Source organism: Aotus nancymaae, unplaced genomic scaffold (assembly GCF_030222135.1).
Source record: "Aotus nancymaae isolate 86718 unplaced genomic scaffold, 86718_ANA_hifiasm-v0.15.2.pri h1tg000049l, whole genome shotgun sequence".
NCBI classification, from domain to species: Eukaryota; Metazoa; Chordata; class Mammalia; order Primates; family Aotidae; genus Aotus; species Aotus nancymaae.
In genome coordinates this window covers 20501718-20790075 of record NW_026988463.1, presented here as the reverse complement: position 1 = coordinate 20790075, position 288358 = coordinate 20501718, and the positions used below count along the sequence as shown (strand labels likewise).

Genomic DNA, 288358 nt, shown 5'->3' with positions numbered 1-288358 from the left:
TAACAAAAATATCACACACTGAGTGTATCAGAAACAACAAACGTTCTCATGTCTCACAGTTCTAGAGGCTGGGAAGTCCAACATCAAGATGCTGGCAGATTCAGTGCCTAGTGAGGGCCCATTCCTCACAGAAAGCACCTTTTAGCTGAGGTTTCTGCCTTCATGACCTAATCACCTACTGAAGGCCCCACTCTTAATACCATTACATTGGGGACCAGGTTCCAACATATGAATTTGGGGAGACACAAATATTCAGACCATAGCAGATTCTATATTGGGTTGACATTTGGCTAATATACAGCATGTTTCACAAGCTGTTTGGGTATTTAAAATAATAAAATGTTTCTGTACTAGTTGGGAAAAGCCACTGTCCCAAGCCCCACAAGAACCCTCCCCAATCCGCTCATGATCCAGCAGGTAAAGGGTTAACACCAAGTACATCCAGGAGCCTCCAGATTCCCTAATATTACTCTAAGGCCAGAGTCCATTCTGCTTGGTCTGTTTACAGGCTGAGAACATTGTTAATTTCTAAAATATCTATTGTTCTTTTCCCCTCCCCAAAAAAAGTGATATTCTCTTTTTTTTTTAAGCCTCATGTTGGCTCCAATCAGAATTGCATAATGACGCTCCTGCTGGAAGAATTTTAGAACACGTTCGCAATTTTTATTGCGGTCATGACTCACATGTCAAATGACTTTTACATAAAAGACTCACTCTCATAGGCTTACCCAAATTTTAAAAATGATTCTGGTTTGCATTTCGCCCAGATGCAAGCTGCTGAATTGGGATTGCTACCCAAGACTCTCCCTGATGTCATGTCACACACCCGAGTGTGTTCGCTCTTTTCTGCAGGCCTGTGTCAGCTCTGTTCCTCCCACTTATTTCATACTTAGCCTCTGTTCCTTAATATTTCTTGTCATTATGTTCTGTCACTCTGACTGCTTTGTAAGCACTGTGAAGACATACAGAAGACAATTTTTTTTTTTTTTGGCCTCACTGTACATAGCCTACTGTCTGGTTTGTAGTAGACCTTCAAGGTTATTTACTGACTGATTCACATCTATAATCCCAGCACTTTGGGAGGTCGAAGTAGAAGAATCTCTTGAGTCCAGGAGCTTGAGACCAGCCTGGATTGACATAGGGAGACCTTGTCTCTATAAAAAATAATAATAAAAAATTAGCTAGGCATTGTGGTGTGCAGCTGTAGTACCAGTTACGTGAGAGGCTGAGGTGGGAGGATCACCACCTGAGCCTGGGAGGTTAAGGCTGCAGTGAGCTATAATTGCGCCACTGCACTCCAGTCCTATTTACTGCTATTGATACGTGTTATTTGCCAAGTGATCCTCTTCCCTGGTTACTGCCACAATTATCACTGCATGGTTAGTGCTGTGGATGATACAAAGCCTGTTACTGGAAGCTTGAACAAAACTGGTGTGAGAAATACTCTCCCATCTTAAGGGGCAGAAATTATTTGTCTGCCTATCTTTCACAATGGGCATTGCTTTTACAGACCTTGCTCCTCAATACTTTTATCTACTCTTATCTGATGACAAACATTATTCCCTTTTCTCCTATAATGTTTGTCACAGGACAAAAACTCTTTACCCATCCCATATGCTTCATGCCAGACATTAGAAGCCATCTTTGCTCTTAGCAGCATTCCTGTGTCAGAAAGCCAAAGAGCCTCAAGCCAGATGAAAATCTTCAGTATCCTGAAGACTGGTCAGTGTTTGGTTAATGAGGGTGATCCAAACCAGTGTCATAAGAACCCCCCTCCAATTCCAGTGGTTTAGCTTATTTCTCGTGCACATAAAGCACTGTGGGGGTGTATCTGATCAACAGGCAACTTTCTTCCACACAGTGATTCAGGGACCCATCTTACAGTCCCACTTTTCCCTAAAGCTTTGGAATGATCTGTACTCTGCTGGCAGAAAAGGAAAGAGAAATAAAAAAGGAAAGAGGGTACCTACTTCTTAAAAACAAAAAAAAAACAACCCTTTCCCCAGACACTGGGGAATGCAAAATGCAGGAGGGGAGAAGGGGGGCAAGATTTGAAAAACTACCTATTGGGTACTGTGCTCACTACCTGGATGACGGATTCATTTGTACTCCAAACTTTAGCATCACACAGTACACCTTTATAACAAACCTGCACAAATAAAAGTTGGGGGAAAAAAGAAAAGAGAGAAACTCTAGCAAAACTCTAAGTAAATAAGTAAAGCATTAACCTAGAAGTAACACACATCACTTCCGCTCATGTTCCTGTGGTGAGGAGTAATCACACGACCACCTGCTCACGGGAGGGAAACTGGGAAATGGCATCGCTGGCCTAGAAGTTGCCTCATAGCAGGAACTTCATGCTGTAGAAAGGGGATAAGGAATTTTTCATGGATAGCTAGTCTTCCGCCATAGCCAATGAATTTCAAAGGAGTCCAGTGATCTCCTAATTTCAGTGAATTAGAAGATCATCTAATGGGACTTTTAAGAAATCTCCAGGCCAGGCGCCATGGCTCACGCCTGTAATCCCAGCACTTTGGGAGGCCGAGGCAGGCAGATCACTTGAGGTCAGGAGTTCAAGGCCAGCCTGGCCAACATGGTGAAACCCCGTCTCAACTAAAAATACAAAAATTAGTCGGGTGTGGTGGCACATGCCTGTAGTCCCAGATACTCGGGAGTTTGAGGCAGGGGAAATCGCTTGAACCTGAGAGGTAGAGATTGCAGTGAGCCGAGATCATGCTACTGCACTCCTGCCTGCGTGACAGAGTGAAACTCTGTCTCAAAAAAAAGAAAAAGAAAAGAAAAAAGAAATCTCCAAATGTAGGCAAAAAAACCACAACATTTTCAAATTTATTTATTTATTTATTTATTTTAATTGACAGGATCTCACTCTGTCACCCAGGCTGGAGTGCAGTGGTGCAAAATCATAGCTCACTACAGCCTTGAACTCCTGGGCTCAAGCAATCCTCCTGCTTTAGCCTCCCAAGTAGCTGGGACTACAGACAAGTGCCACTATGCCTAGTTATTTTTTTCTTTTAGAGTGATGGGGTCTTGCTTTGCTGTCCAGGCTAGTCTCAAGCTCCTGGCCTCAAGCCTTCCTCCTGCCTTGGCCTCCCAAAGTGCTGGGATTATCGGTGTGAGCCACCACATCAGGCTATTCTTTCCAGGTCTCTTAACACTCCTCTTCCCTATCACAGGATGTAGGTTTTTATGCCAACGGGCAAAGACTTGAATTGGGAGGGGATTATGCAGGGTGGCAAGGTTATAACCTACATAAACCTTTAAATTACGCTTGAAGTGTGGTCTGCCACCATAAAGCTTGTGGGCATCAGGAAGCCAAGAAAGCATCCTACTATTCTCTGACTGAAATTAGTCTCTATTCTCTGTGTGATCACTCTTCACCAGAGCATCATGGTACTGTGATCAGCCATGCTTCCCATCCTTGAGATTCGAATCAAGCCTGTGAAGGAAGCCTGGAGTAAATTCCCAGGACACGTGTCTAATAAAGCTATTTTCTTTTTTAAAATATAAGCAACTGCTATGGGACCATAATGAACATTTTTATTTTTAAAGTACTTTCTTTCATAGGGAAGAAATGTAATGCATTCTTTTCCCCAAAAATAATAAAGAAAATTGCTACTGGGAAAGGTTTGGCATTTGAAACCTAGTGGGAGATTTCTCCAGCAGATGGCTTAGTGGCAAAAAGCTTTTAAGAATTTCTGACTGCTAGAGAAAGAGGGAGAGGGAAGGTGGGGGCTGGGGGGAGATTGATTTGATGTGATAAAGAAAAGATGTATCCAAAGAAAGCAATTCTTATTCAAGTTCTGATGACTCAAATGATCCATAGACTAGATCACAGAATCCAAAACCTGACTGTGCATCAGAATAGCATGGAAAGCTTGTTTAAAATACCGATGGAATCAGAATATCTGTGGGTGGTGACCAGACATGCATATTTTTTCAAGCTCCATAGGTGATTTTGTTGAAACACAGTGCCTTATTTCTTTGTTTAATTCTGATGGTAGCTACAGAGCTAGGCAGTACTATTAGCTTAGCAAATATTTTGCACTCTTAACCACTTGCCTAGCATTTGCTTTATGCCCAAGCCCACCAGCAGCAGGCTCTTTACTGGGTCGTTCATCTTTTTACAAAAAGCATTTGGATGATATACTTGAGAACCCCATGGATGAGGATGCCAATGCATTTGATTATTTCATTTGGAAGCAAGAGAGGCAAAATTCACAGCCAATCCACCCAGCACTCTCTGCAGAGAATCACAGCTATGTCATAGCAAGTAGCTCCGTTGAATACCTTTGGCTGCAGGGTGGTGTTCTGGGAGGAGCAGAGACTTTAGCAGACTGGCTTTAACTCCTAGCACTGCTGCCTGCTAGCTGGGAGCCCAGGATAAATTCTTTCAACCCTGTTTGTTGTTTGTAAACAGGAAAGAATTCTACAGATCCCACAGTAATATAAGTTTCAAATGGGGCCAGGCGCGGTGGCTCATGCCTGTAATCTCAGCAGTATGGGAGGCCAAGGCGGGTGGATCACCTGAGGTCAGGAGTTCGAGACCAGCGTGGTCAACAAGGTAAAAAACCCATCTCTACTAAAATTACCAAAAAAAAATTAGCTAGGCATGGTGGCGAGCACCTGTAATCCCAGCTACTCAGGAGGCTGAAGCAGGAGAATCACTTGAATTCGGGAGGTGGTGGTTGCAGTGAGCCGAGATTGTACCACTGCACTCCAGCCTGGGCAACAAGAGCGAGACTCCATCTAAAAAAAAAAAAAAAAAAAGTTTCAAATGGGAAAAATGTACAAAAATCATCTGGGAAAGAACCTGCCATGAAATAGGAACTTTATAAATGGTGCTAATCTCACCACATTTCTTTTAACCTCCTTACCCCTGGAAAGAGGAGACTCAATTAGCAACAGCTAAGAAAAGACATTCATGTTTTCCCAATACTCCTGAATTTTCTACAGGAGCATTATCCAGGATAGAATATGGAGACAGATGTCCTTCTCTATTACCACTGCATAGATGCTTACCTCCAGTCCCAGGTGTCACTCCAACCAGAAAGCATCTCCTAAAACATGAGGCCAATCCTGAGAAATGCCAGATATGGCTTTTGTAACTTAGGTTATAGAAGTGATGTCTGTGAGTCCCACATGGTCAAATACAAAATTAAACAGGATTCAAATTAATCACATAGACAGGCATAAAACACCAGATTCTAAGTATTATTTACCGAGCATCAAGCAGATGTTTGTTTCCAAAGCTACAATCTTCTCTAACTGGCTGACGCTGTGCTGCATAGACTCCAATGCAAGCTTATGTTCTATAATGAATGACAAATGCCTAGAAGAATCCTCTGTGAGTTGGCAGCCTCCCCTTCTAGCATGCAAATTATGCCAAAATCCCATCAGCAGACGCAGATAAGCTCATCTGCATGATTGGCAAACTAGTGGATAAACACACCCCTGAATTCATTGTCCAAATTCAATTTGGTCGGTTCGTCTCCATTTTCAGTGATCATTTACTTGTTAATTTATTCATTCAGCCAACATGATGGAGCAGCTATTCAGAAACAGGCACTGTTTTAGGCTTTAGGAATACAAAGGTCTCTTCCTCCAAGAGGTCCATGATGAAGGAAGTGAGTCAAGGCCAGGAAAGAAAGAAAATGAACTAGGAACAAGTACAAAACTAGAGATGTGGGCAAATGTCTGTGGTGATACAGAGGAGAAGTGATCAACTCTACCTACGGGGGTTGGAGATGGCGCCACAGATTTTCATGGTGCAACTTAGAGGAAGATGTTAGCTAGACAGACAAACTGTAGAAAAGGGGCTTTCAGTCAAGAGAATAGCAAGAAGGCATAACGACGTGCGTCGTGTTCTGAGAACCAGTTTATCTGGCTGAACCAGAAAATGCCAATGTCTGTTCTCTTTTGGCTCCTTTAAAATCCACCCAGGGCCAGCTGTGGTGACTCACGCCTATAATCCGAGCACTTTTGGAGGCTGAGGTGAGAGAATCACTTGAGGCCAAGAGTTTAGGACCAGCCTAAGCAACATGGCAAGACATCCCCATCTCTACAAAACATAAAAAAATCAGCCAGGCATGGTGATGTGTGCCTGTAGGCCCAGCTACAGGGAGGCTGAAGCAAGAGAACCCCTTAAGCCTGGGGAATTCAAGGCTGCAATGAGCTATGATCGTGTCACTGCACTCCAGCGTGAGTGACAAAGTGAGATCCTGTCTCTCAATAAATAAATCATTTTTTAAATTAAATAAGTATAAATTAAAAGTTTTTAACAATAAAATCCACCCAGGTGGACGTGTAAACTGCACAACCCCTTTGAAAGGCAGCATGGCTATGTCTATTGAAATGTAAAATGTGCCTGTCTCTGTATTAATGACCAAGGCAATGGATTCAGGTCCTCATGGCCCATTTAGTTTTTCTCTGTCTCACAAGCCTAATTATACATTTCTTCCACAAAATATGTGATCACGAGGAAAAAAAAATCTTGGTGGGTTAACACAGGTTCACATTCATTATGGAAACATGTCATGGTTGTGTTTTCTTGTCTAAGGTCCGTTGTCCTAACAAGATCTGAAGCGTCGTGAGAAGAAAGGCTGTGCCTATTCTGCTAACCCTCTTCTCAGCAGTGCCTAAGATAATGCCATCACATAGGAAAATATTTCGTACAGACATACATGCTTGGCTAACTGAATAAATGAATAAAACATCTCAAAGCCTAAATCTACAAAAATTTTAAAAAACAATAAAACTTTTATGTCTTATTTGTAGGAGCAAAAGATTGGGGAAAAGTGATGTATAAGAGAGAGTTAAAAGAATTATAGCATATCAATGTGAAGAAAAACTGTTGGTGGGAGTGTAAATTAATTCAACCGTTGTGGAAGACAGTGTGGCAATTCCTCAAGGATCTAGAAATAGAAATACCATATTTCCCAACAATCTCATTACTGGGTATATACCCAAAGGATTATAAATCATTCTATTATAAAGACACATGCACATGTATGTTTATTGTGGCACTGTTCACAATAGCAAAGACTTGGAACCAACACAAATGTCCATCAATGATAGACCGAATAAAGAAGATGTGGCAAGTATACACCATGGAATACTATGCAGTCATAAAAAAGGATGAGTTCATGTCCTTTGCAGGGACATGGATGAAACTGGAAACCATCATTCTCAGCAAACCGACACAAGAACAGAAAATCAAACACCACACGTTCTCACTCATAAGTGGGTGTTGAACAATGAGAACACTTGGACACAGGGAGGGGAACATCACACACCAGGGCCTGGGGGATGGGGAGCTAGGGAAGGAATAGCAAAAGGTTGGGGGATTGGGGAGGGATAGCATTAGGAGAAATACCTAATGTAGATGATGGGGCAATGAATGCAACAAACCACCACCAGGCACTTGTACACCTATGTAACAAAACTGCATGATCTGCACATATACCCCAGAACTTAAAGTATAATTTAAAAAAACAATAATTAAATAATTCATTAATTTTTACAAAAAGAAATACTACATAGATTAAATACTATGTAAAAAGGCACGAGTTGGCCAGGTGCAGTGGCTCATGCCTGTAATCCCAGCATTTTGGGATCCCAAGGCAGGTGGATCACTTGAGGTCAGGAGTTCGAGACCAGTCTGGCCAACATGGTAAAATCCCATCTCTACTAAAAATACAAATATTAGCCAGGCGTGGTGGCACACGCCTGTAATCCCAGCTACTTGGGAGGCTGAGGCAGGAGAATCGCTTGAACCTGGGAGGTGGAGGTTGCAGTGAGCTGAGATGGCACCAGTGCACTAATGTCTGAAATAATAATTAAAAAATAATAATGTATTATATACTTGAAAATTGCTAAGAGCAGATTTTAAATGTTATCACAACAAAAAAATAAGTCTGTGAGGTGGTAAATATGTTAATTAGGTTGATTTAGCCATCCCACAGTATATACAAGTATCAAAATATTACATTGTACGCCATAAACATATAATTTTTTTTCTGTGACAGTTTCTCTCTCTGTCACCCAGGCTGGAGTGCAGTGGCACAATCATCACTCACTGCAGCTTTAAACTCCTGGGCTTAAGCGATTCTCAAGCCTCAGCCTCTCGAGTAGCTGGAACCACAAGCACATGCCACCATGCCCAGCAACTTTTTGTATTTTTCATAAAGACAAGGTCTCGCCATGTTGCCCAGGCTTGTCTGAAACTCCTGAACTAAAGCTGTCCTCCTACCTGGGCCTCCTAAAGTGCTGGGACTGCAGGCGTGAGCTACCACACCTGGCCAACATATGCAATTTTTATTTGTCAACTAGGCAACAAGTAAAAGAAAAAGGTGCAGAAACATATAATACCATTAATGTCACACACACACACACACACACACACACACACACACGCCCCAATACAGAGCTTTATAAGCTGAAACAAGTCACATCAAACTGGCAACAGTGCTTGTTTCTGGAGATGGTCTATGAGAGTGGTTGGTAAACCTCTTTTGTAAAAAGCCAGATAGTAAATATTTTAGGCTCTGCGGGGCTTAGGGTCTCTGTCATGGCTAATCAGCAATTCCCTTGGAGTGTAAATGCAGCCACAGAGAATATACAGATGAACAAGCTGTATTTTAACAAAACTGTATTTCAATAAAGACGGCGAGCCAGACTGGGCCTGCAGTAGTTTTCCGACTCCCGGTCTAGAGAACCAAGAACAGAGGTATAAAGCCTCTCATGTTTAGGGTTTTTTTTTAAACAAGGAAAATGAAAGCATCTCTTATGCATGTAATTAAAGTGAATTTGAAACAACGATGTGGGTGTATTAGTCTGTTTGGGCTGCTGAAAGAAAATAGTACAGACTGGGTGGCTTTAAAAACAGGCACTTACTGGCCAGGCACAGTGGCTCATGCCTGTAATCCCAGCACTTCGAGAGGCCAAGGCGAGCAGATCATTTGAGGTCAGGAATTCAAGACCAGCCTGGCCAACATGGTAAAACCCTGTCTCTACTAAAAATCAAAAAAAATTAGCCAGGCATGGTGGAGCATGCTGGTAGTCCCAGCTACTCCAGGAGGCTGAGGCAAAAGACTCACTTAAACTTGGGAAGCAGAGGTTGCAGTGAGCCAAGATCATGTCACTGCACTCCAACCTGGGCAACAGAGCGAGACTCCACCTCAGGAAAAAAAAAAAAAAACAGACATTTATTTTCTCACTGTTCTTGAGGTTAAAAGTTCATGATCAAGGTGGCAGGGTTTGTTTCTATAATTTTATAAATACATACATGATTTATTTATTTACTTACTTCCTTATTAAGAAACAGGATCTTCCTATGTTGCCCAGGCTGGTCTTGAACTCCTGAGCTCAAGTGATCTTCCCACCTTGGCCTCCGGAAGGACTGGGATTACAGGCATGAACCACCCCGCCCAGCCCAGGGTTGGTTTCTAGTGAGCCCTTTCTTCCTGGCTTGCAGACGGCTGACTTCCCACTCTGTCCTCAACATTGTCTTTTCTCTGTGCTTACACCAAGAGGTAGGGGAAGAGGCGTGCTCTCTAGTATCTTTGCTTCTTCTTCTAAGGGTATCAGTCCTCTTAGATTAGGGCCCTGCCCTTATGACCTCGTTCAACCTTAACTACCTCCCTAAAGGCCCTGCCAAATACAGTCACCCTGGAGGTTAAGGCTTCAACATACAAATTTGGGAAGGACACAGTTCTCCATAACAATGGACCATGACCTGTATCCTGTAACAGCAACACACAGGCTCCTTTTCTCAGAATCCAGACAAATCAGCCAAGATTATGATGATTCCCAAAATGAGGCGGCCCAGCCAGAGGTTATACCCTTCCTGCTCTAATTTTCTCCTCCTTCTCCCTAACGGTGTGCTGTTGTCCTGTTCTAAGAAGTCTTTGCCTTGCCATTCACTCTCCCTTGGGTATCTCCTTACCTGTTAGACATCCTAGAAAAGGGTGCATTGAGAAATAACTGTGGCAACAGATCCAGACCCCCTTTGGTTGAGCTGCAGCAGCACAAAGCAGGTCTCTAATTTCCCACCTTAGAGGAAAGAAAGAGACACAGGGCCAGAGTCTCATGGGGGATCAGAAGGTGAAGACCTTCAAAATTCTAAGGTCTTAAGTATTTTTGCAACATGTATTTAGGAAGACACTGAGTCTATCAGGGGAAAGGGAGAGATGGTGGGTGTGTGTTGACAATGCACGGCCTCTCCTACGCATCCTCAGCAATTCTTCTCTGATCTGATTGCATGCCCCAGTCAGCAAAACCAAAGCCCCCAAATCAATAAGGCCCCTTACAAGACCAATTAGCAGCCACCTGTGATTCTAAGATCATACCCCCTTCTGTGAAGAAAAAAAGAGGTTTCTGCTCCTGTCCCAAAGATCTGAGAGTTGGATTCTTTCCAAAGGCATTTCGTAGTCTCCCAGAGTGTTCTGATGGGTAAAATGTTCTCCTCTCATCACATTTCCAGGAACTTTTTAGCCTTTTTAGCCTCATAGACATACTTTAATGTCCTTTTATAGGTGAGCGTTGCATACAGCAGCCTGGCTAACCCATTCCATAATCCAGCATCGAAGGAGCACATGAACTTAAAAGTGAGAAAAACACAATCAATCTTTCTTTCTTTCTTTCTTTCTTTCTTTCTTTCTTTCTTTCTTTTTTTATACAGCATCTCACTGTGACCCAGGCTGGAGTGCAATGGTAGTGGCATGATCATTGCTCACTGCAGCTGCAATCTCCTGGTCTCAACCAATCCTTCCAACTCAGCCTCTGGGGTAGGTGGGACTACAGGAGTGCAGCACCATGCTCAGATAATTTTTTTCATTTTTTGTAGAGATGGGGTCTCACTATATGGCCCAGGCTGGTCTTGAACTCCTGGACTAAAGTGATGTAAGTGAGTCACCCAGCTTGGCCTCCTGGGATTGCAGGTGTGAGCCACCACACCCAGCCACAATCTTTCTTAAAGTCTCTCTCTCTCTCTTTCTCCTCTCTTTCCCACTCCTCCTCTGAATTTGGCTAACCTTCTGTCCTGGGACTAGCCCTACCTGTCTGGAGCTCACATCTTGTTGGTATTAGATGGAGAGTATTCTTCATAAGTCCGTCCATCCACCCTCTTTAAGTGAGCCAGCCTCTTTGGAGTGGTAATGCCCAAGTTTCATGGGCTTCTTGTTCTTTGTAAGTATAGAGTGATTGATCCCTCATGAGGTTACTTAAGGGTTTGTGTTTGCTGGTTAAACCCTAAAGGCTGGGCAGTGAGCCAAGGTCATAGCACAGGTGTTCCTGAGAACCCAAACATCCCAGAGCATATCCGAGATTATACCAAGAGAAAGTCTTATTGCATGCAATAGGCAAAGAGCCAAAAAATTTAGCTTAAAAGCAGCTTACAGATGGGAGGCAGGTGGGTCTCTGGAGCTGTCCTGCTGCCAGGAGTGCCCTATATGTAAGTCCCAATAAACTCATCTACTCATTAAGCTGGACTGGTCTGGGTCATTCTTTGGTCTCTTGGCTCCTTCCCAGTTTGTGAGGACATTCTTCCACACGGTCCCAGGTTCTTCTCATATATCCTGTGGCTCAGAGACAGGGGGATTTTCTTCTTCACTGTTGCCTCTCACCTATAGTTACAAAATAAACTTACAACCAAATTCGCTTCTCCTTGTCAAGGAGCTGGATCAGGTATTTTTACAGTGCTGCTTGGCCAAATGAAGAAGAGAAGAATCTAGAATAGCTTGGAGATTTCTGGGCTGGGTCTCATTACCCAAGATAGGAAAATACAAGAAAGCCCCTGGCTGAGGCAAGAAAAGAGGCGATGATTTGTTCTCTTTTGGGCTATGGTAAATTTGAGGCACATCTAGGACGTCCAAGTAGAATGTTGGACATTCAAATCTAGAGCTTGGCCCTAGAGAAAAACACAAATCAAAAAATGGACAAAGAATATGATCACTCAGTTCACAGAAAAGGACAAAAACAGCTCTTAAATATAGAAAATGATGTTCAACCTCACTTACAATAGAAGAAATGCAAATTGACTACCTGAATAACATTTCTCACCTATCAAATTGGAAGAAAAGCCAAACGTTTGGTAACACATTTTGTTGATAAGGGCTGTGGGGAAAACAGGAATGCTTCTACATTGCTGGTGAGGATTTAATTTCATATAATCACTCTGAAGAGCAATTTGGCACTCCAGCAAAATTACAAATGTACATACCCTTTATCCCAAAAATTCCACTTTGGAGAATTTGTCCTAAGGATATACATGCACATGTGTGAATTGTGTTTGCACAAAATTACTCATTACAACATTGTTTGTAATGCAAGTGTATTAGCCAGGGTCCTCCAGAGAAACATACCAACAGGACTCACACAAACACACACACACACACACACACACACACACATGCCCTGTTGGTTCTGTTTCTCTACAGAACCCAGACTAATGCAAACGTGTATGTATAAGTGCATGCATATGTATGTGAGTGTGTGTTTGAAGAGGAGAGAGACAGACAGACAGACAGAGAGAATATAAGGAAATGGCTCACACAATTATGGAAGCTGAGAAGTCCAGACCCAAGAGAACTGATGGAGTAAGTTCTATCCAAGTCCATGTCTGAAGGCAACATAAGACTGATGTCTCAGCTCAAAGACAGGCAGAGAAAGAGCCTTGCTTAGCCTTTTATTTTATTCAGGCCTTCAATAGATTTGAAGAGGGCCACCCATGCTAGAAAAGAGAGTGTGCTTGATTCAGTCCACCAATTCAAATGTTAATCTCATCCGGAAACACCTTCATGTCAAACACACCCAGAAATAATGTTTAACCAAACATATGGGCACCCTGTGGCCCAGTCAAGGTGACACATAAAATTATCCATCATGACAAGCAACTGGAAACAGTTCACATGCCTATCAATAGGAACCTGGTTAAATAAATGATGGGACATCCAGAATACTATGCAATTTAAATTTTAAAAAGAAAAAGGAAGAAGAATGAAGATGTTCTCAATATGCTATCATAGAAAGACCTAAAGCGAAAAAAGTAAAGTGTAGAATATGTGTGTAGTATGATACATTTGAGGGAAAATGAGGAAAAATTACAATTTATATGTAAATCTTTTTGCATATGTGTAAAGAACTTCTGGAATGAGTCATAAGAAGCTAAGAGTGCCAGGAGTGGTGGCTCTCGCCCGTAATACTAGCACTTTGGCAAGCTGAGGCAGTAGGATCACTTGAGCCCAGGATTTGGAGGCTGCAGTGAGCTATGATTGCACCACTGCACTCCAGCCTGGGTGACAGAGCAAGACCTTGTTAAGAAAGGAAATGAAAGGTGGCAGGGGAAGGAAAGGAAAGGAAAATTAAGTGCAATAATCTTTCATGAGGACAGAAGCTAGGCATATGCAAGACAAAGAAGAGAGAATTTTTACTGACTGTTTATACTATCCGGATTTTTAATGATGAAAATGCAATGCCTATTCAAAAAGATTTTAAATAACTGAGAAGGGAAAAACAAGAGCTGTGTGCCTAGGAAGGTACAACTTGGAAGCCATCAGCACACAGCCAGCCAGCATTTAAAGCCAAGAAGAAGATGAAGTTGTCTAGACAGATGTGAAGAGAGAAGGAAGCAATAGAGAAGACAGATCCTGCAGGACAACAGTGTTTAAGGAGTGAAGTAGAAGAAAAGGTGGCGGAGAAGCAGTCCGAAAAATAGAAGACAGAAGAGGCAGGTGGTCTCAAAGGGTATATAACGGTCTCATGGCAAGAAATACAAAATGCAAACTCAAGCATTTGGCAGCTGGGTCGTTTCTGGGATGATATATTTAACCAGATAGTCGGTATTGTGTTTGCACTTTCTGTAGGAAATATATCACATAGTTACATTTCATCCCTGGAATTCCTTTCTCTCCTGTCAGTGCAACCTGATTTGAGATGTAAATAAACTGCGGAGATAATGCCGGAGTCTCATCAGACGCCCAGTTCTGCCGCCAGCCGAGGATGGGAGTGATGATGAATGGTGCCAGGCCCGCTGCATAATCTTTTCTGTTTTAATACTCGATTATCATGTCCCTCATCTTCCCTGGACCCAAGACTCAACACATTAAAATCTCTTTGTTTCTTCCACAATGCTTCTATCTCCATTGCATCTCCAGCCTCCTTTAATATTGTTCATTATTGAAGGGAACACAGAAAACCAATTACCCACGTGGCAGCCAGAGTTGGTCATGTGCCCACTCAGCCACACAAAGAGACCGGTTCCCTGTTCAGATGAACAAGAATCCTCATGCATTGCCAAGTCCCTCACCTGTCCTCAGGCTCCTGGGAGCTGCCACTGACATGGCCACACATGCGTTATGCAGCTAATTCAATGGAGTGGGGTAGAAGATGCTTGAGTTTGCATTTCATATTTCTTGTCATGAGACCATTAAATACCCTCTGAGACCACCTGCCTCTTCCGTCTTCTATTTTTCGGACTGCTTCTTCACTCCCTTTTCTTCTACCCCACTCCTGTTTGTCAACACCAGGTGCTTTGGGAGGATCAGCCAGCTATGCAGGCAAAGCAGTTGTTCACACAGTGGTTAAGAGCAGAGGCTTCCAGAATACCTGAGTTCAAATCCTGAATCTACTAATAAAGCTGGGTGACCTTGGACAGATTCCAAACCTCTCAGTCCCTTTGACTTCCCATTTGTAAAATGGAAATTGTAATAGTACTCACATGTTGTGGGTGAAATTTTGCCCCCAGCCCAAAAAAAGATATGTTAAAATCTCAACCCCTGGTACCTATGAATGTGACCTTATTTAGAAATAGAGTCTTTGCAGATGTGATCAAGTGAAGAAGAGGTCATGCTGAGTCAGGGAGACCCCCAAATCTAACGACTGGTGTCCTTATGAGGAAGGAAAGATTTGGAGACGCAGAGACAGATACATCAGGAAGGCCACGTGAGGCCACAGCAGAGAATGGAGAGATTCATCTGCAAGCCAGGGAATGCCAGTAACCACGAGAAGCTGGAATAGGCAAGGCAAGATTCTTCCCTTAAGGTTTTGGAGGGAATGTGGTCCTGCCAACACCTTGACTTTAGACTTCTAGCTTCCAGAATTATGAAAGAATAGATTTCTGTTGTCTTAATCCACACAGTTTGTGGTCATTTGTTACAGTAGCCCTGGGACACTAATACGCCAGCTCAGAGGGTGTCAAATGAGGACTGATTATACATGCAATACATGCAAAGTGTTTAGGAGAGTGTCTGACATCTGGTTAATCACACGAGTGTAGCGTCATTGTTATTATTTGTTGATACTATTATTGTTGTGGTTGCTTTGTCCCATAAGCAGACATCCCTTATCATTAGAGCAACAGCAGACAATGGGCAGATAAGTTGCCTGCCCATCTGCACAGACACCTGGAGTTGACTATTGGCAAGTAGGCTCTCAGTCCATCCCCTGATACAATGGAAGACACCAAGCTTTCCCAGGTACACAGGGCTTGCATTGCTCACCTTTGCAGGGAAATTGCAAGAGGGAGGATGCCAAGCACTTATGCATAGGTTGACAACTTTCTAAAGATTGAACTGGTTTCTGTTATACTGAGACCTCCTAAGGCGAAGAGTCAGTTCCTTAGTCAACATAATTGGGGCAAGGGATAGCCTTGCAGTGAAGCACATGGGTCTTAGAGTCAGAGTATCTGGTTCAAATCTCACTTCTTCCACCTACTAATTCTGTGACCTTCAGCAATACTTTAGCATTTTTTTTTTGAGACAGAGTCTCACTCTATTGCCCAGGCTAGAGTGCAGTGGTGCAATCTCAGCTCACTGCAACCTCTCGGGCTCAAGTGAATTTTGTGCCTCAGCCTCCAGAGTAGCAGGATTACCGGCATGCACCACCATGCCCAGCTAATTTTTGATTTTTGGTAGACATGAGGTTTCACCATGTTGATCAGGCTGGTCTCAAACTCCTGACCTCAAGTGATCCACTCGCCTTACCCCCCTGCAAAGTGCTGGGATTACAGACATGAGCCACCGTGCCCAGCCCTTTAACCTCAGTTTCCTCATCTGTAAAATGGCAAAGGCTAACATAAAGTGTATCATAATATATAGGTGATAATCTAGAGTGGATAGAAAAGGGCAGTTTTTTAAGGGCCAACACAGCTCCCTTGGTCACACACATACACACACACACACACACACACACACGTCTGGTGGCACTCTGAGGTCGCTCTCACACCCACTGTCATTATCTGTTGAATTTTTTGCCAAAACTATTTACCATTTGGCCCTTTACAGAAAAAGTTTGTTGATCCCTGCTTCTAATCAACTCACTTTTTAATTTAAATGCATTTCTAAATAAAACACATGATATAGCCAATGTAATTGAAAACCAGTATTTCTTGCCATAGATGGAAGGTAACAATAAAATAAATGTAGAACTACAATTATTAGTGTGAGTCAAAGAAGAACACTCAGAGTAGAAGGAGAAAACAGAGGATTTATAATGGCAGGGAATCAGAGAAACTCAGAGGAAACAGGCCATTGAGAAAGGTAGTGAAGGCTATAATAGAATCACAGCTCATCACTCGGGAGCAGAGTAAATAAAAGCAGCAGGGAAAAAGGACACTGGGAACCCAAAAAAAAAAAAAAAGATTTCTTTTCAACATCTGAAAGTAATAAGCATAATTTATAAACTAGATTAGAAAAGAACTCCTCAGCACATTTATAATGAAAATGGCTGATGCTAATGAGAGCAATAACATTTAAATAGAAATCTGTTTACCTTTGGGAAATTCATGCATAACTTCAATGCTGTGCTGATTGACTTAAGGACCAGGGACTGGACTGATTAACCTTCCCGGGTTTTTGTTTTTAAAAGGGGAGTTGGCTGAGATGCAACAGCCTGCTGAGACCTCAACAGTCTAAACCTATGATTGGGAGTAACTGGAACCAGTGGAACAGAGGTCAGAGTAGCCAACGTGGCCATATGCTACAGCTCTTTCCGGTATGAGCATCCCAGGCTTCCTTGAAAACCTGAAGAAAGCTATACTCCTCCTCCCTCTCAGCAAAACACACAAAAATACACCCACCAACACTTCTGCGTTTAATTTGTTTTACATTGGAAATGTATGTCTTGTACATCGGTAGAAGTTAAAAGCCATCTTTAAGAAAAAAAAAAACCTCCTGATCTCATTATTTTATAACTTATTCTAAGACTTAAGGCCTATTAAATGGTAAAGGGGGTCGATCCAGAGTTGCAAATAAAACAGAAATGTTTAAAATTTTCTTCTCAGAATCACATTTTAATGAGAATACTATAATTTCTTGGCTAGAATTAAAAGTTGGTGTTGTGAGTAGTCTTTGATATCAATCCCAAATCAATTTTAAATTTTCTGTTAAATGGCACCAAGGGTCAAAAACCCCCAAAATGCACAGGAAAAGACAAAATTAACATTCCCATTGCTTGCTTTGCCAAGTTAGAGTGGGGCTATGTCAGTAAACACCAAATCCTCCAAGACTTTGTAAATTAAATTCACGTCACCTAATTTCTTTTGTCCTTAAGTTAATGAGGCTGGGTCAGTGAGGGAAGAGTTTATGCATCTATCATTACATTTGAAGATGACCTGAGCATAAGTAACCTTCAAATGACTTCATCAGTGTTTTGAGGTGTTTTCAGATTTGGTGGGCCATGAAATTTTTAAGGCTGTCATTCTTGGCTCCAATCTGCAGAAGGGCTTTCATTCAGCCTTGAGAAGTTTGCAGAGTTCTCCCCTTGCAGGGTAAGATTTTGGTTCACACAGCAGTTGAGAGCAGAGACTTAACCACTGCAGGTCAACATTTTGCCAAAAAAGCCCACGATTTTTCTGCACTGACCATAATAGTAACTGAAAGAACTTGTGTGGAAATATTGGCTTCATTCAGGTGAATAATAATTTCTTCCAAGTAAGTCCAGTGGTAAAAGAATTTCCTGCCAAATTGTTCTGCAAATGAGCTTTTCATACCCTCATAAAGGTGAAAATTCTGCTCCATGTTCAATCAAGAGCTTAGGGGAATTGTTTTCTAGAAAGGCAGCATCCTTATGTGTAAACAGGAAGAACACAATATTCTGCATCCATTCTGTAGCAAAAACTCCTCAAAAGGCCAGCTTTTAGGGCACGAGACAAGACTCCCTTCAGGATTTTGGCTGAATCCCCATGCCAGTGTAGAAAGTAATGAAGCACGCAGCATCTCCATTAAAACAAGGAAGCCATATGTGTTGTAAGGCATGCCAGATGCTGCCATCCATACCCAGACATTTTTCCCAGTTAAAGTTGTGTCTGAAGAAAATCAACTTTTCAGTCATGATGTTTCCAAAGGGACCCGCCAAAAGAAAACGTTTCTTCTGAAGGCGTCAGAATGCACATAATGGATGAAGAGTAGTACCTCTGCACTGAAAGGCACTGGCAGTTTCACGCAGTTGCAAGCTGAAGGAAGGAGAAAGCACTGCAATTCCTGCTTTAAAATATCAGGAAGAAATAAATGTTCATCTTTCAGAGTAGGTAAGGTAATTTGACAGAGGCACTACTTTATCGATTTCTCTGCTCCAAGTCATAAACCAGCTTGATCATTGCTAAGGTACTGGTCTTCTCCAAGGTATCCCCAGTTGTACAGATACTCTGCTCTTTTGGCAATGTGAGTGACAATGTTGTAGAATGTTTCTAGATACGGCATTGGGGCTGGAACAAAGGTAAGATCAGGTGGAGTTCCAGCCTTTCCAAATTTAAGGTTTTTCTCAGGAAACACAACCACACTGCAAGATGCTGAGATGGAAGTTGCTCCTTCGGTTTTGTTTGTTTTATGCACCCATTGAGTGATTTGCATTCACAGAACCACTGTGGCTCTAGTGTTCTATATCACATTCAATGAGGAAAGTGAAACCAAGGGATACGTCAGTTGCATCATGCTTTTATCTCTTGATACTTCCCAATTTAACTAACCTTGATGTCAATAAAACAGATTCCCTTGAGTATTATGGCAAAGCATACCTTCTTTAATTTTTATCAGTGAGAAATTAATATAGGCATTGACACAACCATAACCATAAACTTTGTATATTGCCATTCCACAATTGTTTGAAATGAAACAATACCTTAATCATATAATTTGACACCAATTTTTTTCAAAGATGACTTTCAAAGTAACAGAAAGAAATCCAGAAGAAAAGCTGTGTGTGTGTGTGTGTGTGTGTGTGTGTGTGTGTCTGATTCACAGAACTCTTGAGATAAGTGTTGCCTGTTGTTGCCCAGGCTGGAGTGCAGTGGCATGATCTCGGCTCACTGCAACCTTTGCCTCCCAGGTTCAAACAATTCTCCTGCCTCAGTGTCCTGAGTAGCTTGGATTACAGATGTGTGCCACCATGCCTAGGTAATTTTTGTATTTTTAGTAGAGATGGGGTTTCACCATGTTGACCAGACTGGTCTTGAACTCCTGACCTCAGATGATCTGCCCACCTCGGCCTCCCAAAGTGCTGGGATTGCAGGCATGAGTCACTGTGCCTAGCCTGATTCACAGAACTGTTGATGCTCATCCATATGTCCCTTCTCTGAACTCTTCTTTTCTCCTCTCCTACCCAGGGTTAAGAAACTCTGTAATTAATATTGATGCTAGACTCCAGCCCACAATGCCTTTTTTTTTTTAGACAGGGTCTTGCTCTGTCACCCAGACTGGAGTGCAGTGGCACAATCTTGCTCACTGCAGCCTCCACCTCCCCGGGCTTGGGTGATCCTCCCACCTCAGCCTCCTGAATAGCTGGGACCACAGGTGCACTCCACCTCACCTGGCTAATTTTTTATTTTTTTGTAGAAATGGAGTTTTGCCATGTTTCTCAGGTTGGTCTCGAACTCCTGGGCTCAAGTGATCCGCCTGCCTCAGCCTCCCAAAGAGCTGGGATTACAGTCGTGAGCACTGCACCCAGTAAGTCCACCAATGCTTGTACAGACTATTGGGACAGCAAATTTAAGTGGGGATAATCAAATAGAGTTATAATGAGTTGCTCTGGCCAACCATACCAAGGGACAGAGATCTCTAGTCAACATTTATTTCAAGCCTAAATTGGCCCACATTTCCTATTCCTCTCTCTGTTTTATACTCTAATGTTGACCAACTCCTTATTAATGGATAGAGTTTTTCACTGATAACTGATGTTCCCTTCGTGGTATCTGTAGAGCCCAGATTGTTAGAGCTTAGACCCTTCACTTTCTTCCTGAGAGGCAATGTAGCCTAGTGGTCGAGTGAATAGGTTTGAGCCAGGCGTAGTGGCTCACACCTCTAATCTCAGCACTTTGGGAGGCCAAGGCAGGTAGATCACTTGAAGCCTAGGAGTTTGAGATCAGCCTGGGCAACAGGGTAAGATCCCATCTCTACCAAAAAAGGAAAAAAAAAAGTGAATAGGTTTGGAAGTCAGATGGGCCAGAGTTTGACTCTAGTTCCAATATTTTATTAATTTAATAGCCATGTGGCCTATTTAAGCCTATTTTCTCATCTGTAACTAGGTATTAAAGGGAACAATTTACCAAAAGAGAGCCCGCATAGCCAAGTCAATTCTAAGCAAAAAGAACAAAGTGGGAGGCATCACACTACTGGACATCAAACTCTACTACAAGGCTACAGTAATCAAAACAGCATGGTACTGGTACCAAAACAGAGATATAGACCAATGGAACAGAACAGAGGCGTCAGAGGCGACACAACATATCTACAACCACCCGATCTTTGACAAACCTGATAAAAACAAGCAATGGGGAAAGGATTCCCTGTTCAATAAGTGGTGTTGGGAAAACTGGCTAGCCATATGCAGAAAGCAGAAACTCGACCCCTTCCTGACACCTTACACTAAAATTGACTCCAGATGGATTAAAGACTTAAACATAAGACCTAACACCATAAAAACCCTAGAGAAAACCTAGGCAAAACCATTCAGGACATAGGCATAGGCAAGGACTTTATGACCAAAACACCAAAAGCATTGGCAACAAAAGCCAGAATAGACAAATGGGACCTAATCAAACTCCACAGCTTCTGCAAGGCAAAAGAAACAGTCAATAGTGTGAATCGGCAACCAACAGAATGGGAAAAAATTTTTGCAGCCTACCCATCTGACAAAGGGCTGATATCCAGAATTTACAAGCTAAAACAGATTTACAAGAAAAAAACAAACAAGCCCATTCAAAAATGGGCGAAGGATATGAACAGATACTTTACAAAAGAAGACATACATGAGGCCAACAACCATATGAAAAAATGCTCATCATCACTGATCATTAGAGAAATGCAAATCAAAACTACATTGAGATACCATCTCACACCAGTTAGAATGGCGATCATTAAAAAATCTGGAGACAACAGACGCTGGAGAGGATGTGGAGAAATAGGAACACTTTTACACTGTTGATGGGAGTGTAAATTAGTTCAACCATTGTGGAAGACAGTGTGGCGATTCCTCAAGGACCTAGAAATAGAAATTCCATTTGACCCAGCAATCCCATTTCTGGGCATATATCCAAAGGATTATAAATCGTTCTACTATAAGGACACATGCACACGAATGTTCATTGCAGCACAGTTTACAATAGCAAAGACCTGGAACCAACCCAAATGCCCATCGATGATAGACTGGACAAGAAAAATGTGGCACATATACACCATGGAATATTATGCATCCATCAAAAACGATGAGTTCGCGTCCTTTGTAGGGACATGGATGAACCTGGAAACCATCATTCTCAGCAAACCGACACAAGAACACAAAATCAAACACCACATGTTCTCACTCATAGGCGGGTGTTGAACAATGAGAACACATGGACACAGGGAGGGGAGCACTATACACTGGGGTCTGTTGGGGGGGAGTGGGGGGAACAGTTGGGGGGTGGGGAGTTGGGGAGGGATAGCATGGGGAGAAATGCCGCATATAGGTGAAGGGGAGGAAGGCAGCAAATCACACTGCCACGTATGCACCTATGCAACAATCTTGCACGTTTTTCACATGTACCCCAAAACCTAAAATGCAATAAAAAAAAATAAAGGGAACAATTTGTCTGTAATAATCTCACTCCATTTTTGATATCAGACTGCTGATAGCTTTCAAGCCCTATCCTTTCCTCTTCCTCTTCTGGCTCCTATCTGAACAGGCCAATAACAAAGCCTGTGCTGGGCATGGTGGCTCACTCTTTGGGAGGCCGGGGCGCATGGATCATGAGGTCAAGAGATTGAGACCATCCTGGCCAACATGGTGAAGCCCTGTCTCTACTAAAAATACAAAAATTATCTGGGCATGGTGACATGTGCCTGTAGTCCCCGCTTCTCAGGGGGCTGAGGCAGTAAAATTGCTGGAACCTGGGAGGTGGAGGTTGCAGTGAGCCAAAATCGCTCCACTGTACTCCAGCCTGGCAACAGAGTGAGACTCCATCTCAAATAAAATAAAATAAAATGAAAAGCCTGGATGTCCTCTCCTTTGATGATGCCAAGAAGTTCAACACTACAAAAGCCTGACTTGTGGGTGAGAACCCACAACCCAAACCTATCCCCCAGCTACCATCAAACCCAAGCCAACCTCTATTCTTTGGTTTCTCAAGCCATTTTGGACCTGCTAGGGAAGCCTGCCTTACTCATTATGTGAGTAATAAACCTTGTCATAGTGTGTGTGTGGCGGGGTCGGGGCGGGGGCATATGAACAAATCTGGAGTGATAGCGCCCATCCCACTTTTGCAGGGTGACCACGACTCTGTGAGCAGTGTGCTAGGCAATGGCCACCACCACCAGGGATCATTCTTCTCTGGCTTTGACTTGTGAACAGGCCCTGTTGCCTGCTGGCTTGCATGTGCTTTGAGGTGTGCTGCTGCCGCCAGGCTGGCTTGCTCTTTGAGCTGAGCTGCTTTCTGCTGAGTCTGCTGATCTTTCAAGCCTCTGTTATATACTTAACCAACCTAAATCGGAAGTTTCACTAATTGGCATTTAGAAACAGGAGCATGGGATTGGGGCCTCCTTCAAGTGACCTTGGATCATGTGTCTGGACTCCTTTGTGTGTCTCAATTCCAGCGTAAGCCATGACTGCCACTAGGCTCAGGGGAATGACTCTTCCTCTGTTACCATTAGTTGTATGTCTCAACCAGACTTTAGCCCCCATTTTATAGCGTGCTTGGGGAAAGATGGATGCCCTGTGCAATATGCATGCTGTTGGGTGGTCCCTTGCATGGAAGAATATGCACTCCTAAAAACAGGTGACTCATTAGGACCCTACAAAATAGCTTTGCTGCTGCTGCCTACATGTTTGTCACAACAAAGCTGTCAATCCTGAGAGTTATACAGAAAAAAATACACTTAGCACCCTGGTGGCAGAGCCAAAGGATTAATTCAAACACGACTTAAACCCTGAGAGCTTAAACCCAATAAAGCAACCATTTCTAAAAAGGAGGCCCCTAATTCAGACTATATTAATTTCAGACTCTTTAGAAGATGAAATTTCTAAACACAAGCAAGGTAGAGAACACCCACTCCCTGAAAAATATCCAGTAACCATCAAAAAATAATAACAATAATTACACCTGGATACCAGAGCCAGAGGAAAGAAACAAACAAAAACAAAAAAGAGGAACAGAGGTCCACAGTTTGACCCAACTGGAAATCCAAGATGCACCAAAAGAATGTATACAATAAAAAGATTAAAGATTGGCCTTTACAGCTCTGCAGCATAGATTGTTAATTAATTTCAACATTTACTGAGATGTACCAGTTGGCAAATTTTAATGGCCTTCATCAACAAGGGGCTGAAGTTATGGTCATATCTGGGATTCTGCTAAATTTAAACAAGGTACCCCCTATAATCATGGGAGAGTTACTGAACATAAATAGAAAACAAATAGGTATTTGGTTATTTCTTTAACCACCAGAAATACTGCCTTACCTAAACTCCACCTAGTTAAAATGTCCATGGCCCTAAAATATCTCATAGTGGGCATGGATGCCCTAGTCAAAAGTGTGATAACTTACAGTTAAATTAGGTTTTTGGCACTTACAATGGGCTTAACACAAAATGTGACCCCCTGAACCTCCCTAACCCTAGTTAGAATATTTAATAAGATCCAATAGAAATCAAAACAAGGCATTTAAGACTGAAACTCATTATGCAAAGTCTGTTGTGAAAAGGGATGTATTCCTGCTACATCTCCATTTAATAGCTCAGTTTGACCTGCCTTTTACCTTGGAAGGAAGGAATGATGCCTTACCATAGATACTGAAGTTTTTGGGGTTTTTTTTCTTTTTTTGAGACAAAGTCTCTCTGTCACTCAGACTGTAGTGCAGTGGCACTATCATAGCTCACTGCAGCCTCGAACTTTTAGACTCAAGCAATCCTCCTGCCTCAGCCTCCAGAGTAGCTGGGACTACAGCTGTGCACCACCACACCCAGCTAATTTTTTTTTATTTTGTATAGAAACTGAATCTCGCCACGTTTCCGAGACTAGTCTCAAACTCTTTGCCTCAAGCAATCCTTCCACTGTGGCCTCCCAAAGTGCTGGGATTACAGGTGTGCACCATTGCAGCTGAATGATATTGTAATTTTAATGTCACAATGCCTTACCCCTTGAGGTCCTCATACCCAATATTATTTAAATTACTGACTTCATTGAATCAGCAACTGGTAAATACCTTGCAGTCATCAATTTATCTAAATCTCTTATGTTCAGTGCCTATTTTTAGTCTCTTAGCTGCGCTTTGTCTTCACCAAAAAAGGGACACAATATACCTCTGCTGGGGTACTCAACAGCCTTGCCACTGCACACAGTCTTTGCAGGCAAGATCTTAACCACATTCAATGTGATGGGGCTTGTTTGAAAGCTGCTGCATTCCATCCCTAACCAGGACATTCTTGAAAAAGGAGAGGACCCAAGGGTTAACACAATTGGTAGAACTTCAGAAAGTAATCTTAGCACAGGATCCCTTGGCTAATAATCAGCCCCATCCGCTCACTTTTACAGACTTATGGACCATTGCCAATGGTCTGACCATCTAGTCTTGCCAATGGGAGCAACAACAATGTTTCACCCAGAGTTTCTGCCTTTGGAGTACAGAACTCCGTGAATCTCTTGCCTCATAGATAACCTAGATATAAATCAAGGTCACACATGTCTCTGTACATACAAAAACCACAGTACAAAGTCTCCCTAAGACACTTCTTGTATCCTTTTATGTTCTGAACAAAACACACATTTCACTTCTCAGCAGACATAATGCTGGGCTCTTGAATGAGTCATTCAACGGGACTTTCAATTTCCCTACCAGCCTTGGGACACAAGCCTCAGAGAGAACCGTAATGGTTTAATTAAACCAGTTCAAACTCAATTAACTGAAATATGGCATATTTTACTCATCAGTCAAACATCAAGGGCAAATTGCAATGAAAGGCCTGCCAACAATTTTGACTCTGGGTATATAACGCAAAAGAATTGAAAGCAGATTCTTGAAGAGATAATTTATACACCCCTCCATGTTCATAGCAGCATAATTCCCAATGGCTAAAACCTGCAAGCAGTCCAATACTTATCCATTGACAGATAAACAGATGAGCAAAATGTGGTATATCCATACAATGGAATATTATTCAGCCTTTAAAAGGAAGGAAAGTCTGCAATATGCTACAACATGAATGATTTTGTAGGACACTACACTAAGTGAAATAAGCCAGTCACAGAAAAACAAATACCGTATGGTTCTACTTAAAGGAAGCACTAGAGTCGTCAAAATTAGAGAGGCAGAAAGTAAAATTGTGTTTGCCAAGGGGTCCAGAAAGAGAGAATGGGGAAATTATTGTTTAATGGGTACAGTGTTTTCATTTTACAGGATGAAGAATTATGGATATAAATGGTGGTGATGGTTACAAAACAATATGAATATATTTTATACCACTGAACTATACATTTAAAAATGGTTAAGACAGTAAATTTCATGTTGTATATTTTACCATAATAAAAAAAATTATAAAGGAAAAAACAGTCTGCCTCTGCTTTTGATATGGGACTGCTAACATCTTCCATCCTCCCTCTTCCCTTCTGCCCCACATCTGGGTAAGCTAAGAAAGCCTGATGCTCTCTCCTCTGGCACCAGCAGGAAATTCATACCTGACAAGCCCTAACCCTCACACCAGACCCACATCGTATCCCCATCCCCATCCCTAACCACCATAAATGCTAAGGGAAGTCTCCTTGCCTGATTTTCTGAGGCCATTTTTGGATCTGCTTGGGAGGCTGCCCTGCTCTCTCAGAAAGCTTCATTATGAGCAGTAAACCTTTTCCTTTTTTTTTTTTTTTTTTTTTTTTTATTGCATTTTAGGTTTTGGGGTACATGTGAAAAACATGCAAGGTTGTTGCTTAGGTGCATACGTGGCAGTGTGATTTGCTGCCTTCCTCCCCTTCACCCATATCTGGCATTTCTCCCCATGCTATCCCTCCCCAACTCCCCACTCCCCCGCTGTCCCCCCCACTCCCCCACAACAGACCCCCATGTATAGTGCTCCCCTCCCTGTGTCCATGTGTTCTCCTTGTTCAACACCCGCCTATGAGTGAGAACATGTGGTGTTTGATTTTGTGTTCTTGTGTCAGTTTGCTGAGAATGATGGTTTCCAGGTTCATCCATGTCCCTACAAAGGACGCGAACTCCTCGTTTTTAATGGCTGCATAATATCCTCTTGGTGCATGTGGTGCATCATCAGTCTTGACATCTAAAACAAATTTTGGGTGGCGGAGTCCATGTCTTTGCAGGGTGACCACAATAGTACCTGGCACATTATGTGTTTAATAAACAGAGATCACTGTTATATTTTATTTATTTATTTATTTATTTATTTATTTATTTATTTATTTTGAGATGGAATTTTGCTCTTTTTGCCCAGGCTGGAGTACAGTGGTATGATCTTGGCTCACTGCAGCCTCTGCCTCCTTGTTCAAGCAATTCTCCTGCCACAGCCTCCTGAATAGCTGGGATTACAGGCAAGCACCACCATGCCTGGCTAATTTTGTATTTCTAGTAGAGATGGGGTTTCACCATATTTCCCAGGCTGGTCTCAAACTCCTAACCTCAGATGATCCGCCCACCTCGACCTCCTAAAGTGCTGGGATTGCAGGTGTGAGCCACCACACCTGATCTCTGTTATATTTATTTCTCTACTTAAATGGATGGATATATGCAAACCTGATCATTATTATACTTATGCTTGGACACAGGAGAGGAAATAAACTAAGTGATGCTTGTGATGCCAAAGATGTCAGAACACTTTTTGGGCCAATGACAGATATCTCATGTCACCAGATGCTAAGGTCCACAATAAAAAGCACTGAATGAAAACTTAGAGGATAAATATCTCCAGGTTGAAGGAGAAGGTTGCACATATCAGGTGCTCAATAAACATTTATTGAATGAATGAATGAATGAATGGTCTCTGTGTGTAGGCTTGGGAAGTGACTGGATATAGGGCTGAGAAAAGGAACAAGTCAAAAATAATTCAGAAATCAAGAACAAGCAAATTGCCTTGATATGCTTCATTCCTACACTTGGCAAACTTTAGTGATTAAGGAAACAATGTTTTTTAAAAAAGTTTTGGTGATGAGACATTCAGGAAGATCTATCAATAAATAGCAAACCTGGTCCTTTTTAAGACACTGTGTAGAAAAAGTTCCAAAAAAGATTAAAATCAGTGCAGAAACCAAAGAAACATTTTTTTCTATATCATATTGATCATTTCAAGTGGAACTGTTAGCTATTTTAGAAAAATTGTGGTTCTCAATTGCTTTTGCCTATAACTCTGAACCTCCATTCCTAAAGGAAAACATTCAACCAGAAAATTTTAGCACATCAGAATCTCTCTAAAGATTAAGAAGTCTCTGTAAAGGACTGAATGTATAAATGGAAAATTTCTTGCTGTCACATTCAGGTATAAGTGAAATCATTCTTCATACTCCCTTGCTTTCCATCTGTAGCTCACCTATGTCAACTTTCCTCTCAGAAGTGAAACAAAATTAAAGCCGTGACACTGAGTGTCAGTCACGGAGGGACACGTTCCCCACTTTGCTTTTGCTGCAGTGTTTCCAGAAATGACTGTCTAAAGCCAGGTCTCTACTTAGTGGACTGTACTTTTCTACTCATTTGCACATAATCCAGAAGTCACATTTTGGGTGCACAGTTTCCACTAGGGTAACCTCATTAGGCCTGGCCACCTCTGTGCTTCTTGTGAAGTCTCTGATTTGAAGGATTAGTATCCTTTCCAGACTGTGTGGGTTGACTTTCACCCATCTGGAGTTGCTTGGAACAAAAATAACTACCTCAACTCCTTGTCACGAAAGCAAAAAAAGATAGCATTAGAGTTCTCAGAACAGGATGTCATTACGGGTTGTGCCTTGTCAGCTACAGGTAAGACATCTGAGTCGCTCCTCAAGCCTCCCCAAGCCCCTCTCCAAACTCACAACACAGACTTCCCAGGTCTGGTATTTGACCTCCAGACTGCCACCAGAAAGCAAGTCAGAGCCCAGCAACACCATAATGATGAAATACTGGGATCTGGGCCCCCAACTTCAGAGACTCCACGGGTTGCTTTTGTACAGCTCTTTCTATATGACTTTCAAAATGGCAGCCAACCCTCTCGACTGTTGATTGATCTGAATGTATAAAGGTCAGCCTTCAAATCTGGCGAACAGTCAGCTATAGGATGGAGTTCAGGTGCTGGGGAACAACCACAGTTGGCTGCTACATTGGGAACCCTGGTGACAACACATATGGACCTGGGAATGTAAAGAAATGTAGGAAATCAGGCTTTACAACTTTTCTAATCTATCTGGATCCTTTTTTGGAATCAAGATTATTTTCCCTCTAAAAAGGCCATGTTTATTATTAGAGTAATGGGCAGAGTAGACATACCTCAGTAGAGTACTGTCAAAATTTCTTGCATGCATATGCTTTCTCTTAGCACTCCACCACAATGTGAACAAGCCTACCAAAGCTAGCCTAATGGAGGATGAGAGACCACTTGGAGGAGAGCTGAGGTGCCCCAGCCAACAGCTAGCTACACCCACAGCTATTTTGCCTGTGTTCCACTTGTCCTATTTGCATAATATGTTCTTTAACTTAACCCATTCTTAATCTATTGTTTTAATCTTAAGCAATCATATTCAAGAACTAATGAGTTTAGTGTATTAGTTATATTTTTCCATAATATATATTATACTAATAAATGCCCATTCAAATTTTTGCAAGAACTAATGAGTTTAGTGTATTAGTTATATCTTTCCATAATATATATTATACTAATAAATGCCCATTCAAATTTTTGTTTGAGTGTTCAACTTGGTATCATTTAAAATAATCTTATATACTATATATCGCAGTCAAGATTTGGATAACACAACAGAAACTTCATGAGTTTATTGTCCAGAATGTTTTAAATGGTATGGGAGAACTAAACAAGTAAAAAAGGGAACCCTTGAGTTAACAAAGAGATAAGAACTATATGAAGCAGTTACTACCCTGGAGGAATACAGGGAAGAGCATGGGGTTATTAGAACCTAGAAGACTGGAACCACCAGGAGCTGGGACCCTATGAGGAGAGGATTGGCCCCTACAATGCTGGTCTTTCTAAGGGAGCTCCTGACTCTGGTTCTAGGAGTGTGAGGGAAGAAACTAGAAACTGGGACAATTTCCTCTGTAATCAATGTCCCTTGCCAAGGTAAAGAATCACTGCTGAAGAGATGCTACTAGAAGAGCAAGCAAACAAAAAGGAGGGTGTCCCTTCCCCTTCTTCCTTTGTTCCAGCCTCCCTCATGACAGAGGATCTGGCTGGTGACAGAAAAAGGTCCACAGAGCCCCACCTCAACATCACAGAGGCATCTGCTGACCCACAGCTAACTACAGATAAGGAAGCTCTGCCTAGATCACAAATGCTTCCCAGCTGAGTCTAGCCTAAATTGCCAATCTGACAAATCATGAACTATTAAGTGACTATTGTTTTAAACCACTACCTTTGAGGGAATTCAATATGCAGCAATAGCTATCTGATCCATATAGGCCTACAAGATGCCGGGGGAATGGATGCAGCATCCATATGTGTAAAAATTTTGCATGATCTGCACATGTACCCCAGAACTTGAAGTATAATAAAAAATAAAAAAAAGAAAAAAGAAAGAAAAGAAAAACCATCACAGAGGAAAGTCTAGGAGGATGGGTTCATTGAGAGACAATAGCTTAACAACCGGCACACCAGTTGGAAAAATACTATCATTAAAAAAAAATGCTCAAAAGGGAAATGTCAGTTTAGGCAAATATGCTTGTGTGTTGCAAGAGAAAGAATTTGGAACAGGCTTTGCAGACCCCCTTAAGGCCCAACAAACAAATGATAATTTAGACAAGTCTGGAATTCTTCACAGCTCAGCTTGTGGAGATGGTATTAGCTTCGCAACTCCAAACAAGTTAAGCTGTCTGTGTGAAATCCCTTCAACAGCACCTCACTGGGAAACCTGGAGGTGCTGCAAACAGAACTTTCAATTCTTGTTTCCAACCAAGGGAGTTGAGGGGAAAGGACACCACAGAGTTTGCATCCTAAGAGCTCATAACTACAATGGCAAGGTAAGACATAAGCTCTTGAAAGTTTCCCTCACAGTGCAGCACAAATGACCTTGACCAGGTGCCCTGCTACTACTGCTGGTTCCTGCTTAAAAATCTCCTATGATTTCCAACCACACAAATTCCCTGCCTGGTTGCAAAAATGCCCTTGATAATTCACCCCTCCCTGTATCCTGCTCTTTACAATGTGGCTTGCAGCTCCTCCCATCAAGAGTTAAAATATATTTCCTCGCCGCTTGAATCTAGGCTGGCTGTGGGACTTGCTTTGGCCAATAGACTGTGGCAGAAATTATGGAGTGCCAGTTCTGAGCATAAGTCTCAAGAGGCCTTGCATGCAGCCACTTTCTCTTAGAACCCTGCCACCATGCGAGCAAGCCTGCCTGAGCTAGCCTAATGGAGGATGAGAGACCATGTGGAGGAGAGCTGAGGTGCCCCAGCCGACAACCACCCTACCCTAGAAGCAGAAACATCTGCTGACCCACAGCTGACTGCACATGCACAAAGGAGTTAGCCTAGATCACGAACGCCTCCCAGCTGAGTCTAGCCTAGACTTCCAGCCTGCCAAATTATGAAGTAATAAGTGACTATTGTTTTAAGCCACTACCTTTTGGGGGAATTTGATATGCAACAATAGCTCCCTGATGCAGATAGGCCTACAAGTCTATAGAAAAACTACGCTGCCTCTCTCTCCAGCCACACAATTCCTTTCTCTTCTTCTCATTTACTAATTCCTCTATATTATAGTCTGTGTCCCAAAATTCGTATGTTGAAATCCTAATCTCCAAGGTAATGGTATTAGAAAGTAGATCTTTGGTAGGTGATCAGGTCATGAGGGTGGAGCCCTCACGAATGCGATTAGCACCCTTATAAAAGATACCCTAGCAAGCTCATTTGCCCCTTCTGCCATGTAAGGACACAGTGAAAAAAGAAGCAGGCCCTTGCCAGACACGAATTTGCCAATGCCTTGATCTTCGACTTCCTAGCTTCCAGAACTGTGAGCAGTAAGTTTCTATTGTTTATAAGCCACCCAGCCTGGTGAGTGTTTTGTTATAGCAGCCTGAATGGATTAAGACAGTCTACCTAGACCATCATTTCCCTTTCATCATCCATCAGCCAATTACAGCACATCTTTTAGATCTCAGCTTTAATACTCCCTCCAAGACCTCCCTCTATCTCTAATACAAATGAAATTTATATCTCATGTTCTTCACAGAATCCTCTACTCTTCCCTTCATGGGACTTATCATAATATGTAATTATATATCTAACTGTGAAGTTCTTTGTTGTTAGACATCTACCTCCTCCACTCTCCTAAAAACTCCACAGGGACCACTCTGCACCCAGAGCATAGGCAATGCCAGGCACATAGCATGTGCTCCATTAATTATCTGTTGAATGACTGAATGGCTTCCAAGTTAGTTAACTGGGCACCCTTGATACCAGATTCTGGCCTATTTGAAGAATAAAGGAGAAAGTGGTGCTACCTTTTCCCCTGCCGCTATCTTGCCCACTTGTGGTACCAGTTCAGGAGGCTTGGAATGGAGGTGGCTGATGATAGATGTAGAATTATTCCCTTTCTTGGATCATGATTCTGCCAGGCTCTGAGTCCATGTGGCATAGATGGATAATTGTCCTCCAACATTCATCCCCTCTTGTTCCATTTCTACTCTCCCATGGAGTTTTAACAGGGCATGTGGCCACCCTACTGGGATCTCACGTCTCAGCTTCCCTTGCAACTGGATGTGGCCTTGTGACTAAATTCTCACGAACAGAATGTGAGTGCAAGTAATGTGTCAGTATCTTCATCACTTTCCTAAAAAGGGAACTGCTGGTCCTCAACTTCCTCTCTTTTACCCTTCCAATGAGCCAGAACGTGCATGTGATGCTGATGAGTCAGCTTCAGTCACATGAATAAAAACAAACCCCAGGAGATGACTAAGCAATAAGACAGAAGGAGCCCAAGTCCCTAGATAAGTTCATGGAACCAAGCTACCTACCCAACCCTGGGCCCACCTGGATTGTAACATGGGAGAAAAATAGGTCCTAATCGTATTTTTGAAACATTTCATCTTAGGACTTCTTTGTGACAGCAGCCGAGCCTCTAGTCTATCCAATATACCTCACCAAGTCTTCTGCTCCTAAGGGAGACAGAGAAGCAAAATGAGTCTCAAAACATCATCCAAATGGACTAGATAGAGACCATTAATTGGCCAGGCATGGTGGCTCATGCCTGTAATCCCAGCACTTTGAGAGCCCAGTCAGGCAGATCACTTGAGGTCAGGAGTTCAAGACCAGCCTGGCCAACATGGTGAAACCCCGTCTCTACTAAAAATACAAAATTTAGCCAGGCATGATAGTGGGCACCTGTAATCCCAGCTACTTGGGAGGCTGAGGCAGGAGAATCACTTGAACCCAGGAGGCAAGGTTGCAGTGAGCCAAGATCACGCCACTGCATTCCAGCCTAGGTGACAGAGTAAGACTCTGCCTCAAAAAAAATAAAAATAAAAATGGCCACGCACGGTGGCTCACGCCTGTAATCCCAACACTTTGGGAGGCTGAGGTGGGCGGATCATGAGGTCAATAGATTGAGACCATCTTGGCCAACGTAGTGAAACCCTGTCTCTACTAAAACTACAAAAAAGGCCGAGCGCGGTGGCTCACGTCTATAATCCCAGCACTTTGGGAGGCTGAGACAGGTGGATCACGAGGTCAAGAGATCGAGACCATCCTGGTCAACATGGTGAAACCCCGTCTCTACTAAAAACACACAAAAAAAATTAGCTGGGCATGGTGGCGCACGCCTGTAGTCCCAGCTACTCGGGAGGCTGAGGCAGGAGAATTGCTTGAACCCAGGAGACAGAGGTTGCGGTGAGCCGAGATCGCGCCATTGCACTCCAGCCTGGGTAACAAGAGTGAAACTCCATCTCAAAAAAAAAAAAAAAAAAAAAAAAAACTACAAAAAAAAAAATTCAGCTGCCTCAATTCTCCTGCCTCAACCTCCTGAGTAGCTGAGACTATAGGTGCACACCTATAGTTGAGGCAGAAGGAGGTTGAGGCAGAAGAATTGCTTGAACCCGGGAGGTAGAGGTTGCAGTGAACCAAGATCAAGCCACTGCACTCCAGCCTGGGTGACAGAGTGAGACTCTGTCTCAAAAAATAAATAAATAAAAATAAATAGACCATTAATTAGTAGCTATAGCCTTGGTCTGTGACCAGATCTCAGAATGTTATGATATTCCTTTCCTATGTCACCCCAACTTGCTCCTGTCATCAGACAGGACAAATTCCCCATTGCTCCTTTTCCCTTACAGCTGTTACATTTGAAATGGGAACTTAGCCTTCACTGCCCTCGTTCCTCCTAAGACTCATTTGGGAAAATAGGAAACGTAATCATTTCTGCCATAACCTTTATCTCATGGAGCCTGACAGAGTGTAACTAATGGTAGGAATTAAAACATTCTAATTACCAACTCACGACAACTCCCGAAAAAAATCATTTTAACTCATTATACATATTAAATTAAGACATGCTTAATAATGTCTAAACCTAATAGATTCAGTACTCAGGAAGTCTCTTACACAGATAGACACCTTTTCTCCTGTACTTTAACAAAATCTTACAACAATATGCAGGACTTCTCGAACTTTTCTATCACAGATTCCTTAATAGGAAGGAGAATTTGTACCAAAACATGTATGGGAATTTAGCACAAAGTAGCTCTCTACAAGCAGACGATTTCTTTAAAGTGTTATGTTTTATCTTAAGATTCCATTGCAAATGTTTATATTCTTTGCTTATTTTAATATGCAATCGTTTTTATTTGCTTGTCATCATTTTTAAGGAGTTGAAAATACATTCAATCTCACTCATCGTAAAATAAAAGCAAATTAAAACCACTATGACATAATGTTTTCACCCATAAAATTGAGAACATTTTAAAATGTGATAATATTATTAGCAAGGGTGTGAGAAAACAATTCTCAGGCAGGGCATGGTGGCTCACACCTGTCATCCCAGAGCTTTGGGAAGCCAAAGTGGGAGGATCACTTGAATCCAGGAATTCAAAACCCACCTTGGCAACATAGGGAGACTCTGTCTCTACAAAAAGTAAAATATAAATTAGCTGGGTGTGGTGGCATGTGGCTATTGTCCCAGCTCCTGGGGAGGCTGAGTTAGGAGGATTGCTTGAAAGAGGGAGGGCCAGGCTGCCATGAGCCATGATCACACCACTGTACTCCAGCCTGGGTAGCAAGACAAGACCCTGTCTCAAAAAAAAAAAAAAAAATCCCTCTTCCCTGATTGATGGGACTGTAAGCTGGTGCAACCTCTTGGGAGGAGTGAGTGGTTAGAAAATACATATCAAGTTTTTAAATGCAAAATTTAAATTGATCCACAATTAGACCTCTGGGAAATTATTCTCGATATTCTCATGCATGTGTGCAAGGTATGTTTGCAAAGATTTGTATTCAGCACTATCTATAACTGCAAAAGACCAGAAGCAATTTTAGTGTCAATTCTTAGACGACTGGATATATGAGATACTGTACATGTTGGTTGGGTTCTCTGAAAAGCACATGCCCAGATAGAATGCAAAATATTCATTAGGGATTAACACCTCTGCCAGAAAAGAAGAGATAGGATTGGGCAGGAGGGGCCATTAGAGCACAATTTAGAGCTAACAAAGTCTCCACCATTTCAGAAGGCAGCAAGGATTACCTGTTAGAGAAATGGTCAGGCCCTTGTACCCTCAGTCACTGGCTGGGAACCACCCCAAGAAGAGAATGACCGTGACTCAACAGCTAAGGGGACCCTGAAAGAGCTGCCAGGTTAAGGCTATCAGCTCCCCATTCCTCCCAGCTGGCCAGCGAGCCTTTTTTTATAAGGAGGATCTGAGCAGCTCACCTCCAGGTCTGGCACAAGGGTTACCCATAGAATGAAGATGAAAGACATGAATCTGTATGTATTAGTATGGAACCATCTCCATGATAGATTGTTAAGTGAAAGAGTAATAGTAAATTGCAAAAGAGAACACAACGTTTTGGAACTAGGTAGAAGTGATAACTGAACAACAGTGTGAATGGAGTAAAATGCCACTGAATTGCACACTTTAAAGTGGCTAATTTTGCTATGTGAATTTCACCTCAATGTTTCATTTATTTTTATTTTTATTTTTTGAGATGGAGTTTTGCTCGTGTTGCCCATGCTGGAGTGTAATGGCCCGATCTCAGCTCACCACAACATCTGCCTCCCAGGTTCAAGCGATTCTCCTGTCTCAGCCTCCTAAGTAACTGGGATTACAAGCCTGCGCTACCATGCCTGGCTAATTTTGTATTTTTAGTAGAGACGAGTTTCTCCATGTTAGTCAGGCTGGTCTCGAACTCCCAACCTCAGGTGATCCGCCCGCCTCCACCTCCCAAAGTGCTGGGATTACAGGTGTAAGCCACCATGCCCAGCCCCACTTCAATGTTTTAAAAGAGAGAGCATACAGCATGGTGCCATTTGTGTTAATTTTAAAAAGGAAATGAATTTATATGCATGCGTAAATGCTAGGCATGGAATCTCTCTGAAAGGAGCCATGAAACACTCATACTGTGCTCTCCAGTCAGGAAAGAGACTTGATTTTCACTGAACGCCCTTGGTACCACTTAAATTTTTACCATGTGCATGTAATTACACCCCCTCTTTAAAAATCATTAAAGATGTTTAATTGTTCTGATGAAGGAATAAATTACTTGCCATCAAGAAGAACAAATGAAAAATGTTCTGCAAGACTATTATTAGCAAGACACTGTTGTATTGATTGTTCAAGTTCAGAAAATTTGGCCTCCATCGAGGGGCACAAACATATACCAGGTTCAGTTTGTCCTCTCTCTCAGGGTCAGAGTGCTTTAGGAACATATACACAGTAAGTTTCCAGAACCAAATGGCAAATATCAATACTTGCTAGAAAAGGAGAAATGTATATCTTATTGAAAATTCCTTCACCAACTACTATACCATTCAGCATTGGGAAAATTAGCGTGCCTTCATAGACTTCATTATTTTAAAGATGGCAAAATAGCTAAGTCACCGATGTCTCCCCTTTCATCAAAATGTAAAAGATTGGCTGCCTCTGGGACTCTCCACCAATTTTCGAGTACGTCTTTTGAACCCATTTGATGGTGTCACTCAATAAGGACACCTTTTTCAACTTGGCTGCCTCTTTTTGACCCAAGATAATTTCAATCTTTTCTGCAGCTTTGGGCTTTACCAGGTTTTCTATTATTGCATGCACCTTTCACGGTGATTCTAAACCAACCTTGAATGAAGAGACAAACAATTTTTTATCTGTTTGTTTGATTGCACTTCTCATTGTACTGTTCCAAGCCAAGACTTGTCTTGTGAATTGCAAAAAACACTAGTGCTCTATTTTCAAAGTCAAACAAGTGGCTTTTCAATGTCTCTGCAAGTGTTTTGTTTCATGCAGTCAGTGCTCTGACTTTTCTCGATGGAGAGACATATGGTTTGGGCCCATTTTAGCAACTCTATAATAAAACTGATTATAAAAATAAGCATCTAAGAATATCTTAGGCTTTTAAGATTGACACCACCACTCGCTACTCAATTGCTAGTTGCGGTCGGCAGTACATGCAGTGTCTTTGTGGTCAAGTTCACTGTGGCAAGCTCAGAGCCCATGTCAGATAACAACACAGGGACTTTGAATTGGGTGGACATCCATTCATTACCTGGCACACATCACCAGCTTCAAGGATTTGCTTCAAAAACTCTTCTGTCTTCTAGGTGAAAGTATAACTTTAAACCTACTTCTCTTTAAGAAAGTAAATAAAAAATGACACTAAAGTCCCAAAAGACAGAATTGTCAGCAATCCTAGGTGCAGTTCATCCATTCATTCATTCATCTATGTATTCACTCGATAAATATTTATGGAGAGCCTATTTACATGGCAGCACTTCATGGGGCCCTGGAAATACAATAGTGAGCAATAAAAACACATTCCCTCACCAGGTAGAGCTATGATCTAGTAGGGAGACATAGATGTTAAACAAAATTATCACACAGGCCAGGCGTGATAGCTCACAACAGTAATACCAGCACTTTGGGAGGCTGAGGCGGGCAGATCACCCGAGGTCAAGAGTTCAAGACCAGCCTAACCAACATGGTGAAATCCCATCTCTATTAAAAATACAAAATTAGCCAGACATGGTGGTACATGCCTGTAATCCAAGCTACTTGGGAGGCTGAGGCAAGAAAATTGCTTGAACCAGGGAGGCGGAGGTTGCAATGTGCTGAGATCGCGCCATTGCACTCCAGCCTGGGCAACAAGAGCAAAACTCCATCTCAAAAAAAAAAAAAAATTATCACACAAACAAGTACATAATTCAATATTGTGAAGTGTCCCAAAGAAATATATTCTACTCTCAATAAGTACAGGAGCCTTACTTTAATTTGGAGAGTTAGAAAAGTGATGTTTCAAGTGAGAACTGCAAGACATGTCACTTCATCAGTACAAAGTAGAAGGAAAGTATTTTAAGTAGCAAGGAGAGCATCAGTAAAGAGCACGGAGAAGGAAAGCGAGGATGCAGGTAGAGAAATGAAAGGACCACATTGGTAGGGTGCAGGGATGAAGATGATGAAGATGTAACCAGAGAGGCTGGCAAGGACAAGGTCTTGCTGGGTATTGAAGGCCAGCATGAGCAAATGAGATTCTTACAGTAATTGCAAGGAAGCCTTTGAGGGTTTTAATGAGGGCAGTATCTTTATCAGATGTGCATTTGTGTGGGGTTTCTCTGGGTTTTGTTGAAAGAACAGCAGGGGGCAGATTAGGAAGTGGGAGGATCAGGAGGCTGTATATGAAACATGATGGTAGCCAGAGTGGCAAAGCAGCAGGTGGGAAGCAGTGGATGAACTGGGGATATGTTTTGAAGGTAGAAAAGACAATGGATGGGAAGACAGTGACTGCTGAAGGGCAGGGGATCAGGGGAAGGTTCGAAGCATGTCGAGAATACAGCTAACCACATACGTTTTTAGAAACAGTCTTCTGTAGACCGGGTAAAGTGGCTCACATCTGTAATTCCAGCACTTTGGGAGGCTGAGGCAGGTGGATCACGAGGTCAGGAGATCGAGACCATCCTGGACAACATGGAGAAACCCCATCTCTACTAAAAATACAAAACTTAGCTGGGCGTGGTGGCGGGCACCTGTAATCCCAGCTACTCAGGAGGCTGAGGTAGGAGAATCACTTGAACCCAGGAGGCAGAGGTTGCAGTGAGCCGAGATTGCACCACTGCACTCCAGCCTGGCAACAGAGTGAGATTCCGTCTCAAAAAAAAAAAAGAAAGAAATAGTCTTCTCTGGATATCTCTCCTGTCTCCAAGCCTCAGTTCCCTTATCTATGAAATAAGAACACTACTACTTACCTTTTAAGGTTGTTAAACTGGTTAAATGAGATTATGCAGGGAAAGCATCAATAGTCAGTGATCAAAAATATGCTTTTTACATTTGTCCTCTTTGCCTTATATTCTCAACTTTGTCCTTTGTAATATTATTGTTCTTAAATGGGGCTCAATTTTGTCCTATCTTTGCCAATCCACTCACTGCCACCCACCCACCCAAATGCCCTCTGAATTCTGTTTGTGCAAGACTGAGTTTACCCCTTCTCAGTCCATTGACTTACCTATCCTCACTCATTGACTTTCTTGTCCCAGGCAATTTATTCTGCAATCTTGGACAATAATCTGGATTTTCAGTCAGGTGTAGTGGCTCACACCTGTAATCCCAGCATTTTGGGAGGCCAAGGCAGGTGGATCACTTGAGGTCAGGAGTTTGAGACCAGCCTGGCCAACATGATGAAACCCTGTCTCTACTAGAAACACAAAAAATAGCCAGGCATGGTGATGTGTGCCTGTTACTCCAGCTACTCAGGAGGCCAAGGCACAAGAAACGCTTGAATTTAGGACTCAGAGGTTGCACTGAGCCAAGATCGCGCCACTGCACTCCTGCCTAGATGACGACTCTGTGTCAAAAAAATAAAAATAAATAAAATCTGGATTCTCTTCTATTATTAGCAGATTCTTTAAAGACTGGAATTTATTTTTTTTTTAGACAGAGTTGCACTCTGTCACCCAGACTGGAGTGCAATGGCACAATCACTGAAACCTCTGCCTCCCAGATTCCAGAGATTCTCCTGCCTCAGCCTCCCAAGAAGCTGGGATTACAGGCACCCACCGCCATGCCCAACTAATTTGTTGTACTTTTAGTAAAGATGGGGTTTCACCATGTTAGCCAGGCTGGTCTCAAACTTCTGGCCTGAAGTGATCCACTCACCTTGGCCTCCCAAAGTGCTGGGATTACAGGCATAAGCCACTGTGCCCAGCCAAAAGACTGTGATCTAATGAACAGTCCCTCATCTTTTATTATTTTTCATGGTTACCAGGTCAGCTAGACATGGTTGCTAATGCATTTGCTCAAAGAATAAAATACCCTCCAACAATGATTCATTCTCATTGCCCACATGCAGGGTTCTCAAGGAGGAACTGCCATGACGAGGTAAACCACATTGGTTCCCTCACAGCAATAGGATGTCATGAAAATTTCTAAAGTATAAGCTGTTGGCTGTTTTCATGGAGACTAACTGCAACTTCTTGGGCCACGAAATCCAAGGTTTGCAGTAGCTGTTTCTGGATAACTCCCTAGTTAAGTCAATTATGGAATAAATAAACTTTTAAAATCAATTAGAATAGTATTATGCCTACATCAGTTTCCTGGTTTTGACAATGCAATAGGGTTTTATAAATATCATTGAAGGAAGTGGGTGGTAGGTATAGAGAAAAATCTCTATACTATTTTTGTAACTCTTGTGAGTCAAACTATTTTTAAATAAGGGGTTAAAATTTAAAATTGTTTTGTTTTATTCGTATATTGTTTCTTTTTTTGTTTGTTTGTTTTGTTTTGTTTTGTTTGTTTTTTTGAGACAGGGTCTCTCTCTGTCACCCAGGCTGGAGTTTAGTGGTGCAATCACGGCTCATTACAGCCACACCCTCCCCTGGCTCAGGTAATCTTCCTACCTACCTCAGCCTTCCAAGTAGCTGGGATGACAGGCACAAACCGCCATGCCCAGTTAGTGTTTGGTTTTTTAATTTCTATTTATTTATTTATTTATTTTGTAGAGACAGGGTCTCGCTATGTTGCCCAGGCTGGTCTCAAAATCCTGGGCTAAAGCGATCCACCCACATCAGCTTCACAAAGTGATGCCATAACAGGTGTGAGGCGCTGCACCTAGCCGGATTAAACTCTGAAAGATTAAATGCAACTTTTAAAATTAATCATGTTAGCCGGGCATGGTGGCATACACCTGTAATACCAGCTGCTTGTAAGGCTGAGGCAGGAGAATCACTTGAACCCAGGAGGCAGAGATTGCAGTGAGCCAAGCTCGAGCCACTGTACTCTGGGCAACAGAGCAAGACTCCATCTCAAAAAAAACATTAATTATCTAATCCAGCTTTGAAACACTCTGTGGCTATACTTCTATATGCTTTAAGGAGGAAAAAAAACACAGATGGTCCCCAACTTACATTGGTTAAACCTACAATTTTTCAACTTTATGCTGGTGCAAAAACAATACACATTTAATAGAAACCGTGCTTCAAGTGCCCATACAACCATTCTGTTTTTCCCTTTCAGTACAATGTTCAATAAATTATGTGAGATATTCAACACTCTATTATAAAACAGGCTTTATTTTAGATGATTTTGTCAAACTTTAGGCTAATATAAGTGTTCCAAGCATGTTTAAGGTAGGCTAGGCTAAGCTATGATGTTCAGTAGGTGAGGTGTATTAAAGCAATTTTTAATTAAAATATTTTCAAGTTACAATGGGTTTATTGAGATGCAACCTCATTGTAAGTCAAGGAACATCTGTACTTCAGAAGTCATCAAAGCTGCAAGAGCAGTACACAAGTCATATGAAAAGCCAGGTAGACATAATGCTATAAAACATGGTGAAACCCCATCTCTACTAAAAATACAAAAATTAGCCAGGCATGGTGGTGCATGCCTGTAATACCAGCTACTGGGGGGCTGAGGCAGGAGGATCACTTGAACCTGGAAGGCAGAGGTTGCAGTGAGCCAAGATCGTGCCACTGCACTCCAGCCTGGGCAACAGAGCGAGACTCCGTTTCAAAAACAAACAAACAAAAAAAACCTCCATTGTCAGAGTGTGAGCTTCCAGCCCGTTATCCCAGAAGCCTGAGATAGCAGTAGTAATTATCAGGTCTTGTGAGAAAGGTCATCTACTATCCTGGGGCTCTCAGGACCATAATGCAAGAATCTCCCACCAAACCTGCCACCCCCAGGGCCCCTCCCGCCTTCCTCAGCCTAAGTCCTGAAAAGTTTGCTGAGTCAAATGGTGAACCATGCACTTATTCCCCCATAATCCTTGGCACAAATGTCTTCAAATATATCCACCAACCCTACCTGTAGTACTGAGGATAACAACAGTAGCTAACATTGACTGGACACTTCTAAGCCCCTTACATCCATTATCTTACTTAATTCTCACAACATTGATCAAGAGTTGGATAAAATAATCCACTCTCAAGCCAGCAAATCTAAACCAGTCACTCTTATTTGTGGATTCCTGCTCTTATATAAGGGCTTGCCTTCCTCGCCTTTATTCCTAACCCTTCTGGAAAACCTCTGCTCCTCCTTTTCTGAGATGGAAAAATTTAGAAGTGAAAAACCACTCCATCTTTCCTAGGTGTGGAGGGAGGAAAACAATCACTCCTGCCTTCAACTGAGACTGTGAAAAATAAGCTTAACTAAACCTGAAATACATTTTCAAATGCCTTTGAAAAGACTTATAAATCAAATCACATTTGTCCATCTCTCTGCTCTTCAAAATTATCATGCATGCACCTGAAGTTTAAGCAAAGAAATCCATTAAACAAACAAACCTGAAATCATAAAACCCAGATTTAGAGATTTATCCCCTCCATCTAATGAATGTCCAATTCAGAATACCATTTTGTCTTCAAAGAGCCCTGAAGGTTCTTATCTTTGTTATCTTTTGGTACTGTTAGCAGAAATATTACATCTTTGAAAAGAAGAAAAACATTATTCCCAGAGCTAAAACAGAAGAGGCTTTGAACTATTTTAGGGATAAATCAACTCACAGTTACCAATAAACCAAAAAGAATAAAAAAGACTATTTCAAACCAAGTTGACTACTCTTACATATATTCAAGTGTCAACTTACAAATCAGCCTTAAAATAAACACATACACTTTCTAACTCTCCTGAAATGTCACCTGAGCCCCCATTCAATCAACTAAAAACAATTTAATTCTTTCTCTGGGGAGGAAATCAGGTTGTCAGATAAGTAAACCTTAAATACCATTTCTAGGTCTGATGCGGTAGCTCATGCCTGTAATCTCAGCACTTTAGGAGGCCAAGGCAGGTGGATCACTTGAGGTCAGGAGTTTAAGACCAGTTTGGACACATGGTGAAAACCTGTCTCTACTACAAATACAAAAATGATCCAGGCATGGTGACAGGCACCTGTAATCCCAACTACTCAGGAGGCTGAGGCATGAGAATCGCTTGAATCTGGGAAACAGAGATTGCAGTGAGCTGAAATTGTGCCACTGCACTCCAGCCTGGGCGACAGAGCAAGACCCTGTCTCAAAAAAAAAAAGAAAGAAAGAAAAAGAAAAGAAGATAGTGTTTCCAGGCCCTGCTTTCACCAAGGATGGAGTTCTTTGTATATTGTACACGAATTTACCTGAACTGCATTTAAATTTAAAATGCTTCTCTTAGCTGTCTGCATTGCTGAGTTTTATAATGAAGAATAACAACTACCCTCAGGGTCTCCAAGCTCAGTTGGCCTGTATGTACACTGCATGAAGGTATCTGGACAAGACAATGAGTGAGGACAGAAATTCAGTCCATGCCCTGATCACTGGTTAAGTTACCTGGCCTTGTCCAAAGAGTTTCAGGGATGCCTTTTGATAGCCATCCACCCCACCCAGAGGAGTCACATTTTAAAATTCATCTGTGCAGAAGTGGCACCTCTCTGTAACTTTCTAAAGGAACCACAGGTGCTAGCTGTGACCATGGACATCACCTACCTATTCCCTTCCTCAAGATGATCTGTATACCACTTGCGGGTAGACATGGGCTTTTGTCCAGGGCCCTCCACAGACCCATTCCCTCCCTCCATTGTCTCTCAGTCTTCACCCTTATTTGAAAGTCTGGATTTCCAGTTCCGCATACTGCAGACACAAGACCCATTCTTTCCGGTTCTTATTTTACCTAGAAAGTAAAATACAGGCTGGGTGCTGTGGCTCATGCCTGTAATCCCAATACTTTGGGAGGCCAAGACAGGTGGATTGCTTGAGGCCAAGAGTTCAAGACTAGCCTGGGCAACATGGTGAAACCCTTGTCTCTACTAAAAATACAAAAAATTATCTGGGTGTGGTGGTGTGCGCCAATAGTCCCAGCTACTCGGGTAGCTGAGGCATGAAAATCGCTTCAACCCAGGAGGCGGAGGTTGCAGTGAGCTGAAATTGCACCACTGCACTGCACTCCAGGCTGGGCCACAAGGCAAGACTCTATCTCAAAAAAAAATAAAATAAATAAAATAAATAAAAAAATAGCAAGACTAATAAAAAAGAAAAGAGAGAAGAATTGAATAGATGCAATAAAAAAATGATAAAGGGGATATCACCACCAATTCCACAGAAATACAAACTACCATCAGAGATTACTACAAATACCTCTATGCGCATAAACCAGTAAATCTAGAAGAAATGAATAAATACACCCTCCCAAGACTAAACCAGGAAGAAGCTGAATCTCTGAATAGACCAATAACAAGGTCTGAAGTTGAGGCAGCAATTAATAGCCTACCAACCAAAAAAAGTCCAGGACCAGACAGGTTCACAGCTGATTCTACCATATGTACAAAAAGGAGCTGGTACCACTCCTTCTGAAACTATTCCAAACAATACAAAAAGAGGGAATCCTCCCTAACTCATTTTATGAGACCAAAATCATCCTAATATCAAAACCTGGCAGAGACACAATTAAAAAAGAAAATTTCAGGCCAATATCCATAATGAACATAGATGCAAAAATCTTCAATAAAATACTGGCAAACCGAATCCAACAGCACATCAAAAAGCTTATCCACCATGATCAAGTAGGCTTTAACCCAGCTATGCAAGGCTGGTTCAACATACACAAATCTATAAATGTAATCCATCACATAAACAGAGCCAAAGACAAAATCCATATGATTATCTTAATAGATGCAGAGAAGGTCTTTGACAAAATTCAACAGCCCTTTTTTTTATTATTATCGTACTTTAGATTCTGGGGTACATGTGCAGATCATGCAAGATTGTTGCATAGGTACATTCATGGCAAGGTGGTTTGTTGCCACCATCCCCCCATCACCTATACCTGACATTTCTCCCCACATTATCCCTCCTCCACTCTCCTTCCCACTATCCCTCCTATAGCCTCCCACAACAGACCCCAGTGTGTGATGTTCCCCTCTTTGTATCCAAGTGTTCTCATTGTTCAACACCCACCTATGAGTGAGAATATGTGGTGTTTGATTTTCTGTTCTTGCATCAGTTTGCTGAGAATCATGGTTTCCAGGTTCATCCACATCCCTACAAAGGACACAAACTCACTGTTTTTTATGGCACATTTTCTTTGTCCAGTCTATCATAGGCATTTGGGTTGGTTCCAGGTCTTTGCTATTGTAAACAGTGGCGTGATGAACATGAGTGTGCATGTGTCTTTATAATAGAACGATTTATAGTCCTTTGGGTATATACCCAGTAATGGGATTGCTGGATCAATGTAATTTCTATTTCTAGATCCTTGAGGAATCGCCACACTGTCTTCCACAATGGTTGAACTAATTTACACTCCCACCAACAGTGTAAAAGTGTTCCTATTTCTCCACATCCTCTCCAGTATCTGTTGTCTCCAGATTTTTTAATGACCTCCATTCTAACTGGCGTGAGATGGTATCTCAATGTGGTTTTGATTTGCATTTCTCTTAATGACCAGCAATGATGAGCATTTTTTCATATGTTTGTTGGCTTCATATATGTCTTCTTTTGAAAAGTGTCTGTTCATATCCTTCACCCACTTTTGGATGGGTTTGTTTGTTTTTTCTTGTAAATTTGTTTCAGTTCTTTGTAGATTCTGGATATTAGTCCTTTGTCAGATGGGTAGATTGAAAAAATTTTTTCCTATTTTGTTGGTTGCCATTTCACTCTAATGATTGTTCTTTTTTTGTTTTGTTTTGTTTTTGCTGTACATAAGCTCTGAAGTTTAATTAGATCCCATTTGTCTATTTTGGCTTTTGTTGCCATTGCTTTTGGTGTTTTAGTAATGAAGTCCTTGCCTATGCCTATGTCCTGAATGGTTTAGCCTAGGTTTTCTTCTAGGGTTTTTATGGTGTTAGGTCTTATGTTTAAGTCCTTAATCCATCTGGAGTTAATTTTAGTGTAAGGTGTCAGGAAGGGGTCCAGTTTTTACTTTCTGCACATTGCTAGCCAATTTTCCCAACACCATTTATTAAACAGGAGATCCTTTCCCCATTGCTTGTTTTTGTCAGGTTTGTCAAGGATTAGATGGTTGTAGATGTGTGTTGTTGCTCCGGAGGCCTCTGTTCTGTTCCATTGGTTTATGTCTCTGTTTTGATACCAGTACCATGCTGTTTTGATTACTGTTGCCTTGTAGTATAGCTTGAAGTCCAGCAGCATAATGCCACCAGCTTTGTTCTTTTTGCTTAGGATTGTGTTGGCTGTGTGGCTCTTTTTTGGTTCCATATGAAGTTTAAAGTGGTTTTTTCCAGTTCTGTGAAGAAGGTCATTGGTAGTTTGATGGGTGAGTAGTGGTTTGTAGTCCTCCTTGAAGAGGTCCTTTACCTCCTTTGTTAGTTGTATTTCTAGGTATTTTATTCTTCCTGTAGCAATTGTGAATTGTTCGCTGTTGATCTGGCTCTCTGTTTGTCTGTTACTGGTGTATAGGAATGCTTGTGATTTCTGCACATTGATTTTTGTATGTTGAGACTTTGCTGAAGTTGCTTAGCCCTTCATGCTAAAAACTCTCAATAAACTAAGTATCAACCGAACGTACCTTAAAATAATAAAAGCTACTTATGACAAACCCACAGTCAATATCATACTGAATGGGCAAAAACTGGAAGCATTCCCTTTGAAAACTGGCACTAGACAAGGGTGCCCTCTCTTATCACTCCTATTCGACATAGTATTGGAAGTTCTGGCCAGAACAATCAGGCAAGAAAAAGAAATAAAGCATATTCAATTGGGAAAAGAGGAAGTCAAATTGTCTCTATTTGCCAAGAACATGATTGTATATTTAGAAGACCCCATCGTCTCAGCCCAAAATCTCCTTAAGATGATAAGCGACTTCAGCAAAGTCTCAGGATACAAAATCAATGTGCAAAAATTACAAGCATTCCTATACACCAATAACAGACACACAGAGAGCCAAATCATGAGCAAACTCCCACTCACAGTATCTACAAAGAAAATTTTTTTAAAAAAACAGTCTTACAATATCATAATAAAATGGCTGGACAGGTTTTCACCAAAGTTGGAGGATACTTTTGTAATGGGTTTGGTTTAAAACATAGGACACATAGTCCATAGGGAATTTGCTTTGAGGGCTGCTAGGAGAATCTCAAAGAGATGCACTGTTATACATTGGAGTTTTGTGAGAGGCCACTAAGGTCAGGAGACATATGCCATATACATGAAAATGCCATCAGCAGAGGAAAACATTGAGGTTTCAAACAGAAGCCCCAGTGCATTCAACCAGGCAACCATTCCTCATTGCAGGTGCTGACCTGAGCTTCGGCTGCTTCTCACATGGGCAACTCTATACACTCTATTCCTGGGAGAAGGGCAGCAAAGACCCACTCATTAAATGATGTTTAATGATCCTCCAGGCCTGAGAGGTGGAATGAAAAATCAGGGGCAAATTGTTCTTATAAGGGAATAATTGTCCGTATTTGTGTAAGTTACTCTCCAGAGTCTGCAAGTTAAATGGCACACTTAAATCAATTTGGCAACTTATGTGGCACTTTCCTCCATTATTTGTAGGATGCTGGTATCTCCTTAATAGGTACTGTTTTCATATGCAACACACCATGACTTCTTGAACACATGGCAGCTTTTCATTTATTCATTTAACAAATATTTATTGAGTTACTACTATGTGCCAAATACCACTATAAAGGTACTGAGGATACAGCAGTGAACAAGACGGACAAAAATCCCTGCCTTATGGAGCTTACATTCTGGAGTGGGTGTGGGGAGACAATGAACCAAAGAATACATAAACTATGTATTGTGTCAGGTGTGTCATGGGAAAAAAATGAAGGAGGGAAAAAAAGCAGAGAATACCAGGAATGCACTTTTGTCGGGGGTGGCCAGGGAGATGGCCAAGAAGTGACATTTGAGCTAAAGGAGGTATAAGTGAGCAAGCCGTGAGGGAACTTGGCAAAAGTGTTTTGGAGGCAGAGGGAACAGCCAGCAGGTGCAAAGCCCTGGGGCAGGAGTGGGTCCAGCTATGATGGAGAGAAGGCCGGCACGGCTGAAAGAAGTAGGGGGTAAGCTCAAACAAGTCGCAGGTAGGAGACTGAGTGTGTTGAACCTTGTAAACAATTTTAAGAACTTTAGTTTCCACTCATTAACATGGAAAACCACTGAATGGTTTTGAGCAAATGAATAACATAATCTGCCATTTTTTTCCATATTCCCTGAAACAACATACTTCTTTGACCCTCTCACCATTTCACTTCTTGGACCCTATCACCATTTCTACCTTTGGAAAGGCTATGGTGTGTTACTGGATGTTAAGAAGGATAGTTTACTCTTCAACGTGCAGTAACCAAACTGAATTTATTCTTTCTCAAGATAAGAGAAAGATAAGCCAGGTGTGGTGGCTTTCTTAGACAAACCAGGTATGGTGGCTCACACCTGTGAGCTGAGGCAAGAGAATCACTTGAGACCAGGAGTTTAAGACCAGTCTGGCAATATAGTGAGACCCTCATCTCTTAAAATTTTTTACAATTTTTTTTTTTTTTTCAGTTAGGCAGACATTGTATCATTCACCTGTAATCCCAGCTCTTTGGGAAGCTGAAGTGAGCCATGATCACGCCACTGCACCCCAGCCTGGGTGATAGAATGAGAACCTCATCTCTAAGAAAAAAAAAAAAAACAAAGACTGGATAGGGCCTGGTTAATACAACTCACTCCCCAAAATTCAAGTTTTTCTATATACGTCTGTTTTTTTAAATAGCTTAATTGACATAAAATTCACCCATTTACAGTATACAATTCAATGGATTTTTATATATTCACAGTGTAGTACAACCATCACCATAATTTTTTTTTTTTTTGAGACGGAGTCTAGCTCTATTACCCAGAGCTGGAGTGCAGTGGTGTGGGTTCAAGCAATCCTCTCACCTCGGCCTCCTGAGTAGCTAGGATCACAGGCAGGTGCCACTACACCCGGTATTTTTAGGAGAGATGGGGTTTCACCAGGTTGGCCACACTGGTCTCAAACTCCTGGCCTCAAGTGATCCACCTGCCTCGGTCTCCCAGAGTGCTGAAATTAAGGTGTGAGCCACTGCTCCCAGCCGTAATTTACTTTAGAACATTTTATCACCCCACCACCACCAAAAAGTCTTTACCCATTAGCAGTCACTCTCCATTTCCTCAACCCTCCCCGTAAAACCACCCAGCCTTGGGCAACCACTAATGTACATTCTATACATTCGCCTATTCTGAACATTTCATAACAATGGAATCATATAACATGCAACATTTTGCATCTGTCTTCTTAGAATAAGATTTTCAAGGTTCATCTATGTTATAGCATATATCAGTACTTCAGTCCTTTTGTTTTTTTAACCATCTTTACCATTTTTAAGTGTACACTTTCATGGCACTAAGTATATTCATACTGTTGTGTAACCATACCCACCATCCATCTTCAGAACTCTTGACACCTCTCCAAACTGAAACTCTGTACCCATTAAATAGCAACTCCCATTCCCCATCTCACCCTAGTCCCCAGTGTGGCAACCACCATTCTACTTTCTATCTCTATAAATATGACTACTTATATTACAATATTTTTTTTGAGACAAGGTCTTCCTCTGTTGCACAGGCTGGAGTGCAGTGGCATGATCTTGTCTCACTACAACCTCTGCCTCCTGGGTTCAAAGCAGTTCTCCCGCCTCAGCCTCCCTAGTAGCTGGGATGACAGGCATCCGCCACCGTTTTGTATCCGCCACCGCCCAGCTAAGTTTTGTATTTTTAGTAGAGACAGGATTTCACCATGTTGGCCAAGCTGGTCTTGCACTCCTGACCTCAGGTGATCCGCCCACCTCAGCCTCCCAAATTGCTGGGATTACAGGCTTGAGCTACCACTCCCAGCCTCATATTTCATTTTTTAAATTGCCAAATAATGTTCCATTGTATGGATATACTGTACAACAATTTATCTATTCATTCAGTTGATGAACATTTGGGGTTTCTTTTACCTTTTGGCTATCATGAATAATGTTCTGATACTTCGTGTGTGTGTGTGTGTGTGTGTGTGTGTAGATAGATAGATAGATAGATAGTGTGGATAGAGAGAGAGAAAGATTGGAGACAGAGTCTCACTCTGTCACCCAGGCTGGAGCGCAGTGGCAGGAACACAGCTCCCTGCAGCCTTGACCTCCCAGGCTCGAGTGATTCTCCCACATCAGCCTCCTGAGTAGCGAGGACTACAGGCAAATGCCACCACACCTGACTAATGTAGGTATGCATGTATGTATGTATGTATGTATGTATGTATTGTAGAGACAGAGTCTAGCTATGTTGCCCAGGCTGGTCTCAAACTCCTTACCTCAAGTGATCCTTCCCACCTCAGCCCCTCAAAGTACAAAGATTACAGGCATGAGCCACCCTGTCAGCCTGATACTTTTTTTTAAAGTATCATTCTGGTTGCTTTGTTGAAAATATACCCCAAGAAGGCAAATCTGAGACAGAGAAAACCGCTAGGAAGTTCTTGCCGGAATCCAGGTGAGAACGGATGGAGGCTCACGTTTGAATGGAGTAGTTGGAAATAGCCACATTTGGATGTATTTTTATACAATTCCTGCTCCTAAAGTTTTCTCTGCTTCTTTTTTTTTTTTTTTTAACCATTACTACAACTGCTTTGCTGGCTTTTTGCTGATTTATTGGACCACATGTTTAAAACACTGATGTGAACACCTACATTTATCCTTCTTACTGGGTGTGTGTTAGGTATTTAACAAAGTCTTAGCTCTCCTGGGGTCTGTCTGCATGAACCAATCAAATATAAATCTGCAAAATGGGAACTCTACAGTGTCTCTTCAGTTTTGCTGTCAAGATTTCACAGCCTCAGCTTCTAAAATTATTTCATCAAGTTCAATGGATACATATTCTTGAACTCTTTTCTAGCCTATATTTTCCAACAATGTTGCTAACTATATTTCCATAGCAGCCTTCTTATCTAACATACTGGTTAAAATGTCAAAAAGCAGAGTGTTTAAAAAGCTTTTCTCCGGTGGAATGTGCTTCTCCTTCACATATGATGTAACTTGATTTGAACAATGTCATAAAGACATTTTCTTAGATTAAAATTTTGTTTGCATGCATTTTTCAATAGCTTTAAGCAGTTGAATAGCAATATATGCAGGAAGAAGCTGAGAGACTTATGTAACAGATATCTCATATATCTATAACCCACACTGCTGCCCAGGAAAGGTGGGCTGCATTAATAGAGAGGATTTTTTTTCCTGCTGAATACCTTGAGGAGTTTGCCAACATGTTTGGGAGTAGAAGTCAGAAAGGGTCAGGTGTGATAGCGCATGCCTGTAATCCCAGCACTTTAGGAAGCCAAGTGGGGATGATTACTTGAGCCCAGGAGTTTGAGACCAGCCTGGGCAACATAGTGAGACCCCATTGCTAAAGAAAAAAAATCATGAAAAAAATTAAATTCTCTGCCAAATGGACACAGAAAAAACTGACAATCCAAAGAAAGATAATATTCAATGAAGCTGGACATGGCCAAATTGGAGAATGATATTGAGAGAGAACAAGAGAAAGAAAGAGGAGCCCTCAGCACTGAGAGGGCTGAGGATGCACAGAAATGCCTGATTGGGTTGGTTAGTTAGTTAATTCTTGTGATGTATGCAATGCAAATTTCACTTTGGTCTCCCCACTGGAATCATCAACTAAAGCCTACACTGTTATATAGGCTATCTATTGCTGTGTAACAAATTATTCCAAAACTCAGTGGCTTAAAACAACACACATTAATTATCTCACAGTTTCTGTGGGTTGGGAATTTGAAGATGGGCCCCCAGCTTCAGGGTCTCCCATAGATTGCTATCAAGGTGTCAGCTAGGTTTCATCTCAAGACTCAACTGGGGAAGGATCCACTTCCAAGATCACCCACGTGATTATTGGCAGGATTTGTTTCTCATGAACTGTTGTCAGAGGCCACCCTCAGATGCTTTCCATGTGGACCTCTCCATAGGGCAGCTCATAATGCAACAGCTTGATCTATCAGAGCAAGCAGGCAATGAGGCAGAACAGGGACCTCTCTCAGGGGTGTGCAGCCCCCCACCACGAAACATAGAAATAAAGAAAGATTTTAACTTCCTTTAAGAAAAATTCCAGGCACTTAGCTAGACCTTAAAAAATAAATAAGGTTGGGCACAGTGGCTCATGCCTGTAATCCCAGCATTTTGGGAAGCCAAGGCAAGTGAATCACTTGAGGTCAGGAGTTCAAGACTAGCCTGGACAACATAACAAAACCCCATCTCTACTAAAAATACAAAATTAGCCAGGAATTGTGACACATGCCTGTAGTCCCAACTACTCGGGAGGCTGAAGCAGGAGAATCCCTTGAACCCAGGAGGTGGAGGTTGCAGCGAGCCGAGATTATGCCATTACACTTCAGCCTAGGCAATGGAACAAGATTCTGTCTCAAAAATACATACATACATACATACATACATACATACATACATACATACATAAGTGACTTAATAAGCAAGAAGATAATAGTAGCTTAGAACAATGGGCAAGAAAGGTAAAATCATGGGATGTTTGGCTTCCCTATAAAAACTAATGTCCCTAGATTGTTTTTCAAAAATGAGGACCCCCTACCCCACTAAGTGGATCCACTGACACGCAGACCTCAGATATGGGGGAACTGAGGACTAAACTCTTAACACTCTCCTCTTTTCTAAATTTCTTCCTAAGGGGCATAGAGGAAGTGACACCCCAGGCCAGAACTAACATTCTGGTGATCTCAAAGTTTTTAGGCAAAGCCTCTCCTCCTAAGCCAATTACAAATTAAAATATCTTTAAATCTATGACCCCTGGGTTCCCACTTTGAGATGTTCTGCCTTTTTAGGTCAAACCAATGTAGAGCCTCCCATATATTGATTTATAACTGCATGTAACCTCTGCCTTCTCGCAATTAAAAATCTTTACCTATAAGCCACTGGGGAGATTGGGCCTTAAGCATTAACCACCCAATTCTCTTTGTTTGGCGTCCTCCCATAGATACCCCACTTCCTCTTGCTACAATTCCAATATCAATGTTTGGTTTTGCTGCACTGGGCAGGGGGACCCAAATTAGGTTCAGTAACAGTGAGAAGGCAAGACAGAGTGTGTGCCAGCAAGACAGAGGTCCCCGTGTTTGGTAACCTAATCTCAAAGTGACATCCTGTCAAGTTCACCATGTTCTACTGATTAAAAGCTAGTCACTCATATGTTCATCGCAGCACTATTCACAATAGCAAAGACATGGAATCAACCTAGGTGCCTCTCAATGGAGGGTTGGATAAAGAAAATGTGGTACATATATACCATGGAAAAACTACACAGTCATAAAAAGGAACAAAATCATACCCTTTGCAGCAACATGGATGCAGCTGCAGGCCATTTTCCTAGGTGAATTAATGCAATAATGGAAAACCAAATACTGTATGTTCTGGTTTATAAGCAAGAGCTAAACATTGGGCACACATGGATATGAACATGGGAACAATAAATACTGGGGACTACAGCTGGGTGCGGTGGCTCACAACTATAATCCCAGCACTTTGGGAGGCCGAGGTGGACAGATCACTTGAGGTCAGGAGTTTGAGACCAGCCTGGTCAACATGGCAAAACTCTGTCTCTACTAAAAATACAAAAATTAGCCAGGCATGGTGGCAGGCACTTGTAATCCCAGCTACTCAGGAGGCTAAGGCATGAGGATCACTTAAATCTGGGAGGCAGAGGTTGCAGTGAGCCAAGATCATGCCACAGCACTCCAGGCTGGCCAACAGAGCAAGACTTTGTCTCAAAAAAAAAAAAAAAAAAAAAAAAAAATCTAGGGACTACTAGACAAGAGAGAAAGAGAGGGACAAAAGGGCTGACAAACTATCTATGCTCACTATTTGGGTGACAGGATGACCAGTCATACCCCAAACCTCAGCAACAGACAACATACCCATGTAACAAACCTACACATGTACCCCCTACATCTAAAATAAAGGTTGAAATTATAGGCTATGCATGGTGGCTTATGCCGGTAACCCCAGCACTTTGGGAGGCTGAGGCGGAAGGATCACTTGAGTCTAGGAGTTCAAGACCAGCCTGAACAACATAGGGAGACCTCCTCTCTACAATAAAATTAAAAATTAGCCAGGCATAGTGGTATGCACCTGTAGCCCCAACTACTTGGAAGGCTAAGGTGGGAGCATTGCTTGAGCCAAGGAGTTCAAGGCTGCAGTGAGCCATGATTCTGTCACTGCACTCATCCTAGGCCAAAGAGTAAGACCCTGTCTCAAAAAAAGAGAAGTTTTTTTGTTTGTTTGTTTGTTTTTTTGTTTTCAAAAAAAGAGAATTGTTTCATTTTAAATGACAATTTTTTAACAAAGCTAGTCATTAGGTCCAGCACACACTCAGGGGAAGGAGTCACAAAAGGACATGAATATGAGGTGGCAGGGATCATTTGGGGTCATCTTAGAAGCTGTCTACCACAATGACCCACAATGGTTTTGTATGAATGAATTATTTCAGAGGATTCACAGCTGGGACAAGGAGGTACAAAGATAGCACGCACTAGGAGGTGTCCTGAGACAGTCATTTACAGAAACCATGGTGAGGTTTTGGTTTTCCTTGGCCATGCAATCAGGGGCTCCTCACTGGCTGATGGACTCAGGTGGCACCCAGATTAATTTGAGAACTGTATCCAGAGTCATTAACTACAGGGCAGTGCTTAGCTGTCCCCAAGCCAGAAGTAAGCGGTATGCATCTTCAGTACTGTTAGACATAGTGAACCCCAAGTTTCTCTTCAAAGAATCAGTATGTCAGTATGCTCAGCTCTCTTATTCTTTAATTCTCTGTTTTAAAGTTTAACTTCCTTGTAGTTTCAGTAAACAACCTCTTCCACCCGTTCTAATCAGTAGTTCACATCTGTTCCCCCAGCTCCCGGCTCCATCCTGACTCATCCCAGTCACCTGCTTCAGTCACCTGCTCTAGTCATCTGCTCTGGTCACCTTCTTTGATCTAGGTCACCCCTGGCTACCTGCTCTGACCTGCCCATAACCATCCTTCCCACCAAACCTTCCTGCCACTCCAGCTCAGACCCCTGCTCGCTTTAAAACAGCCAGTTGGGATTAGTCTAGCTTGTGCAGTATAACCCTAGCCAATAGGAGAATGACACAGCAGTAGGGGCGACCCCCGTCAGGCATAAGTACCCCTTTTCCTCCCTTGTCCAAATGTGTGCTCGCCATTGTTCCATCTGCGAGCTGCACCCTTCTGTAGAAGTAAATTGCCTTGCTGAGGAAATTTATATTCGAGTGCTACTTCTTTTGTGGCATCAAAAATTCTGCTTATAACAAGGATCTCAATGACAAACTTGATCAGACAAAATAGGCAGCATTCATTGACCTGGTTCAGGCTGTGCTGGAGGTGGATGACCACCTGGAAACAGAGAGACAGTGGGGAAACTTCTCTGGGATTTCTCTTACAGACTTCAGGGGTGAATTCTTTGATATCAGATGTTTGAAATAGAGCAATCAGGCCCTAGCAAAAAAACAGATGCACACTCCAATGGGGTAATTGAGGACAGTTTAGGAAAAAGATTATTTACAGAAGTGTGGGCAGGATTAAGAGAAAACAAAGGATGTTTTATTTAATCCTTCTCTGCACATTGCCAGGAAAACAAAGGATGCACCTGCTCTGGTCATCTTCTTTGATCTAGGTCACCCCTGGCTACCTGCTCTGACCCACTCTGACCAGTGGAGCACACTGGTATTATCAACAGGGGGTCTAAAAGGGAAGGAGGGAGAGAGAGAATCCTAGAACCCAGAGAGCTGTCGCTATAAGAAAGAGCTGCCCAACAGACACTGTGGCCTTTAAGAAGAAACTGAAGCACTGCAAACCCTCATCCCTGCAGGAAAGAAGCCAAGGGAATAAATACCCTGGCCTACCCTTCCACCCTCCAATCTCCTACTGCGTCCCCATTGGCCAATCTGGCTCCCTGGACACAGCAGAGTGGAGAGCAGATTTGGAGGTGCAAGCGGAAAGTAACCAAAACCTAGACAGAAAGCCAGACAGCTTGACATGAGCTTTTTAACAGTGTAGAAGTCATAAAAATTCTCCTGGGAATGAGCAAGCACATGGGCTCTCAGAAGCTGAACACAAAATAGCTTTTAAAATGAAAGTCTGCTCTGGAAGGGAAAAGGTGGTTCCTGGCAATGGGCAAAGGAGGATTAAAGTCCCCACCCTCAACTTCAGCCCGCTGCATCTTCCAAGAGAGAATTCCCCAGAGCCTAGACTAGGGAAGAATTGGCGCCACTGGGAAAAGCTATCACAGCTCTTGTTGGGAGGCTCTTTCTCACAACTACTGAAACAGCCTTTGCAAAGATTATGACAGTGAGAGAATCTAGCGTGGCTGACTCCATCTTGTTTCTAGCCTCACAGGCTGGCTGTCCTCGCTCATTCCTGGGCATAGGCCAAGTTAATCATGGGAGGAATTTTTATTTATTTATTTGCTTTTTGAGACAAGGTCTCACTCTGTCACCCAGGCTGGACTGTAGTGGCACGATTACAGCTCACCATAACCTCGAACTCCCTGGTCTCAGGGTGATCCTGCCATCTCAGCCTCCAGAGTAGCTGGGACTACAGGTGCATGCTAATTTTTTTTGTGTATTTTTTGTGGAGACAGGGTTTTGCCATGTTGCCCAGTCTGGTCTTGAACTCCTGGGCTCAAGCGATCTGCCTGCCTTGGCATCCCAAAGTGCTGGGATTGCAGGTGTGAGCTACCGCACCTGGACAGGAATTTAGTTTATAGTTTAACTTGAAAGCAAGGATGATAATAGTACTCCCCTAAAACTGATTCCTTCATTGTTTCAGGGCTGAAACCACCTTTGTAAAACTAAAGAAAGGCCACAAGATTAGGGAGGGGCCTGAATTCTGCTAAAACGTAGGCACAGTTTTAGGCATAGTTTTAGAACCAGCCATTGTTCTATAAGTCACAAGATTTGTGACTTCCCTAATTACTCCTATAGATAACATCACTATTATAGAACCTAGGATTGGCCTTTTGAGATGTTTTTCAGACTTTTGCATTCTAGCAAATAACTGACCCCACCTGGACTTGTGACTCTTGATTCAACTGGTCCTGGGCCCCTACCCAGAGGCGGACTTAGAGTACAAAGACCATTTCCCACACCTCTATGATTCCAATCAGCAGCACCCATTGTCTAGTCCTCTGCCCACCAAACTATCCTTGAAAAACCATAGGCTGGGCACAGTGGCTCATGCCTGAAATCCTAGCACTTTGGAAGGCCAAGACAAGCAGATCACCTGAGGTCGGGAGTTCGAGACCAGCCTGACCAGCCTGATAGCCGGGGGTGGTGGCGCATGCCTGTAATACCAGATACTCTGGAGGCTGAGGCAGGAGAATCACTTGAACCCGGGAGGCGGAGGTTGCAGTGAACTGAGATAGCGCCATTGCACTCCAGCCTGGCCAAAAAGAGCGAAACTCCACCTCAAAAAAAAAAAAAAGAAAGAAAGGAAAAGAAAAGAAAAACCATACCATATGCTCCAAGTTTTGGGGGAGACTGATTTGAGTGATAACTCCAATTCTTCCACATGGCCAGCCTCAGATTAATTAAACTCTTTCTTCACTGCATGTAATACCACAGTCTCAGCAAACAGGTTTTTTCTGTGCAGTGGGTAGGAAGGTTGAGTAATTACATTACAGTTCTTTCTGGGTTCCAAGAGTCTCTCTTTCCTTCCCTTTTGGACCTGGTTGGTAAGGGCTCCCTGTTATTAACAATTTCAGGGTACTTCACATCCTTTGTTTCATTTAACCCTGCCCATGCTTCTGTAAATAGTCTCTTTGCTGAAATGTCCTCAATTAATCGATTTTAATGTGCATCCATTGCCTGCCAGGACCTGACTGGTCCATTTAAAGCATCCAATATCAAAGAATGCACCCAAAACAAAGACACTGTTGGGAAATGCAGATGTGGGCACTGCAAAGGTCTTTGAGCATGCCACAAGGATGTTGCAAGAGCGGCAGGCCCAGGAGGGAAGTGAGGATTGAAGAACCTTAACAGCATAATCATGGAGCTCAGTCCTAGGGTTCAGCCTCCTGGCATATCACCTCCAAGCTTCCAAGCTTTCATTTGCATAGCTAAGTATTTGACAAGACTAGTGAGAGTATCTGATGATGACAGTCAAAGATGTTAAATTCCTGACTATACATCAACAAGGAGAAAACAAACAAACAAACCTGCATCATTGTGAAGACCAGAAAGGCCTGTCCAAAGAGCCAGATGACAAGATACAACAGAATGCCACTGAAAAAATCAGACTAGATAAGAGCAGGTTGCTGTGTGAGCAAACTCAGACCATACAAGAGAACCATAGGCCCCTCCCTTCCAGCCCAGAATTCTTGCCCTGAGTGATGCTAAATTGGGAGGAAGAAAAGCAGATGATATTGGCTACCCTCAGGGGACAGGAAGCGTCACCCAGTTGGACTAGCAGACTGGCACTCAAACTAAAGTACATGAAGTCAGTCGGTATGACTCAGTCCCCTGAGGCCCATTGTCAACAAGGAGAGTGGGAGGAGCAATTAGAGTTGTCTCCAGAACAAGCCCAGGTCTCAAGGCAAGAGCCTCACACACCATTTTGATATTTTGTCACCCAGGTAAAGTTTTCAAAAACAAGATCTTTGTAACCCATCAGGCATTCGGATGCATCAAGGCTGAATTCAGGGTAAAGACTGATGCTGTTATAGCCTTGTGAAGCTGAGATGCCCATACTCTCTCTCTTCAGGTTATAGAGAAAATGGGCTCTTTGTGATCAGTTACACCTTTAATAAGAAATAATTTGTGCACATCCCATGAGTAAGAAAAATAAACAGAAAAAAGAAACAACTCAACTACTTGTAAGTATCAGGAAATCCAACCCAAATTTGTTCATATACACTGAATGGTGCAGGGGCAAACCTGCAGGTATGGTTTGATCCAGGTGCCAAAATCTTTTGCCAGGACCCAGTGTTTCTCATGCCATTTCTTTTTTCTTTATTTCTTTTTTTTGAGACAAGATCTCATTGTGTCACCCAGGCTGGAGTGCAATGGTGCAATCTCAGCTCACTGTAGCCTCAACTTCCCAGGATTGCTCAAGCAATCCTCCCACCTCAGCCTCTTGAGTGGCTAGGACCACAGGCATGCATCACCATGCCCAGCTAATTATTTTTATCATTTGTAGAGACAGGGTCCCTCACTATGTTGCCAGGGCTGGTCTCGAACTCCTGGGCTTATGCTATCCTCCCTCCCACCTAAGCCTTCCAAAGTGCTGATGTGAGCCACCATGCCTGACCTCACACCATTTGTTAACCATTCTTCTCACTCCATTTCTTAATTTCATTCCTTTTTAAAGCTTCTCTTCTTACTATTTCAAGATGGCTGTCCAATTCATGTGCAGAGGAAAGAGACGTTCTTTCTCTTTACTCTGACAGTTGAATAAAAAATCCAAATTCTGACTCTCTTTGGTCCATCCCTGAATCAATCATTATGGCCAGGCAAATGTAGTATGCTGATTGGCTTAAGGGAATCAGGGCCCAGCACTGGAGTGAAGGTGGAGCTAATGCCATCTAATCCACTGGAGAGTCCCAAAAATGTGCTTTCCCACAGGAAATTCACAATATTGTGGCAAAGGATGAATTGATGCTGAGTCACTATAAGTGACAAATGCAAAAGATAAACATATCAGGCCCCATTCCTTGCAGGAAGCAAAAGATCCTAGAGGGAGGGGCTGACATGGAACAGGATGCCTGACCAATAAAACTTCATCCAGTGAGGATTCAGAGACATAGTCATACCTTCCACACTAAGTAAGGCTCAATTCCAGAGCTAGTGTATTTCAACCAAGACAGCTGTCTGTCTCAGCTCCTCATGCATGTCAGTCACTTTTGTCTACCTGGCATTTATTTCTCCCTTATTCAGTTCTCTATTGCTGTGTAACAAATTGACAGAAGTGCATTAACTAAAGCAACACAAACGTATTATCTCACAGTTCTATAGGTCAAAACCCAGGCATGGCTCCACCAGATTCTCTGCTCAAGGTCTCATGGAGCGGAAATCAAGGTGTCAGCTGGAGCTGCAGTCTTATCTAAAGCTCAAGGTCTTCTTCCAGGATCACTGGTTGTTTTCAGACTTCCGTTCCTTCTAATTATCTTGAGGTAGGAGGCAGGACTTGACTCTGGAGGTGGGGCTTGGACAACAGGCCAAGTTTAAGACTAGCTAAAACAGAGCTGAGAGGGTAGCAACTTTCCCTAAGACACACCCACCAGTTGCCAGATCAGTTTACTGTTGCCATGGCAACACCTGGGAGTTACCACCCCTTTCCATGGCAATGACCCGATGACTTAAAAGTTACTACCCCTTCCCTAGAAATTTCTGAAGAAACTGCCCTTTAATCTGCATATAATTAAAAGCAGGTATAAACATGACTGCAAAACTGCCCTGAGCTGCTACTCTCTGCTTATGGGCTAGCCCTGCTCTGCAGAAGTCATGATGGAGCTGTGACACTTTGGGAACTGTAACACCACCACTTCAGTAAAGCTGTTTTCTTCTACCTCCAGTTTGCCCTTGAATTCTTTCCTAGGCAAGGCCAAGAACCCTCACAGGCTAAGCCCCAGTTAAGACAGTTTAGAACTCATCTGCCCTGCATCAATATGACTGAGGTCTTGTTTTCTTGCTGGCTATCGACTAGAGACCTCTCTTACCTCCTAAAGGCCACCCTAGGTCCTTGCCCTGTGGCCTCTCCATAGGCTTTCTCACACTTTGAATATCTCAGACTTCAGGAAGGGCCTAGTCCCTTTTAAAGGTGCACCTGATTAGGTCAGCCCCACCCAGATGCTCTCCCTTTTGATTAACTCAAAATCAACTAACTAGTAGCCCAATCGTGGAAGGGATATTCCATCACATCCTCTAGTTGTACAGCACTGGAGGAGATTGCACAGAATGTGCACAACAGGGAGCAGGGATCTTGGGGGCCATCTCAGAATTCTGCCTACCACATTCTGGTAATTGGTCTCCTCTGGAATCAGTCCTTTCCTTCTCAGTCAATGTTATTTATGGTAGGATTTAGGACAATCAGACCTAGCCTTGGTCAATTGGTGTAACCATTGTCTGGGCCACAGTGGTCAGATCAGAAATGGGCACCTACCTCAAGCAAGCCCATCAGATCTAATCTGGGGAATTTTGCTGAAGTAACGAGGAAAGATCAATATCTCTCTCTCTCTCTCTCTCTCTCTCTCACACACACACACACACACACACACAATCGTGGAATTGTTAGGCTGTAAGCTTAAAGCTGATGGTGGACATCATGTGCTGTAATTCAAATGACTCCTTCAAAACTCATGTTGAAACTTAATCCCAAATGTGGCAGCATTGAGAGGTGGGACCTTTAAGAGATGATTGGATCCCTTTTGAGGGCAGAGGCTTTCCTGACCACTTAATGTTTATTAAAGTTTGTTCTCCACCATTCCTATCCCTACCACTACCATCTGGAGATCTCAATTCTTTTCTCCAGATTTCCTTTGCTCCATAATATTCATCACTATCAGATATAGGGGCACGTGGATGTGACCATGTATGTGCCAGGTGTGGTGGCATGCACCTACAGTCCCAGCTACTTGGGAGGCTGAGGCAGGAGAATCACTTGAACTTGGGAGGCAGAGGTTGTAACGAGCCGAGATTGTGCCACTGCACTCCAGCCTGGGTGACAGAGAGAGACTCTGTCTCAAAAACAAACAAACAGAAACAAAAAACAAAAAAACTTCTGCTGGGGGAATATGTTGTATCTGCTCACATTCCAATGACCAAGTTAGAAGGGCAAGGAAGTAGACTCTACCTATTGAGATGTGCTACAAAGTCACACGGTAAAAAGCCAGTAAAGGAAGTAAGCAGGATCATTGGGAACAATCATCTAGTTTGCCACACACGGAGATGTGCCACAGGGACTCAAGAGACTGGAGGGACTTCCCCAGGGCCAGAGTCCTCCTGGGAAACTACAGCCCACACCAATGCCTCCCAGATTTCATCAGCATCTATGTAGTCTAGCTCACTAGAGGCCACAATGGAGATAAAGGCAAATAAAGACTTCACCTGCTGGCAAGCTGCAGATATTTCCATGGATCAGCCAAGCCCATGTCCCTTTCTAAAACAATCAGTAATTTTTTGTATTTTAGTAGAGATGAGGTTTCACCATGTTGCCCAGGCTGGTCTTGAACTCCTGAGCTCAGATATCTGCCTGCCTCAGCCTCCCAAAGTGCTGCGACTATAGGAGTGAGCCACTGCCTTCAGCATTTTTTTTTTTTTTTTTTTTTTGGTAGGAACAGGATTTCCCTATGTTGCCCAGGCTGGACTCAAACACCTGGCCTCAAGTGATCCTCCTGCCTCAGCCTCCCAAAGTGCTGAGATTATAGGCATGAGCCACCACGCCTGGCCCAATATTTTTAAAGGCCCCTCAAGAGGCCAAGGTGGGCAAAGGACTTTAAGGATAAAAACAAATGCCTAGTATTGAATATTAAGTTGTCTGCTGTGTTGTAACTCTCTTCCATGACAGCGTTTCTTCAGTAAAGCAGAGTAAACACACACATGCCCCAAGACACAGTAACCTCTTTTTGGTAGTACAGCCCATCACAAGCAGCTGTGGCTGAACCCCTGGGTACCGGGACTAGAGAGGATAACTTCATTCTAAGTCCCACTGGATGTTAGGCTGAAGTTGCAGCCCCCATCAACCCAGGCTTGGTGTCTGGTGTGGGCCCGAATGGGGGATTCTGCAAAAGGATCTAACTGGGGTGACATTTTAAAAAGTTTAGAAGTTAGAATGGCACAGGTCCTGACCCAACAGAACCACGGCCAACACACTGTGATCTGCATACAAGTGCCAGTGATCCCTGCATTCAGCTGAGGGGGGATGTGGAGGATGGAGGCTAGAAATCCATCAGGAGAGCTGACATCGAAATGTGAATGGGAGTGGCACCTACCAGCGTGACCCGCTGCCTTACTGCATGCAAAGGACTGCACATTTCAACCTAAGACCCTGGGGTTCCTGCAGGGCATCAGCTAGATTTGTCTTCCTGCCTGGGGCAATCACCAATTATATGTGCTGTGAGGCAAACTGGCCTCCTGCCAGAGGAGGAGGTGAAGGGATTTACAGAATCTCTTTCTGATCCGACTTATTAGAGAAGTTAAAGGACACCCATCCAGGAGGCAGCACAATGCAGAGATAAAGAAGTCAGGATTCAAATTCATCCTATCTAGGAAGCTTAGACAAGAGCTCCTTAACCACTCACAGGCTCAGTCCCCTCATCTGGAAAATGGGAATCCTAACAGTGCCTACCTGGCAGGAGCATGGCCACAATGAAATGAGCTAATGACACAATGAAAGCCCTTAGACAGCCTGACCCAGAGTCACCCCTCTGTAATGGGAGTCATTATTCAAGATGGAAGGAAAGAAACAGGAATTAGATCAGAAACAAATGACCAGAAAAAGAGATGAGATACAAAAGCTACATGAAGTTGGCAGTGTGAAGCCTGACTCACAGGAGAGCGGATTTTGTTACTGTTTGCTTTTTCTTGTCCAGGATAATCCAAGACCAGCAGAAAGTGAGAATACCGACTGAGAGCTAAGGACATCCTGATGGGGGTCTGTGCAGACACATTCTCATCAAGCATCCCTCTCCAAGCAGCTGGTCCAGCCCAGCTAAACTAGAGGCTGCTGTTGGTAACAAAATTAATGCTCTGGGCCAGGCATGGTGGCTCATACCTGTAATCCCAGCACTTTGGGAGGCTAAGGCAGGTGGATCACTTGAGGCCAGGAGTTCGAGACCAGCTGGGCCAACGTGGTGAAACCCCATCTCCACCAAAAATACAGAAATTAGCCAGGCATGGTGGCACATGCCTATAATCTCAACTACTCAGGAGGCTGAGGCAGGAGAATCACTTGAACCTGGGAGGTTGAGGTTACAGTGAATCGAGATCGTGCCACTGCACTGCAGCCTGGGCGAGAGTGAGACTCCATCTCAAAAAAATAAATAAATGTTTTGTACTTGAGAAGCACCATTTGCTGCCACTTCCCTGCCAGGGTGAAGAAAAACCAAGTCAGATCTTAAATACCACACTTTTCACACTGCAGTCTTAGTTTTCTATAAAACCACGTGACCTCTGAAAACACTCCAGCCTCTGCAACACCTACTCATGATGCTTTGTAAAATCCACTGGTCTTTTATGGGACATCACAGATTTTTGGAAACATGCAGGGTTTTCTTCTCATCTCCAGATGAGACGCCTACTGTGATGGGTGACTAGGAGGAGAACCCAAGGTGTGCTGGTGGCAGAACAGAAGCACCTGGGATGCCAGTAGAGCAATGCCATGCCAAGCAGCTGTGATGCTGTCTTCCAGAAGGTGTTTGCCTGGGAGGTGGCAAACACCATGGCTGCCTGCCTTCCCTGAGCCAACTCCCTAAATCTAAGACTAAAAGCATCCTGGCAATTCCCAGAAGTAATTTCATCCTAGAAGGATCCAGCCAGTGGGCAGAGTTTGTTCAGCCACACCAGGATATCACACCAGTGATTGACTTACCCAGCGTATTTTTATTTTTTTATTTTAACCAATCCCCCAAAGCCCAGAGCCACTTAAAGCCAGAAGAGCCACCACCATCTCCACCAAAAAAGGGAATATTTTGAAAGTGTAATGATAACTTCACAGCCATCCATTCAGCTGAGTCCCAAGGAAGTGGAAGACATCTGAAAAATGTATTTTTAAATTGATTTAACATTGAGCCATGTTAAATGTTTTAATTTCCAACCAATGCAATGCCCACCAAAAGGTCAATTAGTCCCAGCAATCAGGCAAGAATATTGGCTTCTGCTGAGGGATTCATTTATTTCAGCTCTGCTAAATATCGTCGAGGAGAAATCCAATGTAGCCTGTGGCTCCAAGGAAGAGAAATTAAGTCCAGGTGGAAACCAGATCAGGCCCTGGCTAAAATGGTGCCTTTTCTTGCACTGCCTCTCTCTGGCATCTCTCTAAAGCGAGGGCAGCAACTTGTTTGTAAGGGCCTCGTGCTGTTAGCAAAAAAGCACCCTTAGGCCGGTCACAGTGGCTCACACCTGTAATCCCAGCACTTTGGGAGACCGAGGTGGGTGGATTGCTTAAGTTCAGGAGTTCAAGACCAGCCTGACCAACATGATGAAACCCCGCCTCTACTAAAAATACAAAAAATTAGCCGGGCATGGTGGCAGGCACCTGTAATCCCAGCTACTCAGGAAGCTGAGGTGGGATAATTGCTTGAACCCCAGAGGCAGAGGTTGTAGTGAGCTGAGATCGCAGGCTACTGCTCTCCAACCTGGGCAACAGAGAGAGACTTCACCTCAAAAAAAAAAAAAGAAAAGAAAAGAAAAACCACTTCATTCCACACAGGTTCTCTGTCTCCAAGTTGGAAAACAAAAGAGGCTGCAATGGGACAGAGAAAGGCTCCCTGCTGAGGAGATGGGTGGGCTTAAGAATTCACAAGGTCAAAAATCAAAACAATTGAACCCGTAGAGACAGAGTAGAAGGACAGTGACCAGAGACTGGAAAGAGTAATGAGAGAGTCTGGGGGGAGGAGGGAGATGGTTAATGGATACAAAAAAATAGAAAGAATGAATAAGTCTTACTGTTCAATAGCACAACAGGGTGACTATAGTCGATAGATTATTTTTGGGTTTTTTTTTTTTTTGAGACAGAGTCACTCTGTCACTCAGGCTAGAGGGCAGTGGTGCAGTCTCTGCCCACAGCAACCTCCACCTCCCAGGTTCAAACCATTCTCCTGCCTCAGCCTCCTGAATAGCTGGGATTACAGGCACCTGCCACTATGCCCGGCTAATTTTTGTATTTTTAGCAGAGACAGGGTTTCATCATGTTGGCCAGGCTGGTCTTGAACTCCCGACCTCAGGTGATCCACCTGCCTCAGCCTCCCAAAGTGCTGGGATTACAGGCATGAGCCACCCCATCCAACCCTATAGTCAATAGTAATTTAATTGTACATTTAAAAATAAATAAAAGAGGCGGGGTGCAGTGGCTCACGCCTGTAATCCCAGCACTTTGGGAGGCCAAGGCAGGCGGATCACAAGGTCAAGAGATCGAGATCATCCTGGCCAAGATGGTGAAACCCCATCTCTACTAAAAATACAAAAATTCGCCTGGCATGGTGGTGCATGCCTGTAGTCCCAGCTACTTGGGAGGCTGAGGCAGGAGAATCACTTGAACCTAGGAGGCAGAGGTTGCAGTGAGCTGAGATCGCGCCACTGCATTCCAGCCTGGAGACAGAGCGAGACTCCATCTCAAAAAATAAAAAATAAAAACTAAAAGAGTATAATTGGATTGTTTGTAACATAAAGGATAAAGCCTTGAGGTGACGGATACCCCATTTTACATGATGTGATTATTACACATCACATGCCTGTATCAAAACATCTCACGTACCTCATAAATATATATACCTACTATGTACCCACAAAAATTAAAATTTAAAAAAAAAATAATAATTTGCAATATTATTTTTAATAATTATTTTTCCTTTTGGTGCCTTTTAACCATTAAGGCCCCGGGGTGTCCCTGCCCTAGGTGAAGGTCTGGATCCGGGGAAGGGTCTCCCACCATCTGGAGCGTCCTATCTCTACACATGTTGGCCAGCTGCAGGGGGCAACACAGGATGATGCACTCAGGCCACTCACCACAGGATCTTGGCCATTAGAACCAGCAGGGGACAACCAAGCCAAAGACCCCAAGACAGAGGAGCTCCTGAAAACAAACACAAAGTAAGAGTGTACGTGAAGTTGAAGCAGCAAGAAGGTGGACACATCACATCCAACTCCCCAAGTCTCTCTCTGGGGCCACTTGATGCAGAACCTTGATTTTGTTCATCTCTGAAATGGGAACAATGACCCCCAAAGAGGAGGAGAGGCGGGGGAGTGAGAATTCAATGAGATTGTGTGAGTCAGCATGTACTAACTAGATCTGCCTTGCTCGTGAGTCACCCAAGGGAGCTTGTTAAAAACGCCAATGCCAGGATCCCCTCTGATTTAGCAAGTCTGCCAGGAGGTCAGGTCATTTGTATTTTAAGCATCTCTCCCAGGTGATTCTGATAATTAAGCAAGTTTAGGAAACAAAAGATTAGGGTCTGGTCCATAGGAAGGGCTCCCCCAATGGCAGCCCTCACTTAGGTCTTTGGGGTGAGTGAAGAAGGGGCATCCAGGATCTTGCCCAGTTGGGGACATGCAGGGAATATCTTTTTTTTTTTTTTTTTGAGACAAAGTCTCATTCTGTCACCAGGCTAGAGTGCAGTGGCGAGATCTCAGCTCACTGCAACCTCTGCCTCCCTGGTTCAAGCCATTCTCCTGCCTCAGCCTCCCAAGTAGCTGGGACTACAGCCGTGCGCCACCACACCCAGCCAATTTTTGTATTTTTTTAGTAGAGATAGGGTTTCACCATGTTGGCCAGGATGGTCTTGATCTGTTGGGATGGTCTTGATCTGTTGACCTCATGATCTGCCCTCCTCAGCCTCCCAAAGTGCTGGGATTACAGGTGTGAGCCACCGCGCCCAGCCTTAGGGAATATCTTTTTAAGGGACCCTTGTCACTTTCTGACACTGCTGTTTCAAGAGAAAACCAGTCCCACCTTTCTGCAGGGGATTTGACAACATCCATAAAATAAATAAATAAATAAATTTTTTAAGACAGAGTCTCACTCTGTAATCCAGGCTGGAGTGCAGTGGCACGATCTTGCCTCCCTGTAGCCTTTGCCTCAAGTGATTCTCCTACCTCAGCTTCCCTAGTAACTGGGACTAAGTCACATGCTACCACACCCAGCTAATTTTTGCATTTTTGGTAGAGACGGAGTTTCACCATGTTGGCCAGGCTCGTCTCGAAATTCTGACCCCAAGTGATCCGCCTGCCTCGGCCTCTCAAAGTGCTGGGATTACAGGCATGAACTGCCATACCAGACCAACATTCATCAAAATTATAAATGCACAGATCCTGTGATCTAGCAATCTCACTTTGAAGAATTTATCCTACAGACATACTTGCACAGATGCAAATTATTTCAGGGCAGGGACTGCAGCGTTGTTCATAACAGAAAAAAAAATAGAAACAACTAAAAGGTCCATCTATAGACATCTGGTTGAATACAGTTATGGCATAGCCATAAAACCAACAATTGCACAGCTCTTGTGAACAGCTCCAAAGTATATTGTTAGGTGAAACTTGCAAGGTGCAAAACAAGATGTAGAATAAGCTTTTGTGAAAAGTGCAGAGATCATCTATATTTGATTTGCTGTGTAGCATAGAATATCTCTGGACAAATACACAAGAAGCTGGTAACATTGGTTGCCTCTGCAGAAGGAACTGGGTGGCTGGGGGACAGGGGATGGAGGAAAAGGTTTCATTACATGCCTTTCAGACTTTATATATTTGGAACCCTGTGAATTAACTATTGCACATATTATCTATTCGTGCAAAATGCTATAACATTTACAAATAATTTTTAAATGTACGAATATTGTATTTCAATGAAAAATTGGGGGTTGTTTGTTTTGTTTTGTTTTGTTTTGGTGAGATGCAGTTTCACTCTTTTGCCCAGGCTGGGTACAATGGTGCAAACTCAGCTCACTGCAACCTCTGTCCTCAGGATTCAAGTGATTCTCCTGCCTCAGCCTCCTGAGTAGCTGAGATTATAGGTGCCCACCACCACACCCGGCTAATTTTTGTATTTTTAGTAGAGACGGGGTTTCACCTTGTTGGACAGGCTGGTCTCGAACTCCTGACCTCATGTGATCTGCCTGCCTCAGCCTCCCAAAATGCTGGGATTACAGGCATCAGCCAACACTCCCAGCCTTAATGAAAAGTTTTTTAAAGTAATAATATAATACATCAAGAGGCATGGTTTATATTTTCAAGGGCCACCTCTGGCCACTTGTGGCTGCAGAATGGGGAATACTCCAATTCACCATCCCTAGGTGAAGGCAGCAGAGGGAGACAGTCAAGTTAGGGAAAGACGGAGTGGAAGTTTCAGTCAAGCAACACATCCTCTTCTTCTCTGGGCACTTGCACACACCATTCCCTACTCCTGGGACACTATCAACCTGGCTAAGCCCATCTTCTTCTCACCTTGTGCCTCACCTGAGACATCACTGACTTTAGGAATTTTCCTGACCCACATGTGTTCCCTGTGTGTTCCCCATTTCAGCACCCAGCCCCCTGCCTCATGCTCACCAGAGTACATGTCTTCCCTTCCCGCCAGGCTGCCCTGAGAATTCAGTGAGGTCAGGGGACATCGCTGGCTTGTTAGAAGCTATCTTCCCAGAGCATGGTCCAAATGTGGTGTTAAGAACAGAAGGCATCACAAAGAAGTGAGAAAACGAAGGGAAAGGGCGAGAGCTGTAAGAAAGGCGGGGGGCGCTGGGAGGCCAAGGCGGGCGGATCACGATGTCAAGAGATCGAGATCATCCTGGCCAGCATGGTGAAACCCCATCTCCACTAAAAATACAAAAATTAGCCAGGTGTGATGGCACATCCCTGTATTCCCAGCTACTCGGGAGGCTGAGGTAGGAGAAGGGCTTGAACCAGGGAGGTGGAGGTTGCAGTGGCTGAGATCGCAGCACTGCACTCCAGCCTAGGCGACAGAGTGAGACTCTGACTCAATAATAATAATTCATTATTATTGGATGGTGAGGAGGGAGTTTGCAAAGGAGCCGTTGAAATGACTTTTGTTCTGAGATTCTGATGCGATGGGTTCTGGGTAGGGGCCGGGGAACCGGAAGGTTTTTAATGCACCTCACCCAAGGGCAGCCACAGTTAAGAATCATTAATTCTGAAGCTTGGTAGGGAAGCTTGATAGGACTGTGGGTTTTTCACTGAGGGCAGAATCCCCAGTGACTATCAGAGACCCCGCCCTGAATCTTAAGAATCTTCGCGGCCCAGGCCCGGCAGGTCGGACAGGGAAGGAGAGTGGAGCTGGGACACGGGGCAGAGAGCGGCTCTGCTCACCTGCGGGAGAACGCGAGGATGGCGTCCTAGTGGGACCGGCGCTCGCGGGCGCGTCCTGCCAGGAGTGAGTCTTGGCGCCATCTAGCGCCCACTGGAGGCTCTGCAGCTGCAGTGGGCTGAGCCGCCGACGCTGGGCATGGGTCACCGCCGCTGCGTTCTCCGGACCCAGGGAGGCGATCTGGTCTGCGGACAGCTCCTGCGGGAGGCAAAGGGGCAGCACCCTCACACGGGGCTCCTCCCTGGATTTCCCACACCTAGGGCGTCCGCACAGGATGCGCACGACTTCGCCATCCCCTTTCGTGTATCATGTGTGGTCCTCTTTAAGATGTTTCCTTAAAATTAGATCACTCTTGCACTACAAAATAGATGCATTTAAAAATAGAAAAATTTAAGTGGAAATTTCCAAAAATGGAAAGCCGCCAGACTTGCCATAAGTAAGCATTAAATAGAAGCCACAAAATAAAAATAAAACAATATTGTTGACTCCTAGCTAGATTTGTCCACCAACAATACCTGAAACCCTGGCCTCTTAAAAAGAGAGAGAGAGAATACAAAATGTACTATATAGGTGTTAAGGACATTCTAGTCCCAAACTGACACTTCCTTCTTGAGGTAATTAGAAGTACTAATGAAGAGTTGAAAAGGGAGGCACGATTTCTTCCCTATGTGGCAATGTTGTTTAATGCAATGGAAGACATCTTCCCAATGCTTCACGTCTTCCACCTCCTGAAACACTGATATGGAGAAGGAAACACAGACCTTAAAGACCAAACACCTGAATCTGAGCCCCAGCTCTGCCACATGCTTGCTGTGTCACCTTGGACAAATTATACAGCCTCTCTGGGCTTTGGGGATAAATGTGGGACAGCATAGAGAACTCGTCTCCTCTGCTGACTGATTTCGATCCTTTGATTTGTGTACCTGAGCACCATGTGGTGAGCCCTGTGAGTGCTCCATGGAGGGAAAGTGTGGTCATTTATTGGTGATGTTTGCCATGAACAACACGAGTAGGAAATTCTTCAAGGACTGTGAAAAAAGGTGTCTTCTGAAGTCACTTCCAGCTCAAAGGACTTGGTGACTCGTTGGAACTGGAATACAATGGGATGGCAGGATGCCGCTCTTAAAGAAGGGACTCTATATCATGCTGCTTATTCTCTAAAGGCCCTGTAGAATCTGGGGAAAGTGCTTAAGCTCCCTCATCCCTTCCTCTCCTTTCTTCCTCTCTTGTCCAGGTAGATACTTCCCTGGAATCATATCTCTTTGCGTAGAGCCCTTCCCGGTACCCCACTCCAGAACATAGCTCAGGCTCCTGGAAAAAGCTCTGCCCACCTCTCCAGCCTCACATCTGGTACTCCTCACTCCAGGAGAGTGGGTACCAACCTTTCTGTGCACCTCCTTCTGCCTGGAACACTGTTCCTTCTTCATCACCAGCTGTCCTCCAAAATTCAGCATCTGGCCAGTCAACCACCATGGCTTATGCCTACAATCCCAGCACTTTAGGAAGCTGAGGCAGAATGATTAATGGAGCCCCAGGAGTTTGAGATCAGCCTGGGCAACACAGTAAGACCCCCATCTCTACAGAAAGTTTTTCTTTAATTAGTCAGATGTGTGGTCCTAGTTACTTAGGCTGAGGTGAGAGGATTGCTTGAGCCCAGGGGATCAAGGCTGCAGTGAGCCATTATTGTGCCACTGCACTCCCTGGGCAACAGAGTGAGACTTTGTCTCAAAAAAAATTAAAATAAAATTCAGCATCACCTCCTATCTTCTCACTACACACACACACACACACACACACACACACACGGGGAGGGCAGGTTCCATATACCATTAACACAGAGTCTATATTCTAAAAATTATCTCTTTTATCAATGTTGCTGACTTGCGACCCACAGGCCAGATTGAATATCTAGGCCTACGGCACTGTGTTTTCAAAAATAAATTCAGATTGGCTGCCAACATTTAATTATCAGGCAATTCCATATGAAAATGAAGATTTCTGACTTCTCCAAAAAAGTAAAAAGGAAAATTCAGCAATACTGGGCCCACATGGTCACACTGCATGAATGTGCTAGGGATTAGAAGCAGACTCCACATTTAGACAGGGCTCTCCAGTTCACTTCAGTCTCTACCCAGCCGACCGCACTTTACATTACCTTTCAAGCCCCTGAAGGCACTGTGTGATAACCCCTTCACCTGTGCATCCTTAGGTCCACCTACCCTGGAACCTGCCACAGTGTAGGCTCACATCACTTCAGGTCAGTAGGGATTTCTGGAATAGATACCTGTAGAAGGAAGCAGCATAACAGCACTCCAAACAAGACCAAGAGAAAGTGCTTAGCAAAATGCCAGCATCCAAGACCAAGCTGCTTGTCCCATGCAGAGTGCCCCAGAGGGGAAGCAGGTATTTGCTCAATGGCCTGGAAGACTGCTTTTTATTGCCCTCAAACAGCTATTAGGCCGCAATATGCTGGGAACTGTCCAGGGTGCTGAAGTGATTGAAGGTAGGTTTTCTTGAAATGAACCAGTGATGTGGCACCAGGGGAGTTTGTCGAGCCTGGTTTGTGTGTTTTATCCAGGAGTGGTGGACAAAATGTGTTCCCAAATTACCCAGCAAGCAGGAACACCAGGGTCACTGCCTCATCAGAGCAGACTATTCCCACCAAACACCCCCCTAATCTTGTACACAGAAAGAAAACAAGGACCTGTCACTAGACACCCTGCTTCACTTACTTCAATTGATCCAATTCTACCCTCTCAATTTTTTCCATAGCAGTTTTCACCTGTCCTCTTGTGATTTTCCTAATACTTTTCTTTAAATCAACTAAAATATATATAGAGAAAATATATATACATATATAGTGTGTGTGTGTGAGAGAGAGAGGGAGAGAGAGACAAAGTTTCACTCTTGTTTCCCAGGCTGGAGTGCAACGATGTGGTTTCAGCTCACTGCAACCTCTGCCTCCCAAATTCAAGTGATTCTTCTGCCTCAGCCTCCCAAGTAGCTGGGATTACAGGCATCTGCCACCATGCCCAGCTAATTTTGTATTTTTAGTAGAGATGGGGCTTCACCATGTTGGCAAGGCTGGTCTTGAACTTCTGAACTCAGGTGATTGGCCTGCCTCAGCGTCCCAAAGTGCTGGGATTATAGGCATGAGCCACCACACCACTTCAACTGAATATGTTGTCTGATTATAGGCATGAGCCACCACACCTGGCCTAAATCAACTAAAATATTTTTATTTAATTGTATTTTAAAAGGAAATGTTACAACGGTCCACAATCTTCATCTGCAATTCTGAAGTCCAAAAAACAAATCTGAAAACTGAAAGTTTTCTCCCAAAGTTTAAGTCAAACTTATTTATCAGCAAAACTTGACCTGAAGTGATGTGAGGCTATTTATTTACAGTCTCTATTTATTCAAATTAGTGTGGCTTGTCATAGATTTCTTCAAAGAAATATTAATATGTTTGCTTATAAGGTGCTTCCCCAGACACTGCTAGGGGTAAGAAATGACATACAGTAAATGTACACGGTGATTTTTTTTTTTTTTTTGAGATGGAGTTTCACTCTTGTTAACCAGGCTGGAGTGCAGTGGCACAATCTTGGCTCACCACAACCTCCGTCTCCTGTGATTCTCCTGCCTCAGTCTCCTGAGTAGCTGGGATTATAGGCATGTGCCACCATGCCCAGGTAATTTTGTATTTTTAGTAGAGACAGGATTCTCCATGTTGGTCAGGCTGGTCTCAAACTCCCGACCTCAGGTGATCCACCCCCCTTGGCCCCCAAAAATGCTGGGATTACAGGCATGAGCCACTGCACCTGGCCACAGTGATCTTTTTAAAATCTGAGAAATTCTTAATTCTGAACTATATCTGTCCCCAAGGGTTTCCATAAGTGTGTATGAATCTGTCGTACCACCATAAATAGAAAATCAGTACCACTTGCTAGAAGAAGAGAAGGTAACCATAAAAATAAATATAATTAAAACGCATATTATAATTTTAAGAAAATAATGTTTTTTTAAAAAAAACACCTAAAATTATACAGATCTCCTCTGACCCCAACAGTAGAGTCTGGTCACAAGCCCCTGAATTCCGAGGCCCATGACCTGTTTCCCTGTGTGATTTGAAATGGGGTCAAGCTCCCATTTCTCCTTGAAGAACTGAGCACCTACTTTGAATATCTCATCAGGAAGGCATTTTATTGCTGATGGCTGGAAATATGGCATCAAATCCTTGTCAAGCATCCGGAGCTCTGTCTTAGTTAATCCAGCTGGGGAGAAAAAGGAATCATGGGGGTTTAGTTCAAGCCATCAGAACTCCACTTGTTTTATTAATGGGGCTGCATAATGCACAGATCTGAGTGTTCTAGCAAGCATCATTCCTTACAAAAGGGTCTGGAAATCACACTGGGGAATCAAGTTCCTTCATCAACTCAGAAAAAAAAATGTGGGTCACATTAGCCCTGATTGGCCTCCTACAGTGAAACGCATGCCCAGAAGAAGCTCAATTTACACACTTCCAAATTGTGTATAAACCTACTTGGGGCCAATTAAATCACATTCTAAACCAGTGGTTTTCCAAACGTTAGTGCACACAAGAATCTCCAAGAGAGCTTGTTTTAAAAGCAGATTTGCAGATCCACCCTCTGCAACTTCAAATCGTGAAATGTAGGTTCTACTGTAACGCCACGGATATTTGCTACATGTGGCCAAGGATCATGTTTTATTTTGTGTCCCCACATTTAAGTTTGGTAATGGAGAGAAAGGCATGCTCAGGGTGAGTCTTACCTGCAATGGTCCCAAGCTCCTGCAAGACAGAGCTGGTCCACTCAGTGGGATCCCCAAACACAACCTCTGCCTTCCTCTTAAACTCAGCCAAGACATGCGTGCTGCAGAGCAGTGTTCCAATTCTGGCCACTACCACCCTGTTAAAGAGGGAGGGATATAGTCTGAGCTTGGACTCTTCATCCAAACACACACACAGTGTTCAGAAGTTAGGTAGAGCAGATCCAGCTTATCCCATTAGCCCAGTAGGATTTTAGCCCAGAAAGGTGTATAGTGTCAGGAGGTGGAACATCTGGATGGATGGATGGATGGATGGATGGATGGATGGATGGATGGATGAAGCCATTTGCCATTTTGCACATTTGTATTTTAGTTACCTGAATTCTGAGATCTTTATAAGTGGAATTTCAGTGATGTTTATAGCACACAGGGTTGCACCAAGTCCTACTAAATGAAAGCTCTTCAGGTCCTGGATATGGTAGCCAGAATCATCTAGGAACCCTTGCAAAATGGATTCAGCCTAAAAACATGAGAAAGAATAAAAGATAAACTATCCAGGAATGATCAAGGTCCCCAGGCCTGAGGGGATAAATTAGCTTTGCCGTAGTCTCCTGACTGATCTCCCATCCCACTCCTCTGGAATCCAAACTCCAAACCATCCTGGCCTCTGCATCCAAGTTAGTGTCATTAAGATGCTACTTCAACTGAATATGTTGTCTGATCTATGGAGGTGTCTTCAGGCAAAGAATCTCTGATATCCTTCACCAGTATCAAAGGCACTTGTGTCCTCTGTCTGTGTCTGCTGCTTATTTCCTTCAGTCACTCTTATGACCTTCAGACAGTTTGGACATATAAGTTCTTCTGCAACAGGAGTCAAACTTTTCCAGCATCTTTTTCTACAATGTTTCTTTCTTTCTTTTTTTTTTTTTTTTTTTTTCAGATGGAGTCTTGCTCTGTCACCCAGGCTGGAGTGCAGTGGTGCAGTCTCAGCTCACTGCAACCTCCACATCCCCAGGTTCAAGCGACTCGTGTTTCAGTCACCCAAGTAGCTGGGATTACAGATGCATGTCACCATGCCTGGCTTTTTGTATTTTTTGGTAGAGACAGGGTTTCACCATGTTGGCAAGGCTGGTCTCGAATTCCTGACCTTAAGTGATCTGCCCACCTTGGCCTCCCAAAGTGCTGGGATTACAGGCATGAGCCACCACGCCTGGCCTTTCCACAACCTCTCCACAAAACCTTACAATTTCATGTACCTTTGCCTTTGCTCAAACAAGTTATTTCATATAAAGCGCCCCTCTGCACTTCCAAGTGTTAGAATCCAGCCATCTTTTTTTTTTTTTAATCCAACTCAAATGTCACATTTTTCAAAACGTTTCAGCCAGAATGAATTTTTCTCCCTCTATGGTCCTACAAAAATATGTTTGCCCCTTCAATTCCAACGTTTACTCTTCAATTCCATAGAGTAGCACAAAAAAATGCTTTGGTGTTGGAGCATTTTAAACTAAGCCTTGATTTAAGGTGGCTGATGCATAGGTCTCCATAATTCTAGCACAGCGGCTATTCATCACTTATAACGTCCTCTGGAGAATCACCTCTCTTATATTCCTATTTCACGTGGTTCAGTCAAAGCTAACTGCACACTGAGTTCCAGAAGTAATAGAACTCAGTTCATATCTTAGCCTAGCTGGTCACTGGTTCTGGATTGGACAAGTGATTCAACCAGAGCCAACCAGAACTTTGAGTGAAACATTAGGAGCAAACTTTTCTTTACTCTGGACTTGAACTTAGAAGGATATACACAAGAATCTCCTGGAACCCACAATGTGGAGGAGAAGAGCCTGCCTCTCAATGAAGCCAACACAAAGAAAAGCAAAATTCAAAAGCATGATGAGAGACAGAGTCCCACCAAGAGTTCTGAAGATCCTGGATCCAGCTGTACCTGAACTCTATCCCTGAACTTTCCAGTTATGAGAGTCCATAAATTCCTTTTTTTTTTTTTTGAGACAAGGTCTCACTCTGTTGCCCAGGCTGGAGTGCAGTGGCATGATCTCTACTCACTGCAACCTCCCTCTCCCAGATTCAAGCAATTCTTGTGCCTCAGCCTCCCAAGTAGCTGAGATTACAGGCAAGCGCGATCACACCTGGCTAATTTTTTGTATTTTTAGCAGATACACAGTTTCGCCATGTTGGCCAGGCTGGTCTCAAACTCCTGACCTCAAGTAACCTGCCCATCTTGGGCTCCCAAAGTGCTGGGATTGCAGGTGTGAGCCACCGTGTACCATGCCTGGCCCCTTTTCTTAATCAAGCCAGTTTGTGTGGGGTTTTCTGCCACTTGTTACTAAACAGGTGCTGATTCATTTAATCTACCTATGTAGGACCTGAGGAAGCATCCAAGCCAATCCTATAAAGATCAGCTGTAAAATAAAGTCTGGGCTGGGTGCAGTGGCTCACACTTGTAATCCCAGCACTTTGGGAGGCTGAGGCAGGAAGATCACTTGAGGTCAGGAGTTTGAGACCAGCCTGGCCAACATGGTGAAACCTTGTCTCTACAAAAAAAATACAAAAATCAGCCAGGTGTGGTGGCACATACCTGCGGTCCCAGCTACTTGGGAAGCTGAGGTAGGAGGATTGCTTGAGCCTGGGAGGTGGAAGCTGCAGTGAACCATGATCGTGCCATGCACTCCAGCCTGGGTGACAGGGTGAGACTATCTCACAAAATAAATAAAGTCTGATTCCTTCAGTGCTCATGGGAGCAGGTAAAAGAGATTATAAGAGCTCACAAGGCAAAGATGAGGAGACATCCATGAACAAACATCTAATTGGAAGTGAAAATCATAGGCTATAGTCAATATTCCCCTTTTTTTTTCTTTCTTTTGGAGACAGTCTCTCACTGTGTTGCCCAGGCTGGAGTGCGGTGGCATGATCTTGGCTTACTGCAACCTCCAACTCCCGGAATTCAAGCAATTCTCAAGCCTCCACCTCCTGGGTAGCTGGGATTACAGGTACCCACCACCATCCAACTAATTTTTTGTATTTTTAGTAGAGACAGGGTTTTGCCATTTTGGCCAGGTTGGTCTCAAACTCCTGGTCTCAAGTGATCCACCTGCCTCGGCCTCCCAAAGTGTTGGGATCACAGGTGTGAGTCACCATGCCTGGCCCCCATTTCCCTTTAATGCTAGTCATCCCCATCACACAATATAGATCATTACAGTGTTAAAAGAAAGGGTTGAGGAAGATTGTGAAACGTTGCAATGAAATTCCATTTTCATGGGCTGGTGCTTCCAACCCCTCAGGTCTGTTTAAATACTGCCTACTCAGAGAAAACGGCCCTCTGGACTCTTCCATCTCAAACAGCCTCTCTTCCCACTATTCCCATGAGTACCTTGTTCATTTTCCCTATCACTTGTTATGATTTTTCAAATTTTTCACTTTGATAACTCACTTTTTTGTCTGTGTCACCAAGTAGACTCCCCAAAGAAAAGGACCACATCCAGGTAGTTCACCATTGAGTCCCCAGCACCTAGCATAATGCCTGCCACACAGTAGGAGTTCAATAAGTACTTCCTGAGTAAATGAATGAATGAATGAAATAACATCTGAGTGAGTCACCTACAGAAGTCACAGGCAATATATACTCCTTGACATGCTTCATTTTGCTACCTTCATGTGATAGACTGGCTTCAGGAAGATTTCTCATGTTTCTGAAAATCAGACTGGTCCATGTCCTCATGAAATTGTCCTCTGTGATTACAAAGCTCACAGCTACTATGGGGGTGGGAGATTCAGTAACACCATGCTTAGACTTCAATGTCTTTGACTTAATGGGAATGTACATCCAAACTGGTAATAGCTAACATTTATTGAGTGCCTACTGTGTGCTGGCACTACTTTGGCCACTTTACACTTACTATCTCATCTAATCCTCCTAAATAACCCTATGAGGTAAGTGTTAATAGTATCCCTAATTTGCAGATGAGCAAACTGAGGCACAGAGAGGTTAAGTAACTAGGCCAAGGTCACACAGCTAGAAAATAAAGGTTCTAGGATCAAAATCCAGGCAGTCTGATTCCAGGGCCTATACTCTTAGCCAGTGAAGGTGTTTGGCTATGGAGAAAAGATGGAGATTCAAGTCAGCTTTCAAATTTTTCTTATTAAGTCTTCACAATCAGGTTTCACTAGTTGGCTCAGAGCAATTTGGGCTCCTCAACTATCAGGCATGCTCACTTTAAAATGCAAGCACAAAAATACAATTTAAATAAAATTACTTTGAAGATATGGTATTAAACTGTCCTTGCCACTGAAACCCAGAAAATGCAAGCTCAGCCTGCAAGGTGATAAGTTATAATATATTTCCTTGAATGACTAGACCAGCATATATGTAATGATTCCAAGACAATTAATACCAACACTTTTAGGCAATATTAACTGCTGAAAAATGAGTAGCTGTAAGATTTCAATCTTTCTCTTCATCCCTCTGGCTTCTATAATAGTTTTTTTCCTTATATTGGTTTTTGAGCTGAACTATCTGTTAATGTAGTTCCGTCAGGTCTGACTATTAATCTAGAAACATGCATTTAAGGTTTGATTGGGAGCTAAAGTTGAAGAACTGACTGCAAATGATACATGCAAATGTTAGGTTTTCATATTCTCTTCAAACATATTGATAAATCTCACTGCCATCCATGAAAATTAAAATCGGTGTGAAGTGAGATACCCTAGTTTCTAAGTTAGATGTATTCTGTTTCTCCCAGACTGCAAATAGAATGATTTTAATAGCACAATGTGATGTGGCACTTCTCAAACTAGTCAAAATCAGTTTTAGAGTCAAAGAACCATGGGATTATAGAATATCAGACTGAAAGGAACCTCAGATTGTTGGGCCTAACCCTCTCATCTTTCAAATGAGGAGATTAATCCAGAGAAAGGGGCTGTGATGATGATGATAATGATAGTGATGATGATGATGATGATGATGACAATGCAATGATGTCAATATTAACTATGAAAACAGTTCATTTTTATTGACTACTACATACCAGACATTGTTCAAAATGTTTTCAAGTATTAACTCATTTAATCCTCATGGCCAGAATCTGCATGTTGCCCAGATCCAGGGGGCACCATTCACACTGTATTCTGTTTTAATGGTGCCACCCAGAATTACGAGACATGGCAACTGTGATTACAAAAAGCTCATAAGTGTAGGGGGACATTCATTGGTTTTGGCTGCTCAGCATCCACACTTTTTGTTCGGAGAATTGCCCTCTATTAGCTTCTTATTGCTCTACTCTACCAAATTACCACAAACATAGTGGCTTTAAAAATACAAATTTATTCTCTTATAGTTTTGGAGACTGTACATCCTAAAATGGACTGGGAGGATGGGTTCCTTCTGAGTGTTCTAAAAAGAATTCATTTCCTTGCTTCTTCTAGCTTCAAGAGGCCAACTGCCTTCCCTTGGCTCATAGCCCCAACCTCCATCTTCAAAACCAGTGAAAGAGCACCTTCAATTCTCTTTCTACATCCCTCTGCTTCCATTATTACATCACTTCTTTATCAATGACCCACCTTGCTCCCTCTTACAAGGACCCTTGTGATTATATCAGGCCCACCCAAATGATCCAGGATAACCTCCCCATCTTAAAATCCTTAATCACATCATCAAAGTCCCTTTTGCTGCATGAGTTAACATATTCACAGCTTCCAGGGGTTCAGACATGAACGCCTTTGGGGGACCTTAATCAGCCTACCACATATCCTTCCCCACTCAGCTCATGTAATCATGAGATGGTGATGAGATAGACTCCATTCCCTGCTGCAGACCTGGCCAACCAACATATTCAACCACTGACCAGAGTGGTTGCTCAGAGGCGGGCAACTACATGGGTGAAGTCAATGCTGGGACTTTTTCAAAAACTAACAAAGTAGAAGCACATTTTCATGAGCTTGTTAAGTAGGTTGTATATAAGTCTAGTGCTGAAAATGAGCACTGAGAAAGCTGCCTAAGAATGAAGATAACATGGAAGAGCTAAGACTTCCCTTTCCAGCAGTACAGTGGATTAGACACTCTAAACTTCTCTTCCAATCAAAACAATTAAAATTCTACAGAGAACTTCTTCTTTAGCCCGTGAAGGATTAGTTGACATAGGAATTGTCCTCCCACCATAAACAACTAGAAAATTGAACAAAATATATCCAACAACTGCATCCAGATATTGAACAACACAGAATCATCATCCCGGAAGAAGAAAAACAAACAAGATGAACTCTAAAATTATCCTCACTTATTGCCAAAAAGCAGTTTCCAGGACATGGATCAACAAGAGGAACCCAACAAGCCCAGTGGTCCAGGTGAGTTGAAGATACAGAAGGCCAGGGCACTTACCACTTGTGAGGCAAAGTATTGGAGATGAGGAAACTGCAGAAACTTCCAGAAATCTGCAGAGATGTTAAGTACTGATTGCTAATTTGCATATGCAAAGAGTGAGACTCCACATAGGCAGGAAAAGAGTCATCAGTAATCAGAAAGGATTAAGCTGAGCGACTTTCAGAGCTCAGGAGGAGCTGGAAATAGTTCACATTCTCACCAGCCAGAGTAGAGAGGTCTTGAAATACACGGAGCATTAGGTAACGTCCTCAAAGGAATCATGTCACAGTAATGAGGATAAATTAACCATAGAATAAAGGTCACTCTAGACTTGCCCTAATAAAGCTCAAAAGGAAGCATCAAAAGGATCAAGCTGATTTGAAAGTAATTTAAGTGTATGACAGAACAAAGCCCAATTCTCTAAAGAAATACAGCTAAATCAAGTATTCAACAATGTAAAATTCACAATGTTCATCACCCAGTCAAAATTGCTGTGCTTGCAAATGAAAAAAGAAAATATGACCCATAACTAAGAGAAAAATCAGTCAAGAGAAACAGACTCAGAAATGACAGTGATGATGAAATTAACAGTAAGGATATGAAGGCAGCTCTTACAAATATGGAATAGTTAAAAGACTCATAAACATCCACCCACCTGTCCTGGGGTCCATTCTGTTTGCTGGCTTAGGGAAGCCACAATGTCTATGGAGCTGAGGTCCAGCTGCTTCAGCTCACTCTCATTAAGAGCCAGAGCAATGCGCCCCAGGGAAACAATATGGTGTTCTCTCCAGTAAGAAGGCATGTCCCAAACCTATAGGTGAAAAAGAAAGCAGATTAGATTGAACACACTGGTGATGGTATTTACTATGATTTGAATGTTTGCAACCCCCTAAAATTCGTATGTTGAAACCTAACCTCCAATGTGATAGTATTAGAAGGTTGGGCCTTGGGAGATGATTAGGTCATAAGGGTGGAGCCCCATGAGCAGGATTAGTGCCCTTGTAAAAGAAACCCGAGAGAGCTAGCTACACGCTAGCCCCTTTCCAACATGTGAGGACACAGTGAGAAAGCACCATCTATGAAAAGCAAACCCTTACCAGACATTGGATCTGCCAGTGCTTTAATTTTTGACTTTTCACCCCCCAGAACTGTGATAAATAAATTTCTATTTATAAGTTACCAGTCTATACTATTTTGTTATAGCAGCCTGAATGGACAAAAACAGTATCTGAAACAGACATAAGGAGGCCGAGTGCAGGGGCTCAAGCCTGTAATCTCAACACTTTGGGAGATCAACATACACAGATCACATGAGACCAGGAATTAAAGACCAGCCTGGCCAACATGGCAAAACTCTGCCTCTACTAAAAATACCAAAAAAAAATTAGCTGTACGTGGTGGTGCACATCTGTAATCCCAGCCACTCGGGTGGCTGAGGCATGAGACTCGCTTGCGGAAGTTGTTGTTAGCCAGGATGGTGCCACTGCACTCCAGCCTCAGTGGCAGAGTGAGACGCTGTCTCAAAAAAATAAAAATAAAACAAACATAGGAAACCTATTGTGCAGCATGGTCACTATAGTTGATAACAATGTATTGAGGACTTGAAAACTGTGAAGAAATTAGATGTTAAATATTCTCACAACAAAAACTGACAACTGTTAAGTATAAAAGGTGACTGACATGTTAATTAGCTTGGTTTAACCATTCCCCAATGTATATATATATCAAAACATTATATTGTATATATGTATACACCATAAATATATATAATTTGTATTTGTCAAGTATCCCTTAATAAAAAATAAATAAAAATTTAAAAGACAGGGTATATCTTAATATAAAGCTCTCTTTTAAATCAATAATAAAAAGATGACTGTATTTGTTTTTTTAAAAAGATAGACAAAAGACATCAACAAGGAATTTGCAAAAGAAAAATTAAATGTAAAAATTTTTTACATTGTTTACTGAAAAAATTTTTAACTTTTCATAATTAAAAGTCATAAAGAAATATACATTAAAAACACTCAAAGTCCATGTAAGCTTCAAGTATATATACAAAAATATCATCAGTGCTTATCTGTTATCAGTGCTTATCAAAATATCAACAGTGGGTTAAAAATTATGACGATTTTCTTCTTCATTATTTTCTGATTTTTCTACAAGACACTTGAACTACTCATATAATACATAAATACAGTTATATTTATAATGTTAAGAAATTGAATTGTTTAACCCTTGAGGGTAACTAGATATTCCATAACCACGTAAAAAGCTAAAACAGGGCTGGGTGCAGTGGCTCATGCCTGTAATCCCAGCATTTTGGGAGGTCAAGGTGAACAGATGACTTGAGGCTAGGCATTGGAGACAAGCCTGGCCAACATGATGAAACCCCATCTCTACTAAAATACAAATATTAGCCAGGCATGGTGGCTTGTGCCTGTAGTCCCAGCTACTCAGGTGGCTGAGACACAAGAATTGCTTGAACCCAAGAGGCAGAGTTTGCAGTGAGCCAGAGATTGCACCACTGCACTTCAGCCTGGGCAACAAAGCAAGATTCTGTCTTAAAAGAAAAAGAAAAGAAAAAAAACAACAACAGCTAAAACAGGTCACGAAGAGACCTTTTTTCTTTTTCTTTTTCTTTTTTTTTTTTTTTTTTTGAGACAAAGTCTCGCCCTGTCACCAGGCTGAAATGCATTGGCACAATCTCAGCTCACTGCAACCTCACCTCCCTGGTTCAAGCAATTCTCCTGCCTCAGCCTCCCGAGTAGCTAGGACTAGTGGCACATGCCATCATGCCCAGCTAATTTTTATATTTTTAGTAGAGATGGGGTTTCACCATGTTGGCCAAGATTATCTCAATCTCTTGACCTCATGATCCGCCCACCCCAGTCTCCCAGTGTTGGGATTACAGGCATGAGCCAACACACCCAGCCTATTTTCATTTATTTTTGAGACAAAGTCTCACTCTGACCCCCAGGCTGGAGTGCACTGATGCAATCTCAGCTCACTGCAACCTCCACCTCCCAGGTTCAAGCAATTCTCCTGCCTCTGCCTCCTGAGTAGCTGGGATTACAGGGGCACGCCACCACACCCAGATAATTTTTGTATTTTTAGTAGAAATGAGTTTTCAACTTGTCGACCAGGCTGGTCTTGAACTCCTGACCTCATGTGATTTGCCCGCCTCCCGAAGTGCCAGGATTATAGGTGTGAGCCACCGCACCTGGCCAACAAAGGGACCTTTCTAAAGATGGAAAACTACTTCCAGTCCTCTTTTTACTCCTTTGTTATATTTTCAGACAAATTTGCAACAGATTCTGAGAAAACCTGCTGCAAGCAGCAGTGGGGGCTCTCTAGGTGGAGGAAAAAAACAGCTTAATTCCTGCAAACTGCCTTGGTCAGAGGCATTGGGACATCCACAGAACTTGATTCACTGAACATCTGTTAGATGCCAAGACACATCTCATCCCGTTCTCTACCATAGCCCTAAGAGGGAGGAACTAAAAATTTCCTCCTTTCTCAGATAAGGAGATCACAATATCACTGAGCTGATACAGTAAAATTTCAAGATGATGTATGTGAAAACTCCTTGAGGAGGCTCTATGTGCAGAAATGCTGAATTGGTTTTTGGTGTTTTCCTTTTTCCCTCTGTTTAACATTTCCTCCCTGAGGTGGGCTTCACCTGTATTGCTTTCTCCTTCAGGGTCATCAGCTGAGGCCGGCTGAAACCCTGGACAGCTCCCAGTAGCTCCACAGTCCTGATGAATGTGTCTTCCTCCATGCACCGCAGGCCCTCCAGGGCCCAGCAGGCATTGGCTTCGGCCAACTTGAAGATGTCATCAGAAGAGGGGGCCGCGACTCCATGGCAACCTGAAGAAAGGGGAGACGCAGGGAAGAAAGATAATTTCAGGAAATGTTAGTCTGTGTCTTTATTGAAATGAGTAACATTCTTCGCCAGTCGGATTTATGCACTGAAGGGACTCCAGAGCAGTTGAGAGCAGGAGCCCAAGGACCAGTTTGAATCACACTTCTGCCATTTCTTGCTAATTACTGGGTAAAAAGTCGAGGAAATGCCAGCTTTTTGCATAGCCAAATGCACAAACTAGGAGCGGTGCAACATTACAATTAAACTACAAATTCCTTGAGGGAAGAAAGAGCTGGTGGTGAACGGTCCTGACTTTCTATTCAAATCCAAGGCTATTTAACCTTTCTGTATTTCAGTTTTCTTGCCCATAAAATGGAAATAAAATCATTTCATAGGATGGTGTGAAGACTGTGTTATATATAAAGCACTTAGAACAGTGCTCACATACAGTAAGCACTCAATACACAATTTCTGTTGCCTACCTCACCCCTTATGCCTTTGAGTTTGCAACCCAACATAAAAGTTCCAAAATTATGAAGGAGCCTTCCTATAAAAATGGGAAGATGGGCTGCACGGTGGCTCACATCTTTAATCCCAGTATTTTGGGAGGCCAAGGCAGAAGGATCACTTGAGCCCAGGAGTTCAAGACCAGCATGGGCCACAGGGCAAGACCTCATCTCTTAAAAAAAAAACACAAAATATTAGCTGGGCATGGTGGTGCACGCCTGTAGTCCCAGCTACCCAGGAGGATGAAGTGGGAGGATCACCTGAGCCTGAGCCTTGGTGACACTACTCTCCAGCCTGGGTGACAGTGAAACCCTGTCTCAAAATAAAATAAAATAAAAACTGGGAAGATGAGTTGCTATCCATGAAAATCACAGTGGGGGTTGTGTCTTTCCCATCTCAAGAGAGAAGAGAAGTGAGCCCGTTGCACTTCCCTGGGCAACAGGAAAAACTCATCCATTTTGGTCTTTGAATAAGGTGAATTTTGCCTACTCAAATCAGTTACCAACCAACATGCAAATAAGATATTGTCTTTGCTGGCTCTGATGTGCCCAACCTGGGAGAAAACTCCAGGATCCTTAAGAGCAATCCTGGATTTCTTGTCCTAGCAGCAGACCACCACTGATCCTGACAGATGCATCAACCCCACCTGTGGCCAGGGCATTTCCTAAGCCCCATGGCCTTTCTCTTCTCATTGTACCTTCAATGTAAGTTTACTGGATTCCAATCAAGAGGCAAAACTGGACCAGATCAAAGATGCCAGTTGTGGTGCTCAAATATCTTTATCATAAGCCACTTGGAGAGGACTAATCCCTCCCTAGGCCAACCCCCACCCCACTCTCTAGTGAAAACAGTATCAGTGGTAGCAGAGAATTAGAGAAGGCAGAATAGTTGACTAGTAAATTGGGGCTTGGTCTTATCACTGTGTCTGTCCAGGGCTTAGAATAGAGCCTGGCACATAGTAGGTGTTCATCAAATGTCTGTGGAGTGAGTGAACACACACACACACACACACACACACACACATTAATATAAAATCAAGCAGTAATCCTAATTCATTAATCACTAAAGCATAGCAGCAGTTAATACCCAGAACCAACTAAAGAACACTTGACCTATGCACTGATACCAGAGCTTTCTTCCCCTGAGCGTGGAAAGCCTTACTTTTGTGTACCACATGCACACAGTAAGAGTTCTGCAATATGACATGTACTGCTAGACCTTGAGGGCAGTGGGAGCCAGTGGTAGTCACCATGAACTTTGGGTACAAATACAAGAACTGCCATTTACTAACTCTGTGACTTTGGACAAGTCCCTTAATCTCTCTAAGCCCCAGTTTTTTTTGTTTTAAAAATGGGAGAACACCTGAGCCTGGAAACCTGCAGCTCTAAATGGGAACAGGCATTCCTGTTTTCATGCTCAACTGTTGCTTTTTGTCCTGCCATGTCCCACTATCCTTGTGCCCATATAAACCCCAAATCCCAGGCTCCATGAGCATACAAGCAGATGAGCAGATGAATAGAAGAGCAGAGGAGCACAGGAGCAGCATGGCAGAGAAGGAGAGAAGAGAAGGAGCATCTGAACACTGAGAAGAATTTGGCTGGGGACAGTCAGAGAGGAGATTGGTCGCAGGACACCTGAACTCCAGGGGAAGATCATCTTCCCACTCTATCTCCTTTCCAGCTCCCCATCCATCCTGCTGAGAGCCACCTCCAAAACCCAATAAAATCCCCACGTTCACCAAGAAAAAAATGGGAGAACAGGACAATGCATGGAGGGATGATCACCCAAAGTAGGCATAAATCCAACTGTGACACTTCTTGAAGTCACATGATGTCTCCACCCAGAGTAAAAGCCAAAGTCATTAGGATTTCCTTATCAGTCCCTACATGGCTGGCCTTGTCTCTCACTCCCCTCCAAACACACCGGCCCCTACCTCCCACTCACAGGAGTGATCATGTCGCAGTCTCTGCCTGGAAGATTCTAACTGAAAATATTCACGTGGCCCACTCTCCCTTGGGTCTTCATTCTGATGTCACCTTCTCAATGAGATGTTCCTTCGCAGTTCTCTTTTCACATGACAGTCCCCCTCTCAACACTCCTGGCCCCTTCCCTTGCTTTATTTTCCTTCTTGGCACTTTTCATACAATATACCATATATTTTACTTATGTATGGAATTTGTTGTCTTGCTACCCTCCATTTGAAAGTAAGCTCTTTGTTCACATAGTTGGTGCTTAATAAATATTTGTTGGGTGGATGAAAGCAAACACTGACTGTCAACTACTATCATTGGATCTGATTAACTTTGTCTTCTCATGCCCGGCCCCAATCTGTACTTAGTAGGTATATGGTAATGATAATAAAATATCTAACACTTGGACAGGCATGGTGGCTCACATCTATAATCCCAGCACTTTGGGAGACCAAGGCAGGAGGATCACTTGAGGCTCAGAGTTCGAGATCAGCCTGGGCAACATAGCAAGACCCTATCTCTACAAAAAAAAAAAAAAAAAAAAAAATTATCCAGATGTGGTGGTGCATGCCTGTAGTCCCAGCTACTTGGAAAGCTGAGATGGAAAGATCTCTTGAGTCCAGGAGGTCAAAGCCATAGTGAGCCATGATTGCACCACTGCACTCCAGCCTGGGTGATAGAGAGACCCTGCCTCTATAAAAATCAAATTTTAGGCTGGGCGAGGTGTCTCACCTCTGTAATCCCAGCACTTTGGGAAGTCAAGGCAGGTGGATCATCTGAGGCCAGGAATTCAAGACAAGACTAGACAACATGGTAAAACCCCATCTCTACTAATAATAAAAAAAATTAGCCAGGTGGGGTGGCACATGCCTGTAATCTCAGCTACTCGGGAGGCCGAGGCAGTAGAATTGCTGGAACCTGGGAGGAGGAGGTTGCAGTGGACCGAGATCACACCACTGCACTCCAGTCTGGGTGACACAGCAAGACTCCATCTCAAAAAAAAAAATCAAATTTTAAAAGGATCTTATTAAGGATCTGCTACATGCAAGGCATTCTTATAAACATGTTTCTGGGTTTAAACCCACTAATTCTCACAATAACCCAGCGAGATAGAGACTTTCATTATCCCCATTTGATAAAGAATGAAAACTGAGGCACACAGAGGTTAAACAGCTTACCCAAAGCGACACAGCCAATAAGTGGCAGACTCAGGTGTGAAATCTACCCAGCCCAGCCCTATCACTGCCATGTTAAACCACTAATCCATGTTGGGTTAAACCACTAATCCATGTTGGATTAAACCACTAATCCAAGTCAATCCTACTGAAATGTTTGTTACACTTGTTTACTCATCAAACCTATTAGCCTGGATATGGAGTATGGATCATGATTCCAGGTCACTTTACAAAAGTGTAACTTTTTTTTTGGAGACAGAGTCTCGCTGTCACCCAGGCTGGAGTGCAATGGCACCATCTCAACTCACTGCAACCTTGTAACCTCTGCCTCCCAGGTTCAAGCGATCCTCATGCCTCAGCCTCCTGAGTAGCTGGGACTACAGGCACACATCACCATGCTCTGCTAATTTTTGTGTTTTTAGTAGAGACAGGGTTTCGCCATATTGGCCAGGCTGGTCTCGAACGCCTGACCTCAAGTGATCTGCCCATCTCGGCCTCACAGACTGCTAGGATTACAGGCATGAACCATCACACCTGGCCCAAAAGTGTAATTCTTTTGCCTATAGATTTTTGTGATTCTATTGCTCTGAAGACATTTAATCTAGTTCCCTGCATAAGGAAGCCTCTTGATGTCAGGGACCTTGCCTGAAACATTGCTAGCACAGCACTGGCTCAGGTACCCTGGAAACACTCACCAGGCATAGGGTCAGAGCTAGGGAGCTTGTCACTGCTGTTCCGAACAGATTCAAAGACAGCCCAGAGGAATTCTTTAGGAAGCAGGGTCCTGGCCATCTTGGAAGCTGCTTGTAGAAGGATCTCAGGAAACTGTGTGAGAGAAGATAAAAGAAAAGGAATAATAATTAAAGCTCATTAAATACAGATTGAAATCAGAGTTGAAACTGTCACACTACTTACTGTCTTCATTCTTTGATACAGCAATTTCTCATATAAATCTAATCCCTAGTCCCACTAAAGTGGTCTCTATAAAGAATCCTGTAAAATGATATTCAACCCCAATAATAATCCAATAAAGCCTAAATAACATAAGTATATCACTTTTCACCAGATTGTCAAAACTAAAATAAAGTGCTAATACCTAATGCTGGGCACATTCATTTTTCTGTGGGACCATTAAATTGTGCACTATTAGCAGAACAATCTGATAATATTGGCAAAAAAAAGTAGGTTTAGGCCAGATGTGGTTGCTTATACTTATAATCCCAGCATTTTGGGAGGTCGAGGCAGGCAAATCACTTGAGGTCAGGAGCTCAAGACCAGCCTGGCCAACATGGTGAAACCTCATCTCTACTAAAAATACAAAAATTAGCCAGCTGTAGTGGTGCACAGCTGTTGTCCCAGCTACTGGGGAGGCTGAGGTAAGGGAATCACTTGAACCTGGGAGGCAGAGGTTGCAGTGAGCCGAGATCGTGCCACTGCACTCCAGCCTGGTGACAGAGCAAGACTCCGTCTCAACAACAACAAAAAAAAACACAAAATACAAAAAGTAGTTGGGTGTGGTGGCGTGCACCTGCAATCTCAACTACTCAGGAGGCTGAGGGAGGAGGATCACTTGAGCCCAGGAGGCAGAGGTTGTAGTGAGTGCAGCATGCCACTGCACTCCAGCCTGGGCGATGGGAGTAAAACCCTGTCTCAAAAAAAAAAAAACAAAAATGTAGGTGTACCTACCCCGTTTTTGGCTTTGTGCTATTTCAAAATTTTTACTAAACTTTATATTTGATATAGTTTGGATGTGTACCCCACACAATCTCATGTTGAAATATAATCCCCAGTGTTGGAGGTGGGGTCCAGTGAGAGGTGATTGGATCATGGGGGCAGATTTCTCATGAAGGGTTAAATACAATCCCCTTGGTGCTGTCCTCACAATAGTGAGTGAGTTCTCTCAAGATCTTGTCTTTTAAATGCATGTAGCACCTCCCCAATCATTCTCTAGCTTCTGCGCCAGCCAAGTAAGACGTCCCTGCTCCCCCTTTGCCTTCCACCATGATTGTAAGTTTCCTGAGACCTTCCCAGAAGCTGGTAGATGCCAGCATCATGCTTCCTGTACAGTCTGCAGAGCCATGAACCAATTAATCCTCTTTTTTTTTTCCCACAGAGTCTTGCTCTGTCACCCAAGCTGGAGTACAGTCATGTGATCTCCATTCACTGCAACCTCCACCTCCCAGGCTCGTGGCTCAGCCTCCTGAGTAGTTGGGATTAGAAGTATGGACCACTGTGCCAGGCCAATATTTTTTTTTTGTAGTATAGACAGGGTTTCACTATGTTGGCCTGGTTGGTCTCAAACTCCTGGCTCGAGTGATTCACCTGCCTTGGCCTCGCAAAGTGCTGGGATTATAGGTGTGAGCCACTGTACCTGGCCTTCTTTGTTTTTTAATTTAACTTTTATTAAAATTTATTTAGGGGTACACATACAGGTTTGTTACATAGGTAAACTTGTGTCATGGAGGTTTGTTGCATGAATTATTTCATCACCCCGTTATCAAGCCTAGTACCCATCAGTTATTTTTCCTGATCCTCTCCCTCCTCCCACTCTTCACCCTCCAATCGGCCCCAGTATCTGTTGTTTCCTTCTATGCGTCAGTGTTTTCTCATCATTTAGCTCCCACTTATAAGTGAGAACATGCGATATTTGGTTTCTATTCCTGTGTTAGTTTGCTAAGGATGATGGCCTCCAGCACCATCCATGTCCCTGCAAAGAACATGTTCTCATTCTTTTTTATGGCTGCATAGTATTCCATGTAAACCTCCTTTCTTTATAATTTACCCAGTCTCAGGTATTTCTTTATAGCAATGCAAGAATTGCCTAACACAGGCCAGGTGCAGTGGCTCACACCTGTAATCCTAGCACTTTGGGAGGCCAAAGCAGGTGGATCACCTGAGGTCAGGGGTTCAAGACCAGCCTGGCCAACATGGTAAAACCCTATCTCTACAAAAAATACAAAAATTATCCGGGCTTGGTGGTGCGTGCCTATAATCCCAGCTACTCGAGAGGCTGACACAGGAGGATAGCTTGAACCCAGTAGGTAGAGGTTGCAGTGAACCAAGATCATGCCACTGCATTCCAGCCTAGGTGACAGAGTAAGACTCCATCTCAAAAAAAAATTGCCTAACACAATATTTATCATGAGAAGAAGGTGAAGAAGTGTTGTCTCAACATTCTGGATGGAGACTAGCAATGAGGGAACTTAGGGAACTCTGGGTTGCCTTCGAGAAAGTGCCATTTCTCATCTAGAATGAATGCACTTTGTCAAGACTTGGGATATTATTGAGAGACCTGTCCATGAGCCCAGGGAATTCATCAAGCCCTACAAAGAGCTATGCCTTACTGGATCCCAGCTCACCCAGAGAGAAAGCCTCTCAGCCTATGTAGCTTCCCTTTTAGTCTCATCTTCAGAATTAGAGTCACAGTCTAGGCCAGCAGTTCTTAACCCTGGCTGTGCGTAAGAATCACCTGGGAATTCTTCAGACAACCAGAGCCAGACCCTAAAGATTCTGAGTCAGCTGATCTGGGTACCATGGATTGGTCCATCTTGGAATCTCCCCAGGTGATTCTAATGTGCAGCTAAGGCTGAAAGCAATAGCTCTAAAACAGTTAACTTTTAGAAAGCAATGTGCATAACAGAATGAATGGTATTTTCCATTTTGTGTTTTTTAAAGAAGAGTATGTATATGCTCTTGTGTTTTTAGTAGACACGGGGTTTTGCCATGTTGGCCAGGCTTGTTATATAGGTATTTTTATACCTATATAAAACTTGTTATATAGGTATTCAGGATTTTTCTGAAAGGATGCAGAAGAGATTGGGGACAGCAGTTGCCTCTGAAGAGGGAGGCTAGGGAACTAGAAGTCTGGGTTGGGAGGGAGACCTGCTTCTCATCCTATTATCTTTGGTGCAATTGGGATTTGTTAACCAGGAGCATGTACTATTTGTTTTATTAAACATTTCCAGTAAAAAGAGTATACAGAATAATACAACAAAACACCCATGTCCTCACAACCCAGCTTAAGAAATAAAACATCACAGTATAATTAATGTCTCTTCTTCACTCTTTGCCCTCCTCCTTCCCCAGAAGTAACTGTCACCCTGAATTTGGTATTCACTTTTACACTTCTCTTACATATAAACTTGGCTTGCATATGCTTTAAATTAATTCAGCTAGTATTTATTTATTTACTTTGTATCCTACTATGGATATTCTTTTGCAACCTGGGTTTTTTTTTTTAACTCTATACTGTGTTTTTGAGATTTCACAGTGTTGATACAAGACTTTTTCAATTTCAGAAGTTTACTTTTTTAAGATTAGATGGATATACGTATGTTCTCACTGATATGTGGGAGTTAAACTATGAGGACCCAAAGGCATAAGAATGATACAATGGACTTTGGAGACTTGGATGGAAGAGTGGGAGAGGGGTGAGGGATAAAAGACTGCAAATATGATGAAGTGTATACTGCTCGGCTGATAGGTGCACCAAAATCTCACAAATTACCACTAAAGAACTTACTTATGTAACCAGATACCACCATTACTCCAATAACTTGGGGAAACATTTTTTTTAAAAATCTAAACATAAGAAAAAAACAAGAAAGAAAAAAATTAGATATATAACATTTGTGTGCCAGGGCTGGGCATGATGGCTCACGCCTGTAATCCCAGCACTTGGGAAGCTGAGGCGGGTGGATCACTTGAGGTCAGGAGTTCAAGACCAGCCAGGCCAACATGGTGAAACACTGTTTCTACTAAAAACATAAAACCCAGCAGAGCATAGTGGCAGGTGCCTGTATCCCAGCTACTTGGGAGGTTGAGGCAGGAGAATCACTTGCACATGGGAGGTAGAGGTTGCAGTGAGCCAAGATTGCGCCACTGCACTCCAGCCTGTACAATAGAGGGAGACTCCATCTCAAAAATAAAATAATAAAATAAAAATAAACATTTGTGCATCAACTGCTTATGACTATATGTTTAAACATCCAGAATATGATTTTACTGTGACTGGACTTCAGAATGTGTGCTGTGCATGTGTGATCCTAGGTGAAATTCTGTGTTCGGGCCCTGCTGAGCATGTGCAACCATGTGCACCTTGCGCCTACAAGGGCAGAAATCAGAGTGTGTGGATGTGCTTTGTGGGGGATCTGATTATTGTTCAGCAAACATTCACTCCTTTCCTTTCCTACCCTCCACCTCCATGGAAGGAAACTCCTTCCTGCCCCATTAAAGTTGGGCTTGGTCATCTAACTTACTTTGGCCATTGGAATGTGGCAGAAGTGATAGCGTGCCAATGTCCAGCCTAGGGCAGAAGGAGAATTGTACTTATCCCTTCCCTTTTTGGTAGCTTCACACCTTCATGATGAGAAGAACAAGTTCTAGAGCCTGGGCTCCAGAGACAGCCTTACGGAGCAGGGCTGTCCCAGTGACCCACAAATCAGGCAGCAAGGGATACATGATAATTGTTCTATACCCTTGAGATGGTGTGGCTTTGTTATGCAACAAAAATAACCAATTCATGCTCATTTTGCACGTCCCTTGGCCTAGACTGTCTAACTTCTGGAGCGTTACTCCAAGAAAAGTGCTGTGCCCAAATTTAATGGTCAATAAAGACTTGCTATTGGATTGAATGTGTTTGCACATGTGATTGCATACACTGAGAATACATGTGCATATGCATAGGGCACCAGCCACTGTGAGAGCCAGAACAGGTGTGCATGTGACATGCACACTAATAGCAGAGTGGTGGCTAAGTGACACCTGTCTGCACACATCTCCCTAGAGGGCCACACCAAAGGGCCTGAGTTCATTTAGCTGTGGCCTCACTCCCTTTTCCAGAACCTTTCACATCCTGGAATGGAGCTGGAAATCTCTTAGCTTTGAGACAGGGAGGAGCTTCCAGAACCATAGACAGCAGTAAACCCAATGGTGTATAACTGACCACACTCTCTTTCCCTTCAAACTCCTTCAGCCTTCTTAAGATGGAGCACAAAATTACCTTTATGGCTATAGAGCTTAATTCATCTCCTGAGAAAAGTACTAGAAAGGGTCCCAAGTCCTTCGTGGTCTCAGCTGTCCAGTATTGAGGGAGTCTAAAAAGAGATAATAGCCAGTGAAGTGAAAAACCATGCTGTGGTAAACATCTGTTGCCTTTTCCCTAGCATCCTTTTCTTTCAGGAATAGATTATCTTATACTTAGAAAAGCTGTCAATCACATGATCCCATTTCCTTGACCAAGAAAATTGGCATGTGATGCAGGCTGACCAATCAGAGTCATCCCTGGGAATTTTGATGGAACTATCAGAGAAGCTCTCTTTTCTCTGGTATCTCTGGCAGTAAAGAGGATATTGGAGGATGTTCATATAACCAAGTGGAAAAAATAAAGACCACACCAAGGAACAACTGAGGAACTGGAGGAACGTATTCCTGATGATGTCATTTGAGACACTGGATTCAGCCATGCCTGAAGACCACCCATAGAGTTTTCCATCACATTCCATTCCTGAATCCAATACATTCCCATTCTCTTCAGTTTGAATTGAACTATTGAATTTCTGCCATTTACATCACAATGTTTCCTTCCTCCCCCTCCTCAATAGAAGAGCAATGATATATTTCCTCCTTTTAATTTACCATAATAGTCTTCTCTGAGAATAAGAAAGAAATTTTCTCTTGAATTTGGCAGGATAAAATAAAAGCACTGACCCAGAATCCACTGTTATTCTTATATAGACCATAAATGCCTACAGTGAAGAACATTACACTATCTTTGGTGACATCTCTAAAGGAGGTCTGCCCAATTAGCAGTGACAGCTGGTGTGAATGCAAAATCATACAGCCACTTTGGAAGACATTTTGGTGATTTCTTACAAAAGCAAACATGATTTTGCCATATAGCCCAGCAAACACACACTTTGGTATTTATGCAAAGGAGTTGAAAACTTATGTCTACATGAAAACCTGCATACAGATGTTTATAGCAGCTTTAGCTTTAACCATAACTTCCAAAACTTGGAAGCAACCAAGGTGTCCTTCTGTGGGTGAATGGCTAAATAAACTGTGGTTCATTAAGACAACGAAATATTATCCAGCCCTAAAAAGAAATGAGCTATCAAGCCAAAAAAACACCTGGAGAAAACTTAAGTGCATATTAGTAAAAGAAATCTATCTGAAAAAGCTATCTACTGTATGATTCCTAATATATGATATTCTAGAAAAGGCAAAAGTTATCAGTGGTTGTCAGGAATTAGGAGTGAGGGAGGAATGAACAGAAAAAGCCCAGAAGGATTTTTAGGGCAGCAAAAATACTCCATATGATACTATAACAGTGAATACATGTTATTATACACTTGTCTGAACCCATAGTATGTAAAGCACCAAGAGTGAACCCTAATGTAAAATATGGACTTTGGGTGATAATGAGAATCCAATGATAATAATGTTAACATAGGTTCATCAGTTCTAATAAACATACAACTTTGGTGGGGGATATTGATCATGGGGAGCATATGTATGTATGGGGTCAGAGGGAGATGGGAAATCTCTATCATCTCAATTTTTCTGAGAACCTAAAACTAGTCTTAAAAATAGTCTCTAGGGTCAGGCACGATCGCTCATGCCTGTAATTCCAGCACTGTGGGAGGCTGAGGTGGGTAAATCCCTTGAGCCCAGGAGTTCAAGACCCACCTGGGCAACATGGTGAAATTCTATCCCTTAAAAAAAATACAAAAATTAGCTGGGTATAGTGACGTGCACCTGTGGTCCCAGCTACTCAGGTGGGAGGATCACCTGAGCCCAGGGAGGTTGAGGCTGCAGTGAGCCATTATTGTGCCACAGCACTGCAGCCTGGGTGACAGAGTGAGACCCTGTCTCAAAAAAAGTCTTTAATAATAATACCACCACCTTGCATCTGTAAAGGACCATCTTTTCCAAATTTTCCCTTTCATATGCCAAGCAGTATAAGTAACAACTCTTTGAGATTTGTAGGGCAGATAACTATTGATTCCACTTTACAGCAAATCTGAAACCAAAAGAAGAAAGGTCACATTTCCGAAATAAGCATAAGAATTTTATCTCATCCTAAGCCAGAGACTTCTGCTTGCAGGGCAGGAGATCCAAGGTTGGGTGTCCCTCCCGCAGAGCATACCACACCCCCAAAAGCCAATCACCAGCCGCTCCTCACCCATACTGTCCCAGGAGCTTGAGCCTCACTGCAGCCTTTTGCTCGGGGTTGAGGTCTGGGCAGTCTCTGAGGCCGTGCAAAGCAGTGGCCCAGGCCCTAGGGGAGATCCCCCTGTCGATGATGGCTGCCGGCAAGTGACAAAGCAGGTTCCCCACGATGTCCACAGTGTACTCATCAGCAATGGAGTCATCCTGAACCCAACAAGTGGAGTCAATGGGCAGTTTCAGCAGGGCATAAGATCATGAGTCGTTAGACACACATCCTGGGGGCTGGACACTGTGGCTCACACCTATAATCCCAACACACTGGGAGGCCAAGGCAGTTGGATCACTTGAGGCCAAGAGTTCAAGACCAGCCTGGCCAACAGGATGAACCCCCATCTAAAATACAAAACTTAGCCAGTCATCGTGGTACATGCCTGTTGTCCCAGCTACTTGGGAGACTGAGGCACAAGAATCACTTGAACCCGGGAGGCAGAGGTTGCAGTGAGCCAAGATCATGCCATTGCACTCCAGCCTCCAGAGGAAAACTCTGTCTCAAAAAAAAAAAAAAAAAAAAGTTCCAATCCCAAACTTCTTAAAGATTTCAGAATCTGAATTGTCTACCCTGTAATGGATTCTAGAGATGGAACAAGACCTGATCTTCCCCAGGAAGGCAGGCCTCAGATATCTGGGAAACCCTGGCTTGGCATACCAGGAGCACTCAGTAAATGAGCACTGCTGTCATTGTTATTGCTCTGAGAATATTCCAGAGTTCAACCACCATTATACTATTAGCACCACAAAAATAAAAACAGCACTTCAAAGTTTGTATGGCACTCAAAAGCCTTCAAAGCTCTTTTGCACTTTTACAAAATGACAAAAACTGTTGACATTTATTGTGTGTTTCCTATGTGTGGGCACTGTCTGAGTATCTATGGGTCTCAATCTATTTATCTTCAAAGTAACTGTAAGAAGTAAGTACTACTATTATCCATTTTTTAAGGATAAAGAAACTGCCAGCTAGTGGCAAGGCTAGGAGTCACCCCCAGACACTCTGGTCTTTGAGCCTTTACATTAAATAATACATTGCCCATTTCATGTTCTCAATACTTTATGAGAAGGCCAGGCACGGTGGCTCATGCCTGTAATCCCAAAATCTTAGGAGGCTGAGGTGGGTGGATTACCTGATGTCAGGAGTTCGAGACCAGCCTGGCCAACATGGTGAAACCCTGTCTCTACTAAAAACACAAAAAATAGCCGAGTGTGGTAGTGTACACCTGTAGTCTCAGCTACTTGGGAGGCTGAGGCAGGAGAATCACTTGAACCTGGGAGGCAGGGGTTGCAGTGAGCTGAGATCACACCACTGCACTCCAGCCTGGGTGACACAGTGAGACTCTGTCTCAAAAAAAAAAAATACTCTATGGGGGAATCTGCTATTACACCCACCTTACAGATGAGGAGACTGAGGCTCAGGAGGGAAGGTGATTTGCCCAAAGCCACATAATCAATCACTGGTATCCAGACTCCGGGTATGGGCTCTTTCCATTCCTCAAGAGTAGCCTCCCCTCCTTCAGGTCCTGGGCCAGAAGTCTCCAGAACCAATGACCAAGATTGTTCCAACCAGCAGCTTTAGAGTCAGCTTCAAGACCCACAAGTCAGACTTCCAGCCATCATAGCAGGCTCAAGGTCCCAGATAAATCCCTCACAGGGCTCCCCAAGATGGCCACAGACATCTAGAGGGGAGAGGACACCCAGGAAGTTTTCTTACCAGGCATTGCTGTACTTTCCTGAGGACTGAAGTCTTTTTGTAAGAATCTAAAACCAAGGAGTCCAACCAGCTCTTCCCCAGGCTGATCAGAAAGGGCACACACTGGGAGGCTGGGACAGAAGCCAGGTAGCGGGCCCTGGAAAGAGATGGAGAGAGCAAGAGGAGAAAGAACTGGCTGCTTGCTATTGGCCCCTAAAATCAGGGTCCACATGCCCAAGAGTTCATCCCAGGGACATTCTCTAAATGTTTGTTCTCCCCAGTGATGCTGTGGCTCCCTGTGGCAGGTAGCAAGCCTCCCATCCATCATGCTTCTCTTCTACGGGTCAGAACAAATTTCCCATTATGCTCCTCTTCTATGAATGAGCAACACACTTCCCAACATGCTCTTCTTCTATGGGGGGAACAAACTTCCCATCATGCTCCTCTTACATTAATGAGCAACAAACTTCCCATCATGCTCTTTTCTATGGGTGAGAACAAACTTCTCATTATGCTCCTCTTCTATGAATGGGCAACAAACTTCCCATCATTCTCTTTTCTATGGGTGGGAACAAACTTCCCATCATGCTTCCCATCATGCTCCAGAGCATTGATCAGAGAATGGGTTCTCCATAAACATGTTAATTGATGGACTAGTTGAGGGAAGACAAAAAAAAAAAAAGGAAAAAGTAGGTGAAGAAAGAGAAAAAGAGGAGAGAGAATAAGTAGAAAGTGAGAAAGAAAGGTAAGAAAAAGAGAGTAGAAAGAGAAATTCTGTCATCTCCAGTCTAGAACTCTGCCTTCAGCTCTTGACCATGTATTCTCAACAGGGTCAATGTCACCCTCAAGAAGGAGAAACTGGTTTGGATGGGGAGTAAAAAAGATTTAGTTATGACAATGATCTGTGACCCACTGAAGCTCAATCCTACTCAAAATACTTTTCATCAGTGTATAATTTCTTTGACTTAGGAGAAATTAAAATTTTCTCCTTTGGAAGGCAATAAGAAAAGTTGAGAAAGGCTGCATGAAACCCATCTGGCCTACTCAACCCCACCACTCAACTGTTCCAAAACCAGACTCAACATCTTCCCCCAAACATGTTCTTCCGCCTCTGTGCTAACCTACACTCCTTTTTTTCTTTATCCCAAGACTGTCATTGCTATCTCCTCAGTATTATTCAAATCTGTTCTCACTTCTGGCCAGGTGTGGTGGCTCACACCTGTAATCCCAGCACTTTGGGAGGCCAAGATGGGTGAATCACCTGAGATCAGGAGTTTGAGACCAGCCTGAGCAACATGGTAAAACCCCATCTCTACCAAAAATACAAAAAATTACGGAGGCATGGTGCATGCACCTGTGGTCTCAACTACTCCAGAGGCTGAAGGGGAAGAATCACTTGAACCTGGGAGGCTGAGGTTGCAGTGAGCTGAGATCGCATCACTACACTCCAACCTGGGTGACAGAATGAGACCCTGTCTCAAAACAACAACAACAAAAGATCTATTCTTACTTCTCCATTCCCACTACTAGTGTCTTACTTATTTCTTCATTCATCCAACAATTATCTACAAAGCATCTACAGCAAGCTAGGCACTGTTCTAGGCACCAAATACAACAATGAACAAGACACAAGTGGTCCTGCATTCGTGGTGCTTAATTCTAGTAGGGAGAAGAAACACAGAAACCAATGAATAAAACATTTCATTTCAGCTATTAATAAATGTAAGGAAGAAGGCCAGGTGTGGTGGCTCACACCTGTAATCCCAGCACTTTGGGAGGCTGAGGCAGGCAGGTCTTCTGAGGTCAAGACCAGCCTGGCCAACAAGGTGAAACCCTGTCTCTACCAAAAAATACAAAAATTAGTCAGGCGTGATGGTACATGCCACTAATCCCAGCTACCAGGGAGGCTGAGGTGGGAGAATCATTCAAACCCAGGTGGCAGAGGTTGCAATGAGCCAAGATCACACCACTGCACTCCAGCCTGGGTGACAGAGTGAGACTCTGTCTCAAAAATTAATTAATTAATTAATGTAAGAAAGAAAATAAAATGGCTCTGTAAAAGAGAATGACGATGGGGGTAATCAATCGAGCCCCTTCTAAGGCAGTTCCATTTGAGCTGAGACATGAATGAGTGAAAGAAATGTGATGCCAAGATCTGGGTTACTGAAATAATCTGCTGCCTCCCTTCCTTCCATTCAGCCTCCCTGCATTCTATCCTCCATATGCGTAGAGGATATAATCTTTCTGAAATATAAATCTGATGGTTGCTCACAGAATATGAGTGAAATACCTCACTTCACAAAGCCCCCATGATCTGATGTCCCTTACTCCTCTAGCTTTCTCTCCCCTATGTACTCTGCAGATACACCCCCATGTGTATACACCCCCATGTTCCCAGAGTGCTTTGCTTTTCTTACCCACTGCTGAACTGGACATCCCCATTCCACTGCCTGGAATGTTCATCTTAAACTCTCTATCCAGCATGAGTTCAGTCTCCCTTGTTTCTCCAGTCTGTAGGTGATATTCCCTCCCCTATGCCCAGTGCTCATTATCCGTCCCCTTTGCCTCTCCTTTGGAAGGCAATAAAAAAGTTAAGAAAGGCTGCATGAAACCCATCTGGCCTATTCAACCCCATCACTTGACTGTCCCAAAACCAGATTCAACATCTTCCCCAAAAATATGTTCTTCCGCCTCTGTGCTAACAGAGGTGTGTAACAGCACCTGGCTTTCTTGGAAAGCAACTGGTTTTTCTTGGAAAACACCCTCCCTCACTGTAGGTCTTTGTGTTTTCTCTCCAGCTCCAGGGGTACAATACAGATCGAAGTCACTCAAAGTTACCCATCCTCCCAACCTCACTGATTGGTTCAAGAAAAACAAATTTGCCCAATTAAGGTCAATGAGAGTCAAAACCAAGATGTGTATTGAGAATGATGGGTAAAGAACGTTTTTCTCTTTTCCCTGAATATGAAGCTGGGAAAATTTAACCTTAGATCTGCCAGGGTTCCCACAGAGAAAGAACTTGCCTGATAGTGAAGCCAACAGAGAAAAGCTGGAACAAGAGACAAATGACATCATTTGAACCTCTAGATTCAGCCATGCCTGAAGTCCCTCTCTGAACTTTCCAGTTACCTGAATCAAAAATTCCCTTTTATTGCATAAGCCAGTTTGAGTTTCAGTTCTGTCATTTTCAATCAAATATCAACCTGATATTATAATTGGCTTCATGCTTGTCTATTCTCTCTCCTACCATGAGATTATAAGGTCTTATAAAAAGAAAATTTAGGTATCTGAGAAATAGCACATAGCAAGTACTCAATGAATATTTTTTTGAATGAATAAAGACAATAAGAGCAAAAGAAGGTAGAGGGAAATAAGAAGAGAAGGAGAGAAACAATGTCCAGATCATGTTCGAAAAGCAGGGCTGTCCTGCAGGCCTGAAAGCTCACACATGCCAGGAGAAACGCCTACTGCTCCCATCAGCCCTGATTCCCGTGGAGCCTGGCACAGCTGCAAAGGCAGGCCAGCTGGGACCTGCTTCACTGACACTCATTCAGGCTTGCTTTGGCTTGTTTTTTACATAACAAGAAAACCAAGAGGGTCTGTGTGATGCTAGAATTGAAAGCCCTGGACCTCAAGCGCTTAACTCTCTAAGGCACACTTCATTCTGCCTCTGGTTCCTCAAGAAAACCCAGTGGGGAGAAAATCACTTTGACTTCAGTGATTCCCACGGACCCTACTGTGCCAGAAAGTGGGGGCTTATGTTCACTTACGGAAGTGCAGCCAAGAGGAAAGGTGGCATAGACAACCTGGAAACTTCCCAGTATTTCCACGCCAAACAATTAACCTGAAAGATTAAGCATTTCTGGGGATTTAGTGCAGTAAGAAGAAGAGCAAACACAGATAGTGCTTTCCATGTGCTATTGAGGCACTATTCTAAGTGCTTCATATGTGTTCACTTATGCAATAGAGTACTCTATGATGTGGGTACCACTACTGTGCCCAGTGTATGGATGAGAACATTAAGGCAATAACAAACATGAACACAGACATTTAACTATGAGAATGCTCATCACAATTTTGTTTATGTCTGCAAGAAAGGGAGATATAATTTTAACATTCCCCAGTAGGGGATTGGTTAAGTAAAATATGGTATATACATACAACGGAATAGTGCACCTACTTTGTTTTAATAAGGTAGATTTATATATATCAACACTAAATGATGTCTGTGCTATTTTATGCATGTGCATATATAGAGTTAAACTATATTACATTATATATAGTTATATATCATGTAAAAACCACAAATGAGCTCATATTATACACACTATTCTGTTAAACTATATATAGTTTATATGTATAACTATGCATATAGTTATACAGTTATATTTAACTATATATAGTTATACTTAATTATATATAGTTATATAGATAGCTTAACTATATATAGTTATATATATATACAGCTTAGCCATATACATAGTTAAACAGAACAGTGTGTATAGTATGAGCTCACTTACGGGTTTTTTGTTTTTTTTTTTAATTTGAGACAGAGTCTCGCTCTGTCACCCAGGCTGGAGTACAGTGATGCAATCTCAACTCACTGCAACCTTCACCTTCCGGGTTCAAGCAATTCTCCTGCCTCAGCCTCCCAAGTAGCTGGGATTACAGGCACCCGTCACCACGAATGGCTAATTTTTTTTTTTTTTTTTTTTTTTAGTAGAGATGGGGTTTCACCATGTTGGCCAGGCTGGTTTCAAACTCCTGACCTCAAGTGATCCACCCACCTCGTCCTCCCAAAGTGCTAGAATTACAGGCATGAGCCACTGCACCTGGCCCACTTGTGGTTTTTATATTACACATAAGTATAAATGTTTTTAAAAATTTTGTTTAGAGATAGAGTCTCACTCTGCCACCCAGGCTGGAATGCAGTGACTCGATTATAGCTCACTGCAGCCTTGAACTCCTGAGTTCAAGTGGTCCTCCTGCCTCAGCTTCCCAAGTAGCTAGGACTACAGACATGTGCCACCACACCTGGCTAATTTTTGTATATTTTGTAGAGGTAGAGTCTTGCTACACATTGCCCAGGTTGGTTTCAAATTCCTGTCCTCAAGTGATCCTCCTACCTCAGCCTCCCAGAGTGCAGGAATTACAGGCATGAGTCATTGCATCTGGCCTATATTTTATATATAAAATAAAACTCTCAAAAATGAGAGCAAACTGTTCTTTATAGTTACCTCTGAAACATGGTTCAAACACCTCAGTATTATTGACATTTTGGACCAGATACCGCTGTGTAGTGATGCTGTCTTATGCATTGTAGGATGTTGAGCCGCATCCCTGGCCTCTACCCATTAGATGCCAGTAGCTCTGCTCCAGTTGTGACAACAAAAAGTGTTTGCAGACATAGCCAAAAGTCCCCTAGGAGGCCAAAATGGTACTCTGTTGAGAATAACTGCTCTAGGAAAAATTTGGGGAAATTTTACTTTCTCTATTTTTTTTTTTTTTGTAATAATTATGTGTTTTCAGGACAGGTGTGGTGGCTCATGCCTGTAATCCCAGCACTTTAGGAGGCTGAGGCCAGTGAATTACTGGAGGTCAGGAGTTCAAGACCACCTGGCCAACATGGTGAAACCCCGTCTCTATTAAAAATACAAAAAAATTAGCCAGGTGTGGTGGCAGGAGCCTAGAATCCCAGCTATTCGGGAGGCTGAGGCAGGAGAATCACTTGAACCTGGGGGCGGAGGTTGCAGTGAGCCAAGATCGAACCACTACATTCCAGCCTGGGCAACAGAACAAGATCCTGTCTCAATAATAATAATAATAATGATAATAATAATAATGTGTTTTCAGTAAAAATACAAATAAGAAAGGCAAAGTTTCTAATTAACTGGTATTTGAAGGCTCTGAGAACTGGAAGCCTAGGGAAGCACCTTTGTTGGGGCAAACCTTCCTGCTCGAACATGTAGGTCTTCCTCAAAGCAGGTCTGGCCTCTATCCATTTGCTCAATTATTGGCTTGTCCACCTGGGCAGGTCTTTTAATATAGTTCAGTGGTTTGTACTGGCAAACTGATTAGAAATGCAAAGCCTCAGGCCTCACCCCTTACCTACTATATGTAAAACTCTGGGAGTGGGGCCCCAATTTGTGTTTTAACAGCCTTCCAGACAATGTTGATGCAAGCTCAGCTCTGAGAATCACTAACAGAATTAACAGTCCAAGAGAATGACAGAGCTTCATTAAAACTTTACATATGCCTCTAATGATCTCAAAGGATTATACACCAAGCACTCTATGCTTCCTGGTTTTCTGAGAGAGAATTTACTCTTTGGAAAGTCTTCATTCTGGTCTGAAACACAAGGCCAGAGTTGAGAAGATGCCTTTTATATCCATTACAGGAGTCTGTAAGCCAATGATTCACAACACAAGTTCAAATGTTGCAAGGCCTGTGTTTACTAGCTTAGACACTGTGAAAAATCAGTCACTAGCTGGGCTCAGTGGCTCATGCCTGTCATGCCAGCACTTTGGGAGGCTGAGGCAGGAAGATCACTTGAGCCCAGGTGTTTTGAGACCAGCCTGGGCAACATATCAAGACCTCAACTCTACGAAAAATAAATAAGTTAGCCAGGCATGGTGATGTATACTTTTAGTCCTAGCTACTCAAGAGGCTGAGGTGGGAGGATCGCTTGAGCCCAGGAGGTTGAGGCTGCAGTGAACCATGATCATGCCACTGCACTCCAGCCTGGGCGACAGGGCAAGATCCTGTCAAAAAAAAAAAATCAGTTACTGCTTCTAGTGCCCCCAAAGGGTTAAACAGCCTCCATAGTCTTTTGGAAAATGAAGTTTTAAGTGAGAAAGCAAATGCTCTCAGAGTACTGTTCGCATTCACAGCTACTCCTGCAAAGTATTGGAATACTAGCTGAAGGATTATCTTCCATCCCAGGAGAGCATAATTATGAACATGCAAAATACTATCCCTTATGAATATATTTTAAGCTTCAACTTTGAGAATGGAATAATCAATCTGTTGATACTTTGGCTGTAGAGATGTAGGTATTTGGAGCTGTTTAAAAAGAAACTGGGAAAAAAAAAACCTGGCTCAGTCTTTCACCCCAAGTCATCATTTGTGTCTGAATAATTCCGGCATAAGGATCTTTAGATGCCACAGCCAATGCCGGGCCAGTGACAGGGGAAGGGAGAGAGAATTAGAAGCTAGAAAATGCTTTAAACGGTACCTGATATGGTGAAAGCAGGGCGAAGTTGTTCTGAAAATCCTGGAAATGGGCCAGAAAGAAGTCGGGGCTCATGGCATCAATGTGTGAGCAGGTCACACCTTTCACCAGCTGCCCAGCACTAGAAAACAAAACAAGGGGCTCGGGAGAGGAAGGGGGTGGGGAGGAGAGGAAAGAAAGAGCAGGAGAAGGCAGACGTGATCAGACACACGCTACAGACGTGACTACCTAACTCTCCCTCCTGGGAAAGTAGGCTCCTCTGACAGAAGGAAGCCTGTTCGGCACCCAGGCTAAGTTACGTTGTCCTACCTCAGAAGCTCCTCAGGTCTTCTGGTGGTCTTTAACAGAAGCTCATACAGGAACAGAGCCTAAGAGAAGAGAATGATCGACAGCACTGATGGCACACTCAGCGTGTGCCCAACACTGTGAGGCCCTATTGGGAAGGCGCTCCACAATCCCATTTTACAGATGGGGGAAATGGAGGCTTCACAGGTTATGTCAGTTACCTAGGACCAGACCATTGCTAAGTGGTAGTGCCAAGATTTGAACCGGTGTCAAGGTAATTCCAGAACCCTGCTCTTACACGCCAGGTGATTCCCTATACTCCATGAGGCGGATGAGAAGCAAAGATGTTGGTGGCAGGGCTGAAGTTTTACATCCTGTGCTTTATGAAGCTGCTGACCAGCTGAGAACTCCCTGTGACTCCTATTTACATGTGTACCTGCCAGGTCCTGAACACCAGGCATCCCAGAATAGACCAGGATGGGCTAGAAAGCACCAGCAATAAAGTACCTGCAGCCGGCAGCATGCACCTGCTTCCAACCACCCCTAGATGAGCACTCTAGAACAATGCCGAGTAGACAGGGGAGTCATTTGTTTTAAGGAACATAATTTTACAGAATCCCTAACTTGCAGATGCAATCAAGTACTACATTTGTCTATTTTATAGACTCTGAAACTTTGAGCATCATTCCCCAAACAGAATAAATTACGAGCTAGTGTTAGACATGGTAGCTGAGAGCCATAAAGCAGCACAAAAGCCCAGGCAAAAGGAGCAGGCGATGGAGAGAAGTTCTGGACACTGTGTGTGGCCCCAGAGATTTCCTTGGGCACAGGATTAAATTCTGGGACCCTCCCATGGTCTTCCCCATCTCAGGAAATGGCAATCCACCAGCCCAGTGGCTGAGACAAAAGTATCTTTTTTTTTTTTTTTTTTTTTTTTGAGACAGAGTCTTGCTCTGTTGCCAGGCTGGAGTGCAGTGGGGCGATCTCAGCTCACTGCAACCTCCACCTCCTGGGTTCAGGCAATTCCTCTGCCTCAGCCTCCTGAGTAGCTGGGACTATAGGCATGTGCCACCACGCCCAGCTAATTTTTTGTATTTTAGTAGAGACAAGTTTCACCGTGTTGGCCAGGATGGTCTCGATCTCCTGACCTTGTGATCCACCTGCCTCAGTTTCCCAAAGTGCTGGGATTCCAGGTATGGACCATCATGCCTGGTGGAGACAAACGTGTCTTGAAGTTTTTGGTGGCAGGATGTATTTTCCAAAATAAAATGATTGGCTGGGCACCCTGGCTCACACTCGTAATCCCAAGTCTTTGGGAGGCCAATGCAGGTAGATCACTTGAGGTCAGGAGTTTGACACCAGCCTGGCCAACATGCTGAAACCCCAATTCTATAAAAAAATACATAAATTAGCCAGGCATGACAGCATGTGCCTGTAATCCCAGCTACTCAGGAGGCAGAGGCATGAGGATTGCTTGAACTCAGGAGAAGGAGGTTACAGTGAGCCAAGATTGTGCCACTGCACTCTAGCCTGAGCTACCAAGAGATTCTGCCTCAAAAAATAAAAGAATAAAATGGTTGCCACTGTCACTAAATTTAGAGGTGGTTTGTGACACAGCAATAGGTCACTGGGATATCATCCAGCCTCATGAGAGACCCTGAGCAAGGGGCCCTGGAACAGACAGGGATTTGTGTCTATTTCATTCACTTTTGCACTCTCAGCACTGTGAACAGCACCTGGCGCATTGTTGAGCGGTGCTTGATAAACATTTGCTGGGTGCATGTAATGAAGACTGACTGAATGCAAAGGAAATCAAGGACAGTACTAAGGCAGAGCATCCACTGCAACAGCACCATCCCCCTAAGCAGCCTCAATGCTGGCAGCATTTAATAATACACATCACAGCCATGAATATTTATAGCACACAGCCCAGCTGGCATACACCAGTGACCCTCATTTTATTATCAAAATTATCCCCATTTTGCACACAAGAAAACTGAGGCCATGTAAGGAACTTCTCCAAAGCTAATAAATAAGTGGGAGCCAGAATTCATGCTAAGGTCTTATCTAACTCTTTTTTTTTTTAAGAGGCAGGGTCTTGCTCTGTTGCCCAGACTGGAGTGCAGTGGCATGACCATAGCTCACTGCAGTGTGGAACTCCCAGCTCAAGCGATTCTCCTGCCTCAGCCTCCTGAGTAGCCGGGACCACAGGCATGCATCACCATGCCTGGCTCATTTTTTAACTTTTTGTAGAGACAGAGTCTTTCTATGTTGCCCAGGCTGGTCTCAAACTCTGGGTGTCAAGCAATCCTTCTGCCTCAGCCTGTTCAGTTTCTTAATACTATACTATTCTGCCTCCTGGGTTTAATCACACAGAAGTAAATTTCTTTTATCAAATTAACCTTAAAACAGATCATTTATTCTCACAAGACAGATAGAAATACAGGATCAATCTCTGCTTCATGGTAATACCTGGCTCCTTCCAAGTTCCTTTTCCTTCAGGACTGTAGAGTTGAATCCAGGTTCCCTCCTTAAATCAAAGAGAGACACTTCCTTAAAGAAAGCCCCTTGTATCTCCACAATGCCTGAGGCAGTGTCTCCCGCTTCGATCATCTGCCAAAAGTGAGAAGCAACACAACAACCTTGTAAAAAAATGTATTGAGATATGAGGAAGGGCCAGGTATTACATCACAGGCAATAAAATCCATCAGACCCTCTCAGCAACCCTAGGAAGTGGAGAGTGGCATCATCCCCATTTCACAGGTGAGGAAACAGAGACTTCAAGGGTGATGAGTTGAAAGTCACTAAGTAGATGCAAGGCCAAGTTTGTCTTATTCCAAAACCTGTGCTCTTTATTTTAACCATATGGGCTACTGCTATCTGCAGGGTGTTGGTGTTTTAGGCCAAATCCCTTAGATTTTGATTTCTCTGACAAGTAAAAAGGGGCCAGACATGGTGGCTCATGCCTGTAATGCCAGCACTATAGGAGGCCGAGGTGGGCAGATCACTTGAGCCTAGGAGTTTGACACCAGCCTGGGCAATATGGCAAGACCCCGTCTCTACAAAAAACATAAAAATCAGCCAGTGGCACAGGTCTGTAGTCTCAGCTATGCGGGAGGGTGAGGTGGGAGGATCACTTGAGCCCTGGAGGTTGAGGCTGCAGTGAACCGACCTCGTGCCACTGCATGCTGGCCAGGGTAATAGAACAAGACCCTAACTAAACAAACAAAATGGAATACAGGCGTGGCTATGGACAGTGAAAAGGACTTTCAGATGCCCCTAGAACTTTGGAGTTTATTTTTAGAGTTGAAAAACAAATTTTAGGCCAGGCACAGTGGCTCACACCTGTAATCTCAGCACTTTGGGAGGCCAAGGCAGAAAGATTATTTGAGGCCAGGAGTTGGAGACCAGCCTGGGCAATATAGCAGTACTCCATCTCTACAAAAAATTAATAAATTAGCCAAGCATGGTAGCTTGAGGCCAGGAGTTCGATACTAGCCTGGGCAACATAGCAAGACCATATCTCTACAAAAAATTTAAAAATAAGCAGGTGTGGTGATTCATGCCTATGATCCCAGCTATTCAGAAGGTTGAGGCAGGAAGATTGCTTTCTTTCTGAGAAAGAAAGAAGGAAGGAAGGAAGCAAGGAAGGAAGGGAGGGAGGGAGGGAGGGAGGGAAGGAAGGAAGGAAGGGAGTGAGAGGTGAAGGAAGGGAGGGAGGGAGGGAGGGAGGGAGGGAGGGACTGCAGTGAGCTATGATCAACCACTTTACTTCAGCCTGGGTAAAAGATAAAATTGTCTCAAAAAAAAAAATCTTTTGAAGTGTTATAAGATCAGGAAACCTGATTTAAGAAAGTCTTCCAGAGTAGACTTGGAGAAAAACGGGGTCTGGGAAGAATGGCAGCATGACTGAAGGAATCTGTCTGGAAAGGAGGGAAGGTGAGCTGCCAGGAGAAGGCAGAGCAACTCCAGACACCGAGAGCTAAGACAATCCCACCCCTGGATTCATGGCCCAAAGCCACAGCCAACTCACCAAACTGCAAAACCACACCCACTGTGAGCCACGTGGCTGAGCACCAGACATCTTCCTCTCACCTTGCTGAGGATACCTTGCTTCTGGGCAGGTGACAAGTTGAACACATACTGGGAGACAGCACTTCTCAGGACCTGCGAGAGGTCCTTGCGGTCCATACTGCAGAAGTCCTGGGTGCTGACCCCGGCCAGCAGCGCGCCCATCTGGCTGACATTGTAGAAAGACAGTACCTAGAAGAGGAGCGGCCACATAATCAAGATCTGCTCCTGCCTTTTGCCTCTCCGACATGCACTCAGCCCATCTACATGCCAAGTATCAGAATGGGTGACACCTCAGAAGCACAGCAGTGAGCCAGACAGATGCTGCCTCCACAGGCCTTCCTTCCTTCTATCAAGAAAGAGAAATGGCCGGGTGTGGTGGCTCACACCTGTAATCCCAGAACTTTGAGAGGCCAAGGAGAGCAGATCACCTGAGGTCAGGAGTTTGAGACCATCCTGGCCAACATGGTGAAACCTCATCTCTACTAAAAATATGAAAATTAACCAGACGTGGTGGCAGGTGCCTGTAATCCCAGCTACTTGGAAGGCTGAGGCAGGAGAATTGCTTGAATCCGGGACACACAGGTTGCAGTGAGCTGAGATTGCAGCATTGCACTCCAGCCTGGGCAAAAAGAGCAAAACTCTGTTGAAAGAAAAGAAAAGAAAAGAAAAAAGAAAAGAAAAGGAAAGGAAAGGAAAGAAAGGGAGGGAGGGGGAGAGGAGGGGAGAGAAGGGAGAAAGAAGGAAAGAAAGGAGGGGGAGGGAGGGAAAGAAAGAGAGAAAGAAAGAAAGAAAAAGAAAAAGAAAGAAAGAAAGAAAGAGAAAGTAAGTTACACTTGGGTTTTTTTCCTTCGTTTACAGTGAAGATGCTAGATAGTTTTCCATATAATCAAGGACGTGCTTTGGTTCTATGAAAAGACAGTTGAGTGGATTCCTGTAGTTATTCTATGTATAATGGGTGGTCTCACGTTGTCTTCAAAGAAGGCAAGACCTTTTGACCTCTTGCCTTCTGAGTAAAAGTGGCCTCACCCCTCAGTAGGAAGTGTTGGATATTAGGAAACAGACAAACCACTTTGTCCTGGGCTGGGAGGGAACAACACAGTCTCCCTTAACTCCCTAAAATCAAATTCAGAGAGAGCTGTCAAGGTGGACCCATGGAGCCCCAGTCGAGGTCCAGAAACAAGGATTCAAAGCCTTCCACATAAAGTCACCACGAGACTAGAAGAGACCAGATGAATGCGCTAGCCTGACCCCTGAGTCAGAAAGGGAGAATGGGTGGGCATTGGTCATGGTGCCATGATAGAGACAGTGAGCACGGGAGTTAAACAAGATGGCTCTGAGGCCAGGTGCCCTGGGTTCAATCCCAGCTGCATAATTTTCATGTGGCCTTGCCAGTTCCCTTACACACTCTGTACCCCACATGAATGAACTGGAAAATGAAGATTACAGCACTACCGACTTCAGAGGATTGTTGGATTGAATCATTAATTCACTTAGAACACAACCTGGCACATAGTAAGTGTTCAGTAAATGTCTGTTATTCCACATCCTCCCTCCCTTGGCCCCACAATGGAGGAAGCAGGCTAGGACCAGCCATTGGAGCTGCAGCAGTCTTTCATCCCTCCCTTGCCCTCCCTACCAACATCCTGCTCCAGTTCCCACTTGGATTTATTTTGGGTGATGTGGTTGGAATATATTTGGCTCAAAACCATGACATACCAAACTCAGCTTTAAAAACTTGAAGAGATTTAAAAAGACTTGGATGCCAAGAAGAAATCCCTTATTCCTGCTCTTTGGGAGGCCAAAGCAGGTGGATTGCTTGAGCTCAGGAGTTCAAGATCTGCCTGGGCAACATTGCAAAATCCCATCTCTAACAAAAAAATACAGAAATCAAACCTGCGTGGTGGCACGTGCCTGTGGTCCCAGCTACTCAGGAAGCTGAGGTGGGAGGATCACCTGAGCCTGGGAGGTCAAGGCTGAAGTCAGCCAAGATCAGACCACTGCACTCCAGCCTGGGCAACATAGTGAGACCCTGTCTCAAAAAAATACAAAGAAGAACTCCCTAATTCATGAGGCCGACTCCACCACTGCCTTCTGGATGCATAGATTCTACTCTACAACTCTTAAGAAGCCCTTACCACCTGAATCACAAACTTTCGTTTTCATCTCCAACCTCAGTGATTTTCTTCTTTGTGGGACACTGTGGTTCTTTTGCTTTAGAGCAAGCAAAATGGACCCCTTACATTTTCAACAACTTCACCTCTTCCCATATCCTCCTTCCAGCTGCATGGGAGGGACTAAGACTGGAATTACGGTGCTAGGTTAGGAAACATGACCTTTATGGAGTAGTCTCTTCTTCATTCTTTGGGATTCCTACTGCTTTATTTTTTTTTAAGACAGAGTCTTGCTCTGTAGCCCAGCCCAGGCTGGAGTACAGTGGCATGATCTCAGCTCACTGCAACCTCCTCCACCTCCTGGGTTCAAGCAATTCTCCTGTCTCAGCCTTCCAAGTAGCTGGAATTACAGGTGTGCACATCATGCCCGGCTAATTTTTTCATTTTTTGTAGAGACAGGGTTTCACCATGTTGTCCAGGCTGGTCTTGAACTCCTAGCCTCAAGTGATCCACTCATCTCGGCCTCCCAAAGTGCTGGGATTACAGGCATGAGCCACCACACCCAGCCTACTACCTTTTGTCAAAAGAAAAATTGATGAGTTTTGTATAGTTGGTCAGACACAGTTCACTGGGTGAACTGTGTTAATACTGAATTCATAGTTTAGCATTTACAATGGGTGCTTGTTAAACATCTGGTAGTAAATTATGTTGTTTCAAAGTAATTAAAATTAATATCCAGAAGCCAAAAATAAATAAATGTTTGTTATTATTTGATTGGAATTGGTCCTAATCCAATCCCCGTGAGCCAGTTTGCATCCTGGGAAGTGGCCGTGAGCGTGGACTGAAAGAGAAGGACACCAAAATGCTTAGAACTCAAGTCTCTCAGATTTGGAACCCTCTGGACTGGACCCAACCCCATGACACTAATTCTCCTCAAAAGAATGTCCATTTCCAAAGACCTATTGAGAGAGATCCAAGATGGCTGATCACTAGCAGCTCAGGCACGTAGCTCCCAGTGAAAGCACAGAGAACGAGAGGACGCCACACTTTCAGATGAATATTTGTTGCTCACGGACTAGGAGATTCCCAGCGGAGGAGCCCCACAGGTCGCCAGAGCGACTCTTGTGGCCGGCGTGGCGGTTTTGCTGGCACCTTAGCGCAGCAGTTCTAGGTGCAGAGTCCGGAGATACCCGGGCAGAAAAGCACCATCAATCTTAACACCGCTATTTTGGCCGGCGCAGTGGATTGCTCAGATTTTGGCGCTGGGAATCAAAAGTTGGACGTCCGCTCAGAGACCTAGTTAAAAAGTCGGTAATTACAAAGATGACAGAGGGATAAATATATAATGAAGGGAAGAAACCAGCCTAAAAAGGCAGAGAATACTCAAAATCAGAATGCCTCTCCCTCTACAGGGGATCGCAATTCCTCATCAGTAACGGAACAAGGCTTAATGGAGAACAACTGTGTTCCAATAACAGAAGCAGGTTTCAAAATGTGGGTGATAAGAAACTTCTGTGAATTAAAAGAATTTGTTCTAACCCAATGCAAAGAAACTAAGAACCTTGAAAAAAGGTTTGACGAAATGCTAACGAGAATGGACAATTTAGAGAGGAATATAAGTGAATTGATGGAGCTCAAAAACACAACATGAGAACTTCGCAAAGTATGCACAAGTTTAAACAGTCGCATTGATCAAGCAGAAGAAAGGATATCAGAAGTCGAGGACCAGCTCAGTGAAATGAAACGAGAAGACAAGATTGGAGAAAAAAGGATAAAAAGGAATGAGCAAAGTCTCCAGGAAATATGGGACTATGTGAAAAGAGCTAATTTACATTTGATAGGTGTACCTGAATGTGACGAAGAGAATGAATCCAAGTTGGAAAATACTCTTCAGGATATCATTCAGGAAAACTTTCCCAACCTAGCAAGGCAGGGTGATATTCAACTCCAGGTAATACAGAGAACACCACAAAGATATTCTTCAAGAAGACCAATCCCAAGGCACATAATTGCCAGATTTATTAGGGTTGAAATGAAGGAGAAAATACTAAGGGCAGCCAGAGAGAAAGGTCAGGTTACCCATAAAGGGAAACCTATCAGACTTACAGCAGATCTCTCAGCAGAAACCCTGCAAGCCAGAAAAGAGTGGGGACCAATATTTAACATCCTTAAAGAAAAGAACTTTCAACCCAGAATTTCATATCCAGCCAAACTAAGCTTTATGAGCGAAGGAAAAATTAAATCTTTTGCGAACAAATAAGTACTTAGAGACTTCACCACCACCAGGCCTGCTTTACAAGAGCTTCTGAAAGAAGCACTATACATATAAAGGAACAACCAATATCAGCCTTTCCAAAAATATATCAAAAAGCAAAGAGCATTAACACAATGAAAAATGTACACCAACTAATGGGCAAAACAGCCAGCTAGCATCAAATCGCAGTATTAAACTTATATATATTCTAATTAGATAAAAAGCCAAAACCCATCTCACATGCAACAATACACAAAGACTCAAAACAAAGAGAAGGAGGAAGATTTACCATCCAAACAGAGAGTAAAAATAAACAAATAAACAAAAAGCAGGAGATGCAATTCTCGCCTCTGATAAAGTAGACTTTAAAGCAACAAAGATCAAAAGAGGCAAAGAAGGACATTACATAATGGCAAAAGGATCAATGTAACAAGAAGAGCTAATGATTCTACAGATCAACCAGACAGAAAATTAACAAGGACATCCAGGACTTGAACTCAGACCCGGAACAAGTAAACTTAATAAACATTTATAGAACTCTCCACTTCAAATATACAAAACATACATTACCACCTCACACCTATTCCAAAAGTGACTACATAATTGGAAGTAAATCACTCCTCAGTAATCGTATAGCATTTCATAGGTTTAAATGAAATATTGGTTGGCTGCTTGTTATTTTCTTCCCTTATTCCCTCCTGTCTACATCATTAAGTACAATTATTGGTATAAAAGTGGTTTTCAATACCCTTTACTAAATTGCATTCTAGCCTGGGCAAGAAAGCAATACTCCCATTCTCTCTCTCTCTTTCTCTTCCTTTTTCTTCCTCTTCATTCTTTTTTTCTTTCTTTCTAAAAAAAAAAAAAAAAAAAAAAAAAAAAAAGAATGTCCATTTCCCACCCCAGGAGCAGCTAGAACACAGATTAAGACTCCTGTCCCCACCAAAGAAGACTATCTGCCCTGACAGCCCCCTCTCTCCAGCCCAAGATTGGAATAAAAGAGCACCATCCCTAATCCCAAAGAAATGGCAAAAACCACAATTACTTTTTGCATGAACCTAATAGCAGTTCAACAGCAGGCAGGAAAATCCTGGGATGAGTCCCACACGTTGATCTCTCCCAGTGATGGCTAACACCCCTTGAGGTGGTGTGACCTGGTGTTCCAGCTTTTTCATGTGCACCAACTCACATAATCCTTGCAGCAACGCTACAGTGTAGGTGCTACTAATTTTTTATTGTTGCAGTGGTTGTTGCTTAATTTTTTTTGAGATAGAGTCTTGCTCTGTGGCCCAGGCTGGAGTGCAGTGGCATGCTCTCTGCTCACTGCAACCTCCGCCTCCAAGGTTCAAGCCATCCTCCTGCCTCAGCCTCCCAAGTAGCTGAGATTACAGGTGTGCACTATCACACCCAGCTAATTTTTGTATTTTTAGTAGAGACAGGATTTCACCATGTTGATCAGGCTGGTCTCAAACTCCTGGCCTCAGGTAATCTTCCCACCCTCAGCCTCCCAAAGTTCTGGGATTACAGGTGTGAGCTACCTTGCCCAGTAGTAAATGTTATTGTTATCCCCATTTTACAAATAGAGAAACTGAGGCAAAGTAAAATTAAGGAAATTGCCCAGTGTCATACAGCTAGTAAATAGCAGAGTGAGGATTTGAACCCAGGCAGTCCTCCTCAGCACCATCTTCTTACTGATTGGTTGCCCCTGCTGTGTGTTTATAACTGACTGTTACGGATTGAATATTTGTGTCCCCCCAGAATTCGTATGTCAAAGTCCTAACCCCTAATGTGATGGTATTGGGAGGTGGGGGCCCTTAAGAGGCCTTTAAGTGTTAGATGAGGTCATGAGAAAATGAGGGTCAGGTGAGGCCCTGATCCAATGGGATTAGTTTCCTTGTAAGAGGAGACACTGGAGAGCTTGCTCTCCCAGTGGTCATGTGAGCACACAGCAAAATGGTGGCCACCTACAGGCCAAGAGAAGAGGCCTAAGAATAAAACCTACCTTTCTAACACCTTGATGTTGAACTTCCCAGTCTCCACAGCTGTGAGAAATAAATTTATGTTGTTTTTGCCACTCAATCTACAGTATATTGTTACGGCAGCCGGAGAGGACTAATACACTAGCCTTAGGTCATCTCAGGGGAATAAAGAAGAGTTTAAAACCCCAGCTGACCTTTTCATGGGCCAAGTATTTGGCAGACAAGATGATGACCTGGCTCTTGGTCCAACCTGAGACCTGGTTGAGGGTGGAGATGGCTCTGTGCACAGCCTCGGGGGAGAGAGATTCCAGTTGGCTGTAGGTCAAACCTACAACCGCATCCGACAAAGAGCCCAGGGTCTCGTTGAGGGTCTGGTTCTCTGTGGCAATGTCCAGAAGTTCTGCTTTGAGCTGGAAGAGCAAATTGGAATGAGTGTTGATAGGAAGCAGGACAGTGGCTCCCTCTGACCATATCCAGGGCTGTCAGGACTCCTCCGCACCCTCCCTTGACCCTGCCCCATCAAAGCCTCTGGACACCGAAGTGAGGAAGGAAAGGGACTCCTGACATGCCCAGAAAGTGAGGCACCACATGGAGGGCACTTCCTCTGGCCTTGGCTCTCATGTGCCAAAAATTCCCTTTGTGCTTCATTTAAATATTAATTTATTATTAAATCAACCTCAAACCATGTCAGAAAGAAATCTCATTCCTTTTATAACTCCACCACTTTTTTTTCCCAACAAATGAGCTCTTTTATTTTAGAATACTTTTTACCAAGATAGGTTTTTTTTGTTTGTTTTTTTGGGTTTTTTTTACTGTACTTTAGGTTCTGGGGTACATGTGCAGATCATGCAGGACTGTTGCATAGGTACATAAATGGCAAGGTCCACCACACTCTTACAGCATCTGTTTTCCTCTGGTGACCTTGAACTCTATATCCATATATATATAGGCAGTTTTCCTTTCATGAAATAGCCAGGGCCCTTTTCATGATAATTTACGGTCTGTGTAAAAATATCTCTCTTTTTTTTTTAGACTGAGTTTCGCTCTTGTTGCCCAGGCAGAAGTACAATGGCATAGTCTCGGCTCACTCCAACCTCCGCCTTCCGGGTTCAAGCAATTCTCCTACCTCAGTCTCCTGAATAGCTGGAATTACAGGCACCCGCCACTTCACCCGGCTAATTTTTGTATTTTTAGTAGAGACGGAGTTTCACCATGTTGGCCAGGTTTGTCTTGAACTCCTGATGTCATGTGATCCACCTGCCTCAGCCTCCCAAAGTGCTGGGATTACAGGCATAAGCCACCACACACAGCCAAAAATAATTCTTAACAGTACAAGAAAGTAAAAGTCTCCTCAATATCCTACCTCATAAAAGTAACCATGATTAGCAATTTGGTGTATATGCTTCCAAGACTTCTGTGCCTCTATAAATATAGAGACACTATGTAGTTTTTACAGAGTTATAATATAAACAGAAGCACAATTTGCTCTTCTATATTTCCCCTTAAAATTATCTCTTGCACCTGTTTGCACATTTCTGTGATCATTTTAATAATTTTTTATGCAATATGCCTGCCTAATGATAGCAAAGTGTGCGTTCCAACTGCTTCTAGTAAGGAATGTGATAAACTCACCTACTATACAATGAGCTCTTTAACAAAAAAACAAAAATAGTTCATGTTTAACACCTGAATTTATGTGAACAACGTAGTTATTTCAGACAGGTGCATAAAATGGGTTTCTGGCAATATTGAAATAGCCACTAGGGGGCAGAAAAGTGAAGTAGAAGAAACAGCTGTCACAGCACCTGGGTTCTGTAAGTTCAGCAACTCCCTTCCCTAGAGATCAGTTTCCACATCTGTAAAATGAAGGAGTGGACTACAGTGGCAGCTCTCAAAGTGTGGAGCACACCCAGCGGCATCGGCATCACCTGGGAACTTGTTAGACGTGCAAATTGCCAGGCTGCTCCCAGACCTCCTGAATCAGAGACTTGGGGGGGCTCAGAAATCCAGGGATCCCCAACCCCCAGGCTACAGATGAGGACCACCGGGACCCTGGCCAGTTAGGAACTGGCCACAGCAGGAGGTGAGCAGCAGGCCAGTGAGTATTACCACCTGATCTCCGCCTCCTGTCAGATCAGAGGCAGCATTACATTCTCACAACAGCAAACCCTGTTGTGAACTGCGCATGCCAGGGACCTAGTCTGCGCGCTCCTTATGAGACTCTAATGCCTGATGATCTAATGCCTGATGTCACTGTCTCTCATCACCCCCAGATAGGACCATCTTGTTGCAGGAATACAAGCTCAGGGCTCTCGCTGATTCCACATGACAGTGAGTTGTATAATTATTTCATTGTATATTACAATGTAATCATAATAGAAATAAAGTACACAATAAATGTAATGCACTTGAATCATCCCGAAACAATTATCTGGCCCCAGTCCATGGAAAAAGAATTGTCTTCCACAAAACTGGACCACTGCCACAGCTGTATTTTTTTTTTTTTTTTTTTTTTTTTTGAGATGGAGTCTCACTCTGTTACCCGGTCACCCAGGCTGGAGTACACTGGCACGATCTTGGCTCACTGCAACCTCCGCTTCCTGGGTTCAAGCAATTCTCCAGCCTCAGCCTCCCAAATAGCTGGGACTACAGGTGCGAACCACCACACCCAGCCAATTTTTGTGTTTTTTACTAGAGACCACGTTGACCGGGCTGGTCTTGAACCCCTCACCTCGCAATCCACCCACCTTGGCCTCCCAAAGTGCTGGCATTACAGGTGTGAGCCAATGCGCCCGGCCCACAAGCAGTATTTTAACAGGCCCTCCCTGTGATTTAGATGCACTCTCCAGTTTGAGAACTATTGAGCTAGATGATTCCAAAGGGCTCCTTCATATCTAACTGCATGCGACCTTCTCCTTGGTCAGGGCTGCCACATGTTGAGAACCCTGGGCCTTAAAATACATCTCTTTTCTTATTTTTGTTTGGAGCTTGCTTGGGAGGGATTCTTTTCCTTAGAAACAAAAATATGCATTGACAGGCCAGGCACAGTGGCTCACACCTGTAATTCCAGTACTTTGGGGGGCCAAGGCAGGTGGATCACCTGAGGTCAGGAGTTCAAGACCAGCCTGGCTAACATGGCGAAGCCCCATCTCTACTAAAACTACAAAAACTTAGCCAGGCACAGTGACACATACCTGTAGTCCCAGCTAATCTGGAGGCTGAGGCAAAAGAATCACTTGAACCTAGAAGGCGGAGGTTGCAGTGAGCTGAGATTGTGCCACTGCATTCCAGCCTGGGTGACAGAATGAGACTCCATCTCAAAAAAAAAAAAAATGCATTGACCAAGATAGATGACCATGATCTCAAATGTCAAATGCGTTTGGGGACTTTATGGTGATGAGTGGAAAACTTCTGTGAAATTATTGATAGCTTTATCAAAATTTCATTTAATATTATTTTCATGTCGTCTTTCTGATTTTAAGCAAATTGAAAAGGACCACAAAAAGTGGAAGGGAAGGGGGTAGAATTGAGACTTTAATGGAAGAAAGAAGAGAGAGATGGAGAGGAAGGAAAATGAGAGATAGTGTGTTTACTCATGTGTCCAGAACCTGGTCTTGGGAACTCATAACTACCCTCCAATCCAGTGTTCTCAATCCTGGCTGCATTGAGAAACTTTAAAATCAGGCCATACCCCAGGCCACGCCCCAGAACAATAACATCAGAATCTCTGGGGATGCCACCTGGGTGTTGCTAATCTAGAGCCAAATTTGAGAACCACTGCTTTATCTCCTGCTGCTCCAGGCATGTCCACCAGAGCAGCAATTTCAGAATCACCTGAAAGCTTGTTGGAAGTGCAGCATCGGCTCGGCACAATGGCTCACACCTGTAATCCTAACACTTTTGAGGCCGAGGGAAGAAGGAGGAAGGAGAAGAAGAAGAGGAAGATGAGAGAAAAGAGAGTCCTGGGCCTCAACCCAGAGCTCCTGAATCAGAATCTGCATTTAGATCCTTAGGTGATCTGTGTGTACATTTTAAGTTTGAGGTAGCTGCCCCTTTCTTTTCTTTTCAGATAGGGTCTTGCTCTGTCATCCAGCTGAAGTGCAATGACATTATCATAGTTCACTGCAGGCTGGCACTCCTGGGCTCAAGAGATCCTCCTACCTCAACCTCCCAAGTCACTGGCACTATAGGCACACGGCTAATTATTTTTTCTTTTCTTCTTTTTTCTTTTTTTTGACGCTGGATCTCACTCTGTTGCCCAGGCTGGAGTACGGTGCAGCAATCTCGGCTCACTGCAACCTCCACCTCCCAGGCTCAAGCAATTCTCCTGCCTCACCCTCCTGAGTAGCTGGGATTACAGGTGCGTGCCACCACGCCTGGCTAATTTTTATATTTTTAGTAGAGATGAGGTTTCACCATGTTGGCCAGGCTGCTCTTGAACTCGTGACCTCAGGTGATCTGCCTGCCTCAGCCTCCCAAAGTGCTGGGATTACAGGTGTGAACCATCGTGCCCAACCATTTTTTTATTTTTTACAGAGACAAGGGTCTCATTATGTTAACCAGCCTGGTATCAAACTCCCAGCCTCAAGCAATTCTCCCACCTTGGCCTCCCAAAGTTCTAGGATTACAGGTGTGAGCCACCACACCTGGCTGATTGAAGTTTGATCTCCCCAGGATCTGCTCCTTTGCTGTCTTCTGTCTGGTATTTGACATTACACTCATCCCAGTATTTGAGATGCCATCTGCTGTGACTGGTCTTAAATTCCAACTAGTGCTGTGTGTTTTCTCTCAAAGGCTAAGCTAAGCTGTTCTCCCCATTTCTCCGGCTAGAAAAACTGAAGCAGAGGCCTCAGGGCCTTGCACCCCAGCTGTACCTTCTGGACGCCAGCCTGGAAGCCCCTCAGGCGGCTGCACTTGATCATCTGGTGAAGCAAGACTTGGGCCACAGCAGCATCCAGCAATTCCAGGTCATCGTAGAAACAAACCAGCAGCCCCAACCTGTGTGAGAAGAGGAGGGGTATGGTGGAGGTGTAAGTGCAGAACCAGCCCATTCTGGTATCATTTTGTGTAATAAAATGGTGAGTTGTTTTTCAGTTGCCATGGACTCCCAGATTGAAGGTCATATAACCTGAACATGCCCAGATGAACCAAATGTGCAACCACAGGTGGAACCTAAGTACTCAGACAGGACCGAGGAATGAAGGCTGAATTAAGAAGTGGACGCCACATGGCATGGTCCATGATCCAATCAGATTGAGCCCTGGCATCACTTCATGGCATAATCCAATAAGATCCCACCTCCCAGCATCACCTCATAGCAAGACCCAATCAGATCAAATCTCATTACCCTCTGCCTATAAAACCTGCCCCAGCCCACAGCTCAGAGACACAGATTTGAGCACTGCTTCCTTTCTCCTTGGCAGCTGATTCACAGTAAACGTTTCTCTCTACAAAAACCTGGTGCCTCAGTGTTTGGTTTTCCATTGTGCATGGGCAAACAAACCCAGTTTGGTTCTATAACAGAAGGCTGAGAGCTGGCAGACACAATGACATCCACTGCCCAGTCTAAACCAATGGGGTCCTAATTATATTAACAGCAGATAACACTTATCAGGTCTTGTGCTGAGCTGTTTATCTGCATTATCTCATCACAGCAACCCTACAAGGCAGGTGCTCTCATTAGCCCCATTTTACAGATGGGCAAACTGAGATTTGATTTGTCCAAGCCAAGTTGGCGGAACTGGGACTTAAATGTAGACCCATCCAACTATGCCATCTCTCCACCAGGGATGAATAAAGGGAATAAGGAAAGAACAATGCTGGGAGCCACAAAAAACTCCCCATTTTCCTCATGGAGAAAAGGGGGTTTCTTCACCCTGATGGATTCTCCGAGGCAGAGATCTGTTTCCAGGATGCCTTTCCTACCTACCCACCAAGATGATGCAAAGATTTCAGAGGGAAACAAAAAAGACTGGAGGAAAACAGTGGAAGGACAGAGGTGAAATTTGAACCCTGGTATAACTGAGAGCAATGTATCTACTCATTAAGAGCATCGATTCAGGCCTACTACAGTTTGAAGCCCGGCTCTTTAAGATGTTTGATCTGCATTGAGTTACTTAACTTCTCCATGAGGTTGCTGTACACAGTTCCACAATGCACACTCTGTACTCCTGTACTGTACAAAGGCAGGGTGCCCCTCCTTCTCTGAGCTTTAATAAATGGGAGGTTTGCTTTGTTCATTGTAACACATCATAATAAATATGAATGAAAGAAAGAGGATGGCTGTGAAAGTTAAATGAGAAGTGGCACACACCAACTGATGTGCATACTTCCTGATGGATACTAAGCACTCATTCATTAATGAATGCTGTTAGAGTTAGTATGAAGACTACCTGGTGTCTACAATCAGCCTGGCTCCACCCTCTCAAAGAGATATTGACATATTCAGATATGCCCACAGAAGAGCTGCCAGGTCCAGGGAAAAAGATTTGAAAGCGTGTCTGATGAGGAAAAGAGATCTGCTTAACATCGAGAAAAGAAGACTCTGGGGAAGTGAGGGCTGAGTGTTAATAAACACGTTAAGAATAACTATTCACAATAGCCAAGATATGGAATCATCCTAAGTGTTGGACACATCAGTGGATGCATGGATTTTTTAAAAATATAGTGAATACACAATGGAATGCTCTTCAGCTTTGAAAAAGAAGGAAATTCTATCATATGGGACAACAGGGATGAACTTGGAGAATCTTATGCTAAGTGCAATAAGCCAGGCACAGAAAGACAAATACTGTATGACCTAACTTATATGAAGAATCTGGGCCAGACATGGTGGCTCACACCTGTAATCCCAGCACTTCAGTAGGCGGAGGCGGGCAGATCACAAGGTCAGGGTTCAAGACTAGCCTGGCCAACATGATGAAACCCTGTCTCTACTAAAAATACAAAAATTAGCCTGGCATGGTGATGCACACCTGTAATCCCAGCTACTCAGGAGGCTGACACAAGAAAATCGATTGAATCCCAGAAGCAGAGGTTGTAGTGAGCTGAGATCGCACCACTGCACTCCAGCCTGACTGACAGAGCAAGATTCTGTCTCAAAAATAATCTGAAAAAAAAGTCATACTCATGGAAGCAGAGAGTTAGAATGGTTGTTACCACGGGCTGGAGGTGGGAAGGGAGTTTTGGAGATAATTGAACAAAGGATACAATGTTTCAGTTAAATAGGAAAGTAGGTTCTAGAGATCTATTGTACATGCTGACTACAGTTAATAACAATGTATCATATTTTCAAAATTGCTAAGAGTAGATTTTAAGTATTCTCACCACAAAAAAAAGTATGTGAGGTAATGATATTAGCTTGATTAAGCCATTCCACAATGAATATATATCTCTAAACATCATGTTGCATACCATAGATATATTTTTATCAATTTAAAAAATAAATTATAAAAGAAAAAATAATATTTCTTGAGCACTTACTATGTGTCAGGTGTGCAAATCCCTACAAAGATCTTCATGTAGCAGGCATATTTTTATCTCCCATTTTACAGATGGGGAAGCGGAAGCACAGAGAGGTGATGTAAAAATGGCAAAGATCACACAATTTGTAAGCAGCAGGGCCAGGATTAAGCCATGAAGTCTGGCTGGAGGTCACATGTTCTTAATCATGAGGCTATTTGTGTGTGCATGTAGCCATAGAAAAATGGAACCCAGCTGGGCATGGTGGGTCACACCTGTAATCCCAGTGCTTTGGGAGGCCAAGGCAGGCAGATCACAAGGTCAGGAGATCAAGACCATCCTGGCTAACATGGTGAAACCCATCTCTACTAAAAATACAAAAAATTAGCCAGCCGTGATGGCATGCACTTGCAGTCCCAGCTACTCAGGAGGCTGAGGCAGGAGAATCGCTTGAATCTGGGAGGCAGAGGTTGCAGTGAGGCAAGATCGCATCAATATGCACTCCAGCCTGGGTGACAGAGCAAGACTCTGTCTTACAAAAAAAAAAAAAAAGAAAAAGAAAACTGGCACCCATGCTAATAAGTGAAAATTACTAAGGATAGATGAGGAGATGTAATTGTTCTCTATGAGTACATTCCCTAAAAGTGGCTCATTTAAAAAACTTCAGGTAATATGGGATGGGTACACTGTGGCAATAAAACCTTGAGAGATGTACAGAAGAAGATTGAATGATGGCCTAGCACAGTGATTCACCCCTGTAATCTCAGCACTTTGGAAGGCCAAGGAGGTTGGATCACTTGAGGTCAGGAGTTCAAGACCTACCTAGCCAACATGGCAAAAACACATCCCCACTATAAATAGAAAAATTAGCTGGGCTTGGTGGCATGTGCTGTAATCCCAGCTACTTGGAAGGCTGAGGCAGGAGAATCTCTTGAACCTGGGAGGTAGAGGTTGTAGTGAGGTGATATTGTACCACGGCACTCCAGCCTGGGTGACAGAGTGAGACTCTGTCTCAAAAAAAAAAAAAAAAAAAAAAGAAGAGGATTGAATGGGCCAGGTGTGGTAGCTCATGCCTGTAATCCCAGCACTTTGGGAGGCTGAGGTGGGCAGACCACCTGAGGTCAGGAGTTCGAGACCAGCCTGGCCAACATGGCAAAACCCCATCTCTACTAAAAACGCACACCAAAAAAACTAGCTGGGCATGGTGGCACACACCTGTAGTCCCAGCTACTCTGGAAGCTGAGGCACGAGGATTGCTTGAACTCAGGAGGTAGAGGTTGCAGTGAGCCAAGATCCCATCACTGCACTCCAGCCTGAGCAACAGGGTGAGACTCTGTCTCACCAAAAAAAAAAAAAAAAAAAAATGAGGGGGGATTGAACGGTACTCACCACCAACTTCTCATTGCCCACTCCCTGCCTTAACCTTCAAACCCTTCCTGACACCCCTGGAATGTAGAGTTCCTGTCCCTCCCCTGCTGGGAATGGTTTCAGGGAGGATCACATTACAATCACTAAATTCTAGAGCTTATCTCATCCAGGGGCTCCCCAGCTGAGAGTCTGATAACAAGGGGTTCTCAAATACGGGGACCCATGAGTTATTTCCAACACTTGACTCAACTTAAAACAGAAATCACATATTCACTTTGGAACAGGACCCAGTCCTGAGTATTTAAAATGTTTCATTTCTGTGCTGAGAGTTGGAATTAGCACTTGATAAGATTGCATAAAATGCCTGGCACACAGGAGATGCTCAGAAAGCATTTACCCTTTCACTCTGCTTCATAACCACTTCATGAAAAGGGTGCAGACATGCACAGAGAGATGTGCACAGAGAGATGTGGAACTATTCAAAGAGATGGACCAGCCACCTCCCTTCCCTCCCTGGGTCTTTTGCTGCTCAGAGAATTCTGATGCTTAGATCACATCTTGCAAAAGAGCTCCAATGCCCAGAGCCCATGTCCTTGCCTGTGGATGGTGGAGGTATTCCTCACGTTAAAGTTGGAGGAGCTGATCCTCTCCAGAAATGCGTGGGCCAGCTCAGGTGTGATGTCATAGACCGTGTCCAGCTGCTTGGTGGCATTGTCATAGCTGATAAACAGCCCGATCTGGTTGGTGGACAAGGACGGGAATATCAGTAAGGAGGGTAGAAGTGGCCCAGTGTGGCCCCACCCTGGTGGTCTGCACTGTGCCCCATCACGGATACTTGGATACGCCTCCTGATTCTCATTGTCATTGACGTCTTTTTTTGTTCTTTTTTTTTTTTTTTTGAGATGGAGTCTCATTCTGTCACCCAGACTGGAGTGCAGTGGCACGATCTCAGCTCACTACAACCTCCGCCTCCTGAGTTCAAGTGATTCTCCTGCCTCAACCTCCAGAGTAGCAGGGATTACAGATGCCCACCACCATGCCTGGCTAATTTTTATATTTTTAGTAGAGGCAGGGATTCACCATGTTGGCCAGGCTGGTCTTGAACTCCTGACATCAACTGACCCACCCACCTCGGCCTCCCAAAGTGCTGGGATTACAGGTGTGAGCCACCGCACCCAGCCTCATTGTCATTGATTTCTTAGTGGTCTATAACTGCTACTTTGGTTTTCTTCTCAACCTAACGGTTCTTTAGAAAAGTATTATTTTTTAACATCTGAGAAATTGGGCTTTTTAAAAGCTAATCTTTGCACATTTATTTCTAGATTTGTTATATTGAGGTCAGAGAATGTGGTCCACAAACTTTCTGCTTTGAAGAATCAGAACTTTTTTAAATAGATAAATGAGTTTATAAATGGCCCTTGGGCAATCTCTTTGTAAGACACAAAGTTTGGTGCATATATACTCAACTTATTAAATATACTATTCAGATTCCCGACATTCTCTTTCCTCCACATGTCCAAGGGTGCCATGTGCAAGTCTTCTACTACTATAGGACTCATATCTATTTTCCCTTGTATTTCTAGCAGATTACACATTATGTATATAATCTTTTTGAGACAGTCTCATTCCTTTTTTTTTTTTTTTTATTGAGATGGATTCCCACTCTGTCACCCAGGCTGGAGTGCAGTGGTACAATCTCAGCTCACTGCAACCTCAGTCTCCCAGGTTCAAGTGATATTCCCGCCACAGCCTCCCGAGCAGGTGGAATTACAGGCATGTGCCACCATGCCCTGCTAATTTTTGTATTGTTAGTAAAGATAGTGTTTCACCATGTTAGTCTCAAACACCTGACCTCACGTGATCCACCTGCCTCGGCCTCCCAAAGTGCTGGGATTACAGGCACGAGCCACTGAGCCCAGCCAAGACACAGTCGCACTCTATTACCCAGGCTGGGTTGCAGTGGTACGATCATGGCTCACTGCAGCCTCAACCTCCTGGGCTCCAGTGATCCTCTCACCTCAGCTTCCCAAGTAGCTGGGCTATAGGCACACACCACCACACCTGGCTAATTTTTAAATTTTTGGTAGAGGTGAGGTTTCACTATGTTGCTCAGGCTGGTCTTGAACTTCTGGGCTCAAGCAGTCCTCCCTCCTTGGCCTCCCAAAGTGCTGGGATTACAGGCATGGGTCACGGCACCGGGAACATTCTGTATTTTGATGCACTATTATGCAGTGCTCAAAGGCGCTCATAAAGTTGTCTCTACTTTGTGGATTGTACTCTTTGTCCATATAAAATTCCTTTTTAGGCTGGGCAAGGTGGCTCACACCTGTAATCCTAGCACTTTGGGAGGCTCAGGCAGGAAGATCATGAGGTCAGGAGTTTGAGACAACCTGACCAACATGGTGAAACCCTATCTCTACTAAAAATACAAAAATCAGACTGGCATTGTGGCACACACCTATAATCCCAGCTACTCAGAAGGCTGAAGCAGGAGAATCACTTGAACCCAGGAGGCAGAGGTTGCAGTGAGCCAAGATCACGCCACTGAACTCCAGCCTGAGCAACAGAGTGAGATTTCGTCTCAAAAATAAATAAACAAACAAATAAATAAAATTACCTTTTAACAGTGTTACTCTTGACTTCTCCCTTCTCTACATTTAGAGAATGAAAAGTTGCCAATGGGTGCTTGATCTTAGAAATTTCTTCTTGGGGTCCAGCTTTCTAAGAATTTAAGCTGCTACCTACTCAAAGCAACTCAACATTGAGAAAGTAAATGACAGTGGAGTGGGGGGTTAATTCTAGGACTGCTGGTTATAAAAATCGGAAGACACTTGAAATACTCCCAGCCCCCTAGGTAAAAAAGAGAAATCTTGTTCTGCCTCTGGTTTCATAATAAGCAGACATTGCTGAGTCAATGGGTCCTTGAACAAGCCAGTCATTTGATGCAAACACTTCTCTCATTGGACAGAAGTGTCAGAGCACATATGATTTATATAAAAAAAGAAAAAATTGGAGGCAAGGCCCACAGTCTCTTTATGAGTCCCTTTGTGTTGGCAGCATTCTTTGGAGACCCCATTCAAGAATCATGATGCCCAAGGGATTTTAGTATCATTGGGTCAACATCAAAAGGAGAGGGACAGGTTAACTGGTGAGTTTAGTAACCTTAGAACGTGTACATTTCTCCACTGTAAACTCTAGAATTAAAATCTAACCATTGTTCATGCTCAAACAGCTATTAACAGAAGTAGCTATATATAGAAGTAGCTATTAATCCATGTTGTTTTTGCTTTGAGTTCATGCTTCCAAGGACTGGAAACTTGATATCTTTTGTCCTTGGCTTTTCTTGAGTACAAAAACACCCTTAAATGATTTTTGGTTCATAGCCAACAATTCCTTTAAATCATGTTTGCGCACATCAGAGATGTGATCTTAGTTGTACACAATTCTTTTTCTTTTCTTAGCCCTTCCATACTAAAACACAATCCCATGACTGCCCACTTGAAACTTTGTCCCAATAGTTTTCTTTAGAGGCCCAAGCTCTATTGGGCTGAGGAGGGTATACAATTTCCAAGGCACCTTGACTGGCTGGATGAGCATTAGAGGTTGAGAATACACCTTACCCAAAGTGTATTAGTAATGGTAACGTATAAATGTACATTTCCAACTTACTTCTATAGGACTAATTTTCATAATTTCTTCAAATGATAGGTGAACCATGTATCTGCCCAAAATCCATAAGTTTTCTGCACTGACCCATGAAACAGAGTCATCTACAAAAAATAAAGAAATGAATAAATGAGTAAATTAAGTAAATCAAAGCCAGCCAGGTGCGGTGGCTCACACCTGTAATCCGAGCACTTTGGGAGGCCGAGGCAGGAGGATCACAAGGTCAAGAGATCCAGACCATTCTGGCCAACATGTTGAAACCCCATCTCTACTAAAAATACAAAATATTAGCTGGGCGTAGTGGTGCACACCTGTAGTCCCAGCTACTTGGGGGTCTGTGGCAGGAGAATGGCTTGAACCTGAGAGGCAGAGGTTGCAGTGAGCCAAGATCATGCCACTGCACTCCAGGCTGTGCAATAGTGCAAGACTCTGTCTCAAATAAATAAATAAATAAATGCCTTTGCACTGGTATGTGATAGTCAACAGCATCTTTGCTGTCAGGACCTCCTTCTTGCATTCATTAATTCTTTGTTTACTTTGTTTTTTGAGATTTTTTTGAGATGGAATCTCAGTCTGTTGCCCAGGCTGGAATGCAGTGGTGTGATCTTGGCTCACTGCAACCTCTGCCTCCAAGGTTCAAGCCATTCTCCTGCCTCAGTATCCTACATAGCTGGGATTACAGGCACCAGCCACCACACCCACCTAATTTTTGTAGTTGTAGTAGAGATAGGGTTTCACCATGCTGGTCTCAAACTCCTGACCTCAGGTGATCTGCCTACCTCCACTTCCCCAAGTGCTGGGATTACAGGTGTGAGCCACCACACACAGCCAGGTGGCATCTTTTTACCACCTACAATGCTTTTCCTTAACCATTCTGCATCCAAATCCTACTTTAAAATCAAGCTCAAATTTTTCTCTCCTTTAAAGCCTTCTCTTGTCTCCTTCATGAGAAGTACTTTCTCCCTCCACTGAATTCCCAGAGGACTCTCTCTGACAACTTGTTCTGGCCTTTGAATTTCCCCATCACTGAGATGTCAGTGGGACTTTAAAAACCATCAAGTCTAGGCAGGGCACGGTGGCTCATGCCTGTAATCCCAGAACTTTGGGAGGCTGAGGCAGGTGGGTCACAAGGTCAGAAGTTCAAGACCAGCCTGGCCAAGATGGTGAAACCCCATCTCTACTAAAAATACAAAAATTATAGCTAGGCATGGTGGCACGTGCCTGTAATCCCAGCTACTTGGGAGGCTGAGGCAGGAGAATCACTTGTGCCTGGGAGGCGGAGGTTGCAGTGAGCTGAGATGGCACCATTGCACTCCAGCTTAGGCAATATGAGGGAAACGCCATCTCAAAAAAAAAAAAAAAAAAAAAAAGCAACCATTAAGTCTAGGATCAGACCTCAAGTTTCACTGAGCTGGAAGTAGCTGCCAATGCTCCCTAGTTCTTTAGGAAAAGACATTTACACACAACAACATTGTATGGGAGGCATTTGGGGAAAATGAAAGAAGTGGGGAGCATTTACAGGATGCAGTGACTTTAACACCAAGAGCTATTTGCAGAAGCCGTGGGCAATGACAGATGCCCAAATGAGATGGAGAAATCAACCTGTGTATGGACTGATTCACAAAAACATACGGAGCACCTCCCCCAAACCAGGAATCAAAGATGTTGAGGTGACACAGGCATACTCCTACGATCCTTCAGATGGGGACCCTGGACATTTGCCTTGCCTATACAGAGGGCTAGAAAATTTTGGGGCTAGAACCACACATTCACAAAGAACCAAGCTAGTTGTAGATTTTTTAACTAATTACTAAGCATGAACTGTATTTCCACAGATCAATGATCCCCAAGCTTGGGATTATTTTTTCCTCTGTTGTCCAGGCTGGAGTGCAGTGGCATGATCACAGCTCACTGCAGCCTCGAACTCCTGCCTCAGCCTCCCTAGTAGCTAGGACTACAGGCATGCACCATCACATCAGGCTAATCTTTTAATTTTTTTTGTAGAGAGAGGGGTCTCACTACATTGCCCAGGCTGGCTTTGAACTCCTGGCCTCAAGAAATCCTCCTTCCTCAGCCTCCCAAAGTGCTAAGATTACAGGTATAAGCCACCAAACCTGGCCAGCAAGGTTGGGATATTTTTAACAGCCAAAGTATTTCCAGTTCCCTCAAGGGCCTTCATGAAAAAAAAAATTTTTTTTAAGATCCAAACAGAATTAATTTCAACTCGCTGTAGTTTAATAATGAAGCAAACCATACAGGAATTTTAGAAGGAAAGTCTGTGCCTAATTAAACTCTGGCAATATAGACAGAGAAGTCTGAAGGTTGAGCGGCTTTCTCACAGTTACACAGTGTGAGACTCCGATTCCTGGAGGCCATAATTATGCACCAAGCAGAGGGAATTCTACTATGCATTTGAGACTTTGATTATGATGTTGTTTAATGTTCATTATGCACAAATCTCAGAGCTAAATTCCAGGAAAAGGACTGATTGGCATTCCCCATCCTCCAGCCCCATCTGCTTTCCTTATGTTTTGCCCACACTGAGCTCATTCCCATCTCAGGTCCTTTGTATTTCCTGGGATCTCTCCCTGGGATGCCCTTTCTCCAGAGCCTTACATGACTGGTTCCCTCTCCTCATTTTGGTCTTGATTCTAATCTCACCCACTTTAGAGGTCTTCCCTGATTCCTTAGTCTAAGGGTTGGCAAACTACAGTCTATGGGGCAAACTCAGCCTGCCACCTGTTTTTATACAGCCCATGAGCCAAAAATGGATTTCCATTTATTATTTTGAGGTTTTTTTTAGAGACAAGGTCTCACTCTGTCACCCAGACTGGAGTGCAGTGGCACCTCACAGCTCACCGCTGCCTCAAACTCCTGGGTTCAAGAGATCCTCCTGCCTCAGCCTCTAGAGTAGCTAGGACTACAGGCATGTACCAGCATACCCGGCTAATTTTTTTTTATTTTTTTAAGAGATGGGGTCTTGCTATGTTGCCCAAGCCTGGCCACCATGGAGGAAACATGACTCTACTAAAAATACAAAAATTAGCTGGGCATGGTGGCAGGCACCTGTAATCTCAGCTATTCCGGGGCTGAGACAAGAGAATCACTTGAACCCATGAGGCATAGGTTGCAGTAAGCAGAGACTGTGCCATTGTACTCCAGCCTGGGTGACAGAGTGAGATTCCGTCTCAACAAACTATTTTATTTTCTTCATAGCAGCCAGCAGTATCTAAGTTTCTAAGTTAACTCTCTCTCTCTCTCTATTTACTTACATATTTAAAAAATTTTTCTCCACCAATCCTCCCACAATAAAATAGTAGGGCTATGAGAGCAGAGATTTTGTTTTGTTTCCTTCTCTATGCTCAGCTATTGATACATAACGAGCTTTTTGAAAGTGTTTAAAAGTTTATTCTGCTTACATTACTGACATTAAATGTTTAACAAGTTGAAGCTATCTGAGAAATTGTTTGTATTGTTAATCTCTATAGCCATTCTTTTCTGGTTTTTTTTTTCAATTGTGATAAAATACACATAACATAAAATTTACCATCTTAACTTTTTTTTGGTTTTTTTTTTTGAGACAGTGTCTCACTCCATTACTCAGGCTGGAGTGCAGTGACACAATCGCGACTCACTGCAACCTCTGCCTCCTGGGTTCAAACGATTCTTCTGCCTCAGCCTCCTGAGTAGCTGGGACCACAAGCACAAACCACTACACTTGGCTATTATTATTATTATTATTGTACTTTTTTGGTAGAGACAGAGTTTTGCCATGTTGGCCAGGCTGGTCTCAAACTCCTGACCTCAAGTGATGCGCACGTCTTAGCCTCCCAAAATGCTGGGATTACAGGTGTGAGCCACTGCACCCAGCCCCAATTTTCTTTTTTCTTTTTTCTTTGAGACAGAATCTCGCTCTGTCACCCAGGCTGCATTGCAATTGTGCAATCTTGGTTCACTGCAACCTCTGCCTCCCACGTTCAAGTGATTCTCCTGTCTCAGCCTCCCAAGTAGCTAGGATTACAGGTGCCTGCCACCATGTCAGGCTAATTTTTTATATTTTTAGTAGAGATGGGGTTTCACCATGTTGGCCAGGCTGTTCTCAAACTCCTGATCTCAGGTGATTCACCTTCCTCAGCCTCCCAAAGTACTGGGATTACAAGCATGAGCCACTGCACCTGGCCTGCCCAGCCCCATTATTAAGTGTACTGTTGAATGGTAGTAAGTACATTCACATTCACATTATAGTACAACCATCACCACCAGCCATATCCAGAATTTTTTGCACCTTGCAAAATCAAATGTCTACCACCATTCTAATTTTTCTCTAGGAATTTGACTGCTCTAGGACACAAAGAGGCTTTTAATCAACATCCATCACATAAATAAATCCTGACCTATTTCCGCTTTGGTTGCCAGGACACTCAGAGTTAAATTTCTGTGCTTCATTGCCTAGATATCCTAACAAAATCCTCTCTTCTCTCTCTCTGTCTCTCCCTCTCTCTCTTTTTCTTTATTTGAGACAGAGTCTCACTCTGTCGCCCAGGCTGGAGTGCAGTGGTGCAATCTCTCACTGCAATCTCCGCCTTCCAGGTTGAAGTGATTCTCCTGCCTCATCCTCCTGAGTAGTTGGCGCCCGCCAGCATACCCAGATAATTTTTGTATTTTTAGTAGAGACAGGGTTTCACCATGTTGGTCAGGCTGGTCTTGAACTCCTGACCTCAAGTGATCTGCAAGCCTCCCAAAGTGCTGGGATTACAAGCGTGAGCCACCGCACCCAGCCTCTTCCCTCATTTTAATATAGATTTTTTATACAGATTTGAACTTGTAACCCTACTCAAGGTACACATTGAATCTAAGTTACCATCATTATTTATGTTTCCCTAAAAAATTCAGACACAGCATTCATTGTAAAATACAGACACATTATTATTTGAGGCTTCAACATGTGCAAATTGCATTGACAAAATAGGGTGTGTTTTATTCCATAAGCCACATCAAACTGTTTTTCGAAGTAGTGGGAGGTGATAAAACTTATAAGAGATCAACATCAAATCCATGTTTTCGGAGATGAAGCACCTCTTTTGAAGATATTCTTCCCCCAAAAAGTGACCCCACCTCAAAGTACAGGCTCACCAGCGGCATTGGAGGATGTCTGCAATATCCCAGTCATCCAGGAATAGAGAGCTCTCTGGGAATGAGCCGAGGTTTGGTCGTAGAGATCTTTGAACACTGCAGATCTAAATAACACAAACACAGGCATCGATTAATAACAAGCAGGTAGGGGCCGCTTTAAAGAGGGAAGGAGTCATAACAGCAAGTGTGACCCAAAGCTGTCTTATGTTAAAACCCTTCTCCTGAATGTAAATTAGTTCAACCATTGTGGAAGACAGTGTGGCAATTCCTCAAAGATCTAGAACTAGAAATACCATTTGACCCAGCAATCCCATTACTGGGTATATACCCCAAAAACATAAATCATTCTGTTACAAAGATAAATGCACATGCATGTCCATTGAAGCACTATTCACAATAGCAAAGACATGGAATCAACCCAAATGCCCATCAATGATAAACTGGATAAAGAAAATATGGTATGTATACCACTATAGAATACTATGCAGCCATAAAAAGGAACAAGATCATGTCCTTTCCAGGGACATGAATGGAGCTGGAAGCCATTATCCACAGCAAACTAATTCAGGAACAGAAAATGAAACACCCCACATTCTCATTTATAAGTGGGAGCTGAACAACAAGATCACATGGACACAGGGAGGGGAACAACACACACTGGGGCCTGTTTTGGGGTGGGATGGGGAAAGGGAGAGCCTTAGGAAAAATAGCTGATGCATACTGGGCTTAATATCTAGTTAATGGGTTGATAGGTGCAGCAAACCACCATGGCACACATTTACCTATGTAACAAACCTGCACATTCTGCACATGTACCACAGAACGTAAAAATAATGCTCCCCCCCACTCCTTAGCTATATGCAGCTATTTTCCCATTTTCCTCTTCCCCTTCACAGCTAAACACCTTCCAAAGAATATTCTACACATATTGTCACCACTTCCTCACCTCTTGGTCCTTTCTTGGGGAAGTGGGGGACAGCTCTGTTGAGATAATTCATACACCCTACAATTCACCCATTTAAACTACACAATTCAATGGTTTTCAGCACATAAGAAAGAGCCAAAGATGTTCCTGATGGCATTATTTGAGTCTCTGGATCCAGCTGTGTCTGAAGTCAGCCCTACACGTAAAACTATTCAATTACATGTTCCAATAATTCCCTTTTCGCTTGAAGCCAGTTTGAATGGGTTTTTCTGCCTCTTAGGTTTACTGCTCTCTCAAATGAGCAGTAGTAACCAATAAACTCTCTCCACCAATGCTGTTCTCTTCCACAACCTGAATGAATAAAGGAGGGAGAAGACACTGAATTTAAAAGGAATAGTGTAATAGCCTGCAGAGCAAAAGGGTTTCATGAGTATGTGTCTTAGTGAAAAAACTGACAACCTAGAGAAAAGACGAGGTCAGTATACTATTGGTTTCCCCTACTGTTCTTTGACTGCAAAAGATAAAAGGAATCTTCCACATTGTTATCATCATATTGGTCTTTTCCTTCTTCTAAATCATTTTTAGATTTAGAAAGACTGTTTTATAGCCATACAGTGCTACAATTAGTAAAAGGAAGGAGTTGGCAGTGGTTGCAATGCCTAGGGCTCTTGAAGTCCTAGACACAATCCTCTAATTCAGTTTACATCAAAGCGCAATTTCATGCAGGGCTAGGTGTAACCAATATAAGCTGGCATGGCATCTCAAAAGGAGAAAAATACTCCTTTTTCAGTGCCCTGTCACTCCTTCTGCTGTCCCTCAAGAAGTATGTCTCAGTTTAGTGCCAGTGAGTCTTTAAAACACACTCAGATTTTTTTTAAATCAAGAGAACAAGACCCAGGTTCAGAGCCTTGGTGCTGTGGACTGAACATTTGCATTTCCCTGAATTTCCTGTGTTGAAACCCTAAGTCCCAACATGACAGTATTAAGAGGTGAAGTTTTGAGAGATGATTAGGTCGTGAGGCTGGATACCTCATGAATGGGATTAGTGCCCTTATAAAAGAGATCTCAGAGGGCTCAATCACCCCTTCCACCATGTGAGGACACAGCCAGAAGCTGCCACCTATAAACCAGAAAGCGAGCCTCACCTGACACCAAGTCTGTCAGCACCTTGATCTTGGACTTCCCACCCTTCAGAACCATGAGAAATAAATGCTGTTTTTTATTAACTGCCCAATCTATGATATTTTTGTTATAGCAGCCCAATCTGATTAACACACTTAAGCAAGAAACATATCTAGCTAGGACTTAGTGACACTTTCTTTTCCACTGTATTTATTTATCTTTTTTTTTTTTTTCAAGACAGAGTCTCACCCTGTCACTTAGGCTGGAGTGCAGTGGTGCGATCCTGGCTCACTGCAACTTCCACCTCCCAGGTTCAAGCGATTCTCTTGCCTCTCGAGTAACTGGAATTACAGGCACCCACCACCACACGTGGCTAATTTTTGTATTTTTAGTAGAGATGGAGTTTCACCATGTTAGCCAGGCTGATCTCGAGCTCCTGACCTCAAGTGATCTGCCTGCCTCGGCCTCCCAAAGTGTTGGGATTACAGTAGTGAGCCACTGTGTCCAGTTCCACTGTATTTATTTTTATGATGACTTTTACTTAAGACAAAGGGCACTGGTTTCTCATTTATAGCAATGATACCAAATTTACTCTTAAAGTAAATATTTGTAAGTAAAAATAATTCGTTACTATGAATAAAAACATGAAGAAAATAGTAGTACAGGCAGTGTAGAGTTATGGCAAAAATTGTGAAGATGTAGCAGAGTGACTGAAATTTGAGGGACACTTTTTTAATCAAATTCTCTCTCAACTCTACAGATTGTTTAGTTTGGTTTGGTTTTGAGATGGAGTCTCACTCTGTCGCCCAGGCTGGAGTGCAGTGGCATGATCTCAGCTCACTGCAACCTCCACCTCCCGGGTTCAAGTGATTCTCCTGCCTCAGCCTTCCCAGTAGCTGGGATTACAGGTGTGCACCACCATGCCTGGCTAATTTTTGCATTTTTAGTAGAGATGTGGTTTTGCCATGTTGGCCAGTCTGGTCTCAAACTGCTGACCTCATGATCCACCCACCTCTGCCTCCCAAAGTGCTGGGATTACAGGCGTGAGTAATCCCAGGCATGAGTTGGGCTGGGTGTAATCCAAATCTACAGATTTTAAGCTTTTGCTCCAAAACATGCATATCAACCTCTCCCCACCTGTCTTCTCCTTGCTGCCAGGTGATACCTCTTTGAATTCTCACAACAGCCCCTGAAGGATAGTGTGATGAGTTAAGAAGGTGGGGGTGGCCAGGTGCAATGGCTTATGCCTGTAATCCCGGCACTTTGGGAAGCAAGGCAGGTGGATCATTTGAGATCAGGAGTTTGAGACCCGCCTGACCAACATGGTGAAACTCTATCTCTAAAAAATACAAAAATAAGTCAGGTGTGGTGGACATGCCTATAGTCCCAGCTACTTGGAATTGAGGCAGGAGAATCACATGAACCTGGGAGGCAAAGGTTGCAGTGAGCCCAGATTGTGCCGCTGCACTCCAGCCTGCGTGACAGAGTGAAATTCCATTTAAAAGGAGGAGGAGGAGGAAAGGGAGGGGAAGGGGGAGGGGAGGGGGAGGGGAGGGGGAGGGGGAGGAGGAAGAAGAAAGAAAAGAAAGAGAAGAAGGAGAAGAAGAAAGTGGGAAGAACCACTCACAGGTTCGTAAAGGCATCCTTGCACAGGTCCTGAGGGAGCCGCTCTGTGATGTCCGGCTGGAGAAAGCTGCCTGAAGACCCCCTCAGCAGCTTGCCCAGGATCTCCACACACTCCAGGGAGTTCAGCACCTGGAAACACCTCTCCAATGTGATGAGAAACAGGCTGCGGTTCATGCCAGGACTCTGCAAGGCTCGGTCTCGAATCTCTCCTAAGTTGACAATGATGTCTTTCAGGTCCTAAAGCAATGAGAGAAGCCAGGGTCACCTTGAGAGAGCTGGCTCTTGATTTGGAAGCCCTGGGAGGGACCACACATTGCAACAGTGGGGAAAGTCAGGATCGCTGTTTAACACCATGCTGCTATGTTGAAACTTCTAGAACTTTCCATCCCCTGCAAAACAAAGTCAAGGCCTTTACCTGCTCCACTCGCTCAGGAGCCTTCCCACTCACCAGATACACCTGCCAATCACACCTCAGGCCCTTGTCTACCTGGAATTCTGCATCTCTCCTTTTCCTGGTGAAATCTAGCTCAACCTTTAAGGCTGGGATCCATTGCCGTCTCCTTGGTGAAGTCTTCTCTGATCCCTCCAACTTCCTACTTCAAATCAGATTTTCCTCCCTTATGTGCTCCCAGGGAATCTTGAGCCAAATTCTCTGATGCATTAAAGGGACTCAGGTGTCTCTCCTCCAAGCTGGTGGTTCTCACCTCTGGCTGCACATCAGAATCACCTGGGAAGCTTTTTTAAATTTTTATTTTATTTTTGAGACAGGGTCTCTCTCTGTCACCCAGGCTGCAGTGCAGTGGTATGATTTTCATTCCCTGCAGCTTCAACTTCCTGGGCTTGAGCGATCCTCCCACCTCAGACTCCTGAGTAGCTGGAACTACAGGCACATGACACCACACTCAGTTAATTTTGTAGAGATGGAGTTTTGCCATGTTGCCCAGGCTGGTCTCAAACTCCTGGGCTCAAGCAATCTGCCCACAAACTCCCAAAGTGCTAGGGTTACATGTAAGAGCCACCATGCCTAGCCCACCTGGGGAGCTTTTAAAAAGGACTGATCGGCCTGGCACAGTGGTTCACATCTGTAATCTCAGCACATCAGGAGGCCAAAGCAGGTGGATCACTTGAGCCCAGGAGTTTGAGACCAGCCTGGGAAACATAGGGAGACCCCACCCCTAAAAAATAATTATTTTTAATTAGTTGGGTGTGCTGGTGCACACCTGTAGTCCTAGCTGCTTGAGAGGCTGAGGTGTGAGCATCACTTGAGCTCAGGAGATCAAGGCTACAGTGAGCTATAATTACACCACTGCACTCTAGCCTGGATGACAGAGCAAGTCTCTGTCTCTAAGAAAAAAAAAAAAAGCCTCCATTTTACTGAGCATTGACTCTACTGTGCAAAGCTTGGAGCAAACATGCATCATCTCATTAACTCTCATGGCAGTCCTACAGGTTAAGCCCCATGGGTCCTAGGGTCACGCATTCCCAGGTGCAAATCCCAGGGCCTCTACTATCTGTGTGTTCTGAACAAATGACTTATCTTTTTCAAGTCCCAGTGTTTTTTGTTTTGTTTTGTTTTGTTTGTTTGTTTTTTGAGATAGAGTCTTGCTCTGTCCCCAGACTGGAGTGCAGTGGCACAATCCTGGCTCACTGCAACCTCTGCCTCCCAAATTCAAGCGATTCTCCTGCCTCAGCCTCCCAAGTAACTGGGACTACAAGCAGGCGCCACAATGCCCAGCTAATTTTTGTAGTTTTAGTAGAGACAGTGTTTCACCATGTTGGCCAGGATGGTCTCGATCTCTTGACCTCATGATCCACCTGCCTTGGCCTCCCAAAGTGCTGGGATTACAGCCATGAGCCACCATGCCCAGCCAAGTCCCAGGCTTGTAAATCCCAGTTTTTAAGGTCTCAGAGTCCTTACTTTGTGATATTCTTGGATCTTTAACCTCATTTTGTGGAAATTATCTGTTTGTGTTTTTTGTCTCCCCTCCAGACTGTGAGCTCCTTGAGGGCAGGGATAGTCATCTCTGTGTCCACTGGTGCATAGCAATTATTTTTAGTGGATGTTTATTAAGCCAAACAATCAGAAGATCCTCAGATCCTCAATTAGGATCCCTCACTTCTTAGTACTCACAAAAATATGAATTAGGCCAGGTGCGGTAGCTCACGCCTGTAATCCCAGCACTTTGGGAGGCTAAGGAGGGTGGATCATGTGAAATCAGGTGTTCAAGACCAGCCTGGCCAACATGGTGAAACCCTGTCTCTACTAAAAATACAAAAATTAGCCAGGCGTGGTGGTGCACACTTGTAATCCCAGCTACTTGGGAGGCTGAGGCACAAGAATCACTTAAACCCAGGAGTCAAAGGTTGCAGTGAGCTGAGATTGTGCCACTGCATTCCAGCCAGGGCAAGAGAGTGAGACCCTGTCTCAAAAAAAAAATTATAAAGCCCTTCATTCTAACTTTGGAGAAAGTAAGTGAGAAAACCTAGATCCTAAAGCTCCCAGGATGTTGGAGGAGGCAGAAGGAGGGAGGAAGAGACAAAGAAGGACCAAGGCCTAAGTTAGGCTCAATTTGATTCAATTCAACAAACACCACGTGGTGCTGGACTACCTCTATCCCCGGAATGCCAAGGATGCCTCACCAAGCGGTCTTTCTTGTCTTCTAAGAGGCATTTCATGGCAGTGTGGAACTGCTGGACATCTGTCTTCCTCAGGTCCTCCAGCAGCTTCTGGGGCTGGTGCAGACGCTGCTCCAGGTGGTTTTCCACGGCTGCCTGTATTTGGGGTGTTGGGAGAGTCAGTGAGAACAGAAAGAGAAGGAGCACATGGTCAGCACCATGGCCAGCGGCCCCAGCCGGCCACCTCATTCCTTGCAGAGACCACAACCGGCAGCCAGCAGTCTGGTTTGGTCAGCTCCAAATTTCCTCATTAGCTGCCAACATTTAAAAGTGAGGCAATTCCTCACAAGATCAAGATTTCCAACTTCTCTTGAAAAATGCAAAGGTTTGGCAACACCGGGCACACATCCCCTTTTTGGTAATTGGCAAGCCAAGGGACAGCTGTTTGCTGAAGTAACTCTCAGGCCCAGCCTGCCTGATTCCCCCTTTCTGTGGCCTGTGTGGTTCCTGAAGGTAATTGAGCTTCCCATCCATAGCAGCTGACCTTTGCCCAGGAAGTTCAGTACCCCCTAGATGGCACTGTGCCCAAACCCAAGCTACAAGCGCAGGAGCAAAATACAGGCAAAATGAACAAAGTCTGTGGCATCCCCTACAGGGCAAGGAGCAGAAGCCATCAGCCTCTCCTGAAAGAGACTTCTGCTGTCTGGGGAATTGTTCTCTAAACCTCCCTTAAACAGACATACCCAGTGTGATGTCATGGGCAAGAAGTGAACTCTAAACCCAGACAACTCATGTGCAAGTCCCCGCCTTGACACTTACAAGCTGTGTGGCTTGGGCAAGTTACTTAACTAGGGTTGCTAGGTAAAATACAGGATGTGCAATTAAATTTGAATTTGAAGTTAACTGACCATCCTGGAAAAATGACGCTTTTTTTTTTTGTTTAGTATAAGTATGTCCCAAATGTTGCATGGGACTTACTTAACTTAAAAAATCCCTCATTGTTTATCTGAAATTCAAGCGACATTGGGCATCTGTTTTTTGTTTTTGATTTCAAGACAGGGTCTTGCTCTGTTGCCCAGACTGAAGTGCAGTGGTACGATCATAGCTCACTATTACCTCAAACTCCTGGGCTCAGACAATCCTCCTGCCTCAGCCTCCCAAGTAGCTGGGACTACAGGTCATGCCACCATACTCAGCTAATTTTTTGTTTGTTTGTTTGTTTTTGTTTTTGTAAAGACAGGGTCTTGCTATGTTGCCAGGGCCTGTCTCCAACTCCTGGTCTCAAGCAATCCTCCCACCTACGCCTCTCAAAGTGCTGGGATTATAGGCATGAGCCACCATGCAGAGCCACATCGTATTTTTATTTGCTAAATCAGTGACACTTCTTCTGGGCCTCAGTTTTCCTATCTGCAAAATGGAAGCAATAGGAGGACTTACCACGTAGGGTTATTATGAAGATTGAGTGTGTAAAGTGTTTTCAGTAGTGGCTGGCACACAGTAAGTGCTCAATAGTGCCAGCTATTATCCCTATCTTTACCAAGGTGAATAATCATCCCTAAAATGAAAGGTCCATGACTGTCTTGTTCTCTACTGAGTCCCCAGTGTCTGGAGCTATGCCTGGCAGAAAGCAGATGTTAATTCAGTAGATATTGAATGAATAAATGAACATGGTTATATACACAGGTAGAGAAGTATCTACTAATCAGGTTAAAGTAGATACATCTCATGAATATCCATTACGGCTAGAGAGAAAGGGGCAGGCATTGCTTCTCTTTCAGTTGCTCTGATTGATGAAAAGGAGAAGAAAAGCAGATGCCATGTGGGGCCAACAGCCGCCTCCAGCTAGTGGGTATCCCGGGACCTGGCAGACAACAAGCTCTCTGAATATACTTGTGATATGAATGTTGGTTGACATTTCCATTTTCATTAAAACATAAGTAAAAATAAAAACAATGGCTGGGCGTGGTGGCTCATGCCTGTAATCCCAGCACTTTGGGAGGCTGAGGCGGGCAAATCATGAGGTCAAGAGATCGAGACCATCCTGGCCAACATAGTGAAACCCTGTCTCTACTAAAATATAAAAATTAGCTGGGCATGGTGGCACGCATCTGTAGTCCCAGCTACTTGGGAGGCTGAGACAGGAGAATTGCTTGATCCCGGGAGGCAGAGGTTGCAGTGAGCCAAGATGGTGCCACTGCACTCCAGCCTGGCGCCTGGTGACAAAGTGAGACTCTGTCTCAAAAAAAAAAAAGAAGACATATATCAGAACTTTATTCATTAATTAATGACATAATGACCTTTTGCTAAACTGAATAATTATTTCTCAATAGTGAAGAAATTGTTATCCGATTTTGTGTGCTATCCACAGTGTGATGGTACAGACACAACATGCCACACTAGGCTTACAGTCAGGAATGTGCTGTATAGTTCAACACAGTCACCACCATGCCCTATTGCCCCTTTAGGCAAATATCCTTTGCCACCTATCAACAAGCTTGTGCTATTGTTTTCATTACAGTAGAGTTAAAACAGGAAAAAATACATTTCTTCCACCCATGGTAGAAAGACTAATCACTATATCCAAATATCCACTCTCTCACTGCTCTTCATCAATGGAACCCTTCAACTTTTAGTGGGGTACATGGCTCCTCTGTAGTAAGATATGACTGTGGAGTGTGGGCCAAGCTAATGCGCACAGAAGGAATTGTGTAACTTGCAAGTCATATTCTCAGAAGAGAAGATGCTCATCTTCATCTTCTTCCCACCCCTCCCCTGGATTGGAGAAGGGATGTGGTGTTTCCACCGCATGGGCAGTAACCCCCTAGGAGATGATAGAGCAAAAAGGTAAAAGGAACCTGGGTCCTTGGAAACCTCATGGAATAGAGCTGCCTTTTCTCTGTTGCTCTCCCACTTAGCTCTATTACATGAGAAAGAAATAAACTAAATTATTTGAGCTGCTGTTATCTAGGGGTTTTTTTTTATAGCAACTCAGCCTATACCCTAATATACCATGTTTCCATCAAGGGTGGGAAAATGAAAGAAAGGCAAAATAGCTTACATCATGTTTCAAGAAAAAGTGGAACCCTTTTCCTTGCAGAATTAAAGACTTCTCTACATTCAGCCCACTTCTCCAACTTACCTGGCCCTTGAGTTTGCAATCCCTGAGCACTGACACAGGAACATACAGATGGGTCTCAGGTACACACCTGTAGGCTGGGGATGGTGAAGGCAACATTCCGGGAATTCAGATAGGCCAGGACTCTGTAGGACAGGTCATCCGTCCACATGTGGGAGCTTCAGTTGAAGACAGATGGGAAAAGGTCACAATGACAAATTCTCCTACAAGCAGTACTGCACTAGCTAAGTACCCAAGGGACACGTGGGAATGGACCAGGGATGTTAGGAACTTTGTGCTTGGAAGTGGGAGGTTTCTCTCTCTCTCTCTTTTTTTACAGGGTCTTGCTCTGCACAATCACGGCAGCCTCGATCTCCCCAGTCCAAGTGATCTTCCTACCTCAGCCACCCAAGCAGCTAGGACCACAAGTGCATGCCACCACACCCAACTAATTTTGTTTATTTTTTGTAGAGATGGGGTCTCACTATGTTGCCCAGGCTCAAACTCCTCTGCTTAAGCAGTCCTCCCAACTCTGCCTCCCAAAGTGCTAGGATTACAGGAGTGAGCCACCGCGCCCAGCCTGAAGTAAAAGATTTCTTAACCAGGCACAGTGATAGGGGAGTTTCCAATTTAAGGAACCTGCCTGGATCCCATTCTCTCAAAGCCAATTCCCAAATTTCTAAGCTGTGTACAATATTCTCATTCCTATAACAATCTACTTAGATTGACTACAGTCCAAACTGATGGAGTTAGAAAGATGTACATTTAAAAAGCATATGTGAGGTATAGCACGAGAGGCTGGAATAGCATAGTTAGGAGTGTGAGCTCCAAACCTGGATTTGAATCTTAGTTCTATCACTTAGCTGTGTGGCCTGAGACAGTTTGCTAAATTTTCTTGTGCCTCAGTTTTCCTTTCTATGAAATATGGCTAACAACTGTGAGATTAAAATTTGTTCACACATGAAAATTGCTTAAAACAGTGCCCAACACACAGTAAATGTTCATGAATAGCCTTTTTTATTTTTCTTTTTATTTATTTGTTTTTTTGAGACAGAGTCTCGCACTGTCACCCAGGCTCAAGTGCAGTGATGTGATCTCAGCTCACTGCAACCGCCGCCTCCCAGATTCAAGCAATTCTCCTGCCTCTACCTCCCAAGTAACTGGGATTACAGGAATGCACCACCAAACCCAGCTAATTTTTGTATTTCAGTAGAGATGGGGTTTTGCCATGTTGGCCAGGCTGGTCTGGAACTCCTGGCCTCAAGCGATCCTCTCACCTTGGCCTCCCAAAGTGCTGGGATTATAGGTATGAGCCACTGATGAAAAGCCTTTTGTAATCTTACTTCTGTTATAAGTAAAGTGATGGATGAATGGATAAATTAATAAATAAATAAAATACTTAGACTGAAAGAATATTTCCAAAAGTATCCATTGGCATTATCTTAGGGAAAGGAGTGGTTATGGGGATCTTTAACATAACTGAGTATCCCTGACACAGGGCCCCAAGACCCCTATTTCTTATCCATCGTAGTACTTATTATATTAGAATTATTCATCAATATTGGCCTTTCCACACTACCTAGCTCCTTGCCCCATGTCCCTGGTATCTGACACACAGGTCTGTATGCGGTTTATAGCGCAACAGTGAAGGGAATGGGCCCTGGAGTCAGGCCGCTGGTTCACATCCCAGTAGTGTGGCCTTGATTCACCCTTCCTGGGCCTCAGTTTCACCATTGTGTGCAATGGGATAACAACAGGACCTACCTTGTGTGGCACTTGTGAAGATTAGACATGTTTCTATGCACCAAGCACTTAGTAGAATACCCACTACATAGAAAGCACTTATTAAATTCAGCTCTTAGGCCTGGTGCGGTGGCTCACGTCTGTAATCAAAGCACTATGGGAGGCCAAGGCAGGCGGATCACCTGAGGTCAGGAGTTCGAGACCAGCCTGGCCAACATGGTGAAACCCCATCTCTACTAAAAATACAAAACTAGCCAACGGGCTAATTAGTGATGACAGATGCCTGTAATCACAGCTACTCAGGAGGCTGAGGCAGGAAAATTGCCTGAACCCCAGAGGCGGAGGTTGCAGTGCTCCAAGGTTGTAGCTTCACTGCACTCCAGCCTGGGAAACAAGAGTGAAACTCCACCTCCAAAAAAAAAAAAAAAATTCAGCTCTTACGCTAGAGTGAAAAGGAATGAATGTCTGTGGAGCAAGGGTGTTGACTTTTAAAACACTGTGCATTGATTGACATTTTTTGTAATGAGCACATATTACTTTTTACAATTAAGAGACTTCCATTAATAATTTTTATTAAAAATCTATCCCATCCTTTCCCCTCTCCTCTAGGGCAGGTTACCTTTGAAACTGTATGAGATCCAGCAGTGCTACAATGGGAATAAAATGAAAAGAGATCTTTAAAAGGAATCATTCCAGAGAGATCACAGCCGCATTCTGTTTGAAATTCGTAGAAGAAGCAAGTGGAGACCAAGGGGGCACATTACCATTCAGATAGCTTCCATCTATTATTTCTTCCTAAAAGGCAAAGAGATAACATCAAGTATAATATCCAAAAGTTGGCAATTCCAGTAGAGGGGATTCTGATTAAAAGAAAATAGAACACTCACCGCCATTTTTTGCAATAACGGATGTAAATCTGTAAGAAAGCCATTGAATGTATAACTAGAATTGAACTGTATGACCTTCAAAACTACAAATATAGGTTAGTGGAAAAGCCCGAGAAAGCCACTCATGAAGGAATTTTTTAGTAAATTTTAATTATAACTGTCCACCATGAGAAAACCACGGTTTGAAAAATGCTCTTAGAATAATCCTGAAAATCACACATACACACACACACACACACACACACACACACACACACACCAAAACAACTTACGGCATCATGTGCCTAATTGATCTATTCCACCACATTCCTTAAACTGTGTGGAAACCACAAAGGGTGATTCTTTCCTCAGGACTTACCCTGCCTGGAATTTGGAAGTGTGTAACTCGACACTCCATGGCTCAGAAAAAGGAATAGGAAAAGGGAGTATGTCGTAGGTTCCTGAGACATTCTCCTGCAGTTAATTTAAGCATAGAAGTGATTCAGGTTTTTTAAATATATATATAAATATATATAGGGACATTCAGAAGACAAAAGGAAAAACCAAGTAGACCCAGAATCCCTTGAAGTCTTTTTAAAAAATAATTTTAAAACTTACTACTTTGCTTTATTTAAGCCCCAATTCTAGTCTAAGACATTATCATCTCTCTCCTTGGTGACTACAATGGCCTGTGTATCTTACCACTACCCCTGACTCCTCTCAATCCAACAAAAAGGCATAGTCAAAAGTATACTTTGGGCCGAGCATGGTGGGTTACATCTGTGATCCCAGCACTTTGGGAGGCCAAGGCAGGTGGATCACTTCAGGTCAGGAGTTCAAGACCAGCCTGGCCAGCACAGTGAAACCCCATCTCTACTAAAAATACACAATTAACTGGGTGTGGTGGTTCATGTCTGTAGTCCCAGCTACTGAGGAGGCTGAGATGGGAAAATTGCCTGAATCCATGAGGTAGAGGTTACAGTGAGCCAAGATTTCGCCACTGCACTCCAGCCTGGGCTACAGAGCAAGACTCTGCCTAAAAAAAAAAAAAAGTATAGACTCTATTATATCTGCCAGAAATTTATATCCAGAATATAAAAATAACTCTTATAATTCAATTAGAAGATATATAATCCAAGTGAAAAATGTGAAAAAGATATGAAATTAAACTTCATAAAAACAGATGTATAAATGGCCAATAAGCACACAAACAGTTATCACAACATTAGCTAACAAGAACTTACAACTTAAACCCACAACGAGACCACTACAAAGTCACTAGAATGGCTAAATATTTAAAAGATGGACTATATCAAATGCTGGTGATGATATGGAACAATGGAAATTCTCACACATTGTTGATACAACTGCTTGGGAAAACTGACAGTGTCCTACAGAGTTAAATATAAATACCCTATGATCAAGAAATGTCGCTCCTAGGTATTTAACCAAGAGAAATAAAAACATGTCTACACAAATATTTGTATAGCTTTTTCATAGTAGCCAGATATTGGAAACAATCACATATCCAAAAACAGGTAAAAAGTTAAACCTGGTATCTCCAGTCAATGGGATACCATTCAGTAATAATAATAGAAATTAGTTATAATTTTCTTCCTGCTATGACTGAGTAATTGGCAATGGGTAAACCTTCCTGCCTTAAACAATTAGAAAGCTGGCCAAAATATGTGGACACAAAGGTTTTTCAGACATTGGGCAGCAGGTAGCACAAGACTGAGATCCCTGAACAAGGAAAGCAAACAAGCTGAGCTCTATAATTGTTCCTGCTCACACTGTCTGGAGTTTCCAGCCCATAGCCCAAGGAGGGAGAATCCAAACAGAGCTTAGAGGTCTCACTGAGCAGAAAAGACAGAGTGGAACTTCAGGGAGATCAAGGCAGCTAGAATCCATAGGAAGAATACCTGGAGAGGAGGAAGTTGCACAGAGAGAAAGTTCTGGAGATCTGAAGAGGGTCTTTTGAGTCTTTGGCTGAATATTGATCTACCTATGCTCGTAAGAAACCACCTCAGGCTGGAGAATGAACCACCAGTAGGCGGAACAACCCTTGGACCTCACACCGGAACGAGAATACCTCCTACAAGCTGCAATGGAAAAATCTCCAAATACATTGGGCATCAGGGACAATCATCAAAGAATAATTGCCTCCATTGTTGAGAAATGTTGAGTGTATGATTGCTGAGAAATGCTGAGTGTATGATAAAATATATTGTTTGCTAAGAAGAACGATGGCAAGGAAAACCTAGCTGCATCCCCCTGCAAGTGGAAAACTACTTGGGGCATTCTAAAGTGGCAAGACAGTATATGTATATCATACACCAGTTAAAACAGTTCTTTAAGCACGGGATACGTGACCCTGCCCCCGTGGCTCCCTCATGGAGAATACTTTCTGGTTTGTCCTGATCAGTGGTAAGCAGGCACCAGCTGCCCACCTAGTTTATCTTGGTTCTAAGAGAAAACACAGGACATCTGCTGTTAATAATAATCACCTGTTCAGAGACACTACGTGGATCAGAGTCTGCTCGAGGCCCTCATCCTGGAATGCTGTCAGTTCCTTGAGGCTCTCAGCTCAGAAGACTGTTGGCCCCCCCAGATGGTCCTACTTTGCTGTTCTATCTGGGTCTCTGCTTCTTAATGACTTCAGTGCCACCTGGCCAACGTGGCAAAACCTCATCTCTACTAAAAATACAAAAATTAGGTGAGCGTAGTAGTGCATACCTGTAATCTGAGCTACTTGGGAGGCTGAGGCAGGAGAATTGCTTCCACCTGGGAGGCAGGGGTTGCAGTGAGCCGAGATTGCACCACTGCACTCCAGCCTGAGTGTCAGAGTGAGATTCCATCTAAAAAAAAAAATTGACATATAATAATTGTACATATTTATGGGGTACATAATGATGTTTTGATGTGTATAATGTATAGTGATCAGATCAGGGTAATTAGCACGTCCACCATCTCAAACATTTCTCATTTCTTCCTGTTCAATATCCTCCTTGTAGTTATTTGAAACTGTATGTTATTGTTAACTATTGTCATCCTACAGTGGTAAGGAATACTGTAACTAAATTTAAAGAAATTGTGTGGCTGGGCATAGTGGCTCATGCCTGTAATTCTAGCACTTTGGGAGGCTGAGGTGACAGGATTGCTTGAGGCCAGGAGTTTGAGACCAGCCTGGGAAACATAGCAAGAACCCATGTCTATAAAAACTAAAAAATTAGCTGGGTGTGGTATTGCATGCCTGTAGTCTCAGCTTCTTGGGAGGCTGAGGCCAGAGGATCGCTTGAGCCCAGGAGTTCAAGGCTGCAGTGAACCATGGGGAACTGAGTCTCTCTGTCACCCAGGTTGGAGTGCAGTGGCTCGATCTTGGCTTACTGCAACCCCTGCCTCCCAGGAACAAGCAATTCTCCTGCCTCAGCCTCCCGAGTAGCTCAGATTACAGGTATGCACCATTACGCTCACCTAATTTTTGTATTTTTAGTAGAGATGAGGTTTTGCCATGTTGGCCAGGCTGGTCTCGAACTCCTGACCTCAGGTGATCCACCTGCTTTGGCCTTCCAAAGTGCTGGGATTACAGGTGTGAGCAACCACACCTGGCCTATATGTCAATCTTTAAAATAAATAATAAATTTTTAAGCACCCAAAGGGAAAAAACACATATTATGTGCATAGGAAAAGGAATACACTACTGATATAGGCAACACCAATGAAACTCGGAAACATTATGCTGATGCTGAGCAAAAGAAGCCAGTCACAAAAGACCACATGATTCCATTTCTGGGAAACTCTAGGTTATGTAGAATAATCTTCAGTGTCAGAAAACAAATCAGGAATGGTCTGGGTCATTATTAGAGTGCAATAGGAAAAGTGTATTGCAACAGGGCACAAGGGAACTTCTTGGGGTGATGGAAAATTTTTTTTCTAGAGATGGGATCTCACTATATTGCCCAGACTGGTCTCAAACTCCTGGTTTCAGGTGATCCTCCTACCTCAGCTTTCCAAAGTGCTGGGATTACAGGTGGATCCCATTGCTCTCAGCCCCCATTTACTGTGTCTTGATTGTGGTGATTGTCACACAGATGCATATATGTATCAGCTCTCACTGAACTGTCCACTTAGTGCATTGTATTGCATGTAAATTTATACCTCACAGAAGTCAATATCAAACAGAAATAGAAAAGCATGGGCTGTGGAGCCAGTCACCTGGTCTGAATCGCTCTCCACCACCCACCACTTACTAGCTATGAGATGTTGGACAAATTTCTTCTTTTTTTTTTTTTTTGAGACGGAGTCTTTCTCTCTTGCCTAGGCTGGAGTGCAGTGGTACAATCTCAGTTCACTGCAACCTTTGCTTCCCAGTTTCCTGCCTCAGCCTCCTGAGTAACTGGGATTACAGGTACCCACAACCACACCTGGATAATTTTTGTATTTTTAGTAGAGACGAGGTTCCACCACGTTGGCCAGGCTGGTCTCAAACTCCTGACCTCAAGTGATCCACCCACTTTGGCCTCCCAAAGTGCTGAGATTACAGGTGTGAGCCATTGTGCAGGGCCTTGGACAAGTTTCTTAATCTCTCTGCACTCTAATTTTCTCATCTGTAAAATGAGATTAATGATAGTACCAGCATCATTGTGTTGTATGAGGGTAAAATGAGTTGTTAATAGTGAATCACTTTGAAGAGGGCTTGATACAAAGTCAGCTCTGTATATGAGTTTATTCAATAAGCAAATAAACCAGATTGCTGTTTTCAAACAGATGCTGTTTTGAAAAACACCATCTCAATAAACTCATGTCACCCTCCTCCTCTCCCCATTACCCTCAAGACAAAGCCAAAAGCTGTTTCAGTGCCTTTATCACCCACCTCTTTGCCCCTCATTCCCCAAGTTTCCTGCTCGGGCCATCTGTCTGTCCCTCCAAGGTGCCATCCTCCCCAAATCAAGACCTTCTCACAGGCTGTTCCTCAGCCCAGAGGATTCTTCCCCTCCCTCTTTGCCCGGCTAAGATCAACTCATTGTAAATCTCAAGTCTTCAGTGAAGCCTTCCCTGAATTCTTTGACCAGGCCAAAGCAATTAGCCAGAAGAAAAGGCCAATACTTCTCTTTTATAGCACCAAGCACAGCTATAATACATATTTATGTTTGTGTAATTATTTCATGCTTTCATTCTTCAAATATTTGTTGAATACCGCTGTGAGCCAGGCATTATTCTATGCTCTGAGAATACAGCAGTTTACAAAACTAACTCCCTGCTGGTGCATGGAATGAGTCAGGCAGAAAATAAATAGATAATCAAATAAGTATTTTATGTCAGGGAGCAGTGAGTGCTATGGAGAAAAATAAAACAGAGTAGGAAAAAGGAACCAGTGAAGGAGCAGGTACTATTGTAGACAGTGTGGTCAGGGAAGACCTGAGGAGGTGACATTTAAGCAGAGACCTCAGGGAGTGAAGGAACAAATCATGGGAATATCTGGAGAAAGAAAGTTCCAGAAAGAAAAATACAATCACAGTGCAAAGGCTTTTTCAGTAAATTTGAAGAGGATGTAACAGTAGGACATGGGGTTGGAAGGCTATCAGGGCCAGAGTAAGCAGGGTCTTTCAGGCCATCATGAGCCCTCTGACTTTTACTTGGAGGGAGGTGGGAGCCACTGAAGGGATATTAGCCAGGATGGAATGATCTGACTTGTTGTTGTTTTGTTTTTGTTTTTTTGTTTTTGAAACAGAGTCTCATTCTGTCGCCTAGGCTGGAGTGCAGTGGTACAATCTCAGCTCACTGCAACCTCCGCCTCCCAGATTCAAGCAATTCTCCTGCCTCAGCCTCCCAAGTAGCTGGGATCATAGGTGTCCACCACCACACCCAGCTAAGTTTTGTATTTTTAGTAGAGATGGGGTTTTACCATGTTGGCCAGGCTGGTCTTAAACTCCTGACCTCAAGTGATTCACCCACCTCGACCTCCCAAAGCGTGAGTCACTGTGCCTGGCGCCGATGTTTATTTTAACTAGATCAGGCACATTGATCAAAGTGTTGAGAATAACCTGGAGTGGAACAATGGCTGTAGCAGGCAGACCAAGCTAGGAAAGAGATGGCAATAACCTGGTCATTGACAGCAGTGAAGGTGGTGAGAAGTGGTTGGATTCTAGAGTTATTTGGAAGGTAGAACCAAAAGATCAAATGTAGAGAATGAAAGAAATAGACGAGTCAAAGACAACTCCAAAGATTTGGCCTGAGCATGTAGAGAGGGAAATATGAAAACCGTAGGAGTTCTGCGTTTAGGGGAGAATTCCTGGAGCTCAGTTTTGGACATACTAAGCTTGAGAGGCCTTTTAGAGTGCAGATAGCACAGCAAGTAGGCAGTCTGATGTTTGAGCCTGTAGGTTAGGGGAGAGGTGCAGCCAGAAGCAGCTATCTAGATAGAGATAGTCAGTGGGTTTTGTTTCTTTGTTTTTGTTTTTGTTTGGGGTTTTTTTGGGAGGGACGGGGGGTTGAGACAGAATCTTGTTCTTTTGCTCTGTTGCTCAGGCTGGAGTGCAGTGGCATGATCTCAACTCACTGCAACCTCCGCCTCTCAAGTTCAAGTGATTCTTATGCCTCAGCATCCCGAGTAGCTGAAATTACAGGTGTGTGCCACCATGCCCAGCTAATTTTTGTATTTTTGGTAGAGATGGGGTTTCACCATGTTGGCCAGGCTGGTCTCGAACTCCTGACCTCAAGTGATCTGCCCGCCTCCAGCTCCCAAAGTGCTGAGATTACAGGCATGAACCATCATGCCTGGCCCCAGATAGTCAGTATGTGTTTAAACCCTGAATGACATCACCAAGAAAGTAAGTTTACAGAGAAATTAGATGAGTTTTAAGGACTGAGACCCAGGGCACCCCCATTGCCAAGACGTTGAGTGGTCTAGGTACAGCCAGAGAAACCAAGACTGTGGAAAACTCCCCAAAACAACCAACCTAGTTTCTTTAGCCAATATACTACAGAGAGAGCAAAAGAGAACCTATGGACTCAAAAACAACTTGAAAGATAAATCACTTGTTGAATCTAGACTTTATTTGGATCCTGATTCAAACACACCATGGCCAGGCACGGTGGCTCATACCTGTAATCCCAGCACTTTGGGAGGCCGAGGCGGGCAGATCACACGAAGTGAGGAGTTTGAGACTAGCCTGGCCAACATGGTGAAACCCTGTCTCTACTAAAAATACAAAAAATTAGCCAGGTGTAGTGGCACATGCTTTTATTCCCAGCTACTCAGGAGGCTGAGGCAGGAGAATCACTTGAAGCTGGGAGGCAGAGGTTGCAGTGACCCAAGATCATACCATTGTACTCCAGCCTGGGCAACAAGAGTGAAACTGCGTCTCAAAAAAAAAAAGAAAAGAAAAGAAAAGAAAAGAAACAAACCAAACCACACTATAAGATAAAATAAAAAATTAGGCCAGGCACAGTGGCTCACACCTGTAATCCCAGTGCTTTAGGCAAGGCAGGAGTATTGTTTGAGGCCAGGAGTTTGAGACCAGCCTGGGCAACATAACATGACTCTATCTCTATAAAAAAAAAAATTAAAAATTAGCCTGGAGTGGTGGTGCACACCTGTAGTCCCAGCTTCTCTGGAGGTTGAGATAGGAGGATCTCTTGAGCTCCGGAATTCGAGGCTACAGTGAGCTACGATCATACCTCAGTACTCCAACCTGAGAGACAAAACAAGATCCTGTCTCAAAAAAAACCCCAAAAATTATGAGACAATTGGGAAAATTTGAAATCCCAATTGAATATTTGAAGATTTTAAAGAATTATTGCTCATAGTTTTAAGTTTGATAATGGAACTGTGGTTATATTTTTTAAGGAGTCCTTACTGTTTCAAGGAAAGGTTGGTAAAGCACCACCCACAGGCCAAATTGAAATGGCCACCTGATTTTGTGTGACTCATGAGCTTAAAATGATTTTTAGGTTGTTTAGTTTTTTAAAAACCAAAAGAATAGTGTTTATTGACATATGAAAATTTCTTATGTGAAATTTAAATTTCAGTGTCCATAAATAAAGTTTTATTGGCACGTGTCCATGCCCATTCACTGGCCTATTGTCTATGGCAGCTTCCTGCTACCATGGCAGAGCTGAGTACTTTGGACAGGGACCATGTGGCCTCCAAAGCCCAAAATATGTATTCCCTGTTCCCTTACTGAAAAAACTTGCAGCTCCTCTTTTGTGTATTTATTTAATGTTTGTTATTTTTTAGAGACAGAGTCTCTCTCTGTTACCAGCACTGGAGTGCAAGGGCCCAATCATGGCTCACTGCAGCCTCGACCTCCTGGGTTCATGTGATCCTCTCACCTCAGCCTCCTAAGTAGCTGGAACCACAGGCACATGCCACCACCCCTAGCTAACTTCTTTTAAAAATTTTTTGTGGAAACAAAGTCTTACTATGTTGCTCAGGGTGGTTTCAAACTCCTGGTTTCAAGTGATCCTTCTACCTCACCCTCCCAAAGTGCTGAAATTACAGGTGTGAGCCACGACGCCCAGCTTCCAATCCCTGTTTTGAAGCTACATCCTTACATATTTACAGAAGAAATGATGTGATGTTTGGGATTCCCTCCAAAATAATGCTGGAGGGGGGAACTGGGTGGGAAGTGGAGGCAAAGATGAAACAAGGTTGGCTATGAGTTGACTATCGTTGAAGCTGAGTGCTGGGGACATGGATGTTCATTTTATTCTTATGTCTACTTTTGTATGTGTTTGAAATTTTCCACATAACAGTTTCTAAAAAGGAAAAGGAAAACAAAAGAGATTGTGCGTTTTTAACAAAAGAAGTTAGACAGAGGAGGAGGAACTAAGGAGAGGGCCTGAGAGGAGAAGCCAGAGGGCCAGGAGAGAAACCAGGTGAGTATGGTGTCCTTGAGGTCAAGTGGAGAAGGAGTAGGGTCATTAAAAGCTGCCAGAGGGTCAAGTCCAATGAGGACCGGGAACTGCACTTTGCTTCAACTGGCTCTCAAGTGGCCCACACCCCAATTATGTGACACCACCCTCTTCCATGATTTGTTTTTCACTTGTTTTTGTTTTTGTTTTTTTGAGACGGGCTCTCACTCTTTTGCCTAGCCTGGAGTGCAGTGGCGCAGTCCCGGCTCACTGCACCCTCCACTTCCTGAGCTCAAGCAATTTTCCCACCGCAGCCTCCTAAATAGCTGCATCTACAGGTGGGCACCATCATGCTTGAATAATTTTTGTATTTTTTGTAGAGATGGGGTTTTGACATGTTGCCCAGGCTGGTCTGGGCAACTTGAACTCCTGGGCTTACGCAGTCCATCCACCTCACTTTCACAAAGTGCTGCTACTACAGGCATGAGCCACCGTGCCCAACTGGTATTTTTTTAAATGCTTTTTTTTTTTTTAAGAGATAGGAACTGGCTATGTTGCCCTAGCTGGCCTTAAGCTCCTGGCCTCAAGTGATCCTCCCACCTTAGCCTCCAGGCTCACTGGGATTACAGGCACAAACATTGTGCCTAGCCTCTTTCAGTATTAACAGGAACTTTCCGTATTAAAGGAAATACATAATATTTCCTTTAAAATGGAAACATTATGTGTTCAGGAGACACTCATGGTCTCCTGAAATTATTTATAGGCATCCCGGCATTCTTTAATGCAGATTTTCTTCGTATTGTCTGACTTGTTATGCAAATGGATTATTTTTCCCCCAAAGGGACCTCCACAACGAGCTTTGAAAACAATTATGCTCATTTTACTGCCCAGGACAAAAACAGTAAAACTTTTGAAGTCCCCAGACACCAAAAGCCATGCATTCTAACAGGTTTTGAGCGAATCTGATCCCAAAGCACTTTGTAGGCACGTTGGCCCACCGTCACCACTCTGTAACTGGAATGCTCAACTCCAGTAAGAAGTCTTCCTGGTTTGGGTCTTTTGGGGCTTTGAGGACCCTTTGGCACTTTTTTCTCCCTTCCCTTTGGGCAGCTGCCCTGGGGCATTGGCCCCATTCACAATTCTTCAGTTTCCCAGACAATGCAGCTTCTTGTGCTCTTTGCTCGGGCCTCTCTATTAACCCTACGAAGAGGTTTAAGGTTACTGAAACAGACGCCTTGCTTTCTGCTCTTCATAATGTCCTTGTTCCAGCCAGAAACTGCAGCCCATCAGGATTTGGTTTTCATTAAAGGCCCTTTGAGTCACTCTGTTTTTAGCAGATGGGTCAAAAGGACTGAAAGGATGGGGCAGGGCGATGGTGATTTGGGGTTCGATAGCTTTCTCTATGGGCCATACCCCTTCCCCACTGAATGATTCCACCCCACCCCTGGCTGCAGACTGGAGGAAATCAGTCAGGCAAGGATCCCTGCAGTGAAAACTACTCGAAAACAGCATCAATAATCATAAACCTGAAATGAAGATGGTTTCCAGAGAAACTGTGAAAGTGCATTGTGATCAAATCTCCCGTTTGTCCAGGACCAAGAGGTTTCCCAAGATTCGAAACTTTCTGTTTTAAAACCAGAAAGTCATGGGCAAACCGGGAGGAGTTGGTCAACCCACGGATCAGTCACTTCATCTTCTGTGAAACTTGCAAAGATGCTAGGAGGTTCCCCTCCTGCTGGGACACCCCAGCCCAGACACAAACCATTAATTCACAATTACATGGAGTTTCACTGTCTGCAAGGCTGTTCCATTTAAGCTCTGTGTCATAAACACATAACTCCAGGCATACCGACACTGGCTGGGAGATTTTTCACCAATAATAATAATAAAAAAAAGCCATTTCATGACTATTAATGCATAATAGGAAAGTGTGTCTGGCTTGTAGAATACCAGCCTGATTACAAATGCCTGGGGTAGGAATAGCCCAGCTCACAATGGTTGTAGAAGTCCAGTGAGGCTAGGCTTGGTGGCTCATGCCTGTAACCCCAACACTTTGGGAGGCCAAGGCAGGAGGATCACTTGAGTCCAGAAGTTCAAGACCAGCCTGAGCAACATAGGGAGACTCCATTTCTACAAATAATTTAAAAATTAGTCGGGTGTGGTGGTGCATGCTTGTAGTCCTAGCTACTCGGGAGGCTGAGGCAGAAGAATTGCCTGAACCTGGGAGGTTGAGGCCACAGTGAGCTGTGATCACATGTCACTGCACTCTAGCCTGGGCAACAGAGCAAAACCCTGGCTGAAAAAAAAAAAAAAGAAGACGTCGAGGGATGGGCACTTGGTGGACTAGAGATGACCAGGCTTGCTTTAGGCTCAGCTATTCCCTTCTCTCCTAAGTCTCCTGAGAACAAATGGCTTTGGATTCAATGAGGAAAAGAAGGAAAGAGAGGAAGAAATTGGTCTCACTGAGCATCCTCTAGGAGCCCGCCATCACACCAAACCCTCCCTGTCATTTACTCTTTTCACCAGCCTTGAAGGTTTACTGTGCTGTTTCACAGATGAGTTCAGTGGACATAAACGATCACATAGCAAGCAAATGGCAGAAAGGGTGTTGTGATGCAGGGCTGCTGGGCTCCCTAGTAACCCTAATCTCAGCAGCCATTTAATGAGAGAGAACTAAGCACATGCCCCTCTAACATACATTGTCTCGCTTAATTCTTGCAGAATCTTTGAGGCAAGCATTACCATTATCTCTACTTTATAGATCAGCAAATGGGTTCTAAGAGGTCAAGTGACCTGCCTAAGATCACACAGCAATGCATGCACAGCCGGCAAACCCAGAGCTAAATGATTCCAATGCTTACTGGCTTTGCTCTCCAGCCTCAGCTCAGCAGCCCTAAACCTAAAACTCCAGGTGGCAGGTGCCACCCCAGGGATAAGACCCCAGCTTTAATCTGAACCAAGCCTTAACCAGCTGTGTGCTATTGGGCAAATTCCTTAACCTCTCTAGGCTTGCATTTCCTCCTCTGCCTAATAGGCATGGCACTCATACCTCCTTTGCAAAAAAAACTATCAACTTTATTTATTTACGTATGAGACGGAGTCTTGCTCTGTTGCCCAGACTGGAGAGCAGTGGCACAATCTCAGCTCAACTGCAACCTCTGCCTCCTGGGTTCAAGCGATTCTCCTGCCTCAGCCTCCTGAGTAGCTGGGATTACAGGTGCCCACCAGCACGCCTGGCTAATCTTTGTATTTTTAGTAGAAATAGAGTTTCACCATGTTGGCCAGGCTGGTCTAGAACTCCTGGCCTCAAGTGATTTGCCTGCCTTAACTTCTCAAAGTGCTGGGATGACAGTTGTGAGCCCTGCCTTTACTTGCATTTTTCCATTTCTTCCTCAAAACTGTCATGAGGTAGGTATTACTTTATACACAAAATACATAAAGAACTAAGCCCAGCACTGGCACATATAAGAATGCAATGAATCGTTACTATTGTTATTATTGATGCTATTGTTTTTGCTGCTGCTATATTATTATAACAAATAATAATTGCGATAGTTATTGTAATAGTTGTCATCGCTGTTATTATTACTAAGTAGTTTTGGATCCCTTTTCTCGAAGTTTCATCACCCCCACAAGTGCCCTCCACTGCACCCACACTTTGCCCACCCCCTTTCTCTCGGCCCGCCCCCAACCCCATCCATGCACGCCTCTCCCTTCCCTAAGGAGACCCAGCGGCGAGCGCCCACCCGCGCCCCCAGCGCTTTGTCCCGCGAGTCCTCCACCCAGGCCCCCCGAATGCTCCTCACCTGCGGAGCCCGGCTGGGCCGCACTGAGTACCCCGGCTGGCGGGTGGCGCAGGGCGGGACCGCGGGGCTCACCCAGGGCGCGAGCAGGCAATGGAGCGGCGGGGCGGCGCCAGCCTGCAGCTCCGAGACCTCCTCTCTGCAGCGGCCCAGGTGGGAACCCCGCCAGGGGAGCGGCGGAGGTCACAGTCCCCGCCTGGAGCTTCCTATCTGGACCCGAAGCATGCAAGACGCACACAGGCCTGCTCCCCAGCCACTCTTCGGGGTGGCAGCGAGGTAGCGAGGAGGGGGAGCGCTAGAGAGCTATCCACCAATTACTACGTGGCGACTTTATTTAGATCTGAATTCAACCCGTTAAAGAAGTTATAAACCGCCATGATGGCTCACTCCTGCAATCCCAGCGCTTTCCGCAGGTCAAGGCGGGCGGATCTCTTGAGACCAGGAGTTCGAGACCAGCTTGGCCAACAGGGCGAAACCCCATCTCTAGTAAAAACACAGATTAGCCAGGCGCAGTGGCAGGGGCCTGTAGTCCCAGCTACTCAGGAGGCTGAGGCAGAAGAATCGCTTGAACCAGGAAGGTCGAGGCTGCAGTCAGTCAAGATCACCACTGCACTCCAGCCTGCCTGACAGAGACGGACTCCGTCTCAAAAAAAGAAAAAAGAAAAAAAGAAATTGTAAGAAACTTGGAGCAATGTGGTCGCTGGATATATTTATTGGCTGGGTTTCTTTCTTTCTTTATTCCTTTTTTCTTTTTTGAAACAGCATCTTGCTGTGTCATCCAGGTTGGAGTGCAATGGCGCGATCTTGGCTCACTGCAACCGCTGCCCCTGGATTCAAGCAATTCTCCTGTCTCAGCCTCTCAAGTAGCTAGGATTACAGGCGCCCACCACCACAGCCCGATAATTTTTTGTATTTTGTATTTTTTGCCATGTTGGCTAGGCTGGTCTCAAACTCCTGACCTCAGGTGATCCGCCTGCCTCAGCCTTCCAAAATACTGGGATTACAGCCATGAGCCACCACGGCAGGCCAGGTTTCTTAATGAATAATTGTAATGTGGCTATCTTTTCAGAGTCGTTATCTTTTACACATACATATTTACAAAACTGAAATGATACATCTGAGATTTGCTTGGCAAAAGTGGAACCAAGAAATTGTGAGGAGTGATGAAACAAGATTGGCCACGTGTTGATAACTGCTGAGGCTGGGTGGGAAGGGTTTATTACTATCTTTCTTTTTTATGTATTTGGAATTTTCCACAATAAAAATAATTAATAGTATGATCTATAATAGATGCATACATACACAGAGTGGTAGAAAAAAATTCATTCTAAATGCCCACCAATAAGGAAATGGTTAAATAAATGAATACATAAACTCTGTGGATTACACAGTCATTAAATTGTTCTTAACAAAGACCACATGATTAGCACAAGGAAATAATTTTACATACAAAACAAAAAAAAAAGCCAAATGTTAAGAAATACATCTTTGTGAACTTTAATTAAAACTGGAAGCCAGGGGCTGAGTGCAGTGGCTCATGCATGTAATCCCAGCACTTAGGGAAGCCAAGTGGGGATGGATCACTTTAGGTCAGGAGTTTTGAGACCAGCCTGGCCAACATGGTGAAACGTCGTCTCTACTAATAGTACAAAAATTAGCCAGGTGTGGTGGCGGGCGCCTGTAATCCCAGTTACTTGGGAGGCTAAGGCAGGAGAAATGCTTGAGCTAGGGAGGCAGAGATTGCAGTGAGCTGAGATTGTACCATTGCCCTCCAGCCTGGACGACAGAGCAAGACTCTGTTTCAAAAACAAAACAAAACAAAACAAACTAGAATGCAAGGCCAGGTGCAGTGGCTCAGGCCTGTTATTCTTACACTTTGGGAGGCCGAGGTGGGTGGATCACTTGAGGTCAGGAGTTCAAGACCAGCCTGGCCAACACAGTGAAACCCCATCTCTACTAAAAATACAAAATGACCTTACATGGTGGCACATGCCTGTAATACCAGCTACTTAGGAGGCTGAGGCAGGATAATCACTTGAACCCGGAAGGCAGAGGTTGCAGTGAGCCAAGATTGCACCACTGCACTCCAGTCTAGGCAACAGAGTGAGACTCTGTCTCAAATAAAAAAAAAAATCTGGAAGGCGATGCATTAAAATATTAGCTTTGCATAATAGGATTATGCATAACTGTTTTTCATCTTTCCTAATAAAAATATAATTGTGGACTCAAGAGGTCTCCTTATAATCCTTCACATTTAATGAAACACATCTAATACCTATAATATTTCAAAGTAATTATTGAAATGCCCAATGCTAACATTAGTTTGTCAGTGGCAAAATTAAAATATTATCTTCAGACATGGCCAACTGTAGCATTCTGCTGCCCACTGGATAGTAATTTATATAATGCTAATGTCCAGCATCCTCAAAAACATCCTTTCATCCCCAGGGTCTCTGTTTAATCCTTTAAATAAAAAGCTTAACCTCAAGCTTTAAATGACAGGAATGGCTTCCATCCTCTATCGATTTTTTATTTAGAATGTAAGTGTCTAGGAGTCACACATGATTCATCTTGGAAAAATAAAAGTACCTTTTCATTTTTACATATTTTAGTGTTTAAACATTTATAAATGTGTGTGTACATACATGCACAGAAAAAAAGTCTGGAAGGCATACACCAAATTGTCAGTAGTGGTTCTCTCAAGGTTATGGGGTAAGTAAAGTTAATTTTAATTTTCTACTTTTTCTGCAATGAACGTGGACATGGTTTGGCTTTGTGTTCCCACCCAAACCTCCTGTGGAATTGTAATCCCCAGTGTTGGAGGAGGGGCCTGCTGGGAGGTGATTGGATCATGGTGCCGACTTCCCCCGCAAGGCTGCTTTCGTGATGGTGAGTGAGTGCTCAGTTGTTTAAGTGTGTGGTACCTTCTCCTTGGCTCTCTCTTCCTCCTATTTCCGCCACGTAAGACATGCTGGCTTCCCCTTTGCTTTCCGCCATGATTGTGTTTCCTGAGGCATCCCCAGAAGCAGAAGCCTATACAACCTGCAGAACCGTGAGCCAATTAAACCTCTTTTCTTTATAAATTACCCCAGTCTCAAGCATGTCTTTATAGCAGTGCAAGAAAAGACTAATACAAAGGTGTTACTTATAATGCAAAAACCAGTAGGGCTTTACAGTCAGTCATAGCCATCCTATAAATAACAAAAACAAGATGGAGGCTGGGTGTGGTGGCTCACACCTATAATCCCAGCAAAGGTTGGTGGATCACCTGAGGTCAGGAGTCTGAGACCAGCCTGACCAACACAGCGAAACTCCATGTCTACTAAAAATACAAAAATTAGCAGGGCATAATGGCACATGCCTGTAATCCCAGCTATTCCAGAGGCTGAGACAGGAGAATCACCTGAACCCGAGAGGTGGAGGTTGTAGTGAGCTGAGATGATGTCACTGCACTCCAGCCTGTGCGACAGAGGAAGACTCTATCTCAAAAAAAGAAAAAAAAAAAAAAATTACCAATGTATTCACTTGAATGCTGGCTTTTGAAAAAGTGTTGAGAGTTCACAGTCGTTTAAAACCAACATTCTGTGTTGAATCCTAAACAGGATATGAGAAAATAGCATTTGGGCATTCTATCTGTTCTTATTTTCCAGAACTTAGGAAGTGCAGGTATATAAAACATCCCAATTTACATGGTCATTTACTTGAGAGAAAAAATATTTACTTTTCATTTTACAAGTATTGAAAGTAATTTTAAAGTGACTTTGTAACAAAAGCATATTATTTAATTCAGGTGAGTACAACATACTAACTCTCAAATCCAGAGGGAAATCTTAAGTTCAGTTATGTAATAATATTCTCCCAATTCTCCAAAAGTATAAAAGTTCATAGTGAAAAAGGAGTATTTTCTTATCAGTGAATACTGACTCCAATGCAGTGATACCGATATAGATAGCAAGCTACAAAGCAATTTACTAGTAAATGAAGCCAAATGCCATACAAGCTGTACTTTAAAAACAAATGATGCACTAGTCATTAGGGAAATATAAATCCAAACCGCAATCACAAGTAGGACGGCTACTACTAAAACAACAAAACAGGCTGGGCGTGGTGGCTCACACCTGTAATTCCAGCACTTTGGGAGGCCGCGGCATGATGGCAGGCACCTGTAATCCCAGCTACTCAGGAGGCTGAGGCAGGAGAAGCACTTGAACCCAAAGGTGGAGGCTGCAGTGAGCCGAGATTGTGCCCCACAATCCAGCCTAGGCAACAGAGCAAGAATCCATCTCAAAACAAAACAAAACAAAATAATGTTGGTGAGAACATGGATAAATTGGAACGGTTGTGCCCTGTTGGTGAAATGTTAAATGGTGCAGAAAACAGCATGGTGGTTCCTCAAATTATTAAAAATAGAATTATCACATGATCCAGCAATTTCACTTCCAGTTATATACCCAAAAGAATTAAAAGCAGGGTCACAAGATATGTGTTCACTCATGTTCACAGCAGGGTTATCCAGAACAGCTAAAAGGTTTAGGAGAACAGCTAAAAGGTAGTAGTTCATCAAAAGACTAACAGAGAAGCAAAACGTGGTCTACACATACAATAGATTATTCAGCCTTAAAAAGGAAAGAAATTCTGACCAGGCACGGTGGCTCATGCCTGTAATCCCAGCACTTTGGGAGGTGAGGCAGGTGGATCACCTGAGGTCAGGAGTTTGAGACCAGCCTGGCCAACCTGGTGTAATCCTGTCTCTACCAAAAATACAAAAATGAGCTGGGCGTGGTGGCATGAGCCTGTAATTTCAACTCCTCGGGAGGCTGAGGCAGGAGAATCGCTTGAACCTGGGAGGGAGAGATTGCGGTGAGCCAAGATCCTGCCACTGCACTCCAGCTTGGGGGACAGAGTAAGACTCCTTCTTAAAAAAAAAAAAAAAGAAGAAGGAAATTCTGACACCCTCTATGACATCAGTGAGCCTTGAGGGCATTATGCTAAGTGAAATTTAAGTCAGTCAAAGGCTGGGTGAGGTGGCTCATGCCTGTAATCCCAGCACTTTGGAAGGCTGAGGTGGGCAGATCACCTAAGGCCCGGAGTTCAAGACCAGCCTGACCAAAGTGGAGAAACCACATCCCTACTAAAAATACAAAATTAGCCAGGCGTGGTGGTGCATACCTATAATCCCAGTCACTCAGGAGGCTGAGGCAGGAGAATCGCTTGATAACAGGTCACACTGAATAGCAGAAAATACAGTATTGCTTTTAACTACTCTGTGCAAGGGATAAATGACTAAGGGCCTTGTACCTCGTTTCCTCCCCTTCTCTGAGATCAGGGGTCTGAGCACATTAGGAGCTTATAATGCAGGTGCCGCAAGGAGCTAGGAATCACAGGTGCAGCTTGCATTTCAACCTTTAAAATCAATCGGTTAGCTTCCTTTGACCACAAACCTCTCCTCAATTTCTCTAGTACAGTCTTAACTTGATATGAAGCACTTACACGAGGAATGGTGCAGACAAGAAGGCAGCTTTATTGTATTTTGGGGGAGAAAAACATGATTCCATTTAGTGGGGAAAAAAAGCCATTGACACTCAGTAAGCAACACTGCCATCTAGTGGAATGGTGACACACCACCAAGACTTTCAAGACCAGATAGGAAACGTGAGTGCATTTGGTTTCAATTTTCACCATAAAACAGCACTTTCAATAAGCTGGTTTTCAGAGAACCTCAGATTTTTTTTCAGAAACTGCTTTTATCTTTAAAATGCACATGTATGTGCTTTGTTTTTGGTGGGGCGTTAAGAATGAGTTGTATTTATCTTATTAGATCATAAAATTAATTCTCAACTTGAAAGTTATAAAACACTTTGGGGCAACCTGCCTCTTTGAACACCCATCACTTCGGCTTGACAGTCGAACAGCAACCCCTGATTATAAAAGCAGTTTATAAAGAAGCAAAACTAACTGTACAAGAATGACGTTAAGTTTTCTCATTTCCTCTATTTTTACAATCTATGGTGCTAAGTATTTGTACTTCACTTATTTGAATTTCTGGAAAAAATCATTAGAACACACCAATAACAATTTTGCATAAATCACTTAACCCAATTCTTATTATGACTGCACAGTAACAGTGGAAGATATTGGTGTGAGGATGTGGAAATGCAGTTTTTAATGAATAATCAAACAATTCTTCTCCAGGTTTTAATTCACCTTTATACCCACGTGTTGCAGTGAATGTGTTGATTTGATGACTTCTATGAGCATATAAATGAGAATACTTAATGAAACACCTGGATAAAAAAAGAAATAAAGTTGTGAGAATAACATATTGCTAATAACCACAATCTCACATCGGCATTTCTGTTATTACTGAGATTTCAAATTCTGGGTTAAGAGCTCTGCTCTTTGGAATATCCACGATGGTTATTGATCTTGCTAATGGTTTCCTCTATTGCAACGTTTCTGCGTTTATGTTGGAGGCACTCAAGGATTCCAGAATGCATGAGTCTGACATGGTCTTCATCATACCATATTGTTGGCAAATAATAAACTCCGTTAAGGATTTCAGGGAAGAGCCAAGCTCTGGGAGAGAGGTATACAAGTGTAGAGTAAGAAGTTGAATTAAAACATTTTTAGTTGCATTGTCTGTAGACAAAACTGAATGTTTCAATTCTGAGAACCTGAGATTGTCCAGAAAAAGTAAGTTCAGTGTGTGGGACATGAACAATCACAAAGTCAGAACCAGGTTATTTTGCGTTTCTCACAGCAGCATTAACTGGGAAGTGGGGGTGGTACCTGAAGTATTATATCTCAATAAGGCTGGGGTTGTGGGGTTGCCTTTTTTTTTTTTTTTACTGCCTCAGCATTCAATGCAATTTGCAATCATCTCCCCTTCCCCCAAGTCTGAAGCCTTCTCCCATATTCAAATTGTCTGCGTCATTCACATAATGCTACTATTTGGGTACTCCTGAAGCCAAAGCAATAAAAAATGCTAGGGGAGCCTTATATTAATTCAAACATGATGCCAAAGTCATCTCCAAAAAAGTTTATTAGCATGATTAAAAACATTTTCTTGAATAATAACAAAGAATTTCTAAGCATGAAAGAATATCAGTGGCTAAACCTTAAAACCAGTATTTGGAACTGAATGGACAGCTTTATTGCCAGCCTTCATTTTATTAAAAACAATCCATTGATTGGCTCCATGAAGTCGTGGCTATTGCTTTGTCTGGGAATGAGTCCCTACTGCAATTAAGTATAAAAAATATCTTCCCTCATAATTGGAGTGTGACCTGCATTAGAGAGTGGCTCTAACTGAGTAAAGAGTTGATAAAAATCCACAAACAGTTGGGTTTTTCTCTTTTAAAAACATTCCTTTACACACTACAAAGAAATAATTAGTATTTTGGCTTTTAAAATTCCTACATGATATTTAGAATGGCGGTCCCCAAGGGTCCTCCCTTCACATAATTGTGAATGCAGACCCTCTTCTGAGGGCACATCCTGGAGGGTGCAGACTCTGAAGACTTCGACCTCCCCTTGTTTATACTGGTTTGAGAACAAAGACAGCGTCATCCAGAACGTAGTAGTCATTATACATGTCACCTTCACACAGGTATGGCAGTCTGGTGAAAGCTTCAATAACAAAACCAGCTTTTCTGAAAACTTCAGGCAGACTATTCACTTGTTCTTCCCAGTTCTGTCCCTTGATTTCCAAAATTTCTGATGGTTTCTCCCACTTGCCACCTACTAATACAAATAAAAACATTCAGTTAAATTCTTGAACAAACAAGTGATTTTAAAAAGGGAGTGGGGAGGAGCCATATCTGTCAATGCCTTATGTTCCAGGCCTGAGGGCTTCGTAAGTTACCTTTTACACTTCCCAAGTACTCCTTGAGACAGATGGACACAGAGATAAATAACAGACTCAGAAAGGCTGAAGAACTTCCCCACACTTGCAAGGTTAATGAGTGTCAGTATGGAAATGTAAGCCCAGTTTGTCTGGATCCAAAGCTCACAGTTATCTTCTCTGACAGTTTTGGGTAGTATCTGCCAATAGGCTAACTGGCGGATGTGATGGTTAATAGGTTTGGAAAACTGGTCATTAAATGCTGGAATACTGAAACAGAGAGTAACACATAATATTTGAAAGAGGGTTTTGGACAAATGCAAGAAAATACCACTGGTTGTAGTAAACTTATGAAACTTATTACCTAGAGAGATTTATTAGGCTGAAAATAAAAATAGGCTCATGAAGGACTTTAATTTATACAAACAGATCATCGAAGAGTTTTTCAAGGGAAGTTGACCCATTTCCTGCCTTTTCAGAACAAGTTTATAAACATTAAGCTCCAGGACCAGAGAGGTGGAACACCAGGATGGATGCACCATCCGGCATTTCTTGGACTAGAGAAGAAATCTCTTTCAGTCATTTCCAAACCTATGAGCAGGAGATGCCTGGGGGACAAGGGGATTAGGTAAGGTCCTCTAATTCACATACGAACCCGGCATTGACTACAGACAAACACACAAAGATGACAGCATATTTAACTTTGGGGGTGTTTTTTAGGTGCTATGGTGATACAAAAACTACATATATCCTTTGAAGTGTTAAAACCAGACTGAGAATAACTTTCTGTTAATGAGAAAATATATCATGAGCAGATGCCAAAGGCACAGACACCACGGTGGAGAGATTTTTCCATAATTTTCAGTGGCGTAGATGACGCTCTTCCCGTGTCTGGGGAATTGCCTGTCCAGAGTCTGGGACAGAGGCAAGGCCTGGGAGCCAGCTTTCCTGGCCTGCCAGGCAGCTGAAGCACCGGCACGCAGTCTGAGCCAGGCACACTTGCCAGAGCCCTGGAATGAAGAGCCAGTGACCCAGAGCAGTGGGGACATGAGCTTCTCCATCTCTGGGAGTGGAGCAATGGCAGTGAGACCAAGGGGCCGGGGCAGTGGTTGAGGGATGCTGACGACAGGGCTGACGGCACCCAGTGCTTAGCAGTGGCAGCAGCATGCTCTTAGACCTGTTAACTGTGATTTGGGGCATTCTTCCTGGCTGTAGATCCCACACAAGGTTCACTAGCCCTCCCAGTGACTCTAGGAGCTACCCCCAAATGCTTGCAATAAATTTCCTTTTGCTTAAGTCAGCCTGAGTCTGTTTCTGCTGCTTACAAAGAAGAGCCTTACTCAATCACCGCTAAGCGTCGGGGGAGAGGCACGGAGGACAGAGGGCCCACATATTTGTTTCTCAACACATTAAAAGGGGGTCTCTGGGCCAGGCAGGGTGGCTCACACCTGTAATCCTAACACTTTGGGAGGCCAAGGCAGGAGGGTTGCTTGAGGCCAGGACTAGCCTAGACAACATACAATCTACAAAAAAATAAAAATTAGCTGGGCATGGTGGTGCACGCCTGTAGTCCCACCTACTCAGGAGGCTGAGGCTGCAAAGGGCCACAACCCTGCCACTGCACTCCAGCCTTAGTGAAAAAGACCCTGTCTCAAAAAAGGGGCGGGGGGGAGGAAGGTGTTTTGGATTCAAAACTGGAATACAACTAGTTAATAAAAGACAATTTATTTCTTCGCTGCACTAGAATGTGTTGTTTACTAACTTTTCTCTTGTCTCTACCTAAAGCCACTTCTCCTTCTGCTTTTTCTTTGTTCCCAGCAGTTACTGGCCCAGAGTGGGACCCACAGCAGGTAGCCTGGACAGTGACTGAACTGTTCTGAAAAAATCCAAGTACGAATTGTCTGTCAAACGACACTCCTTCTTCCTGGGAATATGTGCTACGTGTAAATCAAAATCCAAGAACATCTAATACCTATGAGGACTGTAAAATCCATGGAAAAAAATGATACGCACATTTCTAAATGTGCTCCATGTCAAAATCTCAACGTCAAATGGTGAAGCTGAGTTACAAACCATCCTTACACAATTTCAAAAAGTTCCTGATTATGGTTGCTTCATAAGAGGTTCCTCTCTTCAGCTCTTCCCTTCTGAAAAAAAGAAAGCCAACTTTCCTTTTGAATACACACCCCAACCCACCCCAGCACACAAAAATGGGGACTGTGAGCAGAAGCAACCTCGCTCGCCATCTGCAAACCAATCTCATTCTATTTTATGTCGGTAAGGTTCGTTTTCTTCTCCTCCTTCATTTTATTTAAATCACTTGCTATTTTTCACCTAATGCGTTTATATTTTAAGCTCCTTCAGATTAATTTTTAAATGTATAACATTGTGGAAATTGCCTAAGGGGATAGGTTTCCTTTTTCCCCTAAGAAATAGATAATTAAAAAAACAGCTGAGAAAAAGTTTCATATTAACCTTGAAAAGTCTCTTTGCTATTATGCTGCTTTGGAGATGATCTGACTAAACAAAGGGTTGAAAATATTATTAAAATAATATGTACAAGTCATCAACAATTTAATTGCCATACAAACTTGATGTGCACATAGAAAGCATTAAACAATATTTGCTGAATAATTTCAAAGAACAATTTCTATAAAAGTACTTTTCATTTAAGAAAAAACTGCCACGACTCCTATAGAGAATAGCCATCCCATAATATATTTTTAAAATTCTGCCTACCCCTGTTTTTCATCTATGAAAGAGAAAGTATTTTCATTGCATCTAATAATCTCAGATTTTCCCACACAATTTGGATTATAGGGCAGGGAACGGGGCAAAGTTCTTAAAATAATTTTTTCTCATCTGTAAAGAAATATATCAAAATGTTAATGGGGGTTATTTCAGGCAAAAGGACTACGGGTGACTTTTTGCTTCTATGTTTAATAATCTGTTTTATTTCCTAATAAGTATATATTACTTTCATAGACTGTTTTAATTAGCATTATTTTAAAGAAGAAGAATTATCTTTTAGAGATAGATTCTGAAAGATATTTGCAGATATAATGGCTGGGATTTGCTCTAAAATAATATGGGCATGAGGAAGTAGGTGGGAGGAGAAAAAAACAAGATTGAGTGGAAGCCATGTGATGGCAGGGGATGACTGTACTATCTGCTACTTCGATATGTTAGAAATTTGAAACCTAATATAATAATAATTTTTTTTAAAAGCTTTAGGCTGGGCATAGTGGTTGACGTCTGTAATCTCAGCACTTTTGGGGCCAGAGTGGGAGGAGAGCTTGAGCCCAGGAGTTCAAGACCAGCATGAACAACATAATGAGACCCCCATTTCTACACAATAAAAAAATTAGCTGGGCATGATGGCATGCACCTGAAGTCCCATCTACTTGGGATGCTGAGGCAGGAGGACCACCTGAACCCAGGAGTTTGAGGTTGCAGGGGAGCTGTGATTGTGCTACTGCACTCCAGCCTAGGCAATAGAGCAAGACACTTACTTACTTCTTACTTACTAGATAGACAGCTTTGTTTAAATGTCAAGAATTAGTTTTCTACTTACTTTCAATATGGTCTGTTGTTTTTTTGTTGTTGTTTTTGTTTTTGAGACGGAGTCTTGCTTTGTTGCTCAGGCTGGAGTGCAGTGGCATGATCTCAGCTCACTGCAACCTCCACCTCCTGGATTCAAGTGAATCTCCTGCCTCAGCCTCCTGAGTAGCTGGGATAATAGGCCCATGCCACTACGCTCAGTTAATTTTTGTATTTTTAGTAGAGACAGGGTTTCACCATGTTGGTCAGGCTAGTCTCCTGACCTCGTGATCTGCCCACCTCGGCCTCCCAAAGTGCTGGGATTACAGGCATGAGTCACCTCACCTGGCCAGTTTTTTAAAATAATAAAAATAATCTTTTTATTCCCTCCACCAAGGAAATAAATCTTCAACCTTTTCATTGGATACAGTGTTTAAAAAACAAATCCTAGACTATGAGGATTCTTAAAAGAAATTTTTCACAGGTGCAGGCTGTGGTGTGACATATCCAAACTTCTCTTTTTTGTTAATATGTTGCCTAAGTGGTCGGGGGAGGGAACTGCAGTTTTGTCACAAGTCCCTGCTCACATAGGAAACCACTGCAGTTGGTATTCTCCCACACTCAGACTAATTGGGAAGAAGGTAGAAATAAGCAGAGATAGGAAATTCCAAAGTTACAAATACCTGTTTTTATCCTATACTACCAGTTTTTAAAGAAAAGTGTTAAAAGTCAGCTCCCCCCAACCTTTAATTTTTTGAAACAGGAGTCTCACTCTGTCACCCAGGCTGGAGTGCAGTGGCACAATCTCGGCTCACTGCAACTTCCACCTCCTGGGTTTAAGCAATTCTCCTGCCTCAGCCTCTCGAGCAGCTAAGAATTACAGGCACCTGCCACCACCCCTGGCTAATTTTTTGTATTTTTAGTAGAGATGGGGTTTCACCATGTTGGCCAGGCTAGTCTTGAACTCCTGACCTCAGGTGATCTGCCCGCCTCAGCCTCCCAAAGTACTGGGATTACAGGCGTGAGCCTCTATCATGAGTCAGGCATGAGTCACCTTACCTGGCCACCACGCCCAGCCTCTATTCCTCTGAGACAGGGCCGCACAATGCTGCCCAGGTTAGAGTGCAGTGGTGGCATCAGAGCCTGGAATTCCTGGGCTCAATCAGCAGCCCGCCTCAGCCTCCTGAATAGCTGGGACTAATGGGCGCACCACCACACCTGGCTCCTTAGATCCCTTTTAAAAGCACTATCTGATTTGGAAGGCTGAGGTGGATAGATTGTTAGAGCTCAGGAGTTTGAGACCAGTCTGGCCAATATGGCAAAACCCTGTTTCTACTAAACATAAAAAAAAATTAGCAAGGTGTGGTGGTGCATGCCTGTAGTCTCAGCTACTCCAGAGGCTGCGGTGAGAGGACTGCTTGAGCCCAGGAGGCAAAGGCTGCAGTGAGCTGAGATCACACCACTGCATTCCAGTTTGGGTGACAAGGTGGGACCCTATCTCAAAAATAAAAATAAAAATAATGTGTAAATAATGGAATCATCTACTGTTTAAAAATAATTATCCGAAAGATGACTTGAGATCGAGACACTGCTTAACCTTGCTAAGTTTTGGCAGACCCAATTCCATTTTAAATTTCTAGTCAGTAAATACTATAAAATGTTTTACTGTACTTGTAAGGTGCTTGAGTCTGGGCAGGAGACATGAGGCTGTATTTCTCACACTTGAGAGAGGATCCAGTCCCCTCGGCTGGAGACGGAGCTGAGCTAGGTCTCCCGCAGACCCGAAGCTCTGAGAAGCCCGCAGGCCTCCTCCAGGTGATTGTACCCTCTTGTTTGGTTTGCATTTATCAGGTCACCACAGAGCTCCCAGCTCATCTCACATGGCATAAATACCAAAATATAACATGGTGAGAAGAGGGCCAGACACAATCACTGTAATCCCAGCACTTTGGGAGGCCAAGACAAGCAGATTGCTTGAGTTCAGGAGTTCGAGACCAGCCTGGACAACATGGCGAGACCCCGTTGCTATCAAAAATACAAGAATTAGCTGGGCACAGTGGTAAGTGCCTGTAGTCCTCGCTACTTTTGAGAGGCTACGGCAGGAGGATGGCTTGAACCCAGGAGGTCAAGGTTGCAGTGAGCCGTGATTGCACCACTGCACTCCAGCCTGGGAGACAGAGACTCTATTTAAAAACAGTAACAAAAACAAACAAAAAACCTGGTGAGAAGAGACTCGCATCACAAATGCCATGATTCTAACTTTAATTCCTCTGCTGTTATGAATACGGACCCATAAGAGAAACACTAAGAGAAAAAAGCCCCTGTCTTAAAGTTAAGCATCGGGCCACTTGGAATGACTTTTCAATTTCATTTACAGTAGCAAAGGACAAATTCACACAAATAGAACCATTGGGGAACATACGACCAGGCTGAAGTCAGACCAAAACCTTGACAAATTCCAATTTGTCTCAACCAATACTGTTTTACCTATGGCCACCCCTGCTGCAAGAAGGGTTTAGGGCGGGTCTTTCCATTTGTGCACCTGAGTGGCTTTCCACCTTCACATGCCTGGGATATGAAGGCCAAGGTGGGGGACTCAATCCTCATAACTTGGAAGACCACCGCACGTTGGAAAGTGCACTGGACTGGGTGACTAATCCCAGCTCTGTGAACACACCTTGCGGACAGATGTCCACAACCATCTCTCAAACAGCCACCTGACACTGTGGGAACAGTTGCAGTGATGGCTGCAGCAGCAATCACTGCCTTCTATTAAATACTTACTATAGCTTAGGCAGGTAAATACTCCCTAGGCATCGTCTTGAATGTCACACTAACCGCATGAGGTCAATAATACTATCCCCATTTGCTAACGAGGAAACTGAGATGCTGAGATTATAATACTGGGAAGAGGCAGAGCTAGGATCTGAACTCAAGTCTGCGCTATTTACAATATTGTTAATTAAATAAGATAAATGCTACAAGGGCCTACAAAGCAGCACACACATGCCAGGAAGAAAACAAATCTGCTTAGCCATGGCCTGGCGAGCTCATTTGGTCCCTGCTCAGTAATCGAAGACATGGCAGGCTAAGCCAGGGCTGCATTTCCACAGGTGTACATCTTGCCTTTTATCATGTTTCCCAAAGGGACACCAGGCTCACAAAGGTACAATTGTGAACAGCCATGAATTCCTGGCAATCCCAACTCCCACAAAGCACAAACATCGCTGCTGCTCATGGGCTCCATCAGCGGCAGCAGCAGCGTTTGTCTGGGGAGCTTTGACACAGGTTATTGCACTGAACACAGCACTCCGGGAAGGCCAGGGTGCGGATGAGGGAGGATGCTGGGAGATTAAGTGATTGGATCGAAGGAAAGATTGTAAGGAGAAAGAGTCACAGACGCCCCAAACTTCTGACTCCAATATGGTGCCACCTCTGCGCAGGACTCTGTTCCCCTGGAGCCTCTCTAGGGCTGGCCTCGTGTCAGTGAACAGACATCATGTGACCCAGCAGGTCAAGGTCAGAAAACAGGAGCAGTTGGGACAAGTGAAGACCACTGGTGTCTATTTTTAGTCTCATTTACATTGGGATTAAGGTAAGAAAAAGAACAGAATGGCTGGGTTTGCTACCCCAAAATTACAAGTAAAATAAAAGCACAGGCAAAGTGAGGCGAGAAACCCATTAAACCACTCATCTGCTTCCTCCCACAGGTGCTGTGGGTGCCTGTACTGTCTCCGTCACACAACCACAGTACCTAGAAGTGGACTACACTCACGAGGCTGTCACCATAACGTGTACCTTCTCTGCAACCGGATGCCCTTCCGAGAGACCGACACACCTGTGGTTTCGCTATGGCGCTCACCAGCCTGAGAACCTGTGCCTGGACGGGTGCAAAAGCGAGGCAGACAAGTTCACAGTGAGGGAAGCACCCACAGAAAACCAAGTTTCCCTCACTGTAAACAGAGTGACTTCAAATGACAGTGCAATTTACATCTGTGGAATAGCATTCCCCAGTGCAATGGAAGCGAGAGCTAAGCAGACCGGAGGAGGGACCACACTGGTGGTAAGAGGTCAGTCAGCGAGGCTTTATTTCAGTGTATCATTGCATCTTGTTCAGACCTGTAAAATCATTACCTCACTCACATGCAGAAATCAGGAGATAAATTTGCTAAGTGGATACCTTAGCCAGTAAAGGGTGTGATCTGAGCACAAGTCACCATGAGTTTTGGACTAAAGAACTACTCCCAACTGGTTGGACGCGGTGGCTCACACCTGTAATCCCAGCACTTTGGGAGATCAAGGCGGGCCAATCACTTGAGGTCAGGAGTTCAAGACCAGCCTGGCCAACATGATGAAACCCATCTCTACTCAAAATACAAAAATTAGCCGAGCATGGTGGCATGCACCTGAAGTCCCAGCTACTTGGGAGCCTGAGGCAGGAAAATCCCTTGTAACCCAGGAGGCGAAGGCAGCCCGGGCGACTGAGCAAGTCTCCATCTCAGAAAAATAAAACAAAATAAAAGAACTACTCCAACTCATTTCAAACATCCACTAACACGAAGTCAGTGATATGCTGGGTGCTCTATTCTCTCTCCACAGTGAAGGCTAACCTTCACATGAGCCATGCTCATCCCTTTTATATATTACAGTGGTTTAGTGTAAAGTACCATGTCCAAAGGGAAGCGCTTGTGGTGAGTAACTATCAGCTTTCTCAGGAACTGGTCTGGTGATGCACCATCTAGAACAAAGCGCTAGAGAAGCATAAGTGATCAATAAATTGGACCCAGAGAAAATATGCAACGTGGAGAATAAGCACAGATTTGGAGAGAAGCTACTCAGGGATCTCTGAGCTTTCCCATTCTGCCTGGACATCACTTCCTAAGATCTAGTAAAACCCATGACAATTCCTCACCTGAGCAAGGACATCAAACATAGGTAAATCCTATCAGTAATTTCACCAAGTCATTCCCTTGAGAAGACTGAGATTAAGAAATTTCAGAGAAAAAAAAAGGAATTTCAGAGAAAAAGCTTTACATGATTCTAAAAAAAAAAAGAGAGAGAGAGAAAAGCAGCAACTCCTTGCCTTGTTGGGGTCTCTTCCCCTAGAAAGGACCCTGGTATGATGAGCACTGAGATCATTAAAACATGAACTCAAAATCAACCAGCCCTTCTATTCTAAAATAGGACTCTGAGGGAGATCATCCAGTATTATAATCCTTGCTTTTAAACCACTAGGGTTCTAATGGGCTTTTAATATTCAAATGTCATTTAACCTTAGTTTATTCTCGCCTGTCAGCTAAATTATAAACAAGTTAATTAATGCACATAAAGCATTTTTTTTTTTTTTGAGACGGAGTTTCGCTCTTGTTACCCAGGCTGGAGTGCAATGGCGCAGTCCCGGTTCACTGCGACCTTCGCCTCCTGGGTTCAGGCAATTCTCCTGCCTCAGCCTCCTGAGTAGCTGGGATTACAGGCACGCGCCACCATGCCCAGCTAATTTTTTTTTGTATTTTTAGTAGAGACGTGGTTTCACCATGTTGACCAGGATGGTCTCGATCTCTTGACCTCGTGATCCACCCGCCTCGGCCTCCCAAAGTGCTGGGATTACAGGCGTGAGCCACTGCGCCTGGCCACATAAAGCATTTAATAGTTCCTGGCATATAGAAAATAACAAATGTTAGCTACTGACATTACACACACAGCTTTAGAAATTTGTATGTCTCACTGCATTAGCCTTCTAAAAACGTTAGTAAAAGGAAAAACGGCTTGTAAGAGGGTCTCAAAAACAGCAAGGCTTATGTACAGAAATTCTTCTTTATGAGCAGAAGTGAAAGTGTTAATTAAGATAGACATGGCAACTTCCTATCTTTTCTACAGAGCTCCTAATTTAGCACTGAAGTTTTTTAATTTAAGTTGTATAGATGTGGTTAATTTGTTGGTTTCACAAATAAAAACACATGCTGCATAAACTGCATTCACAGGATAAGCATCTATGGAAATTTTTTTTTTAAGACAGTCTTGTTCTGTCGCCCAGGCTGGACTGCAGTGGCATGATCTCAATTCACTGCAACCAACCTCCACCTCCCGGATTCAAGTGATTCTCCTGCTTCAACCTCCCCAGTAGCTGCGATTACAGGCGCCCAACAACAAGCCCAGCTAATTTTTGTATTTTTAGTAGACACGAAGTTTCACCATGTTAGCCAGGCTGGTCTCGAACTCCTGACCTTAAGCAATCTGCCTGCCTCAGCCTCCCAAAGTGGTGGGATTACAGGCATAAGCCACCGTGTCCAGTCTCATCTATGGGATATTTAGTTGGAAAGTACAGGCTATTCAGACAGTAAATACAAATCTAATTGTGTTTTGTACTCCAAATAGTCAGGTAATTGAAGACACAGCATGTTACTTAATCTCTACCCAGAGAACAAGACAATTTCTGCAAAGAGGGAGAAATTCAGAATGTGAAAATGGATTCAATAACTCTATTTCCAGAATATTATCATAAAGCAGGAAGGACACATGCAGCAAAAGTGCCTGTCTTTTAAGCATGCAGTGAGCACTGCACTCCTCAATGTATGGCCTTCCCAGATTCTTTCACAGACAGACTCTGGCTGTGTGTACTAGTTCCAAGGTTATAAATATTTTCCTTAACAAATACATGTGGAAATATCTTAACCACATAGGCAGACTCTTGATGATCCTGGAAAACCATTTCTACCAAAAGAGATTTTAGATGCCCTTGAACAAACTGTCTGGAAATGTTTATCTAACATCAAATGATGCTTTCCAATTTTAGTATATGTGCTGCCAAAGCGAGCGCAAATGAGGCTTTATCTAAAAAGCGATGCTTACCAATATGACAGATGGTTGGTTGAGTTTTTTTTTAATTTTTAAAAACCAGTAACATTTTTGGCATAATACATTTAAAGAACTGATGAACTGGCTTTAACAATCACATACTTGAGTACCTTTTGAGGTCTAGTTTTTATATGAATAGGCAAGCAGAGTAAGTTCACATTTCACCTCTAACATGCAGTGTCTATAATACTTTATACATGCATTTGCAAGAATAGGCTTTAATAGAGACTGTGCTTCTTTCTGTTTTTGTAATTAAGAAATTAAGCTTATCAGCAAGGAACTGTGGAGTGTCCTGACAGCTCTTATATCACTGCTCTCTGTCTATGTGACTGGTGTATGCGTGGCCTTCATACTCCTCTCCAAAGTAAGTCAAACCTTCTTGCATGGGATGTCTTTATAACCTTGAATATTATCAAAAGAAAAACAATTTCTATCTCTCCACAAGTTATGGACCTCAGCAAGAGCTCATCTAATATTTTCCTGTGCAGCTGTAGGGAGGAACATCACCTGCAGAAGAGGTCTGTGGAAGAAGGCATCATACATTCTCATCACTGAAAGTATAAGCCAGAGGACACAACTTACAGTGTTTTCTCTTTAAAGCCCAGTAACATGGGATTAAGAAGAGAACCATCCGCTAGACTATCTTTCTGCTGTAGGGGTGAGGGGAGGGGAGGTGGTATGAAGATATTACTGTTATCTATTAAAGCCTTAAGAATGGTTTTTTGTTTGTTTTTTGAGATGGAGTCTTGCTCTGTCACCCAGGCTGGAGTGCAGTGGCGTGATCTCTGCTGACTGCAACCTCTGCCTCCTGGGGTCAAGCAAATTCTCCTGCCTTAGCCTCCTGAGCAGCTGGGACTACAGGCATACGCACCACACCCAGCTAATTTTTTGTATTTTTAGTAGAGATGGGGTTTCACCATATTGGCCAGACTGTTCTCAAACTCCTGACCTCATGATCCACCTGCCTCGGTCTCCCAAAGTGCTAGGATTACAGGCGTGAGCCACCTCGCCTGGCCAAAACGGTCTTTAATAATAAAAATGGGTTGATGAAGAGATGAAAAGCAGCCTTAAAATCTTCAAAAAGGCCTAAAGTTATTGAGAAAGAATGCCTTTTGGCTGTGCGTATAAGAAAAGAGATGTATACATTATGTTAGGATTTCTATAAATCCTACAATCCACATCAGTTTGTTCCATTATTTTTTAATGGAATAAAAGCACCTTGGAAATGATGTAAAAATTATTAACTCTAACTCACTATCATTTAAGTATTAAGTCAGTTTAATCTTATTAGGGCATGAGATATCTGCCACCATTGTTATGAGGACATAAAATGCTTCATAGACTTTCCTTCTTTTCTTGGCAGTCAAAATCCAATCCTCTAAGAAACAAAGAAACAAAAGAAGACTTACAAAAGGTACAGACCAACACTTGCAAAATATTTTTTACACTGTGGCTGGTTGTAACTATTTCAAAACTGGTTGAAGAATTTTAAGTTTTTAAATATTTAAAGTTTCAACAGAATATCAAGGTAACTTTCAATCAACAGATACTGTTTCCTATTGCTGAGAAACTCAATGACAAAATAATCTCAAGTGGTAAACTGTGGCTTAAACTGGACAGTTCTCAACCATAAATTCTATTTAAAGTACTCAAATACAAAAGAGATAACGGTAGGCATACATGTGTTGGGAGGGCATAGTTTTTAAGACTGATGGCAATAAAGCAAGAAAAGTTCTGATGATGTGCAGTTATCATCGCTTGAATTCCCAAAGGAAAGATTTTTTTTTTCTCATTGTCTTTATAGAAGAAGAGTGCTCGGCGTATTTTTCAGGAAATTGCTCAAGAACTATACCATAAGAGACATATGGAAACAAACCAGCAACCTGTAAGTGTAAAATGTCCACACACACACACAAAAATGTAATACAAATAGCATGTTTGAAAAAACTAAGCTGCCAAGGAGCTGTCAATAACCTTTCAGAAGACTCTGAAAGGGAACTTGCACATGAAATGCATTTTTATATAGAACCTGTTTTAATAAATACATAACAAAAGGCATCTGATACAATATTACATAGCCCCAGGCTGGCAGATGAGTGCCATGGAAACTTTCGGAAACATACTGGACACAAGCAATGTTTTTGATACACACAACGATGCTTTAAAAGGATGGATTAAAAGCTACTCCGTATAGTATCCTGCATGCAGTGGTAGGCGTTAAGTAGATATTGCAAACATTTGTGGGTCAAATTATAAAAACAATTACTTGTTACTTATAAGGCAAAAATAAATTCACATTAGAAATGACGCAGCTAATGATATTAAAAAATGAGTGTCTGGAGTTGAACTGAAAAGAAGAATACATCCATATCTATAATACATCTGACAGTATTTTTTTTTTTTAAGTCTTATATAAACAGGTTCTTCAAACACGATGTTGTCTTAGCTTCAGGAGAACAGATACTTTGATTCCACGATGCAAAATGAGATAGCTCAAATAAGCTAAATGTATACAAAATAAGGTTAATTTATTTTTATTTTTTAAAATTTATGCAACGCTTCACACATTTCCATGTCATCTTTGTGCAGGGGCCATGCTAATCTTCTCTGTACCAGTTCAATTTTAGTATATGTTCTGCCAAAGCTAGCACAAAATAAGCTGAATTGACACACTAGTAAACGTATTTTCCTCTTAAACAGCAGCCAAGAGGGCAAATGCAACAGGAGACTGAATAGGGTAGTTTTTTTCTTCAGTCCAACTTTCACTTAAAAAAAATTTTTTTTTTAACATGGAATGCTTCACGAATTTGTGCATCATCCTGCGCAAGGGCCATGATAACTTTCTCTATACTGTTCCAATTTTAGTGTATGTGCTGCCAAAACAAGCACTAAAAATCTAACTTTTACAAAGGATTTTTGCCAAGGAAAGAATATTGTCTAAGTAGTCGTTTCATCCTCCAGTGTATATGTGGATACATAAAAGTGATAAATAGTCTAATTACTAAGGTGCCACACTGAGTAATTATAAATTACTGTTCTTTCTGAGGCTGGGACATGTTTCAACAACAAGGCCAAGGTATGCGGGCTGCAGGCAGTCCTAGAAGTGAGAATTGTAAAGTTCCCAGCCAGGATTTTGACAATAGCATCCAAACAAGAAAAATATTTTTCAGTTCCCTCACCCTACTCTAAAAACAGATGGGGAAAATGGCAACCTGACCTTTAAGATTACTGAATGGGCACAGGACCCAGAATCCAAGATGGCCTGGTGGTTTGCATGTTGCTTGGTGGGTGGCTTCATTGGTTACATAACTTTAAACATGGCTTTCTATTTATTATTGCAGGAGAAAGATAACAACACTTGTGAAAACAGAAGAGCACTTTCCAACTATGAAAGACCATAGAAATGTTTTAGTTTTCAATTAACTCACTGAAAATCCAACTGCAGGAGCTATGGCAGTATTAATGAACATATATCATCAGGTCTTAAAAAAAAATAAAGGTAAACAGAAAAGACAACTGGCTACGAAGAAGGATGCCGGCATGTAAGGAAACTACAACTAACAGTCATTAACAAAATACTAAAACCCGCCGGGCGCGGTGGCTCACGCCTGTAATCCCAGCACTTTGGGAGGCTGAGGCGGGTGGATCACGAGTCAAGAGATCGAGACCATCCTGGTCAACATGGTGAAACTCCGTCTCTACTAAAGATACAAAAAATTAGCTGGGCACGGTGGCACGCGCCTGTGATCCCAGCTACTCAGGAGGCTGAGACAGGAGAATTGCCTGAACCCAGGAGGCGGAGGTTGCGGTGAGCCGAGATCGCGCCATTGCACTCCAGCGTGGGTAACAAGAGCGAAACTCCGTCTCGAAAAAAAAAATATATATATATATTAAAACCCAACAAAATGCAACTGAAAAATACCTTCCAAATATGCCAAGAAAAAAATCCTATTTTAAACACGTATCCTGAGTTTGTTTCATTCAACGTGAGATGTGTGATGACTGCCATCCTGAAGATCTGAAGCTAAACCATATGCCTCAGTCTTGAGTGGAAGAATCATCTTTATGGTTTGTGGAAATCATGGGACGATTAAAATTAGTTGAGAGGGAGCAAAGTGACAAAATTTGAGTTAGAGACATTCATTTTGAAAAGCACCTTAGTGAAAGTTATTTCCTCTGATGCTGTCATGGGGCAATGGGGTAGCTTGCCTGCCAGGGTATGCAAAGTAACTTACATCATGCTACTAGCAAAATGAGAACAGAACAGTGACTAGAGTAAGAACATAAAAGCCAAAATACAGAAAATCCAAAGCTGAAGGTTAAACAGAGGAAATTTCAGAACAAATAAGCCACAACTGACTCTAGATGTCAGTGTTGTGCCAAGTAGCAGCATGAGGGAAGGTGTGGGCAACACGTCTACTTTACAAGTACACTTGTAATACTGATTTTTAACCAATTTAGGAGATAAACGTCAATAGGAGGCAAGGTACAGCAAGGATATTTATGGAATTCATGACCACTTCACTAAGAAAACATGATATAAATTGTCCTTTGAAAGCTACTTTGGTATAAAAAATCTAAAGAACTCAAGTATCAGTATTATTAAACACAAATTATAACCTTACATACTACTATGTTTATGTCATTAAAGTGTTTCTTTTAAACTGGCATTGCCTAAGATGTATTCTTTTGAAAACTTAGAATTTTAAAATACTTTAAGATTCCTTTGAAAGTGTTTTTGCACTGATGGCTGAAATCAGTGATATCAAACTTTTCCTGATCATATGTGCCCAGAAAAATGGACAGAGGAGAGGAAGGAGCATGGAGCCTCATTTTATTTGTGTGTATCTGTGTATACATGTGAGTGCACATGTGTGTAGACATATGTGTTTTGTGTATAGTGTATGCGTGAATATGTACGTATGTACCTTATACACAAAAATAGAAATTAAACAATGGCATAAGCAGCAATACAAATAAAAAAAGCTAACATTTTGCAAAACAAACTGTCTTGGGCACTCTGCAGTGTATACTTCCCTACTCTGAGACCACTGGCTCTGGTAAAATAATAAGCTTCTAAGCCAGACTGCTAAAAAGGCAAGCACTAATACCATCAAGAGAACAGAAGTGTTGAATTCGATCATTTACTTTTCATTTCTGGGAGTCATTACATTTTGGTACTGAATTGAATTCCAGGGCTGAAAATTCACTGTTTGTTGTGTAACTAATCAGGAGACAAAATCCCTAAGATAAACTAGTATTTTCTCACAATATGCCTTTCCCACTGTAAGCAAAAACTGTGTTTCAAAGATTGATTTTGAAGCTCAAGTATGGCATATACTTTCCCAAAGAGTTATATTCCTCTAGGTCATATATAAGAATATCTGGTGTATACACAGTATTCAAGCATTTATTCATCTATCTTGCCAACAGTATTTATTTTCAAACTTCAAAACAAATTAACAACTAAACCAAACCCACACCGAAAGGAAATAGTTTTCAGATTGGTTTGGAATGTACAGCCATTGATTTCAGGTGCCAACAATATTTACTGAGTGCTACACTATACAATCAAAGGCCTTTTTGCAAACTATCCTTGGGTCATACTGAACTTGCTCCACCCCACACAAACCTTATTCACACCTTCATGCTTTTGCACATGCTGTTCCCCTCAGCCTAGTAAAATGCTTCAGAACATAGACACAGCTCACCCCAACATAAAACCTTCCCTAACTCGCCCAGAGGCTAATGGATCTTTTCGGCTCTAATTCTTCAGTACTTTGCCATTATTTCTTAGCAAAATCTCCTGCCATTATCTGTTTATATCTATATTCTGTACTATTCTGTGTTTTAAGAGCAAAAGCACAATTCTCATTTATCTTGGTATTTCTACTTGGTACACTGTAGGCCCTCAAATGCCTTTCTATAAATGCAACTTAACAATGTTCCTATAGAAAAATGCTCCTTCAGCATTTAAATTAAGATATGTGGCATACTTCAGTCCCTCATCATGAAGCCTCACCCCTTTCCATAAAGACCATTCAACAAATCCGTAACAGTCGTAATTATCCTCCTATCTATGCCCAGAAACATTTTCAATGAAAAGGATTAAACTGTAACTTTTTTTTTTTCTTGAGATGGAGTTTCACTCTTGGCACCCAGGCTGGAGTGCAATGGTGTGATCTCGGCTCACTGCAAACTCTGCCTCCAGGGTTCAAGCGATTCTCCTGCCTCAGCCTCCTGAGTAGCTGGGATTACAGGCACCTGCCACCATGCTAATTTTTGTATTTTTAGTAGAGACAGGGTTTCATCATGTTGGCCAGGCTGGTCTTAAACTCCTGGAATCAAGTGATTGGCCTGCCTCGGCCTCCCAAAGTGTTGGGATTATAGGTGTGAGCCACTGCACCTGGCCTTGTTTCCAACTTTAATGAAAATATTTCTACTTTAAATATGATGCTGATGCTATTTTATTTTTACTTGAAGTTGCTGTTGTTTGACTTGAGATGGTTTTTTTTGTTTTGTTTTGTTTTTAGCTCACTGTAATCTCCACCTCCTGGGTTTAATCAATATTCCTGCCTCAGCCTACTGAGTAGCTGGGATTACAGATGATGTGTGCCACCATGCCTGGGTAATTTTTGTATTTTTAGTAGAGACAGGGTTTTGCTGTGTTGGCCAGGCTAGTTTCAAACTCCTCACCTCAAGTGATCTCCCCACCTCGGCCTCCCAAAGTGCTGGGATTACATTTCCCTCTTAAAGTTGTGTTACAGACTGTGTGTTTGTTTGTGTTCCTCGCAACTATACACGTCAAGGCCTCCACCCCTCATCGTGATGGTATTAGGAAGTGGGGTCTTTGGGAGGTGAATAGGATTAGATGAGGTAATGAAGGCCTGGGCAATGCCGCCAAACCCCCTCTCTACAAAAGAAAAAAAAAATACAAAAATTAGCTGGGTGTGGTGGCATCCACCTGTAGTACCAGTTACTCAAGAGGCTGAGGTGGGAGGATTGCTTGAGCCCAGGAGGTCAAGGCTGCAGTGAGCTGTGATCACACCATACTGTTCTCTAGTATGGGAAACAGAGTAAGTCCCTGACAGAAAAGAAGAAAGAGAAAAAGGAAAAAAGGAGGAGAGTAGGGGAGGGGAGAATGTTTTGTTTTGAAACACCACAAAGCAAATTGCTGGTATCTAGACACCTCTAATAAAGTTATACATCTCGTGGTGTGCTGGCAAATGTGTAACTACCAGCTTGGAAAAGAAAAAAGCTATTTGCAGTGTTTTCCAATTTCTACAGTGTAAATACTCCCACCATGGTCAATTTCAATAATGGCCATGTTTAATAACCGGTTCACTAAATTCCCACCAAAACAACAATCAGCTCTCATAAACCAGTCCAAGCCAGCTCCAGCATCTATAGCTTAGATCTAGACAACCATGTGGAGACATATGTGCTGGTAAGAACTACTTTGCTAGGTACATTTAAGTGGAAAAAGGCAACAAAAATATCTATAATTGGGTACTGCCTGTATAAGTAATTTTTTAAAAGTACATACGTACTTATATTTGCATAGACTATCTTTTAAAGAATATTCAAGATACCAGAACAAGATTGTGCAACTGGACTGGATGAGAAACTTTTTATTGTAAACCCTCTAGTAAGTTGCTTGAATATTTTTTTAAATTACTAAATTACTTTTTAATAAAAATTATGATTTTGAAAAATTAAACCGCATTAAATGTTTATTTTTACAATATAATTATCCTTTTCTTGACTACATATCTTTCCTTTTTTGTGGGGTGCTTAAAATAATTCTCACTAGATTCAATAACCCCTAACCAAAACTGGGTCAGTAAACCAAATAAACTGAAATTTGAACAATATTTTTTTCATTTTGTTTTTTTCCAATACAAAACTGCTGTAGTTCAACTTCAAGTCATTTACCAAAACAATTACATAAGTAATCATTTCACCTACAACTACTTTTAGTTTTAAAAAAAAAAACAAATTAAGCCAAGTATGCAAAGCACACTCAGATATCCTAAAATAGTCCAGTATTCATGAATCTACACAGCAAGACCATTTTGCATCTCCTCGTCCTCACGGTTTCACATGGAAATTATCAGAATCTAATTAGTGACTCAGAGAAAGAAAGCAATAATAGAGTGCCGTGGTACAGTGTGCAAAATTTATAGGTCACTAAAAGTCACCCATAGCAACAAGCCTTCTTGTCTCAGGTCTGCAGTGTGTCACATGCCAGACTTCTCAGACTCACATGCCAGACTTCTCAGACTCAACAGGCAATTCTGCACATCCACAATCAAGGAGCTTGTTTTCCACCCTTCATGGAGACGGCCCTCTTGTCTAGTTTGAATTCCTCTCCATTTTTAGCATCAGACACACAATGAAATAAAATTCGCATTAAAGTTCTATCATGAGGTTGCCCAACAGGACACAGGAAGCCAGGACCTTCCAACCTGATGACTAGCGAGTGCAATGCAGACAGCTGGAACTGAAGCTTAATTACACACGTAGGAGCAGCACTGAAGATCAGGTTGCTGACTCACGAAGGAGGACATTTACTAGTTTTTTTTCACTGTGCAGTATCTACATGATGTATGTACACTCACATGTAAAAGCAGTTTTTTTCTTTACCATGACAAGCCACTCGACAACAGGAATGTAAAAATGGAGATCTAAGATGGGAATGGGAAGATTTGTTCTCTGTTCTTTTTTCCACACCCTTCTATATCGAAAGAATTCCCCATTTTCCCCATTATCAACACAAATCTGAAACCATTTGGTAAATATTAAGACGAGCATTAAGTCCAAAGGCACTAAGATGTAGGGAGAAAAAATAATGAACCGAATTAAGAAGCAAGCAAGTAACACCACAAATCCACACAGAACCCAAGGGTTATAAGAAACATAGGCATTATCCCTTAAGACATAGATGTTCATGATATTTGATAATGATGACTTTGCAAAATAGCAATAGATTTCTTCAAAATGTCTATGAACTCTTAAGAGTTTTTGAAGTCAAGGTCAAATGAGGCAGTAAAAGAGGAAATCTAAAGATTTTTTGGCTGGGCATGATGGCTCACACCTATAATCCCAGCACTTTGGGAGGCAGAGGCAGATGGATCACCTGAGGTCAGGAGTTCGAGACCAGCCTTGTCAACATGGGGAAACCCCATCTCTACTAAAAATACAAAAATTAGCCAGGCATAGTGGCATGTACCCATAAGTCTAGCTACTTGGGACTCAGGAGGCTGAGGCAGGAAAATCGCTTGAACCTGGGAGGTGGAGGTTGCAGTAAGCTGAGGTTGTACCACTGTACTCCAGCCTAGGCGACAGGGCAAGGGTCTGTCTCAAAAAAAAAAAGAAAGAAAAAGAAAGAAACACTAAAGATTTTTAAATAGTAACTTGCATTATTCAAAAAATAATTTTATATCAATGTACATTAACATGAAAATGCAGGAGACTTAAAGTAGTAACTTTCAAGATTGTGTAAAATGCAAACCACGTAAGCTAAAACTATAAATTAATGTGGCATTAAGTCAGAATGGCCAGAAGTAATAATAAATATGAAGTGATATGAAATCAACCCATTTCTTCTAACATATTCTTCATTCAATATTGCTGAAGAGCAAGACCATGCAATCAAGAAATCAAATGTTACAGAAAGAAATTATACATGCTGCGAGATGCATGGTCTTCAAAAGAGAAAAAAAGCAAATAACAGCATTTATCATTTTTAGAGTCTGGCACAAGAGATGCAAAACACAAAACAAAACAGCCATGACATTCAGCAAGTGTATATGACTGGATTTAAAGGCACTGTTTATTGCTCGATTCAGTTGTAAAGCTAATAAATAAATGGTTCAAGTTCCATTTGAAACCAGAGACACAGATGCATTTTTGGCTTTCAATCTCAAGCAGTCAAACCCAGCTAAATATTAATTATCACCACTGCAAGGGGAGTGCTGGAGCTCTATAAAGTCCACCTTAAGGTGAACATTAACCAAGGTGGTGTTTTACATGGATTAACTGGATTATTCTAAACTGCAGGCTATTATAAGAAATACTAGACAATGTTTAATTGTACACAGCACAAAAACACGAATACCAATAAACAGCTATCCTGGGTAAGAGCTAGCCTGACTACACTTACCGTTTTCCACATAGGGATGAAAGGGGAGGACCAGGGCAAGGATGACCCTGCCTCTAGTTGGCTCCAAGACACTTCTGATATCCTTTAACAAAGTCAGGGGCTGATCACAGCGGTCCAGCAAGTTCAGGCAGCTAATGACATCATACTGGAACCCCGTATTCTGCCATTCATTTATGCCAAGCACTCTAGAAAAATCAGAAATAACTGTATTAACATAACATCCCTCTAAAGACATCTTTAAAAATAAGTGAGATGCCAGCAAAGGCTTTAATTTGTCTTCTAAATTAAGTTCGAAATCTTCTGTTATAATTTATGTTTGCAATAATGACATGGCGAGGCAAGAGAAAAATAGCAACCATATTTCTTTTTGAGTCGGAATCTCACTCTATAGCCCAGGCTGGAGTATAGTGGCACAATCTTGGCTCACAGCAACCTCCATTTCCCAGGTTCAAGCGATTCTCCTGCCTCTGCCTCCTGAGTAGCTGGGATTACAGGCATGCGCCACCATGCCCAGCTAATTTTTGTATTTTTAGTAGAGACGGGGTTTCACCATGTTGGACAGGCTGGTCTCGAACTCCTGACCTCAAGTGATCTGCCTGCCTCTGCCTCCCAAAGTGCTGAGATTACAGGCGTAAGCCACCCCGCCTAGCCCATATTTCTTTAAATTCAGCATTTCACCTACTTCCAAATCTCAAAACATACGAAATTCCCTCTATAAGAACTAATCATGTTTAATAAGTATGAAGATGCAAGCTGATAAAAAGTTATGAAACTAAGACATCAAATTCTTGAATATCATTAATTAACAAGAGTCCTGCTTTTTACCATTCACTGGAACTTAATCAAAAAATGTATCATATAATTAATTTTTTCTTTTCTTTTTTTTTTTTTTTTTGAGACAGAATCTCACTCTGTCACCCAGGCTGGAGTACAGTGGCTTGATCTCAGCTCACTGCAACCTCCATCTCCTGGGTTCAAGGGATTCTCCTGCCTCAGCCTCCCCAGTAGCTGGGACTACAGGCACATGCCACCATGCCCAGCTAATTTTTTGTATTTTTAGTAGAGACGGGGTTTCACCATGTTAGCCAGGCTGGTCTCGAACTCCTGACCTTAAGCAATCCGCCCGCCTCAGCCTCCCAAAGTGGTGGGATTACAGCCACCGTGTCCAGCCTCATTATGGGATATTTAGTTGGAAAGTACAGGCTATTGAGACAGTAAGTACAAATCTAATTTAGTAGAAATGGGGTTTCACCATGTTGACCAGGATGATCTCCATCTCCTGACCTCATAATCTACTCACCTCGTCCTCCCAAAGTGCTGGGATTCTGTGAGCCACTGCACCCAGACTAAAGTTTTCTATTCCTAGGATCCCTTCTATTCTTAAATATGGCTGGGAGCCGGGCATGGTGGCTCACACCTATAATCCCAGCACTTTGGGAGGCTGAGGCGGGCAGATCACAAGGTCAGGAGATGGAGACCATCCTGGTCAACATGGTGAAGCCCCATTTCTATTAAAAATACAAAAATCAGCTGGGTATAGTGGGGCATGCCTGTAATCCCAGCTACTCGGGAGGGTGAGGCAGGAGACTTGCTTGAACCAGGGAGTCAGAGGTTACAGTCAACCGAGATTATGCCACTGCACTCTAGTGTGGCAACAGAGCAAGACTCCATCTCAAAAAAAAAAAAAAAATGGCTGGAGTGGTATAAAATGATTTCCATTGATAACTTATTCAATTTCTAATTGAAGAAAAACATGTCAATTATTACCATGCAAACCCACCAGAACCTTATCTGAGACAGACTGCTAAAGGTAAGGGGCTTTCTAATCACTCAGTTCAAACTCACACCTTCCTTACATCTCTTCCTATAACATCCCTAACAGCAATTTAAACACTGACAGTGATAAGGACTTAGATGGTTCAAGCTAGAAAGGTTGATCTCCCTAAGCTGTAACTCAACTTCTAAGGCGTAGCTGTGCCTGACCATACCAGAAACTATGCCTATTCCTTTTCTTCCATATAAAATCCCACTGAGTATCTGTTCACAGTAATATTCTCTCCTTCAGGCTAAAAATCTCCATGTTTTGCAAATGCTCAACCCAGTCCTGTTCCAAAAGCTACATTGATGCTCTGTCTCTAGGGTTAATCTGTAAAAGTAGAAACATGTGGATAGGAAAGTGAGTGATTACATAATTCTTTCTCCTTTCTCTCTAAGGCTAACCAGACTTCCAAAAATATCACAGAAGAGGAGGCCGACTCCAGCTCTACCTCCTCCATTCTATACTGAGCCAATATATGGAAATTTCCCAGTCAACAGAATCATATTAAAATAATATCCTTCTTCCTAGTCTTTCAAGCTCCAGATGATCTTAAAACCAAGATTTGACACTTCACACCCATTATCACTGACGATTATATATTAAAAGCAGAACAAAACAGAAAATAGACTGTCAAGGAGTGGAGAAATTGGAACCCTTTTATTACACTGCTGGTGGGAATGAAAAATGGTGCAGCAGCAATGGAAAAGTATCGTTAATTTCACAACGAATTAAACCCAGACTTAGTCATGTGATCCAGCAACTCTACTTCTGGGTCTATACTCAAAAGAAGTGGCAGTAGGGGCTCAAGTAGGAATTTGTACACCCATGTTCATAGCAGCATTATTCACAACAGCCAAATGGTAGAAACAACCCAAGTGTCCATTGACAGATAAATGAGTAAACAAAATGTGGTACATGCATACAACAAATTATGATTCGTCCTTAAAAAAAAAACGTTGGGCCGGGTGCTGTGGTTCACATGTGTAATCCCAGCACTTTGGATCACTTTAGGTCAAGAGTTCAAGACCAGCCTGGCCAAATAGTGAAACCCTGTCCCTACTGAAAATACAAAACAATTAGCCAAGCATGGTGGCATATGCTGTAATCCCAGCTACTTGGGAGGCTGAGGCAGGAGAATTGCTTGAACCTGGGAGGTAGAGGTTGCAGTGAACCAAGATCACGCCATTGCTCTCCAGCCTGGATGACAACAGAGCAAGACTCCAACTCAAAAAAAAAAAAAAAAAGAAAATTTTGGCCCATGGTACAACATGAGTAAACCTTGAAGACATTATGCTACATGAAATAAGCCAGTCACAAAAAGCTCATGTACATGATTCCTCTTACATGAGGTACCCAGTGTAGTCAAATTCAGAGAGACAAAGTAGAATGATGGTTATCAGGGGTTAGGAGGAGGAAAGAATGGGGAGTTATGTTTATTGGGTACAGAATTTCAGTTTCAGAAGATAAAGAAGTTCTGGAGATGAATAGTAGTGATGGTTGTACAACAATGTAAATGTACTTAATACCACTGAACTGTATACTTAAAAATAGTTAAAATAGTAAATTCTATGCTATGTATGTTTTACCACTACTTAAAAAATATTTTTTTGAGAATGCCAGATTCTGATTAGGGAACAAGTCCCTTCTTCTGATCTGCCCTTTCCAAGTTGTCTCTCACTAGTCCTTTTCTTCCCTATAGTGCCAACTTCTCTGCTCCAGAAAAATACTGCCACCAGAAGATTATTTCTCTAAATTTCCAGTTAATTATGTATGAAATGATTTTTTAAAAATCCTAATCATGGAAGATCATTTTCGATTCACAACCTTTAAATAGTATACTTTCAAGAAGAAATGCATCTAAAATCAAGAAATATATCCCATGTCTAAAAATTATACCTGTATTTCTTCTTCTGAAGCTGCCATATCATAGTTTCAGAAAGCTCAGTGGCATAGATTTCTTCAAAATGAGGGCTCATGATTTTTGTGACTTCTCCATCTCCAGCACCTAAATCAAGAAGTCTGTGGGTTTTCCAGTCTGGATTAATTTTAAGCAGTCTCTGAAACTGATCTGGTGAAAACACAAACATTGAGCCTCTTCCTAGCAACCTGAAAAAAAAAGGACAAAAATGGAAGTGTCTATGCAAATTAAGTACCCCTCACCATACACACACAAAGTGAATGTAGTGACTCAGCACCAACAACCATAATCACTTATTACATGGTTAAGATACTATCTTTCATATGATTTTTATGATTAGAAGATTTCATGATTAAAGCTAATAAAATAAGAAAACACCTCCAGATACCATTTGTCTTTGGAGTTGCAAATAATACCCCAAAAGGGATGGGAGAAGGAGGGAAATAAAAGGTGGAAAGGGGAAAAGATGACAGGGGAAGGAAGAAGAAATAAGAGATGAGTGTGAAGAACTTAAGTCAAATTAGTAAGGAAAGGTGGAAGGAGTAACAGAAAACGTGTTATCAGTTGAAAAAGATGACAAGCTAACAGAGTTAGACCACAGTAGCAGAGAAACCAAATAGGGAAAAAAAGGTATTTCAAATATGGAACTAAACCAAGGACGAGGAAAAAAAGAACTTTAGGATAATAGGTTTTTAAGAGACACTAGAGAAAACAGGGAAAAGAGTGGTCCTTGTGATATCAGTTAATATGCATTAAAGGAGATTCATACTTATATCAGTTTATATGGTTAACAACTGTCTGGGTTCTATTATTTCTAAAGGTTCTAGAAAACATTCAAAATCATAGTAATGCCTTTGAAAAAAGAGACTGAGGGGAGTTTAAATGGAGATCGAAGAGAACCCACAGAAAAGGTATAGGTCAAGCCAAGTCTCATGGAAGCATCGCCCTGGGAAATAAAACACACTCCCTATTTAGGACTTGTTTTCTAGCTCTCAAATTCTAGTTTATCTAGGGCAGGGATTCTCAACCCTCTTTTAAGCAGCAGAACCCTTCCTTTAAATAAAGGGGAACTCACAGACAACATAAGATCCTAAGAGAGCTGCTGCTGTTCGAATGAGGACGGGAGCCCAGGAGCTGTGGCCAGCCCACTCCTAGGCCTTTCTCTGCAGCCTGAAGCAGTTCCTGAGGCACTTCCTCCTCAGACCCTGGAAAACAATTTGGGGACCACTGGTCTAGGAAGTGGGAGGGAAACCTGTGCTGTGCTGTACTGCTGCTCTCGGGAAACAATCATAAGGTACAATATGTTTGCTGCTGCTATATGGTGACTGGAAAGATGCATTCAACATGGTGCCCAAGGTAAGACCGGTTTTAGGAAAAAATACAAATAATGGAATTTATGTAACGAAGTCCCCCTTCCTTTTCCCATTAAGGCTATAAGAGAATTTAACCAAGCTTACAGTAAATCTTCTGCCCCACAGAAATGCTAAAAAATTGGAGAGAGTGGTTGGGCGCGGTGGCGCACACCTGTAATCCCAGCACTTTGGGAGACAGAGGCAGGCAGATCACAAGGTCAGGAGTTTGAGACCAGCCTGGCCAACATGGTGAATCCCTGTCTCTACTAAAAATACAAAAAAAATTAGCTGGGCGTGGTGGCAGGGGCCTGTAATTCCAGTTACTTGGAAAGCTGAGGCAGGAGAATCGTTTGAACCCAGGAGGCGGAGGTTGCAGTGAGCCAAGATCGCGCCATTGTACTCCAGCCTGGGCAACAGGGCAAGACTCCATCTCAAGAAGAAAAAAATTGGAGAGAGTAAGACCTCAGAGACCACAGAACATGATGCTACCAACTACAACTGCTTACCAAAGAAAATCACGTCTCATAAAAGACAAGTTGTTTTAATCCTCAATTGTTCATATGCTACATTAAGAAAATAAGCAAATCTGAACTTGCTGAAGTAACTGCACAAAATTTAACACAGAAACCAGAGTCACAGCAGAAAGAGGCTACTTGCAGCATGGCTAAGGAGAGGCACATTTCAAATGCTGATGCTGACTTACCACAGGACCAAAAGTAAGTCACAAAATAGTTACTCTGCTTAAATTTTCCCACCTCTAAATAGCATGCTTCCCAAGCCATCTCCTTGGGATGTGAGGAATCTCGGCAAGATAATCATAAAATTTTTGAACTAGAGGTCACCTGAGATCAGAGCTCACCAAATTCATCTGACTGATCTACATTTAAAGGCACTAGAGGCTGGGCATGGTGGCTCACGTCTATAATCCAAGCACTTTGGGAGGCTCAGGCAGGAGGATCTCTTGAACCCAGGAGTTTGAGACCAGCCTAGGCAACATGGTGAAATCCTGCCTCTACAAAAAAAATACAAAAACTAGCCAGGCATGGTAGCATGAGTGTGTAGTCCCAGCTACCTGGGAAGCTGAGGCAGGAGGATTGCTTGACCCTGAGGAGGTCAAGTCTGCAGTGAACCATGACTGTGCCACTGCACTCCAGCCTAGGTGAAAGAGCGAGACCCTGTCTCCAAAAAAGAAAGAAAGAAAGGCACTAGAGAGAGGGGGGAAGTGTTGTCCTATTTCCAAAGAATATTAGCAACAGGGGCTCTACAAAAAGTTAATATTGTCAAAAAATAAATCAAAATCCATCAAGCCCAGTGTTTATCAACCAGGATTGATTTTGCCCTCTAGGGGACATTGAGAGTAGACAGGAGAGTCTCCAGTAATCATAATGACCTGGGGGTACCACTGCCATTTAGTGAGCAAGGCCAGAAAAGTTACAACTTCCTGCAGTGTGTGGGGCACTCGCACAACAAAGAACAGCCTCACCTAAAATACCGAGCCCAATACAAAGTTTCCCATAAACACATACCATGCAGAGATATGATCCTTTAATTTTGGTTTAACTTTAGTGTTTAATAACCATCCTAGGTTCTCTGGTCACAATCTAAGTTCTCTCTAGACTTAGAGGGGAAGAGGTATGCCTCTTCCTCATAAAATAAACTCTGGAACAGCTATTAAGTCTTTCCTTACTTGGCCTTCTCCTTTCCAACATAAAGGAAGTTTGATAAATTATCTTAAGTTAATTCAAGACGGTACCATAGTATAATGATTTCTGTAAGAGACGGCCACCTGTAGTAATAATCTCCCACTACCATGGCTGGAAAGGTACTGGTGGGCCCTTAAATTTAGTTTTTAGCTGAGAATGGGACACAGGATAGGAAGGATTGGAAGCAGGGTGGGTATTAAAAGAAAAAAGCAGACGAGTTATAAGTTAGGGAAGCCAAAAGGGGTTTGTTAACTGCATTGCCTCTTTGATCAAACTGTGAAATTCTAGAGCAGGGAATTTTAACCACGGTCTTATGGGTAGAGGAAAGGGGAAATAAAAGTTTGAACCCCCAAAATCATATGCAAAATATTAAATGTAAGCATTTTTTGAAGAGAGGATTCCTACCTTTTATCACTTTCAAAGAGCTACAGGACCCCAAAAAGGATAAGAATCTCAGCTATAGTGACTCGTCTGAATTCCAAAGGAAGAATAAATGGTATAGAACAGAAATTCAGTCTAACCAACTTAAGGAACAAAATATCAATCCGAGTTGTAGCAACTCAACTACCCATATAAAAATAACAACTGTTTGCCAAAGCAGATGTATGGCAATTCACATAAACAATGAAGAAAATCAAGTGAGAAACCTTAAGAAATGGCTTGCGGTGCCTAAAAACATATTTAGGGACCAGATGATACAGTGGGGGATCCAGACTATCAGTAGAAACTGGCTCCAAACCTCAAGGGAAAAGAAAAGTGGGCCCAACCAGTGGTTTCAGTGGTCCAACAGGCGTTTAAACATTGAGCCCTGCTGCTTTTCTCTTTGGCATTTTAGATTCTAGGGTCTTGGAGTGCTTGAAAATTTGGCCAAGAAAGGATATTCAAAAACTCCTAAAGCTTTTTCTATGGATTTATATGAGGGAACCCCTCTGAGGACAGAGAATTCCACAGTAAGTTTATAAAATTCTGGTGAACCTAGACATTATTTAAGAACAGATGCAGGACTCTTCACTCAAAATTAGCCATCATCTACTGTTGGGCTAATTAGGTCTCCCCTAAAAAACTTGTTATTGAGAAGTATGTTTAAGGCAAAGATCTTACTCTTCAGACTAAGGGCACAAGCACCTCAGCTTCAGGGCTTGGTTCCAGGAGTCTTGCTGCTTTGTGGTCCAGAACCAGCAGCATTCAGCATCACTGGCATCATCTAAGAGCTTGTTTAAAAATGCAGACTCACTGGGCGCAGTGGCTCCCGCCTGTAATCCCAGCACTTTGGGAGGCAGAGGTGGATGGATCATTTGATGTCAATTCGAGACCAGCCTGGCCAACATGGTGAAACCTCATCTCTACTAAAAATACAAAAATTAGCTGGGTGTGCTGGTGCACACCTGTAATCCCAGCTACTTGGAGGTTGAGGCACAAGAATTGCTTAAACCTGGGAGGCAGTGGGTGCAGTCAGCCTGGGCAACAGAACAGGACTCTGTCTTAATCCAAAAAAAAAAAAAGCAGACTCTCAGGCCTAGCCCCTGACCTACTAACTCATAATCTGCATTTTAATAAGATCCCCAGGTGATTCCTGTGTACAACAAAGCCAAGAAGCACTACCCTAAGTAACTCCCCGAACAAATACACATACTAATGAGGCTATCTGTCACGGTGAATTTAAAGGGCAGAACCACAGAAAGATAGAATGCTGGACCAACTGCCAAGGATTCTGACTAGTATAAGTATTGTAGCTCAGTTGATCAACATGGTGAAAAAGATATCTTTCCTTTTTTTTGTTTTTCCTTTTGTAAACCTAAAGATAAAGAAAAAAAATAAATGTCCAAGATTCACTTACCCATTGATAGATGTTCTAGACATAAACAGGCTAAAAACAGATGACACAAAAGAATGATATAATTGGATAAATAGCCAGCCAGATTTCTCAATGCTGTTGTTTAAGAAGATCTGTGTTCCTTGATCAAGGTAACTCTGAACAAAGACAGCCTGGAGTGATTCGCATAATTTCTCTCTGTTGCACACGTACCACTAAAAAAAAAAAAAAAAAAGAAGAAGAACAAAAATTAAACACACAAAGTGTCACTTAAGAAATCCAAAAACAAAAAACCAGAAGACTAAATCAAATCTAAGATTTCTAAATAATACAATCTCATAATTTGAGAATAATCATTTCGTATACTCCTATCACCTGTAAAATATAAAGTACTTCTTCAGACATGACTTCTTATTTAATTCTCCTACAGCCCTCAAGGTAGGTAGGAAGGATGTAAGGGTGGTGAGGCTTTTGGGTCTTCAGCTTAGTAGGCAGCAGAACCAGACCACAGCTTAGGCACTTGGCCTCCCAGCCAAGTGCTTTAGTCACTGTACCCCTGAGATCTAGAAAGCTCTGCTGGCCTCTCCTTCACTGAGATTCAACATCAGAAGGCAAACAGCTAGCAGCATCCTTGTTTTTAGATAAGAAAACAGTCACATAATCCAATGCCTTAACTCAAAACCACCAAGTAAACCCAAATGGCAAAGTAAAGCAACAGAATTTAACACTCCAGTGACCAGATTAAGTTGCCTTTCTTCTTGTGGGCTATTTAAGAGACCTTTAGAAATCTTGAGATATGCTCTACAAACAGGTCATATGACATTCTTACAGGGGCAACATGCACTCAAGAAAGATTAAGAAGTTACTTAAGGTTACCGCAATCAATGAGAAGACCAAGTAGTAACATGCTAAAAACCAGATTTCCAGGAATTGGCTCTAACCAGAATTTACATTCTAGAACAAAATTCAAGTACTTCACCTGTAGATGAAATTTAATCTTTCATAATAAATGAGTTAGCAGGGAGGTGGAGAAGCAGACTGGACATCAGCTTTAGCATCAGCCCCACAATCAAGTCCTGGCACTGCCCTTCCTACATAAGCTCAGACAAATCACTTAATCTCTGAGCCACCATTCATTTGTAGACTAGAGACGTCACTGTTGCCTATCCTGGTAAGGTACTATGAGGATTAAAAAAGATAATGTAGGCAAGTCCACAACATAATACAAAGCACACAGTGAGAATCCTACAATAATAATAGCAATGAGATTCCCCTAACATGGCCTGAGAAATAAGAATAAGCCCATTAAGTACAATGATGAAACTACAAAGTACATCATTTACTATTAATCCATTATCTGCCATGAAACACAAATTTTTCCCAGTAAGTCAACTGGCCAAGAGTAATTTGCTTCCCCCTGAGAAGTACAACCTTTTATCAGCAGTAGGTGTCCTGTAAGTGCTTGCACAATTAATTGGTGGACCAAGTTCATAATCATCCTAAGCTTACTAAATGTTCAGTGAAATCTTGAGTAACATTTCTGATGCTAACGTTAAAAGGAACTAGTTACAAATCAACACAAATAGGCAAATTAAATTTCAGAGATTAATCATTTTACAAACTCTGTTCCCTAAACTGGGTAAACCAAGCTTTTCCAGTTGTGGACTGATTTGTACTAATTTGCCATTTCAACACAGTTATCAAAATTGCTTGGACTTTATATATAAAACTATTTTTATTTTTCCTACCCTATATGACAAGCTATGAAGCTTTTTACATTCACTGCCTACACTTTTTTCCCTTGGTCTAAAAATGTCCTTGCTTAATGATTTTCTAATTCTTAATACTTATTGTGCCTAAAGTTATGCTCCAGTGCAGGTCATAAACCGTTTTTTATTATACTCGTGACCTCCTGGTGCACATTCTGAACTCTGTAATACGGAGGCCACTCTGACTTTTATTTATTTTTTATTCTCTGAAATGGCTAATCAAGATGAAAGCCATTGCCTTGATAATAGGCAATCAGGTACATTCTATTAATGTGGATGAGAAGTCATTCGAGTGAAACAGAGGAGCTAAGAATTCCTTGGCATCCACTTGTAAATGGACTAGAACAACAATGGATTCTGACTTCCAGAACCGAGCAGGAACTGGTACCATTAACTGCAAATAGTGCTTTCAAGTGCCAAGAGGAAAACTCAAGTTTTTAACAGCATTTTTCTCAATTCATCGACATTAACACGTATGGTTGAACCTTTACTGCTACATAGATCTTTCAGGAAACTGCTTATTGAACAGAATGTGTTACAGAACAAAAAAAGCAAAACCCTTCTCTTTAAAAAGAAAGGTGAAATGTTTATCTTTTCTGACCATTTGCATGACACAAATGTCGATTTCACAGCAGCCTTGCCAGAAAGTGAAAACAAGCCAAATGTCCATCAAATGGTGAATAAACAATATGTGATAATAGATCCATATAAAATAATAGTATATTCTGCCATACAGAGAAATGAAGCACTGCTTCATGCTTCAACATGGATGAACCTTGACAACATTATGCTAAGTCAGATAAGTCAGTCACAAAAGACCACATACTGTATAATTCCACTTATGTGAAATGTCTTGCATATGCAAATCCAGAGATAGAAAGTAGATGGCAGATTGTGGTTGCCAGGGGCTGGGGAGTTGGGACAATGAGGAGTGGCTGCTAATGGGCATGAGGTTTCTTTTGGGGGTGTGAAATGTTCCAAAATTAACACTGGTGATGGCAGTACAATTCTGTGATTACACTAAAAATCAATGAATTGTACTCTTCTAAAGGATAAATTTCATGTATGTGAATTATATCCCAATAAAGCTGTTTTTCTAATGCACACACACACCCCTAAATGTAGGTGGCAGTTAGATCTTCCAGAAATTAAAAGTGGCCTGAAAACATAAGTAACCTAGCAAACCTCTTTAAAAATGCAAATTTTAAATGCAAATCTGATCACATTACTACCCTGCTTCACAGGAATCTTACGATAACATCCAAAATGCTTAATATGGCTTACAAGGCCCTGCACAATTTTTGTCCATTCTGTGTCCCCAGGCTTACCTTATGACATTACCTACAAACCCATGACCCCTGGACCCTCACTCCATCACACTGTTCTACCCTTTCATTCTTTTCCTGGAAGGCCCCTTTCCCATGGCTGTCTCACATGATATTTGCTCTGCTCCTCACATTTCCCACCACCTAACCCACTCCCTCTTCACCTGGTTCATTGAACTGCAGCCTAAATATTTCCTAGGTATATTTTCCCTGAAAAAGAAAATATACCTAGGAAAGGCTAGGGTAGGCCCCCTGTTCTAATACCCTTTCATACATCCGATTTGTCCCTTTGGTAATATTTACAATCCCTGAATTGAGTAATTGTAGACAACTGCATGTTCTGTGTCTATCTTCCCAGGTGGATTGAGAGCTTCATTAAAAGGAGAGAAAATGAATGGCTTCAATGTCTGGCACTGATACAGACAAATGATTATATGTTCATCAACAGGCAGTCTAAACAGGTAGGATTTGGAGTTTCTAACAAAATCCTAGAGGAAACATAAGGATAACCACAGAGACTGCTGCCATGGGGTTTCTGTAAATTTCTCAAACTCTGAAAGGCCTTGCTTAAATCTAATTTTGCAAACAGTGGTTAAAGCTACCCACTTACCACAAAATTGTATTACCACAAGCAAGGAAGCAAGCAATGAAGGAAGACACCAACTGAGCACCTATCATGCACCAGGCACTGAGCCAAGTGCTTTACATTTCATTTACCACCTTGCAACTTCTGAACAAATGGGAAGCCTGGGGTCCCTAAGCAGCTCCAGCTGATTCAAGCTCCTGCTCCAGGTATGCGCTGTTTTATAAGCGTTTCTTTCAAAGAAGCTTCTCTTAACTCTACCCAGTGTGTCTGCTAAAGAAAAGAAAGCAGGACTATCCTGCCAATTAAACTGAACCAGATGTGTATAGAGAAAATATAATCTGACAGTAACTAAAGTCCTGTAAGCCAGGGTTTCTCAACCTTCACACTACTGACATTTGGAGCTGAATGATCCTTTGTTATAGGGGCTGACCTGCACATTGTAGGATGTTCAGCAGTATTCCTAGCGCTTACTCATCAGATTCCAGTAGCACTACTCCAAGTGACATCCCAAAATGTCCCAGGCATTGCCAAATGTCCCCTGGGAGGCAAAATTGCCACTGCTTGAGAACCCATACACAGGCTTACCCACAAAACGTCACTGTATTGACTCTCCAATAGTGTTTCCCACTACCCCAGCTTAATTATGGTCTAGGGACTTCAGCTGATTGAATTAAAAGATGGACTCGATGGCCTCAGGGAACTTACATTCCAGAGGGAAAATAAAATCAGAAACCAAAGGAAAGAAGTAATGTGACTATGATCTTGGCAAAGAGCTTCAGAGCCTTAAAGGAGGAGTCACCTTGCGCTTAAGGTGAAATACCAAGGAAAGGGAAAATCAGCATATGAACCCCCTGTAACCCAATGGGCAGGCCACCTGGTTTCACCTCTCTCCAGACAACTCAGCTTAGATAAAAAGCTACGCTGGGCTGGGGGCGGTGGCTCATGCTTGTAATCCCAGCATTTTGGGAGGCCGAGGCAGGCGGATCACCTGAGGTCAGGAGTTCAAGACCAGCCTGACTAACATGGAGAAATCCCATCTCTACCAAAAATACAAAATTACCCGGGCATGGTGGCACACGCCTGTAATCCTAGCTACTCGGGAGGCTGAGGCAAGAGAATCACTTGAACCCGGGAGGAGGAGGTTCTGGTGAGCCAAGATCACACCATTGCACTCCAGTCTGGGCAACAAGAATGAAACTCTGTCTCAAAAAAAAAAAAAAAAAGCTACGCTGAGCTGGCAGCACTGTGGCTTGTCTGTAGGCTCCTGTGTACTTTCAAGCAGGCGAGTTCTTTGTTTGTTTGGTTTTTTTGAGACAGAGTCTTGCTCTGTCACCCAGGGTGGAGTGCAGTGTCGCCCAATCATAGCTCACTGCAAACTCTGCCTCCAGGGTTCAAGTGATTCTCTCCCAAGTAGCTGGGATTACAGGCGCCCACCATGCCGCCTGGCTAATTTTTGTGTTTTTAGTAGAGACGGGGTTTCATAATGTGGGCCAGGCTGGTCTTGAACTCCTGACCTCAGGTGATCCACCTGCCTCAGCCTCCCAAAGTGCTGGGATTACAGGCATGAATCACCAGGACCGGACGCAAGCAAGTTCTTTGAACGTGTGCTCCTCAAAGACTACAGAGACAAAGGTGCACAGGCAAGCACAAAGTACTATGCTTGTTAAAGTCACATACTGACAGGACTACGTGCCAGCTCCACTATGAGGCTGGACTCCTTGGCTGGAGTCTACCGTGTCTGAAAAAGCATCTTATTGGCATCTGCCTTTAAAGCTCATTCAAATGTTGTTTGATCTAAATAAACAAGGAAATCTTTTAAATGACAAACTCTAATCAAGTGAGCATGATTCCATTCAGTAATCTTCTTATGCCAAGTACAAAACAGGATGTGATAACTAAACATAACATCTGAAAATTACACTAAATAGCAATATTCTCCCTACTGGCAACATGACTACAAAGATACTAATAACTGGCCAGGTAATAAACAGCCAAATCAGGTGGATGCCAGGCGTTCTGAATACATGTCTGACAATATTAGCTAACCAAAGTGATTAAATATTAGATCATATTGTCTTAAAAATTTCCTGGCTGGCCACAGTAGCTTACACCTCTAATTCCAGCACTTGGAAGCCGAGGTGGGCAGATCACTTGAGGTCAGGAGTTCAAGACCAACCTGGCCAACATGATGAAACCTTGTCTCTACTAAAAATACAAAAATTAGCCAGGTGTGGTGGCAGACACCTGTAATACCAGCTACTTGGGAGGCTGAGGCAGAAGAATCACTTGAACCCAAGTGGTGGAGGTTGCAGTGAGCCCAGACTGTGCCACTGCACTCCAGCCTGGGCAACAGAGCAAGACCCGGTCTCAAAAAAAAAAAAAAAAAAAAAAATTCCTCAATAAGCCATGAATTCCTCCTAACATTATATAGCCCTGGTTGATGAATCACTCGTTCAAAGTAAGAATGCAATTTTCCTATAAAATTGTATTTGCTTATCAGCCCAAGGAATATGGTTAAAAGTTTTTCTGAAATTATTTTTAGAGTTTATCAACTAATCAAACCTGTAATATATAAGTATTTTTTCCCAAAATACAAAGGATTTAAGTACACTAATAGAGTCAGAAAGTAATAATAAAAAAGGAAACCAACTGATTTTAGATAATGTAAAATAAAAAATAAATATTTGTCTTTGTCCCAGGTTCCTGAGAGCGTTCCTAAAACCCTTAAAGAATCTCAGGGTGCTAAGAATATCTTTTGTATGCTAACAAGATGACTCCTGATAGTGGTGGGAGACCCAGATAGCTTCAGGATGGGGACCAGGTCAGGGATGTAAGATTTAAACTTTCAGTCCTACCTTCCAATCTCCAAGGATGGGAAAGGAGTTGAAGACTGAGTCCAGTCATGCCTACGTAATGAAATCCCTAAACTACAGGGCCCTGGAAGCTTTTGGGGTGCTAAATATATTGATATGCTGGTTGGGTGGCTCATCAGAGGAAAGTGAAACTCTACCTCCCACACCTCAAGATATGCATCTCTTCTGCTTGGCCATTCCCCAATTGTAGCCTTTATAATAAACCAGTAAACCTAAGTGTTTCCCTAAGTACTATGAGTCATTCTATTATATGAAATTATGGGGTAGGGTGGAGGTAGAGTTGTGGGAACCCCCAACTTTGTAGTCAAGTTGGACAAAAGCACTGGTAGCCTGGGGACCCAGGACTTGCAGCTGACCTCTGAAATAAGGGCAGTCTTGAGTTAAGGGACTGAGCCCTGAACTCTGTAGAGCATGACCCTAACTCCAGGTAGTTAGTGTCAGAACAGGATTGAACAATTAAACACTCAGTGGGTGATGAAAAATTAGAGAATGGCTGATGTCAGAAAAAAAAGACAACACATGTAAGAATCTTTTTCAACTTTAAGCCTTATAAAAAGCATGCACAAACCAGATAAAGGTCAGAACTCCCAACAAGTGTCCTATTCTCGTCTAATTCACAAACTGCAAAATCTTCAACTAGTATTGTGCAAACAGCTGCCTAACTTCAGTGTCTACACAGAGGCCTCACTAGAGTGGGAGCAGTTTCCTATTCAAAAGGGAAGCCTAGGCCAGGAGCAGTGGCTCACACCTTTAATCCCAGCATTTTGGGAGACTGAGGCAGGAGGACTGCTTGAGGCCAGGAGTTCAAGAGACCAGCCTGGACAACACGGCAAGACCTGTCTCTATAAAAATATTTAGAAGCTACTCAGGAGGCCGAGGCAGGAGGATCTACTGAAGCCAGGAGTATGAGGCTGCAGTGAGCTATGATTGTGCCACTGCATTCCAGCCTGGGTGACAGAGCAAGAACCTGCCTTAAAAAAAAAAAAAGAAGAAGGCAAGTCTATTTTTACCATCCCTCAGACAACACAAGGTTTACTAGGAGGAGAATCATGAAGCAGTAGAAAATGCGTTGCCTTGAAGCCAGACAACGCTGGGTGCAAAGCCCAACTCTATCATCCATTAACTCTGTGCTGTTGAGCACGTCTCTCATCTCTCTCAGCCTTACTCTTTCGTATGTAAAGTGCGGACGGTACCACTAACCCCCAAGAGTTCTATGAGGACCACTGGGGATAACATATTTGAAGTGCCTGGCACACAACAGAAGGCCAGTAACTGTTCATATTTCCTTCCCCTTTCTCTCCAAGGCAAGGGCTGGTCAGAGGAGAAACAGAGTTCAAGGGAATGCCTAAAAACCACACTGTACATCTGGGCATCCAGCCATTCTCAAAAGAAATGGGTAAGCAAAGAACCAAGGCATTCAGTGCTACCAAAAACAATCAGAAAAGTTCCACTGCTCAAGGTCTATGAACACAGAATCTTTTCTACTACAGGGGTGGCCAGACCAACTCCATCAATACTGACCTTGTCGGCTAAGGACTCAAAATTCACATTCTAAGATTTTGCAATGTGATCAACTCAGTCCAGACATTTCACCATGGACACCTTGCATTTAAGTACAGCATAGGAGTAAATATTCAGACCATTCACCATTTTCCCACAAACGATATAAACTCAACCCAATAACCTCTTTACGTGAGATTTCAATGTGTAGTGACAGGCACCCTCATATCCATGAGGGGAATCAATTTATACAGATTAAATTGCTTCAGCTTTGACTTAATAATAAATTACTGTCAATTCTCTGCAAATACTAAATACTCCCTGTTAGGATTGGATAATCCTAAAATTTTAACAAAGCTTCAGAGAGTCTACCCAACAGAGCTTTCTACTGGAAGCTACTAGGGTCTTTTAGGGCACCTTCAAGGGGAAACATAAAGACTCCTGGTATATCCAGCACAAGAAAGAGATCCTAGTGTTCTGTGAAACTGAAGCAAACACTTGCTGGGGTTTCAACATAGATTATGAGGAAGGAAAGAAATCCTTTCCGAAGTCTCTTTGGTATTCAGCTGCAAAGGCTTCCAGATTCTCCAAAGCAGTGCAGAGTAGGACGCCAATCCATCAGTGTCCATCTGGCTTAGCTGGCTGACTATCCTTGAAGCATTCTTAACTCATGCCTCACTCCAGGCCTCTGCAAGGTAAATGAGGGGTAAGAGGACAGGAAACACTCTGTCCTGTGCACAGTGTTGGACTCTGGCTATGCTGTCCAAGTATTTTTTTCATTTGGGAGTTAAAAAAAAAAAAAAAAGGATTTCAATTCTGTCCTGAATTAATCATCACTTGTGGCATAGCACAGTTTTGAGCTTATATAAGAAAGTGAAAAAATAAAATAAGTCACAGGTATACACATACTTGCAATTTTAAGTTACACCTTAATAATTCTGGATATTGAATATTATCTGTGCTTTTTAAAAACCTTGCAGAAAGTCACCTGGAGAAATTGTTGTGGTTTGGTTCAGCGAGTTCTATAACAATTTTTTCATTCCATCAATTGAGAAGTTATTGAGCGGCTATTATTACCAAGAACCTGGGGCCTAAGGGTCCTTTCAAAGTTTCAGTAGCTCAATAATAGTTGCATTAAATTTAAGCACTAGGTGCAATGCATCAAAAAGAATAGATCCTAAGTTTTTTGTTGTTGTCTTTTTAAATTCTGAGTCTGCCAACATTGAAAAGTAATGGTATCTACTAGTTTCTCACTGCCCTGGCTCTATTTCTTCCCAGTGAGTCAATCTACCCACCCTGCAACCTGTGATTAAGAATATGATGTTGGAGGCTGGGTGCAGTGGCTCACTCTTGTAATCCCAGCATTTTGGAAAGCTGAGGGGCGGTGATCACTTGAGGCCAGGAGTTCAAGACATGGTGAAACCCCGTTTCTATGAAAACTACAAAAATTAGCCAGGTGTGCTGGCACACATCTGTAATCCCAGTTACCAGGAGGCTGAGGCACGAGAATCGCTTGAATCCAGGAGGTGAAGGCTGCAGTGAGCCAAGACTGCACCACTACACTCCAGCCTGGGTGACAGAGTGAGACCTTGTCTTAAAAAAAAAAAAAAAAAAGAAAAGAAAAGAAAAGAAAATGCTGTTGAATAAGGAAGCTGAGTTTCTCTTGGAAAAATTATTTATTCTCTAAGAAGCCACACAGTAAATGTTTTTAGGCTTGCAGGCCATACTGTAGCAAATATGCTGCTGTTGTAGCCCGGGAGCTCACAGACCACAGTTAAATGAATGTGGTAGTTCTCTTTCAAGAAAACTTTACTTGTGGGCTGGGCATGGTAGCTCATACCTCTAATCTCAGCACTCTGGGTGGATCACTTAAGGTCAGGAGTTCAAGACCAGCCCAACCAACATAGTGAAACCCGTCTTTACTAAAAAAATATAAAAATTAGCTGGACGTGGTGGTGTGCACCTGTAATCCCAACTACTCAGGGGGCTGAGACATGAGAATTGCAAAGGTTGCAGTGAGCCGAAATTGGGCCACTACACTCTAGCCTGGGTGACATAGCAAAACTCCATCTCAAAAAAAAAAAATTAAAAAAAGAAACACTTTATTTGTGGACACTGAAATAAATTTGAATTTCATAAATGAAATTTCATGTATTAAAAAATGTTATTTTGATATTTTATTGGTAACCATTTAAAAATGTAAAACTATTCTTATTTCGTAGACTGTAATATTAAGTCTGTGAGATCAGTCTGGCCTCCAGGCCACTTCCCTGCTCTAAGTGAAACCCTGCTTCTTGCTTGCCCAAACTGAAATATAATCCCAGTTTTGAAGCTAGCACACCAAACCAAGTTACTAAAATGGCACTGCTATTACAATTTTAGAGCAGCTTTAGCCCAAAGGAGCCTTGCATCTCCAAGCTATACTAACAAAACAGCAATTTTTTTTTCTTTTTTTTTTTTTTGAAACAGAGTCTTACTCTGTTGCCCAGGTTGGAGCACAGTGGCGTGATCTCAGCTCACTGAAACCTCCGTCCCTGGGGTTCAAGCAATTCCCTGCCTCAGCCTCCCGAGCAGTTGGGAATACAGGTGCCCGCCACCATGCCCAGCTAATTTTTCTAATTTTAGTAGAGATGGGATTTCACCATCTTGGCCAGGCTGGTCTTAAACTCCTGACCTCATGATCTACCTGTCTCGGCCTTCCAAAGTGCTGGATTACAGGTGTGAGCCACTGTGCCTGGCCCAAAATAGAAACTTTTAATGAATAAACATTTCCCAAGATCTTTTAACCACAGAATTCTCCATCATAATTTCTTAATAAAATAACCAGAAAGAAAACTTGCACTAAGTATGGTTCAATCAAATCCACAACCCTACTTTTATGCAACGCCAAAAGAACCAGATGTGGCTAGCTAGGGAACTCACACACCCAAATGAACACTTAGAAGACCCTGTATAAAACTATTAATCTGAAGAAGGAAAAACAGTTACAGTTACTTCACAAGCAATGAAGTTATAAGGCAAACCCAGGGTCCAGGAATATTAAGTGGAAAACAAATGATCAACTCAGTCACAGTGCAGAATGGACAGTTTCCTACTTTATCTCATGGTGGTTTCTACACACCTTTCTTCTGTTCATTTTAATCTTCATTCATGGATGATTCTTTTCATAATATGAATGTATTCATGTCAAAATAATGTCTGGATTCATTATTGTAAGGAAAAGAGTTCACCCCTCCCCCAAATATTCAGAAAACACCATGTTAAGTCTTCACCCTAAAGAAATTATCTGCTGAATTGTTAGTGAAGGGATTCATGCACTCACACCCATAGAATATAAATATGGTTTCTGAAATAAATATATCTGAAACCAGTATCAGTTTTCATTAGAACCTAACAGATTCAGCTTTAAAAAGGTACACAATTAGAAAGTATCCTCTGCTGGGAGATACTGAGGCTATGTCTACAGCTGCAATTCCGCCTCCATACAAACCACAGTGTTTAAATAGTGTTTCAATTTTTAAAATAAGTGCAATTCTTTTATGAGCACTGAAAACATACCAAGTTGCTGAAGTAGAGGTAATCATTATAAGTGTTATCATAATTACCAATAGCTGAGAGACTCAACCATAATTCCACATCAATGGAAATAAACCTCTTTTTCTCCTATCCAGGACCTTATTTCTATCAACCGCTTACACATGTTAAAAATGACATTTCTAATTCATTGTCTACACCATTGTTCCATACGTGACATTCTGATAACTGTACAGTTAACAGTACCGTACTTTGAGTTGTCTCCATAAGAATGAACTAGTTTAAGTAAATAATCCATAGGAATAAATGTGGTTTTGCAATTTAAGTTTACGTACATTCCTAACAGTATCATACAAGTGATCAATTATATTGATATTGCCCCTAAAAAACTGCAATGGCTGGAGGCTTTCAAAAAAATTTACAGAAATTTAGGATTCCTTTAAAAATAGAAAAAAAAAAACCGCCCAATATAAATATTACAAACTAAAAACTAAATGCTACTTTTCTAAATAAATTGCTCTATCTCCTTAGATAATTCTCTACCCTCATTAAAACACATGAAATCAACCTGGGTGTAAATTCTTTGAACACCTGGCATAATTAAAAAAATAGAAAAAAATGAGAAATATATGAAAATGATGAGACACAAGATGATATGGAAAATAATTAGTGCTCTCCGGAAAAGCAAAATGCACTATAAATGCTAGCTATGACAAGCCAACACTCTGGCAGAGTTCAAAAGCCTCTTTTCAATGAAAGTAACATTACTGCAAACTATGTTATGGTCAAACACAAAATATCTCACTTAATTCTACAGTTAGCCTGTACACGTTTAAGTGGCACAGACTGAGCTAATGAAAAGCCCATCTACCCGGTCACAGCGCATCGTTCACGATGCATAACTACAACTCCCTCCCGCCCCGATCCGTTTTAAAAATCCTTCCCGTAAAACTTGCATCATCTTCCTCCTTATCACACACAACCTTTCCAGCCCGCTGACTAAATCCAAGTTAAAAGGAGATCTCTGCTAGGTAGGAGGGGAAGGTTCTGTAGGATGGGAGCGACGACCTGTCAAACCCATTTTTTAAGTGCTTAAGGGGAAATGTCACCCGAATCACCCCGGAGAGTTCAATGGCTCGCAGTGTACGGTTACATTTCTTTATGATCCTTTGTATGTTCTGGGATTCAACGAGACAAAAAGAGGGTCTGGCTTTTAGTTTCGTTTCTCGGGGATAATGGATCTGGCCGGGTCTCTTCTGTCCTAGGCCTCGGGGCCAAGCGGGCACACCCTGCCACGCTCTGGCCCCAAAGTTCCCCAGTCCCGCCGCCGGGCGCCCGCAGTCACCGCCCGGGACCCAGGAACAATGCGGGGCTCCGGGGCGCTCACGCTCGGGCCCAGGAGGGGGAAGGGGAGGCCATGCCCCGCCTGCGCCGCGGAACAAAAGGCGCTCGCGGGGCCGGGGCCGGGTGCCCGGGACTCGCGGGGCCGACGCCCGGCGGGGAAGGCGCGGGGAAAACTTTCCGAGGGGCAGAGGCGAAGGGGCGAGGGCCGGGCCGCCCCCTCGCGGAGCCACCCGCACAATAGCCAGGCCCAGCGCGGGAAGGCCGGGCCGCCACGCCCCCGCCCCGGCCCCGGCCCCGGCCCGTACCTGGTGATTCTCCTTCCCGCCGCCCGCGGCCGCCGCCGGCCCGCCCGGGCCGCTCGTCATGTTCACGTACAGGGAGCGGGTGAGCGGGCTCCGCAGCGTCCACATCTTCCGTGCCAGCCACACGGACGCCAGGCTCAGGCACAGCCAGCCCACTAGCAGTCTCATCGGGAGGCGCGGCCGCTCGCTCCGATCACCGCCGGCGCCGAGGCGAGGAGGAGCAGGCGCCGCCGCCCCCGGCCGCCGCCGCCACCGCCCGGGCTCGAGCCATCGTGCCCGACTTGCCCATCCAGCCCTCTTCAGGGCCGAGGCTGGGGGTGGGGACGAGCAGCCGGCGCGCAGCCTCGGCGCCTCCCCCTTCCCTTCCGGCCGCGGAACGCCGCTCCGGCCTGCACCCGTTTCCATCCGGAGCACTTACGAGCGGCCGCGGCTCGTTCTTCCCCGGCGCGCTCCCTCCGTCCAATGAGCGGGCTGCTGGGAGGCGGGACAAAGGGAGCGCGAATCCGCCGGGAGCGCGAATCGGCCCGGAGCGCGTCCCCGTATTCCGGCCCTGCTTCGGCTTCTGGTAATGGCGGAGGTGCTTTTAATTTTTTTGAGGGCTGGGGAGATCATTTTCGAAGGCTGTAACTGCAGCCTCCCTGTCCCTCCAAGTTGGTACCCAAAGGACCTCTAGTATTTCCTCGCCTTAGTCGTTAACTCTCGACCCTCATCCCACTCCGCGGCGGGACTTTGACCGGGTCGTGCAGTTGACCCCCGGGGCGCAAAGCGGGGAGTCTTACTCCTTTCGTGCGTCGATACACGCAGGTTCTTCCCGGAGATGAACGATGCTAGGGCTGGTTACCCGCTCGGATGCGTAGGTTCCAATTTACATTTAGAGCTGACCAGCCAGACCCCCTCTTCTCTCCCCTCCCCTGCACCACACTACTCGCCTACCCAGTTCCCCAAGCCTGAGAAGTTGCTGGCTACGTGTTTCTTAAGGAATGAGTGAAAACTCTGCCTTTTGGGCAAGCTACTGCAGCTGGGGTACCCACAAGTAATGTTTTAGATGTATTGATGGCCCTGCGAAAGAATGAAGACCCCAAGTTAGACTCCCTGGTCCCTTGTTTCCTTGAACTAACACAGGCAAGTTGGACCCAACACTCTTGGAGTGAACGCAGCTCTGGGAGCAGTGTTTAACCCGGATGTTTATTTGATCATTTATAGCACAAGGAGACCTAGCAATATTTCAGAACTGAGGGTTACACTGTGTTCTTGTGTCTGCAGTTCTTCCTGCTAACACCTAAGCCACAATTAAGGAGTAACATATTTCGTGGGGGTCTCTAATACCTTCCTAGGTTTGTTTGGAAACTGCTTTTAACTGCACCAGAAGTAATGTAAATGTATCTTATTTCAGTTCAAAACAAAAGAAGTAAACCTTTTGGTTAATTCCACGTTGCACATCAGAGATTTTCATTTATGAAACAGTGGGGTGAGGAACAAAATCATTCCTTACCCAACATCTCTTTTTATTAGCTTCTGAGAATCTCAGCTTGGCACCTTTGGCTAATAAAGATATCTTGTTGCCTAATGTAACAGACTGTAGCAACAACAAAAAGGCACAGAGTGAGTGGCGGGGCAGTATTTGGTATTCTCTCCAGTATACTCCCTGAATGCTTCCTGCCAAAACCTCAAAAAGCCCAAGCCTTACTAAATCTAGTTCAAACCTCTAGTGGTCCTGGCCCAAATCATGGAAAAGGAACTATGGTAATAAGTCCAATAACTGTTTATTCACTATGTCACCTCTCCTTCCTGTCTCTTAGGATCAGTGTAACAGACAAAGCACCTCTGTCACAAAAAGAAGCCTTCATCTTTTTAAAGTGGGGGTGAAAGCAGCAGGAGTGCATAAAATGACATATTTCCTTTCTGAAGACAAAGGAGACAAAAAGGTATGCCCCAGCTATAGAGTCAGCCAGTAGAGCTGTAGCTCAGAGACTGCAAAACGTTGTCAGATGAACAAGATGCAAGTAGATGGCTGCTGTAGTCAGAAGGATTTGAGGTCGGTTGACTGCCACCAAGCTTAACATCTCAAAGGAGCAGACTTTGCTTTATATCTGAGCAACTGGCCTGGAAAAATAAATCACCCATACATTTAAAATATAATAAGCACAAAACACTCAAACCCATGCTATTTACATTTAGCAGGCACAGGAAGAAACCAGAGCACCCAGTGATCAAATGACTTACCTAAAGGTAGCAGAGCAAATTCAATAGCTGACCTTTTCATAGAATTTGGTATCCCAGCTCACGGTCCTTCGATCCATCTAAGAAGCTTTGCTGTCTCTTCTCAGAGAGCCTCCTGAATTACAAATGAGGAGGAAGGAAAACAGCAAGAGTATATATATGAAGCAGAAGTTCAGATTGCCCGTTGTGGACGGCCCCCTTCCTTCATCTACTAGAATGTCACTACCCTATATTAAAACCTCAGTTATCCATAATGGAGAAGGGAAGAGGCAAGATAACACAAAAAGCCAAATATGAGCCAATATTCATTCTAATGTGATCTTGAGATGCAGTCAGTGATGTTCAAAAGACACAAAAATGACCCTCTGCACCAAACTCTGCTCATTGACCACAGGTGTCCCGCTTGGGTCACAGCCCTGCACACGGGCCCAAAATTTTGGAGGATCACTTTCATATCTAGATCTAGGCAAAAGCCAAAGCTACAAAGTATGGCGTTTTTATGTTCTCTTTTCAATTACAAAGTATCATGTTAAGAGAATCTGCAAGTAGAGAACTTGGATCTATAGAGGATACAAAACATATTGATGATTGTTTCTCCTTGAAGAGATAGTGATTTAAAAAGAACTCATGTAGGCCAGGTGGGGTGGCTCATGCCTGTAATCCCAGCACTTTGGGAAGCCAAGGCAGGTGGATGGCTTGATCCCAGGAGTTCAAGGCCAGCCTGGGCAACATGGCGAAACCGTCTCTACAAAAAATACAAAAATATGTAGTGATGTGCACCTGTAGACCCATCTACTTGGGAGGCTGAGGTAGGAGGATCACCTGAGCCCAGGAGGCCAAGGTTGCAGTGAACTGAGATGGTGCCACTGCACACCAACCTGGGTGACCCTGTATCAAAAAATAATTATAAAAATAACTCATATAATCACATTTTTATGGACAGATATTTTTTATGCTTCTTAATTTTTTTTTGTACACCTTCAGAGAAAGATGTATGTTTTTCCCAGTATATTCAATAGAATGTGCCCTGTAGTTATTAAGCAATGAGCACCTCTAACAAAATTAGCAAATGTACTCAACAATGTTTTTAATTTAATTAATGTAGGAGATTTTTATCAGAATTTAGTTGATATAACTTCAATCTTATGCAATGATATCACTGTGGGCTCCAGCTGATAAATTCTAAGTCAAGGCAAAACTGCAGACAGGTTATATAAAAAAAAAAATAGCAGCCTAGGCCAGGCACAGTGGCTCATGCCTGTATTCCCAACTGCTCAGGAGGCTGAGGCAGGAGAATCGTTTGAACCCAGGAGGCGAAGGCTGCAGTAAGCCGAGATTGTGCCACTGTACTCCAGGCTGGGTGACATAGTGAGACTCCATCTCAAAAAAAAAAAAAAGGCAGCTTAAAGTAGCAGAATTGAACCAAGAGTTAGAAGACGTTAGTAGCAAATACAAATAACACAGTGTGCTTCATTGGAGAACTCCCAGTGCTACTCATTAGCATAGTAGTTTAGCTGCAGTTTGAGCCAGACTATCAGGCTTTTAAGCTGGGCTCTGTGCTTCTTGATTATGCAATTAGAGGCAAATTCTTTGACCTCTGCATGTCTGTTTCCTCATCTGTAAAATGGAAATGATAATAATGGTTACCTATTTCATGGGGATGTGGTGAATATCATATTATATATTCTAAATATAAAGGGCTTAATAAGTGCCTCAACATATAGTAAACACTCAATGTTAATTTGTTTTTACTTTAACTTGGGTAAATTAGCCTCATCCAAGCCTCTCTTTCTTCATCTGTAAACTAAGAGCCATTGTTCTGAGCTGTCTGCTTCACAAGACATCTGTGAGAATTAGATGATCTGAGAGTTTTTTAGACTCTAAACATCAACGAAAGTTATCATAATAAAGATGCTCAGTCCTAATGTAAAATGCCCATGTGAGGGATCTAGGTTGCCATCCTATAAGAATCTTATGCCTGTCAGATGATACTTAGTCTACGGAGATCAAAAAAAGAAAAAGAATTAAAAAATAAAAAATAAAAAACAAGAGAATCTTATGCCTGATTATCTGTCAGAGACTTTGGTCTCTGCAAAGCTACTCGCTGTAAAACATTCTCTTAGAACTTGGCGAGGTGCGGTGGCTCACACCTGTAATCCTAGCACTTTAGGAGGCCGAGGCGGGCAGATCATGAGGTCAAGAGATCGAGACCATCCTAGCCAACATGGTGAAACTCTCTCTACTAAAAATACAAAAATTAGCTGGACATGGTGTTGCACGCCTGTAGTCCCAGCTACTTGGGAGGCTAAGGCAGGAGAATTGTTTGAACCCGAGAGGCAGAGGTTGCAGTGAGCCGAGATCACGCCATGCATTCCATTCTGGCAACAGAGTAAGACTCCATCTCCACAAAAAAAAAATTCCCTTAGAACGCATGAAGATAGCTTCTCTTAATAATGTGTCTGTCTTCACACGTGTCTATCTTCATGACATTTAAAATTAATGGAGTGAGGAAAAGAATATAAAACACAAAATTAAGCTGAGATGGGAGGATCATTTGAGGCCAGGAATTCAAGACCACCCTAAGCAACATGTTGAAACCCCATCTCCAAAAAAAATACAAAAACTAGCTGGGTGTGGTTGTGTAGGTACTTGGGAGGCTGAGGTATTGAGAATCACTTGAACCCAGGAGGCAGAGGTTGCAATGAGCTGAGATCATACCACTGCACTCCAGCCTGGGTGACAAAGCAAAAGTCTGTCTCCAAAAACAGCAAAATAAACAAATACACAGCTATAAAACACTCAAACCTAAAAACACAAAATCAGGCAGGCACAGTGGCTCACATCTGTAATCCCAGCACTTTGGGAGGCCAAGGCAGGCAAATGGCTTGAGCCCTGGAGTTCTACACCAACCTGGGCAACATGAAAAAACCCAAAACCCTGTCTATACAAAAAAAAAAAAAAACCCTACAAAAATTAGTCAGGTAAGGTAGCATGTGCCTGTAGACCCAGCTACTCAGGAGGCTGAGGCAAGAGGATCAAGTGAGCCTGGGAGGTGGAGGCTGCAGTGAGCCATTATCGCACCACTGCACTCCAGCCTGAATGACAGAATAAGACTATGTCTCAAAAAATAAAATAAAAATCAGGCAGTAAACTCAAGTTACCTACTTGTCAAAGATGCCTCTTGTTTTAGTAGGAAAGTCTTTTCCCTTCTGTTATATAAAATTCTTTCCAGCTGGGTCACCTATCTACCCAGTCTGTACTGGTCAGGGCATTTCATCTGCTTACAGAACCTTCTGAACTCCCACGATTTCCTCCCTCATCAAGCTCACACATATTTGAGTTTATGACAAGAATATCATCAGAAAGACAAAGAAATACCACTTTCTCATATGCGATACATATTTATTGGGTACCAGGCCCTGGATTTACAGGAATAAAAAGCAAAATAAACACAATGTCTCACCTTCATAGAGCTTACTGTCTAATAAGGAGGCAGACAAATACATAATTGCAAACTACTGAGAGGTAGAAAGGATTTGTATATCCTTAGGAGAACTTACAGAGCTCTGACTTAATTGAGGTTGGAGGGCATGGGGGAAGGAGAGTGTTCAGGGAAAGCTGCCCTGAGGAAATGTGCTTTGTGGTCATTTTGACATCTCCTTGCTAAAACGGAAAGCTTCCCGATTACCCAAGTTCCTCCTGGACTACAGGTATCCCCAGTAATTGTGACAACAGAAATGGAGATAATGCAGGACAGGCAAGCCCCAAAGTGGCTCTTAGCCCTCTGGGTTCGTAGCTTGCCAGAAAGGAATTCAAAGGCAAGCCAGAAATAGAAGAAAACAGCTTCTACTATTGAAGAAGAAGTTGTGTTACAGGTCTGTGACTGCTCCTGCAGAGCAGGGCTACCCCATAAGCAGAGAGTTGCAGCTCAGGGTATTTTTGCAGTCATATTTATACCCACTTATAATTTTATGTAGAGGCTGGGCGCAGTGGCTCACGCCTGTAATCTCAGCACTTTGGGAGGTCGAGGTGGGTGGAGCACGAGGTCTGGAGTTTGAGACCAGCCTGGCCAACATGGTAAAACCCCATCTCTATTAAAAATACAAAAAGCCAAGCATGGTGGTGTGCACCTGTAATCCCAGCTACTCAGTAGGCTGAGGCAGGAGAGTTTCTGGAACCTGGGAGGCACAAGTTGCAGTGAGCTGAGATCTCGTGCCACTGCATTCCAGCCTAGGCAACAGAGCAAGACTCTGTCTCAGTAAATAAATAAATAAATAAATAAATAATTGCATATAGATTAAGGAGCAGTTTATGCAGAAATTTCTAGGGAAGGGGCAGTAACTCTTGGGTCATTGGATCATTGCCATGGAAAGGGACAGTAACTATTGAGTGTTGCCATGGCAATAGTAAATAGACATGGCACACTGGTGAACATGTCTGATTGAAAGCTACTTATGCCCAGGGCCTGTTTTGGCTTGTTCTTAATCTGGTCCATTGTCTACTCCAGTGTCCAAGCCCCACCTCTAGAGTTGAGTCCCATTGAGTCCCACCTCCTACCTGACTGCTCCTCAGAGCCTTCTAGAATGTGAGGAATCACAACGTCCCTCACATGTGTTCGCCGAGTTTTGGAGAAAAAAAAAATGAGTTGTCTGGACAGCTGTCAACACAATGCCCTATATATAGTCAGCTCTCAAATAGTAGCTATGGTTGTTATGGAACCATAAGGCAGATGTGAACCTAGCTCTCCTTGCACAAGTTACTTAAGCAGTCCAAGAGATGGACAGCCATCTACTTCAACTTAGTCTACTATAAGACAAATTCATTAGGGAGAATTCTTCAATCTAAATCCTGGGCTCCACCAAACGAATCAGCTTCTCAAGCAGAATTGTGTTAATTCGGCATTTTATTTTATTTTATTTTTTTTTTTTTGAGACAGGGTCTCTGTTGCCCAGGCTGGAGTACAGTGGTGCAATCTTGGCTCACTGCAACCTCCGCTTCCTAGCTCAAGCAATCCTCTTGCCTCAGCCTCCCAAGTAGCTGGGGCTATAGGCACGCACCACCATGCCCAAATAGTTTTTTGTGTTATCTTATAGAGACAGGGTTCGCCATGTTGCCCAGGCTGGTCTTGAACTCCTGGAGTCAAGTGATCTGCCTGTCTCAACCTCCCAAAGTGCTAGGATTACAGGCATGAGCCACCATGCCTGGCCTCTAAATCGGGCATTTTAGTATACAAGTTTTATACCACCTAAAATGTCCTTTTTTTTTTCTTTTGAAACAGAGTTTCACTCTTGTTACTCACACTGGAGTGCAGCGGTGTGATCTCAGCTCACTGCAGCCTCTGCCTCCCAGGTTCAAGTGATTATCCTACCCAGCCTCCCAGGTAGCTGGGACTACAGGCATGAACCACTATGCCAGCTAATTTTTTTTTCTTTTCTTTTCTTTTTCTTTTTTTGTATTTTTAGTAGAGACAAGGTTTCACCATGTTGGCTAGGCTAGTATCAAACTCCTGACTTCAGGTAATCTGCCCACCTTGGCCTCCCAAAGTGGTGAGATTACAGGCGTGAGCCACTGTGCCTGGCCTAAGTTGTTCTTTTTAAAGGCACAAGTTTCTTCATGACATTTAGGGCTTGAACCTGATGGATCCTAAGTAAATTGATTAATTCTAACTGATAGGGGTACAACTGGTATCAAACAAGAGCCATGTGGTACCTTAAGAAAATTTACTAGTTCAGTTTAACACCCCTTGTGATTCTCTTTCTTTCTTTCTTCTCCCTCTCTCCCTCCCTCCCTTACTTCCTTCCTTTTTTAGACAGTCTCACTGTGGAGTACAGTGGCACGATCTCAGCTCACTGCAACCCCTGTCTCCTGGATTCAAGCGCATCTCCTCCCTCAGCCTCCTGAGTAGCTGGAATTACAGGCAATCAACACCAAGCCCAGCTAATTTTTTGTATTTTTAGTAGAGACAGGGTTTTACCATATTGGCCAGGCTAGTGTCGAACTCCTGACCTCAAGTGATCTATCTGCCTCAGCCTCCCAAAGTGCTGGGATTACAGGCATGAAACACCGTGCCTGGCCATGATTCACTTTCTTTACCTGTAAAATCAGCCACTTCGATATTTATGCAGATCCTTCTGCCTATACTTCTGAATCCTTAAAAGACATCTTCACATGCAGTAGTTTAAGCTACTTAAAGGGATATAAGTATTTTTAAATATATATTTCAACTAAATAATGCCCTTCTAATAGCAAGTCTATGAGTCAGAGCTCTGATAAAAGACAGAAGGCTGTTGCTTTCATTTGGTTTCTAGGGCATTTTTGAAGGTCCAAATATCTTTTATCTAGTTTTAAATATTCTTTCAAAACAACCCTATCCTTGGCCTCTTAATTGCTGTTCTTGTATGTATGGGAGCTTGGTCTTCTGAATGACTGCTTCCTTTCCATCTAATTCACTGCAACATGGGTATTTATTTTGAAACTATGAAGGCTTCTTATTTTGTGACTATGAAACATTCAAACTTATGGTTTATATGAAATACATGGGGGAAAGTGTGCTGTATTATGAGAAATCTTTTAAAACCTAAAATGTAAATCTTTTACAGTAGACCAAATGTGTGTATACATAAACATAAGTGATCTTAAAGAGTTTGTAAAACATACCACAAAATAACCACATCTCTTCTGGCATGAAAGAAAACCACTATTTTCTTTTTGCACAACCAAAACTGGTCAGAAAATGAGGAAGAATACATTTATGAAAGAGGATGCTTGAGCAATCAACCAACCTGAAAATCAGAGAGAACTATCTCCCTTCTCTGGTGAAAACTATGATTGATTTTTAATAGCCACAACTAACAGGATCTTCCTCCAATTTATTGTGTGCACAACTCAATCAATCAGAGGAAAGACATTTGGCTATCAGATCACGAAAACTGTGGCATTGTAAAACTCCCACTACAGTTTTCATCTCCCTTTATGGTCTCTTCTTAACAAGAATTCTTTGTTCTATATAGTTTCCTGAAATTGACAAAGTCAGTACTGATCACAGCAATTAAGGTATTCTACAATAGAAACTTTATTTCTGAGTTCATTAGCTTTTCTTTTTTTTTTTTTTAGACCAATGTAATGTTCTGTCTCCCTGGCTAGAGTGCAGTGGCATGATAGCTCACTGTAGCACCCCCCTAGGTTGAATCAATCCTCCTGCTTCAGCCTCCTGAGTAGCTGGGACTACAGGTACTTTCCACCACACTCAGCTAATTTTTGTATTTCTTTGAGAACTAGGGTATTGTTATGTAGCCCAGGCTGGTCTCAAATTCCAGAACTCAACACCGCCTCAACCTCCCAAAGTGCTGGGATTATAGGCGTGAGATACCAAGACCGGCCTAAGTTAATTAGCTTTCTATGCTCAAGTCTTTTGGAGAAGTTTGAGATATGACAGCAGCAGGCATTAGAGGCTAGCAGCTCTCCCCCATCATGAAGAATTTTTCCTATTCAGATTGTAACTTCCCCACCTCACACCACCCCAGAGGACATGGAAAAGCTGGCTTTGCTCAGGAACCACAATAAAATGTAATTTTTTATACATGAAATATAGGACAGTCTGTTCTCCCTCCAAGATAAATCCGTTTTTATAACCAAAACTATAAATGGCAGTGGAGCCAAATTTGCTGCTTTTTGGACAGATGTCTTACAATTTAAACAAATTGCTTTAGGTTCATTATATGCAGTTTTTGCTTTCATAGGGAGACATATTTACAGATAATTTTTACCACATCTACAATGCTCATTATAATTATTCAATGAAAAAATACTTCAGGAAAAAAATCTAAGTTATCCTTGTATAGTTTTGATAGTACATTGGATTCGTGTTTAGAATCTGCAACATCCTATTTGATTCATGTGCTGGAATTTTTCCATTATTATGATTTTTTTTTCTTGTAGAGATAGGATCTTGCTATGTGGACTAGTGCTTCCTCTTCAATTTCCTCTCCTTCAATTCCCTCCAAAGTCTACCTTTTCAGGAAAACTTGAACTCCTGTCCTCAAGTGATACTCCTACCTCAGCCTCCCAAAGTGCTGGGATTACGGGCATGAGCCACCATTCCCAGCCCATTATGATACTTTATTTATTTATTTTTCTTTTTTGAGATAGAGTCTTGCTCTGTCACCCAGGTTGGAGTGCAGTGGCACAATCTTGGCTCACTACAACCTTCTCCTCCAGGGTTCAAGCAATTCTCCTGCCTCAGCCTCCTGATTAGCTGGGATTACAGGTACCCACCACTCACACCCAGCTAATTTTTCTATTTTTAGTAGAGACAGAGTTTCACCATGTTAGTCAGGCTGGTCTCCAACTCCTGACCTCTAGTGATCCACCTGCCTCGGCCTCCCAAATGCTGGGATTACAGATGTGAGCCACTGTGCCTGGCCCCATTATGATACTTGATTGATTGATTGAGATAGAGCCTCGGTCTGTCTTCCAGGCTGGAGTGCAGTGGTACAATCTCGGCTCACTGCAATCTCTGCCTCCCAGGTTAAAGCGATTCTCCTATCTCAGCCTCCTGAGTGGCTAGGTTACAGGCATACATCAGCACACCCAGCTAAATTTTTGTATTCTTATTAGAGATGGGGTTTTGCCATGTTGGCCAGGCTGGTCTCGAACTCCTGACCTCAAGTGATCCACCCGCCTCAGCCTTCCAAGGTGCTGAGATTACAGACGTGAGCCACTGCACCCGGCCTATGATACTTTAAATAGCCATATATACATGGGTGTATTTTCATCTTGACAGATGGTAAATCATAGCACATTGGAGGACATCAGGCATTTGTTACTTTGTCCTATTTAGAATTTATATCTGATTGGACATAAGTATCAGGAATATATTATATTTTTGATATATGTTAAAGGCTGTTTCAAGAAAAAAATGAAGTTAGATCTTTGTGACATATTAGGCTGTATGTGGAGTTAATCATAAAATTGCCCTGAAAAATCTCTGGAAATAAAGAAATAAAATTGCTGTCTGAGAACCATACTTTAAAACATACATATAGGCTGGGCACGGTGGCTCATGACTGTAATCCTAGCACTTTGGGAGGCTGACACAGGTGGATTGCTTAGGCCCAGGTGTTTGAGACCAAACTTAGCAATATGGTAAAGAGACCATATTGAGACTAGCCTGAGCAATATGGTAACATTCTGTCTCTACAGAAAATTATAGAAATTATGCTTTTATGGCTGACCAACTCCTCCCCACCTTCCACCCCCAATGAGCTGTTATTTCTATAAATATGTTATACTTTCCTCCTGTCAAATCTTGGCTTGAGGCCTGCCTTTTTTTTTTTTTTTCTTTTTTCCTTAGGAGGTCTCTAATTGAAAACTTGAGATCATGCACCGTCACAGCCATAACGGTCACTCCTCAATCTCCTGTGTAATTGGTTCTGTTGGATACTCATCACCTGTGAACCATTCACTCTCAGAAACACACTGACAAAATACCAAATTATCACCTGCTTCATGATTTCGTACACATGACTTAAATGTGATAGGAGGAAAACAAAATGGGCCTTTGGAGATTACAGATGCTGAGATTACAGATGCGAGCCACACTGTACCTGGCCACCAGCTCTATTTTTAACAACAAAATTGGTATAAACATTTACATCGGGGTCAAGGTGTCGAATCTTTTGGCTTTCCTGGGCCACAATGGAAGAAGAATTGCCCTGGCCCACACATAGAATACACTAACACTGGCTGGGCGCAGTGGCTCACGCCTGTAATTCCAGCCCTTTAGGAGGCCAAGTCAGTAGATCACATGAGGCCAGGAGTTTGAGAGTAGCCTGGGCAACATGGTGAAACCCCTGTCTCTACTCAAAATACAAAACTTAGCCGGGCATGGTGGCACATGCCTGTAGTCCCAGCTACCTGGGAGGCTGAGGCAGAATTGCTTGAACCTGGGAGGTGGAGGTTGCAGTGAGCCAAGATCACACCACTGCACTCCAGCCTGGGTGACAGAGAGACTCCTCCAAAAAAAAAAAAATTACAAAAGAGATTCATAATGTGGTTTTGTTTGTTTGTTTTGAGGCAGAGTTTCCCTCCGTTGCCCAGACAGAGTGCAGTGGCATGATCTTGGCTCACTGTAACTTCTGCCCTCCACCTCCCAGACTCAAGTGATTCTCCTGCCCCAGCCTCCCAAGTAGCTGGGATTACAGGCATGTGCTACCATGTCCTGTATTTTTAGTAGAGACAGGGTTTCGCCATGTTGGTCAGGAGTTGGAACTCCTCACCTCAGGTGACCTGCCCTGCCCGCCTTGGTCTCCCAAAGTGCTAGGATTACAGGCACGAACCACCTCACCTGGCCAAAATCTCATAGTTTTAACATTACGAATTTGTATTGGGCTGCATTCAAAGCCCACGAGCCATTGGTTGGACAAGGTTGATTTACATCAAGAGGCAGGAAGCCCACATTCTAGTTACTTCCTTTAAACGTTCCATGTGATCTTGGAAAAATCACACAACCTCAACTACCTTGTCTTTATAAATGGTAATCAATCGGCTGGAAACAATGGCTCACACCTATAATCCCAGCACTTTGGGAGGCTGAGGCAGGTGGACCACTTGAGGTCAGGAGTTTGAGACCAGCCTGGCCAACATGGCAAAACTCTGTCTCTACTAAAAATACAAATATTAGCTGGGTGTGGTGACATGCGCCTGTAATCCCAGCTACTCCTGAGGCAGGAGAATTGCTTGAACCCAGGAGGCAGAGTTTGCAGTGAGCTGAGATCATGCCATGGCATTCCAGTCTGGATGAGAGAGCAACACTATCTCAAAAAATAAAAATAAATAAATAAATGCTAAGCAATCAAGACCACCCAAGTATAAAGGTATGGACCATCACTTGCTTACTTTCTTTAGTGAATTATGAATTACATGAATTTTTTCCAAACGAATATAAATACATCTGTACTTAGTATGCAAGGGAAGTGGTATAATTTTATTTGTTTTTTTTTTTCTGAGACAGAGTTTCACACTGTCGCTAGACTGGAGTGCAGTGGCACAATCTCGACTCTCTATAGCCTCTGCTTCCCAGGTTGAAGCTATTCTCCTACCTCAGCCTCCCAAGTAGCTGGAATTACAGGCGCCCGACACCATGCCTAGCTAATTTTTTGTATTTTTGGTAGAGACAGGATTTCACCATGTTGGTCAGGCTAGTCTCAAACTCCTGACCTCAGGTGATCCACCCACCTCAGCCTCCCAGTGTTGGGATTACAAGTGTGAGCCACTGCACCTGGCCTGTTTTCTTGAAAAAACCAAGTCTCACAAATTCAGAGTTCCATAATGCTCCATAAAACAAGAAACAGGGCCAGGTGCGGTGGCTCATGCCTGTAATCCCAGCACTTTGGGAGGCCGAGGTGGACGGATTATGAGGTCAGGGTTCGAGACTCACCTGGCTAACATGATGAAAACCCATCCCTACAAAATATACAAAAAATTAGCCAGACATGATGGCATGCACCTGTAATCCCAGCTACTCAGGATGCTGAGACAGGAGAATCACTTGAATCCGGGAGGCAGCGGTTGCAGTGAGCCGAGATCACACCATTGCACTCCAGCCTGGATGACAGGGCAAGACTCTGTATCAAAAAAATGAATAAATAAATAAAATCAGAAATAATTTATTATCAATAGTACCGTATCTGTGACAACATTTATAAATGGAGATGATCTTTTCTTTTGAGAACTATGTGCTTGACAAATTATCACCTTCTTATGACCTGAAATCAAAATCCTTGCCTTTCTTACTCCTGTATGTTTATCTCTCTCTCTCTCTCTCACACACACACACACACACACAAACACACACACACACACCCCTGCTTTGTTTCATAGTGTGAGGCTTTCCCAGTCTACTGTGAAGCACCTGGGAAGAAAAAAAAACTCTAGAAATGAAATGGAAATAGAGGTATTTTTACCCTGTGACATTCTCAATCTGGGCGACAGCCTACTCTCCATAAAAGAAAGCCTCCTATAACAGTACTGAAGGGTACCACATGTCACTTAGAACAGTGACAGCACACATTAAGTGCCAGACATTGTGCTAAGTGCTTTTCTTATGCCATCTCTTATTTTTTTAATTTTAATTTTTATTTTTGTGTGTGTGTGTGTGAGACAGAGTCTCACTCTGTCACCCAGGCTGGAGTTCAGTGGCACAATCTCTGCTCACTATAACCTCCACCACCCGGGTTCAATCGATTCTTCTGCCTCAGCCTCCCAAGTAGCTGGGACTTCAGGTGCGTGCCACCACACCTGGCTAATTTTTTGTATTTTTAGTAGAGACGGGGTTTCACCATGTTAGCCAGGATGGACTCAATCTCCTGACCTCATGATCTGCCTGCCTTGGCCTCCCAAAGTGCTGGGATTACAGGCATGAGCCACCATGCCCAACCTATTACCACCTTTTTACAGAAAAGAATCCAAGGCAGAGAAAGCTTCCATTGCTTTTACAGTGAATACATAAATAAGTGGTTGTGGTCGAGGCAGGATTTTTTTTTTTTTTTCAGACAGGGTCTTTCTTTGTCACCCATGCTGGAGTGCAGTGGCATCATCTCTGCTCTCTGCAACCGTCACCTCCTGGGCTCAAGTGATCCTCCCACCTCAGCCTCCCGAGCAGCTGGGACGTCAGGCATGCACCACCATGCCCAGCTAATTTTGGTTTTTTTTTTTTTTGTAGAGATGGGGTTTTGCTATGTTGCACAGTCTGGTCTGAAACTCCTAGGCTCGAGTGATCCTTCCACTTCAGCCTCCCAAAGTGCTGAGATTACAGCACCTCACCTGGCCGAGGCAGGATTTTTAACTAGGCAGTCTGGTTGCAGAACCCACATTATTCACCAAAATACTCTACTGCCTCCTAGTGTTTATTTATTTAATTTTGTGAAAGATTTTTTTGCAGGCCAGACACAGTAGCTCACGCCTGTAATCCTAGCACTTAGGGAGGCTGAGGCGGGTGGATCACCTGAAGTCAGGAGTTTGAGACCAGCCTGGCTAACATGGTGAAACCCTGTCTCTAATAAAAATACACAAAATTAGCGTGGTGTTGTAGTGGGCATCTGTAATCCCAGCTACTCGGGAGGCCGAGACAGGAGAATCGCTTGAACCTGGGAGATGGAGGTTGCAGTGAGCCAAGATTGTGCCCTTACACTCCAGCATGGGCAACAAGAGTAAAACTTCATCTCAAAAAATATATATATATTTATTTGCAGAGATGGTCTTGCCTTGTTGCCCAGGCTGGTCTCAAACTCCTGGCCTCAAGGGATCCTCTCACCTCAGCCTCCCAAAGTGCTGAGATTATAGGCATGAGCCACTGTGTTTTGTTTTGCTTTTTGAGACAGTATCTTGTCTGTCGCCCAGGCTGGAGTGCACTGGAGTGACCTCAGCTCACTGTAACCTCTGCCTCCCAGGTTCCAGCGATTCTCCTGCCTCAGCCTCTGGAATTACAGGCACGTGCCACCAAGTCCAGCTAATTTTTGTTGTTTTTTTTTGTTGTTTTTTTTTTGAGACGGAGTTTCGCTCTTGTTACCCAGGCTGGAGTGCAATGGTGCGATCTCAGCTCACGGCAACCTCCGCCTCCTGGGTTCAAGCAATTCTCCTGCCTCAGCCTCCCAAGTAGCTGGGACTACAGGTGTGCGCCACCATGCCCAGCTAATTTTTGTATTTTTTAGTACAGACGGGGTTTCACCATGTTGACCAGGATGGTCTCGATCTCTTGACCTCGTGATCCACCTGCCTCAGCCTCCTAAAGTGCTGAGATTATAGGCGTGAGCCACCGCGCCCGGCCCTAATTTTTGTATTTTTAGTAGAAACGGGGTTTCACCATGTTGGCCAAGCTAGTCTCGAACTCCTGACCTCAGGTGATCCACCCGCCTTGGCCTCCAAAAGTGCTAGGATTACAGGCGTGAGCCACCGCACCCAGCCACCTTAGTAGTTTTGTTTGTTTGTTTTGAGTCAAAGTTTTACTCTTGTCACCCAGGGTGGAGTACAGTGGCATAATCTCGGCTTACTGCAACCTCTGCCTCCTGGGTTTAAGTGATTCTCCTATCTCAGCCTCCCAAGTAGCTGGGATTACAGGCTCTCGCCACCATGCCCAGCTGATTTTTGTGTTTTTAGTAGAGACAGGGTTTCACCATGTTGGCCAGGCTGGTCTCGAACTCCTGATCTCAATTGATCCCCCCACCACCTCAGCCTCCCAAAGTGCTGGGATTACAGACATGAATCACCGCGCCCAGCCTGCTCCATTTGTTAAGTGGAATTTGTGAATTATTTCAGGACAACCTTCCAAAAATGAATTGAAAACAATATTTACAATCTGTAAATTTTTTGTAGTTGTTGAGATGGGGTCTCATGCTGTCACCCAAGCTGGAGTGCAGTGTCACGATCATGGCTCACCGCAGACTCGACCTTCCCAAGCTCAGGTAATCCTCCCATTTCAGTGTTTGTATTTTTAGTAGAAAGGGGTTTTGCCATGTTTCCCAGGCTGATCTCAAACTCCTGGGCTCAAGTGATTCACTCACCTCAGCCTCCCAGAATGCTAGGATTACAAGCATGGGCCACCACACCTGGCCAAGGATCCATTAATTTAATTTTATTTATTTTTTTATTTTGAGATAGAGTTTCACTCTTGTCACACAGCTGGAGTGCAGTGGTGCGATCTTGGCTCACTGCAACCTCTGCCTCCCGGATTCAAGCCATTCTCCTGCCTCGGCCTCCTGAGTAGCTGGGATTACAGGCGCTCACCACCAGCCCTGGCTAATTTTTTTATTTTTAGTAGAAATGGGGTTTCACCATGTTGTTCAGACTGGTCTCAAACCGCTGACCTCAGGTGATCAACGTGCCTCGGCCTCCCAAAGTGCTGGGATTACAGGTGTGGGCCACCGTGCCCAGCCTGTACATTTTTTTTTAACTCACCATGTGTAGTGTACAATTTATGAGTTTTGACAAATACATAAAACTGTGTAATCACCACTGAAACCAGGATAAAGAATATTCCCATTACCTAAAAAAATTCCCTGTCCCCCTTTATAGTCAATCATTCTTCCACTTCTAGGCTCTGGCAATCGCTGTTGTGTTTTCTACACTGATAGTTTTGCCTTTTTCAGTACATCATATAAATGAAATCATACAGTAGATAGTCTTTTGAGTCTGACTTCTTTTACTTAGCAGAATGCAGCTGACATTCATTTATACTATGGTATCAGTAAAAAGTCTTTTTATTGCTGTGTAGTATTCTCTGGTGTAGATGTACCTCAATTTGTTTACCCATTAACCAGTTGAAAGACATTGGGTTGTTTCTAATTTTTTGGTGATTAGGAATTAAGATGCCATAAACATTGGTGCACATGTTTTGTGTGAACATAAGCTTTTCTTTCTCGCTCTTTTTATTTTATTTTTTTGAGACAGAGTCTTGCTCTGTTGCCCAGGCTAGAGTGTGCAGTGGCACCATGTTGGCTCACTGCAACCTCTGCCTCCTGGGTTCAAGCAATTCTCATGCCTCAGCCTCCAAAGTAGCTGGAATTACAGGCGTGCGCCACCAGGCCAGGCTAATTTTTGTATTTTTAGTAGAGGTGAGGTTTCCCCATGTTGGCCAAGCTGGTCTCAAATGGGATTACAGGTGTGAGCCACCACGCCTGGCCATAAGTTCTTACTTCTCTTGGGGAAAAAAGCTAGCAGTGGGATTTCTGGATCATATGTCAGCTGTATATTTAACTTTATAAGAAACTGTCAAACTGTTTAGTAGATGTATTGTTTTAATTCTTACCACAAATGTATGAGAGTGCTGGATGCTCCATATCCTTGTCAGCAGTTGGTATTCAGTTTTTGGGTTTGTTTTTTTTTTAGCCATTCCAATTGTTATGTAGAGATGTCTCATTATGGTTTTAATTTGCATTTTCCTAATGACCAATAATGTTAAGCATCTTTTCATGGACTTACCTTCCATGTGTATCTCTTCTTTGGTGAAGTGTCTGTTCAAAGCTTTGCCCAGTTTTATTTTGTTTTTTCAAGTCATTCATGGAATATAAACTGTGTTAGTTCATTCTTACACTGCTATGAAGAAGTACCTGAGACTGGGTCATTTATAAAGCAAACAAGTTTAATTGACTCACAATTCCACATTGCTGGGGAGGCCTCAGGAAATTTACAATTATGGCAGAAGGCAAAGGAGACATAGGCACCTTCTTCACAGGGCAGCAGGATGGAATGAGTGCAAGCATGGGAAATGCCACATGCTTATAAAACCAGCAGATCTCCTGAGACTCACTCACTATCACAAGAACAGCATAGGGGAAACTGTCCCCGTGATCCAATTACCTCCACCTGGTCCGCCCTTGACACATGGGGATTGTGGGGATTATAATTTTTTTTTTTTTTTGAGATGGAGTTTCACTCTTGTTGCCCAGGCTGGAGTGCAATGGCGTGATCTCGGCTCACCAAAACCTCTGCCTCCCGGGTTCAAGCGATTCGCCTGCCTCAGCCTCCCTAGTAGCTTGGATTACAGGCACGCACCACCACGTCTGGCTAATTTTTGTATTTTTAGTAGAGACGGGGTTTCACTGTGTTGGTCAGGATGGTCTCGAACTTGCAACCTTCAGGTGATCCATCCTCCTCAGCCTCCCAAAGTGCTGGGATTAGAGGTGTGAGCCACCATGCCCGGCAATAATTCAAGATGATATTTGGGTAGGGAAACAAAGCCTGACTATTATATTACAAACTTCGCCTTTTTATTTTTTTAGACAGGGTCTTCCTCTGTCAACCAGGCTGGAGTCCAGTGACATAATCAGAGCTCACTGCAACCTCTAACTCCTGGGCTCAGATGATCCTCCCACCTCAGTCTCCTGAGTCACTGGGATAACAGGTATATGCCACAATACCTGCTAATTTTTAATTTTTTGTAGAGATGAGGTTTCGCTACATTGTCCAGGCTGGTCTTGAACTCTGAGCTTCAAGAGATCCTCAGCCTCCCCAAGTACTGAGATTATAGGCAAGAGCCACTGTGCCCAGTGTACCATTTTAAAAATTAGGTTGATTGTCATTTTATAATTGAATTGTGACAGTTCTTCACATATTCTACATACAAGTTTTTGTCAAATAGGCATTTTGTTTTTTAAATATTTTCTTACAGTCTGTGGTTCACATTTTCATTTTCTTAACCATGTCTTTCAAAGATCAGAAGTTTTAAATTTTGAAATCAAACTTACTAATTTTTTTCCCTTATGGTTTGCAATTTGATGTCACGTTTAAGAAAATTTTCTCATTCTAGAGTCACAAAGATTTTTTCCTGAGTTTTATTCTAAAAGATGTATGGTTTTAAGTATTACATTTAGGTCTAAACTCCATTGGTGCAAGGTATGGGTTGAGATTCATTTTTGTTCTTTTCTTGGGGGAGGGGGAACTGAGTCTCTCTTTGTCACCCAGGCTGGAGTGCAGTGGCGCGATCTTGGCTCACTGCAACCTCCGCCTCCCAGGAGCAAGTAATTCTCCTGCCTCAGCCTCCCAAGTAGCTCAGATTACAGGTGTGCACCACTACGCCTGCCTAATTTGTGTATTTTTAGTAGAGATGAGGTTTTACCATGTTGGCCAGGCTGCTCTGAAAGTCCTGACCTCAGCTGATCCACCTGCCTTGGCCTCCCGAAGTGCTGGAATTACAGATGTGAGCCACGGCACCCAGACTTTTGTTTTTTTATTGGATGTCTAATTATTGAAAATACTATCCTTCCTCCATTAAATTGCTGTTGCACTTTGTCAAAATTAATTTTTCATACATTATAGGAAATAATTAATACCTGTATTCTCTATTCTGCCTATTCATAGGTACCATACTAGTTTGATTACTGTAGCTTTATAATAAGTATTGGAATCAGGCAGTTTTAGTCAGCCAACTTTGTTCTTTTTAAAACTGTTTTTCACTGCTTATTTTGCTTTTCCTTATAAAATTTATAATGTCAATTTCTAGAAAATTTCCTTCTGAGCTTTTGATTGGATTTCATATGGAGAATGGACACCTAAACAATATTCAGTCTCCTAATCCATGAACACAATATATATCTGTTTAAGTTTTCTTTGATTTCTTTCATCAGTGCTTTTTAGTTTTTATCATCCACACCTAGCACATATTTTTAAAGATATATACCTAAGTATTTTCTTTTTCTTTTTTATGCTGTTGTAAGTGATAATTTAAAAAAAAAGTAATATGTATTGCTGGCTAGGCACAGTGTATCACACCTGTAATCCCACCACTTTGGGAGGCTGAGGCAAGAGGATCACTTGAGGCCAGGAGTTTTTTGCTTTGTTTTGTTTTGTTTTTGAGATGGAGTCTCACTCTGTCACAGGCTGGAGTGCAATGGTGCGATCTTGGCTCACTGCAACCTCCACTTCCCAGGTTCAAGAGATTCTCCTGCTTCAGGCTCCTGACTAGCTGGGACTACAGGCACTCACCACCACGCCCAGCTAATTATTGTATTTTTAGTAGAGACGGGGTTTCATCAAGTTGGTCAGGCTGGTCTGGAACTCCTGACTTCAAGTGATCCACCAGCCTCTGTCTCCCAAAGTGCTGGGATTACAAGTGTGAGCCACCAAGACTGGCCAGAGGCCAGGAGTTTGAGACCAGCCTGAGCAACATAGTAAGACTCCATTTCTACAAAAAAAAAGAAAATTTATTTTTTTGTAATTAGCTGGGCATGGTGGCATGTACCTGTAGTCCCAGCTACTCAGGAGGCTGAGGTGGGAGGATTACTTGAGCCCAGGAGTTTTGAGCTATGATTACACCATTGCATTCCAGCCTGAGTGGCAGAGCAAGACATTGTCTCTTAAAAATAATAATAGTAATGTAAATTTCCAGTTGTTCATTCCCATATATAGAAATACAGTTGATTTTTATATATTGACCTTGTATCTTGTGACTCTGCTAAACATTTCCTAATAGAGTTTTACTTCTTCCTTTCAAATTTGTGTACCTTTAGTCTATTTTTCTTGTCTTATTTTACTGACTAGCATCTCCAGTATAATTTGGAATAGAAGTAGAAAAAACAAATATCCTTGCCTTGTTCCCAATCTTAGAACAAAAGCATTCAGTAATATCACCTCTGTAGGATATTAACCACACATTTTTTTTGTAGAAGACTGTCAGGTTGAGGAATTTCACTTCTACTCTTAGTTGGCTGACAGTTTTTAGCATGAGTGGATATTTCATTTTATCAAATACTTTTTCTGCATTATGTAAGATGGTCATGGGGCTTTTACTCTTTTTCTGTTGATCTGGTAAATTACATTGGTTGATTTAAACATTAAGTGTTGAATCAACACTGCATTCTACAGTTAACCCCATTTAGTTGTATTTATTTTCCTTTTCACATTAGCTAGATTAGATTTGCTGATATTCTGTTGAAGACTTTTTTAATCTGTATTCATGAAGAATACTGGTCTATGATTTTCTTATAATGTCTTTGATTGAAGTATCAGGATAATATTGATAAGATGAACTAAGAAGTGTTCTCTTCAATTTTCTGAAAGAGTTTGTGCTAAATTGGTAATTTTTTTTCTTAAATATTTGGTAGAATTTGCCAGTAAAACCATCTGGGTCTGGAGTTTCCTTGGAAAACATCTAAGTTGTCAGATTTATTGATATAAAGATTTCATAATATTTCCTTATTATCCTTTATGTATCTGCAGAATCTGGACTGATGCCCCTTTTTTCATTTCTGATACTGGAAATTCATGTCTTTTTTTTTTTCTTGACTTGTCTGGCAAGATGTTTATCACTTTTACTGGTATTTTCAAAGAAACAGCTTTTGGCATAATTGACTTACTTTTTAAAATTTTATTGGTTTCTGATCTTTATTATTTCCTCCTGTTTAAATTGGGTTTAATTTACTCTTCTTTTTCTAGTTTTTCTAACTTCTTAATAAAAGCATAGATCATTGATTTGAGCCTCATCTTCTTCTTCTTTCTTCTTTCTTCTTCTTTTCTTCTTCTTCTTTTTTTCCTAAGGCAGGGTCTTGCCTTGTCACCCAGACTGCAGTGCAGTGGCATGATCACAGCTCACTGCAGCCCTGACCCCCTGGGCTCAGGTAATCCTCCCACCTCAGTCTCCCAAGTAGCTGATACTAAGGCACATACCACCATGTCCGGCTAATTTTTGTATTTTTTGTAAAGATGGGACTTCGCCATGTTGCCCAACCTGGTCTCAAATTCCTGGGCTCAAATGATCCTCCTGCCTCTGCCTCCCAAAGTGCTAGGATTTTAGGTTTTGGCCAGGTGAGCCACCACAGCTGGCTGAGACCCTTCTTTCCTAATATAAGCATTTTATGCCAAACATTTCCCTCCTTGCACTGTTTTTGTTATATCCCATGATTTTTTATATATTACATTTTTTACTTCTGTTCAATTCAAAACATTTTCTGATATCCTTTGTGAGTTCCTCTTTGATTCATGGTTATTTCTAAGTATATTTTAAAACTTCTAGATATTTGAGAATTTCCCAAGTATATTTCTTATTGGTTTCTAATTTGATTCCATTGTGATCAAAGGAGATACTTTATATAATTACTTTTCTTTTACATTTGTTGTGGTTTGCTTTATTTCCCAGAAGAAGGTCTATCTTGGTAAATGTTCCATTTGCATTGAAAAAAAATATGTATTTTGTTGTGGTTGGGCAGTGTGTTCTATAAATGTCAACTGGGTCAAGTTTCGTTAGAGTATTGTTTACATAAGAAAAAAGAAAAAGAAAAAAATAAATTGCTTGCATCTTCTATATACTTATTGGTTTTCTGTCTACTTGTTCCCTTGTTTTTTGTTGTTGTTGTTATTTTGTTTGTTTGATTTTGCTGTTTTTTGTGGAGTTGTTTCTTCTTTTTCTTTTCTTTTTTTTCTTTTTTTTGAGACAGGGTCTTGCTCTGTTGCAGTGGCGTGATCACTGCTCATTGCAGCCTCAACTTCCTGGGTTCAAATGATCCTCTTGCTTCGCCTCCCAAGTAGCTGGGACTATAGGCACATGCACCATGTCCGACTAATTTGTTGTTGCTGTTGTTGTTGTTTTCTTTTTTCTTTCTCTTTTTTTTTTTTTTTTTGTTGTTTCTAGTAGAGACAGGATCTCACTATGTTGCCCTAGCTGGTCTCTAACTCTTGAACTCATACTATCGTCCTACCTCAGCCTCCCAAAGTGCTGGAATTACAGACATGAGACACCAGGCCCATGTTTTCTGTTAATTTCTAAAAGAGAAGTATTGACATCTTTACCTGTAATTGTGAATTTGTCTATTTCTCCATTCTCTTCTATCAGTTTTTACTTCATGCATTTTGAAGCTCTGTTGTTATGCACATACACATTTAGGATTGTTTTAGCTTGTTGATTAATTGATCCATTTATCATAATGTGATCTTCCTCTTTATCGTTGATAACATTCCTTCTTCTGAAGTCCACTTTGTCTACAATGAATACAGTCACTGCAACTTTGCTTAGTGTGTTTGCCTGTTACTTTTTTTCTGAGATGGAGTCTTACTCCACATCTATATGTGTGTGTGTGTGTGTGTGTGTGTGTGTGTATGTGTATGAAATTAATTATATTAAATATAAAAGTGATAAATACTGAAAACTCATTACTTGCTGATTATTTTACCACATTTTACTATTATTTATGCTTTTTTTTTTTTTTTCGAGACAGAGTCTTACTCTATTTGAAGTGCAGTGGCACGATCTCAGCCCATTGCAACCTCCGCCTCCCAGGTTCAAGCGATTCTCCTGCCTCAGCCTCCCGAGTAGCTGGGATTACAGGCACCCGCCACAACGCCTGGCTAATGTTTATGTTTTTTTAGTAGAGATGAGGTTTTGCCATGTTGGTGAGGCTGATATCGAACTCCTGACCTCAAGTGATCTACTCGCCTCGGCCTCCCAAAGTGCTGAGATTACAGGCAGGCATGAGCCACCATACCCGGCCTATTTATGCTCTTAAGGTTATTAATATCTGTTGTATTTATATGGTAGAAATATACATATATAGATATATAGGCTGAAGTACAGTGGTGTGATCACAGCTCACTACAACTTTGAACTCCTGGCTCAAGTAATCCTCCTGCCTCAGCCTCCCAAGTAGCAGGGACTACAGGTGCACACCACCACACTCCGATAAATTTTATGTATTTATTTGCAGAGATCTCACTATGCTGTCCAGGCTGGTCTTGAACTCCTGACCTCAAGCAATCTTCCTGCCTTGGCCTCCCAAAGTGTTGGGATTACAAGCATGAGCCACCATGCTTGTAATGGTGGAAATATTTTATAATGGTATGTGACTGCTCATCAATTTCCAAATTTGTGTTCAGTGATATCACATTGATGTCTTGAAACTGGCCGTGGTAGCAGTATTTATACAATGGAAATCAGTATAAATTATTGCTTTGGTTTATTAATTGTCTGAAAAGCGGATCAGCAAACCTTTTCTATAAAGAGCCAGATAATATTTTAGGCTTTGTGAGCCACATACAGTCTCTGCTTCTTTGGTGGTTAGATCTCAGGCTGTAAAAAAAACAGGCCGTAAGTTGGATTTGACCCACAGACTATAGTTTGCCTACCCCTGGTCTAGACTTAAGAAAGCAGTAAAAAAGATGCTCATAAAGATTGAACTCAAAACTGTCATTTCTTTAGCCATTACACTGCAAAATGCACAACAAATTAAGGAAATATTCTTGCCAATATTCAAAACCTATCATTTAATTCAGCAAAGAAGTTGCTCACATCATTGGTGACCAAATGAAGTTCTGAAGTGGGTATTCATTGTTTCACTTTTGTCTTACTCATTAAGATAAACAAAAATATAAAACAACATTTAGGTTGGAACTATACTCCTTGGTCAATAACATGAGTGACTTGAATAGTAGTCAATCATTTATTCACAGTCTGGATTTTGTGACTCTGTTGATTCATAAAATTTATAGTAAACTTATATATGTATACAATGCATAATATTTTTTTTCAAAGAGTTTTAAGCATTTCCAGCACACCAATGTGTACACACGTCTCATCTGAGCTGATGATAACTTTTGGCTAAGAAAATCTGAACAGGCATGAACCACCGTGCCTGGCTAATTTTTTTTTTTTTTTTTTTTTTTTTTTTTTGAGACAGAGTCTCACTCTTGTCCCCCAGGCTGGAGTGCAGTGGCGCGATCTCGGCTCACTGTAACCTCCATTTCCTGGATTCAAGCGATTCTCCTCCCTCAGACTCCCGAGTAGCTGGGATTACAGCTGAGTCAGTTAGATGAAGGTGGATGACTGAACTCGTTTGTGTGTGTGTGTGTGTGTGTGTGTGTGTGTGTATGTATGTGTGAGAGAGAGAGAGATAGAGAGACAGAGAGAGAGACAGAGAGAGAAAGGCCAGGTACAGTGGCTCACGCCTTTAATCTCAACACCTTGGGAGGCTGAGGTGGGTGGGTAGATCATTTGAGGTCAGGAGTTTGAGACCTGTGTCTGACCAGCATGGTGAAGCCCCATCTCTACTAAAAATACAAAAGAATTAGCCAGGTGTGGTCAATTGCACACATGTAGTCCCAGCTACTTGGGAGGCTAAGGTGGGAGAATTGCTTGAACCCAGGAAGCAGAGGTTGCAGTGAGCCTAGATCACGCCACTGCACTCCAGCCTGGACAATAGAGTGAGACCCTATCTCAAAAAGAGAGAGAGAGAGAGAGAGAGACAGAGAAATGATGCAAAGGTGTCAGAAACAGTGAAAGTCACTTCAGTTCCTGCCTTTCCCACTCCAGTCCTTGTATGGCTTAACCCTAATTTCCTATTCCTGCATGCCTACAAGTTTGCCTACTGTATACTTCAAAAAAACCCCTCTTTAAAATCATTGAAATTGAATTCTTTTCTCTTGACCCTAAGACAATGTGCCATGTAAATCTGGGTTATTCTCTCATTCTAGTCTCTGAATTTCCCAAATCTGGTCTTTTGCACTTTTTTTTGTTTGACATGGAATCTCACTTGCCCAAGCTGGGATGCAGTGGCGTGATCTCCACTCTCTGCAACCTCAGTCTCCTGGGTTCAAGCAATCCTCCTGCCTCAGCCTCCTGAGTAGCTGGGACTACAGGCATGAACCACCGAGCTCGGCTAATTTTTTTTTTTTTTTTTGAGACAGAGTCTTGCTCTTGTCCCCCAGCCTGGAGTGCAGTGGTGCAATCTTGGCTCACTGCAACCTCCACTTCCTGGGTTCCAGTGATTCTCCTCCCTCAGCCTCCCGAGTAGCTGGGATTACAGGCACCCGCCACCATGCACCGCTAATTTTCTCTATTTTTAATAGAGATGGGGTTTTGCTATGTTGACCAGGCTGGTTTTGAACTCCCGAGCTCAGGCAATCCACCTGCCTCGGCCTCCCAAAGTGCTGGAATTGCAGGTGCAAGCCACCATGCCCAGCCAATTTTTGTATTTTTTGTATAGATGGAGTTTCACTGTGTTGCCCAGGCTGAGATCTTAAAATCCTGAGTTCAAATGATCCTCCCACCTTGGTCTCCCAAAATGCTGGGATTACAGGCATGAGCCACTGAGCCCAGCCTGCACTATTTTTAAAAATTAATTTCTTTTTTCATTTGTTTTTTGAGACGGAGTCTCACTCTTGTCACCCAGACTGGAGTGCAGTGGCATGACCTTGACTCACTGCAACCTCCACCTCTTGGGTTTGAGTGATTCCCCTGCCTCAGCCTTCCAGGTAGCTGGGATTACAGACACCCACTACCACATCCCCTGCCTCGGCCTCCCAAGTAGCTGGGATTACAGGCACCCACTACCACATCCAGCTAATTTTTGTATTGTTAATAGAGACGAGGGTTTCACTGTGTTGGCTAGGCGAGTCTTGAACTCCTGACCTCAGGTGATCCACCCGCCTTGGCCTCCCAAAGTACTGGGATTAAAGATGTGAGCCACCACGCCTGACCAGTTTCTTTAATTGACAATAATTATATGTATTTATGGGGTACAATGTGATGTTTTGATATATATATACACACACACATTGTAGAAAGATTAAATCAAGCTAATTAACACATTGATCACTTCACCTCCTCCTTTTCTCTGGTGAGAATGTTTAAAATCTATTCTTTTAGCAATTTTGAAATATGCAATACATTGTTATTAACTATGGTGACCATGCTGTGCAAAAGATCATGAAAAGTTTTTCCTACTAACTGAAATTTTTTACCCTTTGGCCCAATAACTCCGCTTTCCTTATCCTTCCTGCTTCCCAAGCCTCGTAACTGCCCACTACTATGGTCTCTCTGCTTCTATCAGACTGACTTTTTAAGATTCCAGATATGGGCTGGGCATGGTGGCTCACACCTGTAATTCTAGCACTTTGGGAGGCCAAGGTGGGCAGATCACTTGAGGTCAGGAGTTTGAGACCAGCCTGGCCAACATGTGAAACCCTGTCTCTACTAAAAATACAAAAATTAGTTGAGTGTGGTGGCATGCACCTGTAATCCCAGCTACTTGAGGAGACTGAGGTGGGAGAATTGCTTGAACCCGGGAGGCAGAGGTTGCAGATAGTGCCAAGGTAGCATCACTGGGTAACAGAGTGAAACTCTGTCTCAAAAAAAAAGTTTCCACATATGAGTGAGATCATGTGATATTTGTCTTTCTGAGCCTGGCTTATTTCACTTAACATAACATTCTCCAAGTTCATCCATATTGTGCTAAAAGACAGAATTTTCTGGTTTTTGTTTTTTTTCTTTTTGGAGATGGTGTCTTGCTCTGTCACCAGGCTGGAGTGCAGTGGTTCGATCTCAGCTCACTGCAACCTCTGCCTCCCAGCTTCAAGCAAATCTCCTGTCTCAGCCTCCCAAGTAGCTGGGACTGCAAGCACCTGTCACCACGCCTGGCTAATTTTTGTATTTTTAGTAGAGACAAGGTTTTACCATGTTGGCCAGGATGGTCTCAATCTCTTGACCTTGTGATCTGTCTGCCTCGGCCTCCCAAAGTGCTGGGATTACAGGCATGAGCCACTATGCCCAGCCAGAATTTTCTTTTTTAAAGCTGTATAGTATTTTATTGTGTCTATGTATCACATTCTCTTTACCCATTTATCTACTAATGTGTCTACCTAGGTAGCTTCCACATCTTGGCGATTATGAATAATGCTGCAATAAACATGGGAGTACAGGTAGCTCTTCACATACTGACTTCAGATAATTTGGGTAAATACCCAGAATTGGAATTGCTAGATCATATGGTAATTCTATTTTTAGTTTCTTGAGGAACTTCTGTACTATTTTCCAAAACAATGGCTGTACTAATTTACATTCTCACCAACAGTGTACCAGAGTTCCATTTCAGTACATCCTCACCACCCATTGTTATCTTTTGTCTTTTTTTTCTTTTTCTTTTTTGTGACAGAGTCTCATTCTGTCACCCAGACTGGAGTGCAGTGGCACAATCTTGGCTCACTGCAACCTCCGCCTCCCGGGTTCAAGTGATTCTCCTGCCTCAGCCTCCCGAGTAGCTGGGATTACAGGCATGTGCCACCATGCCTGGCTAATTTTTTAAAAAAATATTTTTGGTATAGATAGGGTTTCACCATGTTGGCCAGGCTGGTCTTGAACTTCTGACCTCAAGTGATCCACCCACCTCAGCCTCCCAAAGTGCTGGGATTATAGGCATGAGACACTGCCGTGGCCTTTTTTTTTTTTTTTTTTTGAGACAGCCTGGTGGAAATACTTTTTAATGGTATGTGATTGCTCATCAATTTCCAAATTTGTGTTCAGTGATATCACATTGATATCTTGAAAATGACCATGGCAGAAGTCTCACTCTGTGGCCCAGGCTGTAGTGTAGTGGCTTGATCATGGCTCACTGCAGCCTCAAACTCCTGGGTTTGGGTGATCCTCCCACCTCAGCCTCTTGAGTAGTTGGGACTACAGGCCTGGGCCACCATGCCTGGCCAATGTTTTGTATTATTTATTTATTTTGTAGAGACTGAGTTTTGTCATGTTGCCCATGCTGGTCTCGAACTCCTGGGTTCAAGCAGATTTGCCCACCTGAGCCTCCCAGTGCTGAGATTACAGGCTTGGGTGCCATAACTGACCTCTTTTGTTTTTTTAATAACAGCCTTTTGGTTGTTGTTGTTTTTTTTTAGACGAAGTCTTGCTCTGTCACCAGGCTAGAGTGCAGTGGTGCAATCTCAGCTCACTGCAACCTCTGCTTCCCAGGTTCAAATGATTCTCCTGTCTGAGCCTCCCAAGTAGCTGGGATTACAGGAGCATGCCACCTTGCCCAGCTAATTTTTTGTATTTTAGCAGAGACAGGGTTTCACCATGTTGGCCAGGATGGTCTCAATCTCCTGACCTTGTGATTCCCCTGCCTCGGCCTGTCAAAGTGCTGGGATTACAAGTGTGAGCCACTGCACCCAGACAATAATAGTCACTCTAATAGGTGTGAGGCGATATCTCATTGTGGCTTTATTTATTTATTATTGAGACGAAGTCTTGCTCTGTCGCTCAAGCTGGGATACAGTGGTGTCATCTCGGCTCACTGCAACCTCCACCTCCCAGGTTCAAGTGATTCTCCTGTCTCAGCCTCCTGAGTAGCTGGGATTACAGGCGCCTGCTAATTCTTGTATTTTTTAGTAGAAATGGGGTTTCACCACATTGGCTAGGCTAGTCTCAACCTCCTGACCTCAGTTGATCCACCTGCCTTGGCCTCCCAAAGTACTGGGACTACAGGGGTGAGCCACCATGCCTGGTCTTCATTGTGGTTTTAATTTGTATTTCCTTAATGATTAGAGATGTGGAACATTTTTTTCATATATCTGTTGGCCATTCATATGTCCTCTGTTGAGAAATAGTAAGTCTGTTCACATCCTTTGCCTATTTTTTAGTCAAGTTTTCTCGCTATTGAGTTGTTTGAGTTCCTTATATATTGTGGATATTAGCCCCTTATCAGATGTATAGTTTGCAAATATTTTCTTTGACTCTGTGAGTTGTCTCTTCACTTTGTTAATTATTTCCTTTGCTGTTCAGCAGCTTTTTAGTTTGATCTAATCCCTTTTGTCTATTTTTGCTTTAGCTGCTTATGCTTTTGGAGTCCTACCCAAGAAATCATTGATCAGACCAATGCCATAGAGTTTTCTCCATTATTTTAATCTAGTAGTTTTACAATTTCAGGCCTTATGTTTAAGTTGTTACTTCATTTTGAATTGATTTTTATATACTGTGAGAGGTAAGGGTTCAGTTTCATTCTGGATGTGGATATCCAGTTTTCCCATCACCATTTATTGAAGACACTGTCCTTTCCCTGTTGTGTGTTTGTGGCATCTTTGTTGAAAATCAATTGACTGTAAATGCCTGGGTTTATTTCTGGGCTTTCTATCCTGTTCCACTGATCAGTTTTTTTGTTTGTGTTGTTTTGTTTTTTTTTTGCGACAGAGTTTTCACTCTTGTTTCCCAGGCTGGAGTTTAATGACATGATATTGGCTCGCTGCAACCTTCACCTCCTGGGTTCAAGTGATTATACTGCCTCAGCCTCCCCAGTAGCTGGAATTACAGGTATGGACCACCACACTCGGCTAATTTTTTGTATTTTTACTAGAGACAGGGTTTCACCACGTTGGCCAGGCTGGTCTCAAACTCCTGACCTCAGGTGATCCACCTGCCTCGGTCTCCCAAAGTGCTGAGATTACAGGCATGAGCCACCCACCTCGCCCAGCCCAATGGTCTGTTTTTATGTCAGCATCATGCTATCTTGATTACAATAGTTTATAATTTATTTTGAAATCATGTTATATGGTGACCTCCACTATCAATCACAGATGAATCTACAGATAATGATGATGTTGCACTATTAATAATAAGAATAAAAACTGTTATCTCACTAATAAAATTGGTCAGAGAAGCAACATGAGGTTTAAGAAAATAAAAGGGGCTAAGCATGGTGGCTCAAGCCTATAATCCCAGCACTTTGGGATGCTGAGGTGGGAGGATCTCTTGAGCCTGGGAGAATGAGGCTGCAGTGAGCTGTGATTGCAGCACTGCACTCCAGCCTGGGCAACAGCATGGACCCTGTCTCTGAAACATAAATAAATAAAATAAAAAATTTATAAATAGAAAAATAATTTTTTAAAATTAGCTGGTCGTGGTGGCACATACCTGTGGTCCCAGCTACTTGGGAGGCTGAGGCATGAGAATAGCTTCAACCTGGGAGGCAGAGGTTGCAGTGAGCCGAGGCTGTACCACTGCACTCTAGCCTGGGTGACAGAGCAAGACTCTTTCTCAAAAAAATAAAAAACAGGCTGGGTGCAATGACCCGTGCTTGTAATCCCAGCACTTTGGGAACCAAGGCAGGTGGATCACCGGAGGTCAGGAGTTTAAAACTAACCTAGCCAACATGGTGAAACCCCGTCTCTACTAAAAATACAAACATTAGCCAGGTGTGGTGGCAGGCACCTGTAATCTCAGCTACTCAGGAGGCTGAGACAGAAGAATCGCTTGAACCTGGGAGGTGGAGGTTGCAGGAAGTCTAGATCACACCATTGTACTCCAGCCTGGGCAACAAGAGTGAAACTCTGTCTCAAAATAAATAAATAAATAAAATAAAAGGAAGTGGCATGCACAACCCGGTGGGCTCTGGGAAACCCAAAGCAATCCACATATGGTAATTCATTGATGAAGAGTTACAGCTGTGTCCAAGCTGCAAGACCGCTTGGAAACAGCTAACAGTCAGGCCTTACATCTGATATTTAACTTTCTAATGAGAGAGTCAAAAATCCCTAAAACTTGTTGGATTTCTTTTTTGTTTTATTTGCTTTGTTTTCTAAACACATTAGAGTTTAAAAGGAACAGTTTTGTCTTCTGGCACGATGTAAATTCTATAAGAATAAACACTTGAAGTTTTGTTTGAATCCCATAACAGCAGTGTTGGCCTTAAAGAGTCCCCACATAGTCTGTTTTGTTTCTGATTGAAAATGGGCTCCACTCCAGAATCTGAATTATTGCAATGCTCAGTGGGACCAGGCAAATCAAACTAAACATAGCATCATGAAAATCTAAAAGTGCACTGGGGTAGAAAAAGATAGAAAACATAGCTAGTTTCTCCAATGGCTTCTTCTTAATTCAAATTTATTAACAAAGGGATTTGGAAAAGTTTTATCTATGAAACCATTTAAAAAGTAAGAGATTTTGGCCAGGCACTGTGGCTCATGCCTGTAATCCCAGCACTTTGGGAGGCCAAGGTAGGTGGATCACTTGAGGTCAGGAGTTCGAGCCCAGCCTGGTCAACATGGTGAAACCCCATCTTTACTAAAAATACAAAAATTAGCTGGGTGTGTGGTGGCCACCTGTAATCCCAGCTACTCAAGAGGCTAAGGCAGGAGAATTGCTTGAACCTGGGAGGTGGAGGCTGCAGTGAGCCGAGATCATGCCACTGCATTCCAGCCTGGGAGACAGAGCAAGGCTCAGTCGCAAAAAAAGTAAGAGATTGTATCAAACAATTCTGATTCTTTCAAATTATGGATAGCTGAGTCATCCCTACCTTCCAGTTGCTCATACCAGAGGAAGCTGACATGTCAACCTGTGATCACAATGCCTGGTGAAAAGTGCAACAGCTACAACAGAGGACCAAGGATGGGGACAAGGGCACAAAGGATAGGCACATACATGTGTGTACTCATACCTTAGTCTTGATATTACCATCCAACAGGTTTTTATTTTATTTTTTTAGAGGCTGAGTCTTTCTCTGTTGCCCAGGCTGGAGTGCAGTGGCACAATCATGGCTCACTACAGCCTTGAACTCCTGGACTCCAGCGATCCTCCTGCCTCAGCCTCCCAAATAGATAGTACTACAGGCACATGCCACCACATCCACCTAATTTGTTTTATTTTTTTGTAGTGACTGGATCTCACTATGTTGCCCAGGCTGGTCTCAAACTCCTGGCCTCAAGCAATCCCCGCACCTTGGCCTCTTAAAGTGCTAGAGTGACAGGGGTGAGTCACTGCATCTGGCCCATCCAACAATTTTAAATAAGTGGAAGGATTTGTGCATTCCTTTCTAGTCCTAAGCTTATTTTCATTCAATACACTTGGAGGTTACAAGAGGAAACCCGGGTTAACAATAATATTCAGAAATGACATGACCTGATTTTCTGCTGAGAACTTTAATGAAACCCGAAGATTCCTATGGTTCTCAGTTACATTCTAGATTGATCGTATTTTTCATTTAAATTATGCACAGTAAAGGGAGACTCTTGATTACTTAGAGGCTGATTATCCAGTCTGCAGCTTCTTTTTGGTTACATGGGTTATCTAAAATAGCACCTTATTAATTCTGCCAGTTGAGGAAAGATGTGGAAAAGTCAAACTATATGATAGAAAAAGAAGAGGTAGTTTGTTACATTTTCATCTTAGAACCATTGGCTATTACCAGAACCTCTGTATATAACTCATTTCTCTAAAAATAATAGGTCTGGTGTGATTATTAATGTGCTATGCACTGGACTAAATACTGGGTATTCAATGGTAGGTGAAACTGATAGAGTCTCTATCTTCATGTAGCCTTCCTCCTAGTACAGGAGATAGATCTTACTTAAATAATCATAAGTTTGATTTACACATAATTACATAAGGTGACTGTAGAAAGTGCTATGATAGAAAATCAAAGTATTAAATGAGAGCTCATTGTTAGAGGGTCTAGCTCATGCTGGGCAAGAGGATGCCAGAGAATGCTCCCCAGAGGAAATGTTTGAGCTGAGTTCTAAAGGACAAGTAGGCATTAGCTAGAAGGGTTCTGCCTAGAATCATGTGCAAAACCTTCAGCCACCGCTACCTCCTCCTCTAAAAGCCATAGCTAGAGCTAGGTGCTGTTGCTCATGCCTATAATCCCAACATTGTGGGAGGCCAATGCAGGCAGATTGCTTGAGCCTAGGACTTTGAGACCAGCATGATCAACATGGCAAAACTCCATCTCTACACAAGATACAAAAAATAGCTGAGTGTAGTGGTGCTCACCTGCAGTCCCATCTACTTAGGAGGCCGAGTTGGGAGGATTGTTTGAACCTGGGAGGCAGAGGTTGTAGTGAGCCAAAATTGTGCCACTACACTCCAGCCTGGGTAACAGAGCAAGACTAGTCTTAAAAAAAAAAATAAAGAAGATAAAAGCCATAGCTGGGAATGTCCTTGGTGCTCTGAACTGGATGACATTTGTTAGACATGGCCATCCCTCCCGCCCACTGCTCCTCAAGATCACCCTTCACTTGTCCAATAACTGATGGTTACCTACCCACGCTCGGCTCTTCTGCTGCTACTTTCATGGCTTTGAGATAACCAGAGGCCAGGGTCAAAGGCTAGGCCAGTCACCACATACTGATAATGCTGTCAAAATGTGTTTACATTTCTACTTCACCTCAATTATCTATGGAAAACCTCATTTAAGAGGCATATGGTGTTTTGTCTGCCCGAAGTTCTTTCTGTAAGAAATACCCATTCCCCTTTTCTCTAGTAAACCTGCCTCAGTCCTTAAGAGTTGGTGGAGCTGGACTGCCCCACTTCTACTCCCAAGGTCAGGTACATGCCCAGATCTGGTCAGATCTGGTCATGACTCCAAGTGTCAGGGTTCAATTACTGCCTCAGCATTGAGCATTTGACACATACAGTGCCCATTAGCATCCACCTGGGGACTTTTTCTGTGCTACTGCAACAAAAGTGCATGTTTCCTCACCATCTTGGGCTGTTAGCCCCATGTGAACATAGAAGTATCTTGCTGCTATGTGATGAAAAGCTGATACCCAACACAGAGGGTAAGTCAGAGAAACAAGTTCATGACATAATTTGAGATCTGAATCTGCGTAACTTTTCACTTACAGGAGCTGAAAAATTCCTTTTTTTTTTTTTTTTTATTTTAGACAGAGTCTCGCTCTGTTGCCCAGGCTGGAGTGCAGTGAGCCGGAGCCATCTCATCTCACTGCAACCTCCACTCGCTGGGTTCAAGTGCTTCTCCTGCCTTAGCCTCCCTAGTAACTGGAACTACAGGCACCCGCCACCACGCCCAGCTAATTTTTTGTTATTAATAATAGAGGCAGGGTTTCACCATGTCGGCCAGGCTGATTTAGAACTCCTGACCTCAGGTGATCCACCCACCTCGACCTCCCAAAGTACTGGGATTACAAGCATGAGCCACCATGCCAGTCCAGATTTCTTTTTTGTTTAAGCTAGCCTGTGTTTAATTTCTGCCACTTGCAGCCAAAGTGGTTTGAATAATGCACCTTTCCAATTGTCACCTGTGCTCAAATTATCATAAACTGGCTACCTCTGACCACTCTAGGGAAAGGATTCAATGATTTCTAATTGACCACTACCAGTGAAAACACAGGAGGTTTCAAACAACTGAGCCCAGATTTTGAGAATGACAAGCAAGGTCACAATTGTACTTTTGAACTTGATGTTGCAGGTGTTCACAAGCATGACGCCTCTCCTGGACTTTGTTTACTGACTGGAACAACGAGACAGACGAGATGGCAGAACTAGGCCAACAATGGGTGCAAAGTGCCAAAAAAGTAATAGAAACCCAAGTTCCACTTTGAAGCAGCATAAATCAGGCATGTCTCAAACATTAAAAAAGGAAGTGTCCTGATCGAGACCTTTAAACAGGTAAAAAGCCACGAAGCCATGGCCATGAGCCGCTAGTCACAGAATTACTACAATATGTGCTCAGAGACCCAAGGTTTTATGAAAAGCCCCATCTCTGTGCTTTTTGTCCCAGCATTTGGTTAGCAGCAGGACCCCATTATCCTTCAGCGTTCTATAGTTGTAACAGATTCCAGCTTCAGAAATATATATATTTTAAAAAATGGATTCCAGCTGCCAGGGGTTCTCTCTGGGAGATTTTCTATCTCATAGATGGAATTGTCTTTTTCTCCCTTTTTTCATGATGAGAGGGGCACGAAGTACACCTCTGATAATCTGCAGAGGCAAAGCCTTGCATGAACATGCTGACAACCCTGCAGAGAGAAAGCCTTAGGCTGGAAGTTCAAGGGCAGCTAGGAGAATGAACATTTTGATGAATAAAGCAATTTGATAACTACCATCTTGTGGTCTAAGACCCAACACTGACAGGCTTGTATGGTGACTACGGAGGTTGCAACTATTTTAATGGCTTCATCCACTTTAAAAGTACCAGTGATTTTTCTACTACTGCATTGAATCACTTGATGTTTCTTGGAAGAGTTCCTTGGTCTTTTTGCTAAAATGTAATTCCAAGCTAGGAGGGATGCTGTGATTTCAGAGAATTTATTTTCCTCTGTAACATTACATATTTTCTTCGGGGGTATCAATGAACCTACTGACTACTTCGGGTATTATGTCTTTAGGATGTCTCCACCTCTTATTTCCTTAACATTTTTAAATGAATCTCGGACAGAAAAATGAACCTGAAGCCTTGCTTATGCTTTGATTCATTCAACAAATATTTATTGCAAACTTGCTGTTTTAGGTGCCTGGGATACAGAGTAAAATCAACAATGATCCTTGCCTTTAACAAAGCTTACATTCTGTTGGAGGCAAAGAGATAATAAAAATACTTAATATCATCTTTTGTAATAATAACCATTGTACCTCTGCTTGTGAAAAAAATTGCATTCAATTTTTGCTCACAATCTTCTTTTTTTTTTTTTTGAGACAGGATCTCACTTTGTCATCTAGGCTGGACTACGGTGGTACAATTAGACTTCACTGTAATCTCTGCCTCTGGGGCTCAAATGATCCTCCTGCATCAGCCCCTCAAGTAGCTGGGACTACAGGTGCATGCCACAACGCCCAGCTAATTTTTTTATTTTTTGTAGAGACGGGATTTTGCCAGGTTGCCCAGGCTAGTCTTGAACTCCTGGGCTCAAGTGATCTGCCTGCCTTGGCCTCCCAAAGTGCGGGATTACAGGTGTAAGCCACCATGCCCAACTAATCTTCAGTTTTTTTTCTTCCTTTCCTTACTTTCTTTCCTTCCTTCTTTTCATTTCTTCCTTTCCTTCCTTCCTCTCTCTCTCTTTTCTTTTCTTTCTTTTTTTTGACAGTCTTGCTCTGTTGCCCAGGCTGGAGTGCAGTGGGATGATCTTGACTCATTGCAACCTCTGCCTCCCGGGTTCAAGCAATTCTCTTACCTCAGGCTCCTGAGTAGTTGGGACTATAGGCGCCCACCACCACAACTAGCTACATTTTTTTTTTTTTTTTTTGGTATTTTTAGTAAAGACGGGGTCTTGCTATGTTGCCCAGGCTGGTCTCAAACTCCTGGACTCAAGTGATCTGCCTGCCTCAGCCTTCCAAGGTGCTGGGATTACAGGCATGAGGAACTGCACCCAGCCTAATCTTCTATTTTCAAAAGAAAAAAAAAAATCCACCCACAGGTAACAGAATTCTAAAATATTACTATCTTGAGCCCTTTACTTCATTTTCCTAACTGATACCTGCCAAATTATTGGTAAATTCAGCTCTGTGAGGTGAAGGGGGCCATATAAATGATTATACTCTCACCTTGGCAAAGTCTGGCTCCTTTCCACTCTTCTGCTATCAACATCGGCTCAAACACATGTAAAATTAATAAAGTTGCTTCTTGATGGCATCAGTGAAATAACTTTACGGTCATTCATATAAAAATAGACAGCCCTGGCCGAGCACAGTGGTTCACACCTGTAACTGCAGCACTTTGGGAGGCTGAGGTGGGAGGATCACCTGAAGCAAAGAGTTTCAGACCAGCCTGGTAAACATAGCAAGACTGACCCTATCTTGAAAGAAAGAAAGAGAGAGAGAAGAGAAAGAAAGGAAAGAAAGAAAGAAAGGAAGGAAGAGAAAGGAAGGAAGCAAGAAGAAAGGAAGGAAGGAGGGAAGGAGGGAGGGAAAGAAGGAGGGAGGGAAGGAAGGAACCTCTGCAGAGAAAAGAGGAGCTCAGAATGTGAAACCTCAGTAAGGTAGATGTATCTGTATAGTTTATTTTTCTTTTTTTCTTTTTTCTTTTCTTTTCTTTTTTCTTTCTTTTTTTTTTTTTTTTGAGACAGAGTCTGTCTCTGTGATCAGGCTGGAATGCAGTGTCACGATCTCAGCTCACTGGAAGCTCCACCTCTAGGTTCAAGCGATTCTCCTGCCTCAGCCTCCCGAGTAGCTGGGACTACAGGCACGTGCCACCATGCCCAGCTAATTTTTGTATTTTTAGTAGAGACAGGGTTTCACCATGTTGGTTAGGATGGTCTTGATCTCTTGACCTCGTGATCTGCCCGCCTTGGCCTCCCAAAGTGCTGGGATTACAGGCGTGAGCCACTGCCCCCAGCCTAATTTTTGTATTTTTTTTAGTAGAGATGGGGTTTCACCATATTGGCCAGGCTGGTCTTGAACTCCTGACCTCGTAATCCACCTGCCTTGGCCTCCCAAAGTGCTGGGATTACAGGTGTGAGCCGCTGCGCCCAGCCTGTGTCTGTATAGTTTCTTTTCAATTAGGCTCAAGAAAACTTGAGTTCATATAAACTGTTTGCTACTTCAAGAATAGAGAGGGAATTTCTCCTTTCTAGGGTCAGCCTAACATGTCCCTTTTAAGAAGAATGATGTGAGATGCACTGAAGGCTTACTACTTGCCTAGCCCTAAGTCTTAGCTTGGGTTGCCATAACAAAATACCATAGCACAGGTTGGGTAGCTTATTTATTTATTTATTTATTTAAGAGGGCCTTGCTCTGTCACCCAGGCTGGAGTGCAGTAGAGCCATCATAGCTCACTGTAGCCTCAATCTCCCAGGCTCAAGCCATCCTTCCATCTTAGCCTCCCAAGTAATTGGGACTATAGGCACACACCACTAAGCCCAGCTAATGTTTTTAAACATTTTTTATAGAAAAAAGTTCTCACCATTGCCCAGGCTGGTCTTTTACTCTGGGCTTTAGCTTCCTCCCACCTCAGCCTTCCAAACTGCCAGGACTAGAGTGTGAGTCCCCAGACCCGGCCTAGGTGGCTTAAACAACAGACATTTATTTCTTACAGTTGTGAAGGCCAGGAAGTGTGAGATCAGGGTGCCAACATGGTTGGGTTCTGGTGAGGGCTGTCTTCCTGGCTTGTAGACAGGAAGGTATATTCTTATTTGAGAGAGAAAAGGAGGAAACAGGATAGGGGAGAGGGAGGGAGACAGAGAAGGAAGGGGGAGTGGGGAGAGAGAGAGAGAGAGAGAGAGTCTCTTCTTATGAGGACACTAATCCTATCATGCAGGCCCACCCTCATGACCTCAAATAAACCTAATCACCTCCCAAGGCCTCATCTCAAAATAGCATCTCATTAGGGTTTAGGGCTTCAACATATGAATTTTGGGGAGTCACAATTTAATCCATAGCACTCTGTTGGAACGTTTCCCTCACTGCTACTAATTTCACAACACCCCTCAAGAAGACACTGGGGCTTAGACAGGTTAATTAAATTGCCCAAAGTTACACAGCTTGTGAGTTTGGAGCTAAGCTGAGGTTTTTACTTAGATATGAACTAAAAATCTCTTCAAGATAAAATGGTGGCCAGGTACGGTGGCTCATGCCTGTAATCCCAGCACTTTGGGAGGCCAAGTTGGGCATATCACTTGTGGTCAGGAACTCAAGACCAGCCTGGCCAACACGGTGAAACCCTGTCTCTATTAAAAGTAAAAAAAAAAAAAAATTAGCCGTGCCTTGAGGCTCAAGTATGTAGTCACAGCTACTTGAGAGGCTGAGGCAAGAGAATTACTTGAACCTGGGAGGCAGAGGCTGCAGTGAGCTGAGATCACACCACTGCACTCCATCTTAGGTGAAAGAGCAAGACTGTCTCAAAAATAAAATAAAATAAAGGAAATAAAAAAAAAATAAAATGGTGCTTCTAATACCCAAATTGGGTGATATGCCCAACTTGGCCTCCCAAAGTGCTGGGATTACAGGCTTGAGCCACTGTACCTGGCCACCATTTTATCTTGAAGAGATTTTTAGTTCATATTTAAGTAAAAACCTCAGAAGGAAAACACTCAGTTTCTAAGAAGATGGTCATATGCTTTTAATGGAAATGTTAAGACACTCTCAGCTGGAAGGGATCACCTTTGACAAACCCCATCAAGTACCTAATAGTTCAAGACCTGCCTGGGCAACTGTGAGACCTTGTTTCTACAAAAAATGTTTCCCAGGCTGGTGTCGAACTCCTGGGCTCAAGCTATCCTCCTGCCTCAGCCTCTCAAATATATGCCTATAATGCTGGGATTATAGGCATGAGCCATAATCTTTTGGGTCAAATATTCTTTTTTTTTTTTTTTTTTTTTTTTTTTTTTGAGACAGAGTTTCGCTCTTGTTACCCAGGCTGGAGTGCAATGGCGCGATCTCGGCTCACTGCAACCTCCGCCTCCTGGGTTCAGGCAATTCTCCTGCCTCAGCCTCCTGAGTAGCTGGGATTACAGGCACGCGCCACCACGCCCAGCTAATTTTTTGTATTTTTAGTAGAGACGGGGTTTCACTATGTTGACCAGGATGGTCTCGATCTCTTGACCTCGTGATCCACCCGCCTCGGCCTCCCAAAGTGCTGGGATTACAGGCTTGAGCCACCGCGCCCGGCCGGGTCAAATATTCTTAATAATTTAGGATGCTACAAGTACTCATGTTCATTACAGTTAACAACTGGACTTAATTTAAAGAACCTTGTCAAAGACTAAGCAATTATCTCAATGCTCATTTCAGCAACCCCAACAAATGTGTATGCTTTTATATACACGATTTTTTGGAGTTGTAATTTGTGCACATGTTTTTTAATACGTCTTATAAAATATATAGTGCTGACTGGGTGAGGTGGCTCACACCTGTAATCCCAACACTTTGGGAGGCCGAGGTGGGCAGATCACTTGAGGTTAGGAGTTCAAAACCAGCCTGGCCAACAGGGTGAAACCCCATCTCTACTAAAATACAAAAATTAGATGGGTGCAGTGGTGCGTGCCTGTAATCTCAGCTACTCAGGAGGCTGAGGTAGAAGAATCGTTTGAATCCGGGTGGCAGACGTTGCAGTAAGCCAAGATTGTGCCACTGCACTTCAGCCTGGGCAACAGAGCAAGACTCCATATAAAAAAAAAAAATTGAAAAAAACCATAGTGCTGAAAGGGGTAAGTCATGTCTCACCAAAGTAATAAAATTTGAATACATGGAATGTTCTAATTGCTGGCTATTTCTAGCTCTTCTAGTTGACCTGACAGTAGGCTACATGAGCAATTCAGAAGAGGGTTTTTCTTTCCTTCTTTCTCTTTTTCTTTCTCCCTCCCCTCCCCTCCCCTCCCCCCCCTCCCCTCCCCTCCCCTCCCCTCCCCTTCCCTTCCCTTGCTCTATGTTTCAGTGGCTTTTTTTTTTCTTTCCTTTCAAGGATCTATGCTTCAGTGGCTTTATAAGTCAATAATATGTAAAAACAGTAATAAGCCGGGTGCGGTGGCTCACGCCTGTAATCCCAGCACTTTGGGAGGCCGAGGCAGGTGGATCATGAGGTCAAGATATCGAGACCATCCTGGTCAACATGGTGAAACCTCGTCTCTACTAAAAATACAAAAATTAGCTGGGCATGGTGGCGCATGCCTATAGTCACAGCTACTCGGGAGGCTTAAGGCAGGAGAATTGCTTGAACCCAGGAGGCAGAGGTTGTGGTGAGCCGAGATCGCGCCATTCCACTCCAGCCTGGGTAACAAGAGCGAAACTCCGTCTCAAAAAAAAAAAACAGTAATAAAAAAATTACAACGGGACATGGTGGTTCATGCCTATAACCCCAACACTTTGGTTTAAGCAAGGAGGGAGTAATCAGTTTCAGACCAGCCTGGGCAACATAGTGATACCTTGTCTCTACAAATAAAAATAATAATTAGCTGGAAATGGTGGCATGTGCCTGTAGTCGCAGCTACTCAGTAGGCTGGGAGGAGAGGATTGCTTGAGCCCAGGAAGTCATGGCTGCAGTGAGCTATGGTCCTGGCACTGCACTCTAGCCTCCCCCCATCCTCTTCCTTCCTTTTCTCTCTCCGGTACAAGAACACAGCTTCCTGTCTACAAGCCAGGAAGACAGCCCTGATTAGGTGATTAGGTTAGTTGAGGTGATGAGGGTGGGCCTGCATGATGGGATTAGAGTCCTCATAAGAAGAGACTCCAGAGAGCTCTCTTTCTCTCTTTCCCCCTCCCTTCCCACTCCTTCTCCATCTCCCTCCCTGTCCCCCATCCTGTTTCCTCCTTTTCTCTCTCAAACAAGAATATAGCTTCCTGTCTACAAGCCAGGAAGACAGCCCTCACCAGAACCCAACCATGCTGGCACCCTGATCTCACACTTTCCAGCCTTCACAACTGTGAGTAATAAATGTCTATTGTTTAAGCCACCGAGGCCGGGTCTGGGGACTCACACTGTAATCCCAGCAGTTTGGAAGGCTGAGGTGGGAGGAGGCTGAAGCCTGGAGTAAAAGACCAGCTTGGGCAATAGTGAGACCTTTTTTCTACAAAAAATGTTTTTAAAAAATTAGCTTGGCTTGATGGCGTGTGCCTGTAGTCCCAGCTGCTTGGGAGGCTGAGATGGAATGATTGCTTGAGTCTGGAAGATTGAGGCTACAGTGAGCTATGATGGCTCTTCTGCACTCCAGCCTGGGTGACAGAGCAAGGCCATCTTAAAAAAAAAAAAAAAAAAGAATAAGAAACTTACAGTGGAGCATTTCAGAGCTACAGCAGAATCAAGAGTATGATACAGAATTGATACTTTGAAAGAACAAAGTCCACCAGCCCCAAGTATAATATATAAGATTAGCTCATTCCTTCCTATATAACCTAATATTTAACATTGCATAAAACCATCAATTTAGTCCTAATATGAACAGAGGTCATTAAACAAGCAGGAGCCAGCTCTTGCCTGAGAATATCCAGGCTGTTGCTTTTTTTTAGGAAGCACTTGTTTTCAAAAAGCAGTTTTAAAATTAGTTTTAAGGGCCGGGCAGGGTGCCTCATGCCTGTAATCCCAGCACTTTGGGAGGCTAAGGCGGGCAGATGACTTGAGCCTAGGAGTTAGAGAGCAGCCTGGGCAACATGGTGAGGTCCTGTCTCTACAAAAAATACAAAAATAAGCTGGGCATGGTGGTATATACCTGTAATCCCAGCTACTTGGAAGGCTAAGGCAGGAGAATCACTTGAATCCAGGAGACGGAGGTTGCAGTGAGCCAAGATCATGCCACTGTACTCCAGCCTGGGCAACAGAGTGAGATTCTGTCTCAAAAAAAAAAAAAAAAAAATTAGCCAGGCATGGTGCTGTGCACCTGTGTCCTAGTTACTTGGGAGACTGAGGTGGGAGGATTGTTTGAGCCCAGGAGTTTGAGACTGCAGTGAGCTATCATCATTCCACTGCATTCCAGCCTGGGCAATACAGCAAGTCTCTTTAAAAAAAAAAAAAACTTTGGGAGGCCGAGGCAAGCGGATCACAGGCAGAGGAGATCGAGATCATCCTGGCCAACATGGTGAAACCCTGTCTCTACTGAAAAAATACAAAAATTAGCTGGGTGTGGTGGCGCATGCCTGTAATCCCAGCTACTCGAGAGGCTGAGGCAGGAGAATCACTTGAACCTGGGAGGTGGAGGTTGCAGTGAGCCAAGATCGCACCATTGTACTCCAGCCTGGCGACACAGTGAGACTCTGTCCCAAAAAAAAAAAAAAATAGTATTAGGACTCCAGAGCTAATACTAGTAGGCACTCATAAATGTTTGGAGAAGAAAGAATGCAAGCATGCTTAGTGGGCCTAGTGAAAAGGATAGTCCTTTTTCTTTAATATACTAGAACTTCATTGTCATTGTTTATTTTTTGTGCAAAATGTGCTTGCAATTTTTTTTTTTTTTTGAGACAGGGTCTCACTGTCACCCAGGCTGGAGCACAGTGGCACAATCTTGGCTCACTGCAACTTCTGCTTCCTGGGCTCAAGTGATTCTCCAGCCTCAGCCTCCCGAGTAGCTGGGACTACAGGTGTGTGCCACTGCACCTGGTTAATTTTTGTATTTTTGTAGAGATGAGGGTCTCACCATGTTGCCCAGGCTGGTGTCGAACTCCTGGGCTCAAGTCATCTGCCGGCCTAGGCCTTCCAAAGTGCTGGGATTACAGGCATGAGCCACTGGGCCCAGCCACAAATTTTTAATAGGAGTTGCATATATAAAGCAATTAAGACAACCCATTTCTAACTTTACTACATGAAGTACCTTATCCCGGATAATTAGAAGAGATTATATATTGGTTTTCTTACCCAGTTAGTTATCCCAGTTATAGATCTCCACTAACAACAAACAACCATTACATTCACTGGCTGCTGGATAGTGTATCTTTGGGTCACTATTAAATAAATAGATCTATAAAATGTAGTAAAATAATCTTCCCTGGAGAGCCAACATTTCTCTAACTGTATCAAGGAATCATAGACCATCTTTTGAAAATGTCAGCGGGAAGAACCATACCCCTGAGCTATACAGTTCCGAGCATGTTAACAGTAAAATAATAATTGGATATTAGCAAACATACTCATAAGTATGAAATTTGTTTCAAATAGATTTTTTTGGTAAATACTTTTTTTTGTTGTTGAGACAAGATCTCACTGTGTTGCCCAGGCTGGAGTGCAGTGGTGCAATCACAGTTCACTGCAGTCTTGACCTCCCGGGCTCAAGCGATTCTCTTCCTCAGCCTCCTGAGTAGCTGGGACTACAGGTGTGCACCACCACATGTGGCTAATTTGTGTGTTTTTTGTAGAGACAGGGTCTTACCATGTTACCCAGACTGGCCTTGAACTCCTGGACTCAAGAAATCCAACCTCAGGCGAGAGCCACCACACCCAGTCACATTTTTGCTAAATTCTTTACACTGGCGAATCTCAAAGAATTCTCTTATCACCAAACCATATCCTGCTAAGTGTACAATTAACCTGTGAACTTCAGTCAGACATTTTCAGTCAGGCATTAGTTATGTGAGGCCACCAAATGCCAAGTGTTAAATTATCACTCAAAGATAAATGACACTTGAATGTGCTGAGTTTATACCTCTAAAAATGCTTATAATACCATAAGACTAGTGTGCCAAAGTGTCTGGCTGCCAACGTGTCTATAGCTGAGCCAACAAGAATTAGTCTCTAGAGCCTCTGTTGCCAAGGAAGTCAATCTCTAGATTCCCATATTGGCTGCACAATGGAATAAGCCAGGGGCTATGAAAAATACTGATGCCTGTTGAAGTTTGATGGAGCTGGGGGTGGGGTATAGGGCAGTGATGATCAGAAATAAATAGAAGTGGGAGTCCTTAGTGTTATTGGTGGCAACATTGAAATGCGTGAGGGTTGTTTATTGTATAATGAAGTATTTTTCATATGAAGTCATTCCACTGTATTTATTCTTATTTTAACCATACAACTAAGTAATAAAGGAAATGAAATATTGTTCTGTTTTTTAAAAACTACTTATACCTGGATCTCACCCCCCTGAGATTCTGATTTAACTGATCTAGGGTGTGGTCTGGGCATCAGGACTTTTTTAAGCTCCAAATGATTCTAATGTGCAACAAAGTTATGAACTATTGCTTTAGGGCTTTTGTGTTCTTTGAGAATACAAAGAAAATTCAGAGGGATAGGTTAAAAACACACTCACTGTTCCTCCATTGCTCTGACATCTATCAGCAAATAAGCTATAACAGGAGATACAGGGCTTTGGGTCTTTTCTACTCCAGATTCTGTTCCTGTCCTCTTTTAGCCTCTAGGGTTTTAAGAATTTTTATTTATTTATTTATTTACTTGAGACAGTGTCTCACTCTGTTGCCCAGGCTGGAGTGCAGTGGCGCGATCTTGGCTTACTGCAACCTCTGCCTCCCGGGTTCAAGTGATTCTCCTGCCTCAGACTTCCAAGTAGCTGGGATTACAGGTGCACACCACCTCACCCGGCTAATTTTTGTATTTTTAGTATAGACAGGTTCCACCATGTTAGCCAGGCTGGTCTCAAACTCGTGACCTCAGGTAATCCACCCACCTCGGCCTCCCAAAGTTCCAGGATTATAGGTGTGAGCCACCGAGCCCAGCCTAATGATTGATTGACTGATTGATTGCAAGACAGGGTCTCACTCTGTTGCTCAGGCTGGAGTGCAGTGGTGAGATCATAACTCACTGCAGCCTCAAACTCCTGGGCTCAGCTGATACTCCTACCTCAGCTTCTGAGTAGCTGGGACTAGGGGCAGGTGCCACCACTCCCGGCTAATTAAAAAAAAAAACTTTTGTAGAGATAGGGTCTTGCTTTGTTGGTCTCAAACTCCTGGCCTCAAATAATCCTCCTGCTTTGGCCTTCTAAAGTGCTGGGATTACAGATGAGAGCCACCACACTTGACTGTCACCAGGGTTTTCTACTTCAATATTGCTTGAGGCTTTTTCTGCTACTTAGCCTTCAAGCAGTGTCCCCAGTTCAGGTGGAAAACAGTCACCTCGAAGATGGAAAAGCTGAGTCTGAGAAAGAGTAGTAGCTTTATATTCTACAGAAGAAATGCTGTCCAGGACAGTCGACATTCACTTCCTTCATTCAGATACTCATTTCTTAACCACAATTACCCAATTTTGAGCCATGCCTCTATAATCAAGTATCACCGAGGTCTGCAGTTCTAACTCCTAAATCTCTCTTGTCAGTCTCCTTTTGCCTTCTGTGTTCCACTGCTTAGGGCTGGGATTACATGTGTGAGCCACCACACTGGCCCTATGTACAGTATTAACCAGTAGAACCAGCATTCCTCATATAAAAGCACTTCGTTAGCCTTCCAACTGTTCTTCGCAATCCAGCTAACATCCCTTCAAAACATACAACAGGGTAATCTTTTACTTTTACTTATTTGTTTTTTGAGACAGGGTCTGGCTCTGTCTTCCAGGCTGGAGTGCAGTGGCATGATCTCAGCTCACTGCAACCTCCACCTCCCAGGTTCAAGCAATTATCCTGCTTTGGCTTCCCAAGTAGCTAGGACTACAGGTGCATGCCACCACACCAGGCTAGTGTTTTTTTGTTTGTTTGTTTGTTTTGCAGAGATGAGTTTTTGTCATGTTGCCTAGGCTGGTCTTGAACTCCTGAGCTTGAGCAATCTGCCCACATCGGCCTCCCAAAGTCGCTGAGATTATAGGCATAAGCCATCATGCCCAGCCCAGGGTTATCCTTTAAAAGGCCAATCTGATATTACTACTTCTTGGTTTAATAATTCTAATGCTCCATTCCTTTTAGGATCAAGTGTATACTTCTCAAGCTCTATTACTAAACCATCAGCCATTCCTACAAGCATGTCTCCAACCTCATGGCTCTCTGTGCTTGCACAGACTACCTGCTACTATGAATTTTCAAAATATTTATTTGCTCCTTAGTCTGAATTGTACACTAAGCCAGTGGGCACTCCCTCAACAGCCCACACTCACATCTGTAATAGCACCTAACACCCAGCATTAGGATTCTCACCATAATTGACTGTGAGCTTATGCAGAGTGGGGGCTGCATCTTTTGCCTCTTTCCTTCGGGTTTTGCACAAAACCTGGCACATAGTAGGTGTTAATATTTGTTGAATGAATGCTATATCATTTTACATGTCTATGCTTTGTATATGCTGTTTTTGTTCACTGGGTACATCCAATCTCCATGCACAGTGTTTTTGTTTTTGTTTTTTTTGAGACAAGATCCTGCTTCATCACCCAGGCTGGAGTGCAGTAGCACGATCATAGCTCACTACAGCCTCCACCTCCTGGGCTCAAGCAATCCTCCCACCTCAGCCTACCAAGTAGCTAGGATTACAGCTGTGCACCACCACACCTGGTAAATTTTTAAATTTGTTTTAGAGATGGGATCTTGCTATGTTCTGCAGGCTGGTCTCAAACTCTTGGCCTCAAGGGATCCTCCTGCCTCAGCCTCCTAAAGCACTGGGATTAGAGGCATCAGCAATGGCACCTGGCCCCATGCACAGTATTTATGCCTTCATTGAAACCTGGCTGAAGAATTTTTTTTCTCTGTGAAGCATTCCTGGACTTGGTTCCCAAGACAGTGATGATCATGGCCACCTTTTAGCCACCATTATATTTTATATATACTTATAATCAGAGTATCTTCCAGTTTGTGCTGCAAAAATCTCTCCTCATGTGTCTCCTTTACTAGATTGTAGAAGGTAGTGGCAGCAACCTATTTTATTTATCTTCATATTCTGAGCACTTATTATATAGTAGGCAACTCGTAATTAAGTGTTCACTTTTCCATTTTGTAATTAAGCCTTCAGTGCTTCTTTTACACCATAAACAGATTGTTCTAAAACAAAATTCAGATCATGTTTTTCTTTTCTTTTTTTTTTTTTGGAAGATAGAGTCTTGCTCTGTTGCCCAGGCTGGAGTGCAGTGGCACCATCTCAGCTCATTGCAACTTCTGCCTCTCAGGTTCAAGCGATTCTAGTACCTCAGCTTCCCGAGTACTGGGACTATAGGCACGCACTACCACATCCAGTTAATTTTTGTATTTTTAGTAGATACGGAGTTTTGTCATGTTGGCCAGGCTAGTCTTGAACTCCTGGGCTCAAGTAATCCACCTGCCTCAGCCTTTCAAAGTGCTGGGTTACAGGCATGAGCCACTATGCCCGGCCCAGATGGTGTTTCTCTCATGCATTAAAATCTTCAGGGATTTCCCTTTACCTAGAGTGGCCTTTCTCAAAGTATAGCATCTGGACCCCTGCTGGCACACATGATAATTTTCACTTGATACATAATAGTTCTTTTTATTTTTATTTTTTATTTTTTGAGCTGGAGTTTCACTCTTGTTACCCAGGCTGGAGTGCAAAGGCCCAGTCTCAGCTCACTGCAACCTCCACCTCCTGGGTTCAAGCGATTCTCGTGCCTCAGCCTCCCAAGTAGCTGGGACTACAGGCGCCCACCACCATGCCCAGCTAATTTTTGTATTTTTAGTAGAAATGGGGTTTCACCATGTTGGTCAGGCAGGTCTCGAACTCCTAACCTCAGATGATCATGCCTTGGCCTCCCAAAGTGCTGGAATTATAGGAGTGAGCCACTGCACCCAGCCAGTTTTTTTTTTTTTAACTGTGTTACAAAAATTGAAATCTACCAAATGAATTATTTTATGGATACTTTTGCTTATGGCAGTTAAGATTTCTTTTAAGTTAGTAATTTAAAATAAATTTAAATAAAAATATTGAGTAAATATTAGTACATACTCATATAACAAAAGTCAAAAATCCATCATATTTGTGAAACCCTAATGTATAGGATTAAAATCTTACACATCTTCTAAATCCAGTGTACAGATCCTTCACATCAACCCTGATTGCCTTTTCAACTTCACCTGCTCTAACTGCTTGTGCTGTACCTCATGCCACTAATCAACAGATTCCATGTGACTTCCCCTGACTCCTTTCAGTCTATTCATTACACAATAGCCCAAGAGATGCTGTTAAGAAGTATGTCAAAGTCGGGCGCAGTGGCTCACGCCCTAATCTCAGCACTTTGGGAGGCCGAGGCAGGCAGATCACCTGAGGTCAGGAATTTGAGACCAGCCTAGCCAACATGGCAAAACCCTGTGTCTACTAAAAATACAAAAATTAGCTGGATGTGGTGGTGCACACCTGTAATCCCAGCTACTTGGGAGGCTGAGGTAGAAGAATCACTTGAATCCAAGAGGCGGAGGTTGTGGTGAGCTGAGATTGCCCACGTACTCCAGCCTGCCTGGGTGATAGCATGAGACTCTGTCTCAAAAAAAAAAAAAAAAAAAAAAAAGAATTAAGTCAAATCAGGTCACTACTCTGCTCAAAACTGTCCAATAACCATGGTTTTATTTCTAGGAGATACATGGTTAACTGTCAGGAGTGACATACCACTAGATCTAGAATTTAACTTAAAATGGTTCCGAGAAGGCTGGGTGCTATGGTTCACACCTATAATGCCAGCACTCTGGGAGGCTAAGGAGGAAGGATCGCTTGAGCCCAGGAGTTTGAAACCAGCCTGGGCAATCTAGTGAGACCCTGTCTCTACAAAAATTTTTAAAAATTAGCCAGGCACAGTGCTGTGTACCTACAGTCTCAGCTACTAGAGAGGCTGAGCCAGAAGGATCCTTTAAGCACAGAGTTCAAAGCTGCAATGAGCTATTATTGCACCACCATACTCAGCATGGGCGACAGTGCAAGACCCTGTCTCAAAAAAACAAGTATGTATACGTAAATATATATATTTATGTACAAATATATATATACAAATATATATATTTATATATGTATACATATATATTTTATACATATATATTTGTGTGTGTGTTTATGTGTGTGTGTGTGTCAGACGTGGTGGCTCACACCTGTAATCCCAGCACTTTGGGAGGCCAAAGCGGGCAGATCACTTGAGGTCAGGAGTTCGAGATCAGTCTGGCCAACATGGTGAAACCCCGTCTTTACTAAAAATACAAAAATTAGCCAGGCATGGTGGCCCGCACCTGTAATCCAAGCTACTCGGGAAGCTGAGACACGAGAATCGCTTGAACCCAGGAGGTGGAGTTTGCAGTGAGATGAGATTGTGCCACTGTACTCCAGCCTGGGCAATAGAGTGACTCTGTCTCTAAAAAAAAAAAAAAGAGAGAGAATGAGAAAGCACCTTATGTCATGACATGACACAGACTTCAACATATAAAGTGGCTGGGCACAGTGGCTCACACCTATAATCCCAAAAGCTAGGGAGACTGAGGTGGGAGGATCACTTGAGGCCAGGAGTTGGAGATCAGGCTGAGCAACACAGTAAGACCCCATCTCTAAAAAAAATAAAATAAAGTTGAGGCTGCAATGAGCTATGATTTTACCACTTCCCTCTTAGCCTGGGTGACAAAGCAGAATCCCATCTCTAAAAATAAAAATAAAAATAAATAGTCCAGAGAACAGAATTCACATACACACAGAGATACAGATAAACCAAATATGGCAAAATGTCAGCAATTGATGAATCTAAGAAGTATGTATATGAATTTATTTTATCTGTATTTTTCTTTAAAGTTTTTTTGATATTTGGAAAATTTTATAATAAAAAGTTGTGAGGAAAAATAAGATGGTTTGATTTACAGAAGGATGGATAGATTAATGTGATAAAATTAATATAGTAGGTTGTAAATAGTTGAATGTAGATTACTGTACAACTTTTAAAACTTTTGTGCTGGGCGCAGTGGCTCACACCTGTAATCCCAGCACTTTGGGAGGCCAAGGTGAGCGGATCACCTGAGGTCTAGAGTTAGAGGCCAGCCTGACTAACATGGAGAAACTCCATTTCTACTAAAAATACAAAATTAGCTGGGCGTGGTGGTGCATGCCTGTAATCCCAGCTATTCGGGGGGCTTAGGCAGGAGAGTCGCTTGAACCTGGAAAGTGGAGGTTGCAGTGAGCCGAGATCGTGTCACTGCACTCCAACCTGGGCAACAAGAGCAAAACTCTGTCTCAAAAAAAAAAAGAGGCAAAATTAGGAAGACAGTAAAACAGATCACTGGTTTCCTGAGGTCAGTGGGGAGGGAAGGATGAATAGGTAGAGCACAGAGGACATTTGGGTCAGTGAAACTATCTTTTATGATACTACAATCATGGATGCATGTCATTATACATTCGCCCAAACCCATAGAATGCACAACACCAAGAGTGAACCCTAATGTGAATTACAGACTTTGGGTTCTAATAATGTGTCAGTGTAGGTTCATCGATTATAACAAAGGTACCACTTTGGTGGGGGATGTTGATGATGGGGGAGGCTGTGCATGTGTGGGGATAGGGTATACTTTTGGCACAACTTCTTTGTGAATCTAAAACTGCTTTGAAAAACAAAATCTACTAAATCAGTCAATTAATCCCTCACTATTTCACCATCTCCTTCACCTTATGGTGAAATCAAAGTAACAAACAGGGCTGCAAGGCCCTATGCAATCTGGCCTCCCTCCACATTCCTGCTGCCCTCCCTCTTGCTTACTCTGCTCCAGCCGTGCTGGCCTCCTTGCCAGCTAGACTGCCAGGCATGCTGCCCCTCAGGGCCTTTGCACCTGCTGTGTTCTCTTCCAGGAACACTCTTCCCCAGGAGAGCCTCCCTGCTTCCCTGCCATCTTCCTTCAGGTCTTTAATCAAATGTTACCTTTGTGAGGGCTTCCCCACCACTCTAATTAAACATGCAGCTTTGGGTGGGCACAGTGGCTCACGCCTGTAATCCTGGTGCTTTGGGAAGCCTAAGTGGGAGGATTACTTGAGTCCAGGAGTTCAAGACCAGCCTGGGCAACACAGCAAAACCCTGCCTCTATTAAAAACTTTTAAAGATGGCCAGGTGTGGTGGCTCACGCCTGTAATTCCAGCACTTTGGGTGGCCAAGCCGAGTGGATCGGGAGGTTAGGAGTTCAAGACCAGCCTGGCCAACATGGTGAAACCCCATCTCTACTAAAAATATAAAAATTAGCCTGGCACGGCAGCAGGTGCCTGTAATCCCAACTACTTGGGAGACTGAGGCAGGAGAATCACTTGAACCTGGGTGGCAGAGGTTGCAGTAAGCCAAGATCACGCCATTGCACTCCAGCCTGGGCAATGAAGTGAGATTCCGTCTCAGAAAAAAAAAAACTTTAAAAAATTAGCTGGGCATGGAGGCACGTGCCTGTAGTCCCAGCTACTTGGGAGGCTGAGGCAGGAGGATCACTTGAGCCTGAGAGTTTGAGGCTGCAGTGAACTATGATTGCACCACTGCACTCCAGCCTGGGCGACAGAATGAGACCCTGTCTCTAAATTAAAAAAAAAAAAAAGCAACTTCCCCCAACCCTTCCTATTTTCTTTCTTGCTTTATTTCCTACCAGAGAATTAATCACCATCTAACATACTATATATTTTACTTACTTCATTTCTTGGCCTGCCTCCCTCCCAATAGAATGTAAGCTCTATGAGGGCAGAGATTTTTGCCATTTTGTTTACTGCTACACCTCGTTGCCATATCATAGAGCTCAGCACTTGATAGGCTCTCAATATTTATTGGATGAATAAATGAATAGCTTATTGCAAGTTTACTCATGCTTCGAAATATTTGCCATGCTGTTTTTTTTTTACTTGGAATCACATTCCTCCATGGTCAGGAGAAAAATCCCACTCAGCCTCCAAAACTCAGCTGAAGAAACCCTCTTCTGTGAAGTTCACTCTGACCCTAGGCAAACCAGATAGGAATCTCTTCTCTGAATTACCACAGTCTCATTATACTTCCGGTGGATCCCTTATCACAGTATTTGTCATCTGTATGGCCCCTTAGAAGGTTCATATTCATCCTGTAGGACCTTTGTACCTGAATTATAATAGCAGGCATTCAAAAACATTTGTGAAATGAAATAATAAATGAATGAATAACTTAGATAAAGTGATCAATATGTAGCTTAGTGTGAAGGCATGTAGTATGTACATAATTTAAAGAATTACTTGGCCGGGCGCGGTGGCTCAAGCCTGTAATCCCAGCACTTTGGGAGGCCGAGGCGGGTGGATCACGAGGTCAAGAGATCAAGACCATCCTGGTCAACATGGTGAAACCCCGTCTCTACTAATACAAAAAATTAGCTGGGCATGGTGGCGCGTGCCTGTAATCCCAGCTACTCAGGAGGCTGAGGCAGGAGAATTGCCTGAACCCAGGAGGCGGAGCTTGCAGTGAGCCGAGATCGCGCCATTGCACTCCAGCCTGGGTAACAAGAGCGAAACTCCGTCTCAAAAAAAAAAAAAAAAAAAAAAAAAAGAATTACTTAAAGATACTCTTATGAATTTGACACTAATACTTTTTATTATAGCTTATCCAAGATATGAATTAGTGACTAATACTATCCAAAGGTCAAGATAATTGCTTAGTAATTAATGTAAAATGTTACGTTTGCTTTCATGTTTCTTCCATGTTATTTCAAAAGGTTTTTTTTTTTTTTACTTTACCTGCTAGTTGTCTTTTCATATTCATATTAGTTTAGCCTGGCAAGTATCACCATGGGCACTAAAGACCGGGCAGGTTAGGTAAACACAGCATTAATGCCAAAAAACACTGAGGGAAAGGGTGACCTGGAACAGACAAAAATAGCATGGGTCTATATCACATATGAATTACATATGTGTGTGTGTGTGTGTGTGTGTGTGTCTATCTCCATATATACAATTTGTATCAAGGATCTCTTTGTGTATGAAGTCTTCCTTGATCCTAAGTAGACAATAAAAATAGTATAGTATTATAAAATATTAACCTTTTAGTTATAAAATATTATAAAACTAGAAAAACATCACTCTTTAAAATTTTTTTTTAATTTTACTTAAGTTCTGGGATATTGTGCTGAACGTGCAGGTTTGTTATATAGGTATACATGTGCCATGGTGTGAAAAACCTAAAACCTAACTCTTTTTCCTTTTTTTTGAGATGGAGTCTTGCTCTATTCCCTAGGCTGGTGTGCGGTGGCGTGATCTCTGCTTACTGCAACCTCTGCCTCCTGGATTCAAGTGATTCTCCTGTCTCAGCTCCCAGGTAGCTGGGATTACAGGCATGCACCACCATACCCGACTAATATTTGTATTTTTAGTAGAGACGGGGTTTCACCATGTTGGTCTGGCTGGTCTCAAACCCCTGACCTCGTGATCGCCCACCTCAGCCTCCCAAAGTGCTGGGATTACAAGGGTGAGCCACCGTGCCTGGCCTCTTTTTCTTTTTTTTTAGAGACAGGGTCTTGCCATGTTGCCTATGTTGGTCTTGAACTGTTGGCCTCAAGCTGTCCTCCCAAAGTGGTCTCCTAAAAGTATTGGGATTATAGGCATGAGCCACTGTGCCTGGCTAGAACCTTTTTGTTGTTGTTGTTAGACAGGGTCTCACTCTGTCTCCCAGGCTGGAGTGCAGTAGCACAATCTTGGCTTGCTGCAGCCTTGAGTTCCTGGGCCCAAGTGATCCTCCCACCTCAGCCTCAGCTGGGACTGCTAGCATGTGCCACCACGCCTGGCTAATTTTTGTATTTTTTGTAGGGATGGGATCTCGCCATGTTTCCCAGGCTGGTCTCAATCTCCTGGACTCAAGCAATCCTTCCACCCTGGCCTCCCAATGTGTTGGGATTATAGGTGTAAGACACTGTACCCAGCAGAACCTCTTAGATGAAGAAACTAAGATCCAAAGAGAAGACACAGCTCATCTGTTACAGGCCCATTAAGTGAGCGCTGTTTGTGTCCTGTACTGTGTTATGTGCTCTTATTATTTCATTTAAATCCCATGACAATCCCATGAGTGAGATATTACCAGCTCTATTTTAGAGATGGGAAAGCAGATTAACTCATCCATAGTCACATAGCTAGTAAATGGTAAAACTGGGATTTATGCCTACATTTGTCTGCTTACGTTTTATTAAGGACTACTTTAATGTATTCCTGATAAGAATCCTCCATATAATTTTTTAAATAATCATGTCATGTAAAATAAATCAAGTGCATTGACTGAATAAACTGAAATCTTCTCATATTTCAACTAATGATGGAAACCTTGCAACTCAGGAGGAGAAAAAAGAAGACAACGGGAAGGAGAATAAAGAAGAAGAAAGGGAGGGAAAAAAATAAAAGAAAGACAAGGCCTGAGAATTTAAAGGAAGTTTAATTTTATAGTAAGAGCTTGGATTTGATCCTCTGTTCTTCAGTCTGCTGGTTATATTATCTTGGGAACATTAATTTCTGCAAAGTCTTAGTTTCATGAAAATGGAGATAACTTTGATTGTCTGACAGTATAATGACTCTCTCTCTCCCCCACTAGACTATAAGTATGAGGACAGAGGATATGCCTGATTTTGCTCACTGGTTTTTGTCTTAGTGAGAGTCTCCTCAAGCAAAAAAAAAAAAAAAAAAAATCTTTTTTTTTTTTTTTTTTTTCCTGAGACAGAGTCTCAGTCTGTCACCCAGGCTGGAGTGCTGTGGTGTGATCTTGGCTCACTGCAACCTCCACCCCTGGGTTCAAGCGATTCTCCTGCCTCAGCCTCCCAAATAGCTGGGATTACATGCGTGTACCACCACAGCCAGCTAATTTTTGTATTTTTAGTAGAGACGGGGTTTCACCATGTTGGCCAGGCTGGCTTGAACTTGCTGGTCTCGAACTCCTGACTTTGTGATCTGCCTACCTCAGCCTCTGAAAGTGCTGGGATTATAGGCATGAGCCACTACGCCCAGCCAAAATAAAATCATTTTTAAAAGAAAAGACACCATTCCATTTTAACTTAACTATACTCATTCATCAATCTTTTCTTTGGGTTTTTCATTGAGTATAGGTCCATTGATGAAAGTGCTGGGCCATCTTTCTTGTGTAAATAGGATCCATATTACATGATAGGCAGTTTCTACTGTCAGTTATAAAGAGAACCTGAAGTCACTTATGAAGCAAACTGAATACAAAATATCTTTAGACTTCTATGACTTTCCCCCAAAAATATTTAGTTTCCACTACATCAAATGTGATAGTAATTACTTACAACTCAATTAATTAATTAATTAATTTTATTTATTTATTTTGTCCTTCCTCCCTCCTCCCTCCTCCCTCCTCCCTCCTCCCTCCTCCCTCCTCCCTCCTCCCTCCTCCCTCCTCCCTCTTCTTCTTTTTCTTTAATGTTGCCTGGGCTGGTCTCAAGCTTCGGGACTTGAGCAGTCCTCCTGTTTCAGCCTCCCAAAGTGCTGGGATTACGGGTGTGAGCCACCATGCTCAGCCCTACAATTCAGTCTTTATTGAGTCTTTCTAAAGCATTCAACTTAATTTTCATAAAAGTAACTTTCATTTCCCATATCTATTTCCTAAAGTTATAAAATATAAGTGCAATTAAATTTTGCAATTACAGTAACAAGTACATCTGACATTAATAGATTTGAAATGAAAAGCACTGACCCTTGGTAAGGATACACTAAATCATGGGAGTAGAAAAGTACACGTGTCCTCAAGAGTAGCCATTTGGTCACAAACCTAGTGCACACCATGTGAATAAGTACGTTTTAGAGCAATGGTCTCCAACCATTTTAGCACCAGGGACCAGTTTCATGGGAGACAATTTTTCCATGGACCAGGGGAGTTGGTTTTGGGATGATTCAAATGCATTACATTTATTATACACTTTATTCCTATTATTATTACATTGTAATATATAATGACATAATTATATAACTCATCATCGTGTAGAATCAGCGGGAGCCCTGAGCTTGTTACCTGCAACTAGACAGTCCCATCTGGGGGTGACGGGAGACTGTGACAGATCATCAGGCATTAGATTGTCACAAGGAGTGCTTAACCTGGATCCCTTACATGCGCAGTTCACAATAGGATTTGCCGCTCCTGTGAGAATCTAATACCACCGCTGATCTGCCAGGAGGTGGAGCTCAGGCAGTAATGTTTGCTCACTGACCACTCACCTCCTGCTATACAGACCAGCTCCTAACAGGCCATAGACCAATACTGGTTTGTGACCCAGGAGTTGGAGACCCCTGTTTTAGAGAGAAGGAAGAGCATCAGATAACTTGGAGAGTTCATTACAAGACCTACTGTATTAAATCCTCAGGATTTACCACACTGCCTGATGCAAAGGAAAAAAATCAATAAATATTTGTCAAGTCAATATCTACCCACTCAAGGGTGCTGCAAGACCTGAATGAGGAAACAGCCATGCAAGCTCATTTGGACATTGGCATTTGGTAATTGTTATTGCCTTTCCCTTTTCCACTGTTCAAGACATTTTATTTATTTGCAACCTATCTAATTCAAAAGGAATTTGAAAGGTGAGAGATGTTTACTGAAGTTATTGCTTGTTTAGGTATTCATTCAAAAGGAGTTTTGAGCTGTTCAGTTTTCCAGACACGAAGGAGACGTTAAGTGAAGACATGGTCCTGGACTGTAAGAAGCTCACCACCTTGCTTCTCACCCCAAAAATGAGCTAGCAAGAAAACTCTGCAACAGGAAAGGAATTATACAAAGAGAAATTCAGATAGCTGACAAATCTTTCCTCAATTTAATTTGCATTAAAAATTAAAGAGAGGGCTGGGTACAGTTGTTCACATCTATAATCTCAGCACTTTTGGGAGGCTAAGCAGGAGGATCGATTGAGACCAGGAGTCCAAGACTAGTCTGGGCAACATAGCAAGATCCCTATCTCTATGACATACATATATTTAAAAATTAGCTGGACATGGTAGTGTGCATCTATATAGTCCTAGCTACTTGGGAGACTGAGGCTAGAGGATCCCTTGAGCCCAGGAGCTTGAGGCTGAAGTGAGCTATGATCACACCACCACACTTCAGCTTGAGCAACAGAGCAAGACCTTGTCTCAGGGGAAAAAAAAAAAAAAAAGAGGCTTTGCAGTATAAGCATTTTGGCAGAACTAATAAAGAATGTGCCTCTGTCTTAAAATAATGCATTCCTCTCTAATCTGTAAAATAGGGCACATATCAGAAAATATTTGCCCATCAAATACATTTTATAGCTGATCTAAAGTGCTTATAATCATACCAAAGAATGGAATCTCTCATCAGCTTAGGCTTTCTCAAGTAAGAAAGAATAAGATGGACCTTGATTTTTAATTTTAATTCTTGCAATGTCACAGAGTGAAGGTCATTTTGCCCAATCGTCCAGTGTAATAAGGCATATTGCCATATGTAGAACATAAAGCTAACTGAGATTTCACTTTGGTTTCTGAGATTTAACCCTGTTGTAATATTGGTTATGTGAACCTGAGAAATGAAAAACTGTGATGTCCTTTAGGAAATGGGGAAAAGTTGCCCAGGGCAAACAAGCATGGATATCTTATTATATTCTGCCCCCTGGTTCCTAGCGATGCCTCTTATGATTGTCTTTCAGATATGTGATTTGTAGTGGTAATATAACTGAGATATGCAGACTCTGATAGCTCCTGCCTACATGTGATGTTTTTGTAGCTAACATTTGAATAAATATGCTTACTGCTGATTGAACTTTAGTAAATTTGCATCGACCATGTCAGCTAGTGGCAGGATAAACAATGAAACTGAAGCTTGCACAATCACCCTAGAAAAAAATGTTAAAACACATATGAAAATTTTACATCTAGAAGGCATAGCTTTTGTTAAAAAAGAAAAAAATGAAAGTTGACATTTGATTTGCAAGAAGAAGAGGAAATTATATACTATAAAAGTAAAGCTGCCGGGCACAGTGGCTCAAGCCTGTAATCCAGCACTTTGGGAGGCTGAGGCAGGCAGATCCCAAGGTCAGGAGTTTGAGACCAGCCTGACCAACATGGTGAAACCCCGTCTCTATTAAAAATACAAAAATTAGCTGGGCATGGTGGCACACGCCTGTAATCCCAGCTACTCAGGAGGCTGAGGCAGGAGAATTGCTTGAACCCAAGAGGCAGAGGTTGCAGTGAGCCAAGATCATGCCACTGCACTCCAGCCTGGTGATAGAGCGAGACTCTGTCTCAAAAAAATAAAAAAAAAGGAAAGCTATATTAGGCATACACTTATATCCTCCCAAATATTATATATCTATTAATATATAATCCTCTTTTAAAAATGAAATAACGACTTTCACTTGGAAATTTTAAAAATTATTTTTATGCTTTTTCCTCATTCCAAATGACTAAATTCATTTAATCTGCTTAAATTATTAATAGATTCTAAAGGATAGGACATGCCAGGGAAATTCATCACACAGACATCTCTCTCTTGATATCAAAAATAGGATAAGTTAAGAACTGGGAAAGGGCATATAGCATTTTAATTATGATAGAAGAATAAAAATGAGGGGATGGTTTAAGTGAAAAAAGCAAACAAAAATTTTCATTCTAAAAATTACTATAAAATGTCATTTTACATATTATACAGCCAGGGGCACTCTTACAGACTTATAGGATAGTTATCTACGTGGGGTTCTAATGTCTTAAAGTTTCATAGAGACTCAATCATTTGAGTCAATTATTACAGTCTCTACTACCAGTTTGTTCAAAATGCAAATATATCTTCATGAAAATTTTCTCAAGTTGTTCCAGCAGGGACCTGGAATAGAATTTATTAATTCATTCACTCAAAACACATTTTCTGGCCAAGTGCAGTGGCCTGTAATCCAAACATTTTGGAAGGCTGAGGCAGGCAGGTTAGTCCGGAGTTCAAGACCAGCCTGGCCAACATGGTGAAACCCCATCTCTACTAAAAATACAAAAATTAGCCCAGCGTAGTGGCTGGTGCCTGTACTCCCAGCTACTCTGAGGCTGAAGCAGGAGGATTGCTTGAACCTGGGAGGTGGAGAGTGCAGTCAGCCGAGATCATGCCACTGCACTCCAGCTTGGGCAACAGAGTGAGACTCTGTCTCGAATAAAACAAAAAACAAACAAACAAACAAAATTTTATTTTATTTTATTTTTTGAGGCAGGGACTCACTCTGTCACCCAGGCTGGAGTGCAGTGGCATGATTTCAACTCACTGCAGCCTCCCCCTCTTGGGCTCAGGTGATCCTCCCACCTCAGCCTCCTGAGTATCTAGGACTACAGGTGTGCACCACCACACCTGGCTAAATTTTTGTTTTTGTAGAGACAGGGTTTTGCCATGTTGCCCAGGCTGGTCTTGAACTCTTGGGCTTAAGTGATCCTCCTATCTCGGCCTCCTAAAGTGTTGGGATTATAGGCATGAGCCACTATGCCTGGCCTAAAACACATTTTCTAAGGACCAACTATTTCCAGGAGCTACAGTAAGTAATGGTGATAAAAGTGATAAAAGACTAGATCCTATTCACAATAAACTCAATCCAGTGGGGACCACAGGTAGTCGCAGGTAGAGGGGAAAACACTACAGCAGAAATAAGCATAGGGCACTGGAGTCATATAGGAGGGGCACCTAATCCAGATGAGGAAATCAGGGAAGGCTTCCTGGAGAAGCACATACATGAGCTGTGGCCTAAGATACGTGAGGAGAGAGCCAAACAAGAAATGGGGAAGAGCTTTCCAGGCACAGGGAACTGCATCTTCTAGACACAGAGGTGTCTGAACAGGAACTGCAACGTATTTCTGTATGGCAGAGAGTACAGTGTAAGTTGAGGAGTAACAAGAAATGAAGGCCAGGCACAGTGGCTCATACCTGTAATCCTAGCACTTTGGGAGGCCAAGGCGGGCAGATGCTTGAGCCCAGGAGTTCAACACCAGCCTGGGTAACATGGCAAAACTCCATCTCCACAAAAAGCAAAAATTAAGCTGGGCATGGTAGTGCACACCTGTATTCCCAGCTACTTAGGAGGCTGAGGTGGGAGGATCACCTGAGCCCAAGAGGTGGAAGCTATAGTGAGCCATGATCATGTCACTGTACTCCAGCCTGGGCAACAGAGCAAGACCCTGTCTCAGAAAAAAGAAAAAAAGAAAAAAGAAATGAAGATGAAAAGGTAAAGAGGGACTATATAACAAGACATCATATGTCATCATTTTGAAATACCCTGAAAGCAATGAGAAGGCACTTAAGATTATTAAGCAAAGGAAGGGCATGTTTTTCTAGAAGCAATATGAGAGGAGTTGGAGAGACTGGAGAGTATAAACAAAGGGGTCATATGGGAAGACCATATTCTATTCCATGTAAGAGATGAGCTAAAGGAATGTCAGTGGAACTGAAGAGGGATGGATTCAGGGCACATTAGGGAGATAAAACTGCTAATAATTAGTGTGTCGGACCTAGATGTCAAAGAAGAGAGAAAAGGCAAAGACAACTTCTCAGTCTCTGACTTGGGCAACAAGTAGATGGCAGAGCCATTTCCTGAGATGGCAAATAATGGCAAAAGAACAGATTTGGCAACAAGATCCTTGATTTGGACATGCAGAATTTGAGATGCCTGTGATGGAGGCAGAGCGGATGGTTGAGGGAGGAGGAGAGGTTGCAGAAATAGGAGGAAGAGTTGAAGGAGGAATAGAAAGAAGCTAAGCCTCTTTTATATGTGGCAGCAGCATTTACTGTATTTTTTTGAGACAGGGTCTCACTCCATCACCTAGGCTGGAGTACAGTGGCACAGTCATAACTCACTGCAGCCTTGAATTTGTAGGCTCAGGTATGATCCTTCTGCCTCAGCCACTGGAGTAGCTCAGACCACAGGCATGTGCCACCAAAAATTTTGAATTTTTTTTTGTAAAGATGGGGTCTTATTATGTTGCCCAGCCTAGTCTCAAACTCCTGGTCCTAAGCAATCCTCCCACCTCAGCCTTCCAAGTAAAATTTTTAATGAGTTAAAAAAAAGTAAGTTTACTACAAAATTTAATGCATGAAATTCCTTGAAAAAACAAGCCATTAACATTTAGACAATTTATCAGAAAGGTACAATGACCTTCCCTAGAAATGAATATTAAACTCAGTACAGATAAAAAATGTTTCACTGCTTGCAAGGGTGAATGGTAAAATTTAGTGTAATTTTGAGACTGGAACCAGCATTTACTTACATGATAATAGTGAGATAAAGAGCCAAACAGTAATAGTATTGCTGTCCCAGGAGTAACATTACAATGGAGGCTGTTACTTCTAGGTAAAAAGAAATTAAGATAATCTTACAGTAATCAAACTTCTTTAGACAGGACTGATCAGTAAGTACAAGGCACTGAAATGGAAACAGAATGGCGTTGTGTTAAGATGGAACTCCATGCATCATTAAGCGTACTTACTCTTGCTTATGATAAAATAAAGGTTCTTATTGCAAAATAAATTGCTAGCCAGGTGCAGTGGCTCCTGCCTGTAATCCTAGCATGTTGGGAGGCCACGGTAGGAGGATTGCTTGAGCCCAGGAGTTCATGAGCAGCCTGGGCAACATGGCGAAACTCCATCTCTATACATCTAACAATACAAAAATTAGCTGGGCGTGGTGATGTACACCTGTAGTCCCAGCAACTAGGGAGGCTGTGGTGGGAGGATTGCTTAGGACCAGGAGGTTGAGGCCGTCGTGAGCTATGATCACACCCACTGCACCCCAACCTGAGTGACAGAGGAAGACCCTCTCTCAAAAAATATGTAATAAATAAATAAATTTGTTTCTGAATTATAGTATCAGTTGAAACACACAATTATCTTGCTTAGAAATGCCATTATTACCCGTATATATCAAAAATTGATTCTGAATAGTAACATTCTTTTTTTTTTTTTGAGGCAGGATCTTACTCTGTTGTCCAGACTGGAGTTCAGTGCTGTGATCTTGACTTACTGCAACCCTTGCCTCCCGGGTTCAAGCAATTCTCATGCCTTGGCATCCTGAGTACCCGGGATTACAGGCACGCGCCACTGCGCCTGGCTAACGTTTGTATTTTTAGTAGAGACAGCATTTCGCCATATTGGCCAGATTGGTCTCAAACTGCTGGGCTCAAGCGATCTGCCTGCCTCAGCCTCCCAAAATGTTAACATTATAGGCGTGAGCTACCGCATCTTCCTGAAATGTACTTTTTATCCTAAAATCAAGCACCAGAGGTAAACAAGAGTTTAGCATTCCTAGTTACTGTGTCCTGCCTAACTTATTTATTTTATCATTTTAATAGATTCATTTTAAGAGCTCAGACTTAGATTTTTTGCATTTCTTGCTACCAATGAAAAAGTTCATTGTTCTAGACTTAAAGTTTATGCTAAGTATACATATGTGAATTAACAAAGATCAGAAGATACTCTTTGTTTTCAATAAAAAAGCATACATTGTTTATCCCTGAAAAGTTTTCATCAATCAAATTTATTTGTATTACAATTAGAAGAGAATTTTGAATGATGTAAGTAGAATACAGATGCCCTTTAATAAGAGTTTTTTTCCCGACTGATTTTTTTGGCTTACTTTTCTACTTTCAAAGAACAAGAGTTCATTTTTTGGGTACTAAAAAACAATGGATCAGTGATTCATGTGGTCCAAGGCATTTCTTAGAGTTCTGTAAGAGAAAGTATATAAAACACCACAGCAAGTCCAATTTTATTCTTAAATATTATTATAAAACTATAAAGTAACACATTTCCACATACTGAAATGCAGCTGCTGCTTCTCCATCTCTAGTACATAAACATACAAAATACAAGAAGTTAATAATGTAAGAAATATGTGGTAGAGTGGAATGTGCAAGATTTTTTCTTAGAGACAAGGTCTTACTATGTTGCCCAGCCTGGTCTCAAATTCCTGGGCTCAAGCAATCATCACAAGTAGTTGACTACAGGCATGCACCACCATGCCTGGCTAAAAAGCGAAAGATTTTGAAATCAGATGTCCCTAGGTTTAAATTCCAGCTTTGCCACTTTTCCCAGCTATGTCTTCACAGACAAGTTACTTTATCTAAGAGGCATTTTCCCCACCAACACAAATTTTTCTCTCCCTTTCTCCCTCTCACTCTCACTCTCTTCTTGCTCTCCCCCATTTCTCTTCTCTTACCTAGCACCATACTCAACATATAAGGCCCTTAATAATTGGTAGCTATTTTTCTTGTGTCCAGTATATAAAAAGATATAAGCCAATGATTAGTAGTATTACAAAAATCGTAAAAGAAAAGAGAAAGACTGCCTTTTTTAAAAAACTAAAATAAAGCCTTCTACAAATGAAAGATTTTGGCTCTCCACATAACAGTGTGTTCCAACATAAGTGTTGGCAAACCTATGCCAAAGGAGCCTACATGAAAACAGAGGGATGAAGGCAGTGCCATGCTTACAGTGAAAGTTTAATAGACAACTGCTGCATTGAGTCAATTGTACATAATAAGAGCTAATTTCTAGAGGGTTTATTTTGTGCCAGGAACCATTTTAAGTACTTTGGATGTTTTAATTCATTTAACCCTCATAATAATTTCCTTAGGTAGGCACTATTTTTTTTTTTTTTTTTTTTTGAGACAGGGTCTCACTCTTTCACTCAGGCTAGAGTGTAGTGGCACAATCACCACTCCTGCAGCTTCAACCACCTGGGCTCAAGTGATTCTCCTACCTCGGCCTCCCAAGTAGCTGGGACTCCAAGTATGTGCCACTATGCCTGGCTAATTTTTTAATTTTTTATTAAAAAAACCAGGTCTCACTATGTTGCCCAGGGTGGTCTTGAACTCCTGGGCTCAAGCGACCCTCCCACCTTGGCCTCCAGAGTACTGAGAGCCATTGTGCCCAGCCCAGTAGGTACTATTTTGATCCTCATTTTACAGATGAGGAAACTGAGGCACAGAGCAGTTGAATAACTTACCCAGGTTGCACAGCTAGTAAGTGGAGAGCCAGGCTCCTCCTGGGCAGACTGCAGATCCATGCTCTTAACCCAGTTACTCCTCTGCCTCTCTGGGGAGCGTAATGCAGAAGACTGACTGACCTATACAACAGTTATTAGGGAGACAGACCATTTGTTCATCCTTTTCTCCTTTATTTATTCAACTCCTTAAAAAGAAAACCAGCCTGAGGCCGGGCACGGTGGCTCATGCCTGTAATCCCAGCACTTTTGGAGGCCAAGGCGGGTGGATCACTTGAGGTCAGGAGTTGGAGACCAGCCTGGCCAACATGGTGAAAACCCATCTCTGCTAAAAATACACAAATTAGCCGGGCATGGTGGCACATGCCTGTCATTCCAGCTATCGGGAGGTTAAGGTAGGAGAATTGCTTGAATCCAAGAGGCGGAGATTGCAGTCAGCCGAGATCATGCTACATGCTAAGTGTATATCAGATTATACGTAGTGTAAAAAAAAATGCTAAGTGGAGGAAGCTAGTGTTAAAACATGCTAAGTGTATGTCAGATGCTAAGTGAAGGAAGCTAGTCACAAAAGACTACATATTATAAGATTCAATTATATAAAAGTCTAGAACAAGCAAATCCATAGAGACAGAAGGTAGATTGATGATAGGTACCCAGGGGATGAGGGGAAAATGCAATCGGATTGTACTTTCAAGAATTTCAAACCTTCAAGAATTGACCATTTCTTTTCAGGATGATAAAGGTGTTCTAAAAATGATTATAATGCTGGTTGCTCAACTCCATGAATATATTCAAATACACTGAATTGTATGTTTTAAATGAGTCATTGTATGGTACGTAAATCATTTCAACAAAACTGTTTTTAAAAATCTATCTTTCCTGGATGTCCTTGAGCTGAGTTCAGAAAGAAAAAAATCTACTCTTTCTTTTTACACAAGAGTTTTTGTTTGTTAGTTTTGAGACAAACAGGGTCTCACTCTGTTGCCCGTGCTGAAGTGCAGAAGCATGATTTTGGCTCACTGCAGCCTTGACCTCCCCAGGCTTAGGTGATCCTCCTACCTCAGCCTCCCGAATAGCTGAGACTACAGGAACACACCACCACATCTGGCTAACTTTTGTATATTTTGTAGAGACAGGGTTTCATCATGTTGCCCAGGCTAGTCTTGAACACCAGGGCTTAAGCAATCTGCCTGTCTTGGCCTACCAAAGAGCCAGGATTACAGGCGTGAACCACCACGCCCAGCCTTACATAAGAATTTAACATTTTCTTTTAACCTAGTGAAGAGGAGAAACTATAGGCAAGTACTATATGTAATTTAGAGTAAGAAGGCATGTATAGCCCAGAATCTGATAGCAAATAACAAGCAGAGACAGGAACTCAAGCAGCTTCCCATTCTGGGTGGTTAAACAGAGGAGCAAACAGCCTCACAAACTTCAAATTTCTTTGAAAGGAGAGCATCATTTTTTCATGCACACACAGTACCTGGAACTAAATCGATAAATCAGACATGAAATTCCATTTGATATACTCTGCTAAATAAATGATGTAAGCACAGTACATTTTAGAGACAGAATCTTAAAGTACACAGCTCTAAAGATACCACCTCCCTTTTCTCATCTGTAAGAATAAGAATCTCTTCCTCCAAGATTGTTATAAGGATCACGTCAAGTAATGTACATGATGTGCTTGGCAATAGTCCATGGCACGTGGTAAACACTCAAAACTGTGGGTTACCATTATTATAGCATATCCAGTAATTATAAAGACCTTGAGATAATAGCAGACAGGCAAATTCTATCCTATATACTTTGCTTAAGAAATTTTGGTGAGCTGGACACTGTGGCTCATGCCTGCAATCCCAACACTTTGGGAAGCTGAGGTGGGAGGACTTCTTGAGCCCGGGAGTTCAAGACCAGCCTGGGCAACATGGCTGGTCTTAAAAAACTGTCTCTACAAAAAATAAAAAAAAATCTTGGCCGGGCATGGTGGTGCATACCTGTGGTCCCAGCTACTCAGGAGGCTGAAGTAGGAGGAAAGCTTGAGCCCAGGAGATCAAGGCTGCAGTGAGTCATGATTGTGCCACTGCACTCCAGCCTGGGTCACAGAGCACAACACTGTCTCTAAAAAATTAAGAAATAAATAAAAATAAAGAAATTGTGGCTCACTGGGTTTGAACTGTCCAGCAAAAGAAAAAAAGAGAAAAAAGAAAAAAGAAATTGTGGCAACACTTAAAACATTTTAGAACCATTTCTATCCCAAATGGCTTAACGATTTTTGAAAGCTAGTAAACAGTAAAAACTAGTCTATCTAGAATAACTTGTTCCCTGAAGAGTATTGCTAAGATGTTTTGCTTATCATTTGTGAAAACAGGAAAAAACTATATTACAGGTGAGGTGAAGTCATATTTTTAAAGGATATATTTAGGTTAAGGGAAACAACATATCGGCTCTCCAAATGGTATAATAAGCAGCAGACTGCATTGGAACCGAATCATTTTTTTAGTGCAAAAATTTAAAAAAAGAAGAAATAAGCAGCAGACTATTATATTTTTTGAAAAGGACATGATCTCTACAATAATGGTTATGACCATGGAATTCTAATAGTGCTCTGAAATTCCAGGACTCAGGCTTTTATCCAAGTGTTCTTAAATTTGACTAACTCTTCCTCCATGTGATGGTCCAAGAAATCTTAAACATCCAAATAAAGGAAAACAACACACTCACAGGAAGCTGTTTTCTTCCATAGTTCTGTGGAAGCTTAAAGGAGAAAGCTGAAAGGAACAAAATTCCAAAGCAAAAATGTTTAAAATATCACATTGTTCAGTTCTCATTGGGGTTTCTTTCTTTTTTTTCTTTTGTCTCTCTTTTTTTTTCTTTTGAGATGGAGTCTCAAACAAACAAAAAAACTGTGTGCCACTTTTCCAAACTACTGATAAAATCAGGTTTATAATATCGCCCAACTAAAGAGTTAAATCTCTAATCCCTGCAGGAAAAATTATCACGAACATTATAAATCATAGAGAACATAATTATAATAATCATAAAGAACATAAAGAATTATTTCATACCCGTGGGCAAATAAAGCCTGCTCCATACATAATGCTCCTTATGGAAGAAGAAAGAACATCTCTGGGAATGAGATTATCTGCAAAGATCATCATGAAGTTGCTGAAGAAGGTTAAATGAAAGACTTGAAAGAAATTAATGATCAGAAAAAGTATTTCTGGGACAAGATCGGTCTCACGGATAAGAAGATGACAGGGGTCCAGGCGAGATCCTGTTCAGATTCCAAGAGGAGGTTCTCTTCGGGGCTTCTTTTAGGTTTGAAACGTCTATACATCCCAGCATAAAGGCTGGCAGCAGCAAGGAAAGCAATGACAATGGCAATGGCCTGGAAATGGGCAAAATTTCCATGTTATTGGAGATCAGGCCACAGAAAAGGATACTGGTAGAGCCCACAAGTGATGCCACTTGGTCAATTTTAATAAGCTGAAGCCAACTTTCATGTCTAGTGAAAATCTCTGCAAACAGTTTACATTGGGCTTGTTGGACACAGGTGAGCGTGCTATCAAACGCATATAATGATACCATCAGGTGAAGCCCACTAAGCCAGTCACCTTCTTGATAGTATTTCCAAGGGAACCATGGAAGCAGGAAGGCTACTGCATAGAAAGGTACACAGTATAAGACAGAAATATGATGACCTGAACAGCATTTGGCCTTAGAGTTGTTGTGAAAATATCCAGTCAGGTCATTAAGAACATTCCAGATCATTCAAATTAGGAAGGAAAAAACCACACAGGATTATTTCAGTGTAATAGGATAAACTACTGCACTCAGTATAAGACAAAAATGACCCAATTTTTTTTTTTTACTTATATGAAGTAACCAAAGCTGATAAGTAGAAAAGCTCATTGTTTTCAGAACTAGCTGAAAAATTTAATAACAGTGAATACTACTCAAAAGCCAATGTGCATTCACTTTGTGTTCAGGCATTGTGTAAGTGTTTACATGCATTATTTTATAAAATCCTTAAATACCCTAACCAGGCACAGTGGCTCATATCTGTAATCCCAACACTTTGGGAGGCCAATCCAGAATTGCTTGAGCCCAGGAGTTCAAGACCAGGCTGGGCAACATAGCAAGACCCTATCTCTAAAACAAACAAACAAAAAAATTTTAATTAGCTGGGCATGGTGGTGTGCACCTGTAGTCCCATCTACTTGGAGGCTGAGGCGAGAGGACTGCTTGCATCTAGGAGGTTGAGGCTGCAGTGAACCATGATTGTACCACTGCACTGCAGTCTGGGTGACAGAGCAAGACTTCCATCACAAACAAACAAACATACAAACAAACAAAAAACAATCCTCTGAGGCAAGTACTATATTACTCTGACTTTACAAATGAGAAAACTGAGAGCCAGAGACATTAAGCAACTTGCCTAGCTATTAAACAACAGAGCCAGGGTCTAACCCAAGGTAGACGACCCCACAGCATGTGCTTTCAATCATTGTGCTAGACTGCATTACAGCAGCAGCAAACAGGGCTGGGCCATGCCTCCTCAAAGACTGATGGCCTGTTTACACCAAGGCATGGTTTTACATAATTTCATTAGGAAAAGTTAAAATATCAATGTTTGGCATCTCAAAATAAATCTAATTAGTATGTTATTACTGGTAATAAATGAGTAACATTATAAAATAGAAGCGCTTTAAAACCATAAACTCTTCCAGCCTGACCACCTAATTGGTAATGAGTTACAATATAATTTGTGAATACTGTGGGCCTTTTCAAAACAGAATATTTTAGGACTGGGCATGGTGGCTCATGCCTGTAATCCCAACACTTTGGGAGGCTGAGGCAGGAGGACTGCTTGAGCCCCGGAGTTCAAGACCACCCTGGACAACATAGTGAGACCCCCATTTCTACAAAAAATAAAAAATAAAAATTAGCCAGGTGTGGTAGTTCACACCTGTCATCCTACTCAGGAAGCTGAGCCAAGAGAATTGCTTGAGCCCAGGGAGGTCAAGGCTGCACTGAGCTATGATTGCACCACTGCATACCAGCCTGGGCAACAGAGCAAAACCAAGTGTCAGGAAAAAAAAAAAGAGAGAGAGAGAGAGGATATCTTAGTAATAATACGGATTTTTCCACATAATTTTCCAGACAACCTAAGCTTACTCTTTAAATTCTAATGCCTTTACATTTTAAACAGCAATTTTTAAAAAATCTCTCTTTCTGGCTGGGTGCTGTGGCTCACACCTCTAATCCCAGCACTTTGGGAAGCCGAGGCGGGTGGATCACCTGAAGTCAGAAGTTGGAGACCTGCCTGGCCAACATGGCAAAACCCCATCTCTACTGAAAATACAACAATTCGTTGGGCATGGTAGTGTGGGCCTATAATCCCAGCTATTTGGGAGGCTGAGGCAGGAGAATAACTTGAACTGGGGAGGTGGAAGTTGCAGTGAGCCAAGATAGTGCCACTGCACTCCAGGCTAGGTGACAGAGCAAAACTCTGTCTCAAAAAATAAAATAAAAAATAAAAATATATCTTTCCCTTAAAGGAAGGAGATCTGTCCTATGTGAAAGGACAGTAAAGATTCCATCTCACCTGGGCTTGATAAAAGGCCACTTCTGAAATCTTGTATAGATGTATAAAAAGTTTCACATAGTAGAAACTGAAGACAGAATTCAGCATTTCAGTCCCTAATGTCATCATAGAGTATGCCCAAGCAATGGGTTAGATATTTAAAAGTGTCATTTTCCATGCAGAGGAGCCCTTCTTCCCTTTGTTTAAAAACAAAAAAAGGTTAAAATTCACTGTTTGCAGTAGTGGAAAGGGGGCAAAACACTGCTGGCTGGTACTTAATTTTAGTTAAATAAGAGTCTAAACCTACTAGCTGTGAGTATGTCACCGGATTTAACACCTTCCTTCCTCACTCAATATTTTTTGAGATGCTTGCTGGGAAACCAAGTTTGCATAGAGTATGACTCCATTTATATTTTTAATATCTCTTCGAACTTATAAAGTGAGATTTTAGCCTGGCCAACAGGGCGAAACCTCATCTCCACAAAAATACAAAAATTAGCTAGGCATGGTGGCGCACACCTGTAGTCCCAGCTACTCAGGAGACTGAGGCAGAAGAATCACTTGAATGCGGGAAGCAGAGGTTGCAGTGAACTGAGATGGCACCACTGTATTCTAGCCTAGGCGACAGAGCAAGACTCCACCTCAAAAAAATATATGAAATAAAGTGGGATTTATCCAAAAGCTTGGACATGGTTAACTAGTGTCAAGGAGATATGTTTATGCCATTATTATCCTCCCTACTTGGGAGGGTGCAACAGAAGCAGAACCACAAGGTGACAGCCTTTTGCTCAAGTCAAAAAGAAAATAAGCCCCTCATCTTAGTATAAAGTTGTTTATTCAAGGCCGGGCGCGGTGGCTCAAGCCTGTAATCCCAGCACTTTGGGAGGCCGAGGCGGGTGGATCACGAGGTCAAGAGATCGAGACCATCCTGGTCAACATGGTGAAACCCCGTCTCTACTAATACAAAAAATTAGCTGGGCATGGTGGCGCGTGCCTGTAGTCCCAGCTACTCAGGAGGCTGAGGCAGGAGAATTGCCTGAACCCAGGAGGCGGAGGTTGCGGTGAGCCGAGATCGCGCCATTGCACTCCAGCCTGGGTAACGAGTGAAACTCCATCTCAAAAAAAAAAAAAAAAAAAAAAAGTTGTTTATTCAGTAGTACAGACTTGCATTTGAAGACTTATTCTTGATCTTCTGTAGCTTTGACCACAAGGACATAACTACAATGGGTACAGAAATAACACATTCTGATCCTTGCTGAGATCCTTGTACCGGCCTCTGTTTTTTTTTTTTTTTGAGACAGAGTTTCACTCTTATTACCCAGGCTGGAGTGCAATGGCGCATCTCGGCTCACCGCAACCTCCGCCTCCTGGGTTCAGGCAATTCTCCTGCCTCAGCCTCCTGAGTAGCTGGGATTACAGGCACGCACCACCATGCCCAGCTAATTTTTTGTATTTTTAGTAGAGACAGGATTTCACCATGTTGACCAGGATGGTCTCGATCTCTTGACCTCGTGATCCACCCGCCTCGGCCTCCCAAAGTGCTGGGATTACAGGCATGAGCCACCGCGCCTGGCACAGGCCTCTCTTAAAGCTAGCCTATCGTCTTACCCTTTGATTTTTATAAGTGGAAACAGGAAATGGCTAACCAAGCAAGAGGAAGGCATAGATTCATCTTCCTTTTAATCTTGACTATAGTTTAAAGAGGATACCGTGATTTTTCTGTTCTATTCCTGGCTTACTGGAATATTTAGCCAGTTCTCCTCATCTTACTGAGTCAGAAAACAGACACAAATTCAGATAACTCAAAGGATGTTACTTGCTTCAGTAATCCTTGGGCCTGTTTCAACTTTGGAGATACAGAAACAGAATTAAGCAAGCAGTTCTGTCTACATTGCCAAATTTCTTAGGGAAAAAGAGGACAAGTCAGAAGGAAGAAGTGGGCATTTAGGTCAAATGACCAAATTTTTCAAGATCCCTACACTTCACTTTGCACCAAGTAGACCCAAGAATGATTATAATTCAGCTGGGTGTGGTGGTGCACACCTGTAGTCCTAGCTACTTGGGAGACTGAGGTAGGTGGATTGGTTAGGCCAAGGAATTTGAGGTTGCAATGAGCTATGATCTCACCAGTGTACTTTAGCCTGGGCAACAGAGCAAGACACTCTCTCAAATTTAAAAAAAAAAAAGACTCTAATTCTATGAGTGGCAGGGTCCTAGAATTATTCAAAAATGGGTTATCAAACCCATATACATACCAAGCATTGTCTGCAGAATAAAGAATATTTTTCCCACGTGTATTTGTTTTTTTTTTTTTTTTTTTTTTTGAGACAGAATTTCACTCTTGTTGCCCAGGCTGGAGTGCAATGGCACAATCTTTGCTCACCGCAACCTCCGCCTCCTGGGTTCAAGTGATTCTTCTGCCTCAGCCTCCCAAGTAGCTGGGATTACAGGCACATACCACCATACCAGGCTAATTTTGTATTTTTAGTAGAGACAGGGTTTCTCCATATTGATCAGGCTGGTCTTAAACTCCCAACCTCAGGTGATCCACCCGCCTTAACCTCCCAAAGTGCTGGGATTACAGGCATGAGCCACCATGCCTGGCCTTGCGCTTGTATTCTTAAAATGTTTGTAGATTCTCCTGTAATGATAAAAAAATACAAATCTGATTGTTTTCATCATGATGCAGTTCTTAAGCACTTCAAAACTTCTATTGTATGGAGGCCAGCCAACATTTTTCTTTTTTTGAGACAGAGTCTCGCTCTGTTGCCAGGCTGGAGTGCAGTGGCATGATCTTGGCTCACTGCAATCTCCACCTCCCGGGTTCAAGCAATTCCCTTGCCTCAGCCTCCCGAGTAGCTGGGATTACAGGTGTGTACCACCATGCCTGGCTAATATTTTTGTATTTTAGTAGAGACAGGGTTTCACCATGTTAGCCAGTCTGGTCTTGAACCCCTGGCCTCAAGTGATCCACCCACCTCGGCCTCCCAAAGTGCTGGGATTACAGGTGTGAGCCACTGCGCCCAGCCCAGCCAACATTTTTTACTTTAAAAGGAATTCTCAGTTTTCAAAATGCTGGGAACTATCAGTGAAGACTTCACTCTAAGGAGTTCATCCCTGAGAATGAAGACTGAGGCTAGATGCTTTAAAGTTACTGAAAGAGTCTACAAGGGAGACAGTAGAACTAAAAGCCAAGACACAAATTTAGCCTACCAAAACCTAGGTAATCTTGTTTTTCTTAGTTTTATTTCAGGCATGCTAAAACAAGAATCATGCCATACCTTTCTAATCTGATCTATAATTAAGACACATGGCAGGTATTTGTAAACTTATAATTCTGCAAAAATCCATAAGCTTTCTGAGAGTTTAATTCAAAATTTTTTTCAAAGTTTTAAGTTAAGTACCCAGCCTGTATGAAACATAAGAATATAAGGTTTCAATGGCATTTTGAAAAACTCTATAGTCTGAACTTCTTGGCTGGGTGTGGTGGCTCATGCCTATAATCCCAGCACTTTGGGAGGCTGAGGTGGGCAGATTACTTGAGGTCAGGAGTTCAAGATCAGCCTGGCCAACATGGTGGAACCACATTGCTACTAAAAATACAAAAATTATCTCCTGGTCTGCCAGTTGTGAAGACCATGGGAAAAGTGCAGTATCTGGGCTGGAGTACAGGGGACAGTCCTTAATGGCTTCCCTTGGCTACAAGAGGGAGTTCCCCAGCCCTTTGCACTTCCCAGGTGAGGCACTGCCTCACCCTTTTTATGAAAGAAAGAAAGAGAGAGAGAAAGAAGAAAGAAAGAAAGAAAGAAAGAAAGAAAGAAAGAAAAAGAAAGAAAGAAAGACAAATACAAAAATTAGCTGGATGTGGTGGCAGGCACCTGTAATCCCAGCTACTCAGGAGGCTGAGCAGGAGAATGCTTGATCCTGAGAGGTGGAGGTTGCAATGAGCCAAGATCATGCCACTACACTCTAGACTGGGTGACAGAGACACTGTTTAAAAAAAAAACAACAAAAAACAAAAACTGAACTTCTCTGTTTTTCCATATTGCATGGAGGAAGTAAAAATCTTTATTACCTTCTGCAAAAGGAGCCATTAATATTTTGCTTTAGATTAGTAAATACTTACTTCAGTTTGATACTGATGTATCAAACTGAAAAATCACTGCTTACAATTTTTTTAAAGCACCCACTGCTACCTAAAAACTCTCCTTACATTACTTTATCATAGCAATAAAACACAAAAGAACAAGAGCATTTTCTCTTTACAACCAAAGACAAAGGATTTCTGAATCTGATCTTTATATATTTTTCTATATAAAATATCACAAAATATTTTATATAGAAAACAAAAAACTGGCCAGGCATGGTGATTCAGGCCTGTAATCCCAGCATTTTGGGAGGCCAAGACAGGCAGATTGTTTGAGCCCAGAGTTCAAGACCAACCTGGACATCATGGTGAAAACCTGTCTCAACAGAGAATACAAAAATTAGCCAGGTGTGATAGCACATGCCTGTACTCCCAGCTACTAGGGAGGCTGAGGTAGGAGGATCACCTGAGCCCCGGGAGGCGAAAGCTTCAGTGAGCTAACAGCACCACTGTACTCCAACCTGGGTGAGAGTGAGATCTTGTCTCAAACAAACAAACAGAAAGACTTAAAAAGTAGCAAAATGGTGCAATGGTTAGTTAAGCTGGGCAAGTTCATTAAATAATGGTGAATTATTAAATGATTCTTTTTATCTGAGACCAGACTTCAGGATAGAAGTCTGGATATTTACCTCATACTAATCAGGTAATAGATATCTGTATGTAAAATGTAGTTAGCTATTTTAATGACCTCATTCCTAAGTTCCTTTTTCATTGATGTAGCTTTCATTTCTATTATTGCTGTTTTAATAATATGATTAAATAGAAGGCTTACGCTAATAGACATTATATTACTAAATCAGTACTTTAAAATCTTTGGTTCTCTATATGATTCATGTGAATTTGACTGCTATTTGCCCTAATTTCTTTGGGCTCTTCTAATTTGAGTGGAGTACAATTACATTGTGAAACAGTGCAGTAAAACTGTGCAGGAAAATGAAGGTAGAATTTTGGGAGGTAATAATGATGTGAAACATAAAGATATAATAATTACTGTCAAACAGTGGAGCAGCTTGTCCACAAATGTAGTAATTACTATTTATTGGTCTGAGGAAGATTTAAAAAGATAGGGAAAAGGGGGAAACGTCTTTGAAAAATGAAACATCTTTTACATAAATGTCTAATGTAATTATTTTAATCCTTACTCCATTCCTTCTCTTCCTACAAATGTATTAAACATTCAGTTTAAAAAAAAAGTTTTCATTTTGGAATCAACTTGGGTAGTTATTTACTAACCTACTAAACCAAATAATATTAATGTCGCTGAAGAGGTTACTTATGATTGCTTCTAATCTATGACTAAGTAGACTCTAAAAGAACAATGGAAATCCCTCCAAATTTAGCACTGGAAACGGACACAAGTTTTTCAATGCAATTTTTGTTCAAAATTTTCCAGGGGAAAAGACGTTTTCTTAAATAGTGCCCTTAAAAAGAACCCAATAACATACCAAAAGACATAAAGCTTGTGGGGTTTTCTGCTTTTTTAAACTATCATTAACTTTAATTCTCCATCTTTCTTTTTTTTTTCTAAAGGAGAATTGTTGGCTGGGTGAAATGGCTCATGCCTGTAATCCTAGCACTTTGGGAGGCCAAGGCAGGCAGATCACTTGAGACCAGGAGTTTGAGACCAACCTGGCCAACATGGCTAAACCCCAACTCTACTAAAAACACAAAAATTAGCCTAATGTGGTGGCACATGCCTGTAATTCCAGCTACTCAGGAGGCTGAGGCACGAGAATCACTTGAACCCAGAAGGTGGAAGTGACAGTGAGCAGAAATGGTGCCACTGCATTCCAGCCTGGGCCACAGAGTGAGACTCTTAAAAGAAAAAAAAAAAAATGGAGAATTGTTAAAGAATATTTCAATTCACATTTGAAGTCAAAATGAGCTTCTGTTTTCCATGGAGCAAACAGTCAGCACTTTCAAACTTTTGGATCAGTGATAAGAATCATGCAGGAGCATGATTCTAGCCCTTCAGCTTCCACAAATCACCATTGGCAATTCCTAAACCCAACTTGCTCTCTTTCCAAAGGGCTCTATCTGTAGTGATTAAGATAGTTGGTTTTAAGTGATCTTAGTTGAACTCTGAACTAGTATCTCCATCTGAATATGGACTAGGGCAGTAGAAGAGGCTTCACAGGGGACCTCAGTTTCTTTCTTTTTTTCTTTTCCTTTTTTTGAGACAGAGTCTCACTCTATTGCCCAGGCTGGAGTGCAGTGCAACCTCTGCCTCCCAGTTTCAAAAGACTCTCATGCCTTGGCCTCCTATATAGCTGGGATTACAGGTGAGTGCCACCACACCTGGCTAATTTTTGTATTGTTAGTAGAGATGGGCCACCTTATTGGCCAGGCTGGTCTCAAACTCCCAACCTCAGCCTCCCAAAGTGCTGGGTTTACAGGCGTGAGCCCCTGCACTGGGCCTTTTTTTTTTTTTTCATACAGAGTCTTGCTCTGTTGTCACCTATCATAGTTCATTGTAACCTCGAACTCCTGGGCTCAAGCAATTCTCCCATCCCAGCTTCCCAAGTAGCTGGGACTACAGGTGCACCAGTAACATTTTGTCTTTTTGAAGAAAGGGTTTTGTGAGTTTACCATTCCTCTTTTATTATTATGACTTTCTAACACTGTTATTACTTCTACATTTTTTGCTTGGCATCCTACCGTAAGAAAGAGCTTTCTTTTCTCTCTCATTTATTTATATCAGTATGGACTCATGGATTCTTCTTTGACTCAATGGGTTATAATCCATTACTATGATTATTTTGATGCTCATAATTGGTCCTCAAGGGTACCTGCACTTTTACAGTATCTGTCACAAGCACACAGCCTTACATTTAAAAAGAGCACAAAATACTTGCTTTCAGGGTCTTTGATTCACATAGCTTTGTGAGCAAGGCAAACATAATCATCTTTCCTGTAAACTGTTTGCTAAAAGGCTTCTCTGCTGGTACTAAGTATGGCAAGAACTCCAGGTTTTCTCACTCTAGGTCCCTTGTGCTTTCCACTCTATTCAGCAGTCGCCTTTAAGGACTTCAGGCAACAACTCAACAGTGAGGAGGTCTTCTTGTCCTCGGCAAGACTTCTCCAGAGTAGCCTACAGCCTCTGCATAAGGTAACCCTGGAGTCAAGTGCTGTTTGATAAGGCATCAGCGTGAGATTACACTGATCTGAGCAAAGATGGGAGGTAGAGAGACATCCTAAATTTTATTACCCACAAGAATTATTTAGGATGAGTTTTCCCCCCTCTTTCGAATTACCCAAGTCTTTATTCTTTTACACAGAAAGACAAAAGTAGCCTTGAGTCTACAATTCATTCCCTACAATTTCCCTTATTTTTAATTGTGCAGGTATCTAAAAAAGTAAGATCACAGAAGGGTTTACAACAAAAAGCCCCCAGCCCCAACTCAATCTTCCCCTTAGGGAAACTCTTAATTGCTCCCATTTTCAGTTCTCACAGCTCTCCATATTTGTGGAAACGATTTGTTGGATTATCAATGTAAGATATTATCTGTCGACTCACTGCTAAAATAGATCAGGATTTAACTAACACTCCTCTCCACTTCTAACAATTATTACCTTATGTTCTAGAGATAATCTTTGAATTATATACTTAAACCTCGATTTTGTTGTTGTTTCGTTGCTCAAAGTTAGCAAGATACTGGCTCTGCTGTCTTCCATCGGCTGCACCTTTGCCTTTACAAGGTTGAGAGCATTGACCTTCAGGTCTGTCATCCTGCTTAAGAGTTTCTGTGCTTTGTCTGCAAGATGGTGCTAAAAGCTTAACCCACAAGCAGTATTTGCTGGGTTTTGTCGGTGGAGGACAGACAGCGTGCTCTGCCTCGCTGGC

General features: G+C 42.7%; 4 protein-coding genes, 1 long non-coding RNA gene and 2 other non-coding genes across 13 annotated transcripts; 2 read left to right on the top strand and 5 right to left on the bottom strand.

Moving 5' to 3' along the window:
* Positions 1–66830: 66830 nt before the first annotated feature.
* On the bottom strand, positions 66831–163889 carry OTOA (otoancorin). 3 transcript variants are annotated; one of them, XM_064362566.1, is made up of 30 exons: positions 163270–163889; positions 162076–162193; positions 146872–146966; positions 146514–146542; positions 146391–146421; positions 146246–146273; positions 143975–144062; positions 140793–140924; positions 138154–138389; positions 134480–134583; positions 129350–129450; positions 126278–126417; positions 121726–121849; positions 117046–117261; positions 110529–110696; positions 108906–109046; positions 106458–106516; positions 106152–106269; positions 102688–102761; positions 98939–99074; positions 97190–97380; positions 95006–95099; positions 89700–89829; positions 85170–85357; positions 82146–82301; positions 75498–75640; positions 75124–75260; positions 74509–74606; positions 70335–70530; positions 66831–67089 (listed from the first exon to the last, which is right to left on the bottom strand). In XM_064362566.1, exons 3-30 carry the CDS (start codon positions 146960–146962, stop codon positions 67019–67021), a joined length of 3420 nt encoding a protein of 1139 aa, XP_064218636.1. In that variant the 5' UTR covers positions 146963–146966; positions 162076–162193; positions 163270–163889; the 3' UTR covers positions 66831–67018. The 3 variants fall into 3 exon arrangements, 2 of the variants coding, with proteins under 2 accessions (XP_064218636.1, XP_021527974.2); XM_021672299.2 differs by lacking the exons at positions 162076–162193; positions 163270–163889 and adding an exon at positions 159155–159421; XR_010337373.1 differs by lacking the exons at positions 66831–67089; positions 163270–163889 and adding an exon at positions 71256–71422 and having other exon boundaries at positions 70479–70530; positions 162076–162507.
* A 760-nt stretch (positions 163890–164649) lies between these two features.
* On the bottom strand, positions 164650–211740 carry METTL9 (methyltransferase 9, His-X-His N1(pi)-histidine). Of its 5 annotated transcripts, none has more exons than XM_012464714.3 (5): positions 211648–211740; positions 196184–196374; positions 191270–191479; positions 187555–187739; positions 164650–166894 (listed from the first exon to the last, which is right to left on the bottom strand). In XM_012464714.3, exons 1-5 carry the CDS (start codon positions 211690–211692, stop codon positions 166689–166691), a joined length of 837 nt encoding a protein of 278 aa, XP_012320137.1. In that variant the 5' UTR covers positions 211693–211740; the 3' UTR covers positions 164650–166688. The 5 variants fall into 5 exon arrangements, with proteins under 5 accessions (XP_012320137.1, XP_012320138.1, XP_021527975.2 ...); XM_012464715.3 differs by having other exon boundaries at positions 164650–166891; XM_021672300.2 differs by lacking the exon at positions 211648–211740 and adding an exon at positions 209396–209716.
* On the top strand, positions 169164–182057 carry IGSF6 (immunoglobulin superfamily member 6). The gene is made up of 6 exons (XM_012464717.3): positions 169164–169271; positions 174245–174604; positions 177647–177753; positions 178753–178803; positions 179194–179274; positions 180731–182057. The coding sequence occupies exons 1-6, from the start codon at positions 169205–169207 to the stop codon at positions 180788–180790; spliced, it is 726 nt and encodes a 241-aa protein (XP_012320140.2). The 5' UTR covers positions 169164–169204; the 3' UTR covers positions 180791–182057.
* LOC135269194 (U6 spliceosomal RNA) lies at positions 179934–180040 on the bottom strand. The gene has a single exon (XR_010337487.1). It is a non-coding gene; the product is annotated as a U6 spliceosomal RNA (small nuclear RNA).
* On the bottom strand, positions 180173–180278 carry LOC135269208 (U6 spliceosomal RNA). The gene has a single exon (XR_010337499.1). It is a non-coding gene; the product is annotated as a U6 spliceosomal RNA (small nuclear RNA).
* LOC105725595 (uncharacterized) lies at positions 209889–233924 on the top strand. Its single transcript, XR_001109317.2, has 4 exons — positions 209889–209957; positions 211192–211317; positions 225983–226071; positions 233800–233924. It is a non-coding gene; the product is annotated as an uncharacterized LOC105725595 (long non-coding RNA).
* A 29466-nt stretch (positions 233925–263390) lies between these two features.
* On the bottom strand, positions 263391–278133 carry LOC135269039 (transmembrane protein 180-like). The gene is made up of 4 exons (XM_064362568.1): positions 277846–278133; positions 272046–272200; positions 268565–268648; positions 263391–263675 (listed from the first exon to the last, which is right to left on the bottom strand). The coding sequence occupies exons 1-4, from the start codon at positions 277936–277938 to the stop codon at positions 263627–263629; spliced, it is 381 nt and encodes a 126-aa protein (XP_064218638.1). The 5' UTR covers positions 277939–278133; the 3' UTR covers positions 263391–263626.
* Between the last annotated feature and the right edge of the window lie 10225 nt (positions 278134–288358).

Coding starts and splice junctions, on each gene's coding strand:
- OTOA (XM_064362566.1), bottom strand. CDS start 146,962: ATGTCTCAGGAACCTACGACATACTCCCTTTTCCTATTCCTTTTTCTG. Junction 146,274..146,390: donor AGATGGAAGCTATCTGAATG/GTAATGTGCCCC, acceptor TTCCCATTGTAG/CACTGCTGGATCTCATACAG. Junction 97,381..98,938: donor GGAAAGTACAGCAATGCCTG/GTAAGAAAACTT, acceptor TGTTGGGTTCAG/GATGACTCCATTGCTGATGA.
- IGSF6 (XM_012464717.3), top strand. CDS start 169,205: ATGGGGACTGTGAGCAGAAGCAACCTCGCTCGCCATCTGCAAACCAAT. Junction 169,272..174,244: donor TCTCATTCTATTTTATGTCG/GTAAGGTTCGTT, acceptor TTCCTCCCACAG/GTGCTGTGGGTGCCTGTACT. Junction 178,804..179,193: donor CAAAAGAAGACTTACAAAAG/GTACAGACCAAC, acceptor TTGTCTTTATAG/AAGAAGAGTGCTCGGCGTAT.
- METTL9 (XM_021672300.2), bottom strand. CDS start 209,560: ATGAGACTGCTAGTGGGCTGGCTGTGCCTGAGCCTGGCGTCCGTGTGG. Junction 187,740..191,269: donor CTTCAGAAGAAGAAATACAG/GTATAATTTTTA, acceptor TGATTTTTCTAG/AGTGCTTGGCATAAATGAAT. Junction 166,895..187,554: donor TCATCCCTATGTGGAAAACG/GTAAGTGTAGTC, acceptor TATTTGTATTAG/TAGGTGGCAAGTGGGAGAAA.
- LOC135269039 (XM_064362568.1), bottom strand. CDS start 277,938: ATGATGATCTTTGCAGATAATCTCATTCCCAGAGATGTTCTTTCTTCT. Junction 272,201..277,845: donor CAGGCTTTATTTGCCCACGG/GTATGAAATAAT, acceptor TTTCCATTTCAG/TGCCTTGTACTTACTGATCA. Junction 263,676..268,564: donor TTACTAAAGTTCAATCAGCA/GTAAGCATATTT, acceptor TGTCTGTTCCAG/GTCACCCTTTCCCTCAGTGT.